The sequence below is a fragment of the Phocoena sinus genome, chromosome X, assembly GCF_008692025.1.
Source record: "Phocoena sinus isolate mPhoSin1 chromosome X, mPhoSin1.pri, whole genome shotgun sequence".
In the NCBI taxonomy this organism is placed as follows: Eukaryota; Metazoa; Chordata; class Mammalia; order Artiodactyla; family Phocoenidae; genus Phocoena; species Phocoena sinus.
In genome coordinates, this window is record NC_045784.1 from 72,000,318 (window position 1) to 72,288,675 (window position 288,358).

Below are 288,358 nucleotides of genomic sequence, written 5' to 3' on the forward strand. Positions count from 1 at the left end.
AAAAAATTAATTACATGGGACTGAGTGAACTGATGAGGATGATTATAAATTTTGTGAATTTCTGTTTGAATAAAAAAAAAATCCCACAAGGACTCCGAGGCAAAAAATGTACAAATCAATTTTCACTTCAAAGTAAAGGAGCTGTTACAGTGGAGGATTACTGGACTGAATGTCAATATTATGACATAGTATGACTGTGTTTCGTGTTTGGTAATTGCAATCATTGTTGCTTTTGTTGTGGTCATCCACTTACGATGCTTGGTGTCAATTTATTTATCTCTTGTAAAAATGAAATACAGTGTGTGTGTGTGTGAAAAAAAATCTTACAATTTTATCCATCAATTATACCTCAATAAAGCTGAAAAAAGAACAGGAGAATCTGGAAAAAAAAGGAATGCAGCTGATTAGGCAAATGTTATTATGGTATGAATACCTTATAGATCCCCTTATCTTTGTCAAAGATCATCACATTTTATACCAAATTATTCCCAATAAATTACTACCAATAAACTTCCAGAAGAGGCCTGGGAGGTGAGTAGGGACAAGAGAACCTTCCCAACATCGATTATTTTATACCATTTAAGCCACATATACAGTTGACTGTATCCACCCACATCTTCCCCCCGGGTGCTCTGTGACTACTGATAGACTTCAAGACAAGATTTGAACATGGTGACCCAGTAACAGAAGGTTTTTTTCCCTTTTGTATAAACTAACTGATCTGAATGGAGATCAAACCTGTGACCTGGGTCTCAGAACTCTGCTAACAAGAGTTATTGATACCAGTTCTGACATTACTGAAGCACTGCATTGAATGGTCTCCTAACAGCTTGTAAGTATTAATAAGCCTCCCTACAGATGTAACTTTTAAATAGGGAGTGACATGGGTACTGAGAAAGATTAGAGTTTCACATGGCCTAGATCACAGAGGAGGTACTTGATTATGATAGTCTTGGTATACATTGTATTATATCATAAAATGGAGATATAAATATTGATTGCTATTTCACAACAAAATCCAGAATTGGTAACATTTTCCAAACTTCCAAAACTGGATGAAACAGAACACTGTAATAAAAAGAAACAGTCTTACTCTTTAGAGAAAAATTGGAATTACATTCCAACTGCTTTCAAAAAATTATTACTCCCAGTTCATATTGGTGTACACAGTATGCGACCTTTCATACCTAAAAATGATTTTGTTTTATTTTTTGAGTTTAGAATAGTTTACTAGTATAGGTAATAAAAACATTACTTAAGTAGAAGTATCAAGGAGAAGTACCTTGTAACTTGAAGCCAAAATATAGCTACTTTATTATTGTGAAATTAGATTAGTAGCATCATTTGTTTTAAATCTAAGTTAAAAAGTACAGTATTTATGTAAAGCAGCTACTTGTTAATTCTCTAGAATAAATGTATTTTCATCAGTAGAAGGTTTGATTTTTTCCTGTGTAAATTAAAAAAAAATCCCCTTTAGGTCCAAATGCAGTTGAGACTAAAATATCTTTGTGACAAATGGTCACATGGGAAAATGCTCTCAATACATTGTTAAGAGAAAAAGCAGGAAACATAACTGCATAATCAGTATAATCTCACTATTGCTGAATATATGCAATATGCACAAGAAATGACTTAAATATACTAAGATGAATTAAATATACTAAGATGATAACAATGATTATTATTGGGGAGTGGGATTGCAAGTGTTTTTTTCTTTATATTAGCTACATTTTCTAAAATGTCTGCAAAGAACATCTATTACTTTTATAATATGATATAAACAAGAAATATAAAAAACTAGTCTCAAAGAGTGTGAAAAACATCATTCAATTTTATGGACATACTCATCCATCGACTTGTATTTTAAATATATTTGTAATGATTCCCATTCATTTTTATAAAATCAAAGGATTTCACCACCTTAAGTCAATGACTTTGCAGATCTGAGAAAGACATGGGTCATTTGAAGTGCATTTTGTCCTTCCAACATTCCTGAAAATGTATCAACTGGGAAGGAAAACTGCTGATGTGCTACTTGAAGCTCATCCCATGCCCTCCCACATTTGATAACATGAAAAGTTTTAATTGACATAAGACTTTAACCAAAAAAATATGGGTGTATTTCACCCAAACTAATAACATGTTCAACGGGTGTCAAAAAGAGAGCCAGAAGTTAGATGCAACCACTGACACTTAAAAAAAATCTGTTGTAAAAATAGCATTCTTTGTTTATACTGTGGAATTTACTTGCTGTTTTTACCATTTGAATCTGTTGTCTATTACTGAATATTCACTCTATTCCACTGGTGTTGGAGTAATTCTTTGTTATGTAAAGCCAATTAAAGATGATACACATGTCAGCTTGGAAATCAACCAAATTTCCACTTGAGCACTCCGTGTTCTCCCTTTTCTGACTCCAAATACCTTATTATTCTCTGCATTTTTTGGTCTTTTTATCAGAACCTTATTTTGGGGAGGAAAAAATTATCTGTAAAAGGGGTACAATAATTAAAACACAAAGACTTAGAAAAATAAACATTACAAGAAAGAGATGCCTTTATTAGTTGGAAATCATTTATTGCCTCTATAAAAGTTTAAATAAAAACACTACAAAATTTCACATTATACAGCCTGATGTGGTTTTAACATGATAGTATGTTTCAGAGGTAGTGCCAGTAAAATAGGACACAAGATTACTAAAAGTAATTAATGAGTTAATGCAAAATAAAATTTCAATGTGGAGAAATATATACTCAGTATACACTTTAATGGAACAATCGTAATATATTTCCATGAAAATATCACTTTATTCTCTTTTATCCTTTAGCAAATCTGTTCTTAATAAAGGTTTGTTTCGGGCAATGGTATGTTGACTGTAGGCTCACAAGTTAGTAGGCTCCCCCATTATAATATCACAGAGCATAGCTTAGTGAAGAGCATGATACAGTGTTGTCTGCCAAGGATAACACCAACTTCAAAGATAAACCCATTTATTCATAACTCCTAATGATAACTCCCTTAAAAGACTAATCTATCAGAATTTGGCATTTTTAGGATCTGAATGAAAATCTAATATTTAAAAAAAATAAGCAATATTCCCTGTATACCACCACTGCAATATGGAGGAAGGACAGGAGTTAGAGTTTTCAGAATTCTTCTTAAATATGATCATAAGCTGTCAGGCCAAGGTGAGGAAACTATTCTTGGAAATGGGCTGAATGCTCCCTCCTCCCTAAAAAGGGCAACAAAGTCAATCTTAGAGTCTAGAATTCTTTTAAATATACCACTTATGCTTTCTCCTACAAACTTACATACTGCTGACTGTGAAAGTGTCTTAAAATAGATGTTACTGTCTTTGGAGAAATTACCTCTTGGACATCTTTTGAGGTCTTGGTAGTATACAGAGCTTAGGATGTAATTGGGTTGCAGCCTTTTCTTCTCCAACAATAACAAACATTTCTATCACAAGATTTCAATGATAGTACAAAATTCCTTCTGTTGATAACTGACGTTACAACAAAACATCCCTAGGTTCCATGAAGAGGCTGATTTCCTGTCAATGTTTTTCTTGCGTGTGCTAATTTTCCTATTCTCCAGGACAACTGCAGTTCTCACTTTCTTGGGACTAATATTAGCTTGGCTGAAATAACAGAGGTACTTCAGGGTTTTTTTTTAATACACATTTTGAAAGGTAAGTGCTCTCTTTTTTTTTTTTTTTTTTTTTTCTGGCGGAGCCATTGGGAGCTCAGAGTCTTAACCACTGGACTGCTAGGGAAGTCCTGGTAACTGCTTTGCTTTTAGATACACATTCCCTGTTTAGAAACAGGCCAAAAGCAGACATCAAAGGATAGTTAAAAGAAAAGGAAAAAAAATCATGTTGGCATCTGTCTTTGTGAGAGATAGTATGGCTTCAGATACTATGTTCTGTTTTATTATTGTGTCAAAGCCCTAAAGAAAGAAACACTAGTTGTTTTTCTCCTCCCAGTCATGATGTTCACAAAAGGAGTCCATAAACTGATATTTTCCTGCTCTAAAAGTCTCAAAATCAATTCCAATCTATACATGTGAAAATATACTTTCTTCAAAGTAGATTTTTAATACTTGACCTTGGCATCATTTTCAAAATCTATGGTGTATAATTTCAATTTGCCAATTTTGATTTCTTTTTCTGGATACATCTATTTCCTTTGGTTCCTGCTACAGAAAAACTGTATTTCGTTTTAGAAATGTTTTACATTCAATGATAGTAAAATAAATAATTTTAGGGCTGAAACACAAATGTCAAGACAAAAGGATTCTTAAGTGTACTGTTATGATTTATGCAGTTTCTATTCTAATGGAACTTTAAACAGGGACAAGGGAATCATCTATGCCATACCTAGTAAAATCCTTAAGTCTATGAAAATTTCTACTTAAATAATTTTATTTCTATCCTTGAAAAAGTGAAAAGAAATAATTTATTTGGAAGTTTATGGCTTGCTGAGGAGTAGAAATCCAATGTCCCTATTGCAGGAGTTCAATGAATAATTTTTGATGTATTGACTAATTGCTGAAGTGTGACAAGCATAATCCATAGAGTTCAAAGATGTAGGAGAGAATCACCTATCTTTACTTAGTAACAAAAACTCAACAATAAGGTGCTTAAATTGAAGCAGGAGAAATTATAGTTTAAAGATAAACTCAACAACTAGTAAAAAGGATGGTAAGAGAGACTTGAAGACCTGGAGTTTGTTCATGTTACCTCAAGAAATGGTTTCTCTATTTGCTGTATATAGTAGAGACTCTTTATCTCATAGGGAATTAGAGTGACTGATAAATTTAAACATAATACCCAAGGTTCTGTTACTCAGCCCTCTTTTCTCTGAATGGAATTTGTCCTGTCAACAAGGAGTACTAAAAATTGTTTATGAAGAACCATACAGCTCTCAGCTAAAAGGGAGCATACCTAACCACTGAAATATTTCTGCTAACAAAGAACCATAACAATAGCATGGCAGCAATATTAAATCAAACAAATAGCTGACAAAGTGAATGATTATCAATGAACCTTACCTATTTGTGTGTGTGGGAGGGGACATTTCAAGGTCAAAGACATTCATGACTGCATTTTTGTATTCATAAGTTGGTACCTGTGATTCCAAGATCAAACTTGATTTTACTTACAAATTACAAAAATATCTGATATAGAAGCTTGATGGCCAAAAGAGCCATCTAGTTACTTCATTAATCTTTTAGGTATAGATAGTAATTTAATCATGTGATACAATTCCACACTGCCAACTCACAAATATGTGATACTGTGTGCTCAGGGAGAAACTAGCATTTTCCCTTCTATGGGTCATGGTAATGCCATCTGGTACCCTGGAAGGGAAGGTCTGCAAAAAATTGTCTACAGTGTGGTGCTATCTGGTAGCTACTAATAGAACAACTGGGTAGCATGCCCATTTTAGGAGTGTACTCATAGAATAGTATCCAGGAAATTCAGAGGACTGTGATTTACAACCAAAGTAGTATAATTATTTTTGGATATTATCCTTGGCTGATGACTCTGTACAAGTCTCGCATGGAAATGAGGTAAATTTTGTGGCAAAGTTAAGTGACTAGATAAAAATAAAAACAACACACACAAAGAAAACTCAGTGGCTTACCTTGACTTCTTGTTTCATAAAGTGTAAGAACTGAAGAAATATTATGGTGATGGTGATAAACTTGTAATATTTGTGCAACATTTCGTCTAACTCAGTTATATAAATTTACTAGTAGAATGTGAATCTTATCAATATTTGTCATTTGCAGCAATGAAGACTCCCATTAAGATTAATCTTTTACAACATTTTGTTCTATACACTTCATAATTTATTTGACTTCATGTCCATGAATTACTTTTCCATAATACTTGCCCTCCCAAAATATTTGGGTTACATAATGGAAGAATACAAATAATTTACAATTGTATAGTAGTAATCACTTCAATTTTCAAACATTAACTTAAGTCAAATTCTCATAGGGGTTTAAAAATAAATCCCAAGATTCATCCAGGTTAAAAAACATTTTTAAGGTTTTGTTTTCAATTTTCAGTCCACTTTCCTGAATAAAGGTGTATGTAGATAACAGGAAAAGGAGAGAGGAAGAAAGAAGACATAATGGCTACAAAAACAAGACTAATCAAGCTTCAGTAACTTGATAAGCTACGTTGAAATATCTTTGTTTTTGTGTCTCTGGTCAAAACTATTACTAAAACTAAGATTCTTCTATAAAACCAAAAAGACCTTTCAGAAATTAGACATTATGCATTTCATAGCTAAACTGCTCAAAATTAATTACATTTTTTCCCAGAGTTCCATCAGTTTGGAAAAAACTCTCAAACAATGCTTTTAAATTTTACATACATCTTTTTGCACCACAGCCATTATATCTTGTTAATCCTTCAGTATACGTTGTTCGACAATATCTTTTTCCAACTGAAGAATTTCAGGACAACAGAATGCAACTATCTTGAAATGCATACCTGTTAGGTAGCCAAAAGGCTGTATCATATATCCTCCCCCTACCCAATCACAAACTGTCTGAGGCATTTTTCTCTGATAAAGAAGACACACTGAATGAGGTATCATCAGGCTCCGGTGAGGCATGATTGAAATCCATCTCTTCTAATTCAGGAGGTAAATCTGACAGCAGTGCCTGAGTCAGAAAAATCAATTGTTTTGAATTAGTACGTGGACATATTTTTTCCAATTTTATAGTTGTGGTCCTTTCACATTGATTTATTTTTACAGATTTAAATAAAGGAGCATTTCTCTTTCAGGACCTTATACAATATCTTACCTAAGAGAAAAATTCTTCATACATTATTAAGGAAGTAACAAAATACTAGATCTTGAGAGCGTGGATTATATAGAGTGGAATCCTGAACAAAAGGGAAATAAGGAGAGAAATGAGCAACTATTCTGAACCAAATGCCTTGAAGCGTTTGAGATAAGTGATTTTCATACTAGTTTTGAGTGTTCACTGATAACTGCTAAAGGGCTTTAACATTATATTCCTTATTAAAATAGTCCTGCTTGGTTATGCTGTGTCCTTCAGACTAAAACACATTTCACAAAAGAGTATTTTGTACTTCAGTGGGAGAAAGAACTTAGCAGTTAGGGGAAAAGTTCAGCTATTCTACTTTAGATTAAACTTTAACAATTTAAAAGTCCAAGTGATTTTTTTTCTTTTATTAGGCCATGCCCATATCTACAGATGGCCAAGCATTCACCAAGACACTGCTGAACCAGTGAATTTGGCTGTGTAATGATGCATCTAGAGGGCTGCTCATTTTTTCTGCTGGAGTAATTTGGATAAGCCAAGAGCCATGAACTAAACTTTGCCATGCTGTAATTGTTTCATCTGGAGTTGCAGAACATGCATTCATACTAGAGAAATAAATAATTAATCAAGTTTTATCTGGTTGGTAGTGCTGATGCCCATTTGACCATCAGAAATTGCAAATTAAATGATTAATTTGATGATCCTAATACCAAAAATAATGTAGCATATCTCGGCAAGTTTTAGACAACGTTACTTGTAGTGTGGGCTTTGGGTGCAGTAGTAAACAAAGATCAAGGGAACAGGAACAAATGTAAGCTTGCCACTACCCAAATACGGAACGAAAAAACAGGGCATGTTAGAGAACACATGAAATCCACTTGAAATAAGACATTACTCTCCTATTCTGTTTATTAAAAGAAGTGACAGCTATAAATCCTACAGTTTTTGTCTTAGAGCAAAGAGGAAAGATTAGAGCTTTCTGTCAGGCTTCAAAAGGAAAGACTAACTCCTTCTGAACAAAAATTTATTATTTATTTTATGCTATTAAATTGTCCATGAACTTCTTGATGAAACTGAGTGTACTATTTACAAAGCAGTCACCTAAAGGTACTACATACTCTCTAAGGTTTCTAGATTGCAGTCATAGGACACAGAGCCCTTTTCTGCTAGATCACTTGTTTACCACTAACCCAGTCTAGGTGAAACAAAGACTTTGCTGATATTGGTTGATCATAGTTTATGAGAAATACATCACTGGATTTATTTCATTTTGCAAGTGTGAAGAAGCCCCATTAAAGAGGGCAAAGTGTTACAATTAACATAGCTTAGAGTACTGGAAAGTCAAAGTAGATGAGCAAAGTTAATGACATTCTAAATTCTAGTGGGGAGACCTTCAAATCAAAGAAGCACTACTTTTTATTTCTTTCTCATTGCACCTAATGTAGTTGACTAAAATGAGTGTAGTATGAAATAGGAAAACTTTAATATCTGAGGCAATATAAGGCACAACTAATGCATGAAGTCCACTTTAAAATTCTCCTTTTCAGTATCTTCTGGATTGCAACATTGGCACACTGAACAAATCTTCAGATTATGTCAGTTACTAGAACTGTCTTTTTCATAGACCAAAGTGAACACAATGAGCCCTCTTCACTTCAGGTTCTTCATCAGTCAGAGCCTGACCTAGTGTCACTCTTCCTAAGAGATTAAGGCATTTCCCAAATATATCATCAGTCTCTATAATACTTATTCTGGGCCCTAGGGTGTGAATGCCAAGTTCCATAATGTTAACCATTCTTATCCTCCTTGCAAAGTGGAGAAATCGAAGTTCAAGAAAGGCAATTGACCTGGCTAGAATCACATAGTGAATTATCAAGGGAAGAAAGACCATAACTAATGACTTAGCACAGTTCTGGGAACATTATTTTTATTTTAAACTGGCTATTGATTAAAAATTTATTTGGATAATCAAATATTTCAGTCAGACATTATCATATATTTTTAAATCCTGGACTGCTTCATTGGAGCAAAGTATTCTGTGGAACACTCATCTCACTCAACTTACCAAAATCAAGATTAATAGAAAAACAGGCTTTTTAAATGAGAAACCAGTGACAATATGGCTCTCTTTTATTCGGCAGAATAAAAATTAATTCCTTCCAGAAATAAACCTCTAAGTATTTCATAGTATAAAGATCAGTAGTTTAAGAGATGACCTGGATAACTTTTGTGGACTACTATGTGTCTTCTATATTTTTAAACCGTATTTTGAGATCCATTATACCCAATCTCAACTATGAAAATCAGTAGTTTCTATCTGGGGGCTGATTATATAGGCCATGATTTTCAGTACTTTTTTTTTTTTTTTTTTGCGGTACGTTGGGGTAGAGGAATCAAACACTATCGTTAAATTGGGAAAAGTGAATGCTGCACTGTGGTCACAAAGAATTTCACAAAGTAATCTCACGTTTTTTTAGTGATGAGCAACATATCATGAAATAAAAGGTATTCAAACACTTGTGAACTCTAGTAGAGGCTGGAATGTAACTGAAATCCAGAAGAGAGGCAAATGCCTCACTTCTTTCATTCACAAAAGGTCCCCAAATATGTGTCTCTCCAGTTAGTGTAGCCCCATCTCTACAAACATTTTGAGAATTTCTTTAAAACTAATTAAATGAAATAATATGAACAAGATGGGGAATACAGTCAATAATTATGTAAAAAATATTTTAAATGTTTTCCCTATTTAGTGGTGGCTTGGAATTAACAAAGTATGATTAATCAGTTATTTTGATTTTCCACTAAAGTAGCACACAAAATCTGAGTATTTTTTCCCAATCAAACTGTGCTTTAAAAAAAAGTCACAAAGTAACAAATTCTTCCTTGATGCCAAGTAGGAATGAGGTATAAAAACAAAAAAATATGTAGAACCCAAGTGTGACATGCTACTTTTCAACATGATACATTACAGCTTACTATTCTCTTCTGTCACTTACCTGCTGTTGTTCCTTATCGTCAGCTTTTATAGCTAGTATCAAGCTTCTTACAAATGTCTGAAGTTTAAAATATTTTTGCTTTTGAATCTCTAGTTCATTTTCAATGAATCTGACTTCTTCATTCTGAAGGAGAAAACATCGAATAATACAATTACTCTATGCAAACCTAGGACCATACATGTTTGATGTACAATAAAATTTTTAAAAAGCAATCAACTTAGAGGGACAATAAAGAAGATAACATTTTAGCATAAAGGAATATAAAGCACAGAAGTAAATTATCCTTTTACTCAAAGGCTGCCTTTTAAGCAAATCACCAACAGAAAATAATCTGCAAGGTCAAAAATCCAATCAAATAAATTCCAGTAAGAGAAAAATCAAGAAACAGTTCCCTTCTTGGAAAGACTCCTCCTACATTAAACCTAATTAGCATTTGGATTAGGATTAATAATAGAGCTCAATTAACCCCAAGTAAAGAGTGATAGCAGATGCAGTAATGCTGAATGTACTATTCACAAAGCCAAATACTGAGGTTATTATTTTGTACCAAGAAAGGACTCAAATTTTTAATAAGACTGTCTTAAGTAGTTTTCTGAGGTCCCCACCTTTATGTAAGAGTTTGTTATTTAGAAAATATCTCCAAATTTACCACTGATTTGAAAGCAAGTCTCCACTATTTTTCCTAGTTGCGTAGGAAAAGAACAATAGACTAGGTTTTGGGAGGATTTTAGTGTCAGGTCTACTGATAATTGTGTAAACTTGGGCAGGCCAATTAACCTGTGACTCTATTTACTCACCAATAAAATGGATATAATACTAGCAGTCTTTGGGAATTCTAGCTTGAGGGTTATAAGGCTCAAATAAGATAATGGCCATGAAATTGCTCTGAATAGATTTACTATTTAAGCTACAATAGTCAAGAAAGTGTGGTATTGTCAAAAGGGTGGACATACAGATCAATGGACAGAACAGAGTCCAGAAATATTTATTATATATTACTTTATACATATATAATACATATATATATATGTACATATACATATTTGGTTGATTTTTGATGAAGATGCTGAGGTAATTCAATGGACAAAGAACAGTCTTTTAAAAAACAGTGGTTGAACAATTGTAAATCTATACCCCCTCCAAAAATGATTATTAACCCTTACCTCACACCATATACAAAATTTAATAAGAAATGGATCATAGGCCTAAATGTAGAACCTAAAACTATAAAACTTCTAGAGGAAAACAAAGGAAAGATATCTTTATGTCCTTGGGTTAGGCAAAGATTTTTCAATAGGACACAAAAAGCATGAAATTTAAAAGAAGGATTTCATAAAAAAAAAAAAACACAGCCTTTGCTTTTCAAAAGACACTTAAGAAAATAAAAATACATGCTACATATAAGGAGAAAAAAATTTGTAAATCACATATCTGATGAAGGACTTACATTCAGAATACATAAAGAGATCTTGCAGCACAAATATAGGACCAGCAACAGAATAAAAAGCAGGCAAAATATTTGAACATACACTTTATCAAAGAAGAAATGTGAATGGCCAATAAATATGTGAAAATGCTTAATATTGTTTATCAAGGAAATGCAAATTAAAATCCCAAAGAGATACTACCACCAACATACTACAATGGCTAATGTTAAAGAGACTGACAATAGCAAGTGCTGATGAGAATGTGGAGCAATTAGAAGTCTCATACTTTGCTGGTGGGAGTGTAAAGCAGTACAGCAACTTTGGAAAATGTTTTGGCAGTTTTTTATAAAATTAAACATACTCTTTTTTACCATCTGACTCAGCAATCCTACTCTTAAGTATTTACCCAAGGGAAGTAAAAACACATGTCCACAAAAAGACAGACATGAATATTCATAGCAGCTTTATTCATAATAACCCCAAACTAGAAGAAACACAAGTGTCCATCAGCAGATGAATAACAAATTGTGTTCATGGTTACACAACTGTGTCCAATTGTCAAAACTAAATGTATGAAAAGGTGAATTTTATTGTATGTAATTATATATCAAAAAAACTGATTAAAAAATTTATTACCGAGCCCTCTTGCCAAAAACTTGAAAATAAGCTGTACGTATTCTCTGCCACCAGAGAATCTGTCTCAAAGAGCATAGCAGGACCTTTAACAGCATTTGCTCAAAAAGCTGCATAAAATACATTAAATTAGTTAATTCTATGGGCATTCTTGTTTCAATTGAGAGGATACAGTTGTATTAATCATATTCTATCTATGAATATGTTTACTGCATCAATTATTTTATCAGCTCAGTTTAGAACTTATTTTACCTAATAAAACTGCTTCCTTTTCAGACCATTTAATACCAAGTGAATGATCTGCAAATGATGATTCAAGCTAAATTCCTTGTTCAAAGGCACTCTACAGTAATCTAAGTTATAAGCAAGCATTATAATAAAATTCCATGTGCTCCTGCTGTAATACACTTAACTAATTCTAAACTTTTTGTATTTTTAGTATTCATTGTCAGAACAGCAGTATTAGTAAAGTGCTGACCAGGAAGTCTTTTTGAATACAGGAGATATCTATCATCATTATCATAGTGTCCTTTGAAAGTGCAGTCCTCTAGAGCTACACTCACAGTCCATCAGAAAACATTTTAAAAACAGTAATTCACATTTGCAAAAGTCAGGAAGCATCTTTTGGTATGCAGATCTCTTCTCATGTAAATATTCCTCCACCTCAGTATTTATGCAATGTTTTTAAAACATAAACAGCTTTAAGATAATTTAATATTTCAGACATTTTCTTCTTGGAGCTGCTTTTTGCAAGCCTATTAAACGCTTCCTAGATTACAGGCAGTAATTTATGTGTACTTTCGAGATTTTCCTAAGCAAATGGTTTGTGAGAAGAACTAGTAAGATAACATCAGTCACTGCATTTCACAAAAAAAGACCTAGCTCATTTTTCTTTTTAAAATCTTCCCTACATTCCCACTAAACTTTGTCAATTCTCCAAGGTAACTGTAGGGAGCACTCAAGGCTTCATGAGAACCGGGGCTTTGATCTCTGAGCAGGCTACTGATGGATGCCAAACATGAGGTGTTATTTTATGATACAGCTACCCATGCCTCAGAAACTCAGCTCATCAACTTGTGTTATAAACATTTGGGGTTAGTTAGAACTCCTAGCAATATGGATTTCTAGCAAATATCTAAGTCAGAAACTCCACTATGCCCACACTGAATAGTGATGTTTGCATATTAGTAATTACCAAACACACATAAAAAACATTCTTTCATTTTGCTACAGTGAATCTCAAGAACAACGAGAGATTGTTCAATTTAGTGTGGGGGGAAATAAGTTATAATAATACAGCTGCGGATCTTAATTGATTTTATATAAATGAGCACTTGCATAATAATATTAAAAGTATTTCCAAGGATAAATTAATTTATTCACTCATTCAGGAACTACTTACAAGACACCTATGTCCTAGGCACTAGACCAGGTAACATAAACATGAATAAGATAAGTATCTACAAGAAGCTTATGATGAATATATTCAAGAAACCAGCAAGGTGATTTTGATCCCAAAACAAAGAACACTAGCATGTGTATGCAAATAGAATAAAACAATGTTCTCTCAACGAAGATTACATTTCCAAACTGGTAAGTCTATTTTATTTATTTATTTTTCTGGCTGCACTACACCGCATGCAGGATCTTAGTTCCCTGGCCAGGGATCGAACCTGTGTCCCCCTGCACTGGGAGTGCAGTCTCAACCACTGGACCACCAGGGAAGTCCCTGGTAAGGCTATTTTAAATCAACTTACTGAAATCAGCATTGAGAACTGCTATATGAGGTTTCACTTACAGGTACTTCAGAATTAAGGTAACAAAATTCACTGATGAAGTGAACCGAAATATCTCAAATAATGATTACAAAGAGACATATTTTCTATATAGGTGTTAATTTTTGAGAGTTAAATATTACTCAGCCATAAAAAGAAACAAAATTGAGCTATTTGTAATGAGGTGGATGGACCTAGAGTCTGTCATACAGAGTGAAGTAAGTCAGAAAGAGAAAAACAAATACCGTATGCTAACACATATATACGGAATGTAAGAAAAAAAAATGTCATGAAGAACCTAGTGGTAAGACAGGAATAAAGATACAGACGTACTAGAGAATGGACTTGAGGATATGGGGAGGGGGAAGGGTAAGCTGTGACAAAGTGAGAGAGTGGCATGGACACATATACACTACCAAATGTAAAATAGATAGCTAGTGGGAAGCAGCTGCATAGCTAAGGGAGATCAGCTCGGTGCTTTCTGACCACCTAGAGGGGTGGGATAGGGAAGGTGGGAGGGAGGGAGACGCAAGAGGGAAGAGATATGGGAACATATGCATATGTATAACTGATTCACTTTGTTATAAAGCAGAAACTAACACACCATCGTAAAGAAATTATACTCCAATAAAGACGTAAAAAAAAAGTTCATGTAGGATGGTGATGTTTTATAAAAAATATCCTTAATAAGGTAGCGAAAGACCCCTTGTTCCCACAGAATTTACCAAAATGGAAATCACCGGGATGAGGGGAAGATGGCGGAAGAGTAAGACGCGGAGATCACCTTCCTCCCCACAGATACACCAGAAATACATGTACACGTGGAACAACTCCTACAGAACACCTACTGAACGCTGGCAGAAGACCTTAGACCTCCCAAAAGGCAAGAAACTCCCCACGTACCTGGGTAGGGCAAAAGAAACAAAGAAAAAACAGAGACAAAATTATAGGGATGGGACCTGCACCAGTGGGAGGGAGCTGTGAAGGAGGAAAGGTTTCCCCACACTAGGAAGCCCCTTCGCGGGCAGAGATTGCAGGTGCCGGAGGTGGGGAGCTTCAGAGCCGCGGAGGAGAGCGCAGCAACAGGCGTGCAGAGGGCAAAGCAGAGAGATCCACGCAGAGGATTGGTGCTGACCGGCACTCACCAGCTCGACAGGCTTGTCTGCTCACCAGCCGGGGCGGGCGGGGCTGTGAGCTGAGGCTCAGGCTTTGATTGGAGGGCAGGGAGAGGACTGGGGTTGGCGGCGTGAACAGAGCCTGAAGGGGTTAGTGCACCATGGCTAGCTGGGAGGGAGGCCGGGAAAAGGTCTGGAGCTGTGGAAGAGGCAAGAGACTTTTTCTTCCCTCTTTGTTTCCTGGTGCGCGAGGAGAGGGGATTAAGAGTGATGTTTAAAGGAGCTCCAGAGACGGGCACGAGCTGCGGCTAAAAGCGCAAACCCCAGAGACGGCTAAGGCTGCTGCTGCTGCCACCAAGAAGCCTGGGTGCGAGCACAGGTCACTATCCACACCTCCCTTCTGGGGAGCCTGTGCAGCCCACCACTGCCAGGTTGCCGGGATCCAGGGACAACTTCCCCGGGAGAACTCACGGTGCGCCTCAGGCTGGTGCATTGTCATGCCGGCCTCTGGCGCCGCAGGCTCGCCCCGCACTCCGTGCCCCTCCCTCCCCCCCGGCCTGAGTGAGCCAGAGCCCCCGAATCAGCGGCTCCTTGAACCCTGTCCTGTCTGAGCAAAAAACAGTCGCCCTCCGGCGACCTACACTTAGAGGCGGGGCCAAATCCAAAGCTGAGGCCCTGGGAGCTATGAGAACAAAGAAGAGAAAGGGAAATCTCTCCCAGCAGCCTCAGAAGCAGCGGATTAAAGCTCCACAATCAACTTGATGTACCCTGCATCTGTGGAATACATGAATAGACAACAAATCATTCCAAATCGAGGAGGTGGACTTTGAGAACAAGGTTTATGATATTTTCCCCTTTTCCTCCTTTTGTGCATGTGTATGTGTACGCTTCTGTGTGAGATTTTGTCTGTATAGCTTTACTTCCACCATTTGTCCTAGGGTTCTATCTGTCCATTTTTCTCTTGTTTTTTTTAAAAAAAATTTTCTTAATATTTAATTTTAATAACTTTATTTTATTTTACTTACCTTCTATCTTTCTTTCTTCCTTTCTTTCTTTCTTTCTTTCTTTCTTTCCTTCTTTCTTTCTTCCTTTCTTTCTTTCTTTCTTTCTTTCTTTCTTTCTTTCTTTCTTTCTTTCTTTCTTTCTTTCTTTCTTTCTTTCTTTCTTTCTTTCTTTCTTTCTTTCTTTCTTTCTTTCTTTCTTTCTTTCTTCCTTCCCTCCTTTAGACAACGAATCATCCCAAATTGAGGAGGTGGACTTTGAGAACAAGATTTATGATTTTTTCCCCTTTTCCTCTTTTAGTGAGTGTGTATGTGTATGCTACTCTGTGAGATTTTCTCTGTATAGCTTTGCTTCAAACATTTGTCCCAGGGCTCTATGTGTCCATTTGTTTTTTTAAATTTTTTTCTTAATTATTAATTTTAATGTTAATAACTTTATTTTATTTTACTTATCTTCTTTCTTTCTTTCTTTCTTTCTTTCTTTTTTTTTCGGTACTTGGGCCTCTCGCTGTTGTGGCCTCTCCCGTTGTGGAGCACAGGCTCCAGATGCGCAGGCTCAGCGGCCATGGCTCACGGGCCCAGTCACTCCGTGGCATGTGGGATCTTCCCGGACCGGGGCACAAACCCGTGTCCCCTGCATCGGCAGGCGGACTCTCAACCACTGCGCCACCAGGGAAGCCCCTCTTTCTTTCTTTCTTTCTTTCTTTCTTTCTTTCTTTCTTTCTTTCCTTCCTTCCTTCCTTCCTTCCTTCCTTCCCTCCTTTAGACAACGAATCATCCCAAATTGAGGAGGTGGACTGTGAGAGCAAGATTTATGATTTTTTCCCCTTTTCCTCATTTTGTGAGGGTGTATGTGTATGTTCTGTATGAGATTTTGTCTGTATAGCTTTGCTTCCACCATTTGTCCTAAGGTTCTCTCCGTCCGTTTTTTGTTTTTTTAAAATTATTATTCTTAACAATTATTTTTTGATTTAATAACTTTATTATATTTTACTTTATTTTATTTTATCGTCTTTCTTTCTTTCTATTTTCCTTCCTTCCCTCCTTCCTTCCTTCCTTCCTTCCTCCAACTGTTCCTCCCTCCCTCCCTCCTTTCTTTCTTTTCTTCTTTATTTCTTTCTTCCTTCCTTCCTTCCTTCCTCCCTTTCTTTCTTACTACTTCTACTAATTCTTTCTCTCTACTTTTCCTCCCTTTTACCCTGAACTGTGTGGATGAAAGGCTTTTGGTGCTGCAGCCAGGAGTCAGTGATGTGCCTCTGAGGTGGGAGAGCCAACTTCAGGACACTGGTAAACAAGTGACCTCCCAGCACCACATAATATCAAATGGCAAAAATCACCCAGAGACCTCCATCTCAATGCCACCACCCAGCTTCACTCAACAAGCAGCAAACTACAGTTCTGGACACCCTATGCCAAACAATTAGCAAAACAGGAACACAACCCCAGCCATTAGCAGAGAGGCTACTTAAAATCATAATAGATCCAAAGACACCCCAAAACACACCATCAGACGTGGACATGCCCACCAGAAAGACAAGATCCAGCCTCATCCACCAGAACACAGGCACTAGTCCCCTCCACCAGAAAGCCTACACAACCCACTGAACCAACCTTAGCCACTGGAGACAGACATCAAAAACACTGGGAACTATGAAACTGCAGCCTGCAAATAGGCGACCCAAAACACAGTAAGATAAGCAAAATGAGAAGACAGAAAAACACACCGCATATGAAGGAGGAAGATAAAAACCCACCAGACCTAACACATGAAGAGGAAATAGGCAGTCTACCTGAAAGAGAATTCAAAATAATGATAGTAAAGATGATCCAAAATCTTGGAAATAGAATAGACAAAATGCAAGATACTTTTAACAAGGACCTAGAAGTACTAAAGATGAAACAAACAATGATGAACAACACAATAAATGAAATGAAAAATACTCTAGATGGGATCAGTAGCAGAATAACTGAGGCAGAAGAACGGATAAGTGACCTGGAAGATAAAATAGTGGAAATAACTACTGCACAGCAGAAGAAAGAAATAAGAATGAAAAGAACTGAGGAAGTATCAGAGACCTCTGAGACAACATTAAACGCTCCAACATTCGAATTATAGGGGTTCCAGAAGAAGAAGAGAAAAAGAAAGGGACTGAGAAAATATTTGAAGAGATTATAGTTGAAAATTTCGCGAATATGGGAAAGGAAATAGTTAATCAAGTCCAGGAAGCACAGAGAGTCCCATACAGGATAAATCCAAGGAGAAATATGCCAAGACACATATTAATCAAACTATCAAAAATTAAATACAAAGAAAGCATATTAAAAGCAGCAAGGGAAAAACAACAAATAACACACAAGGGAATCCCCATAAGGTTAACAGCTGATCTTTCAGCAGAAACTCTGCAAGCCACAAGGGACTGGCAGGACATATTTAAAGTGATGAAGGAGAAAAACCTGTAACCAAGATTACTCTACCCAGCAAGGATCTCATTCAGATTTGACGGAGAAATTAAAACTTCTACAGACAAGCAAAAGCTGAGAGAGTTCAGCAACACCAAACCAGCTTTACAACAAATGCTAAAGGAACTTCTCTAGGCAAGAAACCCAAGAGAAGGAAAAGACCTACAGTAACTAACCCAAAACAATTTAGAAAATGGGAACAGGAACATACATATCAATAATTACCTTAAATGTAAATGGACTAAATGCTCCCACAAAAAGACACAGATTGGCTGAATGAATACAAAAACAAGACCCATATATATGCTGTCTACAAGAGACCCACTTCAGACCTTGAGACACATACAGACTGAAAGTGAGGGGATGGAAAAAGATATTCCATGCAAATGGAAACCAAAAGAAAGCTGGAGTAGCAATTCTCATATCAGACAAAATAGACTTTAAAATAAGGACTATTACAAGAGACAAAGAAGGACACTACATAATGATCAAGTGATCGATCCAAGAAGAAGATATAACAATTGTAAATATTTATGCACCCAACATAGGAGCACCTCAAAACATAGGGCAAATACTAATAGCCATAAAAGGGGAAATCGACAGTAGCATATTCATAGTAGGGGACTATAACACCCCACTTTCACCAAAGGACAGATCATCCAAAATGAAAATAAATAAGGAAGCACAAGCTTTAAATGATACATTAAACAAGATGGGCTTCATTGATATTCATAGGACGTTCTATCCAAAAACAACAGAATACACATTTTTCTCAAGTGCACATGGAACATTCTCCAGGATAGATCATATCTTGGGTCACAAATCAAGCCTTGGTAAATTTAAGAAAATTGAAATTGTTTCAAGTGTGTTTTCCAATCACAACACTATGAGACTAGATATCAATTACAGGAAAAGATCTGTAAAAAATACAAACACATGGAGGCTAAACAATACACTACTTAATAACGAAGTGATCACTGAAGAAGTCAAAGAGGAAATCAAAAAATACCTGGAAACAAATGACAATGGAGACACGATGACCCATAGCCTATGGGATGCAGCAAAAGCAGTTATAAGAGGGAAATTATACCAATACAAACCCACATTAAGAAACAGGAAACATCTCGAATAAACAATGTAACATTGCACATAAAGCAATTAGAGAAAGAAAAAGGAAAAAACCCCCAAATTTAGCAGAAGGAAATAAATCATAAAACTCAGATCAGAAATAAATGAAAAAGAAATGAAGGAAACAATAGCAAAGATCAATAAAACTAAAAGCTGGTTCTTTGAGGAGACAAACAAAATAGCTAAACCATTAGCCACACTCATCAAGAAAAAAAGGGAGAAGACTCAAATCAATAGAATTAGAAATGAAAAATGAGAAGTAACAACTGGCACTGCAAAAATAGAAAAGATCATGAGAGATTACCGCAAGCAAGTCTATGCCAATAAAATGGACAACCTGGAAGAAGTGGACAAATTCTTAGAAATGCACCACCTGCCAAGACTGAATCAAGAAGAAATAGAAAATATAAACAGACCAATCACAAGCACTGAAATTGAAACTGTGATTAAAAATCTTCCAACAAACAAAAGCCCAGGACCAGATGGCGTCACAGGCGAATTCAATCAAACATTTAGAGAACTAACACCTATCCTTCTCCAACTCTTCCAAAATATAGCAGAGGGAGGAACACTCCCAAATTCATTTTACGAGGCCACTATTACCTTGATACCAAAACCAGACAAAGATGTCACAAAAAGGAAAACTACAGGCAAATATCACTGATGAACATAGATGCAAAAATCCTCAACAAAACACTAGCAAACAGAATCCAACAGCACATTAAAAGGTTCATCCACCATAATCAAGTGAGGTTTATTCCAGGAATACAAGGATTCTTCAATATACAGAAATTAATCAATGTGATAAACCATATTAACAAACTGAAGGAGAGAAATCATATGATCATCTCAATAGATGCAGAGAAAGCTTTTGACAAAATTCAACACGCATTTATGTTAAAAACCATGCAGAATGTAGGCATAGAGGGAACTTTCCTCAACATAATAAAGGCCATATATGACAAACCCCCAGCCAACATCATCCTCAATGGTGAAAATCTGAAAGCATTTCCACTAAGATCAGGAAAAAGATAAGGTTGCCCACTCTCACCACTCTTATTCAACATAGTTTTGGAAGTTGTAGCCACAGCAATTAGAGAAGAAAAGGAAAGAAAATAATCCAAGTCAGAAAAGAAGAAGTAAAACTGTCACTGTTTGCAGATGACATGATACTATACATAGAGAATCCTAAAAATGCTACCAGAAAACTACTACAGCTGATCAATGAATTTGGTAAAGTTGCAGGATACGAAATTAATGCACAGAAACCTCTAGCATTCCTATACAGTAATGATGAAAAATCTGAAAGTGAAATCAAGAAAACACTCCCATTTACCACTGCAACGAAAAGAAAAAAATATCTAGGAATAAACCTACCTAAGGAGACAAAACACCTGTATACAGAAAATTATAAGACACTGATGAAAAAAATTAAAAATGATACAAATAGATGGAGAGATATACCATGTTCTTAGATTGGAAGAATCAACATTGTGAAAATGACTCTACTACCCAAAGCAATCAACAGATTCAATGCAATCCCTATCAAACTACCACTGGCATTTTTCACAGAACTAGAAAAAAAGTTCACAATTTGTATGGAAACACAAAAGACCCCGAATAGCCAAAGCAATCTTGAGAATGAAAAACGGAACTGGAGGAATCAGGCTCCCTGACTTCAGACTATACTACAAAGCTACAGTAATCAAGACAGTATGGTACTGGCAGAAAAACAGAAAGATAGATCAATGGAACAGGATAGAAAGCCCAGAGATAAACCCACGCACATATGGTCACCTTATCTTTGATAATGGATGCAGGAATGTACCATAGAGAAAGGACACACTCTTCAATAAGTGGTGCTGGGAAAACTGGACAGGTACATGTAAAAGTATGAGTTTAGAACCATCTCTAACACCATACACAAAAATAAGCTCAAAATAGATTAAAGACCTAAATGTAAGGCCAGAAACTATCAGCCTCTTAGAGGAAGTCATAGGCAGAACACTGTATGACATAAATCACAGCAAGGTCCTTTTGACCCACACCCTAGAGAGATGGAAATAAAAACAAAAATAAAAAAATGGAACCTAATGAAACTTCAGAGCTTTTGCATAGTAAAGGAAACCATAAACAAGACCAAAAGACCACCCGCAGAATGGGAGAAAATATTTGCAAATGGAGCAACTGACAAGGGATTAATTTCCAATATTTACAAGCAGCTCATGCAGCTCAATAACAAAAAAAAGAAACAACCCAATCCAAAAATGGGCAGAAGACCTAAATAGACATTTCTCCAAAGAAAATATACAGACTGCCAACAAACACATGAAAGAATGCTCAACATCATTAATCATTAGAGAAATGCCAATCAAAACTACACTGAGATATCATCTCACACTAGTCAGAATGGCCATCTTCAAAAAATCTAGAGACTATAAATGCTGGAGAGGGTGTGGAGAAAAGGGAACACTCTTGCACTGCTGGTGGGAATGTGAATTGGTACAGCCACTATGGAGAACAGTATGGAGGTTCCTTAAATTACTACAAATAGAACAACCATGTGACCCAGCAATCCCACTACTGGGCATATACCCTGAGAATACCATAATTCAGAAAGAGTCATGTACCAAAATGTTCATTGCAGCTCTATTTACAATAGCCTGGAGATGGAAACAGCCTAAGTGCCCATCATTGGATGAATGGATAAAGAAGATGTGGCCCATATATACAATGGAATGTTACTCAGCCATAAATAGAAATGAAATTGAGCTATTTGTAATGAGGTGGATAGACCTAGAGTCTGTCGTACAGAGTGAAGTAAGTCTGAAAGAGAGAGACAAATACCGTATGCTAACACATATGTATGGAATTTAAGAAAAAAATGTCATTAAGGACCTAGGGGTATGACAGGAATAAAGACACAGACCTACTAGAGAACGGACTTGAGGATATGGTGAGGGGGAAGGGTGAGCTGTGACAAAGCAAGAGAGAGGCATGGACATATATACACTACCAAACGTAAGTTAGATAGCTAGTGGGAAGCATCTTCGTAGCACAGGGAGATCAGCTCGGTGCTTTGTGACCACCTGGAGGGGTGGGATAGGGAGGGTGGGAGGGAGGGAGATGCAAGAGGGAAGAGTTATGGGAACATATGTATATGTATAACTATTTCACTTTGTTATAAAGCAGAAACTCACACACCCTTGTAAAGCAATTGTACACCAATAAAGATGTTAAAAAAAAAGAAAACACTGGATCATTAAATGTCCTTTAGAAGTCAATGAAAATGATAATTCAAATTTCTGGGCTGGATACTCTGGCCTGCCCAGGTCTTCAGCTTGAAACCTTCTCACGTGGGCTCGTGCCCCAGAGTGGAAATGTGCTAGAAAGGATCCTCTGAGTTATGGGCCCAGCCTTATCGGAACTGTTTGCGTGTAGTAAGTGGAGCATACTTAACAGCTGTGCAATCCAGTCCTCTCGTCTGTAGTTTCCATAGCCTGTGCCAAGTGGTGGCTTGCAGAGCCATTTTAATTCTGAACTGGGCATTTAGAAATATTGTATGACCATGTGGGAGTGATTACAAGGATCTCCTGTACTTCAGAACCAACAACTTTATAATTTTATTAGCTGAAAATACAGTTTAAATATAGGATTATATTGTGCTCTTTGACCACTTTGCAAATAAATTTCAAAAACTAATTTCCTTCTGTGTTTGCAATGTTCAATATTTTAAAGTCTGACATGTTATGAACATTTGGAAAACAGAATCTGTTGAATGACATAACTTTCAATTATAGTAAAACTGAAAAGATTTTTGAGAAAATGACAGCTGTTGTCTTTTCTGATTAAATGTTATTTATTGTTAATATCTTAAGATTACTAGTCTCTGCTTTGAAGATGTATGATATTTAAGAAAATAGCTTTTGTGCATGAAATGGATGAATCTGTTGCCAAATTTCAGAAGGCCCCAAATTACCTAGTAAGACAGGATATTGATTAACAAAGGGAAAACAATTACACCTCTATGCAGAAAACATATTGACATATTAGACTGATGATAGCTTATGTCAAAATTTAATAAAAACAAAATTATGTATGGCACACTGTCAAAGTAAGTCTTTCAGTTCAGTAACAAGTGACATTAAGAAAAGGTCATTTCTTTTAATATTCATTCAGTATTTGCTTTGGGAATTGTTTTTAAACTTCTAAAACAGGTATATTCTTATATTCAAAAAATGTCTTCAGAAATTGAAATTCAAGATAAAATTAGCAAGGGACACTGGAGAAAATACCCCCTTTACCATCATTTAAAAATGAACATGGGCTTTAAAAAGCCATTGTCATACATTTCACATTAACCACCACTATGCCTTATCTTGCCATACACCATCAATAATTACTCCTGCTCAGCAAACTGTGCTTAAAACCATAACCACTAAACCAGCCAGCATTAATTAAAATGTCCAGCACTCTGACTGATATCCAAGTGCCTGAGAGAGTCAATGCAGAGTCCCAGTATACCTAATTTATCAAATGGAAGTGAAATAAACTGGTACATAGGTACTGTAAAAGTCTGCCTCCTTTAATATCTTCTCTTAAATATTCAGAATCTGAAAATACTTTTACCTTATAATCCAAGAGAGAATTCACTTGTTCTACTTCAGAATTACTTATCATGTCACTTTCTTCATCATCAATAATTTCTATTTTCTGTAACACAAGTAAAGAAGTTTTCCTAAATATATATCTGATCATCACTATACTCAGTAATGTATAGAGCATATATACATTCAATATTCAGTTTTAGTGATGAGGTTATCTAGTCTAGGTTATCCAGAATAACTCTAACTGACTGGTTACTCAGCTTTACACCCAGTATGTGTCTGAGCCACCTCCCTCAGTAAGAGAAAATTATTGTAATACTATTTAAAACAGAAAAAAAAACACTTTCACAATATCCCTGAAATAATAGGCATTCGAACTCTGCTTAAATAGTGCCCTCCAGGAAGGGAGCTTGCTTCCTATAAGGGTAGTCTGTTCAACGATAACCAAATTTAATTGGTTGGAAGGGCTTTCTTTTTTAAGTTTCCATATATCTCTTTGCAACTTGTAATGTAAAATATCAACATATGACATGTATTGCAAAGTCAAATACAGCTTTAAAAAGAAATTCACTTATTTACGGCATTCCATTAGTTATACAATTAAAAACAGACATTTATAATGTAATGGCAAAAAGATCAGGATGATTTGTTTCCTTCACTAGACAGTGAGAAAGAGAAGAGAGCAAGAACAAGAGACACACTAAACTGCCCTTAGCTTTAGAATTAAGGTACAGCATAATTTGTACAGTATCTCGCACACAGTAGGTACTAATTAAATATTTGTCAAAAGAATGAACAAAACAGCTTAGCACTGATGGAAAAAAAATGACCAATAAGCTCCAACCATGGAGGAAAGGCAAGTTCTCTAATCATAGAACTTTTTTTTTTAAAAAAAGCAAAAGCAAAACGAAAAAAAAAATTGGCTTTAATTTTTCTTTTGCATATGAAAAACACAGTTAAGAAAAAACACTTTTAAACATTTAAATCCTGCCAACCAAAAAGAAAATTTAAAACAGAGAAAAGCTAAGCTAGAGTTAGTCACTAGGCAGTCTTTTAAGAACAATCACATTAATAGCAACATGTTGTAGGCAGAATTTGAAATCAAGTTTCCTACCCAGCAATAGATATGGTGATTAAAAATCACAAATGAACTGGGAATGATCATATTTGATATATTGCCTATGAGAATATGATACTATAACAGCGTTTGTGACCTGCAGGTTTCTGAGTCAGGAGGACAGCTGCAATGAAGTTGCTTTCTACTGCTGCCTGGAGATGAATCTAATGTTTTGTTTTCTATTACAATCACTATAAACTCGGGGCTTAATCGTGTAAGCTCTCACCAGAATGCAGATTTGATATCTTTTTTGATGTTGTTTTTTTAGATTTTTCTATTTGGATTGGTTCTGGGAAAAAAGAGCTAAGTAATCCAGGGAGGAAGGCCCCAAGGACCACTGTATAGATTTGCACATATAAATAGGTCTTATATGTCTTTGTGATTCGTCATCCATTAATAATTGTGGACACTCAAAAGTTATAGGCAGAGGAGATAAACTTTTGAAAGTTTGGAGTTTTGTCTCTGAAAATCAATTGCTCTTGAAAAATTAGGTGCCTAAGTGACTGTGAGTCATCCCATGCCATGACTTCATTCATTATCTTCAAATGTCTGCCACAGGGGAGATCCAATGCTGAGAAATTCAGACTAAAAGTGAACATGTCTTTAGGGGAAAAGAGTTCCAATTTGTAAATAATTGTATATAATTTGTAATAGTATTACTCAAATCTGGAGCAAAGGAGATTATTACTTGGTGAAATTAAGAATATTAGCACAATTAATAATTGCAGAAAACAATTATTACTAGCTATCTAATGAAAACACAACTTTGCTTCAGAATAAAAGTATGTTTTCCTATATGTCCATTGAATTTACTCTTAGAAGGGCCAAATATAAACTTAAATCAGGACTGAAATCAGTAAAATGCAATCCTAAACTACACTCTGTATGTGGAAAATACTGTTATATATTGTCGATATCTAACAAAAAAAGAACAAAACTGTATTTTATGTGCTCAACTTTTATTAAGGAGATGTGACAGAATTATAGTGTCAGATAAATAATGTTTGTAATGGAAGCCAGGGTAAATCTTGAAGTTACAGCCATTTTGTAACAGAAAAATCCATTATAGGGACCATTTGTAAAGTTTGCAATCAAGCACAAGCACAAAACACTGATTCAAAAGCAAAAGCAAAACAAAAGCACAATGACATTTGCCTTTATGTCTGACTTTAGGTTAATACCATCTTGATTTCTGTATTATTTGTTGGAGTCAGAATATAAACAGATGCTGCTAATACAGCTGCTTAGAGAAGATCTCTATATATCAATGTTTACATTTTCACAAAACTCAGTTTAATCCACATGTAGGCTGTGTCTGCTTGCTATTCAGTTTCTTAATACTGCCTTTCTTCCATTGCTGCAATTTTTAAGATGACTAGCAGAGTCCAATTTAACTAAAAAGAAGAAAAGTTTCCAAAAACAGTGTAGATAGGTATGGTCTGAACAAAGAACACAAGAATCAGGAATCCTTGGATACAAGTCCCAGAACTAAGTAAGCCTTCCTCCATGGTCTCAGGCTAAACTTTTTTAACTCTGCCATCTGTCAAATGAGAAAAATCTGCTCTTTGCTAAATGTGTTGAAGCAAAATAACTTGTTATGTATAAAATGTCACATGTGTAGTAAGCATTAGGTTTTTATATTTGCAAAGCTCCTAAATTTAAAAAAAAGGTATAAATGACATCGCTTTAAATTTCATTTATTAGACCCTATAAGATATATCATTGCATTGGTAACAGATCCATTTTGGTTTGTGAAGTGGAGCAAGCCTTTATTCTGAAAATGCTGATATTTTCACCAACTGGAAACAAATCCTTGGAATCCATCATATAATGAGGAAAGAATTTCAAAACATACATACCACATTATCTGCAGATACTGTATGGTGGCTCTCCTCCTTATGAGCCCTTGCCTCATTTAGAACAACTTCACTGGACTCCTCTACAGAAACAAAGAAGGCCATGATTTCATTTTTCATTCCTTAAAACTTTATTGAGAATGCTTTTTTCAAAATCACTTAAATAATTTCTCTATTGTAAAAAGACACAAATGGTAATTCTACTTCTAACAATGTATTCTAAGGAAATAAGTGTGGATGGATTTGAATTTAAGGATGGTCATCACTGTGCTGCTTATAATTTAAAAAATGAAGTAACCTATATGCTTAACAATGAAGGCTTGGGTAAATCGTGTAGGGCTTATCCTTACAATAAATACTAGAAAGCCACTAAAAATGAAGGTGACAAAATCTACTCTATAGCTACACTGTGATCTTAATTTTATAAAAGAAAACAAGTACACATTCTCATGGAGAAAAGAAATACTGACGTTATTTACACCAAAACATTGCCATTATTATTTCTGATTGAAATTACAGGCAACTTGTATTACTCTTCATTTTGTCTAATTTACTCACTTTAATAATTCTTATTTTCTTTCATTTGCTTATTTATATTTAAATATTTTCTACAATAAACATGTATTGCTCATTTTAATAAGAAAAAAGTGATACAAATAATGTTCAAATACATGATATAAAGCTATAAATATAGTACATTTTCAATTTTGTAAAAAGGGATGTGTATATACATGTACACACACACAAACAATCCTGTATATATGCAGAGAAAACACTGGCATAAATATTCTCTCACCCCCATTTCAAGAGAGGATATCACTGAGGGGTAGGAATATTTCTAACTTTTTCATTGTATGTTCCAATATTTTATATAATGAACATGTATTCTTTTTATGATCAAAATTTAGTATTCTGATACTGTAAGGGGAGTGGCCAAGATGGCAGAGTAGGAAGACCCTGAGCTCACCTCCTCCCATGGGCACACCAAAACTGCAACTATTTCAGAGCAACTACCCATGATAGCAGCATGAAGACTAGCAGGAAAGAATCTTTACTGCTAGACATATAATGAAGGAGCCACAAGAAGAGGGGTAGAAGGGGCAAAGACACAGTATAGTGAAAAACCATACACCTGGGGAAGGTGACCCACAAACAGGAGGATAATTATAATTGCAGAGGTTCTCCCCAAGGAGCAAGGGATTGAAGCCCCACATCAGGCTCCTCAGCCCAGGGGTCCTGCACTGGGAAGATGAGCTACCCGGAAAGTTTGGCTTTGAAGGGCAGCAGGGCTTACTTTCAGGAGAGCCAGAGGGCTGTGGGAAAAAGACTCCACTCTTAAAGGGCACACACAAAATCTCACACCCTCCAAGATCCAGGGCAGAAGCAATAATTTGAAAGGAGCCTGGCTCAGATGTACTTGCTGATCTTGGAGAGCCTCCTGGAGAAGCCGGGGGTGATTAAAACTCATCTTGGAGACACAGATGCTGGCAGTAGCCATTTGGGGGAGTTCATTCCACCATAAGGACATTGTTGCTGGTAAACACTACTTTGGAATCCCCCCTCTAGCTTATTAGTGCCAGGACCCACCCTGCCCACCAACCGGTGGGCACCAGTTCTGGGATGCCCCAGACCAAACAGCTAGCCAGGAAGGGACACAGCCTCACCCATGAGCAGGCTGACTGCCTTAGGATCTCCTAAGCTCCCAGCTGCTCCAGGACCTGACTACATCCACCAGAGTGCCCAGGACCTGGCCCAGGTCACCAGTGCACCTGTGCTAACCCCAGGACTCCCAGGGCCCTATAGCCAGAGACTGTGGGACACAACTCTGCCCATCAGTGAGTGGCACTGTCACCACTTTTATTCAACATAGTATTGGAAGTCCTAGACATAGCAATCAGATAAGAAAAATAAATAAAAGACATCTAAATTGGAAAGGAACAAGGAAGACTCTTACTGTTTACAGAAGATATGACACTATACATAGAAAATACTAAATATACCCCTAAAAAGTACTAGAACTCATCAATGAATTTGGTAAATTTTCAGGATAACAAATTAATATGCAGAAATCTGTTGTGTTTCTATACACTAACAGTGAACTACCAGAAAGAGAATTTATGAAAACAATCCCATTCACAATCGCATCAAAAAGAATAAATTACCAAGGAATACATCTAACTAAGGAGGTAAAAGATCTGTACTCTGAAAATTATAAGATACTGAGGAAATAAATTGAAGATGACAAAACAGATGGAAAGAAATTCTGCGTTCATGGGTTGGAAGAATTAATATTGTTAAAAGAACCATACTACACAAAGCAATCTACAGATTCAATGCATTCCCTACCAAAATACCAATGGCATTTTTCAAAGAACTAGAGAAAATAATTCTAAAATTTGTATGGAAGCAAAAAAGACCCCAAATAGCTGAAATGATCTTAAGAAAGAAGAACAAAACAAGAGGTAGCACACTCCCTGATTTCATACTATACCATAAAGCTACAGTAATGAACAGTAAGATTCTAGTACAAAAACAGATACATAGATCAACAGAATCAGAGAGCCCAGAAATGAACCCACACTTATAAGGGCAATTAATCTATGACCAGGGAGGCAAGAATATACAATAGGGAAAGTACAGCTTCTTCAATAAATAGTGTTTAAAAAACTAGTCAGCTACATAGAAAAGAATCAAAATAGACTACTTTCTCACACCATATACAAAAACTCAAAACAGATTAAAGGTTTAACTGTAAGACCTGATATTATAAAACTTCTAGAAGAAAACATAGGTAATAAGTTCTTTGACCTCAGTCTTAGCAGTATTTTTTTGGATATATATCCTCAGTCAAGGAAAACAAAAGCAAAAATAAACAAGTAAAACTACATCAAACTAAAAAGCTTTTGCAGAGTAAAGGAAACTGTCAACAACACAAAAAGGCCGCTTACTGAATGGGAGAAAATATTTTCAAAGGATGTATCTGATAAGGGGTTAAGATCCAAAATATACAAAGATCTCATACAACTCAATATCAAAAATACAAACAACCCAAGTTAAAAATAAGTAGAGAACCTGAATAGACATTTTTTTTTTCGAAGAAGACATAGAGATGACCAACAGGAAAAGATGCTCAACATCACTAATCATCAGGGAAATGCAAATCAAAACCATTTTGAGATATCACTTCACATCTGTCAGAATGCCTATTATCAAAAAGGCAAGACATAACAACTGTTGGCGAGGATGGGGAGAAAAGGGAACCCTCGTGTACTGTTAGTGGGAATGTACATTAGTGCTGGCAGATACTATGGAAAACAGCATGGAGACTTCTCAAAAATTAAAAATAAAACTACCATATGATCTAGCAATTCCACTTCTGGGTATTCACCAAAGAAAATGAGAACACTAATTCAAAAAGATATATGCACCCCTATGTTCATTGTAGCATTGCTTACAATAGCCAAGAAATGGAAGCAATTTAAGTGCCCATTGATAGATGAATGGATAAGGAAAAATCTGGTATACACACACACACACACATACACACAGTGGAATATTACTCAGCTATAAAAAGAATGAAACCTTGCCATTTGCAAAAACATGGATGGGCCTAGAGGGTATTATGCTAAATGAAATAAGTCAAACAGTGAATGACAAATACTGTGTGATTTCACTTATATGTGGAATCTAAAAAGCAAAACAGATGAACAAACTAATCAAAAAGAAATAGAGTCATAGGTACAGGGAGCAAACAGGTGGTTGTCAGATGGGGTGGGGTGTGGGCAGGACAGAAATAGTTGAGGAAGATTAATTGGTAGAAACTTTCAATTACAAGATAAATTAGTTACAGGTATGAAATGTACAGTGTGGGGAATTACAGTCAATAATTATGTAATATCTTTTTAGTGACAGATGACAACTATACTTGTCATGGTGAACGTTTTGAAATGTATAGAAATATTGAATCACTATTTTTTATATCAGGAATTAACAAAGCATCATAGGTCAATTATACTTCAGAAACAAACTCATACAAAAAGAGATCAGATTTGTGGCTACCAGAGGCAGGGGGTGGGTGGATGGGAGATTGGATGAAGGTGGTCAAAAGGTACAAACTTCCAGTTATAAGATAAATAAATACTAGGAATGTAATGCACAACATGACAAAGATAATTAACACTGCTGTGTGTTATAAATGAAAATTGCTAAGAGAGTAAATCCTAAGAGCTCTCATCACAAGGAAAAAAAATTTTCTATTTCTTTAATGTTGTTTCTATATGAGGTGGGGGATTTTTACTAAAACTTTTGTGGTAATCATTTGATGATATATGTAATTCGAATTATTATGTTGTACACCTTAAACTTATACTGTGCTGTAGCTCAATTATATCTCAACAAAACTGGAAAAAGAAGTTCGCATACTGTAAGTATGAATGAGTAGTCAATCACTGGCTGTCATACTAATAAAACAGCAATGAAATTTTTTTAAAAACCCCGATAGTTTAAAAATGAGAAAAGAAAAAATTAAAGAAAAATTAACTCAGAAAAATCAGTGTACTAAAAAGTTCTCTGTGCTGAGCTAGGAGAAGTGGCTAATTCACAGTATAGTGTGTCTACAAGATAATCCTCTGTCTTAAGATTTCCCCTACCTCTAACCCTTAGAAAAATAGGGCTAATGTTTCTCTCTTTTCTTTCTGCACAGCCATGTCATAGATTGTTTGGATAAATACTAGTGGAAGTTCTCAGCCCCTTGGTAGTGAACAATTTATTTCACCATAGAAAGAAGAACAGAAATAGTTATCAGTTCTCCTAAGATTTTTTGAGTCCATTCCTTCCCATGGAAAGACATATAAGGGTGCAGTGTATGAACATGGGAAATGACTAGGAGGAAAACATTGCTCATCCAGGAACTCACATATGAATGCATTGAGAATTAAAGATATTCAGGGAAGTTTTACCAGAGTTTTAATGCAAAGTCCACTAAAAATTCAACTGATATTTTTTTTCTATAAAACAATGGTTCCTAACCCTCCTACACTGTGGGTGGGAATGTAAATTGGTGCAGCCACTATGGAGAACAGTATGGAGGTTCCTTAAAAAACTAAAAATAGAGCTACCATATGACCCTGCAATCACACTCCTGGGCATATATCAGGAGAAAAACATGGTCCAAAAGGATACATGCACCCCAACGTTCATTGCAGCACTGTTTACAATAGCCAAGACATGGAAGCAGCCTTAATGTCCATTGACAAAGGAATGGATAAAGAAGATGTGGTACACATATACAATGGAATATTACTCAGCCATAAAAAGAGAATGAAATAATGCCATTTGCAGCAAAATAGATGCACCTAGAGATTTTCATACTGAGTGAAGTAAGTCAGACAGAGAAAGAGAAATATCATATGATATCATTTATATGTGGAAACTAAAAAGAAACGATAAAAATGAACGCATTTACAAAACAGAAACAGACTCACAGACTTAGAGAATGAAATTATGGTTACCAGTGGGAGAAGAGTGGAGGGAAGGGATAGTTAGGGAGTTTGGCATTGACATGTACACACTGCTATATTTAAAAAGGATAACCGACAAGGACCTACTATTTAGCACAGGGATCTCTGCTCAATGTTATGTGGCAGCCTGGATGGGAGGGGAGACTGGGGGAGAATGGATACATGTATATGTATGGCTGAGTCGCTTTGCTGTGCAACTGAAACTATCACAACATTGTTAATTGGCTATACTCCAATATAAAATAAAAAGTTAAAAAAAGTGGTTCCTAGATAGAGGAAATTTTATTAATTATTAGGACATTTCAAATCACCGCATTTCAAGTCCTGTGTAATCAGCAACTAAATGAAATGAAGGAAGGGAAAATTGTCATCAGATTTAGATGCAGAGCTGGTATTAGTACTGGTGCCCTATAAATAGGAGTTATATTGCTCATCAACAGATCTTTACTGGTATCATTCCTTAGAGGTTTGCCTTACATTTCTGTTCTCACTTGCTCATACCTTGGTAAACAGTTCTGCTTTACCAGCAACAGATTCATCCATCATTTGATGATTCTTTTATAAGATGCATATAAAAACTGTTTTGAGGATTTCTAAAATAAAAAGGTATGAAATTATACAGCTGAATAAGGCATGTTTTCTTTTGCTTATAGGTAGCTTACACATCTGTAAAAGTTTGAAAGCTAAATACTGTCAATATGTCTGGTTATTACTCAACAAAAGCAGCTCTCTTAATTGGAAAATAAATAAGTAGAATACTAATCAGTGAAAGCTCTAGAGGGCACTTTATGTGGTGGCCACATGCTCACACTAAGTAGCTGTATGCAGAATTATCTTTCATGTGCATATCCACATACATAATAGGTACAGCTGAAAAGAGGCTTTGTTATAAAATTTAACGAATTTAACATTATAGATGTTGTTTCTATACTTTAGACAGTTCACTTCTCAGGATAGTATAAATCTTTAAAGTTGCTCAACCATAAATATATTTTGGTAGACACAAAACTTGAAATTAAGGAGCTGAGTCATCTATTACATTTGCTAAAGTTTGCAGTTCTGTGTGGGGGATGAATCCAGGTAACCTTTTCGTTTTCAATGCCAACCACATATCCTTTCACTTCACCTCCACACATGGAAAGGCAAAGGAAATGGGAGAAGCGAAGGTGGAAAGTAGGAGGAAATTAGAGGTAAGTCAGAAGCTCTGTATCAGGGAAGTACCTACTCTCCCAGAAGCAAAAGAATGGACTTGAAACCGCTAAAAGATCAACAGCACTTTTTCGTGACTTTGGCTAACCCTGCCTTTTACTGTGTTTTAAAAAATATTCCTTGTTTTTGCTCGTAGAGTTTTTTCCTAGAATATTTTAAAGTGATTTTAATTGTTTTTTGACATGTAAAATGTGAGCCCTGGTTTAAAGACATTTTTTTTCTTCTTAGACATTTAAAGGACTCTAACCCTATTGAATCAACAGCTGTATTATAAAGGACCCTGAGTTTCAAGTTGTTAGTTTTCTGAAATAGTATGGGAAGCTACTCTGATTATCTTGCCTCCATATCTCTAAGATGTAATTAATGGAAACTCAAAGTAAACATACATTCGACTACAGTTTCATAACTGGAAGAGAATATGGTCAGCATATTTTAAAGGTATTATGTTAATCTAGGCCGGATGATACAATTCACTTAATTGTCACAAAAGAATCACACAGTTAAATCAGATTAGTATTCTCCATCAGTAAAATGAGGATGATAACAGGACAGCGCTAGTAGGAAACCATACGGAAAAAGACTCTTTTCAGTATTTGAAAATTCTTTTATTTTGCAATTTCTGATGAGAATGAAAAGGTTACCATGCAGCTGTGAAAAATAAGCCACCGAGAGGAATCCTAGGCAATCTCACTTCCCATCAAGTGTTTTTTGATTCATGCATTAAATTATCTCTCATTTTTCTCATTAGATCTTGATTACTATGTAAGCTGTCTAGAGAGCAAGCTATTAAATGACAAAGGATGCTAGTGTAGGAGCAGTGGTCCATTAGCAACCTTAAAATTAACTCACTTTTTTCCCATTAACTATTTTATTTTTTAAAATTCCCTTTTAGGTGGGGAAGATGGAGTTGGGGAATGAAACTCCCCTTAAGGGCTTATATAATTTCCTTTTATCAGAATATTTCCTCACAGCTCTCTGACCCACTCATAGAAATACACAAATCCCTACCTCCCCACTATCCCTCAAATAGCTGCCAGACATCATTCTCTAAGATTCTATTTAGAATCACTGAAAATATTTGTACACAAAAGCTGCACATAATTAATGTATACAATTTGGTGAATTTGAACTTGTATATACTTTTGTTACCACCACCACAGTCCAGGTAATAAATGTATCCATCACCTCCAAAAGTTTCCTTGTGTCCCTTTTTTTGTGTTACAAATGCTTAACATGATTTACCCTCTTAAGTTTTTAAGAATACAATCACTTATTACTAACTACAGGCACTGAGTTGTTCAGCAGTTCTCTGGCACTTACTCCTCTTCTGTAACTGTAACTTTATATCCATTGAAAAACAGCTCCCCATATCCCTCTCCCTCCACTCCCTCATACCACTGTTCTATCGTCCACTTATGTACCTTTAGCCACTTTAGATGCCTTATACACAACCTCTATGAGACCATTGAGATAATGATGCCTCTTCCTTCTGAAATCTTTTTCTTTCCTTGGTTTTGGTAATAACATACTATCCTGATTCTCCTATATCTGAATGTTCTTTCAATGGCTCCTTTTTCTCCTCCAGAAATCTGGATATTTCTTAACACACTGTCCTTGTCTATCTTCCTTTCTTGTTTTCCATTTCTCACCTAACTAAGTCATCTATTTCTATGGCTAGAAATATTTTTTTGGCCTCGATATGGGTGACTCCAATATTTCCTCTCATATCTTACCCCTTCTTCTGAGCTCCAGACCCATATTATCCAAGGGTATGCTGGTCACCTCCACATGGATGTCCTGCCCTCATTTAAAACTCAGCCCATGCAAAACTGCATTCATCTTCCCACATTATCCTATCCATTTAGTGCAGTAACAAAAATCTTAAATGAATTTGGGGAGGGGTATTGGGTAAAGGTATGAACTAAGTTCATCTAGAAGAATCAGTGTACTACAAGAGCTAAGAGTGAGAGCCTTCCCAGATCTTCAGGTATCTTATAAAACCACAGTTATAAACAATCAGATCAATCTAACATAATAGGAAATCCAGAATTTAATCCATGTGCGTATGTATACATACATGAATTTGTGTTTATCTTTCTCTCTATTTCTCTATCATCTATCTATCTATATATCTATCTATCTTTGATTAAAAAAAGCTACACAAACTCACTGGAAAAATGCTGACTTATTCAACAAATAGTGTAGGGGCATTTGGTTAATCATTTGGAAAAACAAAATTAGGTATTGTCTTCACGTATCTTAAAGCAAAACAATTTCTAGGTGGGATAAATATCATGTTGTAAAAGTGAAGCCATAAGGATACATGAAGCAAATATGGGGTATGTTTACATAATTGTAGTACAGGAAGGATTTTGTAATCCTGTCACCAAAGTCACAAACCATAAAGGAAAGAATTGGTATATTTAACAATATAAAAATTACAAACAAAATTTCTGACATTTGAAAACCCAATTAGAAAATTTAGAAGGCAAAAATAAACTGGAAAATATAGTGTGAATAATACCCTGATCGATAAAGTAAAAACAAACAAAATGGGTCAATGCAAAATTCTCTCTCTCTATTACAGATGCAACACCCCCACTATATATTATATGATTCATTTATATGAAATGCCCAGAAAAGACAAATTTATATGGTCAGAAATCAGATCTGTGGTTGCCTAGGTTTGGAGGTGGGAGTGGGTACTGGCTGAAAATGGGCTCAAGGAAATTTTTTGAAGTGGTGAAAATATTTTATAATTGGATTTTAGTGATTTGAAGAGATTATTCTAAAATTTGATTTTAGTGATGGTGATGGTTGTACAACTCTATAAACTTTACTAAAAATCATTGAACTCTACTTTTGCAATGGATGAATTTTATTCTATGTAAATTAAACCTCAATAAAAGTGTTCATAAAAAAGGTGTCAGGAGAGGACTCTTTCTATGCTTGAAGTCAAATGAAAAATACTTCTCATGGACAAATGGTATGATTACATGTTATTATTTGAATTCTCATTTAGAGAAGCACTGAAAAGTATTATAAAGATGATCCAACCTAATTCCCTTATTTTGCAGATGAGAAAACTAAAGCCTGATGAATTAAATACTTTGCCTGAAGTCACATAATCAGCTAGTGGAAGATCTAGGACTAGTACCCAGATTGTCCAACTACTAGTCTGGTATTTGTCACGTTATACCATACTCTCTTTGATTACAGTGCATTTAAATTGCTCTGACCCAAACTGACTAGAATTCCAATAAAATTAAAACGATCATATACTATAGTTTATGGATTGTTGTAATAATCAATATTTCGAATCATGGAGATCATTATTGTGGTAGATGAGTGTCACTTTTTGTGATAACAATGTGGGAGACTGCTTAGGTGGAAGCATTAAAAATCAAAAAGGTAAAATACAACTGTTGGTGAGGATATGGAAAAAATGGGGTAGAGCCATTATGAAAAACAGTATGAAAGTTTCTCAAAAAATTAAGAAAGAAACTACCATATGATTCAGCGATTCCTCTTCTGTATATATCCAAAGGAAATGAAATCAGTACCCCAAAGAGGTATCTGTGCTTCCATGTTCATTGCAGCATTCGTCACGGGATGGAAACAACCTAAGTGTCCATTAACAGATGAATGGATAACGAAACCGTAGTATACATATACAATGGAATATTAGTCTTTAAAAAAAATCCTGCCATTTGCGACTGCTTGGATGAACCTAGAGGACATTATGCTAACTGAAGTAAGCCAAACACAGAAAGAAAAGCATTGCATGATCTCACATGTGGAATCAAAAAATGTCAAATGCATAGAAGCAGAGAGTAGAATGGTAGGTACCAAGGTGAGGAGGTGGGAAAAATGGGGAAATATTGACCAAAGGGTACAAAATTGCAATTACATAGGATGAATAAGTCTAGATAACTAATGTAGAGCATGATGACTAAAGTTAACAATACAGTTGACCCTTGAACAACGTGGGGGTTACGGGCACCAACCCCCTTGCACAGTTAAAAATCCAAGTATAAATTTTGACTCCTCCAAAACTTAACTATTAATAGTCTACTGTTGACCAGAAGCCTTACCAATAACATAAACAGTTGATTAGCACATATTTTGTATGTTATATGTATATTACATATATTTTATGCATTCATGACATACCTTTTTCTTAACTTTTTCGATATTTCTAGGCTACATGGTTTGTCTGCAAGTTTTTCCAAATTGTTGCAAATCTCCAAAAGTTTTTCCAATGTATTTATTGAAAGTAGACCAGTGCAGTTCAAAGCCATGTTGTTTAAGGGTCTACTGTACTATATTGAATGCTGGAAATTTGCTTTGGGAGTAGATTTCAGGTGCTCTCACCACACACACACACAAAGGTAACTATGTGAGGAGATGGATATGTTAATTAGCTTGACTGTAGTAATCATTTCACTATGTACATGTATATCTAAATATGTTGCACACTTTAAATATATACAACTATCATTTTAAAATAGAATAAAAATATGTCTATTCTTTTCAAATATTTAACCAAATGTTTTGAGGACTTTAGATTTGAAGTGCAGTAAGCTGAAAATCAAGTAAAAAAACATCAAATTCACAAAAGATATCATTAGGAGATGGAGCATATAAAATACCTTGCGAGCTTCCTTCAGACAAACAGATGGATACTTCATCATTTCGGTCATTATCCTCTCCTACTTCAGGACCAGCTTCCTCTCCTGGTGTGAGTGCAGATAAAGAGCCAGATTCGGGCTGCTCAGAAAAATCAGCAGGGCCTCCTCTTGGAGGTGGAACTTCAATCCCCATTAAACGATATTTTCTTCTTCGATTCCCAATCCAAGTCTTTATAAGAGAAATAGAAGAGAAAGTTTTGTAAAAATAGAAACCTTAGCAGTTCTAGCCATTAAAATAATGAATGGATACAGCATAAAATATGATTAAAAAGAATAAGTAGATACCTAGATTAATGCAGTTTTATTATTACTCAATAAGCTAAAATAAAAGTAGCTGCTTTTATTTTAAAATACCTTATTAGAAGAAATATTTATCTAAATACTCAGATTTTCAAGCAACATGCAGCCTGTCACAGAACACTTTTTTGTTTTTGTTTTTATTTCTGGTGAAAATTATCCACCAAATATTTCAAAAGAAACATGAATTGGTTCTTTTCTGAAAGGGACCAGACATGCAGCTCTAACTATATTTCATATCCCATTTCCAATCTTGCTCTTTGTACGTGAAAATGTGCCTTCTAGTAACTTTGTTTGGCTCCATAATGACTACCTGCGTATTTTAAGTATTCTAAAATTGCATTTTATTAGCTTTAGAATCAATTTTTAAAACTTTTTACAGTAAAATAAATTTCGAGTTACAAGAAGTTGCAAAAATTGGTCTTCATTCAGTTTCCTCCAGTTTACATTTTACATAATTATAGCACCATAACAGAAAAAGGAAATTGATATTGTACAATATATGTGTACAATTCTATGTTCCTTTATCACACCATTCTTCTCCTCCCTCCCACCATCCTCAACTCCTGGCATCCACCAATCTGTTTTCCACCTCTATAATGGTGTCTTTTTGAGAAAGTTATATAAATGGAGTCATACATGTGACTTCAAACATTTCAAAAAATTGGCTTTTCTCATTCAGCTTAATTTCCTGGAAATTTATTAAAGTCACATATATCAATAGTCCATTCATTTTTATTGCTAAGTATTCTTCCATGATACTTATGTACCATTTTGTTTCTGTTTCTTTGCAATGTTTTTTTAACCCTTCACATGGAGGACACTTGGGTTGTTTCTAATTTTTGGCTATTATATACAGCTAAAACTCTATGAACAGTCATGTACAGGTTTTTGTGCTGATGTAAGTTTTCATTTCTCTAAGATAAATGCCCAAGAATGCAACTGCTGGGTCAAATGGTAACTATATGTTTAATTTTAAAAGAAACTGCCAAATTGTTTCCATAAAGTTGTGCCATTTTATATTTCTACCAGCAATGTATGAGAGATCCAGTTTCTTGGCATTCTTGCCAGGACTTCGTATTATAAGTAATTCTTTTTTTTTTAGCTGTTCTCATTGGTGCATGTAGCAATAGATCATCAGGTTCTTAATTTAATTTCCCTAATGGCTAGTGATGTTGAAAATCTTTTCATGTGCTTTTTGCCATCCATATATCAGTGAAATGTCTCTTCATGTCTCTTGTACATTTTGTAATTGTTGTCTTTTCCTTAATATTAAGTTTTGAAAGTACATTATATATTCTAGATATGAATTTTTGTCAGATAAGTGGTTTTGCAAAATTTTCTCCCATTCTGTAGCAGATATGAGTTCTTTGTCAGATATGTGGTTTGCAAATATTTTCTCCTCATCTGTAGCTTGTATTTTCATCATCCTTGTCTTTTACAGCACAAAAGTTTTTTAAAATTTTGATGAAGTCCAAGCTACTGCTTTTTTCTTTTATGGATTATGCTTTTAGTCCTATTCCTAAGAATTCTTCACCAACCCTAGGCAACAAAGATTTTCTCCTATGTTATCTAAAATTTTTATAGTTTTATTTTTTACACTTAAATCTCTGATCCATTATGAATTTACTTTGTATAAGGTGTGAGATTTACATCAAGGTTAATTTATGTTTTCCTATAGATATCCAATTGTTCCAGCACCATTTCTTGAAAAGACTTCCTCCATTGAATTGCTTTTGCACCTTTGTCAAAAATCAACTAAGTTGGCCATGGTTGTGCAGGACTATTTCTGGGCTCTCCATTCTGTTCCAATGATCTATACGTCTTATCACCCTGCCAATACCACAGTCTTGGTTACTGTAGTTATATAATAAGTCTCAAAATTGGTAGATGGATTTCTTCCACTTTATTCTTTTTGTCAAGAACTGTTTTAGCTATACTAGCATATTTCCTTTCCATGTGAATTTTAGAATTATCTTGTCTACATCAACAAAAAATCTTGCTGGAATTTTATAGGAATTATGTTAAACCTGAATATCAATTTGGGGGGAATTTACATTTTTACTATGTCGAGTCTTCCAGTACATGAACACAGAATGTCTCTCCATTTATTTAGAATTTCTTTTATTTCTTTCATCAGTGTTTTGTAGTTTTCAGCATACAAGTCCTGTACATGTTTTGTTAGAGTTACATGTAAGTATTTGATTTTTTGAGGGATTGCAAATAATTTATTAATATCTTAAATTTCAATTTCATTGCATTTATTTTTACTATACAGACATGCAATTGATTTTTATATGATGATCTTGTATCCAGAGACTTTGGTGAATTCACTTATTAGTTGTAAGAGTGTTTTGTAGATGCTTTATGATTTTCTACACAGCTAATCAAGTGTATCTTTTATTTCCTTTTCTCAATTTATTGCGCTGGTTAGAACTTCTACTACTATATTGAATAAAGGTGTTTAGAGTGGACATCTTGTTTTTGGTCTCAGAGGAAAAGCATTCTATTTTTCACCATTAAAGTATGATGTTAGCTGTAGGTTATGGGTACTTGTAGATTCTTTTTTGGGGAGACTTTTTTGAATTCAATTTCCTTAATAGTTATAGGGCAACCTAAATGTCCATTGACAGATGAATGGATAAACATGTGGTATATATATACAATGGAATATTACTCATCCATACAAAAGAATGAAATAATACCATTTCCAGCAACACAGATGGGCCTAGAGATCATTGTATTAAGTGAAGTCAGACAGAGAAAGACAAATATCATATGATATCACTTATATGTGGAATCTAAAATAATGATACAAATGAACTTATTTACAAAACGGAAATAAGACTCACAGACATAGAAAATAAACTTATTACCAAAGGGGATAGTGGGGTGGGGGAAGAGATAAATTAGGAGTTTGGGATTAATATATATACACTATTATATATAAAATAGATAACCAACAAGGATCTACTGTATAGCACAGGGTACTATATTCAATATCTTGTAAAAACCTATAATGGAAAAAAATCTGAAAAAGAATATATATATATATATATATATATATATATATATGTATATACATGTAACTGAATCACTTTGCTGTACACCTGAAACTAACACAACATTGTAAACTAACTATACTTCAATTAAAAAATGGTTAATGATAAATAAATGAATGTATATATTTTTATGTTATTCTTTAGGTCCTGTGGTCCCTAGCAGATGTGAGTTCTTTCCACCCTTCACAGTCTTCTTATATTTGTTTTATATATAATGTCTAGGGATTTTAGTTGTACTTACTGGGAAGGATAGGGAAAATTATGTCTACTCCAACATTTTTTGGAAGCTGCAGTCTAAAACCAATTTTATTCTCAAGTTTCTCATGTAATTTTCAAAAAGCTCATTTTATATGATTAGAGTTTGTAACCTTTATAATTTTGCCATATGACTCTACAAAGTAGAATTGCCATGCCAATCTACAAAGTGGAAGAAGAATTCTTAAAACCTGTGTATTCTCTTTTAGTGTAGAAAGTCATTCAATAGCATTTCATAATTTCAGATCTAAATTTGATTATGGTACCATTTCTTTTTACACCAAGTAGAATTGCTTCTATACAACAAGGTCCACTTCAATACAAAGCCACCTTAGATATTCTCTAATGTAAATAAAAAACATGAATAAAGTTAACTTTTACGTGGTAAGATTTTGCAAAAAAAAGAATGCAGGGCAAAACAGAAGAACTATTCAGTTAGTCCAAGAAGATTAATTCTTATTTATAATTTTTTTTGGGGGGGGCATTTTCTCTTCAAATTCAGGATATGTAGTACCTTTGATGTATTTAGCATTCAATGCTAAATGTGAAACCTGAAACACATGGATTGCTTTGTAGGCTCCCAAGTGAAAATTACCTGGTAGAAAAGGAAAATATTTATGGATATTAATTTTTCTAGCCTTGCTAAATTCTCCCATAGGAGAAACACTATTTTAAAGAGTATAGTTCCATTTCAATTTCCCAGTATATGGTCTCATTGAGAATAAGCTACTAGACTTCAGAAAAAGTAAAGAATTTCAACTTCTTACTAAAGTTCCATTAAATTGTCATGTACTTTCTCTATTTCCTGTCTTTGAATACTGACGCTTATCAAATACTGATGCTTCTTTTCCACAATAATCTTAGCCACAGATGCTTGGGAAAATGATGGTGTGGGCAGAAGAAGAATGATACCAGTTTTCTTAGGATGCTTTTGGCTTACTTTGGGTCATAAAGTCTTGGGAAGAGAGAAGAAGACAGAAAACAGAAGCCAATATCCATTTATTTTCAATTTCTTTTTTCACCCTTCTTGGGAGAAATGAATGATTATATACTGTATAATGATAAAGGTATAATAATATGTGAACATTGGGACTATATGGGAATTTATTACATACTAGGGCTGACATAGTTCCTCTCTGGATATTTCTCAAAACTGGAAGGCACCAGGAAAATAATTCAGTATACAAACATAATCTTAATGGGTTTATTACATTTTCAAAGAATCATAGACGATGGAAGAGATCTTAGAAGCCAACTAGTCTAACCTTCCATTTAAGGTAAAAGTTTCTTCTTCAGCATTATAGGTGGATGGCTATTCAGTCTTTGCATGAAAATATCAGGAACATGTAACATACTACTTTACAAGGTTCCTCAGTCCAGTTTTTGGATAGTTTTTTTTTTTTTTCCAAAAATGTTCTTCCTAAAACTGAATCAGTATCTATTGTCTTATTAATTCTAGGCCTTTGTTCCAGTTTTTCACTCTGGATCCACCTTACTCCAAATAGGCTATTCTACATTCCAGCTATCAATTATGTAAAGAGTATTTATTCCTATTTTTGGCTGTGCCATGTGGCTTGCAGAATCTCAGTTCCCCGACCAGGGACTGAACCCAGGCAATGGCAGTGAAAGCGCCAAATTCTAATCACTAAGCCACCAGGGAATTCAAGTATTTATTTCTTTGTTTCACAATAATACCCGTAGTTTTGTATAATACAGTTTTTCAACCATTTTATATGACCCATGGTCAAGTTTTTTTTTATCACTCTGGGACTCAGATTCCTTAACTGAGGAAACTGGAAATTGAGATAATTGGTTTCCAAATCTTTAGCCTCCTGGATAAACTTTATCCCTCCAGAGTTGCTCATAAATTTATAGAATAAGTATCTTCTATAACCATTTGTAGAATAAGTATCTTCTATAACCATAACTCCGATGTATTGACAGCTCAAATATATTGGCTATTTAAAATGATGACTCTCAGGCCCTATAAGCTTCTAAGTACATTTCTATTAAAATAATTAAAAAAACAATATTCCAAACTGCCATTAGTTTAAATGTATATTATTATATATTTTTATTCTGTGTGCTATAAATAGAGGGCACACCTTTTTGTTAAACATTCATTCGTTTGAAGGAAACCTTCTTACAGTGTTGGTGGGAATGTAAATTGATGCAGCCACTATGAAAAACAGTATAGAGATTTCTCCAAAAACTAAAAATAGAACTACCATATGACCCAGCACTACTGTACATATCCAAAAAAAAAAAACACTAATTCAAAAAATACATGCACTTCAATGTTCTTAGCAGCATTATTTACAATTGCCAAGATAAGGAAGCAACCTAAGTGTCCATCAACAGATGAATGGTTAAAGAAGATGTGGTACAAACACACACACACACACACACACACACACACACACACACACACACACACACACTGCAATACTACTCAGCCATGAAAGAACAAAAAAAATTGCCATTTGTAGCAACATGGATGGACTTGGAGGACATTATGCTAAGTGAAATAAGTCAGACTGAGAAAGACAAATATGTATGATATCACTTATATATGGAATCTAAAAACTACAGCAAATTAGTGAATATAACAAAAAAGAAGCAGACTCACAGATACAAAGAACAAACTAATGATTACCAGTGGTGGGGAGGGGAAGAGCAATATAGAGATGGGGCAGTGGGAGGTACAAACAGTTGGGTGAAAGATAGGCTACAAGGACGTACTGTATAACACTGGGAATATAGCCAGTGTTTTGTAATAACTGTAAATGGAGTATAACATTTAAAATAGTATAAAAATTTCATTCTTTCATTCCACAAATATTACTGAACATCAAGTACATACCAAGCACTGTTCTAGTGCTGGGGATAGAATAGTGAAAAGGCAGGCCTGATATACACCCTTGTAGAGCTTGAATTTACAATCCAGAAGATGTATACACAATAAACAAATAGACAAGAAAAATACAAATCATAAAATTTGACCAATTATTATGGAGGGAAAGAACCAACTAGAATATTTAGCCACAGTGACATAGTGTAGTGAAGTGAAATCCTTTCCAAATTTGCCTATCATCAGAATTGCTGGGGCAAAGGAAATATATAGATTCCAAGGTCCTTCCCTGAAAATCCTGATTAGTAGGCCTAGGATGGAGTGATCTGTATATTTTTTAACATATTTATTTGAGTATAATTGCTTTACAATGGTGTGTTAGTTTCTGCTGTATAACAAAGTGAATCAGCTATACATATACATATATCACCATTTTGCCTCTCTCTTGTGTCTCCCTCCCACCCTCCATATCCCACCCCTCTTGGTGGACAGAAAACACTGACCTGATCTCCCTGTGCCATGTGGCTGCTTCTCACTAGCTATCTATTTTACATTTGGCAGTGTACATATGTCCAAGCCACTCTCTCTCTTCATCCCAGCTTACATTTCCCCCTCCCCGTGTCCTCAAGTGCATTCTTTACATCTGTGTCTTTATTCCTGTCTGAACCTAGGTTCTTCAGACCTTTTTTTTTTAGATTCCATATATATGTGTTAGCATACGGTATTTGTTTTTCTCTTTCTGACTTACTTTACTCTGTATGACAGTCTCTAGGTCCATCAACCTCACTGCAAAGAACTCAATTTCCTTTCTTTATATGGCTGAGTAATATTCCATTGTATATATGTGCCACATCTTTATCCATTCCTCTATCAATGGACACCTAGGTTGCTTCCATGTCCTAGCTATTGTAAATAGTGCAGCAATGAACATTGTAGTACATGACTCTTTGTGAATTATGGTTTCTCAGGGTATATGACCAAAAGTGGGATTGCTGGGTCATATTGTAGTTCTATTTTTATTTTTTTAAGGAACCTCCATATTGTCCTCAATAGTGGCTGTATCAATTTATATTCCCACTAACAATGCAAGAGGGTTTGCTTTTCTCAACACCCTATCCAGCATTTATTGTTTGTACATACTTTAACTATGGCCATTCTGACTGTTGTGAGGTCATATCTCAGTGTAGCTTTGATTTGCATTTCTCTAATGATTAGTGATGTTGAGCATCCTTTCATGTGTTTGTTGGCAATCTGTATATCTTCCTTGGAGAAATATCTATTTAGGTCTTCTGCCCATTTTTGGATTGGGTTGTTTGTTTTTTTAATATTGAGCTGCATGAGCTGCTTGTATATTTTGGAGATTAATCCTTTGTCAGTTGCTTTGCTTGCAAATATTTTCTCCCATTCTGAGGGTTGTCTTTTTGTCTTCTTTATAGTTTCATTTGCTGTGCAAAAGCTTTTAAGTTTCATTAGGTCCCATTTGTTTATTTTTGTTTTTATTTCCATTTCTCTATGAGGTGGATCAAAAAGGATCTTGCTGTGATTTATGTCATACAGTGTTTTGCATATGTTTTCCTCTAAGAGTTTGATAGTGTCTGTTCTTATTTTTAGGTCTTTAATCCATTTTGAGTTTATTTTTGTGTATAGTGTTAGGGAGTGTTCTAATTTCATTTTTTTACATGTAGCTGTCAAGTTTTCCCAGCACCACTTACTGAAGTGTCTGTCTTTTCCCCATTGAATATTCTTGCCTCCTTTATCAAATATAAGGTGACCACATGTGTGCGGGTTTATATCTAGGCTTTCTATCCTGTTCCATTGATCTATATTTTTGTTTTTGTGCCAGTACCATGCTGTCTTGATTACTGCAGCTTTGTAATATAGGCTGAAGTCCAGGAGCCTGATTCCTCCAGCTCCATTTTTCTTTCTCAAGATTACCTTGGCTATTTGGGATTTTTTGTGTTTCCATACAAATTCTGAAATGTTTTGTTCTAGCTCTGTGACAAATGCCATTGGTAGTTTGAAAGGGATTGCACTGAATCTGTAGATTGCTTTGGGTACTAGAGTCATTTTCACAATATTGATTCTTCAAGTCCAAGAACATGGTATATCTCTCCATCTGTTTGAATAATCTTTAATTTCTTTCATCAGTGTCATATTTTCTGCATACAGGTCTTTTGTCTCCTTTCAGTTTATTCCTAGGTATTTTATTATTTTGGTTGTAATGATAAATGGGAGTGTTTCTTTAACTTCTCTTTCAGATTTTTCATCATTAGTGTATAGGAATGCAAGAGATTTCTGTGCATTAATTTTGTATCCTGCTACTTTACCAGATTCATTGACTAGCTGTAGTACTTTTCTGGTAGCACCTTTAGGATACGCTATGTATAGTATCATGTCATCTGACAACATTGACACTTCACTTCTTCTTTTCCAATTTGGATTACTTTTGTTTCTTTTTCTTCTCTGATTGCAGTGGCTAAAACTCCCAAATCTATGTTGAATAATAGTAGTGAGAGTGTCTTCTTCCTGATCTTAGTGAAAAAGGTTTCAGTTTTTCACCATTGAGACTGATGCTGCCTGTGGGTTTGTCATATATGGCCTTTATTATGTTGAGGTAAGTTCTCTCTATGCCTACTTTCTGAAGGGTTTTTATCAGAAATGGGTGTTGAATTTTGTCAAAAGCTTTTTCTGCATCTATTGAGATGATCATATGGTTTTTATACTTCCGTTTATTAATGTGGTGTATCGCATTGATTGATTTGTGTATATTGAAGAGTCCTTGCAACCCTGGGATAAACCCCACTTGATCATGTTGTATGATCCATTAATGTGCTGTTGGATTCTGGTTGCTAGTAATTAGTTGAGGATTTTTGCATCTGTGCTCATCAGTGATATTGGCCTGTAGTTTTCTTTTTTTGTGACATCTTTATCTGGTTTTGGTATCAATGTGATGGTGACCTCATAGAATGAGTTTGGGAGTGTTCCTCCCTCTGCTATGTTTTGGAAGAGTTTGAGAAGGTTAGTGTTAGCTCTTCTCTAAATGTTTGATAGAATTCATCTGTGAAGCCATCTGGTTCTGGGCTTTTGTTTGTTGGAAGATTTTTAATCACATTTTCAATTTCAGTGCTTGTGATTGGCCTGTTTATATTTTCTATTTCTTCTTGGTTCAGTTTTGGAAGGTTGTGCTTTACTAAGAATTTGACCATTTCTTGCAGGTTGTCCATTTTATTGGTATATAGTTGCTTGTAGGAATCTCTCATGATCCTTTGTATTTCTTTTTGTTATTTTTTTGAACTCCTGACTTTTATTTATTTTTATTTTCTTATACATCTTGTTCTCATCAGCCATCAATTTTATACACATCATGGTGTACATGTCAAACACAGTTGCCCAATTAATCACCCCCTCACCCCCCACACACTGCTTTCCCCCATTGGTGTCCATACATTTCTTCTTTACATCTGTGTCTCAATTTCTGCCCTGCAAAGCGGTTCGTCATACCATTTTTCTCGGTTCTAGATATATGCGTTAATATACACATTTTTTTTCTCTTGCTGACTTACTTTACTCTGTATGACAGTCTCTAGGTCCATCCATGTCTCAACAAATGACCCAATTTCATTTCTTTTTATGGCTGAGTAACATTGCATTGTATATATGTACCACATCTTCTTTATCCATTCGTCTGTCGATGGGCATTTAGGTTGCTTCCGTGACCTGGCTATTGTACATAGTGCTGCAAGGAACATTGGGGTGCATGTGTCTTTTTGAATTATGGTTTTCTCTGGGTATATGCCCAGTAGTTGGATTGCTGGGTCATATGGTAATTCTATTTTTAGTTTTTAAGGAACCTCCATACTGTTCTCCATAGTGGCTGTATCAATTTACATTCCCACCAACAGGGCAAGAGGGTTCCCTTGTCTCCACACGCTCTCCAAAATTTGTTGTTCGAAAACTTTCTGATGATGCCCATTCTAACTGGTGTGAGGTGATACCTCATTGTAGTTTTGATTTGCATTTTTCTAGTAATTACTGATGTTGAGGAGCTTTTCATGTCCTTCTTGGCCATCTGTATGTCTTCTTTGGAGAAATGTCTATTTAGGTCTTCTGCCCATTTTTGGTTAGGGATGTTTGTTTTTTAAATATTGAGCTTCATGAGCTGTTTATATACTTTGGATATTAATCCTTTGTCCATTGATTCCTTAGCAAATATTTTCTCCCATACTGAGGGTTGTCTTTTCATCTTGTTTATGGTTTCCTTTGCTGTGCAAAAGCTTTGAAGTTTCATTAGGTCCCATTTGTTTATTTTTGTTTTTATTTCCATTACTGTAGGAGGTGGATCAAAAAAGATCTTGCTGTAATTTATGTCAAAGAGTGTTCTTCCAATGTTTTACTCTAAGAGTTTTTTTTTTCTTTTTTCTTTTGCAGTACGTGGACCTGTCACTGTTGTGGCCTCTCCCGTTGTGGAGCACAGGTTCCAGACACACAGGCTCAGTGGCCATGGCTCACGGGCCTAGCCACTCCACGGCATGTCGGATCTTCCCGGACCAGGGCACGAACTCATGTCCCCTGCATCGGCAGGTGGACTCTCAACAACTGTGCCACCAGGGAAGCCCTCTAAGAGTTTTATAGTGTCTGTTTTTACATTTCGGTCTCTAATCAATTCTGAGTTTATTTTTGTGTATGGTGTTAGGAAGTGTTCTAATTTCATTCTTTTACATATAGCTGTCCAGTTTTCCCAGCACGATTTATTGAAGATACTGTGTTTTCTCCATTGTATATCCTTTCCTCCTTTGTCATAGATTAGTTGACCATAGCTGTGTGGGTTTATCTCTGGGCTTTCTATTTTGTTCCATTGATCTATATTTCTGTTTTTGTGCCAGTACCATATTGTATTGATTACTTTAGCTTTGTAGTATAGTCTGAAGTCAGGGACTCTGATTCATCCAGCTCAGCATTTTTCCCTCAAGACTGCTTTGGCTCTTCAGGGTCTTTTCTGTCTCCACACAAATTTTCAGATTTTTTGTTCTAGCTCTGTAAAAGATGCTTTTGGTTATTTGATAGTGATTGCATTGAATCTGTAGATTGCTTTGGGTAGTATAGTCATTTTCACAATATTAATTCTTCCAATCTAAGAACATGGTATACCTCTCCATCTGTTGGTATCATCTTTAATTTCTTTCATCAGTGTCTTATAGTTTTCTACAGGTCTTTTGTCTCCCTAGATAGGTTTATATCTAGGTATTTTATTCTTTTTGTTGCAGTGGTAAATGGGAGTGTTTCCTTAATTTCTCTTTCAGATTTTTCATCATTAGTGTATAGGAATACCAGATATTTCTGTGCATTAATTTTGTATCCTGCAACATTACCAAATTCATTGATTAGCTCTAGTAGGTTTCTGGTGGCATCTTTAGGATTCTCTATGTATAGTATCATGTCATCTGCAAACAGTGACAGCTTTACTTCTTCTTTTCCAATTTTTATTCCTTTTATTCCTTGTCCTTCTCTGATTGTCATGGCTAGCACTTATAAATCTATGTTGAATAATAGTGGTGAGAGTGGCCATCCTTTTCTTGTTCCTGATCTTAGAGGAAATGCTTTCAATTTTTCACCATTGAGAATGATGTTTGCTGTGGGTTTGTCATATATGGCCTTTTTTATGTTGAAGTAGGTTCCCTCTATTCCCACTTTCTGGAGAGTTTTTATCACAAATGGGTGTTGAATTTTGTCAAAAGTTTTTCTGCATCTATTGAGAAAATCATATGGTTTTTATTCTTCAATTTGTTGATACAGCATATCACATTGATTGACTCACGTATATTGAAGAATCATTGCATCCCTGGGATAAATCCCACTTGATCATGGTTTATGATCCTTTTAATGTGTTGTTGGATTCTGTTTGCTAGTATTTTGTTTAGGATTTTTGCATCTATATTCATCAGTGATATTTGTCTGCAATTTTCTTTTTTTGTAGTATCTTTGTCTGGTTTTGGTATCAGGGTGATGGTGGCCTCATAGAATGAGTTTGGGAGTGCTCCTTCCTCCGCAATTTTTTGGAAGAGTTTGAGAAGGATGGGCGTTAGCTCTTCTCTAAATGTTTGATAGAATTCACCCGTGAAGCCATTTGGTCCTGGACTTTTGTTTGTTGGAAGATTTTTAATCACAGCTTCAATTTCATTACTTGTGATTTCTCTGTTCATATTTTCTATTTCTTCCTGGTTCAGTCTTGGAAGGTTATACCTTTCTAAGAATTTGTACATTTTTTCCAGGTTGTCCAACTAATTGGCATAGAGTTGCCTGTAGTAGTCTCTTAGGATGCTTTGTATTTCTGTGGTGTCTGTTATAACTTCTCCTTTCTCATTTTTAATTTTATTGATTTGAGTCCTCTCCCTCTTTTTATTGATTAGTCTGGCTAATGGTTTATCCATTTGGTATATCTTCTCAAAGAACTATCTTTTAGTTTTATTTATCTCTGCTATTGTTTTCTTTGTTTCTATTTCATTTATTTATGCTCCGATCTTTATGATTTTTTCCCTTCTGCTAACGTTGGGTATTCTTTGTTCTTTTTCTAGTTCATTTAGGTGTAACATTGGATTCTTTATTTGAGACTTTTCTTGTTACTTGAGGTAGGGTTGTAGAGCTATAAATTTCCCTGTTAGAACTGCTTTTGCTGCATCCCATAGGTTTTGGATCGTCTTTTTTTTTCATTGCCTTTTGTCTCTAGGTATTTTTTGATTTCCACTTTGATTTCTTCAGTGATCTCTTGGTTATTTAGTAACATATTGTTTAGCCTTCATGTGTTTGTTTTTTTTTTTTTTTACATTTTTTCCCTGTATTTCATTTCTAATCTCATAACGTTGTGATCAGAAAAGCTGCTTGATATGATTTCAAATTTCTTAAATTTACTGAGGCTTGATTTGTGACCCAAGATTTGATCTATCCTGGAGAATGTTCCATGTGCACTTCAGAAGGAAGTGTAATCTGCTGCTTTTGGATAGAATGTCTTATAAATATCAATTAAATCTATCTGGCCTATTGTGTCTTTTAAAGATTCTCTTTCCTTATTTATTTTCATTTTGGATGATCTGTTCATTGGTGTAAGTGAGGTGTTAAAGTCCCCCACTATTACTGTGTTACTGTCGATTTTCTCTTTTATAGCTGTTAGCAGGTGCCTTATGTATTGAAGTGCTCCTATGTTGGGTGCATATATATTTATAATTGTTACATCTTCTTCTTGGATTGATCCCTTGATCATTATGTAGTGTCCTTCCTTGTCTCTTGCAAAATTCTTTACTTTAATGTCTTTTGTATCTGATATGAGTATTGCTACTCCAGCTTTCTTTTGATTTACATTTGTATGGAATATCATTTTCCATCCCCACACTTTCAGTCTGTATGTGTCCTTAGGTCTGAAGTGGGTCTCTTGTAGACAGCATATAGGTGGGTCTTGTTTTTCTATCCATTCAGCAAGCCTGTGTCTTTTGGTTGGAGCAATTTATCCATTCACGTTTAAGGTAATTATCAATATGTATGCTCCTATGGCCATTTATTTATTTGTTTTGGGTTTACTTTTGTAGGTCTTTTTCTTCTGTTGTGTTCCCCACTTAGAGTAGTTCCTTCAGCATTTGTGGTAGAGCTGGTTTTGTTGTGCTGACTTTTCTTAGCTTTTTCTTGTGTGTAAGGCTTTTGATTTCTCCATCGAATCTGAATGAGATCCTTGCCAGGTAGAGTAATCTTGGTTGCTTCTTCCCCTTCATTACTTTAAGTATATCATGACACTCTCTTCTGGCTTGTAGAGCTTCTGCTGAAAGATCAGCTGTTAACCTTATGGGGATTCCTTTGTGTGTTATTTGTCATTTTTCCCTTGCTGCTTTCAGTAATTTTTCTTTGTTTTTAATTTTTGCCAATTTGATTACTATTTGTCTCAGCATGTTTCCCCTTGGGTTTATCCTGTGTGGGACTCTCTGTGCTTCCTGAAGTTGGATGGCTATTTTCTTTCTCATGTTAGGGAAGGTTCTGACTGTAATCTCTTCAAATATATTTTTTCGAGTTTTTTCTCTCTCTCTTCTCCTTCTGGGACCCCTATAATGTGAAAGTTGTTACATTTAATGTTGTCCCAGAGGTCTCTTTGGCTGTCTTCATTTCTTTTCATTCTTTGTTCTTTTTCTGTTCTGCAGCAGTGAATTCCACCATTCGGTCTTCCAGGTCACTTATCCCTTCTTCTGCCTCAGTTATTCTTCTATTGATTCCTTCTAGTGTAGTTTTCATTTCAGTTATTGTATTGTTCATCTTTGTTTGTTCTTTAATTCTCCTAGGTCTTTAGTAAACATTTCTTTCATCTTCTCGATTTTCGCCTCCATTCATTTTCTGAGGTCCTGGATCATCTTCACTATCATTATTCTGAAATCATTTTCTGGATGGTTGCCTACCTCCACTTCATTTTGTTCTTTTTCTGGGCTTTTATCTTGTTCCTTCATTTGGTACATAGACCTCTGCCTTTTCACCTTGTCTATCTTTCAGTGAATGTGATTTTTATTCCACAGGCTGCAGGATTGCAGTTCTTCTTGTTTCTGCTATCTGCCCTCTGGTGGATGAGGCTATCTAAGAGGCTTGTGCAAGTTTCCTGATGGGAGGGACTGGTGGTGGGTAGAGCTGGCTGTTGCTCTGGTGGGCAGAGCTCAGTAAAACTTTAATCTGCTTGACTGCTGATGGGTGGGGCTTGTTTCCCTCCCTTTTGGTTGTTTGGCCTGAGGCAACCCAACACCAGAGCCTACCCGGGCTCTTTGGTGGGGTCAATGGTGGACTTTGGGAGGGCTAACGCCAAGAAATACTTTCCAGAACCTCTGCTGCCAGTGTCCTTGTCCTCATGGTGAGCCACAGCCAACCACTGCCTCTGCAGGAAACCCTCCAACGCTAGCAGGTATGTCTGGTTCAGTGTCCACTGGGATCACTGCTCCTTCCCCTGGGTCCCAATGTGCACACTACTTCGTGTGTGCCCTCCAAGAGTGGAGTCTCTGTTTTCCCCAATCCTGTCAGAGTCCTGCAATCAAATCTCACTAGCCTTCAAAGTCTGATTTTCTAGGAATTCCTCCTCCTTTTGTTGGAACCCCAGGTTGGGAAGTCTGATGTGGGGCTCAGGACCTTCACTCCAGTGGGTGGACTTCTGTGGTATAAGTGTTCTCCAGTTTGTGAGTCACCCACCCAGCAGTTATGGGATTTGATTTTATTGTGATTGTGCCCCTCTTACCATCTCATTGTGGCTTCTACTTTGTCTTTGGATGTGGGATATATATTTTTGGTGTATTCCATTGTGTTCCTGTTGATGATTATTCAGCAGTTAGTTGTGATTCTGGTGTTCTCTCAAGAGGGAGTGAGAGCATGTCCTTCTACTCTGCCATCTTGCTTCCAAATCTCGATTCTTTGTATTTCTAGAGTCAGTTGTTTCTTCTTTTTCATTTCTAGTTCTACTGATTTGAGTCTTCTCCCTTTTTTTCTTGATGAATCTGGCTAGTGGTTTATCAATCTTGTTTATCTTCTCAAGGAACCAGCTTTTAGTTTTATTGATCTTTGCTCTCATTTCCTTCATTTCTTTATCAATTTTTTTCTTACCTGATCTTTATGATTTCTTTCCTTCTCCTAACTTTCGGATTTTTTTGTTCTTCTTTTTCTAATTGCTTTAGGTATAAGTTTAGGTTGTTTATTTGGAATGTTTCTTGTTTCTGGAGGTAAAATGTATTGGTATAAACTTCCTTCTTAACACTACTTTTGCTGCATCCCATAGGTTTTGGGTTGTTGTGTTTTCATTGTCATTTGTTTCTAGGGATTTTTTGATTTCCTCTTTGATTTTTTCAGTGATCTCTTGGTTGTTTAGTAGTATATTGTTTAGCCTCTATGTGTTTGTGTATTTTACAGATTTTTCCATGTAATTGATATCTAGTCTCAATGTGTTGTGTTCAGAAAACATACTTTGTATGATTTCAATTTTCTTAAATTTACCAAGGATTGATTTGTGACCCAAGATAAGAGCTACCTGGAAAATGTTCCATGAGCACTTGAGAAGAAAGTACATTCTGTTGTTTTTGCATGGAATGTCCTATAAATATCAGTTAAGTCCATCTTGTTTAATGTATCATTTAAAGCTTGTGTTTCCTTATATATTTCCATTTTGGATGATCTGTCCATAGGTTAAAATGGGGTGTTAAAGTCCCGTACTATGATTGTGTTACTGTCGATTTCCCATTTTATGGTTGCTAGTATTTGCCCTAGGTATTGAGGTGCTCCTACGTTGGGTGCATAAATATTTACAATTGTTATATCTTCTTTTTGGATTGATCCCTTCATCATTATGTAGTGTCCTTCTTTGTCTCTTGTAATAGTCTTTATTTTAAAGTCTATTTTGTCTGATATGAGAATTGCTATTCCAGCTTTCTTTTGATTTCCATTTGCATGGAATATCTTTTTCCATCCCCTCACTTTCAGACTGTATGTGTCCCTGGGTCTGAAGTGGGTCTCTTGTAGACAGCATATATATGGGTCTAGCTTTTGTATCCATTCAGCCAGTCTATGCCTTTTGGTTGGAGCATTTAATCCATTTACATTTAAGGTAGTTGTCAATATGCATGTTCCTATTACCATTTTCTTAATTGCTTTGGGTTGTTATTGTAGGTATTTTCCTTCTCTTGTGTTTCCTGCCTAAATAAGTTCCTTTAGCATTTGTTGTAAAGCTGGTTTGGTGCTGCTGAATTCTCTTAACTTTTGCTTTTTCATCAAGATTTTAATTTTGTTGCTGAATCTGAATGAGATCCTTGATGAGTAGAGTAATCTTGGCTGTAGGTTTTTCCCTTTCTTCACTTTAAATATGTCCTGCCACTCCCTTTTGGCTTGCAGAGATTCTGCTGAAAGATCAGCTGTTAACCTTATGGGGATTCCCTTGTATATTATTTGTTGCTTTTCCGTTGCTGCTTTTAATAATTTTTCTTTGTATTTAACTTTTGATAGTTTGATTAATATGTGTCTTGTTGTGCTTCTTCTTGGATTTATCCTGTATGGGACTCTCTTTGCTTCCTGGACTTGACTGACTATTTCCTTTGCCATATTAGGGAAGTTTTCAACTATAATTTCTTGAAATATTTTCTCCATCCCTTTCTTTTTTCTCTTTTTCTTCTGGGACCACTATAATTCGAATGTTGGTGTATTTAATGTTATCCCAGAGGTCTCTAATACTGTCCTCAATTCCTTTGATTCTTTCTTTCTTTATTCTGCTCTGCAATAGGTATTTCCACTATTTCATCTTCCAGGTCATTTATCTGTTCTTCTGCCTCAGTTATTCTGCTACTGATTCCTTCTCAAGAATTTTTAATTCCATTTATTGTGTTCTTCATCATTGTTTGTTTGCTCTTTAGTTCTTCTATGTCCTTGTTAAACGTTTCTTGTATTTTCTCCTTTCCATTTCCAAGATTTTGTATCATCTTTACTATCATTACTCTGAATTCTATTTCAGGTAGACTGCCTATTTCCTCTCCATTTGTTTGATCTGGTGGTTTTTTACCTTGCTCCTTCATCTGCTGTGTGTTTCTCTGTATTCTCCTTTTGCTTAACTTACTGTGTAGGGGTCTCCTTTTTGCAGGCTGCAGCTTCATAGTTTCAGTTGTTTTTGGTGTCTTCCCCCAGTGGCTGAGGTTGGTTCAGTGGTTTGTGTAGGCTTCCTGTGGAAGGGATTGGTGCCTGTGTTCTTGTGGATGATGCTGGATATTTTTTTCTTGTGGCAGGGCCACATCTGGTGGTTTGTTTTGGGGGTGTCTGTGACCTTTTTTATGATTTTACAGCCTCTCTGTTAATGGGTGGGGTTGTATTCCTGTTTTGCTAGTTGTTTTACATAGGGTGTCCAACACTGTACCTTGCTCGTCATTGAGTGGAGCTGGGTCTTAGCATTGAGATGGTGATTTCTGGGAGAGCTTTCATTGGTTCATAGTACATGTATCTGGGAGGTCTCTTTTGGACCAATGTCCTGAACTCGGCTCTCCAACCTCAGTGGCACAGGCCTTACACCTGGATGGAGGACCAAGACCATGTCAGCCACACAGCTCAGGAAAAAAAAGGAGAAAAAAAGAAAGGAAGAATAAAATAAAAATGTTATTAAAATAAAAAATAATTATTAAAAATTAAAATAAGGTAATAAAAAAGGAAAAGCAAAGAAAGATAGAAAGAAGAGAGCAACCAATCCAAAAAACAAACCACCGATGGTAACAAGTGCTGAAAACTATACTAAAAATCAAACAAACAAACAAAAAATGGACAGACAGAATCCTAGGATAAATGGTAAAAGTAAAGCTATGCAGACAAATCACACAAAGAATCATACACATACACCATCAGAAAAAGAGAATAAGGAAAAATAAATCTGTATATAAGAGAAAAATAAGGAGGAAAAGGGCAACCAAATCAATAAGCAAATCTACCAATGATAACAAACTCTAACTACTAAACTAAAATAAACCTAAAATCAGAAACAAATTAGATGCAGAAGGCCGACCCCAAGCCTACAGTTGCTCCCAAAATTCAGCACCTCAATTTTGGGATCATTTGTTATCTAGTCAGGTATTCCACAGATGCAGGCTACATCAAATTGATTGTGGACATTTAATCCACTGTTCCTGAGGCTCCTGGGAGAAATTCCCCTTTCTCTTCTTTGTTTGCACAGCTCCTGGGGTTTGGCTTTGGGTTTTGCCATGCCTCTGCATGTAGGTCGCCTGAGGGTATCTGTTCTTTGCCCAGACAGGATGGGGTTAAAGTAGCAGTTGTTCAGGGGTCTCTGGCTCACTCAGCCCGAGGGGAGTCAGCAGTATGGAATGCAGGTTGAGCCTGTGGTGGCAGAGGCAGGCATGATGTGGCAAGAACTTGAGGTGCACCGTGTGTTCTCCTGGGGAAGTTGTCCCTGGATCATGGGACCCTGGTAGTGGTAGGCTTAACATGCTCCTGGGAGAGGAGGTGTGGATAGTGACCTGTGCTTGCACACAGGGTTCTTGGTGGCTGCAGCAGCAGCCTTAGCATTTCATGGCCGTCTTTGGTGTCTGTGTTGTTAGCCTGCTCGTGCCCATCTCTGGAGCTCGTTTAGGCAGTGCTCTGAATCTCCTCTCCTCGAGCACCCTGAAACAATGGCCTCTTGCCTCTTAGGCAGGTCCAGATTTTTCCCAGACTCCCTCCCAGCTAGCTGTGGCACACTAGCCCCCATCAGGCTGTGTTCACACAGTCAACCCCAATCCTCTGCCTTGGATCTGACCTCCAAAACGAAAGCCTCAGCTCCCAGCCCTCACCTGCCCTGGCGGGTGAGCAGACAAGCCTCTCAGGCTGGTGAGTGCTGGTCGGCGCTGATCCTCTGTGAAAGAATCTCTGTTTTTCCCTCTGCACCACTGTTGCTGTACTCTCCTCCATGGCTTCAAAGCTTTCCCCCTGCCCACTGCCTTTCTCCTCCACTGAAGGGGCTTCCTAGTGTATGGAAAGTTTTCCTCCTTCACAGCTCCCTCTCAGATGTGCAGGTCTCATTCCTATTCTTTTGTCTCTGTTTTTCCTTTTTTCTTTTGCCCTACCTAGGTACGTGGGTAATTTCTTGCCTTTTGGGAAGTCTGAGGTCTTCTTCCAGCCTTCAGTAGGTGTTATGTAGGCGTTGTTCCACATGTAGATGTATTTTTGATGTATTTGTGGGGAGGAAGTTGATCTCCATGTCTTATTCCTCCACTTTCTTGAAGGTCCCCCCAACCTTTGTTTTTGAATCTTGTTAATCAGTATATTTTTCTTTTTTACACTCTGACATATGCCCCATCAAGCGTTTATAACTGTTGTCCTCAGAGAAGCTCATGTAGAAAAATATGTACAGGGTGATACATTAAGTAAGAGAGATAAATGTTGCACCTTAGAAATGATCAATTCCAATTTCAGTACTTGCCAGAGGCTTTAGCTTTAACAAGATTCTGTATTTTTAAGAAATATGCAAAGTAATTCTTATGGCAAGGCATAGACTGGTGAAATGGAAATGACAATAATGGTAGACTGGTAATAAAGAGATCTGGCCTCTAATCACTGACCAGCTATGTGACCTTAGGTGAGGCATACTCCCATCTATCTACACTTTTCTTATATAAAATAAGAGTATGGTATTCAATCTCAAGATGCTCACCAGCTTTAAGTCAGTATCCATGTAATATAATAGAGAGTTTACAATTTGTTTTTCATACACATTGGTGGTGGAGGGTTATATTTAATGAAAAAACAAGCTAAAAACAGTGTAAGTGCAAAGCATTCTTCTATTTAAATTCATTTCAAATTTAGCCATGATCCTAGGAAAATAAACATAATCTAAAATGTAAAAACATACATCTGTTTACCATGAAATTTACTTGTCTTTCAAAATGTGTTTTAAACATTCAAACATGTGTTGTTTATATAAATATTTGACCATACAAGAGTTTGTTTTTATGTATGTCCACTACAATGAAAACACAGATAGAAAGGGCAGGCATTAAACTGAATTGCAGAGAGATAGGGGAGGGAACAAACTTTTACAGGTGACTTATGGTGCTTTACACTTATTATCCACATACATTATCTCAAAACCACCCTCTGTTATATTATGTCCATTTACTGTTAACTGAAGCACAGAGACTAAAAAATTTGACCGTGTTATATTGCAAATTCTGAAGGAGAACTGCGTTTTTCTCATGGCATCTAGAAGAGTTCTGGCACATAATAGGTGTTCGGTTTACCTTTCATGAATGAATAAGTCAGTAATATTAGGCAGGAACCTGGGAAAACATTCCACATTAAAGAAATGTATGTACATAACATTCAATGAAATTAAAGGGAAAATATACCAAATTTGCTTCTTAGACTTTTTCAGAAATATAAGATATAACAAGGAAACATGAATCTAAAATTTCCACATTATTCCACAAGTAATGGCTAACTATACATCCTGAGGCAAAGCTCATTTTGGTGATCAATAACTAGAAGGTCTATTAGACTTTTAAACATCTACATAGTTTCTTCCACAATCTCAGGAATATATTTATGTGGGAAACATATTCTTATTTGCAGTTTATCTAATATTACAAAAGAAGTCCTATTACAGTACATAACCTTTTCAAAGTTTCTTTCTGCTGTGGGCATGCTGCATTTTGGAAAACCACTAAAAATAAAAAGATAGTAAGCATTTCACTATTCTTTCCTCTAGTATAAGTTTTAACAAGCCATAAGCAAGAAGAAAATGGTAATACTTCTTTCTTTTTCTGTATGTTAGTATTTTTATAGGGATAAAGATTTCTGCACAGTACCCATGGCTTTGAAAATTTTTAACTTCAGTTATGCCTAAAACTCCTTTATATCAAATAGAATCTTAGTGAAGAACCCTGTGGTTATCTTATCTTTCATTTTGGAAGAGTATGTTTTTATTAATATTCTGTCTCTCTGTCCTCTCTCTGCAGTATGGGGTCTCAAGGAACCCTTATGACAGTCCATGGATCATGAAAGCTGCTGTCATTGCACATGGAGTTTATTAGTATCAGTGGCAGATTGAATAAAAACAAAAGTGAAAAAAACTCAAAAAAGAAAAGTTGGAAGATAAATTTGAGGATATCTTACTGAAAGTATAGCAAAAGAACAAACAGATTGAATATGGAGATCTCAGGGTAACAGTTGTGCTCCAGGTGCAGAGTAACAGGTTGGAGCAGATCAGAAGTTCCAGGAAAATTTCTTTAAGAAGATAAAATTGTTGTACTACCAAATGTATATGAATGTATTGAAAGGAAGTATGTACAACTGGGGAAGGTTTTGAGGATAAATTAGTAGTAGTACCTAGAAAATTAAGCAAGCAAACATACAAAAACCAAAACCAAAGTAAATAAAGAACTCCAAGGAAACAAAATAATAGTATGCAGAAAAGGACAAAAATAATATTATACCACACAAGTCAAATGTGTAAAGCATTTACATAGTCATAATAATGTTAACACAAAATATCAAACTAACCAAAATTGTGGAATAATTATACTGTGAGGATAAGAAGAGAAGTATACATGTAGGTGAAAGGATCAATAAAGAGATATTGAAAGAGTTAGAAAAAATGCCTTGCATTTCATAGTCAAAAAACAATCAACAATGCCTAACACTGAAAAATCAAGAAGTAGTGATATAAACAGATAGATGAGACAGCTAGGTGTTCCCCAATATCTTTCTCCCTCTTCCAATAATAACTGAAAGTTTAGCTGGGCACATGACTCTCTACAATATAACTACATTTGCAGTTTCCCTTGTAGTTAGGTATGACCATGTGACTAATATTTAGCCAATGGGATTTAAGTGAATATGTCTTGTGGCAGTTTCTGGGAATCCCTTTTAAAAGATAGCTAGTACACACTTTTTCTCCCTTCTTTCTCCCCATCTCTGTCATGCTGCCTGGACTGTAAATGCCATAATTTTGGACCCTGAGGACCAGGGCTACATCATAGTGATGGCAGAATGGAAGATGGAAGGCATTAGAGTCTCTTGAGGACTTCACAAGGCAGAAGGGCCATGCCAGCTCTGGACTTGTACATGGAATTGAAATATCTTGTTTAAGCCACTGTTATTTTGAGTCTTTTTGTTATTCACAGCAAAACCTAATTCTAATTAATATACCACATTATTCAGATGGTGGTAAATACCAAAGGAATCATCTAAAAGAGTAGAAAGTACTCTGGCTATCGGGAAATGGTAGGAGGAGAGGAGTAAAGAATGTTGGTTTTGTAGCAAGTCCTACAGAGCTTAGCTCCTTAAGCTATGTGCATGTATAACTTTGATTTAAAGAAACATTAAAAACAATGACAACAAAAACACATGCTCTGTATTTCCCTAATTGTGGCTTTTGATTAGGCTCCTCATACCATGATGCCACTCCAATTCCTCTTCAGTCATTTATATTCTTTTGTCACCCCTTTTGCTAGACTTTAAGCTCCTTGGAAATAGGACAAGTGTCTAATGCATTTCTAGTTCCCTGTTCGTATATATAACACATAGCATGCTCAGTAAATACAGGATTTTATTTGATTTCTCATCTGAATCCTAAAAAAAAATAAAAAGCATGGCTCTGGACAGAGCAGTATTTATTTTGAGAAATGTGCTCTATGATTTCTCCCTATATTTCTCCCTCTTTCTTCATATATGTATGAGAAAATACTTTATTTCTTCCTCTGGAAGAGTTCTGCGTTTTGTCCTTTTTCTTTAATAGTACTTCACTCTTGATTTTCTGTAATGATCCTCCAGTGTGAGCTGAATCCTACTTATACTTGCTCACAAGAGTCAATTGTTAGCATCTCTTTTGAACTCTGCATTGAAGAAGCCATGGAATCAGCCATGGCAGGAATCTTTATATCATAGAAATCAACAAATGTTATAAATCAGGGCTTTTTTTTCCCCTTAAATAGCTGGTTGTTAAATACCACCATACGTCTGCCACTATCTAAATCTTATACAAGTATCTTTTAAATGGAATGTAAACTACAGTTCCCACGACTGATCAATATAATTTTTCAATCTATCATTCATTATATAATATGTGAGATGTACAGTACTCCCCCATTATCTGAGTGAATGCCTGAAACCAGGGATAGTATCAAACGCTATATATACTACATTTTTTTTCTATACACACACCTACAATAAAGTTTAATTTATAAACTAGGCACAGTAAGAGAATATCCAAGTTGCCAGCATCACTACTCTTGAGATTTGGGGCAATTATTAAGTAAAATAAGGGTTACTTGAACACAAGCACTGAGATACCATGACAGTCAATCTGATAACTTAGATGGCTACTAAGTGACTAATGGGTGGGTAGCATATACAACATAAATACACTGGAGAAAGGGATGATTCACATCCTAGGATGGAGCAGGAGGACACAAGATCTATCATGCTACTCCAAACAGAGCACAAATGAAAACTTATGAATTGTTTATTTCTGGAATTTTCCATTTAATATTTTCAGACTGCAGTTGAGCACAGGTAACTGAAATTGCAAAAAGCAAAACCACAGATAAGGGGGGAGTACTGTATTTCAGATCACCTCATGCAATTTTATGAGACTTATGTGCTGCCAGCTGTGCTAAAAGGGCAGATATTTCATGCAATTTTAAAAACAGTGTTATCGAGATATATTTAACATGCCATACAACTCACTCATTTAATGTGTACAGTGAAAATATTTTTAACATATTCAAAGAGTTGTGCAACAATTACCACTAGCTAATTCCAGAACATTTTCATCATGCCCAAAACAAACCCTATACCCATTAGCAGTCACTCCTCATTCCTCCCTCCCACCAGCCCCTGGCAGCCACTAATCCACCCTCTGTCTCTATAGATGTGCCTATTCTGGACATTTCATATAAATGGAACTATAAAATATGCAGTCTTTTGTGACTGGCTTCTTTCATTTGGCATAATGTTTTCAAGATTCATCTATTTTGTAGCATGTTTCAGTATTTCATTCCTTTATATGGCTCTATAACATTCCACTATATGCATATATCACATTTTGTCTATTCATTCACTTGATGAACATTTTTTCCTACTTTTTTGCTATTATGAATAATGCTGTTGTGTACATCCATGTATAAGTTTTCTTTAAACAACAAATATTTGTCTAGATCAAGGCACCAGTAGACCTGGTGTCTGGTGAGAGTCCACTTCCTGGCTTGTAGACAGCCAACTTCTCCGTGTGTCCTCATAGGGCCAAGAGAGAGAAAGAGAGATGTGGCTCTTTTCATTATGGCATTAATCCCATCTTGAGGTCCTCACTCTCAGGAACTAATATAACCTAATTACCTTACAAAGGCCCCACCTCCAAATATCATCATATTGTGGATTAGAGTTTCAACATCTGAATTTGGAAGTGACACAAACAGTAAGTCCACAGTGGTAATGTTTACCGAATATTCACTAATAAAAGACAAAACTGGCAATGTGATTTCTACTTTTTTCACTGAGATCACACTGCATAAGATCAAGTTATACTTGAAGATTCAATGAAAGGAGGAGCTTATTTGTGAACTACCCAGACAAGTGTGATAATTTTTGTTAAGATTAAAACTTTTCATATCAATAAAAATGATTATTTTATACACTTTTCTAACATGAATCAATGTGCAGATTGTAGGAGTAGTCACCAGTTCTATATACAAGGATTTCAAAAATTACAAGAAAAATTTGAAGGATACTTTGTTGATATTCATAAGCTTAGAGTTTCTTTTCAATTTATAGTATTCCTTTTTGATTTTCATGTTAATGATGGTAAGCTGACACAAGAATTGGTAGTTTTATTTAATTTGAATAGATATAATCTTGAAATTGATAAACTTTTCTTCAAAGTCAAATCAATTTTTCCTAAAAAAGATGAATCAATGTTCACACTCAAGATAGCTTTACCTCATTCTGTATAGGTAGCGTCACAAGATGCATCCAATTTGCTCTCCGTACAAACTCATCATGGTTACATTATCGGTACTTGAACTCTGCAGCTATCTCCAGCAAGGGTGGCAAGGGTGTCTTATTGTGTGTGTTACTTATAATCAGAAATAATACATCATCAAGTTCAAAACTTTTATTCCTGGAGGTCATTAAAATTCGTCTTTTTGTTTTCATGAGGCATCACCCTCAAGTGTGTTCTGGGTAGCACTGATTCTTGGGGGTACTAACAGGAAAAAGCAGAATTGTTTTGGGAACAAGTAGACTGGAGAAACACTTGGTTATGGAAAGTTAATAAATTTTATTACAGCAGAACTTCACAGAGCTTTGGAGTATGTTGATACTTATACTAATCTCCTGGGGCATGGGAAAGGTATAGTATTAAGTGTAGTATTAAGTGTTTTCCTAAGTAATTTGGAACTGGCTCCCTGAAGGGAGCAGTGATCCTTAGAACATATTCAGTTCTCATTTCTTTCACTCCAGTGAAGCAGGTAATTTGTTCTCTTTCTCTCTCTCTCTCTTTTTTTAAACAGCTGTGAACACTGAATTTCAGAGAGTGACACCCAAAGTTATCCCATTAGTTACTGGTTGAGCTGTGAACGCTGTCACCATAATACTAAAGCGTTAATTGAAATTCCGTCTTGTATTATATGTAGAATTCAGAATTTCTGACCATTATGAATAATCAATCTCTTAACATAGATGAATATTTTTATTGTTCCTTTGGTCCCTAGTTTATGTTTGTAGTACCATAGAACCACTTGAAGTAATATGATATAGCAACTTTTTGCCAACTTTCCAAACAAGTTAATGTTAATAATGTAACATGTAGTAGAGAGGCCATTAGTGGAGAATGCCAAGAACCTCCAAACAAAGCAAATATACTGTCTTTTAAAAATTATATGACAGAAGAATATCTCTCATTATTACATGCTGGCCAAATTTTGTAGTGTAAGTTCCCCATTGTTAGAAGCCCTTGTAATAATCTTTCATTAAGACTAAAGATAATGTTAATTTTACAGGACACACTTCTTTTTTTTTAAATTGAAGTATAGTTGATTTACAATGTTGTGTTAATTTCTGCTGTACAGTAAAGTGATTCATATATATATATATATATATATATATATATATATATATATATATACATATTCTTTTCCACTATGGTTTATCACAGGATATTGAATACAGTTCCCTGTGCAATACAGTAAGACCTTGTTGTTTATCTCTTCTGTATATAATAGCTTGCATCTGCTAACCCCAAACTCCCACTCCATCCCTCCCCCACCCTCCGCCATTGGCAACCACAGGTCTGTTCTCTATGTCTGTGAGTCTATTTCTGTTTCGTAGGTAGGTTCATTTGGTGAGGACACACTTCTTAAATAACAAAGCCAAGGGCCTTGTGTCTCTCTTTGGAAACAAAGGGTAATGTTCTACTTTGTCAATATTGATCAATAAAATATTATTATAGAAACACAGAGAGTTCTAGCTAAATCCTTCTAAAGGAGTTTGGTGATTTCCCAGGGACTTTTGAATGGTCATTTTTAGAAGATCACGAGGTTGGATTCAACAATACCCCAGTGCTGGTACACTGATATTGCTGACTAATTATTGGGGGATCTAGTTATCCTTTGTTTTCTTTATATGATAGACATTATACCAGTTAGTGATTTTCTTTTGGAATTCACAAAGCTCAAGTGGTAATGTAAGGTCCAGAACTGACTTGCTTATAACTTCAGTGAATAATTTACCATCCATGAGTCTGATTTTCAGTAATCAGGCAACATCAGATGCCATTATGTACTAAAACTTGTATAAAAATATTGTTGGATAAAAAGAAAGTACCATTTCATGGTTGTTTTCCTCTTGTATGACTTATCTCTTCAAGTAGAGCAAGAACTAAGATTTACATTTTCATTCTAGCCCTATGGTGACTAGAATGGAAAATGACATCCTATATATTCGATTAATACTTGATATATCAGTTAGTTTTAATTATTTATTAGCAACATTTTTATCTGAAAGGTGTGACCTTGTTCTTCTACACTTCATAGGACTATTGCAAAGGAAAAATAAAATGTCACAAATGTGAAGACACTTAAAGCAATGACCCCTTAACTGATGTCCCTGTGCAATGTCAGTCTTTTGAGAAAAGTGTTCTGTAGTCATATATGTTGACATGATGTTGCATAATTCTACACCTCTCTCTTCAAGCACATTTTTTTAATATCTTTATTGGAGTATAATTGCTTTACAATGGTGTATTAGTTTCTGCTTTATAACAAAGTGAATCAGTTATACATATGTTCCCATATCTCTTCCCTCTTGCATCTCCCTCCCTCCCATCCTCCCTATCCCACACCTTTAGGAGGTCACAAAGCTCTGAGCAAACTGTATTATCTGCAATAAAGAAACAAGCTGCTCTGGTCTGAATAACAAAAAAAAATGATGAATTGATGTTATCAATGTAGATGTAAACACTAAAGGAAATACCTTTTTTTTTTTTGCTTGATACAATTATTGGAAACATTTTAAGTATGTTTGCAACAACTTAGTTATGTGACTCTACAGTCGGGAAGTAGCCTTGGGGGGGATCCAAGAGCCATCGGGGATACCAAAATCCACAGATATTCAAGTCCCATAGTTGGCCCTCCATATGAGAGATTCTGCATCTCCATGTATAAGTTTTTGAGTGGACATACTTTTCATTTCTTTTGAGTGTATACCTAAGAATGGAATTACTCTCATATGGTAACTCTATGTTAAAAATTTTGAGGACTGTTTTCCAAAGTGGTTAAAACATTTTATATTTTCACCAGAAGTGTATAATGGTTCCAATTGCTCCACACCCTGGCCAACACTTATTACCTGTCTTTCTTATTATAGCCATCATAGTGGGTGTTAAGAGGTATCTCATTGTGGTTTTGATTTCCATAATGACAAATGATGTCGAACATATTTTTGTGTATTTATTGGCCACTTGTACATCTTCTTTGGAAAAATGACTATTCTAATCTATTGCCCATTTTAAAATTGCACTATTTGCCTTTTTATTATTGATATGTAAGAGTTCTTTACATATTCTGGATAAGATCCTTATCAGATATTTGATTTGAACATATTTCCTCCCATTCTGTGGGTTATCTTTTTCACTTTATTGATGGCATTGTTTAAAGCACCTCATACAATTTTTTAAATTAATTTTTATTGAAGTATAGTTGATTAACAATGTTGTGTTAGTTTCAGGTATACAGCAAAATGAATCAGTTTTACATATATCCATTCTTTTTCAGATTCTTTTCCCATAGAGATTATTACAGAGTATTGAGTAAAGTTCCCTGTGTTACAGAGTAGGTCCTTTTTGTTACCAATTTTATATATAGTAGTGTGTATATGTTAATCCCAATCTCCTAATTTATCATTTCCTGCCACATTTTCCCTTTGGTAACCATAAGTTTGATTTCAAGATCTGTGAGTCTGTTTCTCTTTTGTATATAAGTCCATTTGTATCATTTTTAAAATTAGATTCCGCATATAAGTGATATCATATGCTATTTGTCTTTCTCTGTCTGACTTACTTCATTTAGTATGATAATCTCTAGGTCCATTCACGTTGCTGCAAATGGCATTATTTCATTCTCTTTTTATGGCTGAGTAATATTCCATTGTATATATGTACCACAACTTCTTTATCCATTCCTCTGTTGATGGACTTTTAGGTTGCTTCCATGCCTTGGCTACTGTAAATAGTGCTTCAGTGAACATTGGGGTGTATGTATCTTTTTGAATTTTGGTTTTCTCTGGATATATGCCCAGGAGTGGGATTGCTGGATCATATGGTAGCTCTATATATAGTTTTTAAAGAAATCTCCATACTGTTCTCCATAATGGTTGTACCAATTTACATTCCCACTAACAGTGTAGGAGGGTCCAATTTTCTCTACACTGTCTCCAGTATTTATTGTTTGTAGATTTTTTGATGGTGGCCATTCTGACCAGTGTGAGGCATTTTTCAGAGAACTAGAGCAAAAAATTTTAGAATTTGTATGGAAAAACAGAAGACCCCAGATAGCCAAAGCGATCTTGAGAAAGAAGAATGGAGCTGAAGGAATCAGGCTGACTTCAGACTATACTACAAAGCTACCATAATCAAAACAGTAATCAAAACAGTATGGTACTGACACAAAAACAGATACATAAATCAATGAAACAGGACAGAAAGTCCAGAGATAAATTCACTCACCTATGGTCAACTAATCTATGACTAAGGAGGCAAGAATATACAATGGAGAAAAGACAATCTCTTCAATAAGTAGTGCTGGGACAACTGGACAGCTACATGTAAAAGAATGAAAATAGAACCCTCCCTAACACCATACACAAAAATAAACTCTAAATGGATTAAAGACCTAAATATAAGGCCAGACACTGTAAAACTCTTAGAGGAAAACATAGGCAGAACACTTTTTGACATAAATCACAGCAATATCTTTTTTGACCTATCTCCTAGAGAAATGGAAATAAAAACAAAAATAAACAAATGGGACCTAACAAAGCTTTAAAGGTTTTTCACAGCAAAGGAAACCATAAACAAAATGAAAACACAACCCTCAGAATGGGAGAAAATATTTGCAAATGAAGTGACTGACAAGGGATTAATCTCAAAAATATATGAACAGCTCATGCAGCTCAATATGAAAAAAACAAACAACCCAACCAAAAAATGGGCAGAATCTCTAAATAAACATTTCTCCAAAGAAGACACACAGATGGCCAAAAAACACATGAAAAGATGCTCAACATCACTAATTAGAGAAACGCAAACTATACAACTTTTTAAGGCTTTCATTTATGACACTCTTCAACCATAACATGAAAATTATTGAAAATACCTTACCCGAACTATTTCACAGTCAACACTCAATTCAGTTGCCACTGCTTCAATTTTCTCTCTACAAACAGAGCCAAGGCTGGTCATGCCATTGTCCCAGTACTTCTTAAGGGTGGCTAAGTCTTGGTCACTGAACTGAGTGCGGTCTTGTAGCTGTAAAAAACATTTAAAAAAATTAGAATACTCAAAGGAAAAATATTAAATCACCAGAGTGATATGTGCTAGGTTACTTTCAACAAATAAATTAATTTCACAATTCTTACTCTGTGTTCCCCCTTCCTGAAATGGGCATTATCATGGTATTTATTACTATGACATGAAAGTGTGCTAGAATAAAATGAGTAAAAAATTTACCTGATAACAATTAAGCAATGTTGATAAAAATGGTTGTAGTCACATAAATAATACATATTAATTGTAGAAAATACAGATATATTTAAAAAGAAGAGAATTTAAATCACTAACAATCCTGGAAATCACACTTGTTAATTCTAATATATGTTCTTTCAAACTTTTTTCTATAATACGTATATTCACATTCACACTACATATATTTAAAAACATACCAGAGTCAGGATCATGTCACAGTGTTGTCTTTTGATAAATTAATCTAGATTTACCACAGATAGACTCCTACTAATGTTATGATAAATTAAAAGACTAAATAAGATAAATGTAATAAGATAATGTTGTTTTAAAAGAACAATCATATTTATGGCTTCAGAAAGTTTCAGAATAAGCCCATCCTTTTTACTCTTAGGGTTTTTTTGAACCAATAAACTATGGACTTTATATATTGTTTGCATTCAACGAATCCTGGAGGCATCCCTAGGAAATAAATTAGAAGCATGATAGAATAATGACCTCTATTTGTGAATAAGGAGTCATGAAAAGAAAGGTCAAAGGACTTATTCAACAGGGTGCAGAGAGACCATAGCAGAGCTAGAAGTAGATATATATCTGATTATTTTCTAGTAGCTTTATCCCTATGGTGTCTCCAATTAACTCAAGGGGTGGTAAAAAAAAATCTGAAAATTAACTTTAGTTAAAAATATAGGGACTTCCCTGCTGGTGCAGTGGTTAAGAATCTGCCTGCCAATGCAGGGGACATGGGTTCGAGCCCTGGTCCAGGAGGATCTCACATGCAGTGGAGCAACTAAGCCTGTGAGCCACAAATATTGATCCCGCATGACACAACTACTGCAGCCCCCGTACCTAGAGCCTGTGCTCCGCAACAAAAGAAGCCACCATAATGAGAAGCCCGCACACCTCAACCGCAACAAAGAGTAGCCCCCGCTCACAGCAACTAAAGAAAGCCCGTGCACAGCAACGAAGACCCAATGCAGTCAATAAATAAATAAATTTATTTTAAATATATATATATATGTATGCTGTTGAGGGGATATATGTATACATATAGCTGATCACTTTGTTTTACAGCAGAAACTAACACACCATTGTAAAGCAATTAGATGTTAAAAAAATAAAAAGGAAAACAAAAGAAAAATGCTGACACGTGGAAGAAATTCTGCAAGAATATATAATAACCAACTGTATATAGGGAAAACAGAAGATTTTTACTTCCTAAGTTAAATATTGTTTAAACAATTTAATAGGAACCTTTATGACCAAAATTTTAAATAAAATTTGAAAACTGAATATCTATATCTATCTATCTATCTATCTATCTATCTATCTATCTATATGCTGCAAAACCCTGTATGTGTGTGTTTGTGATGAAAGAATGTGGTGAGAGCGAGAGTGAGAGAGAGAAAAAGCCTGTGAGACTGAATGAATTGAGGACAAAAGTGGCAAATCATTATGGCATGAGATGTGAGGTTCTGTTGCTGCTTTCTACTTAAGAATAAATGATCTGGCCCCACAGAGAGGTTAGACTTCAAAGCCTTCCTAGACATAAACTGCTTTCAATGTTTCCTTCCTAACTGAAATTTAAAATGGAACCCTCTCCTAAATTATATACAGGTAGCAACAGAAAATAATGTACACAACATATAAACCATGACTCAAATAAAAGAGTTATCATAACTAAAACTGATACAATACTAAACAACAGGTGCAAATTTGTCTTAAAGCTACAATCTTTTGAAAAGAAATGTTAGCTACCAGGAGGAAAAACAATATATGAATTCTCAGTTTACCACCAAGAAAGTGAAGTTAGATTGTACAATTAGCATGTGTCTTTTCATAAGACATATAGTACAGTTTTTCTTTGAGTGTGTGTCAATCAATTTCCTTTCCACCTAGATCTGTTCTCCCCCAAGTTAAAAAAAAAAAAAACCTGATGAGTAACAGTTATTACAAGTACTGGTACTAAATTACATGTTTCCAATAAAAGAATCAAAACATGTCATCCAGGTTTCTTTTTTAATCAAGTGAAATAACCCTCAAGTTATATTTATAACATAAAAATCTCATTACATGTCCCTCCTATATTGATTGTACAATAGTTGTGGAGCTAAAATTCTCAAAGCAAAACAAAGAGCAAAATAAATGGTAGTAAGGTTCTAGGTAGATTCAAATAATTCATAACAAGCAGTATAAATATTCCCATATTTTTCCATTGAACCAAATTCTCCACTATAAGTTAGCCTACATTATTGTCAATTGGAAGGAATAATGAACAGAACACTGAACACACTGAGCCAATTAATTTGTAATTCATTTAGAGGACATCCAAAGCTGATTCATCCCTTAAATTGAACTAAATAAAAGCTGATTTGATTTGTTGGAAATGTCCTGCATTAGCAATGCTGAAGGTAACTTATGACAACACCTGATAAGTAGAAGCTTATGGGGGAAAGGGCAGTTATTTTTAAAGCTCCTAAGAGCATATTATAACTAAGAAAATAAATAAGGTAATAAAAATCAATTAACATTAAAACTGAATACTCATTTACTGAAGAAATAAAATGTGGGCACTTAAAGAAGAAGGCGAATTCTTCCCCGAGGAGCCTGAAGTTGAAATCAGTTTTGTCTCTCTATTGAAATCTAGAACCTAGGGGTAAGACAAGAATAAAGACACAGACCTACTAGAGAACGGACTTGAGGATATGGGGAGGGGGAAGGGTGAGCTGTGACAAAGCAAGAGAGAGGCATGGACATATATACACTACCAAACGTAAGGTAGATAGCTAGTGGGAAGCAGCTGCATAGCACAGGGAGATCAGCTCGGTGCTTTGTGACCACATGGAGGGGTGGGATAGGGAGGGTTGGGAGGGAGGGAGATGCAAGAGGGAAGAGATATGGGAACATATGTATATGTACAACTGATTCACTTTGTTATAAAGTAGAAATTAACACACCATTGTAAAGCAATTATACCCCAATAAAGATGTTTAAAATATATATATATATATAAAGCCACTTTCACTTTACAAGACAACCCTCAGCCTTAACTCCTGACTTAAGTGAGGGAGACATATTAGTCAATTATCTTACTGATTTTGTGCAGAGTAACATTCCAGTAACCCTGGAAATCCAGGTGAAAGCTGAGGTTTGGCCCATGTGACAAGACAATTGTTTTGATTTCACCTGGATTATATTGTAACACAATAGAAAAAAACCTTCTGGCCTCTTCACCAGCCTCTAGGACACTTCCAGGAATTTAGTTCTTTTATTTTTCTCTTAAAAATAAGACTAAGTGACAAAACCCTGATATTGGGGAGCAGAGTTTCCTGTTTTAAGTATGTATCTTAGTTAAATGTGGAATTGAATTATATATTTGTACGTAGGAGTAACCCTTTTGAAGTGAGAACTATTAAAAATTTCTAGCTCAATTAGTACTTCCTTCACCTTACTCCCTCAGCTTTCCGTATGCTGTGCACTACTCTGCCTTATCCCAATAATCAGTCCAGATATTAACCCATGGTGTTGAGATTTCAAACTTGTTTTGTGAAAGCTTGTTCATTTTTCCACTAGACAATGTGTTGCTTAATAGCAGGTATCATGCCTTTTTACTTTTATTTTCATTGTAAAAATAAATATGCACTTGATTAAAAAAAAGCCAAACAATTAGAAAGGTATAAAATGAGCTACAGTCTCTCTCTTTCCTTAGTTACAAACTCCCAATCCTGACACCAAAGGCAACCACTGTCAGTAGTTTCCTGGGTAAATTTCCAGGGTAAAAATGCATATACACTTAGAAAAAAATTGATGATACTATAACTTAATTTTTTTCACTTCGTATATCTTGAAGATCTTTCTATATCATCACATACAGAGATACTTCAGTCTTTTTAACTTCTACATTGTGCTCCATCATATGGACACTATACAATTTATGTAATTGTTATCTAATATTTTCTAATTATATTATCTAATTTAGTTATCTAATGGTGAACATTTAGGTGGTTTTCAGGTTATTGCTATTAAAATCAATGCTGAAATGGACATTCTGGTACCTATATCTTGCTTTATATTTGCAATTATATATAATAGGAAATTCCAAGCCATATGTTTTTATCACCTCCACTTCTTCCAGTTGACAAGGAAGGGATTCCTGCTTAAAGTTATAGGGATTGATAAACAACTGATTCTCAACACTAGACAGATGAAATCAACAGTAGTGTATTAGTCACACATACTCACAGCCTATAAGAGGAGAACACTGTATGCCATGTGGGGCCATAGGATAATTCTACTTGGAAACAGAATGAACAAGCAGAGGCTGTGGTGTAACCCCTAGGCATGGTGAAATCTCTGTTTCTCACAGGAGAATGTGATTGACTTGTTTGAATCATTCTGTGGGCTAGCAGGGAACTGTAGCTTGCTGTTCAGGGATAAGCAGCCACTGTGCCTGGTCCCCATGCTAAGGAGAGTTGTTTGAATATGGTACTTTATCTTCAGGAACACGATGGTAAGGGGAACTTGTGATTGGGCCATCGTTCAAGACCCACTCGGCTTTCCCCAGATACCAAGACACATATAATATGGGGACTTAATTTTAGGTCTTATACCACAAAATGGAATTGGTTGGCCAAAGAATATGTGCATTTAATTTTCTTTTTTTGTAAACATAGAGAAATTGCCTGGACAAAGGCTGAAATGTATGATAGTCCTTATTTTCCTATATCTTTATCAATGCTAGGTATTATCCAACTTTATAATTTTTGCTAGTTTAGTGAAACATGGTATCGTGCTCTTTTGATTTATATTTCTTTAAGAAAGACCAAGCGTTTTTATATGCTTATTTGTCTTATTTTTCTGAGAAATGCTTTTCTTTTTTATTTATTATTATTTTTTTAATTTGTATATCCTTAGTGACCAGAAATATGCTAAACATATGTTAGATATCTTTTTTGTAAACAATGATATTTTAAATCATATGAAATACATTTTCTATGATTATCAATGCATTACCCTTTTAAACTGTATGATTTAAAAAAATGTATGCTTTACAGATATATTATTCCATTCAACTTACTTATTGATACAGTACCCACGTCCAGTGAAAATGTCTTCTTATCTATAAGAGATTGAATATGGGATCCTCATAAAGAATACTATTTTTTGACTTCTGGGTGGAAATTTAATTTAACTATTTTTTTCCAAATTGTGATCAAACACACTAATATAAGATGTACCACTTTAACTATTTTTAAGTGTACGATTCAGTAGTCGTAAATACATTCACATTGTTGTGCAACCAATCTCCAAAGTTTTTCATAGCCATTAAACAACAACTCCCATTTCCTCATCTCTCCAGCCACCTGGCAACCAGCATTCTACTTTCTGTTTAAATGAGTTTGAATACTCCAGATAGCTTATCAAAGTGGAACAATACAGTATTGGTCTTTTTGTAGCTGCTTTATTTCACTTAGCATAATTTCCTCAAGGTTCACTCATGTTATAGCATGTGTCAGAATTTCCTCTCTTTTAAAGAATGAATAATATTCCCTTTCATGTATATACCACATTTGTTTATCAATGTTTCTGCTGTTGGATATTTGGATTGCTTCCACATTTTGGCTATTGTGAAGAAAGCTACTAAAAATGTCAGTGTTCAGGTATCTGTTTGAGTCCCTCCTTTTAACTCTTTGGGGTACACACCCAGAAATTGAATGTCTGGATCATATGGTAATCGTATTTTTAATTTTTGGAGGAACCATCATAGCACTTTCCATAGTGACTGTACCACTTTACATTCCCATCAACAATGTACAAGTGTTCTACTTTCTCCATAGGCTCACAAACACTTCTTAGCTTAATTTTTTAATAGTTACCATGCTAATGGGTATGAGGTGATATTTCATTGTGGTTTTTATTTGCATTTTCCTGTGATGTTGGACATTTTTTATACACCTGGTACCCATTTGTATATTTTATTTGGCAAATGTCTATTGAAGTCTTTTGCTCATTTTTTAATTTAAACATCTTTATTGGAGTATAATTGCTTTATAATGGTGTGTTAGTTTCTGTTTTATAACAAAGTGAATCAGTTATACATATACATATATCCCAATATCTCTTCTTTCTTGCGTCACCCTCCCTCCCATCCTCCATATCTCACTCCAGCTAAGTCAAAAAGCACCTTGCTGATCTCCTTGTGCTATGCGGGTGGTTCCCACTAGCTATCTGTTTTACATTTGGTAGTGTATATATGTCCATGTCACTCTCTCACTTTGTCTCAGCTTACACTACCCACTCCCCGTATCCTCAAGTTCATTCTCTAGTAGGTCTGTGTCTTTATTCCCATATTTCCCCTAGGTTCTTCATGACCATTCCTTTTTTTTTTTTTTTTTAGATTCCATATATAGGTGTTAGCATACAGTATTTGTTTTCCTCTTTATGACTTACTTCACTCTGTATGACAGATTCTATGTCCATCACCTCACTACAAGTAACTCAATTTCATTTCTTTTTCTGGCTGAGTAATAGTCCATTCTATATATGTGCCACATCTTCTTTATCCATTAATGTATCAATGGACACTTAGGTCGCTTTCATGTCCTGGCTATTGGAAATAGAGCTGCAATGAATATTGTGGTACATGACTTTTTTAATTATGGCTTTCTCAGGGTAAATCCCTAGTAGTGGGATTGCTGGGTCGTATAGCAGTTCTATTTTTAGTTTTTAAGGAACTGTTTTTTAGTTTTTAAGGATACTGTTCTCCATAGTGACTGTATCAATCTACTTTCCCACCAAGACTGCAAGAGGGTTCCCTTTTCGCCACACCCTCTCCAGCATTTATTGTTTCTAGATATTTTGATGATGGGCACTCTGACTGGTGTGAGAAGATATCTCATTGTAGTTTTGATTTGCATTGCTCTAATGATTCATGATGTTGAGCATTCTTTCATGTGTCTGTTGGCAATCTGTATATCTTCTTTGGAGACATGTCTATTTAGGTCTTCTGCCCATTTTTGGATTGGGTTGTTAGTTTTTTTGATATGGAGCTGCATGAGCTGCTTGTAAATTTTGGAGATTAATCCTTTGTCAGTTGCTTCATTTGCAAATATTTTTTTTCCCATTCTGCGGGTTGTCTTTTGGTCTTGTTTATGGTTTCCTTTGTTGTGCAAAAGCTTTTTAGTTTCATTAGGTCCCATTTGTTTATTTTTATTTCCATTTCTCTAGGAGATGGGTCAAAAAGAATCTTGCTGTGATTTATGTTATAGAGTGTTCTGCCTATGTTTTCCTCTAAGAGTTTGATAGTGTCTGGCATTACAATTAGGTCTTTAATCCATTTTGAGTTTCTTTTTGTGTATGGTGTTAGGGAGTATTCTAATTTCATTCTTTTACATGTAGCTGTCCAGTTTTCCCAGCACCACTTATTGAAGAGGCTGTCTTTTCTCCACTGTATATTCTTGCCTCCTTTATCAAAGATAAGGTGACCGTATGTGCGTGGGTTTATCTCTGGGTTTTCTATCCTGTTCCAATGATCTATATTTCTGTTTTTGTGCCAGTACCATGCTGTCTTGATTACTGTAGCTTTGTAGTATAGTCTGAAGTCAGGGAGCCTGATTCTTCCAGCTTCGTTTTTAATTATCAAGATTTCTTTGGCTCTTCGGGGTCTTTTGTGTTTCCAAACAAATTGTGAAATTATGTTGTGCTAGTTCTGTGAAAAATGCCAGTGGTAGTTTGATAAGGTTTGAATTGAAACTGTAGATTGCTTTGGGTAGTAGAGTCATTTTCACAATGTTGATTCATCCAATCCAAGAACATGGTATATCTCTCCATCTATTTGTATCATCTTCAATTTCTTTCATCAGTGTCTTATAATTTTCTGCATGAAGGTCTTTTGTCTCCTTAGGTAGGTTTACTCCTAGATATTTTATTCTTCTTGTTGTATTGGTAAATGGGAGTGTTTTCTTAATTTCACTTTCAGATTTTTCATCATTAGTGCATAGGAATGCAAGAGATTTCTGTGCATTAATTTTGTATCCTGCTACTTTACCAAATTCACTGATTAGCTCTAGTAATTTTCTGATAGCATCTTTAGGATTCTCTAGTTATAGTATCATATCACCTGCAAACAGTGACAGCTTTACTTCATCTTTTCTTATTTGGATTCCTTTTATTTCTTGTTCTTCTTTGATTGCTGTGACTAAAACTTCCAAAAGTATGTTGAATAATAGTGGTGAGAATGGGCAACCTTATCTTGTTCCTGATCTTAGTGGAAATGGTTCCAGTTTTCAACATTGAGGACAATGGTGGCTGTGGGTTTGTCATATATGGCCTTTATTATGTTGAGCAGGAAGGGGAAGGAACAGTTTTGGAAGAGTTTGAGAAGGATAGGTTTTAGGTCTCTCTAAATATTTGATAGAATTAGCCTGTGAAGCCATCTGGTCCTGTGCTTTTGTTTGTTGGAAGATTTTTAATCACAGGTTCAATTTCAGTGCTTGTGATTGGTCTGTTCATATTTTCTATTTCTTCCTGGTTCAGTCTCAGAAGGTTGTGTATTTCTAAGAATTTGTCCATTTCTTCCAGGTTTTATTGGCATAGAGTTGCTTTTAGAAATCTCTCATGACCCTTTGTATTTCTGCAGTGTCAGCTATAACATCTCCATTTTCATTTCTAATTCTACTAATTTGAGTCTTCTCCCTTTTTTTCTTGATGAGTCTGGCTAATGTTTTATCAACTTTGTTTATCTTCTCAAAGGGCCAGATTTTAGTTTTATTGACCTTTAGTATCATTTCCTTCATTTCTTTTTAATTTATTTCTGATCTGATCCTTATGATTTCTTTCCTTCTGCTAACATTGGGGTTTTTTTGTTCTTCTTTCTCTAATTGCTTTAGGTGTAAGGTTAGGTTGTTTATTTGAGATTTTTTTTGTTTCTTGAGGTAGTATTGTATTGCTATAAACTTCCCTCTCAGAACTGCTTTTGCTGCATCCTATAGGTTGGTGTCATTGTGTTTTCACTGTCAATTGTTTCTAGGTATGTTTTGATTTCCTCTTTGATTTCTTCAGTGATCTCTTGGTTGCTTAGTAGTGTATTGTTTAGCCTCAATGTTTTTGTATTTTGTACATATTTTTTTCTGTAATTGATATCTTGTCTCATAGCACTGTGGTTGGATAATATGCCTGATATGATTTCAGTTTTCTTAAATTCACCGAGGCTGGATTTGTGACACAAGGTATGATCTATCCTAGAGAATGTTCCATGATCACTTGAGAAGAATATGTATTCTGTTGTTTTTGGATGGAATGTCCTATAAATGTCAATTAAGTCCATCTTTTTAAATGTATCATTTAAAGCTTTTGTTTTTTTATTTATTTTCATTTTGGATGATCTGTCCATTGGTGAAAGTGGGGTGTTAAAGTCCCCTACTCTGATTGTATTACTGTTGATTTCCTCTTTTATGGCTGTTAGCATTTGCCTTATGTATTGAGGTGTTCCTATGTTGGGTGCATAAATGTTTACAATTGTTATATCTTCTTCTTGGATTGATCCCTTTATCATTATGTAGTGTCCTTTTTTGTCTCTTGTAATAGTCTTTGTTTTAAAGTCTATTTTGTACCTGGTATGAGAATTGCTACTCCAGCTTTCTTTTGATTTCCATTTGAATGGAATACATTTTTCCATCTACCCACTTTCAGTCTGTATGTGTCCCTAGGTCTGAAGTGGGTTTCTTGTAGACAGCATATATATGGGTCTTGTTTTTGTATCCATTCAGCCAGTCTATGTGTTTTGTTGGAGCATTTAATACATTTGCATTAAAGGTAATTATCAATATGTATGTTCCTATTACCATTTTCTTAACTTTTGTGTTTGTGTTTGCAGGTCTTTCCTTCTCCTGTGTTTCCTGCCTAGAGAAGTGCCTTTGGCGTTTTTTGTAAAGCTGGTTTGATGGTGCTGAATTCTCTTAGCTTTTGCTTGTCTATAAAGTTTTTAAATTCTCCATGAAATCTGAGGGAGATCCTTGCAGGGTAGAGTAATCTTGATTGTAGGTTTTTCCCCTTCATCACTTTGAATATGTCCTGCCACTCCCTTCTGTCTTGCAGAGTTTCTGCTGAAAGATCAGCTGTTAAACTTATGGGGATTCCTTTGTATGTTATTTGTTGTTTTTCCCTTGCTGCTCTTAATATGTTTTATTTGTATTTAATTTTTGATAGTTTGATTAACATGTGTCTTGGCATGTTTCTCCTTGGATTTATATTGTGTGGGACTCTCTGTGCTTCCAGGACTTGATTAACTATTTCCTTTCCCATATTAGGGAAGTTTTCAACTCTAATCTCTTTGAATAGTTTGTCAGTCCCTTTCTTTTTCTCTTCTTCTTCTGGGACCCCAGAATAATAACTATAATTTGAGTGTTGTTGCATTTAATGGTGTCCCAGAGGTCTCTGAGACTGTACTCAATCTTTTCACTCTTTTTTCTTTATTCTGCTTTGCAGTAGTTATTTCCACTCTTTTATCTTCCAGGTCACTTACCTGTTCTTCTGCCTCAGTTATTCTGCTATTCATCTGTTCTAGAGAATTTTTAATTTAATTTATTGTGCTGTTCATCATTGTTTGTTTGCTCTTTAGCTCTTCTAGGTCCTTGTTAAATGTTTCTTGCATTTTGTCCATTCTATTTCCAAGATTTTGGATAATCTTTACTATCATTATTCTGAAATCTTTTTCAGGTAGACTGCCTATTTCTTCTTCATTTGTTAGGTCTGGTGGGTTTTTGCCTTGCTCCTTCATCTGCTCTGTGTTTCTCTATCTTCTCATATTGCTTAACTTACTGTGTTTGGGGTCTCCTTTTCACAGGGTGCAGTTTCGTAGTTCCTGTTGCTTTTGGTGCCTGTCCCCAGTGGCTAATGTTGGTTCAGTGGGCTGTGTAGGCCTCCTGTTGGAGGGAAGTGGTTTCTGTGTTCTGGTGGATGAGGCTGGATCTTGTCTTTCTGGTGGGAAGGTCCACGTCTGGTGGTGTGTTTTGGGGAGTCTGTGGCCTTATTATGACTTTAGGCAGCCTGTCTGCTAATGGGTATGGTTGTGCTCCTGTCTTGCTTGATTTTTGGCATAGGGTTCCCTGCACTGTAGCTTGCTGGTTGTTGAGTGGGGCTTGAATCTCAAGTGTCTTATCATTGAGATGAAGATCTCTGGGAGATTTTTGCCATTTGATATTACATGAAGCTGGAAGGTCTCTTGTGGTCCAGTGTCCCTGACTTGGCTCTCCCAATTCAGAGGCATAGCCCTGATGCCTGGCTGGAGCACCAAGAGCGTATCATTCACACGGCTCAGAATAAAAGGGAGAAAAACAAGAAAGAAAGAAAGAAAGAAAGAAAGAAAGAAAGAAAGAAAGAAAGAAGATAAAATAAAATAAAATAAAATAAAGTTAAATAAAATAAAATAATATTATTAAAATAAAAAGTAAAAATAATTATTAAAAATTGTTTTTAAGTAATAAAAAAAAAGAAGAGAGCAACCAAACCTAAAAACAAATCCACCAATGATAACAAGTGCTAAAAACTATATTAAAAACAAACAAACAAAAAAACACGGACAGACAGAACCCTAGGACAAATCGTAAAAGCAAAGCTATACAGACAAAATCACACACAGTAGCATACACATACACCCTCACAAAAAGAAAAAGTGAAAAAAAAATATATCATTTCTCCCAAAGTCCACCTCCTCAATTTGGGATGATTCATTGTCTATTCAGGTATTCCACAGATGCAGGGTACATCAAGCTCATTGTGAATATTTAATCCACTGCTCATGATGCTGCTGGGAGAAATTTCCCTTTCTCTTCTTTGTTTGCATAGCTCCTGGGGTTCCGCTTTGATTTGGACCCACCTCTGCTTGCAGGTCACCTGAGGGCGTCTCAGAGAAGATGGGGTTAAAGAAGCAGCTGCTTTGGGTGCTCTTGCTCACTTAGGCCATGGGGAGGGAGTGGTACGGAATGCAGGGTGAGTCTGTGGTGGCAGAGGCCAGCATGACTTTGCACCAGCGTGAGACGTGCCGTGTGTTCTCCCGGGGAAATTGTCCCTGGATCACTCCCGGGAGGGGCTGTGTGGATAGTGACCTTTCCTTGCACACAGGCTTTTTGGTTGCTGCAGTAGCAACCTTAGAGTCTCAGGCCCATCTCTGAGGTCCATGCTGATAGGCGCGGCTCGCGCCCATCTCTGGAGTTCCTTTAAGTGGTGTTCTTAATCCCCTCTCCTACCGCACCAGGAAAGAAAGAGGCAAGAAAAAGTCTCTTGCCTCTTTGGCAACTCCAGACATTTTCCTGGACTCCCTCCCAGTTAGCTGTGGTGCACTAGCGCTCTTCAGGCTTTGTTCACACAGCCAACCCCAGCCCTCTCCCTGGGATCTGACCTCCAAAGCCCAAGCCTCAGCTCCCAGCCCGGCCCACCCTGGCAGGTGAGCAGACAAGCCTCTTGGGCTGGTGAGTGCCGGTCGGCACTGATCCTCTGTGCGGGAATCTCTCTGCTTTGCCCTCCGCACCCCTGTTGCTGCAGTCTCCTCTGTGGCTCCCAAGCTTCCCCCCTCTGCCACCCACAGTCTCCACCCGCGAAGGGGCTTCCTAGTGTGTGGAAACCTTTCCCCCTTCAGAGCTCCCTCCCACTGGTGCAGGTCCAGTCTCTATTCTTTTGTCTCTGTTTATTCTTTTTTCTTTTGTCCTACCCAGGTACGTGGGGAGTTTCTTGCCTTTTGGGAGGTCTGAGGTCTTCTGCAAGCATTCAGTAAGTGTTCTGTAGGAGTTTTTCCACATGGAGATATATTTCTGATGTATTTGTGGGGAGGAAAGTGATTTCTGCATCTTAGTCTTCCACCATCTTGAAGCTCCTCCACTTGCCCATTTTTTAATCATGTTATTTGTTTTTCTGTTGTTGAGTTGTAGGAGTTCTTTATATATTCCTAATATTAACACCTTATCAGATAAGAGATGTATCTTTTAAGTTCTCATAATTTTTAGTCCTTGAAGTTCTGAGATATATTCCTGTGATGATTAATTTTATGTGTCAACTTGACTGGGCCATAGGGTGCCCAGACATTTGGTTAAACATTATTATGAGTGTATTTTGATGGTGTTTCAGGATAAGATTAACATTTCAGTCAATAGATTGAATTAAGCAGATGACCCTCCCTACTTTGGGTGGGCCTCATCCAATCAAATGAAGACATGAATAGAATAGAAACATTGAGTAAGAGGGTACTCCTTCTGCCTGATTGCTTGAGCTAGAACATTGGTCTTTTCTAGCTTTTGGATTCATACTGAAACATTAACACTTCTTGGGACTGGAGCCTGCTGGCTTACAGACTGAGCCTTGCACTATCAGCTGTCCTGATTCTCAAGTCTTTGGACTTCAGCTGGAAATACACTCTGGCTTTCCTAGGTCCCTAGCTTGCTGATTGCAGATCTTGGGACATCTTAAGCCTCCATAATTGTGTGAGCCAATCCCTTATAATCTGTCTATCTCTGTCTCTGTCTCTCTCTCTCTCTCTATCTATATCTATCTATCTATATCTATATATACACACATATATATACTTTCTCTCTCCCCTTATATAAATATACATACACATATATACATACATACATCTTATTGGTTCTGTTTCTCTGGAGAACTCTGACTAATCTCTTTATAAACCTAAGGACACTTGTACTTTAATCTTGAGAAGAACATCCTTCAACTTTACACTATAGGTATCTGGGCATAGGGTATCTTGAATCTTTAGTCCTAGGAATACTGTCATCCAAATCCTTGACTCAATGTCCTTCAAAAGCCACCACCTATAAGACCTTACTGTCATTTTTGGTTTCACTCTTTTAAAAAGATCAACAGCCAACTCTAGAATTTAAACTGACAGTGTTCAGCTGACATTTTTCTTGTCTCACATACAGTTTCAATCACAATCTTCTGCTACAGGAACACCATACAAAATGTATCAGGCAGAAACAGAAAACTTCTTTATACTGATGAGCAGATTGAATACAGATAACATTGAATACAGATAACTAGACTTTTAAAGAATTCCCTGGAGAAACTGACTCATCCTCTTTGGAAAGAATCAAATAAGGGTTTTTTCTCTAAACTTAGCAGGCAGTAGTCTCAATACAAAATAAAGGAATTGTTGGTAACTCTCTACATACAAGAGCAAATTTGCTGAAAACAAAACACAACACAACAAAATCTCACATCATTTCAACATGTATACAAAACTTCTCTAGCAACAAAAATTAAAAGCCAGAGGCAGCAGAGATTCTGATTTTGATGTGCATATAGTAGGGGCTTAGATCTGGTAACAAGTAGTGAGCTGTAATTTTACTCCTTAGTGCAAAATAGTGGGAATCATAAAGTCCTAGATTTTAATCTTAACTTTGTCTCTTCTTAGTTGTGGGCAAGTGACTTAATCTCTGAGGTTTAGTGTCCTTATCTGGAAATGGGAATAATACTACCTACCTCATAGGATTGCTAAAAAGATTAAAAGAGAAAACCCATATAAAACAAAACATGCTCATAGAGGGACCAAATAAATGTTAGTATCCCCCTGGCACCTACTCTGCCCCCGACACACCTACCTCTATCTTAAACAAGAAGAAAGTACAAGGTGCTATTGGGGGAGACTAATTTAAAAGAAGAATCACATATACCTGAGGGAATAACCTGCTATTTTAGAAAACAAAACAATAAACAGCTGTAGCTGGGCATGCTTGGAATTTGCCCCAGCTTCTTTGTGAAGGACATCTCATCCTGCCTATTTTTTTCTTATTTTAGAAATTATACCTTTGCATATATTCAAGACAGAGGATGTAACTTTTTTTTTTTTACTATTTATATTTTAGTCACAGTTCCCAGGGAACACAGATGTCACTTGGATGATAGCTAGCATGTGAAGAAAGTCTGATTTCCTGTCTTGCCAGTATCACATCACCATTCAGAACATCTTCTAGAGATCCCCCTGTGATGGCTGCTCAGGTTCACATTTGGTACTGCCAGCTATTATGTGCTGTCTGAGGAACTTTCTTTGTTGACTAAATTAAATATTGGGAGTCCTGAAGCAAAGTTCTGGACCTAAAAGGCAAACTGCTGCAGGATCCTTCTGCAATATGGCACTTGGTCATCTGCTCTTTGCCACTACTTCTGCTGCTTACTTCCTATAGCTCTTATACATTGGTTATATTTCTCCATTATTAATTTAGTAATTAATAAAATTAGGAAAAAGTTAAAAAATAAATCAAAATAGGATGTCCACATCAAAGGATACAAGTGAACTTATGTACAAAAAAAAAATAGAGTTACAGATGTAGAAAACAAACATGGTTACCAGGGTGTAAGCGTGGGCGTGGAGAGGATAAATTGGAAGATTGGGATTGACATATACATATTACTATATATAAAATAGATAACTAATAGGGACCTACTGTATAGCACAGGGAGCTCTACTCAATAATCTGTAATGGCCTATATGGGAAAAGAATCTAAAAAAGAGTGGATATATGTATATATATAACTGATTCACTTTGCTGTACACCTGAAACAAACACAACATTGTAAGTCAACTATACACCAATAAAAATTTTTAAAATGTAATTTGAGAGGAGTCTCTTATTGATACAATAGAATAAACCTGTAGACAACTTGGAATGTTCAGATCTAATAAAACAGCAGCCACTAGGACAGAAAGGAGAATACAGGATCATAGAATTAGACACAAAGGGGGTAAGCATAGTAGCAAATCAGGTAGTTCAGCACTGAGGAAAACTTACATAATTTTTCCTTACATATGTCTCACAATCTTAATCCAGTAGCAGAAAGTGCTGTTAAAATTTTCAATGTTAAGTACATTTTTGGCATCATATATGGATATTAAGTTATGCACAAGCATATTTAATAAGCAATTTTAGGACATCAAATGACAGTAACTTTTTGCATAACCTTAAGTGAGAAGAAAAATCGGTGGTAAAACCTCCACTAGACGGGAAATTTTGTCAGACAGTCAATTAACATTACTGGGTGTCTACTGCGTGATACATAAGCATACAGGTTTACTGTTTATAAGTTTACATTTGCTGTCACTAAAACTCATGTGTGGTTAAGGATTCTATAATATAAGTTTGAACCCCAGCAGACTTTTGCCACTTAAATTCTTCTTTTCTTTAATTTCACTGCATTGTACAGGTTCTTTTTTGTTCTTACATTCTCTTTTAAAAAATATTTTTATCTTACTGAACTAAGGTATAACACAGACCTAAAAATGAGAATTATTCTTGTAAATGTAATTAAACTCCAAAAGGTTTATCAGAAGATATGACTTTTCAGTCAGGATTCTTACCTGAGAATGGGAAAGCTTTTGCAATGAGTATAAAACAAATATAATCATAACAATTAAGATGTTTCATTTGCAGCATGTGAGAGACAAGACCGTTTAATGTAATAAAATATCTATACAGCAGGAAATTATCCTGCCACCCACACTACTATCCTAAAACACTCAGGTGAAAGAAAAAAGTCCATAATAACTTTTACAACTGTATTTAAAATATTTATACCTTTAAATGACAGCATTAATATAATGTCATTAAATTGCCCAAACTTAGACCTACTTTTCTTGCCTTAAAGTATGCTATTTAAAAATAACTTATTCATAAAGGCTGATGTTTTGAAAAAGATTAAAACAAAACAAAAACAAGTCCATAAGCATTTTCTAAAGGATAAGGCCTAATTTAGGGGAAAACTATGTCTTACCAGCCAGGATGTCCCTAACCTACTCAAGTGTGAAAGAATGAAGAACAGAGCTATTCTGAAGACTTGCACAATAGATTAAAAATCCAAATTCATTTGACTGGTGCATTTTTTATTGAAAACATTTATTGTTTTTAAAATTTATTTATCTATTTTTTACATGGAGTTAAAATCAATTGATAGCAAGTGAAAGATGAAATATATTTTTAAACATTTTTTGAAATTGAAGTATAGTTACTTTAAAATGTGTTAGTTTCAGGTGTACAGCAAAGTGATTCAGTTATACATATATATATATTATTTTTCAGATTCTTTTCCATTATAGGTTATTACAAGGTATTAAATATAGTTCCCTGTGCTATACAGTAGGTCATGGTTTTTATCTATTTTTAATTTTTATTATCTTTATTATTTTTAAATTTTTATTTTATATTGGAGTATATTTCATTTACAATATTTTGTTAGCTTCAGGTGTACAGCAAAGTGATTCAGTTATACATATATCTATTATTTTTCAAATTCTTTTCCCATTTAGGTTATTACATAATGTTGAGTAGAGTTCCCTGAGTAGAGTTACAGTAGGTCGTTGCTGATTTTCTATTTTATATATGGTAGTGTGTATATATTAATTCAAAACTCCTAATTTATTTCTCTCCCTGTGCCCTCCCACTTCCCCCTGTGATTCCCTTTAATAACCATATGTTTGGAAAACCTTGCTTTTAAATGGGCTTGATCCATGTTTAGAAACACCAGAATCTAGTAGGTAATGTGGCTAAGCAAAAAGATTTAGTTTCTGAATCTTGACACTTTGAACATGATAACTAAATAGCATGTATATTAAAAATCCAAATTACAAAGTGCATTTTAATCACTTAGAAACTTTACCTTAAAAAAAGAAAAATAATTCTTAAAATAGTTTTGATAACCAAATTAGGTTGTGACCATTTTGAAAATATGAACAATTATATAAATTTCAAAAGTGGTATATATAAGATAAAAAGATAGCTTTCTTCTCAATTCTGGCCTTTCCTAATCTATCTGTAGAATGATGCCATCACCAATACAGGAAGAAAAGCTTTTGGGAATGCAGACTTACACTAGCAAATGTTTAGAATTAACATGAATGTTTACAGATGACTGAAATTAAGTCACCCAAAGGGAGAAGAGACTTTTCTTAGGTGATTTTATAATATCACAGATGAATTTTGAAACCTGATTTCATACATGATAACATAAACCATAAATAGAGAAATCTGCACCCAATCAAGATCTAAAAACAACTTCCAAAAGAATGTACATTAGTTTATTGCTTTTTGTGGTAAAATTGAAAAAAACTTATTTCAAGTCTACTGTAATTTTATATTAATATGCATTATATGCAGTTTTCACTGTTAACTTCAGTAATAAGTACTAAAAATGTTAAAAGTCACCAAGGCCATATGTTTGGCTACATTTACCTGCTACTGTTGTTATTATTTTGTTAATATTACATTGTGTACCTAGAAGCATCAACCACCCCAATCTCTATTCACACATGCATCTAGTTCTAAAGCATATAGTCCTATGGAGTCTTAAAATAAGCTGCTTTTGATAAGTGTAATAAAAAATACTATTTTTTCCAGTAAATTGTTAACCTATGATTGATGTTAACTAAACTTATTGTGGTTAACATTTCATGCTATATACATATCAAATCATTATGATGTACATATGCTTCAACATGTACGTATTATGCTTGGAAGAATGCAATGTTATATTCCAATTATGTCTCAATAAAACTGGGAAAAATAAAATAAAAAATAAATGTCATTAAGGCAATAATTCATATCCAGTTTTACTATGTCCTATGTTAAATAAACTTTTAGAGAAAAAAATTTTTAAATATTAATTCCTGTTTCCAATATTGTAGCTTAGTAGCCTCTGCTGTGTTGTACTTGTAATGGTATAAGTTTTTTATCATATTCCAAAAATTTGCTTAGCTTTTAACTATAAGCTACTAGGGGGTACAGATTGAAAGACTTAGTTTTTCTTTATATAATGCTTAGCATAGATTTAAGAGCATAATTCAGGGGCATGTGGCTCATAGAACTGCAGAGAAAGAGATCTCTAGCAATTCCCCAGTCAAGGCTGGACAATTTCAAAATTATCCAGAATAAATAAGTATCAGTATTCATCTATTGTTATCCAGTGTACAAAAGGAGGATCTATGCAAGTAACCAGGAGATTTTAATTTGTGGCAACTTTTGCAATCTATTGTAATTAAATTGTAAGTAAAAGAATAAAAAGATTGGCTTAATTACTTTTCATACAAACATCTTCTTGAATAGGAAAATAGTTTAGAGAGGTAGTCAGAAGAAATTCATAACTTTATCATGCTTAACAATAAAGTATTCAAATGGAGACTTGTCTCATAACAAGACTTAAATCTATAATGTGGATAAGTGTTACTGATTAAAGCAGATAAATGTAGAACTTGAGAACTACTCTTCAGTGAATTTAACTTGAAAGTCTGAAATATTGTGCAATACAATGCAGGCATTATGCAGATCTCTACAGCCTTCTGAAGAATGGGAAATGGAATCATACAGTGTAAAGCCTTTTCAAATTGGCTGCTTCTCTTAGCAATATATGTTTAATATTCATCAATGTCTTTGCATGACTTCATTGATCATTCCTTATTATCACTGAATAGTATTCCAATTCTATTCAGCGTACCAGTTTGTTTATCCCTTTGCTTATTGAAGGACATCTTTGTTGCTTCCAGTTTTTTGTGAGTATGAATAAAGCTGCTATAAGAATTTGCATTAAGGATTTGGATAGAAATAAAATTTCAAATCAGTTGGGTAAATACCTAGGAGCGTGACTAATGGATCATATGGTAAGACTATGTTTAGCTTTGAAAGAAACTGCCAGACTATCTTCCAAAGTGGTTGTACTATTTTACATTCCCACCATCAATAAATGAGAGTTCCTGTTGCTCCTCATCAGAAATTGCTATCTTAGCATTTTGAATTTAGCCATTCTAATGGATGTATAATCTTTAACTTAAAACATACAATCGAAAGTCACATGGAATTTTCACACAAAAGACACTGGTACTTTGCAAAGTCATATTTGTGTGAATTTTTCCCCAAATAACCTTTAAAATTATAATTTTATATTTGAGCTTAAACGTGTGTTTATGATAAAATTTATGCTTGCTTAGAAAATATTCTAAAAAGTCTGGAACTATTTGCTCCAATATGACTTTGGGAGAAATCAAAGTAACTAATTTTATCAATCACCTTAGAATGAACTATTTGCTACTTGCATACAGAAAATGCTAGACTCTGGTCAAGTTTTCTAGTAAATTTGACTCTGAAACATCAAGTGATTGTAATCTAAATAAGCAAATTAAGAAACACTGATAGATAAAATAAGGGTTAAATAGAATGTCCTTTGTACTTTATGTAACACTAAAAAAAGGGTGGAGGACATGGACGAAGGTTGTCAAAAGGTACAAACTTCCAGATATAAGATAAATAAGTATTGGAAAGTAATGTACAACCTGATGACTATAGTTAACACTGCTATATAGTATATTTGAAAGTTGTTAAGAGAGTAGATCCTAAGAGTTGTCATCACAAGAAAAAAAAATATTTTCTTTTTTTCTGTATCTATATAAGATGATGGATATTGACTAGACCTACTGTGGTAATCATTTCACAATATATATGTCAAATCATGCTGCACACTTCAAACTTATAACAGTGCTGTATGACAAGTATATCTCAATAAAACTAAAAAGCTGAAACTTATTTTGCTGACATTGAGACAGCCAATTCAAAAACAAAACTGAAAAATAAACAAAAATAAAACTAAAAAATCCAGAAGAATATATTGCAGGATTATCATTTGGGAGCTATAGCACCACCAGAAGAAAATCCAGGTCCCTACTCCATATTAACAAACAACAAAAAGGAATCAGTGCCCGAAAGAGATTTCAAGTTCTGAGTAAGACCAAAATCAGATTTAGTATGGACCTTAGTTTTTACTAATTTGGATATATTGCAACAGACTTGACACCAAGTACAGAAATTTGAGTTATCTAATAGCTCAACAGTAAACCACAAAGTATAGGCTTAGTAACCAACTTCTTAAGTAACAATTTTTGGGTATATACAGCCAGATAACGAATGTCTTTCAACAGACATACACAATGTCTGTAAATTAAGCTCTTTAAATTTAAACTCCATTACAATTAAAAAACAAACCAATATATATGTAGGTAAGTAGTTTAAAATGTTTATCATGTAAACATGATATATTAAAGTCTCAAAGAAGTTTTACATGACACCCACTCGACAGAAGATGGATGTGTTTTACCAGTTTCACACAATACTGTCAGAAAAAAAAAGAGTACACATTAATTTAGAATAGGGAAAAGACAGAAAGGAAAAGACGCTGTGATACTTTAAAGTATCTCTGGGGACTTCCCTGGTGGTGCAGTGGTTAAGAATCCGCCTGCCAATGCTGGAGGCTCGGGTTCGAGCCCTGGTCCTGGAAGATCCCACGTGCTATGGAGCAACTAAGCCCATGTGCCACAACTATTGAGCCTATGGTCTAGATCTCGTGAGCCACAACTACTGAACTCTCGTGGGCAGCAATGAAGACTCACACAGCCATAAATAAATACATAAGTAAAAAGAGTTTTATAAAAAACCTAAAGTATCTCTGAATAAATCAGACTGGTAACCTTATTTTTAAAAATTCATAATTCTTATTTTTTGGCTAACCCTTTATTAAGAAAGCCTATCTTAATTAACTGGCAAGTAACTGTTCTGACCATCTAATTCCTGAACAAAAAAAAATGATTAATCTAGTTGTTTCTTAGACCATAAAAATATCTGAATTATAAAGATACTTTTTAAAATACACACTTTGTGTTGTTAAAAATACACATAGCTCCTGTGATTCCTGTTACATACAATTCATACTATTTTCCCAATACCATAGCTGTGTCACAACTATAGTATATTTAAGCAATGGTATGAGTCAACAAATTTAGAAACAATCAGCACAGTTTTTGAAAAATCATCAAATTGATTATTGTCCAGTAACTGACTGATCAATTAAGTCAAAATAGCAGATCTAAGGTCCTCAGATAGAGAATACTGTAATGTAATACATTACCCATTCATTTCAACATGCTTACAGGTAAAGGCTCAGAATTTTGCTAAGTATTATAGGTGATAGAAGAGAGGCTTGCTGGGAAGACTGGATAAACAGATATTGAAGGCTAAGTGGAATTGAAGACTGAAATGTGTGGTACAAACAATAAGTGCTATGGAATTTCAGGCGAAAGAGAGCTAGTAGGTGGTCACTGGGGAGGATTGTGAGTTGAGGCTTGAGGCATGAGTAACAGTTGACTAGAGAGAGATAATAGAGGAAGTGAGAAAGTGAAAGTGTAGGGGAGGATACCAGAGAATACAAAAGATTTTCTCAAGTGACAAAAGGAGACAACAACCTCCACTGAAAACTATATTTAAACAGGCAAGGTGGAACCAGAAAATAGCGAGCTCTAATGCTAGAATAAGTTTTCTTAGATTCCACAGGCAATGAGGAGACACAGTAGCTGCATCAACAGAAGAGGGACATGAAAGAAATTATATAAATGCTAAACAGGGTTATAGAAACCAAACTGGGGTAACATATTTCAAATATCACAAGGGAAAGGAATATAACTATGAATTCCAAATCAAAGCAAAGGCTGGTATATAATTATTAAATAGTGGACAAATAATTCATATATAAGTAATACACTATATTTTTTAAACCGTTACATTTCATAATAGTTAACTCTAAAGAAATTCCACAATAGTGTTGCTGAGACTGCAAAAGCAAAATACCTTTTGAGTAATGGAACAGTTAAGTATAAACATGCACACACACTGCAGTAAATATTCTTTCACTGTAATGAGGACTATTTACTACTGCGGTCTGTCCCTCTCACCCCTAAACTCTTGCAATTATCCCTACTCTGCTTCCTTTTTTCTACATAGTACTTAAAATCTTCTGAAATACAATTTATTTGCTTATTTTATTTGTTTACCGTGTATGTCCCCTGACTACAAAGGGAGCTCCACAAAGGCAAGGATCTTTGTCTGTATGGTTCCTAATATATGTCAAATGTTTACATCAATTCCTGGAACAGAGTAGGAACTTCAAATAAAAATATCTGTTAAATGAATAATTGAATGAATGGATGAATATGGGAATTTTATTAAAATTAATTATAATCTATTGCATTCTCAGTTTAAAGAAGCAAGATATAAAGAGTTGTTTAAAAATAGGTGAAAAGGAGAAAGCAGGAGGTACCATGTAAATATTTATATGTTTAACTACCTTTATCTTCCAAGTTTCTTGAATAATTACTTTGATTTGAGTGGGAAGTTGAAAGATGAGGTGTGTGAAGTAGAAAGAATAAGGATAATTAACTATAACTTGACAGGAGATCTTTTCCTTCATTGAAAGGGCATATCACATATTTTCACAATATAGAAGGGTAATTAAATAGGTAGAGAATGAAGCGTACACTTGTTCCACGGGGTTTTGTGTTGTAAAAAAAAATCCATCTTTGCATACATATTATATGAAAATTTTAATGGAATAATAATCATTGAATTGAAATTTTACTTGTACTGATTTTACATAAATATGAAGGGGAAAATTTAGTTAAAAAAATTTGTTTATAGGCAATATTCTAAAAAGAAAAAGAGCTACAAAACAAGAATTATAAGATTTTATATCAAATTCCATCTATCAATGATCTATACTTTTTAGAAAAACATAATTCCAATCGGAAATTTAGATGACCAAGGTCATTCACCTTTTAAAAATATAAATATTCATGAGTCCAATTTATTTTCCTTAAAGTTCTAAATATTTTACATGAGAAAAATTTCAACCTCTGATAGACCAGACCAGTATCTTCTTTTTTGACATAGTTTTCACATTTTAAATATGTGTCTACATACAAGTTAGTAACTTTAAAAAGGTCCACCTAAACAGATATGGAAAAAAGAAGAAATGCTTCTTAAGAGTAACATTATCTGAATTAAAAATGTCTTTCCACTATATTTTTATTTGTATTCCATGGTTAGTTGTTGCACATTTACTATGACTTCTTCAGAGACTCAGTCTGATGACTGCAGTGGCGGATTGATTTGTGATATTGTCCTATTGCTTTCTTATTTTGGAACTATGGATTGAGGGTCTGACAGGCTTTATATTTTTACAAAAGTATTACAGAATGCTATTAATCTATTTGGAAAATATATTTTTTCTTCTCTTGGTGCCAACTTAGTTTGAAGCATAAACTATAATCCTTTTTAATAAGCTGGACTCTAATCCCAGAACCATAGTTAGTAAACCTAAAAAAATACATTCAACTACAACATAGACCATTATCGAGCACTTTCAAATTTATTTCATTTAAACCCCAAAATAACCGTCAGTGGTACATATTATTATCTAGATTTTTACAGATTTGGGAATTGATGTCTAGAGCGGTTAAATAATTTGCTTAAGGTTACACAAGTAGTAAGTTGTGGGACAGTTTTAAATCTAAAAAGCCTACAGTATTAACCACAGACCACATGCATACATGAATCCATGAATCCCATGTTCAAGTGACCTTTGTAAATTTAATATTTAAATGAACCCTGCCTAGGTGACTAACTTTTAAAAATTTCAGATTCTATCTGGTCAGCAGTGTAGGTCCAGCATATGACATATGGCTTATTGCAACAAATATAACTCATACAAAAATAATTATTAAGCTACAGACTGTGGCCAAGATAAACAAGGTTCATATTCTCTTGGAGTTTAAAATCTGGTGGTGGAAAAAAAAACACAAGCAAACAAATAAATGTGCTACTTTGGGTTAATGTTTTGTGCAAGAAGAAAATTAAATAGAGTAGTAGGATAAAGAGCAACTTGGGCTAGAGAGGAGTTTTTAGATAGAGTGATAAAGGAAAACCTCTCCCAAAAGAGGTGACATTTGAGCTGTGCCCTGAATAGTGAGACACATATACTACATACATAAATACATATCTATATAAAATATCTATATACAGTTATATCTCTAGACATAGGTGTTTTTTTTTTTTTTTTTTTTACGCGGGCCTCTCACTGTTGTGGCCTCTCCCATTGCGGAGCACAGGCTTCGGACGCGCAGGCTCAGCAGCCATGGCTCACGGGACCAGCCGCTCCACGGCATGTGGGATCTTCTCCGACCGGGGCACGAACCCGTGTCCCCTGCATCGGCAGGCGGACTCTCCACCACTGCGCCACCAGGGAAGCCCGACATAGGTGTTTTTAAAAAGTTCACAGAGCTTCACTTTTACATGTTCAAGATATGAGACAATTACACTAAAATTAATAACAAAGTAGGCTAAACAAATGGCCACTAAATAATACTCTCTTACTACTATCATGCATTCATGAGCATTTTACAAGTTTAGTTTAGTGTTTATGGTTTTAACTCAGAAGGTTTTCTTCCTATTTATCAAATTAAACTATTGATTTACAAATTTATTTCATTTGAAACTAAGTAAGAAAAAACACTCAAATTAAAAAAATTTAGAAGCATGTAAAGGGTCATTTCTCAACAGTGTTTCTATCATTATTTTTTACAATTATTTTTATTTTATTGCTGTAAGGACACTTAAGATGAGATCTAAATGTAGCTTTGTAATATATTTTGAAAAGTGGAAGTGTAAGGCCTTCAAGTCTGTCCTTTTTAACATTGATTTGGCTGAGTACTTTGTGGTTCCACATGAATTTTAGAATATTTTTTCCTACTTCTGTAAAAAGTGCCATTGACATTTTGACAGGGATTGCACTGAATCTGTAGATTATTTTGTGTAGTATGGACATTTTAACATTAAGTCTTCCAATCCATGAACATGGGATGTTTTTTCATTTGTTTGTGTCTTTAATTTCTTCATTAATGTTTTTTTAGTTTTCAGTGTACAGGCATATCTCGTTTCACTGCACTTCACTTTATTGCACTTTGTGGATACTGTTTTTTTTGTTGTTGTTGTTGTTGCTTGTTTGTTTTGCAAATAGATGGTTTGTAGAAACCCTGCTTCGAGCAAATCTATTGGTGCCATTTTACCAACAGTATTTGCCCATTTCAAGTCTGTGTCACATTTCGGTAATTCTCGCAATATTTTAAACTCCTTCATTATTATTATATTTCTTATAGTGTGATCAGTAATCCTTATTGTTACTATCGCGAAAAGATTACAACTCACTGAAGGCTCAGCTGATGGTTAGCTATTTTTAGCAATAAAGTGTTTTTAATTAAGGTATGTCCGTTTTTTTGTAGACATAATGCTAGTGCACACTTAATAGACTACAGCATAGCATAAACATAACTTTTATATGCACTGGGAAACCAAAAAAATTGTGTGACTCACTTTATTGCAATATTTGCTTTATTGTGGTAATCTGGAACTGAACCCAAAATATTTCTGAGGCATGCCTGTACATCTTTTACCTCCTTAGTTAAGTTTACTCCTAAGTAATTTATTATTTTTGACGCTATTGCAAATGGGATTATTTCCTCAATTTCTTTTTCAGATAGTTCATTGTTAGTGTATAGAAACACAGCAGATTTTTGTATCCTGCAACCTTACTGAATTCAGTCATTAGTCTTAACGGGGTCTTTTGTAGAGTTATTTATGGCTTTCTGTGTATAAGATCATGTCATCTGCAAAGGGAGATCATTTTACTTTTTCCTTTCCAATTTGGATGCATTTTATTTCATCTTGCCTAATTGCTCTGGCTCGGACTTCCAGTACTATGTTGAATAGAAGTGGTGAGAGTGAACATCCTTGCCTTGTTCTTGATATTAGAGGAAAGCTTTCCATTTTTCCCCATTGAGTGTGGTGTTAGTTTTTGGCTCTTCATATATGAGCTTCATATATGAGCTATATCATTGAGGTCTTATCCTTTTATTCCTAGTTTGCTGAGAGTTTTTATCATGAAATTGTGTTGAATTTTATCAAATGTTTTTTCTGCATCTATTGAGATGATCATGTGAGTATCCTATGTTATTTTAATATATTGCATTACAGTAATTGATTTTCACATGTTGAAACATCCTTGCATCCCTGGGATACATCCAACTTGGTCATGATGTATGATCTTTTTAACATGCTGTTGAATTCAGTTTTCTAGTATATGTTCAAGGATTTTTGCATCTACATTCATCAGGAATATTGGTTTGTAGTTTTCTTATAGTGTTTTTTAAGTTTTTAAATTTTAATTAATAAATTAATTTATTTATTTTTGGCCACATTGGGTCTTCCTTGCTGCATGTGGGCTTGCTCTAGTTGCAGCGAGTGGGGGCTACTCTTTGTTGCGGTGCACAGGCTTCTCATTGTGATGCTTTCTCTTGTTCCACAGCACGGGCTCTAGGCACAAAGGCTTCAGTAGTTGTGGCACACGGGCTTCAGTAGTTGTGGCATGTGGGCTTCAGTAGTTGTGGCATGTGGCCTCACTAGTTGTGGCTTGCAGGCTGTAGAGTGCAGGCTCAGTAGTTGTGGTGCATGGGCTTAGTTGCTCCACAACATGTGGGATCTTCCCAGACCAGGGCTTGAACCTGTGTCCCCTGCATTGGCAGGTGGATTCCTAACCACTGTGCCACCAGGGAAGTCCCTCTTATGGTGTTTCTGGCTTTGGTATCATGATAATGCTAGCCCCTATAAATGAGTTTGGGTGTGTTATCTCCTTTGTTTCTGTAGCTCCCAGAGGTTTAGTATATGCTGTGCCTCATCAGGACTCTGAGACAAGTGAGATAGAAGCCAGTTCTTCAGATAGCACCTGTAAAAGTTAGGATATTGGATGGTTGGTGCATGTCTTTCCCTACTCAGGAAGAAGCCATGAGCTGAGGGTTTCCTCCCAATCATATGGTTCTGTGCCAGGGGTGGGGATTATGATGAGAAGGTATCTCCAATTTTCTTACCAGTTTAACTTGGCTAGTTTCATACTTGCCCTGAGTGCAGGAGCCTCTAACTTGTGTCTTGATTTCTCACAAAAGGAACTGAACTGTGTATTGCTGTTGAATTGGGATGTCACATGGGGAAGGAGAATCTTGCTGACACCATTCCCATTATTACTTTATATTTATTTACTTTTTTTTTTGCGGTATGTGGGCCTCTCACTGTTGTGGCTTCTCCCGTTGCGGAGCACAGGCTCCGAACGCGCAGGCTCAGCGGCCATGGCTCACGGGCCCAGCCGCTCCGTGGCATGTGGGATCTTCCCTGACCGGGGCATGAACCCGTGTCCCCTGCATCAGCAGGTGGACTCTCAACCACTGTACCATCAGGGAAGCTCCCATTATTTTTTTAAAGAGAGTAAAACTAGAGTTTCAAAGGTTTAGTTTAATATTATTTTATGTGACTCTTATTGCTCTTTTTTTCTGAGAGGAGCACATTGTATTTTTGGTGGTTTTAAATTGTATTACATGTTTAAAACATGGTGTTCTCATGCTTTCACTGGATTTCTTAGAAATCCTGAAATTACGTTATTAGCAGAATTGAAAATATATTGCAATGAACCTAAGTGAGTAGATCACTAAGTACCAATCTGTATTTTTTAAGTTCTCCTTTCTGCTGAAAGTTACAATATGAGAATATATTTTAAGAAAATCTCAGTGTATAGATAGAAGTGACAGAAAATTAGAGAGGATTTAATTGAAATTGTAAATAAATCATGTAGCTTCATCGACCTGTAGCCTTTTGGGAGAAAAGTCATTTAAAAAGTTTGGTGGAGGGCTTCCCTGGTGGCGCAGTGGTTGGGAGTCCGCCTGCCGATGCGGGGGACGCGGGTTCGTGCCCCAGTCCGGGAGGATCCCACATGCCGCGGAGCGGCTGGGCCCATGATACATGGCCGCTGAACCTAGGCGTCCGGAGCCTGTGCTCCGCAGCGGGAGAGACCACGTCAGGGAGAGGCCCGCGTACCACAAAAAAACCCCAAAAACCAAAAACAAACAAACAAAAAAGTTTGGTGGAATTAATTTTCACAATATGGCTCAGTTATTGCTAGACAATGGAGTCTGATCAGTGTACCACCAACCACTAGAACCAGGACAGTGTTTCACAACCTTGGCTCATCATAAGAATCATTGGGCCATTTATTAAGAATACTATTTCCAGGTTTACCTCTAGAGCTTCTGATTCAGTATATCTTGGGTAGTATCCAGACATTTATTTTTAACAGGTCACTGTTACCCCCAATGTACAAACTCCAATGATTCTTATTATCAGGCAAGGTTGGGAAACACATACTGACTGGACGGATCTTCATGTTACTAACTTTTCTCCAGGCTTGCCCTTCATTCCAGGGGCTGAAGAGAATAGAGTTGCCATTAGAATCCATTTGCAATGACTTACTTAAAAGGTTATACTTCCATATCCTTCCAAAACTGACTGAAACAGATAATTAATTACATTCATCCTTCCACTTTCCTTTTAGTCAGACCCTGTTGCAGGCAGGTTGAGACTCCAACGAAATCTAAAAAGAAAAAGGCGTTCTTACTCAAAAACAAAACAAAATGAAAAACAAAAAGCTGAGGACTTCTGCTGAAAACAAACAGTATCTTTTCCCCTTTCCTGATGCTACTCTGAGGCAAAATACTAAAGATAGTGGAACTACAAGCCATAAAAGACTTGAGTTCTAACCCAAATTCAATCATTTACTAGATATACAATCTTTTCAAGTAACTTAACCATCTTGAATTTAGCTTTTTCATCTATAAAGTTTCAATAGAAACGCCTACCCTATCTACCTCTCTACATTTTTGCAAGGATTAGAATGAGATAATCTAAGTAAAATGCCTTTGAACTATAAAATACTATACATATGCTAATATTATTTTTACTATTGAAGAGCCACAAACTAATATGAGTAGTATTAACATACATAAATAGTTTGTTATAATAAGAACAATTAGAACCATTTGTAGTTTTCAAAAGTCAAAAAGACACTAACCAGATTTTTAAAATTCTATAGTAATTCCCTAATTTATATAGACTTACTTTGATTCCACAAGTGGCAGCATACACTCATACAGTCTGATTATACAGAAAACAAGCAAATGAAAATTCCTAATTTCTTCTGTATTGGTAATTACACTACATTTTCTCAGTTCCAAATGCACTCTTCTATACAATGTTTTTCATGGGACTCTGCAAAGTATATTTCTGCTTACCAAATGTCTTTGAATGAGATTCTGACAATAGAGAGCAGTAGAAGGAGACTGGAAGGCTGAAGAAGAGAAGATGGTCCTTCCTGTTTCGCTTCCTATTCCTATCAGTATCACCCAAGGGACAACCCTTCATCCTGACATTGGTTGTTGGTAATAGTCGCAGCTGGTTCCTGCTTTTCTACACTACCAGAATCAACCTCATTGTGCCCCCAGAGGTACCAGCATTAGCTGGCAGTGTACAAAACTCAGAAATGAGTCCCATCTCAGCAAACCTCTCCTCTAATTTTGTAGTTTCTGAAAATACAAACTTATCTTTGTTTTCCTAGCCCAAGGGGTGATAGTTACCTTCCTGAATTTAACACTCTTGAAGCTTCACAGTTTACTTTTTGCTTTTTAAAATCCTCTAAAACCTGTCTAAATAATTTATCATATTAAATTTTTCTGGCGAGTTTTCTGTTTTCCTGCTTGGACCCTTACTGATACTAACCATCAATTTAACAATCAGTTTCACAAAGATGACTTTTCAGGATGGTGTGCATGGACAGTAACTGTAATATGAATAGAATGTTAAACACAGTGTGCATAATGATGTCAAGATATATACTAGTGAGATAGAAAAAAAAAAAGCAGCCACCGTCATCCAAAATTAAACGGATGTTCAGAGCTAGACCACAATATTATTACATGCTGGCCTGGCACTCACAGTCAGGCTATTTTGTTCTCTTGCTGAACACATTGTTTAATTTCACAGACTACAATCTAAAACAAGATTATTCAGAGAATATGATAAGATGAAACAAAACAAGACTTCTTCATAATTTTGCCTCAACAGACAAAACCAAGTTTGCAATGCCACACGCAAAATACCCTATCACAGAATTGCTCCCACTTTCTCACAGCATCCAATCTAGAGCAAATCCTCACTTCCTTATACCCTCCCTTAAATTACCCAACCAAAGCCCAAATCCTCCAGTAAGTTATTTCTAACATCTTCTTACTTTGATGTGTCATGGTTCTCCATGGTATGTGTTCTCCTTTGCTGCAACAAGTAATAAACACAACTTATTTAACTACTGGTTTATTCTTAGTGGGTTTGACTGAGGGACATTGACACTGGTAAAATTTTCGTTGGAAGTGGGTGAGAGAATTTTCAGAGGCAATAGTTATATTCCATTGTGCATATAAAGTGTGCTTCCAGAAGAGGCTAGAAAGTGACCAACATGGGCGTTTCTCACAATGGCATTTTATATCTGATTATGTAATTATTTCATGAATACCTCTCTTCTTATTAAATCTAGGTTATTAGCTCCATGAGAGCAGGGAAAACATCTGTTTTTTCTCACCATTGTATCCCTAAGATCAAGCACAATGTCTGGCACACTGTGGACCTGTGTAGTACAATAGAAATATAATATGAGACACATACGTAGGCTTATATTTTCTAGTAGCAACATTAAAAAAATGGAAAACTGATGGTAAAATTAATTTTAATAGTATACTTTAACTCAATGTATTCAAAATTTTATTTAAACATGTAATTAGTATAAAAATTGAGAATTTTACATATTATTTTTACTGTACAAAATCTTTGAAATAATGTGTATTTTACATTTATAGTACGTGTCAGTTTGAATGAAAATTCCTAATTTCTTCTGTATTGGTTTGAATACAGAAGTGTCAGTTTGAATGTTAAATTTTCATCATACAAACTTGATCTATATGTAAATTTCATAAGATTTACAGTTGAAAAAGAAGATTCAAATACCTAAGTTTTCTAATAACTGAATTTTTTTTTAAGATTTATTGAGGTATAATTAACAAAAACTAAATTACACATATTTAAATTGTTCAATTTGATGTTTTGATATGTGTATATGCTCAAGAAACAATCTTGGACGAACATACCCATCATCATTATAAGTTTCCTAATGCCCCCTTTCAATCAATTTGCCGTACCTTTTGCCCTCTTACCTTACCATGCAACCACTGATCTGATTCCTATTTGCATTTTCAATAATTTTATATAGATGGAAGCATACAGTATGTACCCTTTTTACATCTGGTTTCTTTTATTCAGGCTGATTATTTTGAGATTCGTTCATGTTGATGTGTGCCTCAATAGTTCATGTTTTTAATTGTTGAGTACTATTTCTCTATATGAACAAAAACAATTTGTTTATCCATTCACCTGTTGATGAACATTAAGTTTGTTTCTAATTTTAGGCTATTATAAATAAAGCTGCTGTAAACATTCATGTACAAATCTTTGTATGGATATGTGCTATCACTCCTCTTGGGTAAATACTTATCAGAATAGCTGGATCATAGGATAGGTGTATGTTTAGCTTTTTAAGAAACTGCCAAACTGTTTTCCAGAGTGGTTGTACCATTTCACATTCCCACCATCAACGTTTGATTGTTCCTTTATCTCCATATCTTTGCCAATATTTGTTATTGTCAGCTTTATAGTATTATATTTTTGATTCCTTCATATCCTTACCAAAACTTGGTATGATTAAAAAATTTTAGCTATTATAATGGGTGGTCATATTGTGGTTTAAATTTACATTTATCTTATGACTAATGTTGTTGAGCAGCTTTACATGCTCTTATTGGCTATCTCCATATCTGCTTTGGTGTAGTGTCTTTCAAATATTTTGCCCACTTTTTTATTGGGTTGTGTTCCCTTATTATTATTATTTAACATCTTTATTGGAGTATAATTGCTTTACAATGGTGTGTTAGTTTCTGCTTTATAACAAAGTGAATCAGTTATACATATACATATGTTCATATACCTCTTGCATCTCCCTCCCTCCCACCCTCCCTATCTCACCCTTCCAGGTGGTTGAAAAGCACCGAGCTACTCTCCTTGTGCTATGCAGCTGCTTCCCACTAGCTATCTATTTTACGTTTGGCAGTGTATATATGTCCATGCCACTCTCTCACTTTGTCACAGCTTAACTTTCCCTCTCTCCATATCCTCAAGTCCATTCTCTAGTAAGTCTGTGTCTTTATTCCCATCTTACCGCTAGGTTCACTGGCATTTTTCACAAAAGTAGAACAAAAATTTTCACAATTTGTATGGAAACACAAAAGACCCCGAATAACCAAAGCAATCTTGAGAACGAAAAATGGAGCTGAAGGAATCAGGCCCCCTAACTTCAGACTATACTACAAAGCTACAGTAATCAAGACAGTATGGTACTGGCACAAAAACAGAAATATAGATCAATGGAACACGATAGAAAGCCCAGAGATAAACGCACCAACATATGGTCACCTTATCTTTGATAAAGGAAGCAGGAATGTGCAGTGGAGAAAGGACAGCCTCTTCAATAAGTGATGTTGGGAAAACTGGACAGGTACATGTAAAAGTATGAGATTAGAACACTCCCTAACACAATACACAAAAATAAGCTCAACATGGATTAAAGACCTAAATGTAAGGCCAGAAACTATAAAACCCTTAGAGGAAAACATAGGCAGAACACTCTATGACATAAATAACAGCAAGATCCTTTTTGACCCACCTCCTAGAGAAATGGAAATAAAAACAAAAATAAACAAATGGGACCTCATGAAACTTCAAAGCTTCGGCACAGCAAAGGAGACCATAAACAAGACCAAAAGACAACCCTCAGAGTGGGAGAAAATATTTGAAAATGAAGCAACTGACAAAAGATTAATCTCCAAGATTTACAAGCAGCTCATGCAGCTCAATATCAAAAAAAACAAACAACCCAATCCAAAAATAGGCAGAAGACCTAAATAGACATTTCTCCAAAGAAGATATACAGATTGCCAACAAACACATGAAAGAATGGTCAACATCATTAATCATTAGAGAAATGCAAATCAAAACTTCAATGAGATATCATCTCACACCAGTCAGAATGGCCATCTTCAAAAAATCTAGAAACTATAAATGCTGGAGAGGGTGTGGAGAAAAGGGATTACTCTTGCACTGCTGGTAGGAATGTGAATTGGTACAGCCACTATGGATATCAGTATGGAGGTTCCTAAAAAACTACAAATGGAACTACCATATGACCCAGCAATCCCACAACTGTGCATATACCCTGAGAAAACCATAATTCAAAAGGAGTCATGTACCAAAATGTTTATTGCAGCTCTATTTACAATAGCCCGGAGATGGGAGCAACCTAAGTGTCCATCATTGGATGAATGGATAAAGAAGATGTGGCCCATATATACAATGGAGTATTACTCAGCCATAAAAAGAAACGAAATTGAGTTATTTGTAGTGAGGTGGATGGACCTAGAGTCTGTCATACAGAGTGAAGTAAGTCAGAAAGAGAAAGACAAATACCGTATGCTAACACATATATGTAATCTAAGAAAAAAAAATGTCATGTTCCCTTATTATTGAATTTTGAGAATTCTTTCTGTATCCTGGACACAGATCCTTTATCAGCTGTACCATTTGTAATTATTTTCTCCCTATCTGTGGTTTGTCTTTCATTCTCTTAATGCTATCTGTTTATAAAAACAACTTTACTACAGTATTATGTTTACATAATATAAACAGTTTTTCAACTATAAATCATGAAATTTACATATAGATCAAGTTTGTATGATGAAAAGTTAACATTCAAACTGACATGGACTATAAATGGAAAAATACACATGATTTCAAAGATTTTGTACAATAAAAATATGTAAAAATCTCAAATTTTATACTAATTACATGCTTAAATAAAATTTTGAATATGTTGAGTTAAAGTATAGAGTTCAATGATTTTTAGTAACTTCACTTAGTGGTGAAAACATCATCATATATCAGTTTTAGAACATTGCAATCTCTGTAATATATCTCTCATGTCCATTTCCAGATATTCCATATTCCTACTCCCCAACCTCAGGCAACTACTGATCTATTTCCTGTCTCTATGAATTTGTATTTGTCTTTGGACATTTCATATAAATAGAATCATATAATATGTGATCTCTTGTGTCTAGCTTCTGTCACAGTGCATAATCTTTTTGAGGTTCATCTATGATGCATCATGTTTCACTAGTTAATTCCTTTTTATTACTGAATTTTATTACATTGTATGGATATACTGTACTTTGTCTATCCATTTACAAGTTGATGGACTTTTATGTTGTTTCCAATTTTGGGCTATTATTAAGGCTGTTACATCAACTGTTGAACATATGCATTCAATCCCACATGTAGAAGTGTTTTTGTTTCTCTTTGGCAGATACTGATGTGTGGAATTGCTGGGTTGTATGGTAGTTTATGCTTGACGTTTTCAGAAACTACCAAACTGTTTTCCAAAGTGGCTGTACCATTTTACATTCCCACCATCAATGTATGATTGTTCCTTTATCTTCATATCTTTGCCAATATTTGTTATTGTAGAGAGTGTGAAATACCTTATTTTGGTTTTAATAGGCATTTCCTGAATGACGTATGATTTTGAGCATCTGCTCATGTATTTATTAAAAATTTATGTATCTGCTTTGTTGAAATATCTGTTCATATCTTTTGTCCATTTTATGATCAGATTGTTTGTCTCTGTAAGAGTTTTTTGTATATTCTGGATACAAGTTTTTTAATGGATAAGTGATTTGTGTTTCCTTCTAGGCTGTTGCTTGTCTTTTCATTTTCTTCATGGTGTCTTTTGAAGTGCTAAAGTTTTGAATTTTGTTGAGATCCAATTTATCCATTTTTAAATTCTATGCACTATACTTTGTTGAACAGACTATCTTTCTCCTCTGCAATGAATTGTCATAACATCTTTGTATAAAATCAATTGACTATAAATATAACAACTTATTTCTGCACTCTCAATTCAGTTCTATTGTTCCAAAGCTATCTACCATACAATAACTTGAGCTATCTTTCTAAAAGTCTGCTCATGTCTTTTTTTTTTTTACTTTTGAAATCCTTTAATAGTTTCCCTTCTAAGGAAAAGTTACATCAAAATCTCCTGCATGTTAAAATACAGATTAATGGGTACTATACAGACCAACTGAATGAGCTTCTTTGAGCAAACTCAAAAAAAAAGTTTTCAAAAACATTTTAATGAAATTCTGTTATATTAATATTTTAAGAATCATAACAGTTGTAGCAGAAAGCCAGAAAATAGTATTGTTAAAATATTAGTTACTCATCACTTCTAAATACTGAAATACACACAAATAATAAATAGTAATGTAAATTATTTAACTTTGAGATGTTTATATCAATCATGATTCAATTCTATGATCAAATTAACTGGGCTTATTACATGTAGAAAAATTATGGTATTTTATGAAATACCTTTAAAAATTTTTTAAACTACAAAAATCTGCTCAAAGATTATACAATGTGCTGGTTACTGCATTTTATTTAAGGTTATCTTTTTAGTGTATATAAATATTATAATATCAAAATATGTCCTTTGAGATTAATTAATTTATTGAAGTGCAGTTTTGCCAACTTTACAAATATCATAACAACTTTCTCAATGGCATTCTTACTAACGAGACAGGGGAAACCCATTTGCTGCTTTAAATGAAAGATTACTTACTGCTCTTTTTCTAGAACACCCTGTAATCCAAGGCACAGTAAGGTTTCCTGAAATCTGTGGAAACAACAAATGGAATCTCAGTAAGGTATGCATTGACACTATTGGAATGCTGATCAACACCAAAGAATTCATACAAGATGTCAAGATAGGTCTGCATTCAGAGCATATCTCCCATGTGGACAATGCTGTTACCTTATTGAAAGCAAGAGATTTAAAAGGCTTTCTTTTGTGGGAAAATTCAAGAAGTAGTGCAGTTGCTCTGAAAATAATTCAAGAAAAATTTGAAGACATTTTTCAGGCCTGGAAGTACCCGGTTTGGAAGGTTTGGAAATCTATGGACAATAAAATTATTATAATAAAAATGCAGTGTTCTGTGGAATAAATGTTACAATAATTAAATAATTAACTATAGTCATCATACTGTATATTAGCTCTCTAGGTTTATTCATCTTACATAACTGCAAGTCCCTTTTTACATAGAAACTACTAAGGTGAATAGCTAGTAACACCTTATTACATCAGCATTGCTGCTCAAGGAGATAGATGCTACTCTCATAGGATTCTGGGGAGTGTTTAAAGAGACCAAGGTGCTTCTGTGAGCTATGGCTCAGGTTAGTCTGGACTTAACCATACCTTTTCCTGGGACACACAAGAATTGGGGAGTACTCCAGACTCTCACTTTGTCCTCTCCTTCCCTTCCAAACATATGCTTCCTGAGAGACCAAGTCAAATCAGCCTTGCTAAGTGGTAGTGGTGGTGGGAATGTGGTATTCAATCAAACGTTTATTGGTTTTGATAAATTATATTCAGTGATAGCCAATTAATTTGTATTATGCTTACTGATAAGAAGTGATGATCAAACAGTCAAAGTAAATAGTAGAGTAATACCCTCAATTATTCAAATTTCAGGTAAAAGAATACTGTCCCTGGCCACCAGACCTTCCATTTTACTTTGAGTTCAAAATGCATCAATATGGTAGGGACAGGCTAAAAATGATATAAACTCCAAATAATAGTTGTAAGGAAAATTTTTACTAAAGTTAAAAGCCCATTATGGTAAAATGACAATTAACTAGAATCCTTGAGGGTCATGAGAAGGTTTGAATAATTGATTTTTTTAAATGGTGAACAAGAGTGAAGAGAAAATTTCTACAGAAAAATTCTTTAAAAAGTATGCTTCTTGTCCTCCCACTAATACTAATACTTGGTATATGATACAATGTTTGCAAAGTAAATTGACTGCAAGTCTCAATGAAGGAGGTAAATCTGCTAAAATAATCACATAATATACTCTTGAAAGAATAGAGATATCCAACTATTTTGGAATATTTGTGCACATACTTCCATCTATTAGTGAGGATATTTTAAAACTGATTATGTAAAGTTGCTAGAGAAAACATGTTAAACCAAATGCATTGCAACCATCCCATAAACTAGTAACTAATAAAAAGTTAACATGAAACCATAACAATGATACACATAATAAACATGGTAATTGAATTTCTTTAAACATGGACCTTATACATTTTAAGAATATAAAATGTGGTTTCTTGATTAAGTCAGTTGTATGTAACCAAGAAAATGGAAGACTCCTATAAACACCTTAACATACAAATATTATAAATTCCATGTGATTTGGGAAGAGATGAAGTTTCACTTTTTTGTTTTATAACTCTGTGACACCAGTTACATGATACTCAAATGCTATATTCAACTACCCTCTATTATTTACTTTAAATCTATTCTTCAGTTCCTTATGTTTCTGCTAAAACTTAAGAATGGCCAAGCATAGTAGCTAAATTTGTAGGCTTTTTTGAATCATAGTACTGTATAAATGTTTCCCTCAAATTGGAACGTTTTCTTTGGTGCAAGAGTGATGAGAAGGTTTCTCCCTCACCAGAAGCTATAAAATATAGTATTTAAAATGAGTTGGAAAATATACTTATCATTTAAGTGATATTTAAGTTCCAAACACACTTTTCAACACCTTGGTTTGGAAAATTGCAAAATGAATCTACAAGACAAGACTAATTTAACAAATATATTAGAATTTACATATCCAAATGAGTACTTTGTGTTTCAAAATAAAAAGCTTTGGAAGTTATAAAGTCATTACAGTGATGTTGCTATTGTTGAAAGCACTTTGGGAACTTTTCTTTTGGAGTTGTTAGTTCATAACTCGCCTAGATATTCTGTCTCATTCATATTCTCTTTGTTTTAACTGAAAATATATCAGCTCAGATTGAACAGCCATATTATTCACTAAACGTGTCTCAGAATGAATTCTATTTTCCAAAATCAAAATTTCCCTGAAATGATGAAGATTTGTCACCGCTGAAAGCACTTATAAGAATCCCACAGGTCCTTAAAGCAATTGTAAAAGAACTTCAAAAACTTTTTGACAAATTGAACATTATTGAAATAAGTATAGATAACTTTCCAAGGTAACTAATTTGAATTCTCTTCAAATATTTATCAGACATCTCTGTACTAGGTGCTGTTTTAGGTGCTACAGGAAATAAAAAGATGGGTAAAACATAATTTCCTGGAGGGCAAGAACTATGATCTAGAGGGAAAGATAAGACTGGTATATGAATGACTGTAATACAAAGATAAATATGATAAGTGCCACAAGGGAGGTACAATAAATGAAGTGCAATAGGAGTTAAAGACACGGCAAAATTACATCAACTTGAGAATTTATATCTCAGCTGAACCTTAAAACATGAGTAGAATCTTGATAGAAATAAAAGAGCATTCCAGGGGTAAAGAATGGCATGAATACTGTGGAACAAAAGGATAGGGTGTGTTTGGGAATGGTGAATTCAGCTAGAACTAGAAAGGGAGTTGGGTCTTTGTGGAGGCCATGAATGCCAAGGTACATTTATATCTAATTCTATAGAAAATGGGGAGTCATTGAAAGTTTTTAAGCAGATGAGTTATATGGTCAGAATTGTACTTTTATACATTAGGATGATTAATGTGACTAAATGTGTACAATGAATTGAATAAGTATGGAAACTTTCACAATAATTTAGGCAAGAGGTAATCTAGGCTTGGAACTAGGTTAGAGGAGGTAGGAATTGAGAAGAGAAATATAAAACATATTTCTAAAGAAAGGTCTTGTGCATGAGATAGAAGATAACTAGACAGTCTGGAGATTACTGGAATAGTCTTTTTATGGCCATCATAAAACTGCCTCCACAAATGGCTGTCCTGCTCAAACTAATGGAGAGTTGCAGAGTCACAACTTTGAATGTAAATGCAAGGAAGTGCCTAATGTTGGAAATCTGCTTCTCTTGGCTAAAAGTGGATACACTAACGTATGTAACACACTAATTTTGATGTAAACTGGAGTCACATCATATGGATAGTTAAGATTTGTGAATCCAGCTATAACACTTACCTTTCTCATAGAAAATTATACTTAAAATAGATACCATATATCAGGATATTAATTATACTTTTTATACACACATTATTATACATGGTTATACATTCACAGGAAAGCATGCATATAGTTACTTTTGTGGATGATTTAAGGAATTTTTAAAAGCATTTTTACTATATTTCATTTTATATGATTTAGACCCTACATATGACTCTGTTGCAATATTTCTCCTAGACTATGAGATTCTTAAGGACAAAGTATCATGTTTAAAACAATTTAGTCTAATTATTTTTATATAGTAACACAGAGAATATACACAAAAAAACATTTGTTTGATTTCAAAAATCTTTGTTAGAAAGACAATTCTACACATATCATAGGTATTATATTTTTAAAACTTCAGAGCAGTTCATGGGTCTAACAAAGCTCTTATCTGAAATATACTATATTTTATATAAGCCAGGAAAATTAAGTATATTATTAATAAGCATATGCTTAAAGAGAAATTGATTAACTGAAACCCTCAGACAATAACCATGTCTCTCAGCAAAGTTCATCAGTAAGTGATTCATAAATTAATGTTTTAGCTTTCCATCAGTTGTTTTGGTATCACTTGAGCATTAAAACCTATCAAACCTATCAAGCATTCTGCTTTAATCAGCAGGGCTTCCTAGCTGTCTTTCAATTATGAATTATAGAGCATAGAGGACACTGCTGGGCGTGTGGTAGGCAATCAATAAATATATGTTGATTGAATTAACTTGTGCCTTTATTATTAACTAGCTTCACTTGCCATAATTCAAAAAAGGCCAAGAGTGGAAATATACAAGAGACCATTATATAGGGTAGGCAGTTGGGAGGAAGGGGGTTCATTGTTTCTGGTTGAGAACAATGTGTTCTGGAGCAAAGAAGAAAAGAAGTACCGGCTTATTTAAAAATATTTCCCCCTCGTCTCTCTACCAAGTCTAGAAAAGCTTTCAGAAACTAAATAAGCTTACAATTGAAATTTTAATATTACTACTTTTGGCTAAGGAACTAACACCGCTTTTTAAGTGTATGGATTGTTCTTATATTAAGTCATATGAAATTAGTGTTTAGAAAAGTTTACTAGCCTGACAAATTCTTGCAATTGACAACCAAGATGCTATTTGTTTTTTTCTATATAATTTTACTAGTTAAAAATTCACAAACCATAAGAGATTAAGATCAGAGAAACTGGAATTCTGAGACATTTCAATGGAATTATAAAAAGTACACATATATGGCATAACAAGCCTGATTTCACCACACTGATTCTAGAGATACTGGCTGTTAAAAATAATGGAAGGATATAAGTAAAATAATATAAATTATTATGTGGAATAATTAAGTTCTGATGCCAAGGACCTGGGGAGTTTACAATTATAAATCTGGATCCCCTGAAATTATACTCTCAAAAATATTTTAAAATATTATCTCAATGCTACTCATGTAAAAAAAATTGAGAAAATATAAAAAATTCTTTACTAACTTTAGAAAATAAAGTGTCAAATGTTAGCTTTAAGTTCTACATATATTTTTACAACTGAAATTAAATGTTTTATTACATGTACACTCAGAGATCAGTTCCTTAAAATACAGCAAAAGATTTATAGCTCTTACCAAGCTACAATCCTTGCTGGGCTAGACTAGCATTCTTAACATGAATCATGGTTTCATGTCTTTGCTTTTGCACATGGATCCATGTTGAACCAAAACATAGGCATTTAAAAGAAATCAAACATCCTGGTTGTTTGTTGCACTAACACTATATGTACTGATACACTTACTCTGTAATTTAAAAAACAAACAGCAGAGACAGCAGCAAGATGAATGTTTAAGCAGACCTAGAGTCTCATCCCTCTTCCCTGGAAACATCAAATTAAAAACTACAGATTGACAAGAATAACATCATGGTAGAAATTAGTCAAATATCTTACAGCAACCAAGCAACTAAACAACCAAGAAAAAACCATACTAAAAATGTAGGAAATTTCACAGCATTTTAAGAAGTATCACACTCTCTTCCTTCCTTGTGTAGCATGACATGGATCAGGGAAACTGTTGGCCTTGTCACCAGTCCCCTTATGTGAACCAAAGAGAACAGAGTAGACAGAATTTACAACATTCTAACCTGGCTTTGGGCTCCTTGAGAGATTCATCTCTTTAGCTCCTAACTTGGAACTTGCATAGCCAAAAGTGACACGACTCAGATCTCAGGCTAGGAGAAGTAGCAGGAAGCATCAGGCAAGACTCAAGAAAATGGCAAGAAGACTATAGACCCATATACACCTGGAGAAAGAGATTACTGATTGATGAATATACTAGATCATCTAAGGGTCTAGGATAAGCAAGAATGAGAATCTTCAGGAAATAAAGATATTTAAAAGTAGCTGCGTACAGAGGGGAATCAGTACAAAGCATGCACACAGGACCAGGGGAGACACATGCCCAGGAAAGGCCTACAAAGACCTTAAGCCTTTACACCAGTCTAATTAGTGAAAGTCTTCAACTGTGCAGACCCAGACTACAAAGACTGGGGGAAGTGGTGGTTTATTCAAATGCCCAATTTAAAAAAAAAATCACAGAATATACAGAGAAATAGGAAAACATCAGCCATTCAAAAGAACAAAATAAGTGTCCAGAAAATGTTCCTGAAGAAACATGAACATTGGATTTACTACACAAATACTTTAAAACAATTATATTAAATCTGCTTAAAGAAATAAAGAAAAACATAAAGAAATAAGGGTGACAATATATGTATAAAATGAGAATATCAGCAGAAATAGAGATTATAAAAGGAACCAAACAGAAATTTTAGAGCTGAAAATACTATAACTGAATGGAAAAATTAACTGAAGGAGTTCAACAGAAGACAAAAGAGGTGGAAGAAAGGATCAGTGAACTTGAAAAGAGGTCATTTCATATTATGAAGTTTGAGGAGCAAAAAGGAAAAATAATTCTTATCAATAAAAATGTAAACAGGGCCTAAGAGACTAATGGGACATCAAAAGCAGGCCAATATATGCATTATAGAAGTCCCAGAAGGAAGAGAGAAAGGCAAAGAGACAGAAACATGATTTGAATAAATACCTGAAAACTTCCCAAATTTGAGAAAAATAATTGATATACAAATTCAAGCAGTTTAAAAAACTCCAAGTAGGATAAACACAAAGAATTCCACACAGAGACACATTATAATCAAACTGTCAAAAGACAAGGACAGTGAAAGAATACTGGAAGCAGCAAAAGTGACTCATCACATACAGGGGATTCTCAATAAGATTATATGGGGATTTCATAGCAGAAAGCTTGCAGGTAAGAAGGAAGTTGGATAATATATTTAAAGTGGTAAAAGAAAAAATTATCAGCTGAGAACTATATATCTAGGAAACTGTCCTTCAAAAATGAAGGAGAGGGCTTCCCTGGTGGCACAGTGGTTGAGAGTCCGCCTGCCGATGCAGGGGATACGGGTTCGTGCCCCGGTCTGGGAAGATCCCACATGCCGCGGAGCCACTGGGCCCGTGAGCCATGGTCGCTGAGCCTGTGCTCCGCAGCGGGAGAAGCCACAGCAGTGAGAGGCCCACGTACCGCAAAAAGAAAAAAAAAAGAAGGAGAAATTAAGACATTTCTAGATAAATATAAGTTGAGTGAGTTTATTACCACTAAATATGCTCTGCAAGAAATGCTAAAGGGAGTCCTCCAAGTTGAAATGAAAGGACACTAGGCATTAAATTGAAGCCATATGAAATTATAAATTTCTCCAGTAAAGGTAAATACATGGGCAAATATAAAAATAAGTATTAATATAATGTTTGGTTTGTAACTCCACTTTTCATTTTTCTACAGGAATTTAAAGATGAAGCCATAAAATAATTATAAATCTGTTAATGGGTACACAATATATAAAAATGTAAGTTGTGATATCAGTAAAATGGTAGGACAGAACTGTAAAGGATTAAAGTTTTTGTATGCAATTGAAGTTGTTACTATCAATTTAAAATAGATTGTTATAACTTTAAGACATTATATGTAATTCCCATGGTAAACACAAAGAAAATATGTATAGAATATATACAAAAGGAAATGAGAAAGGAACCAAAAAGAGTTACTATAAAAAAGACAGTTAAACAGGAAGGAAAGTAGTAATGGAGGAAATGAGGGACAAAAATATTTAAGGCATTCAGAAAATAAGTAACATAATGGCAATAGTAAGTCCTTCACTATCAGTAATTACTTTAAATGTAATTGGATTGACTTTCCCAATTAAAAGACAGATTAGAAGAATGGATTAAAAAAGAGTATCCAACCATAGGCTGTCTACAACAGACTCACTATAGATCTAAGGAACCTTACCTTACACCATATACAGAATTAGCTCAAATAGGACAAAGGCTTAAACATAAAAGCTAAGACTATAAACTTTTTAGAAGAAAATATAACAGCTTCCTGATATTGGATTTGGCAAATGATTTCTTAGATATGACACCAAAAGCATAAGAACAAAATAAAAACTAGATAAATTGAACTAGATCAAAATTAAACACTTTTGTGAATCAAAAGGATACTATCAGTAGAACGAAAAGGTAACCAATGAAATGGCAGAAAATATTTGTAAATCATATATCCAATAAGGAGTTAATATATAGAATATATAAAGAACCCTTACAATCTACAACAATACAGAAGCAATCTGATTTTTTTTTAAATTTAATTTATTTATTTATGGCTGTGTTGGGTCTTCGTTTCTGTGCGAGGGCTTTCTCCAGTTGTGGCAAGCGGGGGCCACTCCTCATCGTGGTGCACAGACCTCTCACTATCGCGGCCTCTCTTGTTGCGGAGCACAGGCTCCAGACGCGCAGGCTCAGCAATTGTGGCTCACGGGCCCAGCTGCTCCGCGGCATGTGGGATCCTCCCAGACGAGGGCTCGAACCCGTGTCCCCTGCATTGGCAGGCAGACTCTCAACCACCGCGCCACCAGGGAAGCCCCCAATCTGATTTTAAAAAGGCAAAGGAGGATCAAATTAAAGGAAAGAATGGAGTAGGGAGGAAATGAAAGTATAAGAAGAGAAAAAAATACAAAAGAGATGGAAGAAAAACAATAGAAAAATCAAAGAAAACAAATTTTTTTAAAAGAGCAATACATTTAAAAAGTTCAGGCAGATTGACTGTAGTATGTTGACTGGTGATTGTCAAAAAGATATGTCCATGTCTTAACCACTGGAATCTATGAATGTGACTTTATTTGGAATGAGGGCCTTTGAAGATGTAATTAAGTTAAGGATCTTGAGGTGTGATCATCCCAGATTATTCAGGTGGACTCTAAATCCAAGGACTAGTATCCTTACAAGAGAAAGAAGAGAAGAGATGAGAACAGGTCATGTGAAGATGGAGGCATAGGTTGGAATTATGCAGTTACAAGTGAAAGAATACCTGGAGCCACAAGAAATTGAAAGAGGCAAGGAAGTATTCCCCCCTTGAGCCATCAGAGGGAGTATGACCCTAATGACACCTTGATTGCAGATTTCTTGACTCCAGAACGGTGAGAGAATAAGTTTCTACTGATGTAAGCCACTCAATTTGTGGTTAGTTGCTATAGAAACTCTAGGAAATTAATACACTAACCAAAGGAAAAGGAAAGAGAAATGAGAACACAAATTACTAAAATTAGGAATGAAAGAAGGCACTCTCTACCAAACTTACAAACATTTAAAACATGAAAAGGGAATACTATGAAAACCCTTATGCCAACAAACTAGATAACTTATCCAAAATAGATAACTAGAAAGACCTAAAATCCCCAAAGTGATCCAAGAATAAATAGAAAATCTGAATGGGCTTAAACAAATAAAAAATTTGTAATACCAAAATCTCCAACAAAAAAGTCTCAGCGGGCTTCCCCGGTGGTGCAGTGGTTGAGGGTCTGCCTGCCGATGCAGGGGACACGGGTTTGTGCCCTGGTCCGGGAGGATCCCACATGCCACAGAGCGGCTGGGCCTGTGAGCCATGGCCACTGAGCCTGAGCATCCGGAGCCTGTGCTCCACAATGGGAGAGGCCGCAGCAGTGAGAGGCCCGCGTACCGTGAAAAAAAAAAAAAAAAGTCCCGGCTAAGATGGCTTCATTGGTGAATTCTACCAAGCATTTAAAAATTAATAACAATTCTTTACAAACTAATCCAAAAATCAGGAGAGAATACTTCACAACTCATTCTATGAGACCAGTATTGCCCTGATATCAAACCAAAGTATTATAATAAAGAAAGCTATAAGCCAATATCTCATGAATATACCCCCAGAAATCTTCAACAAAATAGTAGCAAACAAAATCCAGAAACATATAAAAAGGATTTACACTATGTTTAAGTGAAATTTATCCCAGAAATGCAAAGTTGACTGAACATCTAAAAATCAATTAACATAATATATCATATTCCTAGAATAATGGACAAAAATCACATGATAACCTCAATGGGCATAGAAAAAACATTTAAAAAAGATTATTCACAATGACCCACTGGGGCTTATCCCAAGAGTTTATGGTTGGTTCAACATATAAAAACTAATCAGGAGTGAAGCCACTAAGATGGGGCATAGGTCTTTCCTGACTTTGCTCCCTCTCACAAGAACAAATAACAACTATTACTGGACAAGACATCACAGAGAAAATCTTAGAAAAGTGCAGTGAGAATGGAGCAGCCCCTTGCACCACAGAGAACAAGACAGACCACATTAGAATGGTAAGAGGAATGGCTACATGCTGACCACATTGCCCCTCCCCCAAGCTGACACAGCACCACACCAAGAGGTTTCCTCTTAGTCTACAGTTCTTCCAGTGGAAAGACAGCACTCAGGGTAGACATCCAGCATCCCCTGCATTGTGGGTCACTTCTTGGTATTCCCCACTCTGGTCTATCCTACAGGGATTATGGGGGAATTTGTGGGGCTTGACCACTATGAATCTGATTGTGATGGAGGAAAGGGGAGAGGCTAGCAACAACCAGAACTTGAATCTTTGTAGACCAAGATCCTACCTGGAACACCCAAGTAGTGGCCCCAAACAGTGGCTTTGCTCATCTGCAAAGCCAAGTCAATGGCACAGTCTGACCAGGGAACTTGACAGGGTGCAGGTCTGCCTGATTTTGCTCCTAAAAGGAAGAGCATTCCCATCCTGGAGCCTGGTCTTCCCCGACTCAGGCAGGGTAGCTGAGTCATAGCCCAATCCACTGTTGAGCATAGCTCCCAGCCCCATCTGATCAGAAAGGCTGGTCAGAAGACCTGAAAACTACATAGTCCAACAACACTCAAGCAGAGTATGGCAGGCAGAACTGATCACCCACAGAGAAAACTTAGGGGCACCGTTCAGCCAGAAGACTCGACGAGGGGGTCAGCTGATTCAAGATGACAAATAAAGAGCCTTGCCTAGCTTGGAGTCAGTTTACTTGTTCTGCCCAGGCAGGGGAGTTAATTCTAGCTCCACCCTTTGCTAAGTATAGCTCCAGGCCCCTCAAGACAAGAGACCCTGGCCCAGAATACCTGAGAGCCTTCTTGGGGCTGGCCCTCCTGTTCTTCCCAGGCAGGAGAGCTAGTTAACAAGCCTGCTCACTGCTGAGTGTACCTCTCTGTCCTGCCCAACAAGAAAGCCTGGTCAAGACACCTGGAGAGCCCAACAATGCTCGAGTGGAGAGTCCAGCAGGCAGAGTTGATCATCGACAGAGCAAAGCCAATGGCCCCATTCAGCCAGGGAACTTGACAGAGTGGGTTACCTTGAGTCAAGACCAAAAACAAAGAGCTTTACCAGCTTTGGAGCTGTTTCTCCAGCTACCCACAGGTAGGGAAATGAACTCATAGTCCTGTTCACAGCTCTCAGTCTGCCCAATCAAGGAACTTAATGAGAGTACACAGAAAGCTACACAGCTAATTCAACAGCCCTGTGCACAGTGGTACTCAAAGAGAGCACAACCCATGGCTTCTCCATCTGCAAAGCAAAACCACAGGCCTCATCTGACCAGGGAATTCAGTGCACACTCTGGCATGATTCTGTTCCCCAAAGAATGAGCTGTATAGGCCCTTGGTGCTCTCCTGCTGTCCTGCCAGGGCAGAGAATCAAATTCATAGCCTCACCAACTACTGAGTGTAGTACCTAGATCTGAATATCTAGTAAGCCTGTCCAGAGAATACAGACAACTGCAGAGCTGTTATATCCTACAGCCTCACTTGGGTAGGAAACCAAGCCAGCAGTACTATACAACCATTCTCGGCCAGGTGCATCCCACCCAAACAAAAAGCTTGGTCAGTGGCCTTACCTAAAAATAGACCCTGATAGCAAGCCCTACCACTTGTCTGAGGACATAACCAGCAGACACATCCAGAAACCCAACCTGAGTTGACTGGTGAAGAACTGTCTCTGCCAGACAGAACCTGTAAAGTCTGAAAGACACAACTTACTCAAATGTGCAGATACCAAAGAATCAACAGTCATAAAATACCAGGTAAACACAATACCTTCAAAAGGAACTAATAAAACTCCAATAACTGTGCTAAAGAAATGGAAATCTTTGACTTTTCATACAAAGAATTCAGAATAATGTTCTTAGAGAAGTTTAGTGAACTACAGAAACATATGTACAAATGAAATTAGAAAAACAGAACATAAACAAAATGAATTACAAAGAAACAGAAACAATAAGAAAACAACAACAATTAACCTTAGAGACGCAAATTACAGTGACTGAAGAATTCAATAGAGAGCTTCAAAGGAAGACTTGATCACACAAAAGAAAGATTCAGTGACCTAGAAGACCAGGAAGACATTTTAAATTATCCAGTCAGAGAAGCAAAAACAAAAAAAGAATTTAAAAGAATGAAGAAAGCCCAAATAATTTATATGACACAATGAAAAAGAATATATTATGGGAATTCCAGAAGGAGAATATTTTGAAAGTAGCAAAAGAGAAGAGAGAAATTATATACAAGGAAACCCCCATAAGACTAAAGGCATATTTCTCAACAGAAACTTCAGCCTAGAAAAGAATGGGATGATATATTAAAAATATTGAAAGAAATAAGCTGTCAGCCAAGAATTCTATATCTGACAATGCTATCCTTCAGAAATGAAGAAAAAATATTTTCTTGAATAAATGAAAGCTGAAGGATTTCACTAGACTTGCCTTAGAACAAAATGCTAGGGGGAGTTCTTTGAGTGGAAGTTAAAAGACACTAATTAACATCATAAAAATGTACAAAGGTAGCATAAAACTCACTGCAAGTGGTAAAGATATAGTCAAAGTTAGATTCTGTAATATGGTAATGGTAGTGCATAATTCACATACAACTGTAGTTTAAAAGTTAAAAAATAGAGACAGTAAAAATTAACCATAACTATAATAATTTGTTACTGGTTGTGTAATATAAAACTATGTAAAGTATAATGTCTATAGCCTAAAATGTCAGTTGGAGGAGAATTAAAAGTGTAAAGTGGAGCCATTATGGAAAACAGTATGGAGGTTCCTAAAAAACTAAAAATAGAACTAACACTCCTGTGTATATATACAAAGAATATGAAAACACTAATTTGAAAAGATACATGCACTCCAATGTTCATAGCAGCATTATTTACATTAGCCAAGTTATGGAAACAACCTAAGTGTCCATGAACAGATGAATGGAAAAAGAAGATGTGGATGGAATGGAATATTAAAATGGAATATTACTCAGCCATAAAGAAGAATAAAATTCTGTCATTTGTAACAGCATGGATGGACCTAGAGAGTATTATGTTTAATGAAATGTCAGAAAGAGAAATAAAAATAATCTATGTCATCACTTATATGTGGAATATAAAAAATAAAACAAACAAATATATATAACAAAACAGAAACAGATTCATAGATAAAAAAGCAAACTAGTGGTTACCAATGGGGAGAGGAAAGGAGGTACAGGAAAAATAAGGGTATTAGATTAAGAGATACAAACTACTATGTATAAAACAGATAAGGAACAAGGATATACTGTACAGCACAGAGAAATATAGCCATTATTTTGTAATAACTTTAAATGGAGTACAATCTATAGAAATATTGAATCATGAGGTTGTACACCTGAAACTAATATAATACTGTAAATGATCTATACTCCAATAAAAAGTATAAAGTTTAGGAATGCTATTGAAGTTAAGTTGTTATCAATTAAAAATAGGGTGTTATAATTTTAAGATGTTTTATGTAAGTCTTATAGTAACCAGAATGGAAAGATCATGTAGTAATTACAAAAAAAGAACATAATAAATCAAGGCATACTGATGCTAAAGGACATTAAAAAAAACATCAGGATAAGAAATAAGGAACAATGGATCTACAAAACAGCCAGAAAATAATTAGCAACTGGCAATACTAAGTCCTTAATTATCAATAATGAATTTAAATGTAAATGGATTAAATTTCTAATCAAAAGAAACAGAATGGCTGAAAGGATGAAAGAACAAGATCCACTGATAACTTACAAGACCCTCAGTTTAGCCTTAGACACACAATAGACTTACAGTGAAGGGATGGGGAAAGACATTTCAAGCAAATGGTAAACAAAAGAAAGCAGGGGTAGCTATACTTATAATAGGAAAAGTAGACTTTAAAATGAAATTGGTAAAAGGGAAAATGATAGTCATTATATGATGATAAAGGGTTCCATCTATCAAGAAACTATAATGATTATAAATATGTATGCGCCCAACTTCGGAGCACCTAAATATATAAAGCAAACGCTAACAGAAGTAAAAGAAGAGATAAACAGCAATGCAAGAATAGTTGGAGACTTTAATACCCTACTTTCAAAAAGGAATAGGTCATTCAGGAAGAATATCAATAAAGAAGCAGAGGATTTAACCAATACTGTAGACAAAATGGTTTTAACAGATATATACGAATATTTCATTTGATAACAGAAATAAGCCAAAGCATTTATGGTCAACTAATATTTGGCAAGAGAGGCAAGGGTATGCAATGGAGAAAGACAGTCTAATAAATGGTGCTGGGAAAATTGGATTTCACATGCAAAAGAATGAAACTAGACCCCTATCTAACACACTGACAAGAATTAACTGAAAATGGTCTTAAATGTAAAACCAGAAGCCATAAGACCCCTACAAGAAGATAGGAAAAATTCTCCTGACATGGATCTTGGCAAGATTTTTTTTATATATGACACCTAAAGCACAAGCAACAAAATAAAAAATAAACAAGTGGGACTACATCAAACTAAAAAGCTGCTGCACAGCAAAAGAATTATCCACAAAGTGAAAAGGCAAACTATGGAGTGGGAAAAAAATATCCGTAAACCATATAGCTGAGAAGAGGTTAATATCCCAAGTGTATAAAGAACACATACAACTTAATAGCCAAAACCCAAGTAACCCAATTAAGATGTGGGCAAAGGACCCGAGTAGACATTTCTCCAAAGAAGATATATAAAAGGCCACCAGGTACATAAAAAAAATGCTCAACTTCACTAGTCATTAGGGAAATGCAAATTAAAACCACAACAAGATATCACCTCAAGTCTATAAGAATGGCCATCATGAAAAAGCAAGAGCTAACCAAATGCTGGTGTGGATGTGGAAAAAAAGGAACATTAGTGCACTGCTGGAGAGATTGTAAATGGATACAACCTCTATAGAAAACAGTATGGAGTTTCCTCAAAAAATTAATAATAGAACTACCATATGATCCAGCAATTCCACTTATGGGAAAATGTCCAAAGGAAATGAAAACACTAAAATGAAAAGACACATTTACCCCATGTTCATAGCAGTAGTATTTACAGTAGTGAAGATATGAAAATTACTGGCTCATCTAAGACCTAAGATGGCGGCGTTTGCATAGAGTGTAATGGCTGCAGGCATACCAGATGTGGAAATGTGGCCAAAGGATGACTCTACTAAGGAATGCCCAAGAACTTACTGATATCTGTGTTGTGATTTTTAAAAACTTTAAACAGTACAGCCGAAGCCCCCACTTCACCATATGTCACAATCTCTGTGCATTGAAGGCAGAGACCGCGGCAGACTCCTTAAGGTCACTATGCCCTGGAGTTGCTGGCTGGAGCCCCAGCCTCAGCCACAGCACCCCCACCACCAGTCCCCTGCTCCACCGCCTCAGCCAGAGCCACCTCGCACAATGCATGGCCACCAAAGGTGGAGCGAGAGTTACTTGATGCTAGGAGGGAGACCACAAAGGGGCCGCAGCCACAGGAGGCTGAGTCCTGGCTGCTGCAGGCCTTACCCAAGGCCTTCAACTGGGCCACTCATGCCATGTACCAGCTGAAAGTCACGTGCCCCCTGGACCCCATCCTGCCTTGTGTTGCTGACCCAGTCGCCCAGTTGACAGAATGAGGTGAAGACTGAAAATTGCTCAGCAAGACCAGGCATAGCAAGGACCTTTTCTCCTGTCATTTCACTTGCCAGTGACCACAATCTTGATAATTCTGTGTGGCTGACAGGGTCTTGGTGCTCCATCCTGGTGTCAGGCTGGAGCCTCTGTGGTGGGAGAGCTGAGTTCAGTACACTGAACAATGAGAGACCTCCCAGCCCCATGTAATATCATACAGCAAGAACTCTCCCTGAGACCTCTGTCTCAAAGCTAAGACCCAGCTCCACACAACAGCCAACAATCTCCAGTGCTGAACACACCATGCCAAACAACTAGCAAGACAGGAACACAAACCTACCCATTAGCCGAGATGTTGCCTAAAATCATACTAAGTTCATAGACATACCAAAACACACCACCAGAACTGGTCCTGCCAACAGAGAGACAAGATTCAGTCCAATGCACCAGAACACAGGCACCAGTCCCCTCCACCAGGAAGCCTACACAACCCACTGAACCAAAATCACCCACTGGGGGCAGACACCAAAAACAACAGTAAATATGAACACGTAGCCTGAAAAAAGGAGACCGCAAACAGAGTAATATAAGCAAAATGAAAAGACAGAAAAACACACAGCAGATGAAGGAGCAAGATAAAAACCCACCATACCTAACAAATGAAGAGGAAGAAGGCAGTCTACTGGAAAAAGAATTCAGAATAATGATAGTAAAGATGATCCAAAATCGTGGAAACAGAATGGAGAAAGCGCAAGAAACATTTAACAAGGACCTAGAAGAACTAAAGATGAAATAAGCAATGATGAAAAACAAAATAAATTAAATTAAAACTGCTCTGGAATGACCCAGCAATCCTACTACTGGGCATATACACTGAGAAAACCAAAATTCATAAAGAGTCATGTACCAAAATGTTCACTGCAGCTCTATTTACAATAGTCCGGAGATGGAAACAACCTAAGTGCCCATCATTGGATGAATGGATAAAGAAGATGTGGCACATATATACAACAGAATATTACTCAGCCATAAAAAGAAATGAAATTGAGCTATTTGTAATGAGATGGATGGACCTAGAGTCTGTCATACAGAGTGAAGTAAGTCAGAAAGAGAAAAACAAATACCATATGCTAACACATATATATGGAATTTAAGAAAAAAAATGTCATGAAGAACCTAGGGGTAAGACAGGAATAAAGACACAGACCTACTGGAGAATGGACTTGAGGATATGGGGAGGGGGAAGGGTAAGCTGTGACAAAGTGAGAGAGTGGCATGGACATATATACACTCCCAAAGGTAAAATAGATAGTGGGAAGCAGCCACAGAGCACAGGGATATGGGCTCGGTGCTTTGTGACTGCCTGGAGGGGTGGGATAGGGAGGGTGGGAGTGAGGGAGACACAAGAGGGAAGAGATATGGGAACATATGTATATGTATAACTGATTCACTTTGTTATAAAGCAGAAACTAACACACCATTGTAAAGCAATTATATCCCAATAAAGAGGTTAAAAAAAAAAACTGCTCTGGAAGGGATCAATAGCAGAAAAACTGAGGCAGAAGAACAGATAAGTGACATGGAAGATAAAATAGTGGAAACAACTACTGCAGAGCAGAATAAAGATAAAACAATGAAAAGAACTGAGGACAGTCTCAGAGACTTCTAGGACAATATTAAATGCACCAACATTCGAATTATAGGGGATCCAGTAGAAGAAAACAAAAAAAAGGGACTGAAAAAATATTTGAAGAGATTATAGTTGAAAAATTCCCAATTATGGGAAAGGAAATAGTTAATCACATCCAGGAAGCACAGAGAGTCCCATACAGGATAAATCCAAGAAGAAACATGCCAAAACACATATTAATCAAACTGTCAAAAATTAACTACAAAGAAACCATATTAAAAGCAGCAAGGGAAAAACAACAAATAACACACAAGGGAATCCCCATAAGGTTAACAGCTGATCTTTCAGCAGAAACTCTGCAAGTGAGAAGGGAGTGGCAGGACATATTTAAAGTGATGAAGGAGAAAAACCTACTACCAAGATTACTTTACCCAGCAAGGATCTCATTAAGATCTGATGGAGAAATTAAAACCTTTACAGACAAGCAAAAGCTGAGAGAGTTCAGCACAACCAAACCAGCTTTACAACAAATGCTAAAGGATCTTCGCTAGGCAAGAAACACAATAGAAGGAAAAGACCTACAACAACAAACCCAAAACATTTAATAAAATGGGAATAGGAACATATATATAGATAATTACCTTAAATGTAAATGGATTAAATTCTCCCACCAAAAGACACAGACTGCCTGAATGGATACAAAAACAAGACCCATATATACGCTGTCTACAAGAGACCCACTGCAGACCTGGATACACATACAGACTGACAGTGAGGGGATGGAAAAATATATTCCATACAAATGGAAACCAAAAAAAAAGCTGGTGTAGCAATTCTCATATCAGAAAAAATAGACTTTAAAATAAAGACTATTAGAAGAGACAAAGAAACACGCTACATAATGATCAATGGATTGATCAAAAAAGAAGATATAACAATTGTAAATATTTATGCACACACCATAGGAGCACCTCAATACATAAGGCAAATACTAACAGCCGTAAAAGTGGAAATCGACAGTAACACATTCATAGTAGGGGACTTTAACACCCCACTTTCACCAATGGAGAGACCATCCAAAATGAAAATAAATAAGGAAACATAAGCTTTAAATAATACATTAAACAAGATGGACTTAATTGATATTTGTAGGACATTCCATCCAAAAACAACAGAATACACATTTTTCTCAAGTGCTGATGGAACATTCTCCAGGATTGCTCATATCCTGGGTCACAAATCAAGCCTTAGTAAATTTAAGAAAATTGAAATTGTATCAAGTACCTTTTCCGACCACAACGCTATGAGACTACATATCAATGACAGGAAAAGATCTGTAAGAAATACAAACACATGGAGACTAAACAATACACTACATAATAACGAAGTGATCACTGAAGAAATCACGGAGGAAATAAAAAAATGCCTAGAAACAAATGACAGCAGAAATACGACCCAAAATCTATGGGATGCAGCAAAAGCAGTTCTAAAAGGGAAGGTTATTGCAATACAATCTTACCTTAATAAACATGAAACATATCGCATAAACAACCTACCCTTGCCCATAAAGCAATTAGAGAAAGAAGAACAAAAAAACACAAAATTAGCAGAAAGACAGAAATCATAAAGATCAGATCAGAAATAAATGAAAAAGAAATGAAGGAAATGATAGCAAAGATCAATAAAACTAAAACTTGGTTCTTTGAGAAGATAAACAAAATTGATTAACCATTAGCCAGACTCATCAACAAAATAAGGGTGAAGACTCAAACCAATAGAATCAGAAATGAAAAAGGAGAAGTAACAAATGACACTGCAGAAATAAGAAAGATCATGAGAGAACACTACAAACAACTCTATTGCAATAGAATGGACAACCTGGAAGAAACGGACAAATTCTTAGAAATGCACAACCTGCCAAGACTGAATCAGGAAGAAATAGAAAATATGAACAGACCAATCTCAAGCACTGAAATTGAAACTGTGATTAAAAATCTTCCAAAAAACAAAAGCCCAGGACCAGATGGCTTCACAGGCGAATTTTATCAAACATTTAGTGAAGAGCAAACACCTATACTTCTCAAACTCTTCCAAAATATAGCAGAGGGAGGAACACTCCCAAACTCATTCTACAAGGCCACCATCACCCTGATAACAAAACCACACAAGGATGTCACAAAGAAAGAAAACTACAGGCCAATATCACTGATGAACATAGATGCAAAAATCCTCAACAAAATACTAGCAAACAGAATCCAAAAGCACATGAAAAGGATCATACACCATGATCACGTGGGGTTTATTCCAGGAATGCAAGGATTCTTCAGTATATGCAAATCAATCAACGGGATACAACTTATTAAAAAGTTGAAGCATCAAAACCATATGATCATCTCAATAGATGCAGAGAAAGCTTTCTACAAAATTCAACACCCATTTATGATAAAACCCTCCAGAAAGTAGGCATAGAGGGAACTTTCCTCAACATAATAAAGGCCATATATGACAGGCCCACAGCCAACATCATCCGCAATGGTGAAAAACTGAAAGCATTTCCACTAATATCAGGAACAAGACAAGGTTGCCTACTCTCATAACACTTATTCAACATAGTTTTGGGAGTTTCAGCCACAGCAATCAGAGAAGAAAAGGAAATAAAAGGAATACAAATCGGAAAAGAAGTAAAGATGTAACTGTTTGCAGATGACATTATACTATTCATAGAGAATGCTAAAGATGCTACCAGATAATTAGTAGAGCTAATCAATGAATTTGGTAAACTAGCAGGATAAAAATTAATGCACAGAAATCTCTGGCATTCCTATACACTAATGATGAAAAATCTGAAAGTGAAATCAAGAAAACACTCCCATTTACCACTGAAATAAAAAGAGTAAAATATCTAGGAATAAACCTACCTAAGGAGACAAGAGACCTGTATGCAGAAAATTATAAGACACTGATGAAAGAAACTAAAGATGATACAAATAGATGGAGAGAAATACCATGTCCTTGGATTGGAAGAATCAAGATTGTGAAAATGACTCTACTACCAAAAGCAATCTACAGATTCAATGCAATCCCTATCAAACATATCATAACACTGGCATTTTTCACAGAACTAGAACAAAAAATTTCACAATTTGTATGGAAACACAAAAGACCCCGAATAGCCAAAGCAATCTTGAGAATGTAAAACAGAGCTGGAAAAATCAGGCTTCCTAACTTCAGGCTATACTGCGCAGCTACAGTATTCAACACAGTATGGTACTGGCACAAAAACAGAAATATAGATCAATGGAACAGGAAAGAAAGCCCAGAGATAAACGCATGCACATATGGTCACCTTATCTTTGGTAAAGGAGGCAGGAATGTCCAGTGGAGAAAGGACTGCCTCTTCAATAAGTGGTGCTGGGAAAACTGGACAGGTACCTGTAGAAGTATGAGATTAGATCACTCCCTAACACCATACACAAAAATATGCTCAAAATGGGTTAAAGACCTAAATGTAAGGCCAGAAACTATAAAACTCTTAGAGGAAAACATAGGCAGTACACTCTATGACGTAAATCACAGAAAGCTCCTTTTTGACCCACCTCCTAGAGGAATGGAAATAAAAACAAAAATAAACAAATGGGACCTAATGAAACTTCAAAGCTTTTGCACAGCAAAGGAAACCATAAACAAGACCAAAAGACAACCCGCAGAATGGGAAAAAAATATTTGCAAATGAAGCAACTGACAAAGGATTAATCTCCAAAATTTACAAGCAGCTCATGCATCTCAATAACAAAAAAACAAACAACCCAATCCAAAAATGGGCAGAAGACCTAAATAGACATTTCTCCAAAGAAGTTATATAGACTGCCAACAAACACATGAAAGAATGCTCAACATCATTAATCATTAGAGAAATGCAAATCAAAACTACAACGAGACATCATCTCACAACAGTCACAATGGCCATCAACAAGATATCTATAAACAATAAATGCTGGAGAGGGTGTGGAGAAAAGGGAAGACTCTTGAACTGCTCGTGGGAATGTGTATTGGTACAGCCACTACGGAGAACAGTATTAATGTTCCTTAAAAGACTACAAATATAAATACCATGTGACCCAGCTATCTCACGAGTGGGCATATACCCTGAAAAAGCATAATTCAAAAAGAGTCATGTACCAAAATTTCCATTGCACCTCTGTTTACAATAGCCAGTAGATGGAAACAACCTAAGTGCCCATCATCGGATGAATGGATAAAGAAGATGTGGCACATATATACAATGGAATATTACTCAGCCATAAAAAGAAATGAAGTTGAGTTTTTTGTAGTGAGATGAATGGACCTAGAGTCTGTCATACAAAGTGAAGTAAGTCCGAAAGAGAAAGACAAATACCATGTGCTACCACATATATATGGAATCTAAAAAAAAAATGTCATGAAGAACCTAGGTGTAAGATGGGAATAAAATACAGACCTACTAGAGAATGGACTTGAGGATATGGGGAGGGGGAAGGGTAAGCTGTGACAAAGTGAGAGAATAGCATTGAGTTATACACACTACCAAATGTAAGGTAGATAGCTAGTGGGAAGTAGCTGCATAGCACAGGGAGATCAGCTCAGTGCTTTGTGACTACCTGGAGGGGTGGGATAGGGAGGGTGGGAGGGAGGAAGTCGCAAGAGGGAGGAGATATGGGAACATATGTATATGTATAACTGATTCACTTTGTTATAAACCAGAAACTAACACACCATTGTAAAGTAATTATACTGCAATAAAGATGTAAAAAAAATAATATCTTCCAACAAACAAAAGTCCAGGACCAGATGGCTTCACAGTGAACTTCTATGAAACATTTAGAGAAGAATTAACACCTATTCTTTGCAAAGTCTTCCAAAATACAGCAGAGGGAGGAACACTCCCAAACTCATTCTATGGGGCCACCATCACCTTGATACCAAAGCCAATCAAAGATGTCACAAAAAAAGAAAACTACAGGGCAATATCACTGAGGAATATAGATGCAAACCTCCTCAACAAAATACTAGCAAACAGAATCCAGTAGCACATTCAAAGGATCATACACCATGATCAAGTGGGGTTTATCCCAGGAATGCAAGGATTCATCAATATAAGCAAATCAATCAATGTGATAAACCATATAAAAAAACAGAAGGATAGAGCTTCCCTGGTGGGGTAGTGTTTGAGAGTCCACCTGCCGATGCAGGGGACACAGGTTCGTGCCCCACTCTGGGAGGATCCCACATTCCATGGAGTGGCTGGACCCGTAAACCATGGCCACTGAGCCTCCGCATCTGGAACCTGTGCTCCACAACGGGAGACACCACAACAGTGAGAGGCCCGCATACCGAAAAAAAAGAAAAAAATGGCAGGATAAAATCTTTTGATAATCTCAATAGATGGAGCAAAAGGTTTTGACAAAATTCAACACCCATTTATGTTAAAAACTCTTTAGAAAGTAGTCATAGAGGGAACCTACCTTAACATAATAAAGACTATATATGACAATCCTTCAGCCAGCATCATTCTCAATGGTGAAAAACTGAAACCATTTCCTCTAAGGTCTGGAACAAGACAAGGTTTCCCACTGTCACCACTATTATTCAACATAGTTTTGGAAGTTTTAGCCAAAGCAATCAGAGAAGAAAAAGAAATAAAATGCATCCAAATTGGAAAAAAAACAAAAATTAAAGCTGTCACTCTTTGCAGATTACATGACACTATATCTAGAGAATCCTAAAGATTCTACCAGAAAACTACTAGAGCTGATCAATGAATTTGGTAAAGTAGCTGGATACAAAATTAATGTACCGAAATCTCTTGCATTCCTACACACTAATGAAAAATCTGAAAGAGAAATTAAGGAATCACTCCCATTTACCATTGCAATTAAAAGAATAAAATACCTAGGAATAAATCTACCTAAGGAGACAAAAGACCTGTATGCAGAACACTATAAGACATTGATGAAAGAAATTAAATACAATACAAACAGATGGAGAGATATACTATGTTCTTGAACTGGAAGAATCAACATTGTGAAAATGATTATGCTACCCAAAGCAATCTACAGATTCAATGCAATCTTTATCAAACTACCAATGGAATTTTTCACAGAACTAGAACAAAAAATTTCACAATTTGTATGAAAACTCAAAAGATCCTGAATAGCCAAAGCAATCTTGAAAGAAAAAAACTGGAGGTGGAGGAATCAGGCTCCATGACTTCTTACTATATTGCAAAGCTAATTATTCAAGGCAGTATGGCACTGATACAAAAACAGAAATATAGGTAAGTGGAACAGGATAGAAAGCCCAGAAGTAAATCCAGGCATATATGGTCATCTTATTTTTGATAAAGGAGGCAAGAATATACTATGGAGAAAGGACAGCCTCTTCAATATGTGGTGCTGGGAAAACTGGACAACTGCATGTAAAAGAATGAAATTAGAACACTTCCTAACACCATCCACAAAAATAAACTCTAAATGGATTAAAGACCTAAATGTAAGGCCAAACCTTATTAATCTCTTAGAGGAAAGCATAGGCAAAACACTCTATGAGATAAATCACAGCAATATCCTTTTTTGACTCACCTCCTAGAAAAAAGGAAATAAAACCAAAAATTAACAAATGGGACCTCATGAAATTTAAAGACTTTTGCACAGCAAAGGAAACCATAAACAAGACAAAAAGAGAATACTCAGAATGAGAGAAAATATTTGCAAATGAAGCAAGTGACAAAGGATTAATCTCTAAAATATACAAGCAACACATGCAGCTCAATATCCAAAAAACAAACGACCCAATCCAAAAATGAGCAGAAGACCTAAATAGACATTTCTCCAAAGAAGATATACAGATTGCCAGCAAGCACATGAAAGAATGCTCAACATCACTAATCATTAGAGAAATGCAAATCAAAACTACAATGAGGTAATACCTCACACCAGTCAGAATGGCCATCATAAAAAAATCTACAAACAATAAATGCTGGAGAGGGTGTGGAGGAAAGGGAACCCTCTTGCACTGTTTGTGGGAATGCAAATTGATATGTTCACTATGGAGAACAGTATGGAGGTTCCTTAGAAAACTAAAAATAGAACTACCATATGACCCAGCAATTCTACTACTGGGCATACACCCTGAGAAAACCATAATTCAAAAACAGACATGTACCACAATGTTCATTGCAGCACTATTTACATTAGCCAGGACATGGAATCAATGTAAATGTACATTGACAAATGAATGGATAAAGAAGTTTTGGTACATATATACAATGGAATATTACTCAGCCATAAAGTGAAATGAAATTGAGTTACTTGCAGTGAGGTAGATGCACCTGGAGTCTGTCATACAGAGTGAAGTGTGTCAGAAAGAAACAACAAATACCGTATGGTAATACATATATATGAAATGTAAATAAAAAGTGATTCTGATGAAGCTAGGGGCAGGAGAAGAATAAAGACACAGACTTAGAAAATGGACCTGAAGATATGGCATGGGGCAGGGGAAGGGTAAGTCGGGATGAAGTAAGAAAGTAGCATGGACAGATATACACTACCAAGTATAAAATAGATAGCTAGTGGGAAGCAGCTGCATAGCACAGTGAGATCAGCTCAGTGCTTTGTGACCACCTAGAGGGTTGGAATAGGGAGGGTTGGAGGGAGACACAAGAGGGAGGGGATATGGGGATATATGTGTATACATAGATGAATCACTTTGTTAATTTGTTAGCAGAAACTAACACAACATTGTAAAGCAATTATACTCCAAAAAGATGTTAAAAATACATAAATTACAGATTTGTTTTAAAAAAAATGGAAATAACCTGTCAGTTGATGCATGAATGGGTAAAGCAGGTGTGGTATATATATATACCATAGAATATTATTCAGACATAAAAAAAAACAAGGAAACCATATAATTTGTAACACCATGTAGGTACTTGAAGGCATTATGCTAAGTGAAATAAGTCAGAGAATGAAATGCTGTATAATCTCACTTATATGTGGAAACTACAAAATAAAAAAAATCACCAAATTCATAGAAAAAGATTAGACTGTGTTTACCAAAGTTGGAATGTGGGAGGAGGGAGAAATGGAGGAAGGTGGTCAAAAGTTACAAACTTCCAGTTATAAGATACATAAATACTAGGGATATAATGTACAACATCATGATGATAGTTAACATTGATGTATTATAAAGATGTAAGTTGTTAAATAGTCATAAGAGTTGTCACTATAAGAAATATTTTTATTCTATTTATATGAGAATATGGATGTTAGCTGAACCTATTATGATAATTATTTCACAATATATGTAAATCAAACCATCATGTTCTAAGCCTTAAACTTATACAGTGATGTGTGTCCCTTAAAAAATTAAATAATTTAACTTGCTTCATTTTAAATTAACAAATGTTTTTATCATGAATGGGTGTTCAGTTTTGTTAAATGTTTTTTTCTGTGTCTATTGAGATGTTCACATGATTCTTTTTTTGCATTTTATTAATGTATGGTAACAATATGTTGATTAACACCAACATATTGATGTTAAATACGTTGAATATGTTGAACATAGGATATGTTGAATATAATTGTTGAATATGTTGAACAAGGATATGTTGAAATATCCTTGCATCCCAGGGATAATTCCCACTTGATCATGGTGAATCATAATTTTAATATACTGCTGAATTCAGTTTTCTATTATTTTATTGATAATTTTTGCATTTATATTCATCTGGGATATTGGCCTGCAGTTTTCTTTTCCAGCAGTATCCTTTTTACTGGTTTTAGTATCAGGACAATACTGCTTTCTTAAAATGAGTTTGTGGGTGTTCTCTACTATGATTTTTTTTGGAAGAGTTTGAGACAGATAGGAGTTAATGCTTTTTTTAATGTTAGGTAAAATTCACTGGAGAAGCCAAATGGTCCTGGGCCTTTATTCATTGAGAGATTTTTGATTACTGATTCAATCATTTTATTAGCAATTTATCTTTTCAGATATCTTTCTCTTCCTGATTCAGTCTTGGCAAGTTGTATGCTTGTAAGAATTTTTCCATTTCTACGTTGTGCAATTTTTTGTGTATACTTGTTCATAGTAGCCTCATGATCCTTTGTATTTCTGTGGTGTCAATAGTAATGTTTCCTTTTTCAGTTATAATTTTGTTGATTTGGTTTCTCTCTTTTATCCTTGTGTAGTATAGCTAAAGGTTTCTCAAATTTGTTTGACTTTTCAAAGAACTATCTCTTGATTTTTTTAATATTTCTTATTTTTTCCTGTTCTCTATTTCATTTATTTCTGATCTTATATTGATTATTTCTTTCCATCTACTACCTTTTGGCTCAGTTTGTTTTTCATTTTCTAGTTCCTTGAGGCATAGAATTAGGTTGTTTACTTGCAATCTTAATTGCTTCTTAATATGTAGACATTTATTGCTATGAATTTCCCTCTTAGAACTGCTTTTGCTGAATCCCACAAGTGCTAGTATGTTGTGTTTCCATTTTAGTTTGTCTGAGAAACTTATTTCCCTTTTAATTACTTCTCTGATTCTTTGGTTATTCAGGAGAGTTGTTTAATTTCATTTTGTTCTTAAATTTTCCAGTTTTCCTCTTGTTATTGATTTCTAGTTTCATGCCACTGTGGTCAGAGAATACTTGGTATGATGTAAATCTTCTTGAATGTGCTAAGACTTGTTTTGTGGCCTAACATATGGTCTATCCTAGAAAATGTTCTATGTGTGCTTGAGAAGAATGTGTACTCTGCTGTTGTTAGAATGTTCTGTGTATGTCTGTTAGGTTTATTTGGTATACTATTGTTCATGTGCACTGTTTTCTTATTGTTTCTCTCTCTGGATGCTATATCCATTGCTGAGAGTGAGGTATAAAGTCCCTAACTATTATTTTATTACTGTTTATTTCTTCTTCAGCTCTGTTAGTTTTTCCTTTATATATTTAGATGCTCTAATGTTGGGTTCATACATATTTACAACTGTTCTATCTTCTTGATGGATTGACCCTTTTATCATTATATGACACTCTTTGTCTCCTTTTACCATTTTCACTTTAAAGTCTATTTTGTTTGATATAAGTATTGCTACCTGTGCTTGCTTTTGGTTACTATTTGCTTAAAATGTCTTTTCTCCATCTGTTCTCTGTTAATCTATGTGTGTCTTTAAGCCTAAAGTGAGCCTCTTGTAGGCAGCATATTATTGGATCTTGTTCTTTCATTCATTCAGACTTTCCATGTCTTTTAATTGAAGAATTTATTCTGTTTATATTAAAAATAATTATTAATAGGTAAGCACTTACTATTGCCATTTTCAAAGTTGTTTTCTGAATACTTTGTAGATCCGTTGTACCTTGTATTTTATGCTGCTGTCTTTTTTGTGTTTTTGTCTCATTTGATATCAGCATGCTTTGAATTCTTTATCATGTTCTTTTGTGTAATTACTACAGGATTTACCCTCATGCTGAACATGAGGCTTACTTAAAATATCTTAAGTATATAATACCTTATTTTAAACTGATAAACTTAACTTTAATAGAATTTCTTAATTTTACACTTTTAATTCTCTTTCCCTTTACATTTCATATGGTTGTTGTTGTTAAAATTTACAAGTTTTTTTAATATTGTGTAACTAATAACATATTATTGCAGTTATGTTTACTTTGGCTATGTTTTTAACTTTTAAACTAGTTGTAAGTAAATTATGCACTGCTATTACCATATTGCAGGCTATAGCTATGACTATTTATTTAATATTGCCAGTGAGATTTATGCTACCTTTTAATGTATGTTCTTAATTAGTGTCTGTTTACTTCCACTTAAAGAACTCTAGCATTTCTTGTAAGGCAGGTGTGGTGGTAATGAACTCCACTGGCTTTCATTTGTTCTGGAAAGTCTTTATCCCTCCTTTGTTTCAGATGGACATCTTTGCTGGTATAGAATACTTGGTTGACTTATTTTATTTCAATATTTTGAATATGTCATCCCAGTCTCTCCAGGCCTGAACAATTTTTGTTGAAAAATCTACCAATAGTTGTATGAGTATTCTTTTTTATGTAACTACTCTCTTTTTTTTGTACTCTAAAATTCTATCTTTGCCTTTGACTTCTGTGAATTGAATCATAATGTTTCTTACTGTGGTCCTATTCAGGTTCAACCTGTTTGAGATTCTTTGGGCCTCATGCCTCTAGCTGTCCTTTCCTCTCCTTAGGGTTGGGAAATTTTGAACCATTATTGCTATGAATATATTTTCTGTCCCTGTATCTTTCCCTTATCCTTCTGGAATTCTCATGATATGAATATTTTGCTTTTCATCATATCCCATAATTCCCATCGCTTTCTTCACTCTTTTTCATTCTTTTTTCTTTTTGCTTCTCTGGGTAATTTCCATTGTCCTGTCCTCCAGGTCACTGAATGTTTCTTCTTTATCTTCAAATCTATTTTTTTAACCTCTACTGAATTTTTCACTTCAGTTATTTTATTTTTCAACTCTAGGATTTCTGTTTGTTTGGGTTTTTTTGATGCTTGTTATTTCCTCATTGAACTTGTTTTGTTTATACATTATTTCCCTTATTTCATTAAGTTGTTTCTCTGTGGTTTTGCATAGTAAATTAAACTTCCTTAAGATGATCACTGAATTATTTCTGACAGTTCATAGGTCTTTATTTCTTTAGGGTCAGTTATTGGAGCTATATTATTTTCCTTTGGTGATGTCACATTTACCTAATTTTTTAGTGATCCTTGATTCCTTAAGATGGTATCTGTGCATTTGAGTAAGTGGTTTCCTCTCTCAGACTTTAAAGTTTCTCTTTGGCAGAGATAGTTCTTCACCCATCAACTCAGGTTGGATTTCTGGGCATGTCTGCTGGTAATGTCCTTGAGCAAGTGGGACTTTCATCAGGGTCTATTTTTGGGCAAGGTCACTGTCCGAGAGCTCTGAGGACAGAGATACAGGTGTGTGCCACTGGTTCAGAATAGTTGGATAGAACCACTGGCTTGGTTTCCTACCTATGTGAGGCTATAGAAAGTGCTCTGCAGTTGCTTGGACCCTTTGTTCACGTTAACTAAGTGTTTAGGTCTGGGATTTATATTCCAGTGTAAGCATTGCTATGAATTTGATTCCCTGCCTTGTCAGGGCAGCAGTAAAGACCCCACAATTTGCATATTACCTTGTTTGAGGACCAAAATCAGGCAAGTCTATGTTCTGATTTCTGTGGCCATACAGGGCTACAGATTTTCTTCTGCAGCTAGAGGAAGCCATGGCTGTGCTCTCTACCTAAGTTCTACTGTAAGCAGGCTGTTGGATGGGCTATATACCTTCTCATGTGCACTGGGTTAGGTTCCCTCTTCAGTTGGACTGAAGGTTATATTCAGAAATGGGTGGGGCTGTGAATTATTTTCCCTGCCTAGGTTAAGCAAAAGAATCATCTCCAAGGTCAGAAAGCCTCTTTGTTTGTTGTCTTAACCAAAGCCAACCCATACCTCAAGTTCCCTTACTGAACAGGACCACTGATGTTGTTCTGCCAACTACTGGCTCTATCTGCCCACCTCTTACCTCAAGTGTTACTGAGCCTCACAGCTTCCAAGAGTTGTCACCAGCCCTTCTGGGCAGACGGGGCCAGAAGGCACTCTCCACAGCAGGTGTGTCAGCAAAACTCCTCTTTGAGAATCCAAATCAGGCAGATCTTTACCCTGCCATGTTCCATGGTCAGAATGCAGCTCCAACTTGGTTCCGGAGATGAGCAGAGCTGCTGGGTGGGATTACTATTTGGTCCTTCATATGCGCAAAGCTGCTGGTTGGGATTACTATATAGCAAATATACTATCATATTTGCAAGTATGAATGCAGTCTTCCAAGATCTGTATGTTGGTTTCTGCAAGCTTCTCCCCCCATCACATTCAGATTCCCAGTGGTCAAGCCACACAGATTCCCATGAGAACGTCCATGTTGCAGAGTAGTTGCTCCTTCAAAGTGCTGAACAATGCTGGGGGTGGGCTGGTTGTCACCCTATTTTCTCTCTTTCCACTAGAGGAACCAAAGGCTCAGCCGAGACCTGTCCACATGGTGCTGTGCTGGCCTGGGTGAGAGACAATGCAATCTATATGTAGCTCCTTCTCTTACCCTTCTAATGCAGTCTGTCTTGATCTCTGTGGTGCAGCAGGATGATTCATCCTTATCTCCATGTGCAAGGATTCTCTCAGTAGTGTCTTATTCTTGAGTTGCTAGGTGTTGTTAGTTTTCATTTCTTGTTAGTTGTTTTTGTTGTGAGGGGAAGTGAAGTCAGGAACAACCTATTTTGCCATATGGGTGACATCAGAATCCTCATGGTAAAAACTTTTAGCAAATTAGATATAGAATGAACACACTTAAACATAAAGAGACCATATATGAAAAGCCCACAGCTAACATTATACTCAATGGTGAAAGGTTGAAAGCCTTACTTTTCAGATCAGGAATAAGACAATGGTGTTGACGCTCATCACTCTTATTCAAGCTAGTACTGGAAGTCCTAGCCAGAGTAATAGGGCAAGAAAAAAAGATAAAAGACATCACAAGTGGAAAGGAAGAAATAAAATTGGCTCTATTTTCACATGACAAAATTTTATGTATAGAAAACCCTAGAGTTCACAAAAAAACTGTTGGAGTTAATTCATGAATTCAGTAAAGTAGACTGAGACAACATTAACATATAAAAATCAGTAACATTTATATACACTAACAATTGAATTATCTGAAAAAGAAAACAATCCCATTTATAATAGCATTGAAACAATAAAATAAGGCTTCCTTGGTGGTGCAGCGGTTGAGAATCTGCCTGCCAATGCAGGGGACACAGGTTCGAGCCCTGGTCTGGGAAGATTCCACATGCCGTGGAGCAACTGGGCCCTTGAGCCACAATTACTGAGCCTGTGCATATGGAGCCTGTGCTCCACAACAAGAGAGGCTGTGATAGTGAGGGGCCCACACACTGCAATAAAGAGTGGCCCCTGCTTGCCACAACTAGAGAAAGCCCTTGCACAGAAATGAAGAACCAGCAGAGCCATTAATTAATTAATTAATTAAGTTAAAGAAAAAGTAAAATACTTAGGAATGTATTAAACCAAGGAGGTGAAAGATGTCTACTCTGAAAACTACAGGACATTAATGAAAGAAATAGAAGGCACAAATAAGCAAAACAGTATCCTGTGTTCATGGATTGGAAAAATTAATATTGTTAAAGTGTCAGTACTACTCAAAGCCATCTATAGATTCAATGCAGTCCCTATCAAGATTCCAATAACATTTTTTATAGAAGTAGAAAATAATCCCAAAATTCATGTGGAACCACAAAAGACTCCAAATAGCCAAAACAATTCAGAGAAAGAGCAAGGCAGGAGGTATCACACTCCCTGATTTCAATCTATATTAAAAAGCTACAGTAATCACTATGGAAAACAAGATGGAGGATCCACAAAAAATTAAAAATAGAACTACCATATGATCTAGCAATTCCACTTCTGGGTATTTTGCTGAGTAAAACAAAAACATTATTTCAAAAATATATATGCACCCTGATGTTCATTGCAGCATTATCCACAATAGCCAAGGTATGGAAGCTACCTAAGTACCCATCAATAGATGATTGAATAAAGAGAAATCTGACACACACACACACACACACACACACACACACACAATGTAATATTACTCAGCCATAATAAAGAATGAAATCTTGCCATCTGTGACATGGATTGACCTAGAGGACATTATGCTAAGTGAAATAAGTCAGACAGAGAAAGACAAATATCACATGATTTCACTTATATGTGGAATCTAAAAAACAAAACAAATGAACAAACATAACAAAACAGAAACAGAGCCATAGAGATAGAGAACAAACAGGTGGTTGCTGGGGGGTGGGGAATGAGTGAAATAGGTGAGAGTTAAGAGGTACAAACTTCCAGATGCAAAATAAATGACTCAGGGGGAAGAAATGTTCAGCTTGGGGAATATAGTCAATAATAATGTAATATCTTTGTATGGTGACATGGTAACTAGACTTATTACGGTGATCATTTTGTAATGTATGGAAATATCAACTCACTATGTTTTATATCTGGAACTCACATAGTGTTGTAGGTCAATTATGCTTCAACCAACAAATAAACAAGCTCATAGAAAGAGATCAGATTTGTGGTTACCAGAGTCAGGGAAGGGGAGAAGGAGAATTGGATGAAGGTGGTCCAAAAGGTGCCAACTTCCAGTTATAAGATAAATAAGAACTAGGGATATAATGTACAACATGATTAATATAATTAATACTGCTGTATGCTATATATGAAAGTTGTTAAGAGAATAAATCCTGAGTTCTCATCACAAGGAAAAACACTTTGTTCTTTTTTTAAATCTGTGGCTATATGATATGATGGTAATCATTTCATGATGTATGTAAGTCAAAACATTAAGCTGTACACATTAAAACTTATATGGTGCTGTATGTCAATTGTATCTCAATAAAACTGGAAGGAAAGAAGCAATAGTAATCAAAACAGCATGGTACTGGCATAAAAACAGATGCATAGACCAATGGAGCAGAATCAAAAGCTCAGAAATGAACCAATCCATATATGTTCAACTAATATTTAGCTATGAAGACAAGATCACTCAGTGGAGAAAAGACAATCTCTTCAATAAATGGTGCTGGGAAAACTGGATATTCACATGCAAAAGAATGAAACTAGATCACTATCTTACGTTACTCCCCAAAATTAAGTGAGAATGGATTAAGGACTTAAATATAAGACTAGAAACCATAAGACCCCTAGAAGAAAACAGAAAAACAATCTCCTTGACATGGATCTTCACAATGATGTTTTTGTATATGACACCTAAAGCACAAGCAACAAAATCAAAAATAGACAAGTGGAACTACATCAAACTAAAAAGCTTCTGCACAGCAAAAGAAATGATTGATAAAATGTAAGGGCAATCTATGGAATTAGAAAAAATATTTGCAAACCATGTATCTGGTTAAGGGTTAATATCCAAAATATATTAAAAAATTCATACAACTCAATAGCAGAAAACAAATAATCCAATTTAATAATCCAATTAAAATATCAATAGATATTTTCCAAAGAAGATAAATGATAGCCAGCAAGTATATGGAATGTGCTCAGCATCACTAATCATAAGGTAAATGCAAATTAATCTCACAATGAGGTATCACCTCATGCTTTTTATAATGCCTATCATCAAAAAGACAAGAGATTAAAAATGCTGTCAAAGATGTGGATAAAAGTGAAAACTTGCACACTGTTGGTGGGATTGTAAATTGGTACTGGCACTACACAAAACAGTATTAAGGATCCTCAATAATTTAAAAATAAAACTACCATATAATCAAGCAACTTCACTTCTGGGAATATATCTAATGGAAATGAAAACACTAACTTGAAAAGATATTTGCACCCTCAAATTCATAGCAACATTATTTACAATAGCCAAGACATGGAAACAACCTAAGTGCCCATCAACAGATTAATGGATAAAGAAGTTGTGAAATATATATAGAATTGAATATTATTCAGCCATAAAAAAGAATGAAATCCTGCCATTGGCAGTAACATGAATGGACCTCAAGGGCATTATGCTACATGAAATAAGTCAGACAGAGAAAGACAATTAGTTGTATGATCTCATATGTGAGATCTAAAACAAATGAACAGACAAAAAAATCAGCCTCATAGAAAAGGAGATCTGATTTGCAGTTCCCAGAGGCAGGAAGTGGGGGAATGGGAATTGGACGAAGATGATCAAAAGGTACAAAGTTCCACTTACAAGATAAATAAGTACTAGGGATATAATGTACAGTGTCATGACTATAGTTAACACTGCTGCTATATGGTATATTTGAAAGTTGTTGAGAAAGTAGTTCCCAAGAGTTCTCATCACAAGGAAAGAAAGATTTTTTTTTCTTTTTCTTTTTAAAATCTATACATTAGATAATGGATGTTAACTAGACTTATTGCTTAGTAATAATTTCACAATATATGTAAATGAAATCATTATGCTGAACACTTTAAATTTATACAGTACTGTATGTCAATTATATCTTAGTAAAACTGAAAAAATATGCAAAATAAATACCAAAAAAAGAAAATGAAAATTTAAAGAAATGTAATGCTCCATATTAATATAAAAAAAATGGAAAAGTGCACATGAATATACCTCTTTAGATACAGAAATAGCATTTGACAAAAATCCAGCACATTTTCATGATGAAAGCACTCTAAACCAGGAATAAAAGGGGTCTTTTATTCTTTATCATCCTGATAAAGACCATATACACAAATACCACAGGTAACACCATATTTAATTGTGAGATGCTGAATTTTTTTCCATTTAAGATTAAGAAGAAGAGAAAGATGTCTTACCACTTCTACTTAGCATTGGATTGGAGGTTCTAGCAATTAGTCAAGAAAAAGAAAATGTAGTAAGTTTTTACACAAGTAAAACCATTTGTGCTTATAGATGGCATGATTTTACATAAATACAACCCTAAGAAATCCACTAGTGTCTAATATAACTAATAGATTAGTTCAGTACTTTTTCAGGATACAAGATGAATGCACAAAAATCAATGAACAACAATTAAATTAAGAAAGAAATTCCATTTAAAATAATGTTAAAAGTTATATACTTATATATAAATTTAACAAAATAAGTGCAAGACAACTGAAAGGTACAACACATTGTTAAAAGAAATTAAAGAAGACCTAGTAAGTGGAAAGGCATACCATGTTCATGGATCAGAAGACACAGTATTATTAATATGGCAATACTCCCCAAATTGATCTACAGATTGAATATGATCTGTATCAAAATTCCATCTGTTGTTTTTGCAGAAGTTGATAAGCTGATCTTAAAATTCATATGCAAACTTAAGGGACCTAGAATAGTTAAAATAATTTAGATAAAATAGTAGACATTTGGAGGACTCACACTTCACAATTTCAAAACTTACTACAAAGGTACAGTAATACAAACAGTGTTGTATCAGCATAAGAAGAAACATATATATCAATTCAATAGAACTGAGAGTCCAGAAATAAACTCTTCCATATGATTAATTGATTTAGAGAAGGATGACAAGACCATTCAATGGGGTAAGTATAATCTTTTAAACAAATGATGATGGGACAGCTGGATATTTATATGCAAAATAATCAAGGTGAACTCCTACCTCATATCATACACAAAAACAAGATCAAAACAGCTGAAACGCCTACGTATAAAAGATACAAGTATAAAATTCTTAGAAGAAAACATATAAGTCAGTCTTTGTTATTTTGGCTTAGATAATAGGTTCTTAGATACAACACCAAAAGCACAAGTAATGACAGAAAAAAATAGATAAATTGGACTTCACCAAAATTAAAATTTGTGTTTAAACAATACACTCAAGAAAGTGAAAAGGAAGTATATGGAGTGAGAGAAAATATTTGCAAGTCATATATCTGATAAGGACTAGTATAGAGAATATGAAGATCTAAACACAACTCAAAGAACAATTTACAAAATGCCCAAATTCTCTGAATAGACATTTCTCCAAATAAGATATTTGAATGGCCAATAAGCACATGAAAAGAGAGTTAACATTGTTAGCTGTTAGGGAAATGCAAATCAAGATCTCCCTGAGATATTTCACACCCATGATACTGGCTATAATCAAATGACATGACAAGTGTTGGTCAGCATGTGGAGAAATTAGAATTCTTTTACATTGATGGTTGGATTGTAAAGTGATACAACAACTTTAGAAAATCTTTTGGCATTTCCTCAAAACTTTAAGCATAGAATTACAATATGAACTAGAAATGCACTCATAGATATATACCCAAGAGATATGAAAACATTTCCACACAGAAATTTGTATATGAATGTCCATAGCAGCACTATTCATAATAGACAATATGTAAACAACTCAAATGTCCATCAACTAATGAATGGATAAACAATTTATGCTATATAGACACAATGGAATATCATAGAGCAATGTAAAAGAATGAAGTGCTGATACATACTATAGCATGGACCTTGAAAACATTATGCTAACTGAAAGAAGCCAGTCATAAAAAACATTATATTGTATTATTCCACTTATAATAATATTCAGAATAGGTAAATCCATAGAGAAAGATTAACGGTTGTCTAGTACTGGGATGGGGGATTTGTTGTGCTAATCAGTATGTAGTTTATTTTTGAAGTAACAAAATGTTCTAAAATTCGATTGTGGTACTGCTTGAACAGAGCTGTGAATATATTAAAAACTATTTAATTGTACACTTCTGATGAGTGACTGCTGTACTATGTGAATTATATCTTAATAAAGTCATTTAAAAATGATCCATGATAACTACACCTATTCAACACAGATTACTATTGCTTTTTTAAAGTTTACTATTTGCCTGAGAGTTATTTTAGCAAAGTCAATCTTACTGGCCCTCACTTTCCTCAGGTCAAAATACCATTTTTATTGGTTTAGAATGTCATGATGTTTAAAGTTTTTACAACTATTAAATTTCCATGTTTATTTAAAAAGTGAACTTAAGCACACAAATACTGAATAAATTTGGAGGGTAATACCAAAGTACTCCCACTGGTGGGGGATACATTGTACTTTTTTAGTAGCTTTTAAAGAAACCTCAAAGTGCTCTATGTCTATTAACTTCTAAGTTCTTAAGAAGTTCACAAGAGTTGGGAATACATTTAATTTTTAAGTAATAATAATTACAACAAAATCCTGAATGTATAGCACTTGTTTTCCAAAATACCCCAATATCTTCACATAGATTATCATCAATTATTAATCTGTAATCAACACAGCACTCAAGATGGGCTGACATAGACATAATATGAAAAGTGAAAGGCACTTTGGAGACCAATACAGTTGCAATCTAGCTCCAAAGGAGTGAGGTCAACCCATAGAGATTTTGAAATAGAACTGGGCTATAGTATCCTGGTATAGTTACCTCCTGACAGTTTCCTTATCATCACTTCAACTCTTAATATGGTATTCCAAAGTGACTCCAAAACAGAGCTGATTTCAACTCTTTAGCATCCTCGTGCATTTCCTCAGTTTGTACTCAGTCACCTATATAGCTTGCAACTAGGCTATACTCTAGGAATAGGACCTCGGCTTGAAGATACCTGGTACAACAGAGAGAAGAGGCAGATATCTCTGTTATATTATAGTCCCAGGGTCAGAAACTAAAGAGAATTGCTTGCTTGCTTATAGTTTCATAGCTAGAAAGTTGACAAGATGGTCATAGGTTTTATTTTTCTAAGTCCAGATCTACTAATAATATAGCTTGGTAATAGAGTGCCATCAAAATCTTGGAGGATAACTACCATGGACTGAGAGTTTGGGTCGCAGCTGAATTCATATGTTGAAACCTAATCCCCAAAGTAATGGCAATTGGAGGTGGAGCTTTTGGGAGGTGATTAGGTTGTGAGAATGGAACCCTCATGAATGGGATTAGTGTCCTTACGAAAGAGACCCCAGAGGGCTCCCTTACTACTTCTGACACATGAAGACTCAGTGAGAAGATAGCGATCTATGAATTAGGAAGCAGGCACTCACCAGGTACTAAATCGGCCAGCACCTTGATCTTGGGCTTCCCAGACTCTAGAACTGTGAGAAATAAATGTTTGTTGGTTTTCAAGTCACCCAGTCTAGGATATTTTTGTAATAGAAACCCAAATGGACTAAAACATTAGTCTTCATGGACTACACTTCCCCAGGCTACCTTGGTTCCCTAAAATCTCTACTAATTAAAATAAACGTGGGGCATGAAACTAATATAATATTGTGTCTACTATACTTCAATTTAAAATATATATAAATAAAAACAAACAAAAAAGAAAGGTGGGGCAAAGTGATGCCCCAAGAGTTCTATGCAAAAACTCTCTACCATACTGTCTCAGATCAAGTTGGAGGAGTTCTGTTATAATATAAGTAGAAATATATGGGCTTTTAATACATAGATTATAGTGAGGTTGAAAGCTGATCACAATCTTCTTTCAGCCAGCACTACAGCTATTTCTTCCTCAATCACACTGTGATAACTGTGGGCTGTGCAATATTTTACTTGAAATGGAATATAAAGAAGACCTGGACTAGCAGGGTTTCATTAACTTTCCAACTATGATGTCATAAGTACAAGAAAATTTATGTGCCAGGGAATGTATACGGAAGCTTGCACAGATTGTATTATTTCATCTATAGCATTCCTGTGAAGTATATATTATTAAGTGCATTATACAAATTAGGAAATTCTTACCCAGAGATGTTATGACACTTGCCTGAGGTCACATGAGTAGAAAGTAGCAGAGCCTAGATTTGAATCCAAGTCTGTCTGGCTCTAAGCCCATGCTCTAAATTATGTCAGATTGTCTTTCTTTAAAGAGATTACTTTTCCAAAAATATTGCTAAGATTTATTCCATTTAAAATGTTCTTTTATATAAAATACATTTTATTTCTTTAAAAGTTCTGCCAGGAAAAAAGATAAAGACTGTAAAAAGGTCTTTTTTTTAGGCTAAATTATCCTTTAGGGAGAAATCAGTTTACGAAAAATTAAAACTTAAACTTTGCACTCTCAAGCCTCCAAATATTCTAATAAAGTTGAAATTGTTAGGCTGCATGGTAAAGCAGAAAAAAAAAAAAACACATGATATATTTCTGAGTTGGAATCCTCGTTCTGTCATGTATTGGTTGTATGATTCTAGACAAGATATTAAAACATGGATAAAATGCTTATATGACCAGATTGCCATGAAGATTAAATGAGATCAGGTATATAAATTTACTGATGGTGCCTAGTACATGCAAGGTCCTCAACAAATCATAAATGTTATTATTATTACAATTATTAGGAACAACACTGCTGAAGGAATAAAAAGTACAAAAGAGGTGAATGAAAAGGGGCATTGGGAAGGATCTTAAAGGTATAGTTCAATGTTACTTTAAGCATGCTTTAGGAAAGAGCAAACACAGAAAAATGAAAAGATCCTTAATAAGAAATGTCTACTAATGATGATGATGGAGTACTATTCTGTTAGAGATAGGTGCCAGAGGGATACTTCCTATACTCTATTAATGCTTTTCATCTTGTAGCAGGGAGCTATAAGATAAAAGGAGTCAAGAGAAGTTGGTTTCTTATATTGGTTGATAATAGCCTGGAAGCATTTTAAATACAGATAAAAAATACTGTGGTTGAACAAATTAAAGGGTCTAGCTAGCAGCAAGAAAAAATGGCAAACATCCCTGCTTCGCTATTCAAATTCTCTAAAGCAGATTTTTTCAGAAAGAAGATCTATGGCCTTAAGAGATATTCTGAGGTAGGTTTATACCTCACTGTTGAGATTATCTGAAGCATATCTAAACAACTAAATATGTGACACAGTAAAGAAATAATGCTTATTTTTTTCACAGGTCAAAAATTGCTTTAATTCTTACTTTGAATGTGTCTCTTCTCTCTAAACATTTTTAAAAAGACAATTTGATTAACGTTGCACTTAATGTTTTAATAAAGCATTTACTTTTAGAAAAAAAACAGCTGGCTGAGTTACTGCAGGCTCTGATTTCTCAACCATTGTGGCCTAGAGAAATGATTGACTTGCCTGACTATATACCCAGGGAAAGCACCACTCATCTAGTGACATCTTCCTAAACTGCAAGTAAAAGTCATAACAGGAATAATCTATGTTCAAGAGGATGAGTCTAGCCAATTCAGTCCTATTTTAGTGATAGGAAATGCCATGCTTCCCATAAGGCTATTATTTCCTGAACAAAACTATTTGAAATGTCAGAAGATAGTTACCATGTTATAAAAATTATTATATTCCATGAAAAAAAAAGGATGCACCATTTTTAAACGTGACAAATAAAGCACAAGATTCTTTAAATAGTTGACCCCAAACCACTATTTAGAAGCAAACAAATCAAAGTACTTCAAAATATGAGTTAAGTGACCCAGATCTCAAGTCTAATTGATTACCAACACAATTTTTTAGACCAAACAAACTTTTATAAAACCTTTATAAAATAAACATACACATTACCTGGTAATTGTTTTGGTTTTGTGATAACCTCAATTGGTTTGATGATGCAAAATGTGAAGAAAAATTACTCCGTGATGGATTTGTATTACTGTACATTGTAGTAGATGCTGTATGTAATGAGGTCCGTGGTGTCAAATGGTATTCTCTGTTTTGATACAGTACATTGTCTGACAAGTCTCTAATATTCACCATTGGTGAATTTGGCATATTTCTTCCTGGTCCAGGCAAAACTGTACTTTGGTTCTCAGCTCGAAGGGAACTGCCACTTTCATAAAATCTTGAGTAGCTTGGTATCTGTGCTCCCATCAATGCCAACTCTTCCTCTCTGGCATACTCATCATCAGCATCTCCAGTCTCCATTGCAATGGACAAACAAGTTCCTTCTGTTGAACTAGGAGGCTTCTGTGGGGCATTTCCTCCCAGAATTCTCTGGGGGTAATCACTAACTGCCAATGAAAATACTTCACGGATTTCCAAGTTTTGTGTTCTGCAGTAAGGGTCTCTAATAGGTGGCTTTTGCCCGCATAAGTTATATGATGCTAGACCCGTGTGTTCAGGCTTATATGATCTTTGAATTCCGACTGGTTCAATTTTGCAAGGTTGGTGGCACACAGATGGCTTTTGTGGTACCGTCAACTCAGAGGCTTGCATTGAAGAGCTTCCATAGTGTTTCTTTGTGTGATTGTATACAGAGTTTCCAGCATTTAGCACACTTGTCTGTCTGGACAAAATAATTGTTTTTTCACCTAAGAGCAGAGAGGCATTTTTACAGTGTGCTACTTGTCTTTGAACAGGAATGTGCAACTGAAACTCAGTATCATTTTTACTGGCTGTTTTCTGACTAGGGATTTTATGTGCTTCTGTAATTTGTGTATTTGTATGTTTGGTTGTCCCTTGCCTACTTGATGAACTGGCTGGACTGTATATACCAGTTACAATGACATCATTATTGGGTGATATCCAAGAAGACTGTTGTCTTGAGGGTGGAGCTATATTAACCACATTTCTGACTGTAACGTCTGGAGCTGCCAAAGGAGTACCAGAAACAGTTCCTGTTGTTGCTGCTCCTGATTCAGAATTCTTACTACTCATTTTTCTTCTCTTATTGCCAACCCACGTCTGGAAGAATAAAAAAATGATATTATGGAAAAGTTCTTAACCAAAAAACAAGAAAAAAACAATTCCCATGTGATAAATTATATTCTCATTTGTCATAAAATCAAGGCCTATACAAATTTAAAAGAAAAATTATACAATAAAAGAAAAAGTAACTAAAGTATAAAGTCAGAGGTAATGAGGGACCAGCACGTAATAAATATCTAGGAACTTTGATAGGAGAATTGTATTATTCTTCTTTTCCTCAAAACCCTTCCAATTAATGTGTAGCAAGAACCCTAAAATGTTTATATCCCTTGACCTAGTAAATTCATTTCTGGGAATTTACCCTAAAAGTAATCCTAGATGTATACAAAGTTTATATGCAAAGATGTTCATCATATTTATGTATAATAGTGAAAAATTGGAAACATACTAGAGGTAGGATGTTTAATGACATTGGAAAATGCTCATAGTATTGTTAAAGAAATATACACTAGGCATCTTCAGATTTAACAACTTCTATGAATATATCATAACTTGGTTAATTTAATATTGCTAGATATTTAGATTACTTTTAGAAATATTCACTATTTTAAACCATATAGCAATACACTTCACTGTGCATGCATCTTTGTACTATTGGTCCATTAGAATGCCATCTTTAGAAGGAAAATTGCTGGGCTTTTTGATATTTTCAAACTACCCTCCAATGTATACGAGTTCTGGTTTCCCCACACCCTCAACAACACTTTGCATTATCTTTTTGTAGTCTCTACTAGCGCAGGAGTTAAGAAAAGGTATATAATTGCTGTTTTGATTTGAGTTTCTCTAGTTACTATATCACTTTGATAGAGTTGCTTACTGATTACCTCTACTAATTTTTATATTAGGGTATTTGTCATTTTTATTTGATTTATAAGAGCAATTTCCTACTAGAGGTAGCAGCACTTTGTCACAAGTTGCAAATATTTTTCCCAGTTTGTCATTAATTTGTGGTAGTTATTTTCTTCTTTATGTTTTTCTCGATTTACCAAATCTTATACAGTGAATATGTATTACTTTTATAAACCCAAAATTAATAAAAATAATACCAGTGGTTGGCATTTAGAATTTGATTACAAATTATGTACTTTTATATAAGTAATTTATTATAACAATCTTAGTATTATTACACTGAATCATGATTCTTCTTAAAATATGCAATAAGAAATATTATGTTCCATAAAATTATTAGTAAACTTTATAATTATTTCAAAATGCATACCATATTATAAACTACCAAAACACATTAATCTATTAAGAATTTCAAAAAATAAATAAGTGAAAACATTAAATGAACTAGTCTTGCACAAACACGGTGCAGAGTGTATTTGGTTAATTTTGTGTGATGTGCTTTTGAAAACCACATAAATTATCCAATTTTCAATGTATATTTATATTATATACAACATTAAATGTTGTAATACTATAAATAAAAGCTAACATGTATTGAATCCCCATTATGTGTTTTCATATATATTAGCTCCTTTGCCAGGTATTATTTTCTAATTGTATAAATGAAGAAACTGAGATTCAGAAATACTAACTAGCTTGTGGAAAGATATCCTGTCAGCTACTGGCAGAGCAAGGAATCAAAATCAATTTAACTTGACCTCAAAGAACATTCTCCTTCCACTATGGTGAGAAACTCCTGAAATGGAGTTGGCCACTTCTGTTGGACATTTTACTTTTATAATTAGTACTTATCTAATAAAATGTCCCAGAAACTGAGATGCTCCATTTTGCTTCACATGAGGCTGTGGGAATTTAAAACTCACTCTTATTTAGCTTTACTAAACAGCAGAAGTGAGAATTATAAGCAGAGGGACAAATGAATATAAATGTCACAAGAGAAGGAGGCAGGGGAGAAAAACTAAAAGGTTCTAAAGTATACACTCAAGAGAAATATTTAAAAAGAAATATGTGGCTGCTTCCCACTAGCTGGATATATATATGCGTGTAGCTGATTCACTTTGTTATACAGCAGAAACTAACACAACAATGTAAAGCAATTATACTCCAATAAAGATGTTTAAAAAAAAAGAAATATTTGGGGATATATATAATTTCAATTTATGGTTCAAAAAAGTGAATATTACAGATATTCAAAATAAGTCACTGTGTTATGGCTTTTCAAATAAAAATATGCATAGGAAGCATGATGCATTTGTTTGTAATTTCAATATTTTAAAACTTTCAATGGGAAAGCATAGTGAATTGGTAAAATTTAAACTCAAGATCTACTACATCTGGAGGGCAACGCTGGGCAAGATTTCTAAGAAAACAAACAACTTACCATGTTCTCATCACAATACCTACCTTAACATAGGAATTTTAAGTGATCTTAGTGCACTGCAAATTTATGGCTTACTTTTATAGTTTTATAGTTCATATATATAGTTACTTATATAGTTTACTAGATATCTATATCATGTACCCATAAAAAAGTAAAATGCAATAGTAAAATGAATATCACATGAATATGAAACTCAGCTATCTAACAGCTTCACTTGTGCAGAATGCAACCAATATAGATGTCACAAGACCCATGTACTTTATTGAACAGACAACACCTGAACTTAAAACACACCTTATCTTATTTTACACATAATTTTAACAAACCTGGTATCTTTTTCTTTTTTCTTTTTTAACAAAACAGGATGGGGCTTTGGTAATAGTGATTGCTGTTGAAAACACCTTGATAGCACCAAAACTAAAAATGTTCATTAAATACTACTCACTAAAGAGGAGAAGAAAGGAAAAATAAAAGAGAATTGTTGTGAGAAATCATTAAATGGTCTGGGGTTCTTTAGTAAAGGAGAAAGTCACTCCATATAACTTACCATGTTGTAAGCATTATTATTTTATAGCACAGTACAATAATTGATTTCCATAGTAAAACCCTGAGTCAAAAAGTAAAGGTTCAGTTATTTTCAATAGTCTCTATTGAAGTAAAGTAGGAAAGTATATAGTTAAGAAATATATTTTAGTAAAATGTTGAAAATAAAGAAAATGCATTACCTAAAGGTTACCAGTAACTGAATTAAATTTTACTAAAAGTCATTCAGTTACAGGATCCAAAATTTACCATTGCCTATAGAATGTAAATTTCTCATTCCAAATGTTTCATTAGTGAGAGAGAAAAAATGGGTCAATCAAATTGATATGATGAGCATTTGGGGTTTGGAACTAATAAAGTGATACTACATAGAAAAAAAGAAAGGCAATAAATTTGGGTAACCAATCCTTGGTGTCCATTAAATTCTTTTTCAGTCCTTTTTTAGAAAGTCAATGTCTCCAAACTTTTCCTTTTTCTATACCTCCTTCTTTGTTTTCCTGTTCCTTTACCCCACTATATATATATATATATATATATATATATATATCATGGATGTTTTAACCTTTTAAGTTCTTTTTACATTGGGATCAAGTTCTTAGTACAGTGAGATTTTAGTTCTTTTGAGGAAAAAACACAATAAATACTATATTAAAATAATAAAGGAAGATCTCTTTGAAGTAGACCTAGCAAAATACTAGGCTCAAATACTATATTAAAAATAATAAAGGAAGGTCCCTTTCAAGTAGAACATATAGACCTAGCAGAATATCAGGTGCAGGGGAGGTTGTGGAATAATGGGTCTATAAACAACTCCCTTCTCCTCTGGCTGGAAAAGCTGCCAAAATTGTGTTAAAATTTAGATTAGAAAGACTGAATTTCTGCAGAATAAACACTCTCCTAGAACAGAGAGAATGAATCTGTTTCACACCATTCCTTATAACTTACATAACATTTTACTTGTAAGCTTACGTTCTAGAAAGTTTACTTCTTTCATTTCCATTACTTGTTACAGATTTCACACCATTTGGAGCAAGATATAAACCTTTGTATTTCAACACTCTCAATATTCAAGTACAATCAAGTAAATTATTGGGGGAAGATTGCAATAGCAAATTGTAAATATGAAAGGTCACAGTCCACAAAGCAGCTGCCTAAGAAGACTTTTCATCTTAAAGTAATGGTAAAATAAGAGAGAAGAAAAGAAAGAAGTTATTGCAGAAAAAAATGAGTTTGTACTTATAAAATGGAAAACTCATCAACTTGAAATATTACACATTTTAAAATAATTTTTCTAAGTCAATTACATTTTTTCTCGAGGTTTTACTAAAGGTATTGCAAATAGGGAATTTAGAGCTATCAACAGGAGATATTTCTAGTTCTTACAAAAATCTGAGTATGATGGTTGATCACAGCAAACAAGAAACAGATATCCTGGATATTTCCCTCCTAGAACTGGTGGCATAATTCCCTATTTGAAGGTGAATATATCCTTCAGTCTTTAAATAATAGATTTTCTAAAGAATTCTTCTTATCAAGAGATTTTTATCTTTGGGGTCTTTAAAAGTTCCTCCAACAGAAAAATAAACTTAAATAGAAGTCCTTCTCTTACCAAATTAGCCTAATGAATGACAAGGATGGGAAAACTGCTAATCTTTGAATCCCTAAGGTTTCGCTCCAGGGAGATTTTTAGCCCGTTCAGACAATCATGAAAGGACCTATGCACTCACTATGAAATCTGTGACTAGTTCTGTTAGGTTTATCTTTTGCCTCCTCTCTATCACCTTCTCACTGCCTTTCCCAAATGTGTAGCAGCTCTGATTTTTACAGCTGAATAACAATGGTTGTGATAAAGGAAATTTTCCTCCCTAGGGATTTCTTGTCCCTTACTTGCTAATCCATTAAAATGCATACATTTTACTTAAAAGGAGGAAAAGATATTCATAAAAAAGATAGGTTTTCCTAAAAAGACAAAAATACTAAAGTCATAAATACCTGCTGGAAAAATTTAAACACAACAAGAAAATATGCTAACTCCCTTGGTAAATGTTTGTTTTACTAATATCAGTTTGGAGGATTATATCTAGATAAATTCTAGGTGTAAACCAAGCATGAGATCAGCAACTAATCCTAAAGGTACCTATTAGTTCAAAGGACTGGGATTTTTAAAAGATATATTTAAAATGCAAAAGTTTTAGTGCTTTCAAGGTATTTATAGAAAACAAAAACATACTAAATGATTAGGTATTTATTAAAAAATAGTAATTTTATACCAGGGAAATGAAGCTGTTTATAGTTAGTGACTTCACACCCTGATAGTTTTTTTCATATTAAGCAATTATGACTTGTAGTACAAAGCTATAAATTCAAGAGTTTAAGACCTCAATACTTACCCTGACTACACTGAAGTCCAGCTTAGTCTCCTGTGCACACTGTAATATGAGTTGAAAGCAATTTTTACTTTGATTTGTCATTCCATTTTCATAATAACGCTGTAAAATCCTTTGTTGTTCTACAGTAAATACAGAACGTAGATTCATCTAAAAATAAAAGAAGATACTCTGAAAATTTGAATAAAAATTGGGTTTGTGTAGAATTTGCACGTTTTTGTTTTTTGATACAATTTCAATGCTTTCAAGCTGCAAGATTTCTTTACGTGAAATAATCCCAGTAATGGGCAATAATTTGTGTGCTAAAGGGAGAGAGGTTCTCAATGAATATTATGCATAATGTGAACCTTATTGAATTTGTTCAGAAAAAGTATCAACTTTAAAGACGAAAAAAAAAAAAGTGGAAAGCCCTTATCTGGTTAGTGTCAGTGCATGGAGAGAAAAAGCTTCTTTCACCAAAATAAATATTTATGGCTAGTAAAGCCAGAGATTGTGGCATGGTAGTAGCCATAGGTGATCAGTTATCAACAGGGACACTCACTGTTCTTTGTCAAGCAAGGCATCTGGCATATGTCTTACAGCCAAAAGCTGTGCTCCGAAACAAAAGGGTGCGTTTATTCTTTTATTTTTCTGGGATAAAGGGGTTCATTTTATATATTAAGTCAAAATCTCTCTTTAAAGCTTAAAAATAAACAGGAAGTTTTAGTGACTGCAAATGTATTTGCTTTAGGCAATACTAACCAAAATAATTATTTTTAATAGCTGTAGTATATAAACCAAAATTAAAAATCATGTATAGTTTACTAAAAATATACCAAGTACTTTTAATCGACAACATCATAATTAGAGAAGAGAAATTTTAAAAGCACATTGCTCTGGGGCTTCCTTGGTGGCGCAGTGGTTGAGAGTCTGCCTGCCGATGCAGGGGACACTGGTTCATGCCCCGGTCTGGGAAAATCCCACGTGCCACGGAGCGGCTGGGTCCGTGAGCCGTGGCCGCTGAGCCTGCGTGTCCGCAACAGGAGAGGCCCTTGTACCGCAAAAAAAAAAAAAAAAAAAAAAAAAAGCACATTGCTCTTCTTGCCAATAGGCAAGATGTTTAATATTAAGGGAGAACAACTCTGTGAATCTCACAAATAAGAAGCAGGTCAAACTCTTCATAAAGGAGATGAATTCTAGTAATGCATTTTATAAAGAAGAACACATAATTAGATAAAGGCAATTTCAGGTTCCTCTTAAAAGCTGTCACACTAAAATTGTTATTCCTAAAAGCTGACAGAAAGAAAACCCTTTGCAAGGAATGAATCTCTTCAAAATTAGTAAAACAGTGACAACTAAAACAATATAAGCCAAACCAAACAGAAATCATTCTAGTATACTGGGTATGGAAAAAACTAAGTACATTGACATTGAAATAAAAAATAATTTCCATTTTTTGAATATTTTGAACAATAAAGCAGTTTCATAAAGAAATTAAAGACAGTCACATAGCCATCCTGTGAAATCTGTACACGACTTGTTTTCTTGACCATGCAAACGTTTTCCTATATAATGTTAAGAGATCAGATGAGAGAAAATTGCATGTGAGAGAGGGCAGGAACATTCAGAAACAAATAACTCCACTTTATGAAGGGGATCTCATTCAAGTACAACAATGTGGAAATGTAAACCTCTTATCTGCAACCAGACCAAATTTTCAAGGATGTTTGGGCCAGAGGACGATATTCATCAAAGCAATATTACTATGTTTGCCAGTTTTCAGAGCAATTTGGGGTTCCTTTTCCTAAGTGATTCAGCTACAGTCAGGAGAGGAGCCAGAAGATGATGGTCAAATACCTGAAATACCTCATTTGTTGTGGATTAAGTAGCAAGGTATCGGTATTCCAGTACTTTGGAATGAGATCTGAGGAGTGTGGTAAATTTCAATTCACTAATGCATAATATGGGTAATGGCTCTGATTCTTCTCTGTAGGGGTGTAACTACCATAAAAAAGCCTAGAGTACAAGATATGGCTGATCCCCAAGTGTATCACTATAGCTGCCTTATGTAGGAATGGTTTCCTATTGGTTGGCTACAACTGTTGCTCCAGTATGATATGAATCTTAAAAAGCATGGCAGATTAGTTATCTTGGTCTATGGAGTGGCAAGTTATTGAATGACTGCACAGCCAACGTTCTTAATCGCTTGCACAAAAATCAGGAAAAAAATGTAAAAACTTTCATTTTAAAAGTTGGGTTGTTATTTATGTGGAAGATAAAATGACAATCCATTGGATTCATAGAAAGTGAGGTCTACTGTATTGGGGTAGGGAAGGTAATTAACTGAACTAGGGGATTAAATATTGAAATAACAAGTCATTTAGCTTTACCTCATGATTTCCTAGTCTAATTCTCTTTGCATTGTACTACCCACTGAGCATATGCCAGCCCACAAGGAATAAGACAACCTGTGTCCTACTCTCAACTCCACTGGAGACTATTTGGTAAATCACTTAATTTCTATGAGCATCCATTTCCTAGTTTGTAAAATTCTGGATTATATGACTTGTTTTACTTACCAGTCTGGATTGTTAAAAGTAATTTAAGATATGTGAACTCATTTTTCTTACATTTTTTTTCAGCCGCACCCCGCGGCTTGTGGGATCTTAGTTCCCCAACGAGGGATGGAACCTGTGCCCCCTGCAGTGGAAGCATGGGGTCCTAACCACTGGACTGCCAGGGAATTCTCATTTTTCTAAAGTTTTAAAGCATGTTATAGTTGTAACATATTTATATTTTTAAGGATAACTAGGCCCTTCAGTTTATCTATCATATTCAGATATGGAATTTCTTAGGTTGCTCTCAGCTTTAGGATTTGGTGTTTTAATGAAGACCCTGAGCCATTGGCAAAAGATTAAACTATGCTCAGTATGTTCTATTCAAACAAGCAGAGCAATGAGTGAAATATTTTAGATGTATTGCTTTGGAAATACTTGAAAAATACAGCTTTGAGGAATGAAATAGCTAAAATATAGCTAAGGCTCTATTTTTACATTGGAATATTTCAGATAAATTCCTATGTAACACTGTCCTTATATATCTGATATCATACTTAAAACCAGCTCTAATAATGCCCTAATAATGTTTTATGTGGCTAAATCATTTGAAAAGTACAAAAAAATTTTACTCATTAAGGACTCGTTCTTGGAAAACCTGGTTTTGAAAATGGAATGAGTCCATAAAATCATCACCAATTCAAATAGAATACATTCTTGCCAACACTAAATATTTGAATTTTGGGTAAGCCATCAACTTTTTTGTTTGTATGTTTACAAAGAGTTGAGCTTAGGTTAATATAATACCTTGAATATCTTTATCTTGGCCAACATGTCTCTATTAACATTGTCCTTTTAATCCATTATTATTATTCGCTTTTAAATTTACATACAGTAAAAATCACTATTATTCATGCATGGTTTTATGAGTTAAAACAAACATATATAGTCATGAAACCATCATCACAATTAAGGTACAGAACAGTTCTATCATTCTGAAAAAAACCTTAATGCTGCTTATTTATAATCAATCTCTCTAGCCACCCAGCCCCTGACAATCCCTATTCTGTTCCTATTATTTTGTTTTTATAGAATGCCATATAAACGGAATAATACAGTTTGTATTTTTTCTGAGACTAGCTTATTTCATTTAGCATAATGTATTTGAGATTCATCTGTGTTATCTGTATCAGTAATTTGCTCCCTTTTCTTGCAGAGTAGCATTCCATTGTAGGAATATACCACAGTTTATCCATTCATCCATTGAAGGACATGTGGGCTGTTTTAAGTTCTTAGCTATTATGAATAAAACTGTTAAAAACATTTGTGTGCAGGTTTCTGTCTGAAAATATGTTTCCATTTCTCTAGTAAATACCTAGGAGTTGGACTGCTGGGTCATATGGTAAATGTATACTTAACTTTATAATTCAAATATAAACGCTTTCCAAAAGTACAAATTTGCTTTTGCACCAACATTCTATGAAAGTTTCAGTTCTTTCACTTCCCTACCAGAATTATAATCATATATTTCTAAAAAATTAGTCATTTTAATAGTTGTGTAATTGTATATTACTATTGTGGTTTTAATTTGTATTTCCCTAGTGATAATAATATTGAGCGTCTTTTGCTATTCTTATTTGTCATTCATACATCTCTGTAAAAGTGTCCAAATATTTTGTAAATTTTTAAATTGGATTGTTTGTTTCTTATTTTTTAACTTTTAGGGTTCATTACATATTCTGGATACAAGTACTTTATGAGAAATATGATTTTCAAATATTTTATCCTTGCTTGTGCCTTGTTTTTATTTTATTAACAGTGTATTTCACAGAGCAGTTTTTAATTTTGATGAAGCACTATTTATCACTGCTGTTTAGCTTTTTTTTTTTTTTTTTTTTTTTTGCGGTACGCGGGCCTCTCACCGCTGTGGCCTCTCCCGCCGCAGAGCACAGGCTCCGGATGCGCAGGCTCAGCAGCCATGGCCCACGGGCCCAGCCGCTCCGCGGCATGCGGGATCCTCCCGGACTGGGGCACGAACCCGCGTGCCCTGCATCGGCAAGCGGACTGTCAACCACTGCGCCACCAGGGAAGCCCTGCTGTTTAGCTTTATGGATTGTGCTTTTAGTGCCATACCTTAGAAATCTTTGTCTAGCACAAAGTAACAGAAACTTTTTCCTATGTTTTCTTTTAGTAGCTTCATATTTTTGCATTTCACATTTAAGTTTAGGATCCATTTGGAGTTGATTTTTGTGTAAGGTGTGAAGTACAGGTCGAAGTTTTGTGGGGGTTTTTGCATATGGATATCCAATTGTTCCAGTACCATTAATTGAAAAAAACTTTTTATTGAATTGCTCTTTCATCTTTGTTAAGAATCACTTGACCATATATGTGTGGCTCTTTTTCTGAACACTCTTTTCTGTTCCATTGATCTATGTGTCAATTCTTTCATTAAAACCACACTGTCTTAAGTACTGTAGTTTTATCATAACTGTTGAATCAGGAAGTGTGAGCCTTCTAATACTGTAATTTAAAAAATCAATTTAGCTATTCTACATCCTTTACATTCTCATATGAATTTTAGAATCAGATTGTTGGTACTAACAAAAAATTCTGCTGGGATTGGATTGAATCTATAGATCAGTTTAGGGACAATTGCTGTGTCTTCCAAATCATGAATATGATATACTTCTCTCTAATTATTTAGATCTTGTTTGATTTCTCTCCTCAGAGTTTCATAGTTTTCAGTATACAGATTCAGTACATAGTCTGTTAAACTTATACCTGTGTATTTCTTATGTGTGTATGGTTTGTTTGAAGGGGAAGGGGGGTATTGTAAATGGTATTTTTAAAATCATGGTTACTATAGTTTAAAATAATGTAGTGTATATTTGAAATTTGCTAGGAGAGTAGATCTTAAGTGTCCTCACTACACCAAAAAGAAATAGAACTATGTGAGGTGATGGATATCATATATGCAATACCTTGATTGTACTAATCATTTCATTATACATATATATATATATATTAAATCAAACCATCATATTGTATACCTTAAATATATACAATTATACAAATTGTATAAGTATATACAATTAAATATATACAATTTTCATTTGTGAATTATACCTCAATAGAGCTGGAAATTTTAAAAATTTCCAATCGTTCGCTGCTAGGTTATCAACATACAATTTAATTTGGTATATTCACCTTGCTAAATTAATTTACTGGTTCAAGCAGCTTTTTTGTTGATTGCCTGGTATTTTCTAAACAAATATGTCATCCACAGAGAAAGGCTTGTTTATTCTTTTCCAATACATTTCCCTTTTCTTTCTTCTTTTTTTTTAACATCGTTACTGGAGTGTAATTGCTTTACAATGATGTGTTAGTTTCTGCTGTATAACAAAGTGAATCAGCTATATATATACATACATCCACATATCTCCTCCCTCTTGCATCTCCCTCCCACCCTCCCTATACCACACCCCTCTAGGTGGTGACAAAGCACCGAACTGATCTCCCGGTGCTATGTGGCTGCTTCCCACTAGCAATCTATTTTACATTTGGCAGTGTATATATGTTCATGCCACTCTCTCACTTCGTCCCGGCTTACCCTTCCCCATTCCCATGTCCTCAAGTCCATTCTCTACGTCTACGTCTTTATTCCTGTCCTGCGCCTAGGTTCTTCAGAACCACTTTCTTTTTTTTTTTAGATTCCATATATATGGGTTAGCATACGGTATTTGTATTTCTCTTTCTGACTTACTTTACTCTGTATGACAGACTCTAGGTCCATCCACCTCACTACAAATAACTCAATTTTGTTTCCTTTTATGGCTGAGTAACATTCCATTGTATATATGTGCCACATCTTCTTTATCCATTCATCTGTTGGTGGATACTTAGGTTGCATCCATGTGCTGGCTATTGTAAACAGAACTGCAGTGAACATTGTGGTACATGACTCTTTTTGAATTATGGTTTTCTCAGGGTATATGCCCAGTAATGGGATTGCTGGGTCATATGGTAGTTCTATTTTTGGTTTTTAAGGAACCTCCATACTGTTCTCCATAGTGGCTGTATCAATTTACATTCACACCAACAGTGCAAGAGGGTTCCCTTTTCTCCACACCCTCTCCAGAATTTATTGTTTGTAGATTTTTTGATGATGGCCATTCTGACTGGTGTGAGGTGATACCTCATTGTAGTTTTCAGTTACATTTCTCTAGTGATTGGTGATGTTGAGCATCTTTTCCTGTGTTTGTTGGCAATCTGTACATCTTCTTTGGAGAAATGTCTATTTAGGTCTTCTGCCCATTTTTGGATTGGGTTGTTTGCTTTATGATATTGAGCTGCATGAGCTGCTTGTAAAGTTTGGAGATTAATCCTTTGTCAGCGGCTTCATTTGCAAATATTTTCTCCCATTCTGAGGGTTATCTTTTTGTCTTGTTTATGTTTTCCTTTGCTGTGCAAAAGGTTTTAAGTTTCATTAGGTCCCATTTGTTTATTTTTGTTTTTATTTCCATTTCTTTAGGAGGCGGGTCAAAAAGGATCTATGTCTGGCCTTACATTTACATCTTTAATCTATTTTGAGTTTATTTCTGTGTATGGTGTTAGGGAGTGTTCTACTTTCATTCTTTGACATGTAGTTGTCCAGTTTTCCCAGCACCACTTATTGAAGAGGCTGTCTTTTCTCCATTGTATATTCTTGCATCCTTTATCAAAAATAAGGTGACCAGGGCTTCCCTGGTGGTGCAGTGGTTGAGAGTCCGTCTGTCGATGCAGGGGACATGGGTTCATGCCCCGGTCCGGGAGGATCCCGCATGCTGTGGAGTGGCTGGGCCCGTGAGCCATGGCCACTGAGCCTGCACGTCTGGAGCCTGTGCTCCACAATGGGAGAGGCCACAACAGTGAGAGGCCTGCATACCACAAAAAAACATTTTTTTAAATATTAATAATAAGGTGACCGTATTTGCATGGATTTATCTCTGGGCTTTCTATCAGGTTCCATTGACCTATATTTCTGTAGGTACTGGTCTTTTATTTCTTTATTGCACTGGCTAAGACCTATAGTATAATGTTTTATTCAGAGCTGTGAGACTGGACATTTGTTCCTTTTTCTCAATTTTAGAAGAAAAGTGTTCAGTCTTTCACCATTGAGTGTTACATCAGCTGTAGGTTTTTCACATGCTTTACAAGATTAAGGAAATTTCCTTTTATTTCTATTAAACTGAGAGTTTTATTATTACTGTTACTATCATCATTATAATGAATGGATATTGAATTTTGTCAAATGCTTTTTCCTGCTTGTATTGAGGTAATTGTACATATTTTGTTCTTTAACCTTTTGATATGGTAAATTATGCTGGTTGATTTTCAAGTGTTGGATGAGTATTCTGTTCCTGAATAAACCCCAGTTGGTGGTGATGTATTATTCATTTTATATATTTATTTGATTTGGAAATATATTGTTGAAAATTTTTGAGTCTGCATTCATGAGGGATGTTTGTGATTTTCTTTTCTTGTATTGCATTTGGTTTGGTACAGGCAATGAGTTAGGAAGTGTTCCTTCTACTTATATGCTCTGGAAGAGTTTACATAGAATTATTATAGTTTCATTAAATCTTTGTTAGAAATCACCAATGAAGCCGTCTGAGAATGGAATTTTCTTTGTTGGAAAGTTTTAAGCTATGCATTACATTTCTATATTATTCAGACAATGTATTTCTTCTTGAGTGAGTTTGGGCAGTTTGTGTCTTTCAAAGTATTGGCCCATTTTATCTAAGTTGCTGAATTTAAAGGTGTAAAGTTTCTTATATACTATTCTTTTATCATCCATTGAGTACTTATAGGTTCTATTGTGTTGTATTTTTCCTTCTTGATATTGGCAATCTGTTTCTTTTGTCTTGGTCAGTTAACAAGAGGCTTATCACTTTTATTGATCTTCTGAAATAATTAGCTTTTGGTTTCATTGATTTTTGTCTATTGTTTTTCTATCTTCATTTACATTTACTCCTGCTCTTATCATTACTATTCCCTTCATTCTGCTTATTTGGACTTAATTTGCTCTTCTTTTTTCTAGTTTCTTAAGGTGGGAACTTAGATTATTGATCTTTGAGCTTTCTTCTTTTCTAAATATAAGCAATTAATGCTATAAATTTACTTCTAAGTACTGCTTTGGCTGCATTCTACAAATTTTGATAGGTTGGATTTTTTAACAGCCTTATTGAGGTATATCTGATGTACATACAGCTGCACAATAGTTAATGTCTACAATTTGATGAGTTTGGCCTTATACAAAAACTAGTGAAACCATCACCATAATCAAAGTAATCAGCATATCCAACGCCTCCCAGAGTTTCCTTGTGTCCCATTGTTTATTTGTTCTGTAATAAGTACACAACATGAGATTAACCCTGTTAACAAATTTTGAACTGCACAATACTGTATTGTTAACTATAGGTATTATGTTCTACAACAGGTCTCTAGAATTTTTTCATTTGGCATAACTGAAACTATCTACCCACTGAATAACAACTTCCCATTTCCCTCACCCTCCATCCTGGCAACCACCATTGCATTCTCTGCTTCTGACTATTTTGGATAGCACAAATAAGTGGAATCATGTGGTATTTGTCTCATGACTAGCTTATTTCACTTAGAATAGTGTCCTCCAGTTTCATCCATGTTGTTGTAAATGGCAGAATTTCCTTCTCTTTAAAGACTGAATAACATCCCATTGTATGTATATATTACATGTCGATGGACACTTGGCTATTTCCATATCGTGGCTATTGTGAATAGTGCAGCAATAAACATGGGCATGCAGATATTTCTTCAAGATCCTGATTCCAATACTTTTGGATAGTTGTCCCTTGCTATCTTTGGGGGATTAGCTCCAGGAACCCCCACAGATACCAAAATCCAAGGATGCACAAGTCCATTACAGTTGGCCTTCTGTTTCCACCTATCCATGGGTTCCACATCCATGGAAACAAAGGGATGACTATATACCCAGATGTGGGATTGCCGGATCATATGGTAGTTCTATTTTTAACCATTTTGAGGAAACTCCATGTTGTTTACAATAGCTGCTGAACATTAATTTACATTCCCACCAACAATGTACAGGGGTTCCAATTTCTCCACAGCTTTTCCAACACTTTTTATCTTTTGTTTTTTTTTATAATAGGCCTCCCAACAGGTGTGAACACCATACACCAAAAAGTCAACTCAAAATGAAGACTTAAACATAAGACCCAAAACTGTAAAACTCCTAGAAGAAATCATACAAAAAAAGCTTCTGGACTTTGGTCTTGGCAACAATTTCTTGGATACGTCACCAAAAGCACAGGCAACAAAAGCAAAAATGGACAAGTGAGACTACATCATATTAAAAATATTCTGCAAAGCAAAGGACAGTCAACAATCAACTAGAGTAAAAAAAAAAAAGCAACCTACAGAATGAAAGAAAATATTTGAAACCATATATCTGATTAGGGTTACTTTCCAAAATATATAAGAAACACCTAAAACTCAATAACAAAATAACTAATTATCCAATTAAAAATAGGCAAAGGGCTTGAACAGACATTTCTCTGAAAAGACAAACAAATGGTCAACAGGTATTTGAAAGATGCTTAGCATCATTAATTATCAGGGAAATGCAAATAAAAACTATCATGACACAGGGTGTGTTTTAATTGTCATTCAGTTCAAAATACTAATTTTCCTCTTTATTTAAAATATTTAAGTATTTTCCAGATATCTTTGTTATCAATTTCTAGTTTAGTGTGGTTATGAATAGAGAATATACTTTATATTATTTCAACTGTTTTAAATTTTTTAAAGTTTATGGCACAGGCAGAATATGGTTTCTTTTAAAGAATGTTCCATGAACATTTGAAAGGAATGTATCTTTGGCTATTGTTAGGCAGATAGTTCTAATAATGTCAATTAGGTCATGTTGCTTAATAGTGTTGTTCAGATCTTCTGTATCTTTACTGATTTCCTGACTTATTCTATCAATTACTGTAAGAGGAAAGTATAATTGTGCACTTGTCTATTTCTACTTTTAATTGTATCAGTTTTGCTTTATGTATTTTGAAGATCTGTTGTTAGATGCATATTCAACTAATATTGTTACATATTTGGGGTGAATTGATCCTTTATTCATTATGTAATACCCCTTCTTTATTCCTCATACTATTCCCTTTTCTGTATTTTAATTTGTCTGACATTAATGAATATACTTCAGCTTTGTTTTGAATAACCTGTCATAGTATATAATTTTCTTTCATTTTATTTTAATTTATGTCTTTACATATAAAGTAGATTTCCTATAAGTAGGATACAGTTGGGCTTTAAAAACCCAATATGACAGTATGTGTATGACAGTATGACAGTTAGTGTGTTTAGATCACTTACATTTAACGTAATTACTAATATGGGTGGATTTGGGTGCACCATTTTATTAGTTGTTTTCTGTTTGTCCTTCTGATTTTTTGTTTTGCTGTTCCCCTTTCTCCAACTTGTTTTTTATTATTTTAATATGTCTTTGTAATGTTTTAATTCATTGGCTTTTGGGCTACATTTCTTTCCATATTTTTGAAGTGGTTTTTCCACTGACTTTGTTTTCCATGTTTTGTCATGAGAAATCCACGGTCATTTCCAAATCTTTGTTTCCCTATGTATTTTGCTTTTCTCCAGCTTTTTTCAACACTATATCTTTGATTTTTAGCAATTTGATTATAATGTGTCTGGGCATGATTTCCTTTGAGTTTAACTTGTTTCAAGGGATCTTGAACCTGTAAATTTTTATCTTTCTTAAGTGTTTTGTAGAATTCACTAGTGTAGTAATTTGGGCTTGGAGATTTCTTAAAAGAAATATTTTTAATCACAAATTCAAGTTCTTTAATAAAGTGCTCAGTTATTGTATTTCTTCTCAAACAAGCTTTGATGATTTCTGTCTTTCAAAGAATATATATATATTTACTTTAAGTTGTTTATTTATAGGCGTAAAGTTAATAGTCCATTAGTATATTTTTAAATGTCTGAACAGTCTGTAGTGATATCCTTTCTCTCATTCCTGATATTGGTAATTTGTGTCTTCTCTCTTTTTTGTGTACAGCCTTTTCTCAAATATCCATGTTTTGGTTTCACTGCATTTCTCTATTTTTTTTAAATTGAAGTATAGTTGATTTACTATATTGTGTTAGTTTCAGGTGTACAGCATAGTGATTCAGGAATTTTTGCAGCTTATATTCCATTATAAGTTATTACAAGATACTGGGTCTAATTCCCTGTGCTATACAGTATATCCTTGTTGCTTGTCTGTTTTAGTTTGTATCTGTTACTGTTTTCTGTTTCATTTATTTCTGCTCTCATTATTTATTTTTTTCTGCTTGCTTTGGGCTTAATTTGCTCTTCTAGTTATCGTTTGTTAAAGTGAAGCTCAAGTAACAGATTTTCAAGCTTTCTACTTTTCTACTACAAGTGTTTAATGCTCTAAATGAACTCTAAGTGCTGATTTAACTGTATTCCACATATATTGATATGTTGCAATTTCATTTCCACTGATTATACAGTGCTTTCTAATTTCTCTTGTGGGCTCTCCTTTGACCCATTGGTTACCTACAACTGTGTTGTTTACTTTCCAACTATTTTGGGATTTCCCAGATATCTTTGATTTATTGATTTTTAGTTTAATTCCTTTATGATCAGAGAACATCCCTCATATGACTTCAACTTTTTACTTTTGATGGTTTGTTTTATGGCCCAAAATATGGTCCATGTTGATCAATTTTCTATGTGCTTCTGGGAATAATGTGTACTCTGCTCTCTTTGGGTGGATTCAATTAGGTTGAGTTGGTTGAAAATGTTGTTCAAGTCTTAAACAGTTATTAATTTTCTCTCTACTTATTTTAGCAATTACTGAGAGAAACTGTTAACATTTCTAATTGTATACTAGTCTGTTTCTCATGTCTCTTTTAACAGTTTTTGATTCATATATTTTGAAGTTCTGATATTAGGTACATAAATATTTAGGATTTTTATGTTCTCTTAATTAATTGATCCCCTTATCAATATGAATGATGTTCTTTACTGCTGATATTTTTTTCTCTGAAATCTTCTTTATCTGATAAGAATATAGTCAACTTTATTTAGATTCATTGTATATATTTTTTCATTTACTTATGTTTAACATATCTATTTCTTTATACTTAAGTGGGTTAGTTGTAGACATTTATAGATGAGTTAAAGTCTAATGTGACAGTACCTGCCTTTTAACTGGTATGTTTAGACCATTTTGAAATTAATATAATTATTGATATGGTTGGGCTTAGATACAATCTATTTGTTTTCTATTTGCCTCATATGTTTTTTGTTCCTTTTTTTTCCTTTTTTCTATTTTAATTTTAATTAAACATTATTTATAATTCAATTTTATCTTCTTGGTTAGCTCATCCCTCTTTGTCATGTTATTTTAATGGTTGTTTTAGTGACCATGGTATACACCTTTAATTTATTATCAAGTTAATTTATCATAATATTATATATACTACTTCACATATAATAGAAGAATCTTACAATAGTATACCTGTATTTCTGTTCTACTCTTTTGTGCTATTGTTGTCATACATTTTGCTTTTATATATGTTATAAAACCTCCAATAAATGGTTATTTAAACAATTAAACAGTTATCATTGAAAGTGATTTTCAAAAATTAAAAATCATACATATTTACCTACATATGTTTTACTTCCATTGTGTAGGTCCAAAGTTCTTTTTTTAGGTGCAAATGCAAGGAGCTTTACTGTAGTAATGCCCTTCATTTTCTTTAATTCTCTACAGGCTACATACAAAACAAGAACATAATAATGAAGAAAAATTAATTTCAATTTGGTATCATTTTCCTTCTGCCTGAAAGATTTCCTTGAACATTTTTGGTAGTGTGTTTCTGCTGTCAGTGCATTTTTTTTCTTTGGAATGAGTAAGAAAACCTTTGTTTTGCTTTGATATTTTGCTATAGAATTCTAGGTTAACAGATTTTTTTTAATCTTTCAGTGCTTTAAACATATCATTCCATGGTCTTCTGACTTGCATTGTTTTCAACAAGAGGCCTCCTGTCATTCTAATGTTTGTTCCTCAAAAGTGATTGTACATAAAGGTGATATTTTTTGCCCTGGATACTTTTAAGCTTTTTTTCTCTGGATTTCAGCAGTTAGATTAGGAGATGCCTTGGAGCCATTTCCTTTAGCTTTCTTCTTCTCAGAAGTTGTTAAGCTTCTTGACTATGTGGATTCATAGTTTTCATCAAATTTGGAAAAATTTCAACTGTTAATTAAAAATAATTTTCTTCACCTTCTGGGACTCAAAACACATGTATATTACATTGAGTGATATTGTCCCACAGCTCATTGTTGGTCCATTCATTTTTTTCCCCATAGTTTTACTTTTGTCTCTAGAATTTCAATTTGGATCTTTTAATAAATCTTCCATTTCTTTCCTCATCAGGCTTGTGCTTTCCTCTACCTTCTTGAACACAGAGAATACAGTTTTAATAGCTGCTTTTACATTCTCTACTAATTCTAAACTCTATTTTTGTTCATTCTGGTTTTTAAAATTATTTCTTCACCACACTATGAGCTGTATTTTCTTGTTTCTTTGCATACTTTCTGTAGTTTTTCATTTAATGGCAGATATTGCTAATGATGCTCTTGGATACTGGATGTTTTTATATTCTTTAAATATTTTGGAACTTTGTTCTGGGATATATTTAAATTACTTGGAAATTGATTCATCTGAGGTTTGCTTTGTTAGGCAAATCCAAAATTTCCTTTAGTCTAGGGCTAATTTGTCTCATTACTAAAGTAATACCTTTCTGAGGACCTCCCTAGATATTCCATGAAATATAGTTTTCCAGCCTGGTGGTTGAAAACCTAAACTATTCCTCGTCTTATGTGAGCTCTGAGGATTGCTTGCCTGATCATTTCTAGTGGTTCTTTCCCCATCTGCAATAGTTTTCTCACACACTGGAGTTGATTGGTATTCAGCCAAAGATTCAAGGGGCCCCTCTACAAGTCTCCAGAGCTCTATCTACGTGCAGTTTTCTCCTGTGAGTGTTCTCCCCTCCAGTACTCTATACCTCAAATTCTAGTCACCCTGTCCTCTGTGAACTCTGAATTCTGTCTCCTCAACTCAGAGAGACTTCCAGGCTGTTTGGTTCCCTTTCCCTTGGTTGTGGTCTGGACACTTTCTCCAGGCAGTGACTTGGGACATTCACAGGGCTTATCTTATTTGTTTTCCTTCTCTCAAAACATCGTGATCCTGTGCTACTTTTTGTCAAATGTCCAAAATCCACTGTTTCATACATATTTTTGCTGTTTTTTTTGTTTGCTTTTAGATATTTAAGATGAGAGGGTAAACCCTGTTCTTGTTACTTCATCATAGCTGTAAGCAGAAGTTCAGGTGGCCTTTTGGAGTGGTGGAGTGGGAACACTATGTTAGGAGTGAGGACATCTCTGTTTCTATTAAGCTTCACTACTTGCTAGTTTTGTGACCTTAGCAAAGATAATTGACCTTTTGGGCCTCAGTTTCATCTGGAAAATAAAGTTATAAAATCTGTCCTACTCTTCTTCACATGATGAATTATCTTAATTAAAATACTTGGTAAACTATAATGTGCTATGCAAAAGTTATTTTTGTTAATTGTAAACATTTATGTAAACAACTTGTCATTCCTACTAGTAATAATTAATTTAACATATACCAAACCACTCCCACATCATGTGTATATAAACCTCAAATAAAGGAAACATACATTAATATATTCTCATGGCAAAAGAAAGACAGATCCTGACCCTCTTCTATGTAATGAGAGTTTGATCTTTTAAAGTTTTGGAGAATGAAAAACTTAAGCACAACACCAATGGGCATGGTGTCCATGTATGTAGGTGCCTCTGCATAACTTTTTAATGTAATATTTAGCAAACGCTTGATTAAATATACAATAATTAACTGACACTTTGAATTTAATGAAATTTGAATACATGTAAAATAATTGCTATGGTGGACTTCCCTGGTGGCTCAGTGGTTAAGAATCTGCCTGCCAATGCAGGGGACACAGGCTCGAGTCCTGGTCTGGGAAGACCCTACATGCCACGGAGCAAGTAACCCTGTGTGCCACAAATACTGAGCCTGTACTCTAGAGCCTTCAAACCACAACTACTGAGCCCACGTGACACAAATACTGAAGCCCGTGCACCTAAAGCCTGTGCTCCACAAGAAGAGAAGCCACCGCAATGAGAAGCCTGCGCAGTGCAACAAAGAGTAGCCCCTGATTGCTGCAACTAGAGAAAGCTCGCACACAGCAACAAAGACCCAACACAGCCAATAAATAAATAACTTTATTTAAAAAAAGAATTTATGGTAAATCTGTTTTCAGAAGCTGTCACTTTAATGTATCATTTACATTTAATGATCCTCATCTTTACAAACGGCAGCTCTATTTAGTTATTTTATAATGAACTTGCCAGAATTTGCAGATATTGCAAAAAATAAATTTCAACATCTTCTAAGCATAAAGTCAAGTAACAGGCATTGCATCTATTCAAATACTATAAAAGGATATTCATTATTTGTTCATTGGGCTATAACTACTGAAATGCATTGCACACATCTCTTATCTTCCATTTTAGAGGTATAATTGGCCTCTATCACTTAGGTGGAAACATGAAACAGGAAATTTTAACTACAACCCAGAAAACTTTCTCAGGGCACAAAGAAATTGTACACTGACCTCACTTTAAAAAACACTTAAGAATTCTATATAATTAACGTTCATATTTTCCAGCTACATGAAAGCTAAATATATATTCATAATGACAGGGGCACAAATTCCAAGATAATATTATGTATAAAGTTTTCATATAAATAGATGAAAAGATATATCTACAGTGACATATATCTCTATAGCCACATGTCTAATGTCTAAATTCAAAGATGATGAATGTTTGTTCAAAAACAATCACTGGCAAGCAGATATACTAATCTCAGATTTTTTCATCAATTATAATAATTTGTTAGCTTTTAATGACACTTGCTTTTATCACAAAGTGGTAATGTTAAAATAATAAAATACCTTTAAACTACAAATACCTTATCAAACACTCAGATGTCAAAACTCATAACAAAATAAGAAAGATCAACTTCAAACAGATAATCAGTTGGACAACAGAAGCATAAACAGGGCCTCAATCGGATAATTGATTTCCTGTTGTCTTTAGCTCTGCTTTCATACAATCCCACATGCATACACTCAAACAGAATAAATGACAATTAATGACCAGTGATATATAGCATCTACTGATGAGTTAAATACTACCTTGATCCATATATATTTGTGACTGAATTCTATTTCTGTTTTACATTTCTAGCCCCAAGCAAATCATGCAAGCAAATCATTTCTTTCACTAGTTCATGATAGTGATTCCACTGCCATAAGCACTGACCCCTAACATCCTGCAATTAACATTCTAATACCTTTAAATATAGGTTGCATTTTAATTTACTATTGAGGGTAGCTCTATAAAATTTCTCATAGCTGCACATTGCAAAAGTGATTGTTAATAAATTACTCATTATATCAAAATAATGTCTCTTTAATTTCACCATACTGTGAATTTATCCTTATTAGTTCTCTCTTAATTTTTTCTATCATCCACACAACTCTCTCCTACTCTATCCTACCTCTTCTCTCACTCCCAGCAAGAATTTCCATTGGTAACTAAAATTTGTTTTTAAAATGTTAAAGCCATATTTATTCACTTAAACTGGATACTCTTTTGGTGTTTTATGAGTTAGATTTACATAGTATATGTTAAGATTTAAGGGTAGTTTTACCTAGAAGCAAAGAGATGGACTGTTTGACTCTCATACTTTCCATTCCTGATTTTATTGCAAAAACTTTGGGGGAAAAAGTATACATCCTGTTCTTTGGGGGTTGGAGGAAGATTTCTCAAAGCACCCCATCTGGTGGTAAGTAGGTAACAGTATATAACTACACAAATGTATAGTGCTGAACCAACACACACACATATCTAATTCATCAAATAGTGGAAGCATAAATTTATCCCTACAATAATTTTAATAGACTAAGTACTGCTTAATGGTTTAAAAGCCTCATGGATTGCAACTAAAATCTGATAGTCATAGGTAAAGTCTTATCTTTCTTCTTCCTTTAAAAGAAGAAAACAAAATCAAAAACAAAATCTTTCCTATATTGTCCAAATCCACCTTTGGGTCTCTGTCTGAGGAACTCTGCCTTAAGGTACTCAACTCATTCCATCAAATGTATTTTAATTGTGATTTATGACTATAAAAGAGAAGTTTTATCATTATACCTGGTGGAAAGGCTCTGTGTGTAAGTGAACACATGCAGATTGTGAGGTTTTCTTTTCAAGATTACCAGTGAAATAAAACCCTCAAATTTAAAAATTTTCATAAAACTTGCAGACCTCTGAGAACACGTCCTTGGACCCCTAGGGGTCTGCAGACCTCAATTTTTAGAGACACCACCCTATGTTAAGCCTATGACATTAAGATAGAAAACATACGTTATTACCAAATCATAGACGTATATATGTTTGAAGAATGGGATAAATAATGACCCCTAATGTTTTTGCCAGCACTGCATTTCTCCTGCCTAGTCATGTGTTTCACTTGGATATGAGCACAAAATAAGATATTGTTACATAACAAATGTGCTTCTGTGTATTTCGTCACAATGCTATTCACTGGTGTTAATCAGACCAGATCTGAAGACATGGACTATACTATCCAAGGTTTAATCATGACCATATTCAGCAATTGTTATTTTCCCACTAATATTTAATTCAGGTAACCAGATAACCATTTGCAAAAATATTCTCAAGGCTATTTGGAAACTATAGCTTCACTTGTGAATTGTCAGAACACATATTGCTTCAATATAATTTGCAATAGTGAGAAGTCGGAGCAACACATTTTGCAAAATAACCCTTTCTTCTCCAAGTCACTGCTCTCAAAAGCAGCCAATATATAAGTGAATTACCAAAGATATTTTAATTTAGTCACTTAAAATTTTATTTATTAAGTATATATTTGCATATAGAGAGCTATTAATTTACTGTGTTCTGAACCTAAGTCTTAAACCAATTTCAAAGGAGTCAAGAGAGTCAAAAGAACAAAGGTGTTTCTCAATAATATTTTTATTACTTCTTTTTAAAGTTGAAGGTTAGAAAGTGGGTGATGAATGGCAGGGATGGTAGTTATTAAAATACCGTTTCCTGAAGAGAACATTAACACAATTTTGCCTGTACTTAATACTTTTTATTAATATATGGATTTAATAACTTCTTAAAATTTAATTAATAAATAAAATCATAGAATTTTAAAGCTAGGGATATCCTTAGGTATTATGAAGATCATGCCTTCATTTCACAGTTGAATAAACTGAGGGCCAGAGATGTGATGTATTTCAGAACTTGTTTTATGAAAAATGTCTAATGTGTATTATAAACTCTTTGATGCCTAATTCACTTTATCCAACACCTAGAATATTAAAGAACACAAACTTAATAAATAAGTGCTTTTGAGGATGATATCAATTTAAATATCAACTAAAGGACTACCCTGACTATATTAGTTTGCTACAGCTGCTATAACAAAGTACCAAAAACATGGTGGCTTAAACAGAAATTTATTGTCTTGCAGTTCTAAAGACTAGAAGTCTGAGATCAAGGTGTTGGTAGGGTTGGTTCCTTCTGAGGACAATGAGGGAAGGATGGGTTGTAGGCCTCTCTTGTAAGTGGCCATCTTCATGTTTAGATGGCATCCTCCCTGTCCACTAACCAATTACTTATCCCAATAACAAGATTAGAGGCTGGCTTCCTTTATCAGCCAAAAAGTCCATCAATTCCTGTGCTGACCCTTACCCCGCTGCACCCCGAGGTATCTATATCCTCATTCCTGGAACCTGTGAATATGTTAGACTCCATGGGAAAAGTGAATGAAGGTTGAAGGAGGAATTAAGGCTGGTAATCAGTTGACCTTAAAATAAAGAGATTATCCTAGATTATTTTAGTGGGCCCAGTGTAATCACAATTATCTTTAAATGTGGAAGATGGAGGCAGAAGAGTAAGTGTCACAGTGATGCAAAGTGAAAGATGTGATCAGACATTGCTGACTTTGAAGATGAAAGAGGGCCACATGCCAAGGAATGTGGATAGGCTCTAGAAGCTAGAAAAGGAAACAGATTCTTCCCTAGAGCTTCCAGAAAGGAAAGCCCTGAAGACACTTTATTTTCACCCTGTGAGACCTCTTTCAGACCTCTAACCACCAGAACTGTAAGGTAATACATGTGTTGTTTAAAGCCATGTGTTTGTGGTAATTTATTACAGGAGCAAATAGAAAACTAATACAGTTCCTCTTGAAGGTATTAGTAACAGTGACCCCAATAAACCTATACTCTTCTGTAACACTGTTGACATGTCAAGTAATTAGGATAAATATCATTTTAATGGTAAGGTCATTACTATCAACAAAATAAGTGGGTTCAGTCACTATTAACAATTTTACCCATCACATAGGTGTAGCTATCTTCTCAAAGAGACAACGTTGACTCCAGAATGGAGCAAAACTGGTGTATATTAGCCAGATAATACTTTGATTACATATTACTTTACACATGTGAAAATGGACAAAAGGAAATTCAGAGTTTTCTATAACTACCAGCTCTTAAAAAGTTTAAGTTGTACAAGAATTCATATTTCACTTTGTATCAGTGTTTCTCAGACTCTTATGTGCATATGAATCACACAGGGATCTTATTAAAATGCAGATTCTGATTCAGTAGGTCTTGGGTGGAGCCAGAGATTCTGCAGTTTCTAAGAAGTCCCCAGGTGATGCCCATACTGCTACTCCATGGAACACACCTTGAATTGCAATGATTTAATAGACACAGATGCACCAAACCCTACCAGATAAGTAAACTGGCTCCAAATCACAACTAATACTGAGTTCAAAAGTAGTCTCTCTCTACATTAAGTACTACTAATTGTGAAAAGGGAAAAACAAAAACAAAAATGACCTTTAGCATCTCTTAAGCATTCACTGGTGATAAAAGTGAGCCTCTAGGTTCTAATTAAAATGCTTGACTGATTATTTTAATAACTTACATACATATTCAAAAATAACTTCATGTTGTCTTAGAATAGCGGGGATGAGTAAAGTCTGAGCATTCTATACCTAATTAATACTTCCCATTAATGTAGAATATATTTCTTCTTCCACATTTTACAATTCCTCAGATCTCTTCCAATTGTTTCTCTGTTGAGGAGATTTCAACACAATAAATGATTGGTCTATGAAAGGGCAAAGCTATTTGGAGAATGGGTCTGGGATAATTACTTTCCTAAATGGCATAGCTATTTCATCCATGAAGCACACTGTAGGTAGACCAAGCTAACCAAGTAAGAAAGTATAATATATAAAGAAATATATTAAAGCAATATATTAGTGTTGGAGAAAAGTTATGATCTATCCTTTCACAAAACCCAATGAAGAAACACTTTCACCATTGCTTGGTACTTGACAATAGAAAAAATAGTGTATGGGTCTACAAGCCTTCTGCCACCGAAGGCACTGGAGTCAAAACAAGGATCCCTTTCTCTTAAAAGTCATTCTATCTGTTCAAAATTTTCATTTCCACTGAGAGAGAAAGGAAAATGTCATAGGCATTACAGACTCATAAAGAGAGTAAGTCAGGGAGAAATTTTACACACACACAAACACAATTTTTGAAAACGAATGAAGGGCCTCATTCTAGCTCTCCAGCCTATAACCTAGTAGTTAAGAATGAAGCCTCTAGAATGACACTTGCTTTGAAGTACTGGCTCTGCCACTTACTACTTGTATGACCCTGGACAAGCACCATGCTTGTCTACCTGAGAAAAATGCCTACCCAGGGCATGTAAGTCACATGTTTCCATGGCTGTTTTAAGAACCATAAAATAAATTTCCCCCAACCCCAAGGGAAGAGAGGTTAAGAAAATGTTTTCTCAATTTTTGCCACTCTAACAAATAACACATTTAAAGATTCTAAGGATCAACCCAATTGGACATAAGTCTCATGTAAAACAACAGGAGATCAAGAAGGTAAGACAGCTCTGCTGTTGTGGATTTCTTTACAGATGTCAGATGTATAGTATTTGATTGACAATATAATGCCAATTGTTCAGTTGCCATGTACTTAGATCTCTGGTTAATCCAGGCAATTTTGCTACTAGTTGGCACAAGGATGATTCCATTTGCACAGACAAGTTTCAGTTTATTGTCTTGAAATTTTATGCAGGTTAGAAAGGTCTCAATCAGTGACAGTTTCTGAATACACTGGCCTCTCCAGTCCCCTTTGTATGCAGAATATATGTCTCTAGAATTTTCACTGTTTACTTCCAAATCACTATGCCTAGATAGAGTGTACTCAGTGCAAGTATAAGACACCACCAATTTCATGTTTAGCTAACTGACTCCACTGTAAAATCAAAATCAACAATTCAAATATTTTTACCTTGTTGGGGATTACACTACATAAAAATATAATTCCCTCTGGGAATACAATTTTAAAAGCAGAATTAATTAAATATATATATTTAAAATATTCATAGTTTACTTACAATAGGCTATGACAATAGTTTTCAAATTTACAGAATATAATACCCTTTTGGACTGCTTTTCATCCATGTTCCTAAACCTCAAACATTGATGGGATATTGGGATGGTGCCTCAAAATGAAGCAGCAGTCCAAGTGAAATCTGTAGAAAGCCTCTGTATTAAACCACATTCACTTTCTTTCAAATAAAACTGAGCTCCATGGAACAATGCAGTTTGAAGCCCAAGGGGTAGGGAAGTGACAACTGATATATTATAAAATAGCAATTATGGCAGCCATCACAATGATTAGCTCTGATTCAAGATGAAAACTATCAGTGACAGTCAATATAAAGCAGCAAACGCAAGACATCCTGTAATAAAAAGAGTGAATAATTAGTGGATTTAAGAGAAGATGCATAATGAAATGTTATCAAAGAGAAATATAGACAATGGAAAATGTCTTAGTATTTTTCAAACTGAGAAAATTACACACAGAACCACTTCTGGGATAATGTTCCCTTGGTCTTATTTTTCAGGACAGAACATATTTGCAGGCTACCCAATATATAGAGATGTCTTTTTCTGTACTGCATTTTCTTTGAACCATATTGAGGTTTATTCAGTCACTGGAGGGTCCCTTGCTTGACTAATGATGAATAAGTTTTCACATATATACAGTTCTTTCGATAACTGTATTACTTTGTTTCCCAAGAAATTGGAAAACAAAGACCATATATAGCTGTAGATATTTCAAATAGTCATCCAGATGCTTTGGATAAAGAAGTATATAGTAGATGGTATGGTCCCAACTCTTAAGAACAGGTTTAAAATCCAGTTGAGGAGTCTAGTCTAACACACACATACATACATACACACACACACAATAAAATTTAAAAATAAGAAGACAGTATAAGGCAGGCTATAAGAAAGTGACAAATATAAGAACTGATGTAGGAGTTCTAGAAAAGGTGAGCTTAATAATGGTTGGATTAGACTTGGAAGGTACTTACAGAGAGGTGCAACTTACGTTGAGCTTCCAAAGTGAGTAAGACGTGAATAGGCAAAGAGAGCGCATCTTAGGTGAAGGGAGTGGTAGTGATACAAGGAGCAAAGCTCTGGAGGTAGATTGTTCTGGCGACATTAGGGAGAGTTGTGCACTGAGAAATAAACTAAGGTAAGGTTCCTGTTGTATAATAAAGTCAGATTACAAAGCTCTTTGCAATCCAAGTGTAACTGGGCTTGGAACAATAGAAAATAAGAAGCCAATAGTATTTTGGTGGAGAAAAATGACTTGATGAAGGAAGTGATCAAGCCATTAGTCTGACAGGATGAATTAGAAGGCTGGCTAGGAGGCTCCTGGAATGACTGGATGGGTGGTAATGAAAGTCTAGACTGTAAAATAAGGGGAAAATGGTAGGAGATACTTTCAAAGGAAAACTCACCAGAACTTGATAATCCCTTAACTATGAGAAATGGAGAAAAATCCAGATTCCTCTGTAAAATAGGAGTTCATGATCAGACAGTGGAGCAGAAGTATTAACACTACTATACAATTTCTCCACCAAGGACAGGCAGGCAGGATGCTCCTCATGGTTGCCGAGTGATATAGCCCCTCCCAATGAAGGGGAGTCACAGGATCTCTCAAAATAGGATTTGACCTTGGTGGTTCTAACAGAGACACAGAGGAAGAAGGAAGGACTTAGCGCCAAACCTGAAACCAAGACCAAAGCTTTAAAAGAAACCTTTCCAAGAAGGAAAAAAAAAAAAAAGACAAGAAAGGAAAATTTCTTACTCTGAGTCTCTCCAAAGAGTTTGTTTCAAAAATCACTGAGCGGCACGCCAAATCAGAGTTCCTTGAAGATTAAAAGTTGGATTCACTTGAATAATTAGTGTTTCTATTCTCCAAATGGTTTTTCATCTCAGTAATTTCTATTCCAAACTCCTGACTTCTTTCCATTATTCTAAACCTGATAACTGTAGATTAAGAATTTGCCTTCTTACATTTTTCAGGCCCACTCTGGGGCTGCATATGCTCATTAGGCCAGATTCAAAGTAACGGGCAGATTCTTTCCATCAACTAGCGCTTGAAACATCACAAGGCCAACTTACCAACCCTTCGCATATTCTGCCCAGACAGACCTCAGCCCAACCCCCTCTAGCGAAACGGAAAAGGCGCATGCGCAAACGCAAACTCCACGCCTATACTCCTTGCCACGAACTCCACCCTACCACCCCCACCTCCCCGCAGAGGTTGTTATTGCGCAGGCGCAGCACCTCCAGCGCGTTTGAACAGGGCTGTGAGAAATCTGCAGTCCAGTGAAATCTAGATGTGTTAGAATTCACTCCCCCTCCTTTCTTCGGAGGCAGAGGCGCCACTTCCTCCTACTCAGGGGCCAGAAGCGCGTCCCAAACGTCGCACTCTCTCGGAGCAAGGTCCTTCGTTCTCTGCCAGTGTCTACTGTATCCCTATCCTCATCTCGTTTTTAATCTCACGCTGCCGCCAGGCTTCACTCGGAGGATAGAGGCAGTTGGCTCCCCCAAAGCCGCACCAGTTTGTTGGCAGCCTCTTTAGGCCTCTGAACCTCCGTGCCCCTCACTGGGCAGAGCATTAGCTCGGTGCCTTACTCGCCCTCCTTCGCCCTTCACACCTACCCATGCTGGGTGCTTACCTCTGGCGTGGTGCAGTGACGGGAGGGATCAGAGGATCCCAGATCAAGCCAGGGCTGGGGCAGGCGTATTCAGCGAGATTTTTCCTGGGTCTCCACTGCCTCCTCAGACAATGAAATCAGCGTGTCCGATCATCAATTCTCATCATGATCGTGACGTCACAAAAGACAGCGGCCAATGGGAGCCGAGATCAGCTCCGGACAGTCCCTGGCCTCAGCCCAGAACCCAAGAGTGGGGAGGGGGGAGGAGAAATAGCTGCCTGCAGTGGGGCTGCCTCTTCCCAGCACATATCAGCTGCATCCAAAGCCAGGCCTCTCTGTACCTCTCGCTTCCTGAGTAGAAGTGAACGCCCAGCATCCCTCTGACTATAGTAGTTATATGCCAGCCATTTGAGCAGGTGCTGCCTGGTCTTCCGACTTGAGATTCACTTGCAGCAGAATTGTTGCACGCTGCCAAAATCAGATGATAACATACAGAAATATAGTTTTTTTGTTGTCAGTGTTCAATTGACAAATGTATATTCAGTGTTACTGAAATCAAGAAGGTGTCCACTGAGCCTTTAGAATATGTCGATAAGAGTGAGTGTACTGTTTTTTGTCTCCAGTTGACTCTGGCGACTGAAGAAATTTAAATTATTGCTTCTGTTCACCTAACCTTAATATCTGTTCTGCTGGAAGTTACTTGAGTAATCACCATTACATCATTACAGGAAAAAAACCCTCAAGCCATATGTTACATCAGTTAACACACTTGATACACTCCCAAAATATGCTGGATGCCATGAGAGATGTAGAATTCATTGGTCCTCTGCTATTATAGAACTTATAATATCATTCAGAAGATGTGACTAGTACACATTAAACTTTCACAACAATATAATAAAGTACATGATCATGTGCTCAGTCATGTACTCATGAACTACAGACAAGTGTTACATCGTTAATGACTGAAAACATCAGTGAGGTGAGGAAAGTTGGGAAACATTGTATGTTATAATTGAAATTTGAGCTATTTCTTGAATGGTGGATAAGAGCAGATAGAAAACACTGTCTTAAAGGGGAAGAAATGGGCAAAAGTATATATATATATATATATATATATATATATATATATATAAACTGTGCGGAGGTCCATGATGAAATCAGCCTAACAAATAGAGGGTGTATGTTGAGGACTAGTGGGAGATAGGACAGACTGATACTAAAAGCCTTTGAAAGTAGGCAGAGAACTTTGATTTTTTTAAAAGCCACCAAAGGCCTTAGGGCAGGGTACATCAGAACTCTCTAGTCGATTATTTATAGAGCAGCTTGAGTGTTTTTTTTAAACAAAAGTCAGATCATGCCCAGCTCCAGATTATTCAATGGCTTCCACTCACATATACTACAAAATACAAATTAGCCCCAAGGTCTTAAATGATCTGGCTTTTCCCATCTCTCTCACCTCACTTCCTGCCACTCTGCCACTAACTAACTTTCCAATCACAGCAGCCTTTTCTCCATTTCTCAAACAAGTTAAATTCATGACCACATCAGGGCCCTTGCACTATTGTTCCCTCTGAACTTTGTAGGACGCAGTTCTTCATTTGATTCACATCTCTCCTCAAATGTAACCTCTTTAAAATATATTAATTTTATGTAACTTCTTTAAAAAGTAACTTCTTTAATTTTTTTTTAATGTTGCCAGAATGGCTCCTTTATTTTGACAGTCTTAACATACTGAGGAAATAAGCTTGTTGATGCCCCAGAGGACAAATAGGAAAATACAACTCATTGGAAATATCTTAAATAACAAGTAACAGATATGTTTTTCCCACATGAGAAAATAATATTTTAGCTGATTCTTTTTGTCTTAACTAACTGTTTATAGTGTCAAATGGTTACAAGAGAAAACCTCTTGGATATATTTTCATACAAACCCCATGCTTATGAAATCAATCCTATGGATTTAATTCACTGACCAGCTAATTTTTATTCTTTTCCTGAATTCTTCTGAAGGAAAGAATGCCATTCCAAAGAACAGCAGAGCTGATCTTTTTGCAGACCATTTATATCTTTAAAAAATTTTTTAAAAACATCTTTATTGGAGTATAATTGCTTTACAATGGTGTGTTAGTTTCTGCTTTATAACAAAGTGAATTAGCTATGCATATACATATACCCCCATCTCTTCCCTCTTGCGTCTCCCGCCCTCCCTCCCTATCCCACCCCTCCAGGTGGTCACAAAGCACCAAGCTGATCTCCCTGTGCTATGCCGCTGCTACCCACTAGCTGTCTATTTTACATTTGGTAGTATATATAAGTCCATGCCACTCCCTCACTTGGTCTCAGCTTAGACTTCACCCTCCCCCTGTCCTCAAGTCCATTCTCTATATATGCGTCTTTATTCCTGTCCTGCCACTAGGTTCTTCAGAACCACTTTTTTTTTTTTAGATTCTATATATATATGTGTGTTAGCATATGGTATTTGTTTTTCTCTTTCTGACTTACTTCCCTCTGTATGACAGACTCTAGGTCCATCCACCTCACTACAAATAACTCAATTTCATTTCCTTTTATGGCTGAGTAATATTCCATTGTATATATGTGCCACATCTTCTTTACCCATTCATCTGTCGATGGACACATAGATTGCTTCCATGTCCTGGCAATTGTAAATAGAACTGCAATGAACATTGTGGTACATGACTCTTTTTGAATTATGGTTTTCTCAGGCTGTATGACCAGTAGTGGGATTGCTGGGTCGTATGGTAGTTCTATTTTTAGTTTTTTAAGGAAACTCTATACTGTTCTCCATAGTGGCTGTATCAACTTACATTCCCACCAACAGTGAAAGAGGGTTCCCTTTTCTCCACACCCTCTCCAGCATTTATGGTTTGTAGATTAAAAAGTAACTTCTTTAAAATTTAAAGAGGTTGCACAGTAACCATATTTCAAATTGTGATCCTCTCAACACTCCCTATACCTACCTATACCCCTTCACTTTTAATATTTCCTTATAACACTTATTACTAACATACTCTATATTTTTAGTTATTGAAAATGTAAGGTCCATGAAAGTGGGCTTTTCTGACTGTTTTATTATTATATACCTGACATCTAGAAGAGTCCTGGACACAAAGTAGAGAAATCAGTAAGCACTTTTTGAATGAATGACTGAAAGAAAATTTTTCAAGTGGTTGGTCAGTCATCAATTGGCAGTTTGAATCAGATTGGGGATAGGCTGTAGTGAGAGAGGTCTGTTAGATAACTGTAGTAGTAATCCAGGTTCTAGATGACTTGAGGTGAGATCAGGATGTTAAGGGCATAAATAAAGAGAAATAATTGAAGTTGAGACATTTCAAAGAAGGAATGATAAGGGTGAAAGTGGAGAATTCAGAGATGACCAACCTATGATGGATTAACATATTCATTAAGTACCTACTGCATAACTTGAACTGAGGTGATCTGAGAGAAAAAGAAGGGCAGCTTCCATACCCTTGAAAAATTTATAGCCCAAATGACGAGAAGACATATATGAAACCAGAGTACAAAAAGGTAATTAAATTCAACTATTGATCATTCTTCTTTTCCCTTCACACTCCATATTCAAGCCACCAGTATGCTGTATCTTCAAAAATACGCTCCAAAGATGAGCACTCCTCACTTCCACCATTACTACTACACCAGTCACTACTAGATCAAACCAACACAAAAGCATCGTACATGATTTCCTATCATTTTATATTGTCCTTCTTTAATATTGATACTTATTTTTATCATCAGTTAAAATAGTCTTCACAAAGTTGAATCAGATCATATCATTCCCCAGATTAAAGCCCTCCAAATGCTTCCCATTAGATTAATGATAAAGTTCTAAATCCTTGTTATGGTTATTTTCCACCACTTTTTTCTGCCCTAGTTCACTATGTTACACTGGCCTTTGCCTCCACTCCACTCCCCTCTTTCTGGAAAGCCTGTTCCCTCTTTATAGATGTTACACTTGTGCCTTCTTTGAAAAGTCTTTCCTCAGATCTCCACATAGCACACTTCTCCACTCAGATTGTCTTCTAAAATTTACCTCCTCAGATGTGTCGTCAGGGACCAATCTATTTAAAATGGCATCCCCTCTATGACATAACTCACAGAAAGATCCTTTTTGACCCACCTCCTAGAGAAATGGAAATAAAAACAAAAGTCAACAAATGGGACCTAATGAAACTTAAAAGCTTTTGCACAGCAAAGGAAACCATAAACGAGATGAAAAGACAGCCCTCAGAATGGGAGAAAATATTTTCAAATGAAGCAACTGACAAATGATTAATCTCCAAATTTCAAGCAGCTCATGCAGCTCAACACCAAAAAAACAAACAACCCAATCCAAAAATGGGCAGAAGCCCTAAATAGACATTTCTCCAAAGAAGATATACAGATTGCCAACAAACACATGAAAGGATACACAACATCACTAATCATTAGAGAAATGCAAATCAAAACTACAATGAGGTATCACCTCACACCAGTCAGAATAGCCATCATCAAAAACTCTACAAAAAATAAATTCTGGAGAGGGTGTGGAGAAAAGGGATTACTCTTGCACTGTTGGTAGGAATGTGAATTGGTACAGCCACTATGGAGAACAGTATGGAGGTTCCTTAAAAAACTAAAAATAGAACTACCATACAACCCAGCAATCCCACTACTGGGCATATACCCTGAGAAAACCATAGTTCAAAAAGAATCATGTACCACAATGTTCATTGCAGCTCTGTTTACAATAGCCAGGACATGGAAGCAACCTAAGTGTCATCAACCGATGAATGGATAAAGAATATGTGGTACATATATACAATGGAATATTACTCAGCCATAAAAAGAAATGAAATTGAGTTACTTGTAATGAGGTGGATGGACCTAGAGTCTGTCATACAGAGTGAAGTAAGTCAGAAAGAGAAAAACAAATACTGTATGCTAACACATATATATGCAATCTAAAAAAAAAAGGTTCTGAAGAACCTAGGGGCAGGACAGGAATAAAGATGCAGATGTAGAGAATGGACTTGAGGACATGGGGAGAGTGAAGTGAAAGCTGGGATGAAGTAAGAGAGTGGCATGGACATATATACACTACCAAAAGTAAAATAGATAGCTAGTGGGAAGCAGCCACATAGCAGAGGGAGATCAGCTCGGTGTTTTGTGTCCACCTAGAGGGGTGGGAGGGAGACACAAGAGGGACGGGATATGGGGATATATGTATATGTATAGCTGATTTACTTTGTTATAAAACAAAAACTAGCACAACATTGTAAAGCAATTATACTCCAATAAAGATGTTAAAAATAGATAAATAAATAAAATAGCATCCTCAAATCACTCTCTATCTCCTCTATCCTCCTGCTGTGCTTTATTTTTCTTATACCACTGTAGGAAATCACATAATTTGCTTACTTGCTCATTTTGCTTTTCCCCAAAGGGGTAGTGATTTTATCTTTTTTATTTACTGTTATAGCTCCAGTATCCAGAACCATACCTGGCATGTAGTAGGCACTCAATCAGCCTTTTTTATTCAATGAATGGATATAAGAAAGCATAGATTGTATGGTACAATCTATGCTAGAGTAACAAATATTCAGAAGTCAGAGATGTTTCTAGTATCATGACTTAGGAATATATACCTACCCTGTTCACAATATATTAATTAAATCCATGTTTACTGAATTTTTAGATGAAAACAATCTGGGAGGAATAATTAAAGCATATATATTAACCAAGATTTCAAAGATCTCAAAAGACTCAACATACAAATGGAACAAGAATAAGTTTGGCAGGGCCCAACAGTAAGTCTTACATTTATGTTTACAAAAATCAGTTGCAGAAGTACAGGATGGGCAATAAATACCTAAGGTGGGAAATAATTTATTTCAAAATGTTATAAATTCAATATGAGCTAGTATACCATAGATGTTAAGCAAGATAATTGAGACAAACTGCATTAAGGAAAAAACATCTAAAGCAAGGAAGTTCTACTATCATCTACCTTGATCGGACACATTTGCTCTTTTCAGTTGATTGCCCTTCATTTTAAAAGAAACATTCACAAACAGCTGCATATAGAGAAGAGCAATTAGGAATGATGGGGCACCTAAAAAATATATGATATGAGGCAAGGTTCCAGGAACTGAGGTTGCTTAATTTAAAGAGGGGAAGATCTGGAGAGAATATAACTATCTTCAAATATTTGAAAGACTACTGGGGAAAAACACATGTGATTTATTGTGTGGTTCTCCAGAAGGCAAAACCAAAGCCAAAACAGACAACTAACAGGGAGACAAGTTTCAGCTTACATTCAAGCATTCAAAAATGATAGGGACTACTTTGTAAAGTCAAAAGGCCTCAATCATTGGGAATGTACACACATAATGAATATCAATCAGGAATGAAGGCTTACTTATATTGAGTGACTACTAAAGTTCATTCCAACATAGACTTTACTGACTTCTGCATCATGTCATATAGGAATTAAGAAAATGCCTTAAAGGTAGAAGTGGATTTGGTCTCTTAGGATTTGGTTTAGTGGAGTTGAATGGGAGGAAATTTCCAGGTTGGAATTCCACTAATAAAAGGCAAAAAATTTACTATTCTTCAGTAGGTAGAATCTAAATAAAACATTTCGCAGTGTATTTTGCGTCATTATAGGGCTGCATACACCAAAGGAAGTGCTTTCAACTTTCATTTTTCCTGTTTAAACTTTTCCCACTAGTAAGCAATTCATTTACCAATTCATTTTAACCAAAGCAACTATTTATTGATACAGATGAAACCTTCCTGTATAAGTCCAAAACACAGCTCTAAACAATATGGCTTGGTAGGTTAAAAAAAACTAATTTCTAAGCTATTTCAAATTATGTTAATTTCTCTGATCAAGCTGATGTCATTAACCAGAAGCTCAATGCTTTTTTTTCTAGATTGCTCATGTTCTTTATGTCTCTTTCACTTTTTGCTGCACAACTTTTAGGCATTTTGGAGTTTACGGACATCTCCAATAGAAGTTGTGCACCAAAAATTGATGAGAAAATTAAAATAAAATGTCCTCCTTTTAAACTCTCTTGATTCAAAGTGTGAAGGAAATAGTTTAAAAATCAAAACACAATTTTAAATGTATAGGTTCTCACAGTGCACTGTTCTCACATTGTAGCAGTCGCTGTCAGTTGCCCACCCATCCACCTCCCCTCCTGCCCCCCTCCCTCCCGTTTCTTGCTAACAGGACAGTCAGGTTTGAGCCTGCAGGAATAACTCATAATTGATCTCCAGTGTGTCTCAACAGATGCTTATTAAAAGGCTTTTAGGATCTCTGGCCCCCACTCATTAAATGACAATAGCCATTGTTGATAACTAAAAATTCCCTTCCCTCTCCCCTACACTCCCCTACATTTTCAAACTCCTGTTACTCCTTTTTGCCAAATATTCACTTTCCCAAATTCTCTTGCAGCCAGTGATGACCACATGACCTGGCTAATAAGAAGAAAGGGGAGTAAAGTTCCACTAATAAAAAATAAAATTCTGCCTTGTCCTGTTCTCTTTCTGCATTGAATATAATGGTGTCAGATGTCATGTTTGCGATGCAACAGCTATATTTAGACCCAGAGTGTATTCGTTCTCTAGGGCTGCTGTAACAACTTACTACAAACACAGTGACTTAAAACAACAGAAATTAATTTTCTCACCGTTTGGAGGCCAGAAGTCTTAAATCAAGTCCACAGGGTTGGTTCCCTCTAGAGGCTCTAAGGTAGAATCCATTCCATGCCTCTCTCTTAGCTTCTGCTAGTTGTTGGCAATGTTTGGAGTTCTTTGGTTTATAGACACTTCACTCTAATATCTGCTTCTATTTCACAGCACCTTTATCTGTGTTTCTCCTTCCCTTCTCTTCTAGGGACACTTGTCATTGGATTTAGGGCTTACCCTAATCCAGGATGACCTTATCTAGAGATCCTTAACTTAATTGTATCTGCAAAGAATCTTTATCCAAATAAAGTCACCTTCGTAGGTTCTGAGTGGACATACCTTTTGGGAGAGCACCATTTCACCTACCACAATGAGGTAAGACATCTAGGATAGAAACTCAACATTTGAGAATGCCAGAGAAGAAAGCTAGAAAGATTGGGGTTTGTGATGTTATCATACACTCTGATGGTTTTTGAGCCACTCATACAAGCCTGGAATTTCTCACCTCAATTAATCAAGAAGTTTTGGAATAAGAGCTAACAATTCTTCTTCAGACACATATGCTCGAGATTTCCCTGCAGTTCATTGTTGCTTTTACTTAACAATCAATTTACTGGAACCTGGCAAATTCAGCAATAAAACTGGGAAATTCAATTTACTGTAAATGATGATTTTTTGTTGACTAGAGAAGATATAAGAAACAGGAAAAAATGAGGGCACTGTATCATTGTGTTGCCTTATTTTGACTGGAAATGCTTAATTTCAATTATTCATGGTAGAATTTTATAGGAAGGTGGCTAATACGCTGTAGGAAGCTGCATTAAGGGAACACAGAGGGAGCCAAATGGCAGCCTGTGAGCTCACAGTTCTCCGCACAAAACCCTTCCCAGGGGTGAGATATGGAAAACAGGAAGGAAGAGTAGAATCCTTCTTGCAGTCAGGTAGCTGGCATTTTCTGTGTTAATCCTTTTAAAATTAGCCAAGTAGCATATATATTTTCTTTGTCCTTTTAATTTTTAATTTCTTTATATATGTCTTAAAATATGTAGAATTTTCTCCAGATGCATAAATGCAATTGTATGTGGTTCCTCTTTGTTTTTTCTTTTTCTTTTATTATTAACACCCCCTTCCCTTTCTTGTCTTTCCTTTACCACCAGGTTTCTACCCCCGACCTACTTGCTCCCGGAGCCCATGGTTACAACCTGGTGTGTGTCCATATCTTTCTCCATCTACACACATACTGGGTGAAGCCATAGCCAGGCCTGCCCACAGAAAGCTCCTAAGTGGATATAAATGGTAAAGGCCTGGATCCTGCAAATGCAGGAAGTCACACAACCTGAGATTCAGGCACGAAAAAGGGAGCTCCCTTAGTGTGGACCAGCAAGTTTCAGCTCCCAGGCCCTGGACAGTGACCCTGGCAGACAGGGCTTGTGGAGGAGCAGGATTGCTGACTGATGCGTGTGTGGTATAAGCAGATGCTGGTAGGCCTTTATGGCGGTAGAAAGCAAAAGCCCAGGAAGGCAACCTCCTCACCTGGCTGGAGCCCTCTGCAGGAAGAAAAGTAGGTGACCACAAAAAACCACCCTCTTTCAGATGTTCCCTTTGTCTGGGCTGTTCTCATATACTTTATAGGTTCAATGGAGCTTGTGAGTAGGACTAATAGCATTCGAGGGTTTCATTCTGCCATCTTTGAACCCAGTTTAGGTCTTCTCAGTTTCAGGCATAAGGCCTAAATCAAGAGAAACTTTTAAATTAGTTTATATATCGAAAATTGGGTTAGAATATAATATGCATTCTTCTGTATCTTCCCTTTTCTAGCTTAAGCAATTCTCTCCGATGCAACTGGCATGGCACCCATGCATCCTTCTGCTATTGCATAATATTCCATGGTGTGTGTATTCCATTCCTGTTCATGAGTGTCTTCACCATTTCCAGTTTTTCTTTTTTCTTTCTCTTCTTTTTTCTTTTTTTAATGGCTATGAAAATTTCTACAATAAGCATCTGTCCTGAAGCACAAATGCTTTTATTGCCATGGAATGGATTCCCACGAATGAAATTACTGCAACATGGATGAACCTTGAGAACATCATGCTAAGTGAAAGAAGTCAGTCACGAAGGACCACGTGTTATACCATTCCATTTACATGAAATGTACAAAATAGGCAAATCCAAGGAGACAGAAAATAAATTGGTGGTGGTTGGCTAGGGCCTGGTGGGGAGAGTGGTTGTAGGGAATTGGAGTGATTGCTAGTGAATGCGGGGTGGGTGGGGGTTCCTTTTGGAGTAATGAAAATTTTCTAAAATTGGTTGTGGTGACACGTGCACAACTCTGGATATACTAAAAACCATTGGAGTGTACACCTTAAAGGTGTGAATTGTATGGCATGTGAATTATATCTCAATAGAGTTATAGAAAAAGAATGAGAAAAATAAATAAATAAATTCATAGGTTCTCAATGGATTTCAATTACCCATGACATTCTTGTTCTTAGTATTTTGGTTAGTTAAAGAAATGTTGCTTGAAGGAACTTCCTACACCTTACTGTGGGGGCAGGTCAAAGTACAATTAAGAGGAAAGTATTCTCTCGCACAATGTTTAGGGGTAAACCCCTGAGAAACATTAGTCTGTCCTCTTCTGCTATAATAATTCTGTAAATGACCTCTTCAGAATACTAAATTTCTACTTTGTACTTTACTTATTAAGGTAGCTCATATAGAAAAAGTATTAATGAAACTTGTTCACCTAGCAAATTTCCAAAATGAAACTGATTTCTGAGCTCCACTGTGGTTTTTGAGATATGATATATTATTAATATTCCTGTTTGTTTCTACTTAAATTGAGCATATTTTCCCTGGATCATCACCTGGGAACTTTTAGGAATACACTTTTTGGGGCCCCATATACAGATTCAGAAACTCTGAAAGTGGGGCCCAGCAACCAGTGTTTAGCAAGCCATACAGGAAATTTTTATGTATGAAAAAGGTTGGGATCCAGTATATTAAGATCTAAGTATGAGGGGGAATGATGGAGGCAATTTTATTCCGCAAACACTTATTTAGCTCCTGTTATGTGTCAGCCACAGAGAATTTACTAAAACATGATTTCTTTTCTCAAAATATTCATATTCTAGTACAGCAGTCACAGACTTAAAGAGAAAATGCAAAATAGTGAGATAGAATGGGATGGAAGCGGGGGTTGAGCGTGGATCTAGGAAAACTACAACTACAAATATGAGTGATCAGCATTTGCAGCGTGGAGTTCTGTTTCTGAGGTGTCAACAGCTATATTCCTGATATTTCTCCGAATGTTTTTCCTTTTAGTCATGCTACTGATGCCAGAATAAAGTGAGGGGCCAGAGCCTTAGTTATTCTAATTTAGCAGTTCTGCAAAGCAAACTGCTAGGAAAAAAAAAAAAAAAGCCCAAACCAAAAAACAATAAAACAAAACCAAAAAAAAAATTCAACATTTTCCATACATCCATAAAATGTCCACTTATAAACATCTCTCTTTATACAGCACAATGAAATGGATTCCTTTTTTTCTCTATTTCCATATTGAAATTTACTTGTAGCATCTTGACAGATATCTAAGGCACCTACATAATTACATTGACTGACTTTTACAAGCAGCTTGAAACTTCTTTATATGGGGAAGGAAATATACTGCTTTATCAAGGTTAAACTGCCTTTCTTTAAATTCCAAAATGGTTCTCAACCATCTAGAGGATTAGGGATACTTTTGCTAATATGACATAGCCATGGATACTTTCCCCAGAAATATACTCACATAAAAATTTGCATGACATTTATTGTGGGAGGAGACCATGGATTTCATATAGATTATCTGTGAACTTGCTGGCCTGGGTATATTCTAGGAAATAACTTTCCTGTTATGTGCTTTGAGATGATCCACAAAGTGATTTATTTGGTAATGAGTGCTAGTAGTAGACCAGATAAATTGCCAGGAAAGGGATTAGTTATTTAATTAGCACTATGAAGTGTGGGCTATCCCAGAATGCCTCAAATCATTTGACAAGCTTTTGAAAAACCACTGTGCACTAAAAATATAAAGGATTGAGGTGGCTACTTTTCAAGTAGATTGAACAAGGAAAAACCTATCTCATTTTTCACATAATCTTACCATCACTTTTTCTGGATAAGGAAGAAAAAATGAATTACCTAAGGTCAATGGATCAGTAATTTACTAAATGATGTACTTTTGATCAAATACAGTTGATGATCTTTTGGGGTTTTTTGGTTTGTTTTTGCGGTACACAGGCCTCTCACTGTTGTGGTCTCTCCCGTTGTGGAGCACAGGCTCTGGACATGCAGGCTCAGCGGCCATGGCTCACGGGCTCAGCCGCTCCACAGCATGTGGGATATTCCCTGACCGGGGCACAAACCTGCGACCCCTTCATCAGCAGGCAGACTCTCAACCACTGCACCACCAGGGAAGCCTGATCTTTTGAAAGTGATTATTAACAATCATGTCATTTCCAGGACTAGGTAGAGGATGAAAGTTGAAGAGCTAAGGATTGGTAAGATGAATTAAAGGATCTAAGTGCTGTGTCAAAGCCAAGGTGGAACCAATGGTCTGAAACCATTTGAATAAAACAAAGTAAGTGTACATAAAATGTCCAATAGTGAGAACAAGACAGTGAGGCCCAAATTATAGTCAGTTAGAGAAAACGTATCAGACATGTAGCAAAAGACAGCAGGCAAAATACTGGATCCAGAGGTGCCAGACTGAATTACAGAAATCAAGAATTCAGTTAAAGAAAATAAGCATCAGAAAGCACGAAAACTATTGGGAAAACAGCATTAAGATCTAAGTTGGCAGGCAAAAAGTTGGGAAGATTCAAATACAAAGGTCAAGTTAAAAAACAAACAAACAAACAAAAAACCCAGAGACCAAAAAAGATAAATTCAGGCCAGGTCAGTTTGCTTTAATAAAGAATCAAGAAAGCTCAATAACAAAGAAAACAAACAACCTAATTCAAAAATGGGCAGAAGACCTAAATAGATATTTCTCCAAAGAAGATATACAGACTGCCAACAAACACATGAAAGAATGCTCAACATCATTAATCATTAGAGAAATGCAAATCAAAACTACAATGAGATATCATCACATACCAGTCAGAATGGCCATCATCAAAAAATCTAGAAACAATAAATACTGGAGAGGGTGTGGAGAAAAGGGAACACTCTTGCACTGCTGGTGGGAATGTGAATTGGTATAGCCACTATGCAGAACAGTATGGAGGTTCCTTAAAAAACTACAAATAGAAATACCATATGACCCAGCAATCCCACTACTGGGCATATACCCTGAGAAAACCATAATTCAAAAAGAGTCATGTACCAAAATGTTCATTGCAGATCAATTTACAATAGCCAGGAAATGGAAGCAACCTAAGTGTCCATCAACAGATGAATGGATAAAGATGTGGCACATATATACAATGGAATATTACTCAGCCATAAAAAGAAACTAAATTGAGCTATTTGTAATGAGGTGGATGGACCTAGAGTCTATCATACAGAGTGAGGTAAGTCAGAAAGAGAAAGACAAATACCGTATGCTAACACATATATATGGAATTTAAGAAAAAAAATGTCATGAAGAACCTAGGGGTAAGACAGGAATGAAGACACAGACCTACTATAGAATGGACTTGAGGATATGGGGAGGGGGAACGGTAAGCTATGACAAAGCGAGAAAGTGTCATGGACATATATACGCTACCAAACGTAAAATAGATAGCTAGTGGGAAGCAGCCGCATAGCACCGGGAGATCAGCTCAGTGCTTTGTAACCAAATAGAGGGGTGGGATAAGGAGGGTGGGAGGGAGGGAGATGCAAGAGGGAAGAGATATGGGAACATATGTGTATGTATTACTGATTCACTTTGTTATAAAGCAGAAACTAACACACCATTGTAAAGAAATTATACTCCAATAAAGATGTAAAAAAAAAAGAAAGTGAGTGGTCAGGAGCCTAAGTAAGTCAAGAAATGGCAGCCGGACCTAGGGGAAGATGGTGGAAGAGTAAGATGCAGAGATCACCTTCTTCCCCACAGATACATCAGAAATACATTTACACGTGGAACAACTCCTACAGAACACCTACTGAACACTGGCAGAAGACCTCTCAAAAGGCAAAAAAGTCCCCATGTACCTGGGTAGGGCCAAAGAGAAAAAGAAAAAAGAGACAAAAGAATAGGGATGGGACCTGCACCAGTGGGAGGGAGCTGTGAAGGAGGAAAGGTTTCCACGCACTAGAAGTCCCTTCGCGGGCAGAGACTGCGGGTGGCAGAGGGGGGAAGCCTAGGAGCCGCGGAGGAGAGCAAAGCAACTGGAGTGCAGAGCACAAAGCCGAGAGATTCCCACACAGAGGATCAGGGGCGACCAGCACTCACCAACCCAAGAGGCTTGTCTGCTCACCCACAGGGACGGGTATGGGCTGGGAGCTGAGCCTCCAGTTTAGAGGGTCAGAACCAAGGAAGAGGACAGGGGTTGGCGGCGTGAACACAGCCTGAAGAGGTTAGTGCACCATGACTACTGGGGAGGGAGTCCGGGAAAAAGTCTGGACCTGCCGAAGGGGAAAGAGACTTTTTCTCTCCTCTTTGTTTCCTGGTGTGCAAGGAGAGGGGATTAAGAGAGCTGCTTATAGGAGTGCCAGAGACCCGGGCGAGCCACGGCTAACAGCACGGAACACAGAGACGGGCATGAGATGCTAAGACTGCGGCTGCCACCACCAAGAAGCCTGTGTGTGAGCACAGGTCACTCTCCACACCTCCCTTGCGAGGAGGCTGTGCAGCCCGCCACTGCCAGGGTCCTGGGATCCAGGGACAAACTCCCCGGGAGAACGTACAATGTGCCTCACGGCGGTGCAAAGTCGTGTGGGCCTCTGCCACCGCAGGCTCGCCCCACAACACGTGCCCATTCCTTCCCCCGGCCTGAGTAAGCCAGAGCCCCGGAATCAGCAGCTCCTTTAAACCCGTCCTCTCTGAGCAAAGAACAGACGCCCTCAGGCAACCTATATGCAGACGCATGGGCCAAATCAAAAGCTGAGCCTGGGGAGTTGTGCAAACAAAGAAGAGAAAGGGAAATCTCTACCAGCAGCCTCAGGAGCAGCGAATAAAATCTCCACTATCAACTAGATGTACCCTGCATCTGTGGAATACCTGAAGAGACAACGAATCATCCCAAATTGAGGAGATGGACCTTGAGAGCAAGATTTTTTTTCCCCTTTTCCTCTTTTTGTGAGTGTGTATGTATATGCTTCTCTGTGAGATTTTGTCTGTATAGCTTTGCTTTCACCATTTGCCCTAGCTTTCTACTCGTCCTTTTTTTTTTAACTTTTCAAAAAAATGATTTTCTTAATAATTATTTTTATATTCCTAACACTATTTTATTTTACCTTTATTTTATTTAACTTATCCTCTTTCTTTCTTTTCTTTCTAGTTTTTCTCCCTTTTATTCTGAGCTGTGTGGATGAAAGGCTCTTAGTGCTGCAGCCAGGAGTCAGTGCTGTGCCTCTGAGGTGGGAGAGCCAACTTCAGGACACCGGTCCACAAGAGACCTCTCAGCTCCACGTAATATCAAATGCCGAAAATCTCCCAGAGATCTCCATCTCAACACCAACACCCAGCTTCACTCAACGACCAGCAAGCTACAGTGCTGGACACCCTATGCCAAACAACTAGCAAGACAGGAACAAAACCCCACCCATTAGCAGAGAGGCTGTCTAAAATCATAATAAGGCCACAGACACCCCAAAACACACCACCAGACGTGGACCTGCCCACCAGAAACACAAGATCCAGCCTCATCCACCAGAACACAGGAACTAGTCCCCTCCACCAGGATGCCTACACATCTCACTGAACCAACTTTAGCCACTGGGGACAGACATGAAAAACAACTGGAACTATGAACCAGCAGTCTGCAAAAAGGAGACCCCAAACACAGTAAGAGAAGCAAAATGAGAAGAGACAAAAACACACAGCAGATGAAGGAGCAAGATAAAAACCCACCACACCTAACAAATGAAGAGGAAATAGGCAGTCTACCTGAAAAGGAATTCAGGATAATAATAGTAAGCATGACCCCAAATCTTGGAACTAGAATAGAGAAAATGCAAGAAACATTTAACAAGGACCTAGAAGAACTAAAGATGAAAGAAGCAATGATGAACAACACAATAAATGAAATTAAAAATACACTAGAAGGGATCAATAGCTGAATGACTGAGGCAGCAGATTGGATAATAGACCTGGAAGATAAAATAGTGGAAATAACTTTTGCAGAGCAGAATAAAGAAAAAATAACTGAGGACAGTCTCAGAGACCTCTGGGGCAACATTAAACACACCAACATTCGAATTATAGGGGTTCCAGAAGAAGAGGAGCAAAAGAAAGGGACTGAGAAAATATTTGAAGAGGTTATAGTTGAAATTTTCCCTAATATGGGAAACGAAATAGTTAATCAAGTCCATGAAGCACAGAGAGCCCCATACAGGACAAATCCAAGGAGAAACATGCCAAGACACATATTAATCAAACTGTCAAAAATGAAATACAAAGAAAAAATATTAAAAGCAGCAAGGGAAAAACAACAAATAACACACATGGGAATCCCCATAAGATTAACAGCTGATCTTTCAGCAGAAACTCTGCAAGCCACAAGGGACAGGCAGGACATATTTAAAGTGAAGAAGGAGAAAAACCTACAACCAAGATTACTCTACCCAGCAAGGATCTCATTCGGATTTGATGGAGAAATTAAAAAATTTACAAACAAGCCAAAGCTGAGAGAGTTCAGCACCACCAAACCAGCTTTACAAAAAATGCTAAAGGATCTTCTCTAGACAAGAAACACAATAGAAGGAAAAGACCTACAATAACAAACCAAAAACAATTAAGAAATGGGAATAGGAACATGCATATCGATAATTACTTTAAATGTAAATACATAAAATGCTCCCACCAAAAGACACAGACTGGCTGAATGGATACAAAAACAAAACCCATATATATGCTGTCTACAAGAAACCCATTTCACACCTAGAGACACATGCAGACTGAAAGCGAGAGGATGGAAAAAGATATTCCGAGCAGCTCCTTTAACCCCGTCCTGGCTGAGCGAAAAAACAGACGCCCTCCAGCGACCTACACGCAGAGGCAGGGCCAAATCCAAAGCTGAGCTCCTGTGAGCTGTGAGAACAAAGAAGAGAAAGGGAAATCTCTCCCAGCAGCCACAGAAGCAGCGGATTAAAGCTCCACAATCAACTTGATATACCCTGCATCTGTGGAATACCTGAATAGACAAGGAATGATCCCAAATTGAAGAGGTGGAATTTAGGAGCGAGATCTATGATTTTTTCCCTTTTCCTCTTTTTGTGAATGTGTACGTGTATGCTTCTGTGTGAGATCCTGCCTGTATACTCTTGCTTCCACCATTTGTCCTAGGGCTCTATCCGTCCATGACTTTTTTTTAAAAATTCTTTTTCTTAATAATTAAGTTTAATTGTAATAACTTTATTATACTTTACCTTCGTTCTTTCTTTCTTTCCTTCCTTCCTTCCCTCCTTTAGACAACGAATCACCCCAAATTGAAGAGGTGGTCTCAGGGAGCAGGATTTATGATTTTTCCCCCTTTACCTCTTTTTGTGAAGGTGTATGTGTATGCTTCTGTGTAAGATTTTCTCTGTATAGCTTTGCTTCCAACATTTGTCCTAAGGTTCTATCCGTCCCCTTTTTTTTTTTTTCTAAATATTTTTTAATTCAATAACTATATTATACTTTATTTTATTTTTACTGTATCATCTTTCTTTCTGTCTTTTTTCCTTCTTTCCATCCTTCCTTCCTTCCTCCCTCCCTCCCTCCCTCCCTCCTTTCCTTCTTTGCTTCTTTCTTCCTTCCTTCCTTTCCTCCTTTCCTTCTTTCTTTACTCATACTTCTACTAATTCTCCCTACTTTTTCTCCCTTTTATTCTGAGCTGTGTGGATGAAAGGCTCTTGGTGCTCCAGCCAGGAGTCAAGGCTCTGCCTCTGAGGTAGGAGAGCCAACTTCAGGACACTGGTCAACAAGAGACCTCCCAGCTCCACATAATATTAAACGGTGGAAATCTCCCAGAGACCTCCATCTTAACACCAGCACCCAGCTTCACTCAACGACCAGCAAGCCACAGTGCTGGACAACCTATGCCAAACAACTAGCAAAACAGGAACACAACCCCACCCATTAGCAGAGAGGCTGCCTAAAATCATAATAAGGCCACAGACACCCCAAAACACACAACCAGACGTGAACCTGCCCACTAGAGAGACAAGATCCAGCCTCATCCAGCACAACACAGGCACTAGTCCCCTCCACCAGGAAGCCTACACAACCCACTGAAACAACCTTAGCCACTGGAGACAGACATCAAAAACAACGGGAACTACGAACCTGCAGCCTGCAAAAAGGAGACCCCAAACACAGTAAGATAAGCAAAATGAGAAGACAGAAAAACACACAGCAGATGAAGGAGCAAGATAAAAACCCACCAGACCTAACAAATGAAGAGGAAATAGGCAATCTACCTGAAAAAGAATTCAGAATAATGATAGTAAGGATGATCCGAAATCTTGGAAGTAGAATGGACAAAATGCAAGAAACAGTTAACAAGGACCTACAAGAACTAAAGATGAAACAAGCAACGATGAACAATGCAATAAATGAAATTAAAATCACTCTAGATAGGATCAATAGCAGAATAACTGAGGCAGAAGAACGGATAAGTGACCTGGAAGATAAAGTAGTGGAAATAACTACTGCAGAGCAGAATAAAGAAAAAAGAATGAAAAGAACTGAGGACAGTCTCAGAGACCTCTGGGACAACATGAAACGCACCAACATTCGAATTATAGGGGTTCCAGAAGAAGAAGAAAGAAAGAAAGGGACTGAGAAAATATTTGAAGAGATTATAGTTGAAAACTTCCCTAATACGGGAAAGGAAATAGTTAATCAAGTCCAGGAAGCACAGAGGGTCCCATACAGGATAAATACAAGGAGAAACACGCCAAGACACATATTAATCAAACTGTCAAAAATTAAATACAAAGAAAGCATATTAAAAGCAGCAAGGGAAAAACAACAAATAACACACAAGGGAATCCCCATAAGGTTAACAGCTGATCTCTCAGCAGAAACACTACAAGCCAGAAGGGAGTGGCAGGACATACTGAAAGTGATGAAGGAGAATAGCCTGCAACCAAGACTACTCTACCCAGCAAGGATCTCATTCACATTTGATGGAGAAATTAAAACCTTTACAGACAAGCAAAAGCTGAGAGAGTTCAGCACCACCAAACCAGCTTTACAACAAATGCTAAAGGAACTTCTCTAGACACGAAACACAAGAGAAGGAAATGACCTATAGTAGCGAACCCAAAACAATATATAAAATGGAAATAGGAACATACATATCGATAATTACCTTAAATGTAAATGGACTAAATGCTCCCACCAAAAGACACAGATTGGCTGAATGGATACAAAAACAAGACCCTTATATATGCTGTCTACAAGAGACCCACTTCAGAACTAGAGACACATACAGACTGAAAGTAAGGGGATGGAAAAAGATATTCCATGCAAATGGAAACCAAAAGAAAGCTGGAGTAGCAATTCTCATATCAGACAAAATAGACTTTAAAATAAGGACTATTAAAAGGGACAAAGAAGGACACTACATAATGATCAAGGGATCGATCCAAGAAGAAGATATAACAATTGTAAATATTTATGCACCCAACATAGGAGCACCTCAATACATAAGGCAAATACTAACAACCATAAAAGGGGAGATCAACAGTAACACATTCATAGTAGGGGACTTTAACACCCCACTTTCACCCATGGACAGATCATCCAAAATGAAAATAAATAAGGAAACACAAGCTTTAAATGATACATTAAACAAGATGGACTTAATTGATATTTATAGGACACTCCATCCAAAAACAACAGAATACACATTTTTCTCAAGTGCTCATGGAACATTCTCCAGGATAGATCATATCTTGGGTCACAAATCAAGCCTTGGTAAATTTAAGAAAACTGAAATTGTATCAAGTATCTTTTCCGACCACAACGCCATGAGACTAGATATCAATTACAGGAAAAGATCTTTAAAAAATACAAACACATGGAGGCTAAACAATACACTACTTAATAATGAAGTGATCACTGAAGAAATCAAAGAGGAAATAAAAAAATACCTAGAAACAAATGACAATGGAGACACAACGACCCAAAACCTATGGGATGCAGCAAAAGCAGTTCTAAGGGGGAAGTTTATAGCAATACAAGCCCACCTTAAGAAGCAGGAAACATCTCGAATAAACAACCTAACCTTGCACCTCAAGCAATTAGAGAAAGAAGAACAAAAAAACCCCAAAGCTAGCAGAAGGAAAGAAATCATAAAAATCAGATCAGAAATAAATGAAAAAGAAATGAAGGAAACGATAGCAAAGATCAATAAAACAAAAAGCTGGTTCTTTGAGAAGATAAACAAAATAGATAAACCACTAGCCAGACTCATCAAGAAAAAAAGGGAGAAGACTCAAATCAATAGAATTAGAAATGAAAAAGGAGAAGTAACAACTGACACTGCAGAAATAAAAAAAATCATGAGAGATTACTACAAGCAACTCTATGCCAATAAAATGGACAATCTGGAAGAAATGGACAAATTCTTAGAAATGCACAACCTGCCAAGACTGAATCAGGAAGAAATAGAAAATATGAACAGACCAATCACAAGCACTGAAATTGAAACTGTGATTAAAAACATTCCAACAAACAAAAGCCCAGGACCAGATGGCTTCACAGGTGAATTCTATCAAACGTTTAGAGAAGAGCTAACACCTATCCTTCTCAAACTCTTCCAAAATATAGCAGAGGGAGGAACACTCCCAAATTCCTTCTACGAAGCCACCATCACCTTGATACCAAAACCAGACAAGGATGTCACAAAGAAAGAAAACTACAGGCCAATATCACTGATGAACATAGATGCAAAAATCCTCAACAAAATACTAGCAAACAGAATCCAACAGCACATTAAAAGGATCATACACCATGATCAAGTGGGGTTTATTCCAGGAATGCAAGGATTCTTCAATATACGCAAATCTATCAATGTGATAAACCATATTAACAAATTGAAGGAGAAAACCCATATGATCATCTCAATAGATGCAGAGAAAGCTTTCGACAAAATTCAACACCCATTTATGATAAAAACCCTCCAGAAAGTAGGCATAGAGGGAACTTTCCTAAACATAATAAAAGCCATATATGACAAGCCCACAGCAAACATCATCCTCAATGGTGAAAAACTGAAAGCATTTCCACTAAGATCAGGAACAAGACAAGGTTGCCCACTCTCACCACTCTTATTCAACATAATTTTGGAAGTTTTAGCCACAGCAATCAGAGAAGAAAAGGAAATAAAAGGAATCCAAATCGGAAAAGAAGAAGTAAAGCTGTCACTGTTTGCAGATGACATGATACTATACATAGAGAATCCTAAAGATGCTACCAGAAAACTACTAGAGCTAATCAATGAATTTGGTAAAGTAGCAGGATACAAAATTAATGCACAGAAATCTCTGGCATTCCTATATACTAATGATGAAAAATCTGAAAGTGAAATCAAGAAAACACTCCCATTTACCATTGCAACAAAAAGAATAAAATATCTAGGAATAAACCTACCTAAGGAGACGAAAGACCTGTATGCAGAAAATTATAAGACACTGATGAAAGAAATTAAAGATGATACAAATAGATGGAGAGATATACCATGTTCTTGGATGGGAAGAATCAACATTGTGAAAATGACTCTACTACCCAAAGCAATCTACAGATTCAATGCAACCCCTATCAAACTACCACTGGCATTTTTCACAGAACTAGAACAAAAAATTTCGCAATTTGTATGGAAACACAAAAGACCCCGAATAGCCAAAGCAATCTTGAGAACGAAAAAAGGAGCTGGAGGAATCAGGCTCCCTGACTTCAGACTATATTACAAAGCAACAGTAATCAAGACAGTATGGTACTGGCACAAAAACAGAAAGATAGATCAGTGGAACAGGATAGAAAGCCCAGAGATAAACCCACGCACATATGGACACCTTATCTTTGATAAAGGAGGCAGGAATGTACAGTGGAGAAAGGACAGCCTCTTCAATAAATGGTGCTGGGAAAACTGGACAGGTACATGTAAAAGTATGAGATTAGATCACTCCCTAACACCATACACAAAAATAAGCTCAAAATGGATTAAAGACCTAAATGTAAGGCCAGAAACTATCAAACTCTTAGAAGAAAACATAGGAAGAACACTCTATGACATAAATCACAGCAAGATCCTTTCTGACCCACCTCCTAGAGTAATGGAAATAAAAAGAAAAATAAACAAATAGGACCTAATGAAACTTCAAAGCTTTTGCACAGCAAAGGAAACCATAACCAAGACCAAAAGACAACCCTCAGAATGGGAGAAAACATTTGCAAATGAAGCAACTGACAAAGGATTAATCTCCAAAATTTACAAGCAGCTCGTGCAGCTCAATAACAAAAAAACAAACAACCCCATCCAAAAATGGGCAGAAGACCTAAATAGACATTTCTCCAAAGAAGATATACAGAATGCCAACAAACACATGAAAGAATGCTCAACATCATTAATCATTAGAGAAATGCAAATCAAAACTACAATGAGATATCATCTCACACCAGTCAGAATGGCCATCATCAAAAAATCTAGAAACAATAAATGCTGGAGAGGGTGTGGAGAAAAGGGGACACTCTTGCACTGCTGGTGGGAATGTGAATTGGTTCAGCCACTGTGGAGAACAGTATGGAGGTTCCTTAAAAAACTACAAATAGAATTACCATATGACCCAGCAATCCCACTACTTGGCATATACCCTGAGAAAACCAAAATTCAAAAAGAGTCATGTACCAAAATGTTCATTGCAGCTCTATTTACAATAGCCAGGACATGGAAACAACCTAAGCGCCCATCATCAGATGAATGGATAAAGAAGATGTGGCACATATACACAATGGAATATTACTCAGCCTTAAAAAGAAATGAAATTGAGCTATTTGTAATGAGATGGATAGACCTAGAGTCTGTCATACAGAGTGAAGTAAGTCAGAAAGAAAAGACAAATACCGTATGCTAACACATATATATGGAATTTAAGGGAAAAAAATGTCATGAAGAACCTAGGGGTAAGATAGGAATAAAGACGCAGACCTACTGGAGAACGGACTTGAGGGTATGGGGAGGGGGAGGGGTGAGATTTGACAGGGCGAGAGAGAGTCATGGACATATACACACTAACAAACGTAGTAAGGTAGATAGCTGGGGGGAAGCAGCCGCAAGGCACAGGGATATTAGCTCGGTGCTTTGTGACAGCCTGGAAGGGTGGGATGGGGAGAGTGGGAGGGAGGGAGACGCAAGAGGGAAGACATATGGGAACATATGTATATGTATAGCTGATTCACTTTGTTATAAAGCAGAAACTAACACACCATTGTAAAGCAATTATACCCCAATAAAGATGTTTAAAAAAAAAAAAAAAAAGAGCAGTGGGCAATCAAAAGGTATGATCAGTTGGAAATTCTTGAGATTCAGATAAACTAGTTAATATGAAAGTTCTGGCCAAAGACTAAAGATAATTTTATTTACTATGCTGAAATATCCTTTCACAGTGGCCAATTTTTTTCTTAGTAATTGATAAGCATTTTAACTCTGGGTACAGGATGACAGCAATATTACCTCTGATTTATTTTATTACCACAGGATTGTTTCAAAAATTATTCTTTTTCATGGTGTCTAGAGAGAACCATTTCTTGTGGTATGGAGGGAAATGAGAAATGTGTTTTTCTCTTTAAAAATGGCTATAATGTTTACCTCACTTATTAACAAAGTCCATCATGATACAATCCATCAGTGGCCTAATCCTGTGGAGAAGAGTTAAAACTTTGAAAAGGAAAATAATGTCTCAGATAAACCATTTTAATGACTCTACCTTTGGGAACTTCTGAATCTACACTTTACACAACCTATTTACTCAAAAATAGTTAATTTGAAATGGACATAACTGTAGTGTGGCAGTTAGAAGTGTATATGTTGTAGACCTTTTTCCATCCACTTAAGTATGCAAAATACCAAAACTGCAGTCCCCTAGAAACAAATTGTTGTATGAACCTTATTAACACCAAATGAAAAAATAGATACTGCTAAATTTCAAGACAGTGTACCCCACAAATTTATTTTCAACATCCATGCAACCTGCTTTATAAGAATGATATACCTAATTTCATACACATTAGTAATGGAAACTACAAACACATCTATCACATTATGCTCTCCTGGTAATTCATATGTTCACTAACTAAGCCAAAGGTTAGGGATAATTGTGCCAAACCCCTCTAGTGTCATCAATATTTCAAAGGCATATTTCAAAGTTTTCCCTCCGACTTCACTTGTGTTCCTTGAATTTCAATACTAAGGTTATTTTGGCATCATTGAAAGTCCCCACGAATTTTCAGAGATGTTATTTGCATTGATTTTTATACTTAGGGAGCCTAAACTAGCCACTTCACATTTTTCCATAGTCAAAGGATCTATGTAGACCAATGGCTATTACAGTTCTCCTGAACATTACTGACACATTAATTTGCTGTTGGTATGGGTCCTTAATAAAATATTTAGAACAGCATCAGTCCTGGAATAAATATTTACTGTGCATTTATTCAAAAGATGACTAACACTGCACTGGGAGCTGTACTTTCAAAGAAATACATATATTCTTACCTTCAAGGATATTATAGTCTATTTATGTAGAGACAGACACTAGTGAAAAGTTAAAATACAAAATAAGCATATAAAAATATCATTAAGCAATAAATGAACAGTATACATAATGAGGGCTGCAGCAGCTCATTGGAGGAAGTGATCACCATTGCTTGAAGTCAGAGAAGGCTTTTGGAGGAGGTAGAACATGCACTGGGTAGGGGACCAATAGGACATATTTTTCCATCACCATTAAACAATTGTGAATATGAATTCAGAATTACTATGCTATTTTCTCAGCTGCCTTAAAAATAAATCTTACAATATTTTCAAACTATATGTAAACCTATGAATCTTCTAGAATTATGCATTCAATATTACATTGTTTTCTACTTCTTGATATATCACTTCACAGTTGTTTTTAAGTTTCATTATATGTGGTTTGTTAGCCAGGCTCACCATCACCCTGAACCAAGACTGTGAAGGTTTCAGTAGCAAACACTGGCAATAGTATACTCTATTCTTTCTTCTCCTTCCCCTCAACAGCCAGGTAAGATTTATAAAATAATTAATAATATCATAAAAAATCACATTTTAATTGTAGCAGGTAAATTACACAAAATATGACTTAGAGCTCAATTTTCTTATCCATATATGAATCTAAGTTAATAATACTCATGTCATGCCTCAGTATAATGTAATCTCCTTGAAAACTGGGACCACATTTAATTCATGTTTGCATAATCCCTTTTCCACTCTATACATTTTGCATATGGCCACTCAATAAATGTTTATTGAACTGAATCACTTTGCTGTACACTTAAAAATTTTTAAAAAAGACCTGACTCCAATGTTGAAGGTGTGCATGTGGGAAAGAGTAATGGAAAAATTCAAGAAAAATTAACAAGTAAGAAATTTAAATTCAATATCCTATTTGGAAATAATTTTATCTGCTGAAAGTATTTGGACAATACCTATTCAATTTACTTATCACACTTTCTATTACATCCCATTTGTCTTCTTCTTTTCCAGCCAGAAGGTGTGGTATTTTAAATAGTTTATTAAAAATACATGTCTACATTTGAGTTTTGATTTGCATTTCTCTAATAATTAGCAATGTTGAGGATCTTTTCATGTGTTTCTTGGCCATCTTTATGCTTCTTTGGAAAAATGTTTATTTAGATCTTCTGCCCATTTTTTTGAACGGGTTGTTTGCTCTTTTGATATTCAGCTGCATGAGCTGTTTGTATATTTTGGAGATTAATTCCTGGTCCATTGTTTCATTTGCAAATATTTTCTCCCATTCTGAGGGTTGTTTTCTCGCTTTGTTTATGGTTTCCTCTGCTGTGCAAAAACTTTTAAGTTTAATTAGGTCCCATTTGTTTATTTTGGTTTTATGTACATTACTCTAAGAGATGGATCAAAAAAGATATTGCTGTAATTTAGGTCAAAGAGTGTCCTGCCTATGTATTCCTCTAAGAGTTTTATAGTACCCAGCCTTACATTTAGGTCTTTAATGCATTTTGAGTTTATTTTTCTATATGGTATTAAGGAGTGTTCTAAGTTCATTCTTTTACAGGTAGCTGTCCAGTTTTCCCAACACCACTTACTGAAGAGACTGTCTTTTCTCCATTGTATATTCTTGCATCCTTTGCCATAGATTAGGTGACCAGAGGTGCATGGGATTATCTGTGGACTTCTATCTTGTTCCATTGATCTATATTTCTGTTTTCGTGTCAGGACCATACTGGTTTGATTACTGTAGTTTTGTAGTATAGTCTGAAGTCAGGAATTCTGATTCCTCCAGCTCCATTTTCCTTTCTCAACATTGCTTTGGCTATTCAGGGTCTTTTGTGTTTCCATACAAATTGTAATTTTTTCTGTTCTAATTCTGTGAAAAGTACCATTGGTAATTTGATAGGGATTGCATTAATCTGTAGATTGCTTTGGGTACTATAGTCATTTTCACAATGTTGATGCTTCCAATTCAAGAACATGGAATATCTCTCCATCTGTTTGTGTCTTCTTGGATTTCTTTCATCAGTGTCACAGTTTTCAGAGTACAGGTCTTTTGCCTCCTTAGGTAGGTTTATTCCTAGGTATTTACTCTTTTTGATGTGATGATAAATGGGGTTGTTTCCTTAATCTCTCTGATATTTTGTTGCTAGTGTATAGGAATGCAAGAGATTTTTGTGTATTAATTTTGTATCCTACAACTTTACCAAATTCATTGATGAACTCTAGTGGTTTCTGATAATGTCTTTAGGATTGATGAGGTATCACCTCACACTGGTCAGAATGGCCATCATCAAACAATCTACATACAATGAGTGCTGGAGAGGGTGTGGAGAAAAGGGAGCTCTCCTACACTGTTGATGGGAATGGAAATTGGTACAGCCATTATGGAAAACAGTATGGAGGTTGCTTAAGAAACTAAAAATAGCTTCAAGATGGTGGAGGAGTGAGACGTGGAGATCACCTTCCTCGCCACAAATACATCAAAAACGCATCTACATGTGAAACAACTCCTACAGAACATCTACTGAACACTGACAGAAGACCACAGACTTCCCGTAAGGCAAGAAACTCCCCACTTACCTCGGTAGGGAAAAAGAAAAAAAAAAAGAAAAAACAGAGACCAAAGAATACTGATGGGACCTGCACCTCTGTGAGAGAGCTGTGAAGGAGGCAAAGTTTCCACACACTAAGAAGTCCCTTCCCTGGTGGAGATTGGGTGTGGGTGGAGTGGGGGAAGCTTCAGAGCAATGAAGGAGAGTGCAGCAACAGGAGTGAAGAGGGCAAAGCAGAAAGATTCCCACACAGAGGATCGGTGCCAACCAGCACTCACCAGCCTGAGAGGCTTGTCTGCTCACCCACCACGGCAGGTATAGGCTGGGAGCTGAGGCTCGAACTTCAGAGATTCAGATCCCAGGGAGATGACTGGGGTTGGCTGCGTGAACATAGCCAGAAAGGGGCTAGTGCAACACAGCTAACCAGGAGGGAGTCTGGGGAAAAGTCTGGAACTGCCTAAGAGTCAAGAGACCATTATTTTGGTGTTCTCTAAGAGAGGAGATTCAGAGCACTGCCTAAAGGAGCTTCAGTGATGGGCACAAGCCAAGGCTATCAGTGCAGAGAGCAGAGACGGGCACGAAACGCTAAAGCTCCAGAAGCAGCCACCAAGAATCCTCTGTGCAACCACAGGTCACTATCCATACCTCCCCTCCCAGGAGCCTGAGCAGCCTGCCACTGCCAGGGTCTCGCGATCCAGGGACAACTTCTCCAGGAGAACATATGGCAGGCCTCAGGCTGTTGCAACGTCATGCTGGCCTCTGCCACCACAGGCTCGCCCTGCATTCCATACCCCTCCCTCCCCCCGGCCTGAATGAGCCAGAGCCTCCGAATCAGCCTCTCCTTTAACCCCTCCTGTCTCAGTGAAGAACAGACACCAGAGGGCAACCTACATGCAGAGGTGAGCAAAATACAAAGCTGAACATCAGGAGCTGTGTGAACAAAGAAGAGAAAGCGAAATTTATCTGTGCAGCCTCAGGAGCAGCGAATTAAATTCCCACAAGCAACTTGATGTACCCTGCATCTGTGGAATAACTGAATAGACAACGAATCATCCCAAAATTGAGGCAGTGGACTTTGGGAACAACTGTAGACTTGGGGTTTGCTGTATGTGACGGACTAGTTTCTGACTTTTATGTTTATCTTAGGTTAGTTTTTAGTGCTTGCTATCACTAGTGGATTTGGTTATTGGTTTGGTTGCACTCTTCTTTTGTTTTTTCTTTTTTTTATTACTTTAAAAAATTAAAATTTTTTTTAAATTTTATTTTATTTATTTCTTTACACTTTTCCTTTTTCTTCTGAGCTGTGTGGCTGACAGGATCTTGGTGCTCTGGCTGGGTATCAGGCCTAAACCTCTGAGGTGGAAAAGCCAAGTTCATTGGACCTGGTGGATGTTGGACGTCTGGCCCCATGTAATATCAGCAAGAGCTCTCCCAGAGATTTCTATCTCAATGCTAAGACCCAGCTCCACTCAACAAACAGCAAGCTCCAATGATGGACACTGCATGCCAAACAACTAGCAAGACTGTAACACAACTGCATCTATTAGCAGAGAGGCTGCTTAAAATCATAATAAGTTCACAGAGAACCCAAAACACACCACCAGATGTGGTCCTGCACAAAAGAAAGACAAGATCCAGACTCATGCACAAGAACACAGGCACCAGTCTCCTCCACCAGGGAGCCTATACAACACACTGAATAAACCTTACCCACCAGGGACAGATACCAAAAACAACGGGAACTACAAACCTGCAGCATGCGAAAAGGAGACCCCAAACACAGTAAGTTAAGGAAAATGAGAAGACAGAGAACTAAGAGGCAGATGACGGAGCAAGGTAAAAACTCATCAGACCAAAAAAATGAAGATGAAATAGGCAGTCTACCTGAAAAAGAATTCAGAGAAATGATAGGCAAGATTATCCAAAATCATGGAAATAGAATGGAGAAAATAAAAGAAGTGTTTAACACGGACCTAGAAGAACTAAAGAGCAAATAAATAATGATGAACAACACATTACATGAAATTAAAAATTTTCTAGAAGAAATCAGTAGCAGAATAACTGAGGCAGAAGAACGGATAAGTGACCTGGAAGATAAAAGAGTGGAAGTAACTACCTCAGAACAGAATAAAGAAAAAAGAATAAAAGGAATTGAGGACAGTTTCAGAGAACTCTTGGACAACATTAAATGCACCAATATTCAAATTATAAGGGTCACAGAAGAAGAAGAGGAAAAGAAAGAGACTGAGAAAATATTTGAAGAGATTATAGTTGAAAACTTCCCTAATATAGGAAAGGAAATAGTCAGTCAAGTCCAGGAAGTGCAGAGAGTCCCATACAGATACATCCAAGGAGAAACACGCCAAGACACATGTAAATCAAAGTATCAAAAATTCAATTCAAAGAAAAAATATTAAAAGCAGCAAGGGAAAAGCAACAAATAACATGCAAGGGAATCCCCATAAGGTTAACAGCTGATCTTTCAGCAGAAACTCTGAAAGCCAGAAGGGAGTCACAGGACATATAGAAAGTGATGAAAGGGAAAAACCTACAACCAAGATTATTCTAACAACCAAGGATCTCACTCAGATTTGATGGAGGAATTAAAACCTTTACAGACAAGCAAAAGCTAAGAGAATTCAGCACTTCCAAACCAGCTTGACGACAAATCCTTAAGGAATTTCCCTAGACAGGAAACACAACAGAAGGAAAAGACTTACAATAACAAACCCCCCAAAATTAAGAAAATGGGAATAGGAACATACATATCAATCATTACATTAAATGTAAATGTATTAAATGCTCCCACCAAAAGACACAGACTGGCTGAATGGATAAAAAAAGAAGACCCATATACATGATGTCTACAAGAGACCCACTTCAGACCTAGGGACACATACAGACTGAAAGTGAGGGGATGGAAAAAGATATTTCATGCAAAAGGAAATCAAAAGAAAGCTGCAGTAGCAATTCTCAAATCAGACAAAATAGACGTTAAAATAAAGAATGTTACAAGAGACAAAGAGGGACACTACATAATGATCAAGGGATCAATCCAAGAAGAAGACATAACAATTATAAATACTTATGCACCCAACATAGGAGCACCTCAGTACATAAGGCAAAGGCTAACAACAATAAAAGGAGAAATCGACAGTAACACGATCAGAGTAGGGGACTTTAACACCCCAATTTCACCAATGGACACATCATCCAAAATGAAAATAAATAAGGAAATACAAACTTTACAAGACACATTGGGCCAGATAGACTTAATTGATATTTATAGGACATTCCATGCAAGAACAAAAGAATACAGTGTGTTCTCAAGTACTCCTGGAACATTCTCCAAGATAGATCATATCTTGGGTCACAAATCAAGCCTTGGTAAATTTAAGAAAATTGAAATTGTATCAGGTATATTTTCTAACCAAAACACTATGAGACTAGATATCAATTACAGGAAAATATAACTATGAAAAATACAAACACATGGAGGCTAAATCATATGCTACTAAATAAACAAGAGATCATTGAAGAAATCAGAGGAAGTCAAAAAATACCTAAAAACAAATGACAATGAAAACAAGATGGACCAAAACCTATGGGATACAGAAAAAGAAGTTCTAGGAAGGAAATTTATAGCAATACAATCCTACCTCAAGGAACAAGGAAAATCTCAAATAAACAACCTAACCTTAAACCTAAAGCAATTAGAGAAAGAAGAACAAAAGAAGACCCCAAAGTTAGCAGAAGGAAATAAATCAGAAAGATCAGAAATAAATGAAAAAGAAATGAAGGAAACAACAGCAAAGATCAATAAAACTAAAAGCTGGTTCTTTGAGCAGATAAACAAAATTAATAAACCATTGGCCAGACTTATCAAGAAAAAAAGGGAGAAGTCTCAAATCAACAGAATTAAAAATGAAAAAGGAGAAGAAACAACTGACACTGAAGAACTACAAAGGATCATGATAGGTTACTACAAGGGAGTATATGTCAATAAAATGGACAACCTGGAAGAAATGGACAAATTCTTAGAAAAGCACAACCTTCTGAGACTTAACCAGGAAGAAATAGAAAATATAACAGACCAATCACAAGCACTGAAATTGAAACTGTGATTAAAAATCTTCCAACAAAAGCTCAGGACTAGACGGCTTCACAGGCGAATTCTAAAAATTATTTAGAGAAGAGCTAACACTTATCCTTCCCAAACTCTTGCAATCCCTATCAAACTACTACTGGCATTTTTCACAGAACTAGAAACAAAAATTTTACAATTTGTATGGAAACACAAAAGACCCCGAATAACTAAAGCAATCTTGAGAAAGGAAGACTGAGCTTGTGGAATCAGGCTCTATGTCTTCATATTACAAACATACAGTAATCCAGAGAGTATGGTACTGGCATGAAAACAGAAACACATATCAGTGGAACAGGATAGAAAGCCTAGAGATAAACCCACACACATATGGTCACCTTATCATCTTTGTTAAATGAGGCAAGAATATACAGTGGAGAAAAGACAGCCTCTTCAATAAGAGATGCTGCAAAAACTGGACAGCTCCATGTAAAAGCATGTAATTAGAGCCCTCCCTAACACCATACACAAAAATATACTCAAAATGGATTAAAGACCTAAATGTAAGGGAAGACACTATAAAACAGAGGAAATCATAGGCAGAACACTCTATGACATAAATCACAGCAATATCCTTTTTGACCCACCTCCTAGAGAAATGGAAACAAAAATAAACAAATGGGACCTAGTGAAACTTAAAAACTTTTGAACAGCAAAGGAAACCATAAACAAGACCAAAAGACAACCCTCAGAATGGGAGAAAATATTTGCAATTGAAGCAACTGACAAAGGATTAATCCCCAAAGTATGTAAACAGCTCATGCAGCTCAGTATCAAAAAAAAGCCCAATCCAGAAATGGGCTGAAGACCTAAATACACATTTCTCCAAAGAAGATATACAGATTGCCAACAAACACATGAGGTGATGCTCAACATCATTAATCATTAGAGAAATACAAATCAAAACTACAATGAGACATCACCTCACACTGGTCAGAATGAGCATCATAAAAATCTATAAACTGTAGGTGCTGGAGAGGGTGTGGACAGTGGGGGCAGCCCTCTTGCACTGTTGGTGGAAATGTAGATTGATATACCCACTATGGAAAGTAATATGTAGGTTCCTTAAGAAACTAAATGTAGAACTACCATATGACCCAGCAATCTCACTACTTGGCATATACCCTGAGAAAACCATAATTCAAGAAGAGTCATGTACCACGGTGTTCATTGCAGCACTATTTACAATAGCCAGGACATGGAAGCAACCTAAGTGTCCATCGACAGATGAATGGATAAAGAAGATGTGACACATATATACAATGGAATATTAGTCAGCCATAAAAAGAAACGAAATTGAGTTATTTATAATCAGGTGGATGGACCTAGCATCTGTCATACAGATTGAAGTAAGTCAGAAAAAAAAAAACAAATACCATATGTTAACACATATATATGGAATCTTAATAAAAATTATTTCTGATGAAACTACTGGCAAGACAGGAATAAAGGCACAGGAGTAGAAAATGGACTTGAGGACATGGGGAGAGGGAAAGTTAAGGTAGGACGAAGTGAGAGAGTGGCATTGTCATATATACACTACCAAACGTAAAACAGATAGCTAGTGGGAAACAGCCACATAGCATAGGGAGATCAGCTCGGTACTTTGTGACCACCTAGAGGGGTGGGGCAGGGAGGGTGGAATGGGGACGCAGGAGGGATGGGATATGGGGATATCTGTATACGTATAGCTGATTCACTTTGTTATACAGCAGAAACTAACACAACATTGCACAGCAGTTATACTCCAATAAATATGTTAAAAAAAAAGAAACTAAAAATAGAGGTACGATATGATCCAGCAATCGCACTCCTGGGCTTATATCCAGAGAAAGCCATAAATTGAAAGGATGCATGCACCCCAATGTTCATTGCAGCACTATTTACAATAGCCAGGACATGGAAGTAACCAAAATGTTCATCGACAGTGGAATGGATAAAGAAGATGTGGTACATATATACAACGGAAAAATACTCAGCCATAAAAAGAATGAAATATTGCCATTTGCTGTGCAATGGACGGACCTAGATATTGTCGTGCAGAGTGAAGTAAGTCAGACAGAGAAAGCCAAATATCGTATAATATTGCTTATATGTGGAATCTAGAAAAATGATACAGATGAACTTATTTGTAAAGCAGAAATAGAGCTATAGATATAGAAAACAAACTTATGGTTACCAAGTTGGGGAGGAGGGGATGGGATGAATTGGGAGGTTGTGATTGACATATATACCCTACTATGTATAGAATAGATAACTAATGAGAACCTACTGTATAGCACAGGGAACTCTACTCAGCCCTATATGGTGACCTAGATGGGAAGGGAATCTATGTTTGCTGTACAGGAGAAACTAACACAACATTGTAAAGCAGCTATAATCCAGTAAAAATTAATAAAAATATATGTCTATACACGTACATACAATAACGGGACTTTCTTCAGAGAAGAGACTTGGTCTTCTAATGTTTGCTTATTAGTAATTAAAAGGCTAATTTAAATCAGTTCTAGTTCTCACCATCTTTACTACATCACTTTAGTAAGATGATGCACAAAGAAACTTTTAGATACTTTTAGAACTTATCAATACCTATTTGCACGAAGTTTTCTAATACTTTAGATTTCATTTATTCATTTTATGTGTCAATATTATCAGAGTAAATAATGCCTTTGTTTCTTGTAGACAATTGAATGAAAATTTTCTTTTACCAAGTCTGTTCAGTCTGGGAATAACAAACTTTTGAAAGAACAAAAGTGAGGGCAGACCTCAAAATTAATTTTGGGGGCACTCTAATTACCTTTACCTTACAGCATAAAGCTTTAAAAGTGATATTATTGGGCTTCCCTGGTGGCGCAGTGCTTGAGAGTCTGCCTGCCAATGCAGGGGACACGGGTTCATGCCCTGGTCCCGGAAGATCCCACATGCCGCAGAGCGGCTGGGCCCATGAGCCATGGCCGCTGAGCCTGCGCATCCAGAGCCTGTGCTCCACAACGGGAGAGGCCACAACAGTGAGAGGCCCATGTACCGCAAAAAAAAAAAAAAAAAAAAAAAAAAAAAAAATGGTATTATGATTTTTTTTAATCCTCAAGTTAATAAGGAAGCAATTTGGACCCTTAAAATATATTTCAGGATATAATTAGAGCCACATCTCCTATGCCACCTAGCTGGATCACATAAATGTTAAATTTTTACAAATAGGTTTCATGTTTCACAACTCTAATGATGCAGATCTGCTCTAATTCATTTTGGAAACTAGCTTATCAATTTTAATATTGATATTATAAATCTGTACTTATTTCATTATCTTATCCTCAATTCTATGTATAACTAATGAGCCAGAATTATGTAGAAGGGAGAATGTTCCTTCAAGTTGACTTGGGACAAGCCCACTAATTACAAGACATGTTTTTCCAAGTAGTGAAAACGAAATTTGCTCATCTCTGTATTTAAAGTGTTTACAGTTTATAAAAGAGAAAACACATGTATTTGTTTTGTTTTTGTTTTTTTTTTAACTTTTTATTTTATATTGGAGTATAGTTGATTAACAATGTTGTGATAGTTTCGGATGTATTGCAAGGTGATTCATTCATATATATACATGTATCTATTCTTTTTCAAACTTTTTCCCATTTAGATTGTTACTTAATGTTGAGCAGAGTTCCCTGTGCTATACAGTAGGTCCTTGTTTGTTATCTATTTTAAATACAGCTGTGTGTACATGTCAATTCCAAACTCCCTAACTATCCCTTCCCCCCACCATTACCCTCCCCACCCCTGTAACCATAAGTTTGTCCTCTAAGTCTGTGAGTCTATTTCTGTTTTGTAAATAAGTTCATTTGTATCATTTTTTTTAGATTCTGCATATAAGTGATAACATACTATATTTCTCTTTCTCTGTCCAACTTATTTCACTCTGCATGACAATCTCTAGGTCTATCCATGTTGCTGCGACTGGCATTATTTCATTCTTTTTAATAGGCGAGTAATATTCCATTGTATATAAGTACCTCATCTTCTTTATCCATTCCTCTGTTGATGGACATTTAAGTAGCTTCCATGTCTTGGCTATTGTAAACAGTGCTGCAATGAACATTGTGGTTCATGTATCCTTTTGGACAATGTTCTTCTCTGGATATATGCCTAGGAGTGAGATTGCAGGGTCATATGGTAGCTCCATTCTCAGCTTTTTAAGGAACCTCTGTACTGTTCTCCACAGTGGATGTACCAATTTACATTCCCACCAACAGAGTAGGAGGGTTCCCTTCTCTCCACACCCTCTCCAGCATATATTTTTTGTGGATTTTTTGATGATAGCCATTTTGTCAGGTGTGAGGTGATATCTTATTGTAGTTTTGATTTGCATTTATCTAATAATTAGCGATGTTGAATATCTTTTCATGTGCTTCCTGGCCATCTTATGTCTTCTTTGGAGAAGTATCTATTTAGGTCTTCTGCCCATTTTTTGATTGGGTTGTTTGTTTTGATGACATTAAGCTGCATGAGTAGTTTGTAAATTTTGGAGATCAATTCCACATCATTTGCAAATATTTTCTCCCAATCTGTGGGTTGTCTTTTCATTTTGTTTATGGTTTCCTTTGCTGTGCAAAAGCTTTTGAGTTTAATGAAAATACATGTATTTGGAATGTGATTCTTGACCAATAGCATTCTTCCAAAAATTTGATTGTTTAAAAGTATATAAGATTGTAAAGGTTTTATAAGTATCTTTATTGTCATTTAATTATTTCAATACTTTGAAGCTTTAGATTTATTTTTGGAGCCAACTAATGTAAAATGGATCTGATGTTAATTTTTAAAGTATTATTTAATGTCATATGATGGTTTCCAGTAACTCTGTTATGTCAGATTTAAATACAGTACTCTGGTCTGGAAATGTATATTTGAAGCATTCTTCCAAATTACTGGAAACTCTACCAATTGTCCCATCTTTGCTCTAGAGTCCTATTCAGGGCAAGGTAAAACATTGAGTATAATCTGCACATTCTATCACATCTGGAGTAACTTTTTTTGATGATAGAGAACAGTCCTTAGCTTCTTGGGATACAGACCTAGAAAACCTAGAAAAACCTTAGTTTCTTGGGATACAGACCTAGATTTAAGCTTATTCAATCAATCAAGAACTTTATTGCCCAGTCTATATCTTCTTGAAAGGCCATTTCACCTCTTCTCTACCTTATACTTTTCTACTCACCATTCAGGACTCAATTCAAATCTCACAACATTCATTCATCCAGTCATTCAATAAATATTTCTTAGGTTTCTACTATGTGTCAAGTATTGTGTTATGTGCATATTGTGCAAAATTAGGAATAGTTTCTGTAGTCATAGAGTTTAAAGTTTATCAGAGGGAGCTGAAGAGACAATCACATAACTACCCATAAAATACAAAATAACTGTGACTAGTGCTATTTAAGAAAGTAACATGGTACTCTGAGAGCTTAGAAATGAGTTATTTGACTTGAGAATTATGCCTCATTTCTTTTTAGGCAGTGTGAGTCACTACCTTCTCTGTGCTCTACTCACTTTCCTGTGCTCCCACAGTATTTGGTATATGTATTTCTATTATAGCACTTAATCACATTACACTGCAAGCATTTCTTCATATTGCTATATCTCTTACAGGACTGTAAGCTCAGGATTTGAAGATAGACATGGGTAAAAATTCTGTTTCTGCCATTTGGAAGCTATGACCTTGGGAAAATTACTTAACTTCTCTAAACTGCAGTTTACACAACTGTAAAATGAGGATGATGATACATTCTTTGAAGTGTAAGAATAAGTCATATTATGCAAACCAGCTAGCACAGAACTGGGAATAAATTATCTTCCTTAATGGTCAGAGGCCTTTCACATTTATTTTTATTCCTTAAACAATATCTAATCCATCATAGATGTCCAATACATGCTGCTGAATGAATTTTCAATACAGAACAGAACATCTCCACTTCTAGATAGAAAGTATTTCTGGAGACCATACACTAAAGTACATTGTAAAATTGAGAATGCACGTGAAATGTATCTTGATGTTTCAGAGCTGTTAATTTTATTTTAACACTAGAGGATATTGTTGAATACATTGGTAAACATTTTTATAAGAGGCTGACCTTTCTTGAGCAGCCCCAAATGAGAGGAGTGGAAAGGTTCAAAAGGGAGAAAATTGCTGGCTACTTTTATTAACAAACAATTTTCCAATTTTGTGCCAGGCAAGAGAAATGTAAGACATGATTTCTTCAGTTAAGAAACTTACAATCTAGTTGAGAAGACTGACTCATGAAACTATAATAACAATTAAGAACATAATTGTGTGGTGCTGGTTCTCAGTTCAGTAGGAGTCTGGGAAAGAGAGAAATCACTGTGAGCTGCAGAATGTCAGGAAAAGCTACTAAGTTAAAGCTTCAAATGAAAAGGTGATATTTTCAGACCTAAGAATACAAGTGAAGAAAAAAAGAGATTATTTTTAAGATCTTGATTGTACCATTGTTCTTTTCTTTAGAATTCCATACTTGAAAAAAGAAATAGACTTAATACCTCAGACATTTAAAACAAAATATTCCCTCTCATAGTTGACACAATATGTTTCTTCACATGAGGCCTGTTATAAAACATTTCTAATCTATAATGTGAAAAGAGAAAATAATATTATGTGTAGCATATAATAATCCCCATGTAAATACTTCACTATTATATTATATTCTTAAACATGATATTAGTTAAAATTTTAAAACCTTACTTGCAGCTACATACCTCTTTGATTATAGGAAAAACCTAATTTCAATAACAGAACTATTTGTGTTAAAATGGATGCACATTAAAAATATTAACTTGTACTACCAAATTTCAGGTTTTATTTTAAAGACAAATGTTGACCTTTATTGTAAATCAAACTTTTATTTATTTTTAATTTCTAACATCTTTTCTCTTTTTTTTGTTTCTTACGAATTTTCTGCTTTTCACCAGTGTATTTTGATGGAAGTAATGAGCACAGCATGGTATAAGGAAAAATAAGTTTCAGAAAATTGACACTCCCTTTGTATGGCTGAGTATGCATTTGTGCTGACAAGATTGAGGTAAACTTAGAGTATGATAGTTTCAATCTTTGGCAGAAACTACTATAATATTACCTATAAACATACCCTGCAAGACTATGAATATGCATCATCTTTCCCATGTTATGTATCATCAGTCTTGTTATGAGGCACTCCATAATATAAAAAGAACAAACCAAACCCCCCAAAACATACATTATTCTAGAACAGATAAGCAAAATGTTGACACATTTTAGAAAACAGCCATGGAATAAAGAAATAAGTGATTCAATTAAGAAAATATTTGTTAATTATTCTTGAGGAATAGAGTATGAATTCTTCCTGAATTTAAATTGTGGATGGATAGAGTTACTTTATAGGACAATAACAGGATGCAACTATATATAAGAGCTCCATCCTTTGTTTTATATTAACGTTTAATGGAAGGGAATGGATGACTGGGCAATCCAAAACACCAAGCAATTTAACCGTCATTCAAATATTTTTTTTATTATGTTAGGGTTTTTTAATTACTGAAGTATAGTAAATTTATAATATTATATTAGTTTCAGATACACAGTGTAATGAGTCAGTATTATTACAGATTTTACTCTATTAAAGGTTATTACACGATAATGGCTATAATTCCTTGTGCTATATAATACATCCTTGTTGCTTATCTATTTTATACATAATAGTTTGTATCTCTTAATCCTATACCCCTAACTTCCCCCTACCCCTTTCCTCTCCCCTCTAGTAACCACTAGTTTGTTTTCCATATCTATGAGTCTGTTTCTCATATACATTCATTTGTATTATATTTAGACTCTGCATATGTCATATCATATAGTATTTATCTTTCTCTACCTGACTTATTTTTCTACATAATATTCTCTAGTTACATCCACATTGCTGTAAAATACATAAACAGCTCATACAACTCAATATCAAAAAAAATGAACAATCAAAAAATGGCCAGAACACCTGAATAGACATTTTTCCAAAGAAGACATACAAATGGCTAACAGGCACATGAAAAGATGTTCAACATCGTTAACTATTAGGGAAATGCAAATCAAAACCAAAATGAGATATCACCTCACACCTGTCAGAATGGCTATCATCAAAAAGTCTATAAGTTACAAATGTTGGAGAGGATGTGGAGAAAAGGGAACCTGTACACTGCTGGTAGAAATGTAAAATGGTGTAGCCACTATGGAAAGCAGTATGGAATTTCCTCAAAAAACTAAAAAAAAATTACCATATGATACAGCAATTCCACTCCTGGGTATGTATCTAGAAAAAACAGAAACACTAATTCAAAAAGATAAATACACCCCAATGTTCATAGCAACATTATTTACATTAGCCAACATATGGAAGCAACCTAAGTGTCCATCAACAGATGAGTGGATAAAGATGTGATATATATATAGTGGATATATAATATTCCATTATATATATATATATATATATATATATATATATATATAGTGGAATATTACTCAGCCTTAAAAAAGAATGAAATTCTGTCTTCATTCCAATTTGCATTAACACTATTTCATATGCACATTTCTTTTCTGAGTAGATGGGTTCCTTCAGCATTGGAAGTGAATATGTGCTTTTGTGAGAAATCATATTTGATATGCTTTAAGGTTAATCATTAATAAATAATTTATTTTATAAACTAAAAATTATTTTCTTTTATAATTCAAGGAGACACAGTTATATAAAACCTTTCTATATGAAGAGCAATGTTGTATGTGAGGAGATGAAGACGATATAGTCCCTGCTCACCAGTTAACAAGATAGTGAAAAAGAAATGCATACAAACTATCATAATACCAAGTAGATGGTGACAAGTGCTATAGTTACGAATGCAAAAACATTCTTCATAATACTTTCTTATATAGGATCCACAATAAACTATTCAAATGTAGTTCTATAAAGACGTTTATGAAGAATTTAACTATGTTGGTCTGGATAAGTAGATTTCTGGGCCTCTAACTTAGTATAAGGATATAGCTTATAAATCCTAAATGACAATCTTTAATATGTCCCTTACACTATCTCAAATATCAAAAGCCTCAAGTAGGATTTGGAAGAAACTAGACTGTTATTAATTTCACTATGTTAATGACTGAAAGGAACTTCTTAAACTACCAATCACATTATCAGAGGTACATAGTGTTGTGAGAGCATAAATAGGAAAGAAACAAAATATAAGACAGAGCTTCTCTGGTGAAAGGTTTGGGAACACTTCACAGTGGATGTGCTGTTATTTAAATTTGCTGCATAGTGTGATAAAACTTGAGTGTAAGATATGTGGGAGTTCAGAGAAAAGATTATAGAGAGGGGAAGCTAGAAGGTAGGTTAGGAACAGATTATGGAGGACTTTCATACTGCTCTTCTATAAGAAGTTTGGGGGTTATGCTGTAGGTAATAAAGAAAGTTAAGTATCAGCACAATAAAAATGGAGCCAGATTATTTAGATTTTAGCCTTTTTCCTGAAGGCAATGTGAACACTATACTGAAGTGGAAATATATTAATGGTGTGGAAAACATTTGTGACCATTGTAACAGTTCAGGTGAGAAATTATGAGGTCTGAGACTATAATAATGTTAGCACACATTTAAGGAAAGAGACAGATATGAAAAAGATTGCAAAGGCAAATCAAAAGTACTTAACTATTTAGATGTGAGGAGGTGAACACAGAGTATATGGTGACCCTATGGAAGATCTAAATAGACATTTTTCCAAAGAAGACATACAGATGGCCAAAAAGCACATGAAAATAAGCTCAACATCACTAATTATTAGAGAAATGCAAATCAAAACTACAATGAGGCATCACCTCACACCAGTCAGAATGGCCATCATCAAAAAATCTACAAACAAGGAATGCTGGAGAAGGTGTGGAGTAAAGGGAACCCTCCTACACTCTTGGTGGGAATGTAACTTGGTACAGTCACTATGGAGAACAGTATGGAAGTTCCTTAACTAAAAATAGAACTACCATTGACCCATCAATCCCACTCCTGGGCATATACCCTGAGAAAACCATAATTCCAAAAGATACATGAACCCCATTGTTCATTACAGCACTATTCACAGTAGCCAGGACATGGAAGCAACCTAAATGTCTATCAACAGAGGAGTGGATAAAAAAGATGTGGTACATATATATAATGGAATATTACTCAGCCATATAAAGGAATGAAATTGTGTCATTTACAGCAACATGGATGGACCTAGAGATTGTCATACTGAGTGAAGTAAGTCAGACAGAGAAAGACAAATATATGATATCACTTATATGTGGAATCTAATGAAAGGGTACAAATGAACTTTTCTACAAAACAGAAATAGAGTTACAGATGTAGAAAACAAACTTATGGTTACCAGGGTGTAAGGTGGGGAGGGACAAATTTGGAGATTGGGATTGACATAATCACACTACTATATGTAAAATAGATAACTAATAAGGACCTGCTGTATAGCACAGGGAACTGTACTCAATACTCTGTAATGGTCTATATGGGAGAAGAATCTAAAAAAGAGTGGATATATGTATACATATAACTGATTCACTTTGCTGTACACCTGAAACTAACACAGCATTGTAAATCAACTATACTCCAATAAAGATGTTAAAAAATATGTAAATGAATAAATATAATGTGACAGAAAAAAACAAAAAAGAAAAAAGAGTATATGGTAACCCTAGATTCTTGTGAAGATGGCAATGCCATTAATAGAGTTGAGGATACCAAAAGATAAATAAATATAAATTCTATTTAAAAAAATATTGAAGCGCAGTTGATTTACATTGTTGTGTTAATTACTACCGTAAAGCAAAGTGATTCAGTAATACATTTTATATATATATATATATATATATGTACGTTCTTTTTTTAAGTATTATTTTCCATTATGGTTTATCATAGGATGTTGAATATGGTTCTCTGAGCTATACAGTAGGACCTTGTTGTTTATCCATTCTATATATGAAAGCTTACATCTACTAACCCCAATTCCGTTTTGGTTTTTATGTTTGTTTGTTTTTTGTTTTATTTGTGGTACGCAGGCCTCTCACTGTTGTGGCCTCTCCCATTGCAAGGCACAGGCTCTGGACGCGCAGGCTCAGTGGCCATGGCTCACGGGCCCAGCCACTCCACGGCATGTGGGATCTTCCCAGACCAGGGCACGAACCCGTGTCCCCTGCATCGACAGGCAGACTCTCAACCACTGTGCCACCAGGGAAGCCCCTAATTCCATTTTTTGACGAGTTAATTTTAACATAGCAATAGATAATCAGAAGGCATTTGGAAATTTGAATCTGTAGATCAAAATAAGAAGTTACAGGGTAAGAGAAGGAACACATGATTATTACCAACAACAATGGTAGTAAGCGTTTATTTGGAAAAACGTCATACTACTCTCAGTGGACATTTTCTTTAGGATATTTTTAGTAGACTGGAGGAGGGTAGAGATAACTTTTTTAGTAACATGATTGCTTCTATGATACCAAAGTAAAGTATGCTATTTCTAAGATGTATGCAGGGCTTCATACTTTTCATCCAAATATCAATCATTTACAAATAAAAATATTTGTAATGCTATAGAAAATCTAGTTCTAGTCTTAATTTGTGGTGTTTGTTCTTTGAGGAAGAAGAAAGAGTAAGAATATATATTTGTAAAATAATTTAATATCCTTTTGGCACACAGATCACAAGAAACAATAGTCACCATCTCTAACAGGTATCCATCAGTAATATTTACAGCAGGGGATGACTAAAATTTTCTTACCTGAGAAAAATAAATCTGAAGCCTTTACAGTAAGTCAATGTTTCTTAATACTGAATTAGATACTAGATTAAAAGGGTAAAAGCATATCCTGTGTAATAAAAAGTGGATATGTAACTCTTTCATGGAAGATATTTTTAGGACAGTTCATTGAACTGCATTTTTTATTATATAAGTTTCAGGTGTACACATTATAATTTATCTGTACACACTACAAAGTGATCAGCACTGCAAGTCTAACTGCCATCTGTCACCATATTCTTGACCCCATTCACCCGTTTGGCCACCCACCAACTCCCTTCCCCTCTGGTAACCACTAATCTGTTCACTGTATCTATGCATTTGTTTTTGTTTTATTTTGTTTGTTCCTTTCTTTCTTCCTGTTTTAGATTTCACATATAAGTGAAATCACACAGTAATTTGTCTTTATCCATGTGACTTATTTCACTTAGCATAATATCTTCAATGTCCATCCATGTTGTTGCAAATGGCTGGAGTTCATTATTTTTTATGGATGAGTAATATTTCATTTTATATATACATGCCACATTTTCTTTATGTATTCATCCATCGATGGATACTTATGTTGTTTCCATATCTTGGCTATAAATTAATGCTGTAATGAGCATAGGGGTGCATATATCTTTTGAAATTATTGCTTCTATGTTCTTCAAATAAATACCCAGAAGTGGAAAACCTGGGTCATATGCAAGAGTTCCCTTTTCTTCATATCCTCTCCAACATTTTTTATTTCTTGTCTTTTTGATAATAGTCATTCTAACAGGTGTGAGGTGATATCTCGTTTCGGTTTTGATTTGCATTTCCCTAATAATTAGTGATGTTAAACATCTTTTCATGTACCTGTTGGCCATCTGTATGTCTCTTTGGAAACGTGTCTATTCAGATCTTCTGCCCATTTTTTAATTAGGTTGTTTGGTTTTCTTTTTTGTTGAGTGTTTTGACTTTTTTATGTATTTTGAATATTAACTCTTTATCAGATATATGATTTGCAAATATCTACTCTCACTCAGGAGGTTGCCTTTTCATTTTGATGATGGTTTCCTTTGCTGTGAAGAAGCTATTTAGTTTGATGTAGTTCCATTTGTTTATTTTTGCTTATGCTTCCCTTGTCTTTGGAGTCAGATTCATAAAAGCATTGCTAAGACTAATGCCAATGAACTTACTGCCTTTGTTTTCTTCTAGGAATTTTATGGTTTCATGTCTTACATTCAAGTCTTTGATCCATTTTGAGTTAATTTTTGTATATGGCATAAGATAGTGGTCTGGGTTCATTCCTTTGCATGTGGTTGTCCAGTTTTCCCAGCACAATTTATTGAAGAGACTGTCCTTTCTCCATTGTATGTTCTTCACTCCTTTGTGATAAATTGATTGTCCACATATGTGTGGGCTTATTTCTGGACTCTTCTCTTCCATTGATCTCCATGTCTATTTTTGTGCCAGTACCATACTGTTTTGATTGCTATGGCTTCATAGTATAGGTTGAAGTCAGGGAGTGTGATACCTCCAGCTTTGTTCTTCTTTCTCAAGGTTGTTTTGGCTATTTGGCTGAAATGCCTTTTAATTGATCTCACCTGAATCACATAATTGAATGCTTAACTCCAAATTGTTTTTACATGTAAATTTCTCTTTTACTTAAAAGTAGATTTTCCTCTTACTTCTGAGTCTATCCTCTGAACTGAATTTTCAGAAGTGTCCAGGGATTAAATGTAAACCTCTAGAGTGTTTAAGTTAAATAAAATTGCCTGCAGGATTTTGCTGGTTGTTGTAGGTGTAATGAAACACTTCTTTGGCTTTTTAGGGGTCAGGGAGAAAATTAGTAAAGAAAGGTGTTAGTAACTTAGAAAAGCCTCACTGTCTTTTATATAGGAAGTTAAGTCTGGATCTGTTGCCTCCATGTGCAAGTGTGAACATAAGAAAAATGTCATGCTGCTCTGAAGACAGGGGAGTATTGGAAACTGAATTTTCTTCTGCAGTCCTTTGCTCTGCAATACCACTGCAATAAATTCTGTGATGATAGCAACCTTATTGGGAGCCAGCCCAGAAAAATCATCATAGTGAAGTTGGGGCTATATGATTCTCTGACCCTAGCTCTAGGCATCTTAGACAAAAAAGCATCATTACCCAGAATGAAAATTTCTTATTTGAAGACCCAATTTCTTATGAACTCTGTGATTACATCAAACTACAAAACGGCCAAGAGAAATTTCACATGTCATTGGGCTACATAACGTATGAATTAATACATTTTTCTAACATTATCTCCTCAAAAACAGAGGCTCTTTAAATGTGTACATATGAGATATTGGAAAGCTTGCCAGTAGATGGCATATCATTTCATTACATATACAGTAAAATATCACTTCTCTACAAAGGTGAAATCAGCAAAAAAATCTGAAGTCAAAAATATACCTTTAAAATTGAGAGCTCTATGTTAAGATTGATTGTGTGAGGTATGTTTTGAGGATTTGTTTACCGAATCCACTAAAAATTTAAAAATGCAGTTTTGGTAATTTAAGTTATCAAATTAAAGTATGGAAACTATACCTACAACTATAAACCTATAAATGGCCTGAAACTTGGTCTCCTACAAATACTTGTTTGAACTGTCTTCCCTTTCTGGTACTGATGAGGCAAAAATAAATGAATCTGAGTCAAACCACTTGGTTTCCAGCCTGGACTATGTCACTTATTAGCTATCTGACCTTAAGCAAGTCAGTTAACATCTCTGAAAATCACTTTTACCCTATGTATAATAGGAATGTAATACTCACTTCACAGAGCTATTGGAAGACAAAAAGAAAACTATAAAACCAAAAGAAAATTCTGAATCTAAACAGTAGATTTTAAAGAGTGTTTTGTTAACAATGTATGGAGAAAAGATGGCAAATTTTTCAAGAAATGGTGTTGACAATTATTTGAAAAAATGGTTTTAATTCTTATATCATACACCAAAAATAAACTTTAAATAAATTTAAGAGCTAAATATAAACTTTGAAACTATAAAATATCAAAAATAAATGAATAGCACGTTATCTGAGCTATAACAATAAAGATATTTCTATGTCTTTAGAAAAAAAATGGGACGTGATTAATGGCTTTGGTAACACCATGAACAAAAACAAATAATAGACGGGAAAAAAGAATTTGCAACATGTATTATAGGCAAAGAGTTAATGTCCATAAGGCAGAGTTCTTATAAGCCAATTAAGTAGAGATTAACATTTGATTTTGTTTCCATTTCCTTAGCTTTATTTTTTCTATTAATATATGCATATATTTGTTTTTCTTCCAGTTTTATTGAGATATAGTTGACATACAGCACTGTGTAAGCTTAAAGTGTACAGCATAATGATTTGACTTACATCATGAAATGACTACCACAATAAGTTTACTGAACACCCACCATTTCATATAGATACAAAATTAAAGAAATAGAAAAAAATATTTTTCCTTGTGATGAGAACTCTTAGAATTTACTATCTTAAAATCGTTCATGTATAACATACAGCAATGTTAATTATATTTATTATGTTTTACATTACATCACTAGTACTTATTTATCTTATAACTGGAAGTTTTTAATTTTTGACTATCTTCACCCAATTTTCCCTCCCCACCCCCCAACTCTGAACCACAAATATGATCTCTTTTTCTATGAGTTTATTTGTTTGCTTGTTTCTTTTTGAAGTATAATTGACCTACAACACTGTGTTAGTTCCTGGTACACGACATAGTGATTCAATATTTCTATACATTTCAAAATGAGCACCATAATAAGTCTAGTTACAATCTGTCACTATACAAGATATTATATAATTATTGACTATCTTCCCCACACTGTACATTTCATACCAGTGACTCATTTGTTTTACAACTGAAAGTTTATACCTCTTAATCTCCCTCAACTATTTCTCTCCTACTCCCACCCAACTAACACTTGATTTTGAAAAATGAGCTAAGATCATAAATAAGCAATTCACAGATTAATTTTTTTTAAATTACAGTAATCTAAGAAATGAAAGATAAAATGAAATTTCATTTTTTCCTTATAGGTTTGGCAATTTATAATAATAATATTCAGAGTCAGAAAAGGTAAAATGAAAGGTCTGCTGCTGGTGATATTGTAAACTGGTAAAACTTTTTGAAGCAAAATTTGGCAGTATGTATGCAGAGTTTTTAAAATGTGCATAATCCTTGATCCAGCAGTTGAAATAATTTATGCATAAAGGTATTCATTTCAGAATTATAATATCACTAAACTGAAGATAACCAACATGTCCAGAAATGGGGATTGATTAAATCATGGTAGGCTATATAATTTAATGAAATGCTGTCATTAAAATTCATGTTAATGAAAATTTCACTTCATGTTGAGCAATAAATTATAAAATAGGATTTCAATATTATTTGAATTTGGTTTATAAAAATATGAATTCACACACACATACTTGAAAGATATACACCAAAACTTTACCATTTTTTTGCTTTGTGTTATTTTTTATTTTGTAAGTTTTCTAAAATGAAGATGTGTTAACCCAAAAAAGTATATATTTTTAAAGCCCTGTAATTTTGAATCAAAATATACATAATTAAATGAAAATATTATATAGGAACCCCTAGAATAATCCATATGAAACATTTAGCACATAGTAAGTACTGTTTAAATATTCTTTATTACTTTTGTTGCTATTATTATCATTGATACTCAGCAGAAATATTTAAAGTTCCTTTTCTGTACTTGCAGCATGTCAGTTCAATGATTTAAACAGTTTGTGCTGAAAGGATAGTTAAAGATATTCTAGCTCAACTCCCTTATTTTATCAGTGAGATGTGAAACATTGATATGACTTGTTTAAAGGAGTATGGTTTATGGAAACCTGGGATCCAAATCCAACATTCTTCATATGATCCACATACGTGTTGCTATATTGGGATGGCATTGGTTTTAGGCCTCACTGAGGGAACTGTTAAAACAGGACATGGCCCTAATTACTTAGCAAGTTCTGGGATCCTGAAAACCCTCCATGCTCCAAGGGCATACAAGTTGTCAATTTTTTAAATGTCCAGAAACTTGGTCTCAAATCACATGATGAAACACTGTGGTCTGAGCTTTATTGGAACATCAATATGAAGCTGAAGGTTTTGAAACTTTGAGCACCAGGGCTTTTTCATAATAACTCTAAACAATGAAAAATGAATTAATTAAGTAGTTAGCATCAGAGAAATATTGATTTATTTATTCAACAAATTTTTATTAAGTGGCTACTGTATGCTAAGCAATGTATGAAGCACTGGGAAATGAATGGTGAACACAATTCTTCTGGTGTCTGTGCTCATGTAGATTTCAGTCCAGGATACAAAAACAGCCTTCAGTTTAATCTAGAACACAATTTAGGAAACAACCAAACTTCTGTTTCTGCTAAACCTTTCAAACAATGTACTTAGTTGTAATGTCACCACCCAACTCTACTGAGTTTGATATCTCTATAAAGTTGATTTTGGCTGGAGTTTAGCCCTGAATTATGGACAGATATTTTTCTATTCCTGCTTCCTTGTCATGGTGGTAGGGGATGTAGCCCCTACCTTCTAGTGGTAGGGCATTTAACCCTAGACATTACTTTCTGCCCCATAACAGAGCTTTATAATAGTGATCTGTATTTGTAAATTTGGCACTCCTGACTCTTTATTAGGCATTCAAGCTATTGAGCTTGAATGAACAAACTTTGAAAAAGTTTTCAAATTCATTCTCTGCCTACAAATCAGTATATTGAAGGTAACTAACTAGGTACCTTTTACTGTATCATATAATAATTCTATTTTTAATTTTTTGAAGAACCTCCATAGTGTTTTCCACAGTAGCTGCACACCAACTTACATCCACACCAACAGTGTATAAGGTTCCAATTTCCCCTAATCTTGCCATCACTGGTTATCTTTAGGCTTTTTTTGAATATAATAGCCATTCTAACAGATGTGAGGTGATAGCTCATTGTGGTTTCGACTTGCATTTCCCTGATGATTAATTATATTGAACATATTTTTATTTATCTGTTGGCCATTTGCATATCTTCTTTAGAGAAATGTCTATTCAAATCTTTACTCATTTTTTAATTGGGTAATTTGAAGTTTTCTCCTTTCTTTTTTTTTTTCTTTTTTGCTATTGAGTTGTAGGGGCTCCTTATATATTTTAGATGTTAACCCCTTATCAGATATATGCTACACATGTTTTCTCCAATTCCAGAGGTTGCCTTTTCATTCTGCTGATTATTTCCTTGACCATGCAGAAGTTTTTAAGTTTGGTTTAGTCCCACTTGCTGTTGTTGCTTGTACTTTTAGTGTTGTATCCAAGAAATCATTGCCTAGAACCATATCATGAAGCTTTTCCCTTATGTTTTTTTCTAGCAGTTTCACAATTTCATGTCTTAGTTTAACTCTTTAATCCATTTTTAGATAATTTTTGTTTGGTTTTCCCAAAATATGATACAGCAGTTCCACTTCTGGACATACATCCAAAAGTATTGAAATCAGGATCTCAAGATATATTTGCATTCTCATACTCATTGCAGCATTATTCACAATAACCAAGCTATGGACGCAACCTAAATGTCCATTGAAGGATGAATTGATAAAGAAAATGTGGTATATACATACAATGGAATATTATTAAAAGGAGGTAAATCCTGCCATATGTGACCTGGATGAACATGGAGCACATTATACTAAATAAAATAAGCCAGTCCACAGGACAAATACTGCATGAATCCATTATATGAGAATGATTATAAAATAGTTCAAATCAGAAACAGACAGTAGAATGGTAGTTGCCAGGGACTGAGGGGAGAGGAAAATGGGAGTTCCAGTTCTATGGTTATAAGATTCAGTTATACAAGGTGAACAAATTCTAGAAATCTGTTGTACAACATTGTGCCTATAGTAAGTGTTACTGTATTGTGCACTTCCAAATATAGATATGTTAAGTGCTCTTATCGGAATAAAATTTTAATTAGTAGCCTAGAATGTTTTTTATTTGGCAAGTTGTTAATTATAAACAAAGGACAGAACGTGCCCTGAGGCCTCATCTCTTATTGTTAAGGTTGGCATCCGAGTGGTTTACAGATGAGTTTGAAATGTCAAAGGCCAGGAGAACTTAGCCAGAAATTATGGTTCAAGACCCTGAAGAGTTTAAATTAAGTAACTGCTGTGCTAGCAGATTCAAAAATAGTTTTTTGGACTAAAATATTTGAATTTGGATATAGCAAGTGATTAAGCCTTTAGGATCTGCAGAATCTGTGAACAGTAACTGCCTATACATCCCAAGGATTTAGAGCTCTAAAGGGAGTGGTGTATTTCTTGATTTCTTTAAATGGGGTTCATGACAGATACCTCCCATTAGGTTTAACATATTGTTAATGGTCTAGATGCTAGTATGAAACTGTCAAGGAAGTAGAAAATCAATTATCATGAAAACTTATTAGAGACATTTACAAGATCCAGAAACTGGTTCAACTTTACTTGTAATGACTGAATTTGCTATGAGAGCTGTGAGAGTTGGAAGGATTTTGATACATATAGATATAGAGATATAGATATAGATTATTTTTCCTGTCAGATAATTATATTTGAGTATCTGAAGACTAGTCATATTAGAGAAGGTATTTCCAGAACCCAAATCTTCATATACCACTTTTTCAACAATTCATTTTTTATTTCTTTAAATAGTAAAATACTTCAGACTCATAAAATGTATAGATAATAATAACAACCTTGTTCAGACTCTTAAATCTATCATTTATACAATTGAAATTTCTTACCCCTATGTCATTATTCTCATCCCCTCATTGTCACATATTGCCAAATATTAAATTTCTATTATTTTGCACTCCTACAGTTGTATGAGTTCTTGTTGCCTCACATTCTTCCCATCATTTATTATCAGACATCTAATTTTTGCCAATATTATTGGCGTGACCTTGTGTTTCACTGTCAGTTTAGCGTGCATTTCCTTAATCTTTAGAGAGATTGCAATATGTTTATTGGACATTCATGTTTACCCTTCTATGAAAAGTCTATTAATGTCTTCTGATTGTTTGTATTGGGTTTTATTCCACATTGAGTTGTAGGACTTTTATGTATAACAAGTATCTGTAAGTAATAGATAATTACATATATGTTCTCTCAGCCTACATTTTTTCCAGTCATTTATGATATATTTCTATGCAGTTAAGATTTTTTGAGGAAAAAATAGAGGTAATATATTAAAGTTCTTAGTATAGTACATGACAGGGCATATGCTCAGTGATTACTAATTACAATTATCATGATTTATTTTTCATGGCAGCAAATATACTGAACATAAAATTAATCATTCTAGTCATTTTTAGATTTTACATGTACACTTCAGTGGCACTAAGTACATTCACAAAGTTGTGCAACCATCACAACTATCCAGGACTTTTTCCTCATCCCCAAAATAAACTCTGTACTCATTAAACAATAACTCCCTATTTTGCTCACCCCTAAGTCCCTTAAGGACTCACCCCTAAGTCCTTTTATTATAATTTCTGTCTCTATGAATTTGCCTACTCTAGGAACCACATATAAAAACATCATATAATATTTGTCATAGCATAATATCCTCACGGTTCATCCATGTTTTAGCATGTGTCAGAATTTCCTTCCTTTTTAAGGCTGAGTAATATTCCCTGGTGTATGTGTATACACACAAATATATGTATACACATGTATATGAATATATATATATATAGTATATATATATTACATTTTTTATTCATTCATCCTTTGATGGACATTGGGTTGGCTTTTGGCTGGACTTCTGGTTATCATGAATAATGCTGCTGTGAACATTGGTGTGCAGTGATCTGCCTGAGTCCTGCTTTCAATATTTTTTTGGTATATATCTTGAAGTGAAATTACTGGAACATATGTTAATTCTATTTTTAACTTTTTGAGAAACCACCATACTGATTTCCACAGCTGGTACAACATTTTACATTCCCTCCAGCAATGCACAAAAGTTCCAATTTCTTCATATCCTCACACTTATTTCTGTAATGGGTTTGAAGCGGTATCTCATCGTGGCTTTTCAATTGTATTTCCTTAATGACTAATGATGCTTAGCATCTTTTCATTTGCTTATTGGCCATTTGTGTATCTTCTCTGGAGAAATGTTTATTCAAGTCCAATGTTTTCTTTAGCTCTTATGTTTAGATCTTTGATCCACTTTGAGTTAATTTTTGTACATGTTGTAAGAGTCAAAATTCATTCTTTGGCATGTGGATATCCAGTTTTCCCAGAACCATTTGTTGAAAAGACTGTCCTTTCCCCATTGAATGGTCTTGGCACACTTGTCAAAAATTACATAACCATATATGCAAGGGATTCTATCTGGGGTCTCTATTCTATTCCATTGGTTTACATGTCTGTTTTTATATAAGTACCACACTGTTCTGACTACTGTAGATTTGCAGTTATTTTTGAAATCAGGAAGTGTGAGGCCACCAACTTCGTTATTCTGTTTCAAGATTGTTTGGTTATTCTGGGTCTATTGAGATTCCATCAGCCTGTTAGGATAGGTTTTTCTATTTCTGCAAAAAAATGTCATTAGTGTTTTGATAGGGAGTGCATTGAACCTGTAGATCACTTTGGGTAGTATAGTCTTCTTAACTAAGTCTTCCAGTCCATGAAAATGGGATTTTGTCCATTTATTTATATCTTCTTTATTTCAGTAATATCTTAAAATCTTTAGTATTCAAGTCTTTTGCCTTCTTGGTTAAATTTTTTGCTAAGTATTTATTCTTTTTGAAGCTATTATAAATTGAATTATTTTCTTATTTTCCTTTATGAACTGTTCATTGTTAGTGTATAGAAATACAATAGATTTTTGTGTTGATTTTGTATCCTGCAACTGTACTGAATTCACTTATCAGCTTTAAAATTCTTTGTGAAATCTTTAGGGTTTTCTACATATAAGATCACATTGTCTATAAACAAAAATAATTTTACTTCTTTCAAATGTGGATGACTTTTATGCATTTTTCTTGCCTTAATTCTCTAGATAAAATTTCTAATACTGTATTGAAGAGAAGTGGCATAAGCAGGCAACTTTGTCTTGTTCCTGATCTTGTGGGAAAGCTTTCAGTCTTTTACCACTGCCTATGATATTAGCTGTGGATTTTTCATATATGGTCTGTATTTTCTTGAAGAATTTTATTACTATTCCTAGTCTATTATTTTTATCAATCAATGGTGCTGCATTTAGTCAAATAATTTTTCTGCATCAATTAAGATGACCACTTGTTTTTCATTCCTTCATTTTATTAATGTGGTATATTCCATTGATTGATTGTTATATGTTTAACCATCCTTGCATTCCAAGAATAAATCTCACTTGGTCATGGTGTATAATCATTTTAATATGCTGCCAAATTTGGTTTGCAAGTATTTTGTTGATACATTTTGCATCAGTATTCATAAGGGATATTGGTCTGTAGTTTTCTTTTCTTGTAGTGTCTTTGTCTGGCTTAGCTAGCAGACTTTACAGAATGATTTAGGAAGTGTTCCCTTCTCTACAATATTTTGGAAGAATTTGAGAAGGACTGGTGGTAATTCTTAAATATTTGGCAGATTTCACCAAATATGCCATCTGGTCCTGAGATTTCCTTTATTGGGAAGTGTTTGATTACTGATTCAACCTCCTTAGTAGTTATAAGTTTATTCGGATTTTTTTTCTTCATGAATCACTTTTGGTAGATTGTTTCTAGGAATTTGTCCATGTCATCTAAATTATCCAATTTGTTGGTGTAGAAATGTTCGTAATAATCTCTTATAAAAAAATAATAATAATCTCTTATAATCCTTTTTTACTTCTGTAAACTCAGCAGTAATGTCCTCACTTTCATTTTTGATTTCATAATTTGAGTCATCTCTCCCTCTCTCTCTCTCCCTCTCTCTCTGTCTCTCCCCCTTTCTCTTTTGGCTAGCCAATGTAGCTAAATATTTGTCAGTTTTGTTGATCTTCTCAAAGTTCATCTTTTCTAGTTCCTGACGGTGTAGAGTTAGGTTATTCATTGGCGATCTTTCTTCTCTTTCACTATATGCATTTAGACGTATAAGTTTTCCTTTAAGCCCTGTTTTCACTGCATCCTATAAATTTTGATTTTTATTTAAGAAGTTCCTCCCTACCTTGACATCATGAAGAGCTTGTACTGTCTTTGAAAAGCTTTATGATTTTGCCATTCATAGTTGGATTTATTGGTTTGATATGAGGCAGAGTTTGACTTACTTTTTTCAACATGGATACATTGTATCTCAGACCATTTATTGAAAAGTTGTTAATTCCCCATTAATCTTTAATGCCAGCTCTGTCATATATGTAATGTCTATATATTCATGAAACTTTTTCTGGTCAGTTTTCTGTTCCACTGGCTTATGTGTCCTTTCCAGAATCAGGACCATACTATCTTAATTATTGTAAATTTTAGCATAATTCTTGATAACTGGTAGAACAATTTCTCCCACATTCTTCTTCAAGAGTGTATTGGCTGTTCTTGGCCATTTCTACGTACATGTACATATCAGAATCAGCTTTTCAAGTTCTTTTTAAAAATTGCATTTTTTTACACTGTAATTACATTGCATCTGTAGATCAGTTTGGGGAGAACTGACATCTTTACAATACTGAGTCTTCCAATCTTTAAACGTGCTATATCTCTTAAGGTGTTAGGTATTCTTTAATGTCTCTAAATAAAGTATAAAAAGTTTTTATGTGGAAGGATCTTGCATATATTAACTTATATTTATTCCTACATATGTAGATACAGAAATAGATATTTTAATCTTATTTTAACTGCTTGGTGTTGGTACATTAAAGAACTACTGATTTTTATATGCAGGAACATGTTGAGGTCATTTATTATTAAAAGAATTGACAGGGCTTCCCTGGTGGCACAGTGGTTGAGAGTCTGCCCGCCAATGCAGGGGACATGGGTGCGTGTCCTGGTTCAGGAAGATCCCACATGCCATGGAGCAGCTGGGCCCGTGAGCCATGGCTGCTGAGCCTGCACGTCCGGAGCCTGTGCTCCGCAACGGGAGAGGCCACAACAGTGAGAGGCCAATGCACGGCAAAAAAAAAAAAAGAATTGACAAATTCTTTTGACTTTCTGCATAGACAATTACATTATTTGTGAAAAATGACACTTTATTTTCTTCCTTCCCACTCCTTATACCTTTATTTCACAGTCTTGCTTTACTGTGCTGACTAGGACTTCTAGCAAACTGTTGAGTAGAAATGGTGATAGCAATTGTCCTTTTTTTTTTTTTTTTTTTTTGCAATTATCCTTATTTTGTGTCCTGATATCAAAAGGCAAGTTCTTAATGTTTCATCATGAAATATGAAATCTTATATAGCTTTTGATTTTTGATTTGTGGGCTACATACCTAGAATGAGATTAAATTTGTTTCTATTTTTCCTCTACTATGAGTTTTGTTTGTATTTTAGTCATAAAAAGATGTTGAATTTTATCAAACATTTTTAATCTACAGATAAAATTTCATAAGTTTTCTCTTTCAATCTATTAAAGTGATGAATTATATTATTTGATTTCCTAATGTTAAATATATGTTGCTTTTCAAGAAAAAGTTCAATTGTCATAGCATATTATCCTTTTTACACATTGTTGTACTCTATTAATATTTTGTATAGAATCTTTATATCTGTGTTCATTAGTAATATTACATTTAATTATTATTATTATTATTTTTGTGGTATGTGGTCCTCTCACTCTTGTGGCCTCTCCCAGTGCAGAGCACAGGCTCCGGACGTGCAGGCTCAGTGGCCATGGTTCAAGGGCCCAGCCACTCCACGGCATGTGGGATCTTCCCAGACGGGGGCACAAACCCGTGTCCCCTGCATCGGCAGGTGGACTCTCAACCACTGTGCCACCAGGGAAGCCCTGCCTTTAATTATTTTTACTTGTACATTCCTTGATGGATTTTGGTGTCATGGATATTCTGTTTTCATAAAATGAGTTGGGGAGATTTCATTCTTTTACTTGTTCTCTTGAAGAGTTTGCATACCAAAAATTGTTTTTTAAGAATATTTTTTTATTGGAGTAGGTTGCTTTACAATGTTGTGTTAGTATCTACTGTACAGCAAAATGAGTCAGCAATACATATACATATAGCTCTTCCCTTTTGGACTTCCTTCCCATTCAGGTCATTACAGTGCATTAAATAGAGTTCCCTGTGCTATACTATGTTCTCATTAGTTACCTATTTTATACATAGTATCAATAGTGTATATGTGTCAATTCCCATCTCCCGATTCCTCCCAATCCCCTTTCCCCCTTGGTATCCATATATTTGTTCTCTATGTCTGTTTCTCTATTTCTGCTTTGCAAATATTATCATCTATACCATTTTTCTAGATTTCACATATGTGTTAATATATGATATTTGTTTGTGTCTTTCTGACTTACTTCACTCTTTATGATAGTCTCTAGGTCCATCCACGTCTCCACAAATGACAAAATTTTGTTCTTTTTTATGGCTGAGTAATATTCCATTGTATATATATGAAACACATCTTCTTTATCCATTCATCTGTTGATGGACATTTAGGTTGCTTCCATATCCTGGCTATTGTAAATAGTGCTGCTATGAACGTTGGGGTGCGTGTGTCTTTTTGAATTATGGTTTTCTCTGGGTATATGCCTAGTAATGGGATTGCTGGGTCATATGGTAGTTCTATTTGTAGTTTTTCAAGTAACCTCCATACTGTTTTCCATAGTGGCTGTATCAATTTACACTCCCACCAAAAGTTCATGAGGGTTCCTTTTCTCCACACCCTCTCCAGTTTATTGTTTGTAGTTTTTTTGATTATGGCCATATTGACCAGTGTGAGGTGCTACCACATTGTAGTTTTGATTTTCATTTCTCTAGTGATTAGTGGTGTTGAGCATCCTTACATGTGTTTGTTGGCCATCTGTATGTCTTCTTTAGAGAAGTGTCTATAAAGGTCTTCTGACAATTTTTTGATTGTGGTTTTTTTTTTTATATTGAACTGCATGAGCTGCTTGTATATTTTGAACATTAATCCTTTGTCAGTTGCTTCATTTGCGAATATTTTCTCCCATTGTGAGGGTTGTCTTTTCATCTCTTCTATGTTTTCCTTTGCCCTTCAAAAGCTTTTAAGTTTAATTAGGTCCCATTTGTTTATTTTTCGTTTTATTTTTATTACTCTAGGATGTGGGTCAAAAAAGATCTTCCTGTGATTTATATCAAATAGTGTTCTACCTATGTTTTCCTCTAACAGTCTGATAGTGTCTGGCCTCACATTCAGGTCTTTAAGCCATTTTGAGTTTATTTTTGTGTATGGTGTTAGGGAGTGTTCTAATTTCATTCTTTTACATGTAGCTGTTCAGTTTTCCCAGCACCATTTATTGAGGATACTGTCTTTTCTCCATTGTATATCCTTGCCTCCTTTGTCATAAATTAGTTGACCATAGGTGCATGGGTTTATCTCTGGGCTTTCTATCTGCTCCATTGATCTATATTTCTATTTGTGTGGTGTAAATCACTATCTAAGCTTAAATCTGGAATTTTCTTTGTAGAAAAAAAGTTTGACAACTTATTTAGTTTTATTAAAGGTTATAACATTATTCAGGGTTTTTATTTCTGAGTAAATTTTGAAAAACTGTATGTTTAGGAGAATTTGTCCATTTTTTCTACATTTTCAAATTTATTGGCATAAAATTATTCACTATAGTCTCTTTGAAATATCTACAACATAATTCTAACTCCTTTTTTATTCCTAATCTTGGGTATATGTTCCCCTCCACATTTTCTTTCTCCCTTCTCCTTCCCCACCCCCCCCACCACAACTCTCTGTCTGTCTTAATAAGTATTGCCAGGGAACTGTTCCTATAAATTTTTAAGTGTTTGAAATTTGTGGCTATAACATGATTTGTTTCCCCAGTTATTGCAGGAAACCATTGTATCAAAGTATTTGTCACTTAGTGGCATGAATCATTGTCTTCGCAAGCTCCAGTATCAGTTTTCTTACCATCCAATACCCATCCCCTTAGCTGAAGCCACATATTTTATTATTATATAGATTTCTGCATTTGCCAGAATTAGCTTCAAGGCCCAGTTCTGTAATTTTTTTTAAAAAAATAATATGTTGTGTGTGTAAGAGTGTATATTCTGCGGTTGTTGGAAACATTTTGCCAAGTTTATTCATAATCTTATTCAAATCTTCTATGTTTACTGATTTGTTCTTACTTCTTTTATAATGAGACGTCTTTGTTTCCTTTTGTGTTTCTCTCAAGTTTTACTTTATACATTTTAGGGCTATGCTATTATATGCATATGTTTGCTTTCTCACATTATCATGGTGAATTGAAACTATCACCATGAAGTAATCTGCTTCTTTCGTGATTTTATTTTATTTATTTTTAATTTTTTTGCAGTACGCGGGCCTCTCACTGTTGCGGCCTCTCCCATTGTGGAGCACAGGCTCCAGACGTGCAGGCTTAGCAGTCATGGCTCACAGGCCTAGCTGTTCCATGGCATGTGGGATCTTCCTGGACCGGGGCACGAACCCGTGTCCCCTGCATTGGCAGGAGGACTCTCAACCACTATGCCACCAGGGAAGCCCTCTTTCATGATTTTTTAAAGCTTATTTTGTCTGCCATAGATATATGCATTTTTTAACAAATAGATAAAACACAATAATTAAAAATAAATAGCTACATCACTTTTTAAAAATTAAAATTTTACAGTATATTTTTTCTATTTTTTTACTTCCAAACTTTTCTTAGCATTATGGATAACTCATAACCAATATCCCTTTAAATATTGCTTCTACCCCATCATTTCTCTTTCCTCCTTCTGGGACTCTAACTAACCACATGTTAGACGTTCTCATTCTATTTTTCATATCTCTTACTTCTTTCCCATATTTTCAATCATTTTATCTCTCTATGCTTCCATCATGGCTCATTTCTCTTGATTTATATCCCAGTTCATAAATTATCTCTTCAGTTATGTCTAATTTCCTATTAAAAGCCATGCATTTTACTTATTTAAAAATTTTTGCTATTGTATTTTTTACTTTTATAAGTTCCATCAAATCTGCTTTATCAAATCTGCTGAGCCACTTTTTATAATTTCTTATTCCTTCCCAAATTGTTAATATATTCTCTTTTTAATTATTTAATACTAGTAACCATATTTGTTTTAAAGGTATTTCTGATAATTTTATTATTTGAAGTCTTTTTGAATCTGCTATTTTTTCCACTAGTTTTCCTTTTGGTATGTAGGTTCTTTATATATTTGAGTATCATTGCATGTTGCTTATTGTACCTTGAACAATTAACTGTGGAAATAACTTGAGACCTAGAATAAAAGTGACTTTTTTCAGGGACAATTTGCATCTGCTTCTGGATGCCTAGGGACACTACAAGTCTGTTACCTTGTTAAACTAAATTCACAGCTTGAGGTTTTCTGGATGATACAAGTGATGGGTATTTGTGTCAGAAAAATAGTATACTTATGTTTCACTTTTACCCTGAGTACCCTGAGGGTCTATATTTTGAGGACCCAGCTTCCAAAGTTCAAATTTATCAGGTTGGCCAAATGCTCTCAGGGGCAAAATAGCTTCTGTGCTCTTACCTCTCTGCATTTTTACTTTTCCTTCAAATTTTGCCTGGAAGTTCCAAACTATCTTATCATTTCTTTGTTGTTTCTAAAGATATTTTTTAAACAAATATTTTATCCAGTATCTTAATTTGTTTTCTCAGGAGGGTTTGGTGAGAATAACCTCACCTCTCATTACTGAAATGTAAGTCCTTCCCTTACTTTTTTGCAAGCTCGCCTATGCATTTAAAAGGATGTTGCTGTTTTTCCAGCATTTCTAAGTGTACTATAGTAAGAGACTTTTCATGTTTCTGACCATAATGCTGGAAATAGGAGTCTCCCAGATTTATATTAAGGAATATACACAGTAAAGTTACAATAAACTGAGCCAAACTATGTTTGAACCTCGAGGCCACTCTTGCTCTCTCAGCCCAATGCTCAGATTAAAGAGAAGTCTGAGTACCTACTCTGTGACTCCCTTTACCTAAGTCCTCTTCTGGAAGCAGAATTTTCTAAGCTGCTCACATCAGCTTTTCCCTTGGATTTACCCTGGTCCAGTGTTTTTCAGTCCTATCTAATCATATTAACCTTTCCACATTAATTTGGAAAGGAAGAGATATTGTACTAGTCTAGTATTATTTATATTCTCTTTATTTGATTTAATAAAAGCTCCTCCTCATGACACTGTATGCCTAATTTTATGTCTTTGAGAACTCCATTTTTTCTCAATCATTATCATTATTTCTCTTACTGGGGAGTATAATACAGAGGGTGAGTGGGTGATAGTAATGGTGGTAGTGGAGAGATTTAGGCTTTTAATTGCTCTAAGGATAGTGTGTAACCAACATTAGTCTTTCCCTGTAGCTTGGAAATTTTACATCAACAGGCTTAACTACAGTTCAGATGGTATCCAAATTCATGGTCCTTGGGGTATTTGTAGTATTTCAGCAATGGCATGTCTGAAAGGAGCTTGTAGTCCCCCAACTCACCCATGTTGTTCTTCTCTATGTAGCACTTTCCTGGACTTGGGATTTACCCTTTTTTTGTTTTTGATAGGGAGGTAGGGTAGGCAAGGCATAATGAGCATATTATTACTTCAGATAAATTGTTCTTATTTCTATAAATTCCTTGACCACATATTTGAAGTGCCTATAATATTCTTTTTCTGTTGTCAAGGTATGGTATTGCTTTTTATAAAGTTGTGGTTTGTAAGGTAGTGTTACTATCTAACATATGATGTAATTTAGATTTTAAAAGTCTTCATTTATAGAACATGGGCTTTAAAACTGAATAATTTCCACTTTAACACTTCAGCCACTCACTAAATTTGTATATTAGTTACTTAAAAAGATGTACATGTAGTCCTATTTGTACACGATCTAATAGTTTCTTCACATTTATAAGGAATTTCACAAGTGTTGTGCTAGTGTGTTCACTCCATCCTTATAAAACATGTAACATACTCTATTCCCATTCTAGCTATTCCAATGTCAGGTAGCCTTTCTTAAGGTATTTATACATTATTTATTAAAATTTTGATTCTTTCTTAAAATTTCATATTTGTCACAGAGATTGAAAGTGTATCATTTTAGAGAGACAATTAAGAGTGTAGTCACATAAGAACTCAAATACTCATGCTGCAAATTGATAAGTAGGAAAAATCTGTCTTTGCTTCCACTTTTTCTCTGTAGCATCTACCCCTCTTCATCTCCTATCCCTTTCATGGTCAGAATTTGTCCATTTTTTCTACATTTTCAAATTTATTGGCATAAAATTATTCACTATAATGAATAGTCTACCTGTTCTCTACCTCTACGCTTAATCCAATAAAGGGACTCACCTGCTATCGTTAAAGTTCACTTTAGCATTAAAGTTTTTCAGAGCATAGGGTAGAAATGTAAGAAATTTTTTCTTTTTTTTTTCTCCTTACTCTAGGGCAAGATGAACAAAGCTGAAGCAGGGTATCAGTCCCGGCCCCAGACCCAGGTAACAAATATACATCAGTGAACACTGAGTAAGGATCTCCATCTCTCTGAGGAGCAAGATATCTGGGGCCCTCTTACCAAAATTTTCAGTGACCTCAAGTAATTCTGGAGACTTCAGACGCTGAGATTCTAAATCCTTTAATGGTCTGATTCAATGTCCTTAGCCTTGGTCCATGTAGACCTCTATCCAAGATTGAAGATGGTTAGAGATCCTCACTGTCCTAACCCTTCTTCAGAATGGGAATTGGTACTGTATTATTCAAGCCATCTACAACACCTGACACCTGAACACATTTGTACCACCATCATCAGCCATCACAGGAAAGCTACCTCTTCCTGAGCTCCCAACTTACTTATTTATACTTGAGCATGTAGTAATGAATCTTATGTATTAATGTTTTCCTTGCTTAGTGACAGAAATTCACAAATGATTGCAGCTAGCCCTTTATTCATTTGTTCATTCATTCAAAAAATATTTATTGAATGCTTACTATTTGTCAGGCACTGTTCCAGCTTTTTGGAATGTAGGTGTAAACAAGTCAGACGAGATGCTTTCCCTCATGGAGCTTATAGTATAGTGGGGGAAAAAAGACAATTAACATGTAAATATATAATATAATATCATATAGTGATAAGTTGTATGAGGTAAATTAAGTCTGTGTAAGGTGTTAAGAGAAGGCCTAGGGAGTGTGACTTTTTTTTTTTTTTTGATGAGCCGACAGGGCATAATGAACATATTATAACTTTCTGTAGTTATAAATTTCTATTACCTTCAATACCTTTTGGCACCCAAGACCTAAAGTATCTCATTCTTTTCAGGAAATAAGGAGTATGCACCTGTTGGTTCTGCTGTGTATGACCCCTTAGATAGAAGGCATGAGGCAGATAAGAATATGAGAACCTCTTCTGTTGGCCATTGAGGTGGAACTGAGGAACAATAGGGCCATAGAGGGCTTGATTATATTAGGTTCATGATTTCTTTAAAAATAATAATTATATAAATGTTAAATATACACAAATGTAAAGAGAGAAGAATGGTGAAGGCCCCATACATCCATAACTCAGATTCAACAGTTGTCATTACTTTGCCAAATTTGCTTTATCTAAACCATTCTTTTGCTGAAATAGTACAAAGCAAAACCCAGACATCACATCTTTTCACCTCTACATATTTCTGTATGTATCTCTTTAAGAATGGACATTTTCTTACATAATCACTGTTAACCTCATCCCTAATAAAATGGAAATGATTTCTTGGTATCATCTATTACCCAGTACATAGTCAGATTTCCCCAAAAGTATCTCTTTTTAAAGAATGTGAATATCGCATGAGCACAGAAGGCAATATAAAAAAGTGCTTATATAAATGATGGACTTTGAAGTTAGGTGCCGCTAAGTTTGTATCCTGATTTCCTTATTTACAAATGTTGTGAGATTAACCTCTCTGAGACTTGGTTCCTCCTCTGAAAATGGGGATAATAATATCTCAACATTGTAGTGGAGCTTAAATGAGAGAATATATGTAAAGAATTTATTTAATATCTGGTATGAGGTCATCATTCAATGAAAGGGCAAGTATTACCATCACTAGGTATGATGTGAGAAAAGGGAAACAGAAATACAACCTAAGACAGGAAAAAGTGGGCTTTGCTTTTCTGTAAGTGCTGGTTATTAAAAAAAAAAATCTAAAACCTCTGTTTGACTATACAAAACTCATGATAATTAAGATCATTTAAATGAAATGTTTGCAAATTTTGCTTTAGTGCATTCAGTAACATAGTGATTACTCATATTAATATACTTAACTGTAAAGCAGAGTTAACTCCCTCCTCTTCTGAAGATTAAATGTGATGACATATGGGAATATATCCAGGATGGTGTTCAATATTGTGGGAGCTTAATAAATGTAGATTAGATTTGAGTTAAAAAGACCTGACTTTGTAAGTTTTATTTGATTACCACATTAAATTATTCATGTATGCTGAGTTTTTGTAGTTTATTGCTCATGACATACACAGATTAAAAATATTGCTAGAATGTTGCTTAGGAACAGGTTTCTTTAGAAACAGGAGAATTGCCTAGATGAATGCTTGTGGTCCTTGGCAGCCCTATAATTCTAAGTTATATTAAACAATTTTTCCACAGTATTAGAATACTAATGAGGATTTTGTCCAGGTAAAGATTATCTTTAAGATTTGAGAGTTATTGACCATTATCTGCAGGGGAGCTTGTTCAGAATATCCAGGGTAGCCTCACTAATGAAGGCACTGAGTTACACATAGGTTTAAGCCACAGGTCTCTAAAAGAGAGTTCCCCTGGCCTGATGCTATCTTAACACCCACTTCAGATAAGCGTTACTTTTAGTTTCATAATATTTTACACATTATGCCAACATCCAACTCTGTTTCTGCAGCTCCTTCCTCCATTTCTGATCACTTAGTTCCAGGTCTTGCTTTAAAATTTCAGTCACAACCCTCACCCATTTGATGTAGACCTTACCAGGACCAGCTTAAATTTAAAACTCTCTTGACCAACATCCTTGTCAATTTACCTCTCTCAAATCAACATCCTTAGAATAATGTGAAACCTGCTCTCCCAGGTTTCACATTATTTAAGAATATTTATGATACTTTTTTATCAAGTTAGAGGTAAAACTTAAGATGAGGTGAATTATTCTCATTATCAAATAAGTTACTCGGTTACATTATTCCAAAAGAGTTAATTAGATTCAATTCACTTAGTAACTAAGTTATTTTATTTAAAATTAGAAAACTGAATTTGTAAGCACAAATACAATGAAATGTTTTCACCCCTTCCAAATATGGACTCATTTTTTGGCTGTACCTCATATTTTAATTGTAACAAAAGTAAGTTAACTAATCCCTTCCAGTTAGCTTCAAACTACTTCTCCATATTCTGTCCTCATATTTTCCTTTTCCTATACCCTCGGTGTGCTCGTAAATACTTAAACTGGCTCTCTGGTGAAGGGGAAGCCCTGATTTGTACTGTTTGCTGATTTGCATTATGTTACTATCCCCACCATAGCTGACTTGAAGCTACCAAAGTGACAGAATTGAAAAGAGATGCACACAATCAGCTCTGCTGAGGAAGTGCTAGTATGCTCCAGCATACCACTGTCATTATTCACCTATTCTTCTTCCTACCCACTTAGAAGAATATTTAATGTGTCTAGTTTTTAAATTATCAAACTTCTTTGGATACAATGCTTTTGAGGACAAGAAGAGGGATACAGGTAGGTAGGGATATAAAAGACTCTACATTAATACTTAAAAATTAAAGAAATTAAAATGGCAGATCCATTGAAGCTACCATTTATTCCATGTAGCAGATTCTCCAGGTTTTAAAGACACAAACAACTGCTTTTGAAATTGCTACATAAGATCTTAACACTAAAAGTTTGGCTGTGAAGAACAAAATAGAGGCAGACTACCATAAGCACCAACTATGCATAACAACTATGCTAGATTGACAATTGAATATGGTAAATGTTAAGAAAATGGCTATTGTCATACTAAATTGCTGAATCCTAATTAGAAATCTTACTGCTCACACTGTCAATTTAGATTTTTAGAACCTATAGAAGGCTGTCATGTATCATACCAGCTGCGAAAAAAATGGGTTTTATTACAGCATAACTCAAACAAGCTAATTACATTTCCTGTCCTATGCATTGTGTCACCAAATAAATTTGTGGTGATGAAAAATTAAACTCGGGACTTCTCTGGTGGTGCAGTGGTTAAGAATTCACCTGCCAATGCAGGGGACATAGGTTCGAGCCCTGGTCCAGGAAGATCCCATATGCCGCAGAGCAACTAAGCCCATGTGCCACAAATACTGAGCCTGAGCTCTAGAGCCCGCAAGCCACAGCTACTGAAACCCACGCACCTAGAGCCCATGCTCTGCAACGAGAGAAGCCACTGCAATGAGAAGCCCGCGCACCGCAACGAAGAGTAGCCCCCACTTGTCGCAACTGGAGAAAAGCCCACGCACAGCATCGAAGACCTGGCACAGCCAAAAAAAAAATTAATCTCAATTACAGTACTCAGCAAAGAGATGTGAATCTAAACAAAACAACACAGATGGGAAGCAGACTGGGGATTTCTATTGAAGGAAAAATGTTAATAATAAAATTCCTCAGGACTTCCCTGGTGGTCCAGTGGTTAAGACTCCACACTTCCAATGCAAGTGAGGGGGTAAACCCACACACTTAAGGTCAATTAATCTACCAGAAAGGAGACAGGGGTATACAATAGAGAAAAGACAGTGTCTTCAATAAGTGGTGCTGGGAAAACTGGACAGCTACATGTAAAAGAATGATACTAGGACACTTCCTCACACCATGTACAAAAATAAACTCAGAGTGGATTAAAGATCTAAATATAAAACGGGAAACCATAAAAATCTTAGAAGAAAACATAGGCAGAACACCCTTTGACATAAATTGTAGCAATATTTTTTGGACCTGTCTCCTAAGGCAAAATAAATAAAAGCAAAAATAAACAAATGGGACCTAATTGATAAATTGGTGCAGCTACTATGGAAAACTGTATGGAGTTTCCTGAAAACCTAAAAATAGAAATACCATCTGATTCAGCAATTCCACTCCTTGGTATGTATTCAAAGAGAAGGAAAACACTAATTTGAAGATACATGCACCCCAGTGTTCATAGCAGTATTATTTGCAATTGCCAAAATATGGAAACAAGCTAAGTGTCCATCAACAGATGAATTGTAGAAGATATGACATATATATACAGTGAAATACTACTCAGCCATAACAAATAATGAAATTCTGCCATTTGCAACAGCGTGGATGGACCTAGAGAGTATTATGCTTAGTGAAATAAGTCAGAGAATGACAAATACTCTATGCTATCAGTTATATGTAGAATCTAAGAAATAAAACAAACAAATGTATATAACAAAACAGAAACAGATACACAGATATAGAGAACAAACTAGTGGTTACCACTGAGGAGAAGGAATGGGGAAAGGCAAGATAGGGATATGGGATTAAGAGACACAAACTATTATGTATACGACAGGTAAGCAACAAAGATATATTGTATGACACAGGGAAATATAGCTTTATTTTATAAAAACTTTAAATGGAGTATAAGCTATAAAAATATTAAATCACTATGCTGTAAACTTGCAAATAATATAATATTGTAAATCAACCTTACTTCAATAAAAACAAAAGAAAAAAACTTCTTAAGGCAAGCTTATAAAATGATGATATATCACTTTCATACAGTCTATATAATGGAAGCCAGCTGTATAGAATAGTGTAAATTTTTCAAAGGGAATCATGAAAAATTTCTTTAGTAAATAAATTTTCTATGTGTCATTTGGAAAATTAACTCTAATGGAAACAAAGATAATAATTTAAGTTTGAAAGAAAGATGTTATAAATTCTTATATGACATCCCAAACACTTCATATTTTCCTTTGGGTTTTTTCTTTTTTTTTACATCTCTATTGGAATATAATTGCTTTACAATGGTGTGTTAGTTTCTACTTTATAATAAAGTGAATCAGTTATACATATACATATGTTCCCATATCTCTTCCCGCTTGCGTCTCCCTCCCTCCAACCCTCCTTATCTCACCGCTCTATGTGGTCACAAAGCACAGAGCTGATCTCCCTGTGCTAGGTGGCTGCTTCCCACTAGCTATCTATTTTACGTTTGGCAGTGTATATATATCCCTGCCACTCTCTCACTTTGTCACAGCTTACTCTGCCCCCTCCCCATATCCTCAAGTCTATTCTCTAGTGAGTCTGTGTCTCTATTCCCATCATCCCTCTAGGTTTTTCATGACATTTTTTTCTTACATTCCATATATATGTGTTAGCATACGGTATTTATCTTTCTCTTTCAGACTTACTTCACTCTGTATGAGAAATGCTAGGTCCATCCACTTCACTAAAAATAACTCAATTTCATTTCTCTTTATGGCTGAGTAATATTCCACTGTATATATGTGCCACATCTTCTTTACCCATTCATCTGATGATGGACACTTAAGTTGCTTCCATGTCCTGGCTATTGTAAATAGAGCTGCAATGAACATTTTGGTACATGACTCTGTTGGAATTATGGTTCTCTCAGGGTATATGCCCAGTATTGGGGTTTCTGGGTCATATGGTAGTTCTATTTGTAGTTTTTTAAGGAACCTCCATACTGTTCTCCATAGTGGCTATACCAATTCACATTCCCACCAGCAGTGCAAGAGTGTTCCCTTTTCTCCACACCCTCTCCAGCATTTATTGCTTCTAGATTTTTTGATGATGGCCATTCTGACTGGTGTGAGATAATATCTCATTGTAGTTTTGATTTGCAACTCTCTAATGATTAATGATGTTGACCATTCTTTCATGTGTTTGTTGGCAATCTATATATCTTCTTTGGAGAAATGTCTGTTTAGGTCTTCTGCCCATTTTAGGATTGCATTGTTTGTTTTTTTGTTATTGAGCTGCATGAGCTGCTTGTAAATTTTGGAGATTAATCCTTTGTCAGTTGCTTCATTTGCAAATATTTTCTTCCATTCTGAGGGTTGTCTTTTGGTCTTGTTTATGGTTTCCTTGGCTGTGCAAAACATTTTAAGTTTCATTAGGTCCCAGTTGTTTATTTTTGTTTTTATTTCCTTTTCTCTAGGAGGTGGGTCAAAAGGATCTTGCTGTGATTTATGTCATAGAGTGTACTACCTATGTTTTCCTCTAAGAGTTTTATAGTTTCTGACCTTACATTTAGGTCTTTAATCCATTTTGAGGTTATTATTGTGTACGGGGTTAAGGAGTGTTCTAATCTCATACTTTTGCATGTACCTGTCCAGTTTTCCCAGCACCATTTATTGAAGAGGCTGTCCTTTCTCCAGTGGACATTCCTGCCTCCTTCATCAAAGAAAAGGTGAACATATGTGCGTGCGTTTATCTCTGGGCTTTCTATCCTGTTCCACTGACCTAAATTTCTGTTTTTGTGCCAGTACCATACTGTCTTGATTACTGTAGCTTTGTAGTATAGTCTGAAATCAGAGAGCCTGATTCCTCCAGCTTCATTTTTTGTCCTCAAGATTGCTTTGGCTATTCGGAGTCTTTTGTGTTTCCATATAAATTGTGAAATTTTTTGTTCTAGTTCTGTGAAAAATGCCAGTGATAATTTGATAGGGATTGCACTGAATCTGTAGATTGCTTTGGGTAGCAGAGTCATTTTCACAATTTTGATTCTTCCAATGCAAGAACATGGTATATCTCTCCATCTATTTGTCTCGTTTTTAATTTCGTTCATCACTGTATTATAATTTTCTGCATACACGTCTTTTGTCTCCTTAGGTAGGTTTATTCCTAGATATTTTTTTCTTTTTGTTGCTATGGTAAATGGGAGTGTTTTCTTGATTTCACTTTCAGAATTTTCATCATTAGTGTATAGGAATGCCAGAGATTTCTGTGCATAAATTTTGTATCCTGCTGCTTTACAAAATTCATTGATTAGGTCTAGTCGCTTTATAGTAGCATCTTTAGGATTCTCTATATATAATATCATATCATCTGCAAACAGTGACAGCTTTACTTCTTCTTTTCTGATTTGGATTCCTTTTATTTCTTTTTCTTCTCTGATTCCTGTGGGTAAAACTTCCAAAAGTATGTTGCATAAGAGTGGTGAGAGAGGGCAACCTTGTCTTGATCCTGATCTTAGTGTAAATGGTTTCAGTTTTTCACCATTGAGGACGATGTTGGCTGTGGGTTTGTCATATATGACCTTTATTATGTTGAGGAAATTTCCCTCTGTGCCTACCTTCTGTAGGGTTTTTATCATAAATCGGTGTTAGATTTTGTCAAAACCTTTCTCTGTATCTATTGAGATGATCATAGGCTTTTTCTCCTTCAGTTTGTTAATTTGCTATATCAAGTTGATTGATTTGCATATATTGAAGAATCCTTGCATTCCTGGAATAAACTCCACTTTATCATGGTGTATGATCCTTTCAATGTGTTGTTGGATTCTGTTTGCTAGTATCTTTTTGAAGATTTTTGCATCTATGTTCATCAGTGATATTGGCCTGTAGTTTTCTTTCTTTGTGACATCTTCTTCTGTTCTTGGTACCCGGGTGTTGTTGGCCTCATAGAATGAGTTTGGGAGTTTTCCTCCCTCTGCTATATTTTGGAAGAGTTTGAGAAGTATAAGTGTTAGATCTTCTCTAAATGTTTGATTGAATTCTCCTGTGAAGCCATCTGGTGCTGGGCTTTTGTTTGTTGGAAGATTTTTAATCACAGTTTCAATTTCAGTGCTTGTGATTTGTCTTTTCATATTTTCTATTTCTTCCTGATTCAGTCTTGGCAGTTTGTGCATTTCTAAGAATTTGTCCATTTCTTCCAGGTTGTCCATTTTATTGACATACATTGCTTGTAGTAATCTCTCATGATCTTTTGTATTTCTGCAGTGTCAGTTGTTACTTCTCCTTTTTCATTTCTAATTCTATTGATTTGAGTCTTCTCCCTTTTTTTCTTGATGAGTCTGCCTAATGGTTTATCAATTTTGTTTATCTTCTCAAAGAACCAGCTATTATTTTTATTGAACTTTGTTATCATTTCCTTCATTTCTTTTTCTTTTATTTCTGATCTGATCCTTATGATTTCTTTCCTTCTGCTAACTTTGGGTATTTTTTGTTCTTTTTTCTCTAATTTCTTTAGGTACAAGGTTAGCTTGTTCATTCGAGATGTTTCCTGTTTCTTAAGGTAGGATTGTATTGCTATATACTTCCCACTTACAACTGCTTTCACTACATCCCATAGGATTTTGGGTTGTCGTGTCTCCATTGACATTTGTTTCTAGGTATTTTTTTTATTTCCTCTTTGATTTCTTCAGTGATCACTTCATTATTAAGTGGTGTATTGTTTAGCCTCCATGTGTTTGTAGTTTTTACAGGTCTTTTCCTGTAATTGATATCTAGTCTCATAGTGTTGTGGTTGGAAAAGATATTTGATACAATTTCAATTTTCTTAAATTTACCAAGGCTTTATTTGTGACCAAGATATGAGCTATCCTGGAGAATGTTCCATGAGCACTTGAGAAAAATGTGTCTTTTTTTTGTTTGTTTTTGGATGGAATGTCCTATAAAAATCAATTAAGTCCATGTTGTTTAATGTATCATTTAGTGCTTGTGTTTCCTTGTATATTTTCATTTTGGATGATCTGTCCATTGGTGAAAGGGGGTGTTAAAGTCCACTACTATGAATGTGTTACTGTTGATTTCCCCTTTTATGGCTGTTTGTATTTGCCTTACGTATTGAGGTCCTCCTATGTTGGGTGCATAAATATTTACAGTTTTATATCTTCTTCTTTTATTGATCCCTTGATCATTATGTAGTGTCCTTCTTTGTCTCTTCTAATATTCTCTATTTTAAAATCTATTTTGCCTGATAAGAGAATTGCTACTCCAGCTTTCTTTTCGTTACCATTTGCATGGAATATCTTTTTCCATCCCCTCACTTTCAGTCTGTATGTGTCCCTAGGTCTGATGAGGGTCTCTTGTAGACAGCATATATATGAGTCTTGTTTTTGTATCCTTTCAGCCAGTCTGTGTCTTTTGGTGGGAGCATTTAATACATTTACATTTAAGGTAATGATCGATATGTATGTTCCTATTCCCATTTTCTTAATTGTTTGGGGTTTGTTATTGTAGGTCTTTTCCTTCTCTTCTGTTTCTTGCCTAGAGAATTTCCTTTAGCATTTTTTGTAAAGCTGGTTTGGTGGTGCTGAACTCTCTCAGATTTGCTTGTCTGTAAAGATTTTACTTTCTCCATCAAATCCAAATGAGGTCCCTGCTGGGTAGAATAATCTTGGTTGTAGGTTTTTCTCTTTCATCACTTTAAATATGTCCTGCCAGTCCCTTGTGGCTTGCAGAGTTTCTGCTGAAAGATCTGCTGTTAACCTTATGTGGATTCCCTTGTGTGTTATTTGTTGTTTTTCCCTTGCTGCTTTTTATATGTTTCCTTTGTGTTTAATTTTTGACTGCTTGATTAATATGTTTCTTGGCGTGTTTCTCCTTGGATTTATCCTGTATGGGACTTTCTGTGCTTCCTGGACTTGATTAACTATTTCGCTTCCCATATTAAGGAAGTTTTCAACTTTAATCTCTTCAAATATTTTCTCAGTCCCTTTCTTTTTCTCTTCTTCTTCTGGGACCCCTATAATTTGAATGTTGGTGTGTTCAGTGTTGTCCCAGAGATCTCTGAGACTGTCCTTAGTTGTTTTTTCTTTATTCTTCTCTGCAGTAGTTATTTCCACTATTTTATCTTCCAGGTCTCATATCCGTTCTTCTGCCTCAGGTATTCTGAAACTGATCTCTTCTAGAGTATTAATTTCATTTATTGTGTTGTTCATCATTGCTTGTTTCCCTTTTATTTGTTCTAGGTCCTTGTTAAATATTTCTTGCATTTTCTCTATTCTATTTACAAGATTTTGGGTCATCTTTACTATCAGTATTCTGTAATCTTTTCTGGTAGGCTGCCTATTTCCTCTTCATTTGTTAGGTCCGGTGGGTTTTTATCTTGCTCCTTCAACTGCTGTGTGTTTGTCTGTCTTCTCATTTTGCTTATCTTACTGTTTTGGGGGTCTCCTTTTTGCAGGCTGCAGATTTGTACTTCCCGTTGTTTTTGGTGTCTATCCCCAGTGGCTAAAGTTGGTTCAGTTGGTGGTGTAGGCTTCCTGGTGGATGGGGCTAGTGCCTGTGTTCTTGTGGATGAGGCTTAATCTTGATTTTCTGGTGGGTGGTTCCACGTCTGGTGGTGTGTTTTGATGTGTCTGAGGCCTTATTATGATTTTTGGCAGCCTCTCTGCTAATGGGTGTGGTTGTGTTCCTGTCTTGCTAATTGTTTAGCATTAGTTGTCCAGCACTGTAGCTTGCTGGTCGTTGAGGAAGTTGGGTGTTGTTATTGAGATGGAGATCTCTAGGAGATTTTCACTGTTTGATATTGCATGGAGCTGGGTGGTCTCTTGTGGACCAGTGTCCTGAAGTTGGCTCTCCCACCTCAAATGCACAGCACTGACTCTTGGCTGCAGCACCAAGAGCCTTTCATTCACACGGCTCAGAATAAAAGGGAGGAAAAGTATAGAGAAATAAAGAAAGAGGATAAAATAAAATAAAGTTATTAAAATAAAAATTAAGAAGAAAAAATTTTTAAAAAGAAAACAAACAGACAAAAAAATGGATGAACAGAACCCTAGGACAAATGGTGAAAGCAAAGCTATACAGATAAAATCTTACAGAGAAGCATACACATACACACTCACAGAGGAGTAAAAGTTGAAAAAATAATAAATCTTGCTCTCAAAGTCCACCTCCTCAATTTGGGATTATTCATTGTCTATTCAGGTATTCCATAGATGCTGGGTACATCAAGTTGATTGTGGAGATTTAATCCATTGCTCCTTAGGGTGCTGGGAGAAATTTCCCTTTCTCTTCTTTGGTCGCACAGCTCCTGGGGCCCAGCTTTGGATTTCGCCCCGCCTCAGTGTGCAGGTCACTGGAGAGCCTCTGTTCTTCGCTCAAACAGGATGGGATTAAAGAGCAGCTGATTCAGGGGCTCTGACTCACTCAGGCCTCGGGGAGAGAGGGGCACAGAGTGTAGGGCAAGCATGTGCTGGCAGAGGTCGGCAGGACGTTGCACCAACCTGAGGTGTGCCGTGCATTCGCCCGGGGAAGTTGTCCCTGGATCCCGTGACCCTGGCCGTGGTAGGGTGCACAGTTTCCCCGGAACAGAGGTGTGGATAGTGACCTTTGCTCGCACACAGGCTTCTTGGTGGCGACAGCAGCAGCCTTAGCGTCTGGTGTCTGGTGCCCGTCTCTGTGGTCCACGCTATTAGCCACGTCTCACGCCCATCTCTGGAGCTCCTTTAAGCAGCACTCTTAAGCCCCTCTCTACACGCACCAGGAAACAAAGTCTATTCCCTCTTTGGCCGGTCCAGACTTTTGCCTAGCCTCTCTCTTGGCTACCCGTGGTGCGCTAGCTCGCTTCAGGCTGTGTTCACGCCAACAGTCCTCCCCCGGCATCCTAGCGAATTCCGAGCCTCAGCTCCCACACCCCCTTCCCGGCCCCAGCGGGTGAGCAGACAAGCCTCTCGGGCTGGTGAGTGCAGTTGGCCGATCCTCTGTGAGTGTGGGAATCTCCACTTTGCTCTCTGTACCTCTGTTGCTACACTCTCCTCTGCCGCTTTGAATGTTCCCCCCTTCACCACCCACAGTCTCCACCTGCGAAGGGCCTTCCTACTGTGTGGAACATTTCCTCCTTCACAGCTCCCTCCCACTGGTGCAGGTCCCTTCCCTATTCTTTTGTCTCAGTTTATTCATTTTTATTTTGCCCTACCTAAGTATGTGGGGAGTTTCTTGCTTTTGGGGAAGTCAGAGGTCTTCTGCCACCGTTGAGTGGGTGTTCTGTAGGAGTTCTTCCAAGTGTTGATGTATTTCTGATGTATCATTGGGGAGGAAGGTGCTCTCCGGGTCTTACTCTTCTGCCATCTTCCCCCTCTCTCCTTTCCTTTGGAGTTTATTGTCAGAATCCAACTTTCAGAAGCTACGACTTTTAGGCTTCTATAGCTGCCATTTCTTGTTTTTTTTTTTTTTATCTTTAACTGGTTTCTACAAAGTTTTTTTACATCTTTCTTGTAGTATAATTGCTTTACAATGGTGTGTTAGTTTCTGCTTTATAACAAAGTGAATCAGTTATACATATACATATGTTCCCATATCTCTTCCCTCTTGCATCTCCCTCCCCCCAACACTCCCTATCCCAACCCTCTAGGTGGTAAAAAAGCACCAAACAGATCTCCCTGTGCTATGCGGCTGCTTCCCACTAGCTATCTGTTTTATGTTTGATAGTGTATATATATATATCAATGTCACTCTCTCACTTTGTCACAGCTTAACCTTCCCCCTCCCCATATCCTCCAGTCCATTCTCTAGTAGGTCTGTGTATTTATTCCTGTCTTACCCCTAGGTTCTTCATGACATCTTTTTCTTAAATTCCATATATATGTGTTAGCATATGGTAGTTTTCTTTGTCTTTCTGACTTACTTCACCCTGTATGACAGGCTCTAGGTCCATCCACCTCATTAGAAATAACTCAATTTCGTTTCTCTTTATAGCTTAGTAATATTCCATTGTATACATGAGCCACATCTTCTTTATCCATTCATCTGATGATAGACAATAGGCTGTTTCCATCTCCTGACTATTTTAAATAGACCTGCAATAAACATTTTAGTACATGACTCATTTTGAATTATGGTTTTCTCAGGGTATATGCCCAATAGAGGGATTGCTGGGTCATATGGTAGTTCTATCTGTAGTTTTTTAAGGAACCTCCATACTGTTCTCCATAGTGGCTCTACCAATACACATTCCCACCAGCCATGCAAGAGTGTCCCATTTTCTCCACAGCCTCTCTAGCATTTATTGTTTATAGATTTTTTTATGATGGCCATTCTGACTGGTGTGAGATGATATTTCATTGTAGTTTTGATTTGCATTTCTCTAATGATTAATTATGTTCAGCATTCTTTCATGTGTTTGTTGGCAGTCTGTATATCTTCTTTGGAGAAATGTCTATTTAGTGCTTTGGTCCATTTTTGGATTGGGTTGTTTGATTTTTTGTTATTGAGCTGCCTGTGTTGCTTGTGAATTTTGGAGATTAATCCGTTGTCAGTTGCTTCATTTGCAAATATTTTCTCCCATTCTGAGGGTTGTCTTTTGGTCTTGTTTATGGTTTCCTTTGCTGTGTAAAAGCTTTTAAGTTTCATTAGGTCCCAGTTGTTTATTTTTGTTTTTATTTCCTTTTCTCTAGGAGGTGGGCCAAAAAGGATCTTGCTGTGATTTACGTCATAGAGTGTACTGCCTATGTTTTCCTCTAAGAATTTGATAGTTCCTGGCCTTACACTTAGATCTTTAATCCATTTTGAGCTTATTTTTGTGTATGGTGTTAGGGAGTGATCTAATCTCATACTTTTACATGTACCTGTCCAGTTTTCCCAGCACCACTTATTGAAGAGTGTGTCCTTTCTCGACTGTACATTCCTGCCTCCTTTATCAAAGATAAGGTGACCATATGTGCGTGGGTTTATCTCTGGGCTTTCTATCCTGTTCCACTGACCTAAATTTCTGTTTTTGTGCCAGTACCATACTGCCTTGATTACTGTAGCTTTGTAGTATAGTCTGAAGTCAGGGAGCGTGATTCCTCCAGCTCCCTTTTTCGTTCTCAAGATTGCTTTGGCTACTCGGGGTCTTTGGTGTTACCATACAAATTGTGAAATATTTTGTTATTGCTCTGTGAAAAATGCCAGTGGTAGTTTGATAGGGATTGCAATGAATCTGTAGAGTGCTTTGGGTAGTAGAGTCATTTTCACAATGTTGATTCTTCCAATCCAAGAACATGGTTTATCTCTCCATCTATTTGTATCATCTTTAATTTCTTTCATCAGTGTCTTATAATTTTCTGCAAACAGGTCTTTTACCTCCATATGGAGCTTTATTCCTAGGTATATTTTTCTTTTTGTTGCAATGGTAAATGGGAGTGTTTTCTTGATTTCACTTTTAGATTTTTCATCATTAGTGCATAGGAATTCCAGAGATTTCTGTGCATTAATTTTGTATCCTGCTACTTTACCAAATTCATTGATTAGCTCTAGTAGTTTTCTGATAGCATCTTTAGGATTCTCTATGTATAGTATCATGTCATCTGCAAACAATGACAGCTTTACTTCTTCTTTTCCGATTTGGATTCCTTTTATTTCCTTTTCTTCTCTGATTGCTGTGCCTAAAACTTCCAAAACTATGTTGAAAGAGAGTGGTGAGAGTGGACAACCTTGTCTTGATCCTGATCTTAGTGGAAATGGTTTCAATTTTTCACCATTGAGGACGATGTTGGCTGTGGGTTTGTCATATATGGCCTTTATTATGTTGAGGAAAGTTCCCTCTATTTCTACTTTCTACAGGGTTTTTATCTTAAATGTGTGTTGAATTTTGTCAAAAGCTTTCACTGCATCTATTGAGATGACCATATATTTTTTCTCCTTCAATTTTTTTAATATGGTGTATCACATTAATTGATTTGCGTATATTGAAGAATCCTTGCATTCCTGGAATAAACACCACTTTATCATGGTTTATGATCCTTTTAATGTGCTGTTGGATTCTGTTTGCTAGTATTTTGTTGAGGATTTTTGCATCTATGTTCATCAGTGATATTGGCCTGTAGTTTTCTTTCTTTCTGACATCCTTGTCTCGTTTCCATATCAGGGTGATATTGGCCTCATAGAATGAGTTTGGGAGTGTTCTTCCCTCTGCTATATTTTGGAAGAGTTTGGGAAGGATAGGTGTTAGCTCTTCACTTAATGTTTGATAGATTTCGCCTGTGAAGCCACCTGGTCCTGGGTTTTTGTTTGTTGGAAGATTTTTTTTTAAGATGTTGGGGATAGGAGTTTATAAATTAATTAATTTTTTTTGCTGTGTTGGGCCTTCATTTCTGTTCGAGGGCTTTCTCTAGTTGTGGCAAGTGGGGGCCAATCTTCATCACAGTGCACAGGTCTCTAACAATCGCGGCCTCTCTTGTTATAGAGTATGGGCTCCAGACGCTCAGGCTCAGTAATTGTGGCTCATGGGCCTATTTGCTCTGCGGCATGTGGGTTCCTCCCAGACCAGGGCTCGAACCTGTGTCCCCTACATTAGCAGGCATATTGTTGAAAGATTTTTAATCACAGTTTCAATTTCAGTACTTGTGATTGGTCTGTTCATATTTTCGATTTCTTCCTGATTCAGTCCTGGCAGGTTGTGCATTTCTAAGAATATGTCCATTTCTTCCAGGTTGTCCATTTTATTGGTTTAGAGTTGCATGTAGTAATCTCTCATGATCTTTTGTATTTCTGCAGTGTCAATTGTTACTTTTCCTTTTTCATTTCTAATTCTACTGATTTGAGTCTTCTCCCATTTTTTCTTGATGAGTCTGTCTAATGGTTTATCAATTTTTTTTTATCTTCACAAAGAACCAGCTTTTAGTTTTATTGATCTTTGTTATAGTTTCCTTCATTTCTTTTTCATTTATTTCTGATCTGATGTTTATGATTTATTTTCTCCTGCTAACTCCGGGGTTTTTTTGTTCTTTCTCTAATTGATTTAGGTGCAAGGTTAGGTTGTTTATTCAAGATGTTTCCTGTTTCTTAAGGTAGGATTGTATTGGTATATACTTCCCTCTTAAAATTGCTTTTGCTGCATCCCATAGGATTTGGGTTGTCGTGCCTCCATTGTCATTTGTTTCTAGGTATTTTTTGTTTTCCTCTTTGAATTCTTCAGTGATCACTTCGTTATTAAGTAGTGTATTGTTTAGCCTCCAATTGTTCGTATATTTTACAGATCTTTTCCTGCGATTGATATCTAGTATCACAGCGTTGTGGTCAGAAAGGAAACTTGATACAATTTCAATTTTCCTAAATTTACCAAGGCTTGATTTGTGACCAAAGATATGATTTATGCTGGAGAATGTTCCATGAGCACTTGAGAAAAAAATGTATTCTGTTGTTTTTGGATGGAATCTCCTATAAGTATCAGTTAAGTCCACCGTGTTTAATGTATCATTTAAAGCTTGTGTTTCTTTATTTATTTTCATTTTGGATGATCTGTCCACTGGTGAAAGTGGGATGTTAAAGTCCCCTACTATTAATGTGTTACTGTCGATTTCCCATTTTATGGCTATTAATATCTGCCTTATGCATTGTGGTGATCCTGTGTTGGGTGCAGAAATATTTACAATTGTTTTATCTTCTTCTTGGTTCAATCACTTGATCATTATGTAGTGTCCTTCTTTGTGTCTTCTAATACTCTTTATTTTGAATTCTATTTTGTCTGATATGAGAATTGCTACTCCAGCTTTATTTTGGTTTCCTTTTGCATGGAATATCTTTTTTTTTTTTTTTTTTTTTTTTTAACCCCTTCTGTTTTGCGTGTTTTTCTTCTTTTTCCCAAACAGAGGATTCTTTTTTTTTTTTTTTTTAAACATCTTTATTGGGGTATAATTGCTTTACAATGGTGTGTTAGTTTCTGCTTTATAACAAAGTGAATCAGCTATACATATACATATGTTCCCATATGTCTTCCCTCTTGCGTCTCCCTCCCTCCCACTCTCCCCATCCCACCCTTCCAGGCTGTCACAAAGCACCGAGCTAATATCCCTGTGCCTTGCGGCTGCTTCCCCCCAGCTATCTACCTTACTACGTTTGTTAGTGTGTATATGTCCATGACTCTCTCTCGCCCTGTCAAATCTCACCCCTCCCCCTCCCCATACCCTCAAGTCCGTTCTCCAGTAGGTCTGCGTCTTTATTCCTATCTTACCCCTAGGTTCTTCATGACATTTTTTTCCCTTAAATTCCATATATATGTGTTAGCATACGGTATTTGTCTTTTTCTTTCTGACTTACTTCACTCTGTATGACAGACTCTAGGTCTATCCATCTCATTACAAATAGCTCAATTTCATTTCTTTTTAAGGCTGAGTAATATTCCATTGTGTATATGTGCCACATCTTCTTTATCCATTCATCTGATGATGGGCGCTTAGGTTGTTTCCATGTCCTGGCTATTGTAAATAGAGCTGCAATGAACAATTTGGTACATGACTCTTTTTGAATTTTGGTTTTCTCAGGGTATATGCCAAGTAGTGGGATTGCTGGGTCATATGGTAATTCTATTTGTAGTTTTTTAAGGAACCTCCATACTGTTCTCCACAGTGGCTGAACCAATTCACATTCCCACCAGCAGTGCAAGAGTGTCCCCTTTTCTCCACACCCTCTCCAGCATTTATTGTTTCTAGATTTTTTGATGATGGCCATTCTGACTGGTGTGAGATGATATCTCATTGTAGTTTTGATTTGCATTTCTCTAATGATTAATGATGTTGAGCATTCTTTCATGTGTTTGTTGGCATTCTGTATATCTTCTTTGGAGAAATGTCTATTTAGGTCTTCTGCCCATTTTTGGATGGGGTTGTTTGTTTTTTTGTTATTGAGCTGCACGAGCTGCTTGTAAATTTTGGAGATTAATCCTTTGTCAGTTGCTTCATTTGCAAATGTTTTCTCCCATTCTGAGGGTTGTCTTTTGGTCTTGGTTATGGTTTCCTTTGCTGTGCAAAAGCTTTGAAGTTTCATTAGGTCCTATTTGTTTATTTTTCTTTTTATTTCCATTACTCTAGGAGGTGGGTCAGAAAGGATCTTGCTGTGATTTATGTCATAGAGTGTTCTTCCTATGTTTTCTTCTAAGAGTTTGATAGTTTCTGGCCTTACATTTAGGTCTTTAATCCATTTTGAGCTTATTTTTGTGTATGGTGTTAGGGAGTGATCTAATCTCATACTTTTACATGTACCTGTCCAGTTTTCCCAGCACCATTTATTGAAGAGGCTGTCCTTTCTCCACTGTACATTCCTGCCTCCTTTATCAAAGATAAGGTGTCCATATGTGCGTGGGTTTATCTCTGGGCTTTCTATCCTGTTCCACTGATCTATCTTTCTGTTTTTGTGCCAGTACCATACTGTCTTGATTACTGTTGCTTTGTAATATAGTCTGAAGTCAGGGAGCCTTATTCCTCCAGCTCCTTTTTTCGTTCTCAAGATTGCTTTGGCTATTCGGGGTCTTTTGTGTTTCCATACAAATTGCGAAATTTTTTGTTCTAGTTCTGTGAAAAATGCCAGTGGTAGTTTGATAGGGGTTGCATTGAATCTGTAGATTGCTTTGGGTAGTAGAGTCATTTTCACAATGTTGATTCTTCCCATCCAAGAACATGGTATATCTCTCCATCTATTTGTATCATCTTTAATTTCTTTCATCAGTGTCTTATAATTTTCTGCATACAGGTCTTTCGTCTCCTTAGGTAGGTTTATTCCTAGATATTTTATTCTTTTTGTTGCAATGGTAAATGGGAGTGTTTTCTTGATTTCACTTTCAGATTTTTCATCATTAGTATATAGGAATGCCAGAGATTTCTGTGCATTAATTTTGTATCCTGCTACTTTACCAAATTCATTGATTAGCTCTAGTAGTTTTCTGGTAGCATCTTTAGGATTCTCTATGTATAGTATCATGTCATCTGCAAACAGTGACAGCTTTACTTCTTCTTTTCCGATTTGGATTCCTTTTATTTCCTTTTCTTCTCTGATTGCTGTGGCTAAAACTTCCAAAATTATGTTGAATAAGAGTGGTGAGAGTGGGCAACCTTGTCTTGTTCCTGATCTTAGTGGAAATGCTTTCAGTTTTTCACCATTGAGGATGATGTTTGCTGTGGGCTTGTCATATATGGCTTTTATTATGTTTAGGAAAGTTCCCTCTATGCCTACTTTCTGGAGGGTTTTTATCATAAATGGGTGTTGAATTTTGTCGAAAGCTTTCTCTGCATCTATTGAGATGATCATATGGGTTTTCTCCTTCAATTTGTTAATATGGTTTATCACATTGATAGATTTGCGTATATTGAAGAATCCTTGCATTCCTGGAATAAACCCCACTTGATCATGGTGTATGATCCTTTTAATGTGCTGTTGGATTCTGTTTGCTAGTATTTTGTTGAGGATTTTTGCATCTATGTTCATCAGTGATATTGGCCTGTAGTTTTCTTTCTTTGTGACATCCTTGTCTGGTTTTGGTATCAAGGTGATGGTGGCTTCGTAGAAGGAATTTGGGAGTGTTCCTCCCTCTGCTATATTTTGGAAGAGTTTGAGAAGGATAGGTGTTAGCTCTTCTCTAAACGTTTGATAGAATTCACCTGTGAAGCCATCTGGTCCTGGGCTTTTGTTTGTTGGAATGTTTTTAATCACAGTTTCAATTTCAGTGCTTGTGATTGGTCTGTTCATATTTTCTATTTCTTCCTGATTCAGTCTTGGCAGGTTGTGCATTTCTAAGAATTTGTCCATTTCTTCCAGATTGTCCATTTTATTGGCATAGAGTTGCTTGTAGTAATCTCTCATGATTTTTTTTATTTCTGCAGTGTCAGTTGTTACTTCTCCTTTTTCATTTCTAATTCTATTGATTTGAGTCTTCTCCCTTTTTTTCTTGATGAGTCTGGCTAGTGGTTTATCTATTTTGTTTATCTTCTCAAAGAACCAGCTTTTTGTTTTATTGATCTTTGCTATCGTTTCCTTCATTTCTTTTTCATTTATTTCTGATCTGATTTTTATGATTTCTTTCCTTCTGCTAGCTTTGGGGTTTTTTTGTTCTTCTTTCTCTAATTGCTTGAGGTGCAAGGTTAGGTTGTTTATTCGAGATGTTTCCTGCTTCTTAAGGTGGGCTTGTATTGCTATAAACTTCCCCCTTAGAACTGCTTTTGCTGCATCCCATAGGTTTTGGGTCGTTGTGTCTCCATTGTCATTTGTTTCTAGGTATTTTTTTATTTCCTCTTTGATTTCTTCAGTGATCACTTCATTATTAAGTAGTGTATTGTTTAGCCTCCATGTGTTTGTATTTTTTAAAGATCTTTTCCTGTAATTGATATCTAGTCTCATGGCGTTGTGGTCGGAAAAGATACTTGATACAATTTCAGTTTTCTTAAATTTACCAAGGCTTGATTTGTGACCCAAGATATGATCTATCCTGGAGAATGTTCCATGAGCACTTGAGAAAAATGTGTATTCTGTTGTTTTTGGATGGAGTGTCCTATAAATATCAATTAAGTCCATCTTGTTTAATGTATCATTTAAAGCTTGTGTTTCCTTATTTATTTTCATTTTGGATGATCTGTCCATGGGTGAAAGTGGGGTGTTAAAGTCCCCTACTATGAATGTGTTACTGTTGATCTCCCCTTTTATGGTTGTTAGTATTTGCCTTATGTATTGAGGTGCTCCTATGTTGGGTGCATAAATATTTACAATTGTTATATCTTCTTCTTGGATCGATCCCTTGATCATTATGTAGTGTCCTTCTTTGTCCCTTTTAATAGTCCTTATTTTAAAGTCTATTTTGTCTGATATGAGAATTGCTACTCCAGCTTTCTTTTGGTTTCCATTTGCATGGAATATCTTTTTCCATCCCCTTACTTTCAGTCTGTATGTGTCTCTAGTTCTGAAGTGGGTCTCTTGTAGACAGCATATATAAGGGTCTTGTTTTTGTATCCATTCAGCCAATCTGTGTCTTTTGGTGGGAGCATTTAGTCCATTTACATTTAAGGTAATTATCGATATGTATGTTCCTATTTCCATTTTATATATTGTTTTGGGTTCGCTACTATAGGTCATTTCCTTCTCTTGTGTTTCGTGTCTAGAGAAGTTCCTTTAGCATTTGTTGTAAAGCTGGTTTGGTGGTGCTGAACTCTCTCAGCTTTTGCTTGTCTGTAAAGGTTTTAATTTCTCCATCAAATGTGAATGAGATCCTTGCTGGGTAGAGTAGTCTTGGTTGCAGGCTATTCTCCTTCATCACTTTCAGTATGTCCTGCCACTCCCTTCTGGCTTGTAGGGTTTCTGCTGAGAGATCAGCTGTTAACCTTATGGGGATTCCCTTGTGTGTTATTTGTTGTTTTTCCCTTGCTGCTTTTAATATGCTTTCTTTGTATTTAATTTTTGACAGTTTGATTAATATGTGTCTTGGCGTGTTTCTCCTTGTATTTATCCTGTATGGGACCCTCTGTGCTTCCTGGACTTGATTAACTATTTCCTTTCCCATATTAGGGAAGTTTTCAACTATAATCTCTTCAAATATTTTCTCAGTCCCTTTCTTTCTTTCTTCTTCTTCTGGAACCCCTATAATTCGAATGTTGGTGCGTTTCATGTTGTCCCAGAGGTCTCTGAGACTGTCCTCAGTTCTTTTCATTCTTTTTTCTTTATTCTGCTCTGCAGTAGTTATTTCCACTACTTTATCTTCCAGGTCACTTATCCGTTCTTCTGCCTCAGTTATTCTGCTATTGATCCTATCTAGAGTGATTTTAATTTCATTTATTGCATTGTTCATCGTTGCTTGTTTCATCTTTAGTTCTTGTAGGTCCTTGTTAACTGTTTCTTGCATTTTGTCCATTCTACTTCCAAGATTTCGGATCATCCTTACTATCATTATTCTGAATTCTTTTTCAGGTAGATTGCCTATTTCCTCTTCATTTGTTAGGTCTGGTGGGTTTTTATCTTGCTCCTTCATCTGCTGTGTGTTTTTCTGTCTTCTCATTTTGCTTATCTTACTGTGTTTGGGGTCTCCTTTTTGCAGGCTGCAGGTTCGTAGTTCCCGTTGTTTTTGATGTCTGTCTCCAGTGGCTAAGGTTGTTTCAGTGGGTTGTGTAGGCTTCCTGGTGGAGGGGACTAGTGCCTGTGTTGTGCTGGATGAGGCTGGATCTTGTCTCTCTAGTGGGCAGGTTCACGTCTGGTGGTGTGTTTTGGGGTGTCTGTGGCCTTATTATGATTTTAGGCAGCCTCTCTGCTAATGGGTGGGGTTGTGTTCCTGTTTTGCTAGTTGTTTGGCATAGGTTGTCCAGCACTGTGGCTTGCTGGTCGTTGAGTGAAGCTGGGTGCTGGTGTTAAGATGGAGGTCTCTGGGAGATTTCCACCGTTTAATATTATGTGGAGCTGGGAGGTCTCTTGTTGACCAGTGTCCTGAAGTTGGCTCTCCTACCTCAGAGGCAGAGCCCTGACTCCTGGCTGGAGCACCAAGAGCCTTTCATCCACACAGCTCAGAATAAAAGGGAGAAAAAGTAGGGAGAATTAGTAGAAGTATGAGTAAAGAAAGAAGGAAAGGAGGAAAGGAAGGAAGGAAGAAAGAAGCAAAGAAGGAAAGAAAGGAGGGAGGGAGGGAGGAAGGAAGGAAGGAGGGAAAGAAGGAAAAAAGACAGAAAGAAAGATGATACAGTAAAAATAAAATAAAGTATAATATAGTTATTGAATTAAAAAATATTTAGAAAAAAAAAAAAAGGGACGGATAGAACCTTAGGACAAATGTTGGAAGCAAAGCTATACAGAGAAAATCTTACACAGAAGCATACACATACACCTTCACAAAAAGAGGTAAAGGGGGAAAAATCATAAATCCTGCTCCCTGAGACCACCTCCTCAATTTGGGGTGATTCGTTGTCTAAAAGAGGGAAGGAAGGAAGGAAAGAAAGAAAGAACGTACGTAAAGTATAATAAAGTTATTACAATTAAACTTAATTATTAAGAAAAAGAATTTTTAAAAAAAAAGTCATGGACGGATAGAGCCCTAGGACAAATGGTGGAAGAAAGAGTATACAGACAAGATCTCACACAGAAGCATACACGTACACATTCACAAAAAGAGGAAAAGGGAAAAAAATCATAGATCTCGCTCCTAAATTCCACCTCTTCAATTTGGGATCATTCCTTGTCTATTCAGGTATTCCACAGATGCAGGGTATATCAAGTTGATTGTGGAGCTTTAATCCGCTGCTTCTGTGGCTGCTGGGAGAGATTTCCCTTTCTCTTCTTTGTTCTCACAGCTCACAGGAGCTCAGCTTTGGATTTGGCCCTGCCTCTGCGTGTAGGTCGCTGGAGGGCGTCTGTTTTTTCGCTCAGACAGGACGGGGTTAAAGGAGCCGCTGATTCGGGGCCTCCGGCTCACTCAGGCCGGGTGTTGGGGGATGGGGGTAGGAGGGGCATTACGTGTGGGGCGGGCCTGCGGCTGCAGAGGCAGCGTGACGTTGCGGCAGAGGCCGGCGTGATGTTGCACCAGCCTGAGAGCCGCCGTGCGTACTCCCGGGGAAGTTGTCCCTGGATCCCGGGAACCTGGCAGTGGCGGGCTGCACAGGCTCCGCGGAAGAAGGGTGTGGAGAGTGACCTGTGCTCGCACACAGGCCCCTTGGTGGCGGCAGCAGCAGCCTTAGCGTTTCCCGCCCGTCTCTGGGGTCAGCGGTTTTAGCCGCGGCTCGCACCCGTCTCTGGGGTTCGCGCTTCCCGCCGCGGCTCGCTCCCGTCTCGGGGGCTCGCGCCCTCAGCCGCGGCTCGCGCCCGTCTCTGGGGTTCGCGCTTTTAGCCGTGGCTCGCGCCCGTCTCTGGAGTTCCTTTAAGCAGCGCTCTTAAACCCCTCTCCTCGCGCACCAGGAAACAAAGAGGGAAGAAATAGTCTCTTGCCTCTTCGGCCGGTGCAGGCTTTTCCCCGAACTCCCTCCCGGCTAGTCGTGGTGCACTAACCCCTTCAGGCTATGTTCAAGCCGCCAACCCCAGTCCTCTCCCTGAGCTCCGTCCAAAACCAAAACCCGAGCCTCAGCTCGCAGCCCCGCCCGCCCCGGCGGGTGAGCAGACAAGCCACTCGGGCTGGTGAGTGCCGGTCAGCACCGATCGTCTGTGCAGGAATCTCCCCGCTTTGCCCTCCGCACCCGTCGCTGTGCACTACTCCGCGGTCCCGAAACTCCCCGCTCTGCCTCCCGCAGTCTCCGCCCGCGGAGGGGCTTCCTAGTGTGTGGAAACTTTTCCTCCTTCACAGCTCCCTCCCACTGGTGCAGGTGCTGTCCTTATTCTTTTGTCTCTGTTTTTTCTTTTGCCCTACCCAGTTACGTGGGGAGTTTCTTGCCTTTTGGGAGGTCTGAGGTCTTCTGCCAGCCTTCAGTAGGAGTTCTGTAGGAGTTGTTCCACGTGTGGATGTATTTCTGGTGTATCCGTGGGGAGGAAGGCGATCTCCGCCTCTTACTCTTCCGCCATCTTCAGGGTCCCCCGCCCACTGCTCTTTTACCAATATAAGAGAAGGCAAGAAGTCATAAATTATATTAGTGCTTTGGAAGAGGTTAAAGACTGAGGTGTCAATTATAAAATCACTTGGAAATTAGAGTAAAGTAATTGAAGCCAAGCAAGAAAATAATTCGTGAGTCTAAACCTGTCAAAATTTGAATTATTTGAGTTTTATATCAGTCTCACAGAAGTCAAAAGGTTTTTCAACATCTTAAAAAGCCCCAAACTTGTCCATTTAATTTTTACTTTGTAATGACATATATGTAGTGGTGGAACTAACCATAATTAGAAAGAATAAAATAGACATTAAAATATTTGTGTGAAGAATAAGAAATTAGAAAAAGAAGTGTGGCTATATTTGAAAGCCATAGAGATATAGTAGCTGTTTTAGCACATATTTAAATAGTTAGGCACAGAATTGATGTCCCCATTTTTTGTTTTACAAAAAAAGCATGATAACCTCAAAATTACTTAAAAGCCCTTAACATAAATTCCTGCCCTAACATCACAGTATCATGATCCATTTTCTTGTACATTTTCAAAGATGTTTGAATCTCATGGGAGTTTAACAAGAATGGTGATTTTCTGTGATCTGAGTGAAGTTCCTCATCATAGCTTTTAGGACAGCAGTTTCCCCCTCTAATTCATCCCTAGAGCCTTAGGAAAGCCAATTAGTAAACTGCCATTTCTACATCTATTCCAACTGAGGTTAGCCAGCTAAGACATACCTGCATATAGAAACCTGGGAAAAAATCTAGATTTCTGGAACAATGCTCACTGATTTCTAGGCATTCCACTATCCTAACTTCAGCAGAAAAAGGTACCAACTTTTAGCCTAATTATTTTAGAATGGCATTCCTCATGTGATTACAAATATCACACAACCACTCATATGCTGGGATTGATGTCTGGACAGAAACCTAGCATAGCTGCTTGTTGGATTTTAAAGATTTTTTACATTTAACACAGTGGTCCTGAAAATCCCTCTAACTAAGCTTCTGAATAGATAATAATAACTGTAGTATCTTCATTATTACCTTATTAGTAAAATGATAGCATCTCAGCCCTCTAATCTGGTACCTGCAGAACATTTTTTCTCATTGGAACAGGAAGAAATAGGGGCAGCTAGAGCTGAGATAGAAAATTTCCCTGGTTCATAATTTTATTCTTTCATTGATCAGTCAATAATTATTGTATTGAGCTTCTATTATGTGAAAGGCATTGCTCTGGGTGCTAAAGATATAGTGATATACATGACAGACAACATTCCTGCTCTTATGGAGATTACATTCAAGTAGAGGCAGGAAAAAAGTGAGCAAGAGAACACATGAATAAAATAATTTTGATATATGATTAAGTACTATAATAGGAATTGTAAAATAGAGAAAAAGATGATAGATACTGAATGGGGGATTGGAGGGGACTACTTTAGAAAGTGTGGTCAGGGAAGACCTCTCTGAGGAGGTTTCATTTCAGCTAAGAAAAGAATGACCAGAAGGTGACAGTCATATGAGAATCTGGGGGCAGATAATTTCATGGAGTAGAAATAGCAAGGTTGATAGGTTAAAAGGATAGAAAAAAAGCCAGTTTGAGTAGAATATAATGAGCAAAAGGAAGAGTGATAAGTAAGTATGTTCACAGAGGTAGGGAGGGATCAGATTACTTTTAGGCTATGGTAAAGGATATGGATTTTGTTTTATTTTACTTTTAAAACAGTTTACTTGAGATATAATTCACATACCATACACCTCACCCATTTAAAGTGTAAACTTCAATGGCTTTTAGAATATTCAGAGTCATGAATCAATGACCATAATCAATTTTAGAACACATTCATTATCTCAAAAAGAAACCTCCCACCCCTTAGCCATCATCTCATAATCTTCCCATCTCCTCAAGTTCTAGGCAACCACCAATCTACTTTATGTCTCTATAGATTTGCCTATTCTGGACATTTTATATAAATGGAATCATATAATCTGTGGTATTTTGTAACTGGATTCTTTCACTTAACATATGTTTTTGAGAATCATCCACATTGTAGCTGGTATCAGTATTTTATTTATTTTTATTGGAGAATAATATTCCCTTATATGAATATATGATATTTTATTTATCCACTCATCCGTTTATGGGCATTTGGGTTATTTTCACTTCTGAGATATTCTGAATAATGTTACCATGAATATTCATATACAGGTCTTTGTGAAGACATGTTTTACTTCTCTTAGATAATATGGCAACTCCATGTATAACTGTCTGAGAAACTACCAGACCATCCAACAAAGCAGCTGCACCACTCCACAATGAGGGCTCCAATTCCTCTACTTTTTGTCGATACTTTTTATTAACTTTCTTTTTTATTACAGCCATCCTAGTGTGTATGAAGTGGTATCTCATGGTGGGTTTTATTTGCATTGATATGGATTTTATTCTAAGTGTGATGGAAAGTCATTGGAGGGTTTTAAGTTGGGCAATGGCTTGATCTAATTTACACTTTAAGATCACTATGGCTGCTGTGTAGAGAACTGGAGAAAGGGAAGGGAAAAATAGAATCAGGGAAATCAGATAGGAGATAATTCCTGTACTCCTGATGAGAGTTGATACTGGATTTGACTAGCTGCTGGTAGTGGAGATACAGAGAGAAGGACACAGTTAGGATATATTTTGAAAATATAACTCATAGGACTTGCTAATGGACTCAGTATGGGGAGAGGATAGATACTGGTGATGAAGAAAAAAAGGAATCAGGAATGCTTTCTAGATTTTTGTTTGAAGAACTGGGTGAGTGGTGGTAACATTTATTGAGATGGAGAAGACTGAGGAAGGGACAGGATAGAGGGGTGGAAATCAAGAGTTCCATTTTGCCCATAATAACTTTGGAAATATAAATCAGACAGTTGAATATATTAGTTTGAAGACCAGAGGAGAGATAGAGACTGGATATATTAACTTGGTAATCATCAGGGTACAAATGATATTTAAAGCCATGGGACTGTATGTGATCACCTAGAAAGGTCTAATTTTATTCTAATACTTTAGTTGTTACTGCCTTACTTTTCCCAAGATTTCCAACCTCCTGTTTCTGGCTCACCCATGTCAGAATTCCACTGCCTGACACTCTGACACCAAAGTAAACTTTCCCAAAGTTCTCCACTGAGTTTGGACTACTACCGTGAATCCTGACTCAGACACAACTACTTAGTGAAGCACTAAGTTGTGGGCTAACTCAGATGCTTTCTACAAATGGTTTCCTTGCTCCCAACCACCTCTTTCGAATTTAGAATAAGCTGTATAAGCTCTACAATAGGATTTCCAATTCACATAGCAAAAAAGGTAATATGAAGTTAAAAAGCATGTGCTGACTCCAGGGTGTTTCAAGAAATTGAAGGTCACCTCTTCCATCTCTTCAGGTAATGTTATAGAGAGTCCGCGACTTTACTCCCTTAGCCATTAGGGAAATGATAGTCTTTATGTCAACCTTATTTGAAATGCAGCTTTTCTTATACTCTAGGGGCCTGGCCTCCTGACAAATCTGCCCAGTGGTCTGGTACCAAACTGATTTGCCTAATGTCATTCATTGTTGTGCTTTCCTTACTGCTACATTAACATCAATTTTTATCGTAATTATTGTGGTGAAAGGTCATAGTAAACATAACAAAACAAAACAGAAATTTAAAATTTAATCTACCTTTCCACTGGAAGTGATGAGTTTGGCAGTATACAATAATTATTACTAGGTTAGACTATGCTTTAAGCTTGTTTATAAGAATAACTTACTAGGATTAAGAAGTGCTCAGAAATGCATGGCCAAACAGGAAAGATTTAAAAGTACCAGGACTTAAAATTCTCTGTAAGGAAAAGAAAGATAGCATAACTAATGATTTATCACTTTGCTTGATAATATTTCCTCATTTTCCAAAAATAACAAATAATGTCATCTTACATATTATACTGTATATATATATATATATATATATATATATATATATATATATAATTTCCAAATAAAATGCTTTCCAATATTTCATCTTTAATATGATTGACAGAATGAAGGTACATTTTATAGATAAAGAAATTGAGATTAGCTCTGTTTACATGGGCAAATTACTTTGCTAATTTTCATGTTATCTGGCTCCAAGTCCAACACACTTTCCTCTACATCATGCTCACCTTTTCCACTCATGCTTTCTCTCTTTAAAAGCACCAGTGTTGATAATTGAATTGCTGGATAATTTGCTTGCTTAGACTTAGAAAAACTTATGATAGAAAAAAAATAATATAAACAATGAAGGGCTAAGGAAATCAGAATAGTTCCTAGAATGATATGTACTTCCAACATCAACATGCATAGAGACTCACTCTACTTATAACATTGAGCTACAGAACTAAAAGTTTGAAAGTGCAATTAAAGAACACAATTACTGGTATTAGCCCTGTTTTATTTTCTGTAATGAGTTGGGTTGGCTTCAGGGAGGGTAGAGAAATGGCATTTATGATTGTAATCTGCCTCTTTTATAGATATCTAAATGTAAAAGATGATGTCTAATAGATTAAATGAAACATATGTGTCCCAAACTGAAATGCAGATTACCCAATTACTTCTTAACTTCCTTCACCCATAGGCTTCCTTATTTCAGTTAAAGGCAACTCCAACCTTCCAGTTGTTAGGCCAGAAAACTTAGAGGCATCCTTCACTCCACTCTTTCTCTCACACCCTACGTCCAATCAGTCGGCAAATACTATTGGCTTTCCTTAAAATTTTTCCAGAATTTAGAGCCTTCTCATCACTTCTACTGCTCTGTTGTGTAGGGTCTGGCTTCTTGTTGCTTCTCTGACCTCATCTACTACTCCTGTGAAAAAGTAAATTCAAAATCCCTTAGGACATGAGAATGCCTAGTATGCTGAGGAAGAACAAAGAGGTCATAACAGCCAGAATAATACTGCCTCAGAGGTTTTAAACTTACTATTTCTTCCACCATGAAGTTTCTTTCTTCAGAGTTTTACAAGTATTTGCTCAAACTCACATTTTTGGTGAGGCATTTCCTGAATACCTTATTCAAAACTACAAACTTCTAGCTCCAGCATTCTTTGTCCTGTCTTCCTTTCCTGTGTGATTTTTATCCAAAGCACGAATATATTATATGACCTACTTGTTTATGTTGTTTATTATTGTCTGTCTCACCCTGTTAAACATGTACACACCATGGGGGTACACTTTTTTTTTACTCCACTGCCATATCCCCAATAGGCTTTCAAGAAATATTTACTGAATGAAAACATAAATAAATGAAACACAAGGCTACAGCAACAGGTGGTCACACTTTCCACCAAGTCTCTTGATTGCTGGACTTGCCTCAGAGCAATGGCATTATTTTAATTATACTTGATAATTATTGGGAACTTTGAAAAAAATCATCTCAAAGCTTCATCTTTTATGAATACCTTCTGATTTGGTTCATATAATATGAATTAAATATTCAGATGGACAATAAACTTCCAACGTGCACTGTGAATGTAGACTGCCACCCATATTATCATCCATCAATTTTCCATATTACTGAGGTTATATCATATCCACAAAAGTACAAAATTGCCATATAACAATGCTTTTTCTCTTTTCCTTCCCAATGACACATCTTATCAGGCAACTTACAGGTGGTCATTTCAAGCCCATTAGATGAGCTACATAATATCAAGGAAAAAAAGAATCCCAAGTGCAAAAAAAATTTCATTGATAAAGGTTGTCAGGCTGATACGTAACATTGTACTCTCATGTTTGAGTAGAAGATAGGTATGTAAGAACTACTGGGTCCTATTCTAACCCTAATTCTGTCTTATTAAATAGAATAATAAATCATCAGGGTAGTTGACTCATTTAGTAAAATTAAGCTATGAGCATTATATGTGCATGTATGAATAAAAATTTTGAAGCAACCATAGTCAAAATTATTGAAATCTAGACTAATGGGTGTTCCACAGAAAGGTCTTTTCTTCTCAAGTAGACAAGTATACCACAGTGAACTGACAGTATTCTTCAGAAGTAACTTTTATTAAAGTTTAGTGTTAGAGCTGGAAGGGATCACGGAACTAGTCCCCTGGGTAAGAAAGTCTCCTCCAAGGTCATATACATTTTTAATAGCAGATCAGGGTATATATTTCAGATCTCTGGACTCTATACTGTGCTCTTTCTACTACACAATGCTGCCTCTCCTCTAAGAAACAAACTAAGAAAATTACTCTTCATGATGAGCTTGCAGGACTTTATTCTTGCAAACACTAGAAAATTTAATTTCTTAGTTATAGACAACAAATGCTCAATTCTTATTAACAATGATTGTTCAACAGATGACATTTTTGCCTCATAGAGTGTATAATGCACTCTACTTATCAAAATACATGCAAAAGTATAGTGGGTTGTAATCTAAGTTGTCAGTTATGCATTGAGACATGATGTAGGTGCCATTAAAAAGGAAACATGATGCATGAATATGAGTGTAATGCTTTGTGTGCTCTTGAACTAGTAGTGCACAAAGTAGAAAGAAGGGAGGTAAGAATCAGGGACAAATGAGTATGAAATGCAGAATGATGCTGTAGTTGCAAAAGAATCCTGATTACAAAGTTAAGGCAAGAAATCTATATTTAAAAGTCACTGGAGACAGTCTCACCTGGAAGCATTGTAGTGTTATGTGGTAAACACAATTTTTTAGATGATTAGTGACTTTGTTCTTTAGGAGTCCATGGCCTGAGCTAGGCATAATGCCCCAATCTATTCTAGCATTCTGCATAATCTACATACCAGACATCACCACTGAGAGGATCCACTGTCAACTCAAACAATATATCTGGAATTCAATTTTTTACCCCCTTGTACCTTACCTTTAAAGTAGTACCTATTCTAAAGTTATCTATTTTTATCAATGACATTTTCTAGTCACTCAAATGTGAAAACTGGGAGATGCTTTTGACACAACCTTATTCCTTTCCTGCCACAATCTTTCCTGCGGCATATAAAATGACCAAGTCCTATTTTAAATCAATTAATGACTGGATTATGGCAATGGTTTTCTAACTGGTCTCTTTATTACCTCTTTATCCAACAAACTTCTATCAGATTTATCTCCCTGCTTTCATTATGTCACGGTGCCTTACATATAGGTGGCTCTATAGAAATAATTATTGAATAATAAGTACTTATTATACTTGATTAAAAACCTACATTTTTTGCCCTCCCCATTGCCAGCATAATTTTAAAGCACTCTGACGTGTGACCACTTTCTATTTCTCCCCCAAAAGACTATTTCTGTTATACTTATGTTGGTTTTCTCATTAAACACACATCAACTCCCACAGTTCTTTTCTCCTCTTTTGTAGTATCTTCGCTTGCAATTATGTCTATCCAAGTTCCACAACTTCTTCAACACTCAACTCAGGTCTTAATCCTCCTTGGAGCCTTTCCCAATTACCAAAGTTCATAAGGGGCTCCTATCAACATGTCATGTATGTAAACTGTTTTGTGGTTGTAAGCTTTGTCTGCCAACCACAACTGCTGTCTTGAGGATAGGAACCTTGGACAGGTTTCTTGTCTTCTATGAGTCTCAGTTTACTCATCAATAAAATGAAGTTAATTTTACTTAAATCACAAGAGTTGTTGTTAGGAAAATTCATAGCAGAGTGTCTAGTACATAATAGATTCTCACAAATGCTAGTCCAATTTTTTGTGTGTTGCTTATAGAGTCTAGCATAGGGCCTTGCACATATTAGGTACTCAGAAAGTTCTGAGTGAACTAAACACAAAACCACACACAAAATATTTCCTTAATATTGTTAGTTGTAGTGTTGGTGGTGGTATATGGGTGTATTTGTGAACATGTTTGATAGAAGGGAAGAGGGAAAAGAAGAAAGAAGAAACTGAGGATATTCTTCTGAAATATTACAGTGCAAGGTGGTGTTGGGAGAGGAGTAAGGAAACAGGAAGAGGGAAGTTTTCATGTACAGCAATGAGGATTAATTAAGTTGAATTTCCATTTATTCAGGTATTAAAAAAACATTGAGTATTCGTTATTAAAACATGACACAAGAATACCTGTTCAACCCTGTCAGACACATAAAATTTGTTTATAACGGCAGTCCATGAAGTAGCATATAATATCTCTTAAATGGGCAAAGGACGAGGGCCAAGAGAAAGAGGTTATATCAAGTAAAACTAAGTGAGAAAGACTAGGTTGAAATTCTTTAAGCATTAATGGAAATTTCAGTCTCAGACACACATACACATATATTAACAGGAATTGTCAAAGTATTCCTAGGTGTTAATTGTAGACATTTCTTGGCAATTGCCTATGTACTTAGGCTTGGAGGATGATTACTTCTGAATATCTTGACAGGCTCTGATTATGTCTCTTTGGGTCATTTCATATGGCTATTAGCATAGCACAGTATGAACATTCAATAATGATGGTAACCATCACCATAATCATCATTTATATTTACAGAGTTCTTTATAATTTACAAAGCACTTTCACATATGTTCAGATTCAGCTGAGCCCATAACTCAATTAAGAGCACCTATTACATCATAGGTGCTTTATGTACATTTTGTGTTCCTTACAACATTTTATAAATTATCAGAATTGACTTATTCAGATTTTGCAAATGGCGAAACTTGAGGCTCACAGAAATTATGACCTTCCGAGATCACACAGATAGTTACTGACAGAGCCGGAACTAAAATGTTTGATTTATAACCCCAGACCAGTCCCTGTTCTCCACTTTACAATACTAACTTCAGTTAAATTCTTAATAAATCCCTTTTTATGAATTTCTGACACTTGAGATTTAATCTGTCAAAAAGAAATTCAGTTCATCCCCCAGACACCACTTTGGCTTTTACCACCATTGACACCATCATTCATCTATTCGTCTAGAATGAAAGCCTTAAAATTATTTTTTATTCCTGTATTTCACTGCTCCTCTCTGCCATATCTAATCTGATGAGTCTTTTTCCACATATATATCAAAGTCACCATTTGCCCAAATGGAATTCAAGTTTTTCATTTATGAAATGAGAGTGGGGTTCAAACTTAGCTTTTTTGAATTCTCTACTAGCTTGCACACTCAAGGATCCAAGGAAATACATGGAAATGTTAATACTTCCTATTTATGGTGGTATAATAACATACTTCCATTATTCTACAATTCAACAAATTCATATAGTAAGGATAATGTGGGCTACGATACAAACAAGCCTCTCACAAATTAGTTCAGAAGCATGGGAGGGAAGTTAAGAGGTGTGAAGCAGAGGGTAGACTTTGCTTTTATATATCTTTGTACTCTATTTTTTTCATTCATAACCACAAGCATGAGTTGCTGTTGTAATTTGAAAAAAAATAAACTAAATTAAAAATGCATCCATTCATTCAAGAACTATTTATCAAGCGCTTAGTACATGCAAATCCCTGTAGGATACAGTGGTGAACAAGACAGATATGACTCTTGCTCTCAAGGACCTTAACATACTGATAGTTTCCTTGAAGAAGTATAATAAGAACATCTAAACTATTCAAGAAGTATTTCTTAAAGTGTGGTATGGAGATTGCTTGTATCAGAACCACATAGGCACTTGAAAAATTCAGATTCTCAGGCTCCATCATAAACTTATTGAGCAAAAATATGTGGGCGTGGGGCCTGGGACTCTCGAGTTTTAACAAGCACAGCAGGTGATTCTTCTATGCACTTTTTTGAGAATTTCTGTTCTAGGGTGTGGGCTAGTTTTACATTTGGCTCTCTTTGTGTATTTGCATTTTCTACAGTGTCTTCAGTGCATATGCAATACGAAAGGAAAATACCTATTAAAGCTATTTAAGAAAATTCAACCTAATCCATGAGTTTTGAAACTTGTGATGCCAGAGGACTAACCAAGAAAATATTCCAAAAATGGAGTATGAACTCTGTTAAGGAAACATGGAGACAGGAGTAAACAAAATATGATCAGGGGATTAATGAAGCAAATCTAGCCAGAGCACAGTTATGTTAGGGAGGAATGTGATGAGGTTAAGGGAAACAGGGTAACATATCAATGAAAGATCTTGTTTATCAAGCTGACGTGTTTTGATTTGATTCTAGTCAATCAATGGATTTCCTTGACCAGGGGTGGAAGGAATTATGCAAATCAAGCTAAACGAAGCATGTTATGCAGGATGGGGAGAAAAGAAAAAGACTGGAATAAAAGAGAATAGCTAAACACATATGTATGGTATCTAAAAAAAAAAAAAGGTTCTGAAGAACCTAGGGGCAGGACAGGAATAAAGACGCAGACATACAGAATGGACTTGAGGACATGGAGAGTGGGGAGGGTAAGCTGGGACAAAGTGAGAGAGTGGCATGGACATATATACAATACCAAATGTAAAATATTTAGCTAGTGGTTAGCAGCCACATAGCACAGGGAGATCAGCTCGGTGCTTTGTGACCACCTAGAGGGGTGGGATAGGGAGGGTGGGAGGGAGGGAGATGCAAGAGGGAGGAGATATGGGTATATATGTATATGTATAACTGATTCACTTTGTTATAAAACAGAAACTAACACACCATTGTAAAGCAATTATACTCCAATAAAGAGATGTTAAAAAAAAAGAGAGAGAGAATAACTAGAAGGCTGGTGGAGTAATACAGATATAATTTGATGAGGTTCTGAACTACAGTGATGGCTGTGAAACTTGTATTGAACGAGGGTTAGGAATAGTGAATGAAATTTTTTTAAAAATTGAATCTGTAAAGAAAACTATTCTCCTTATTCTCTCTTAATAGACGAGGTGTTTGTTCTTTGATTAGAGGACAGGTTTTCTGTATTAGGGCATTTAGCTCTTTCAGACATATGATGACATGATTTGCCATATTTAAGGATTGGTTCTTTTTGAACATTTGGCTTGTATATTGTAAATTGTTTAAAAACAAGCAAAATTTGTTCTCTTTAAATACCAAACAAAGAAAAAAAGAGCCTTTATTCAGTTGACCTGTTTTTGAGTTATGAGACCCTGAGAACAGAGCTCTGAGGGAGCATTATCCAATAGGTTCAGGGTGCAGTAATCTGATGAGAGAAAATCTTCACTGTATTTAGATAATTGTTTAATGTTAGAGCTGAAGGGGACCATGGTGATTACCTAGTCCCATTATCTTACTTTATCAATAAGGAATTTGAAGTCCACAGAAGTTAAGCAACTAGATCTGCATTAGCCAATAAGCCAGGGTCAGAGTCTGAAGTCGAATAAGAACTCAGACTCCCAGTCTTAGTCCTTTTGAAACGCAGCAGGAACCTATGTGGCTCTCCAAAGTACAAAAGCCTTTCTGTGTCCCCTTTTATTGTTTGTTGGAAAAAGCTTTGTGTCCTAAATCTTCCCTGGGTTCTGAAGGGCAGATTCAAACAGTTACTAATTATGGGAGTGAAGGAATGCAGAAAGAAACAATAGTGAAGCATGGGGTTTTGTCCTGGTTCTTCCTCCGAGGATGTGCATAATAATTTGATACGTATCTCTGAATTCTACAGGAACTAAGGCCTCCATCGAGGTGGAGGATGGTAACTTCAGGAGGAGCACAAGCACATGAACCCCAGACTGGTTGGAACCAGAAGGCTGATGATTGAGATTCCTGGAACATCATCCTGTTACCTCACTACCAACCAATCAGAGGAGGGTCACACACCCTGCAGATCTCCTCCCAAATTTTGCCTATAAAAACTCTTCTCCAAAAATCATCAGGGAGTTCAGGTCATTTTAGCATGAGCCACCCATTCTCCTTGCTTGGCTCTGCAATAAATTTTTCTCTGCTCTAAACCCCAACATTCAGGTTTCTTTGGCCTCACTGTGTGTTGGACACATGAACTGGAATTCCACAACACTTTTCTGCTACACTATGTAGACTCCTGACATAATTGCACAATTTTGTCTTTGCCAACCATTATTATTACCACTGTCTCTACCCTTGAAAAAAAACCTCATCTGATGGATGGACATAGAGTCTGTCATACAGAGTGAAGTAAGTCAGAAAGAGAAAAAGAAATACTGTATGTTAACTCATATATATGGAATCTAAAAAGAACGGTACTGATGAACCTAGTGGCAGGACAGGAATAAACACGCAGATGTAGAGAATGGACTTGAGGTCACAGTGTGAAGGGGAAGCTAGGACGATGCGAGAGAGGAGCATTGACATATATACACTACCAAATGTGAAATGGATGGCTAGTGGGAAGCTGCTGCATAGCACAGGGGAATCAGCTCAATGCTTTGTGACGACCTAGAGGAGTGGGATAGGGAGGCTCAAGAGGGAGGGGATATGGGCATATATGTATACATATAGCTGATGCACTTTGTTGTACAGCAGAAACTAACACAACATTGTAAAGCAATTATACTCCAATAAAGATGTTAAAAAAAAAAAGCAAAAAAAAAACCCCTCATCTGTTAACCTGGCATATCCCTTCTCATAAGCATAGTCAAGTACTGATATATTTGCTAAAGTTAATCAAAATGTACTAGCATTCCTGTGGTAAAGTTAGACATAAAATTTAAAGTCCTCTGGCTCCGTAGCCCCAGTTTTAACCTAATACACTCCCCCCTGCAATTAAATAGCACTCTCAAAGTCACATTTGAACTTTAGGACCTTAGCTTTAAAAGAAATGGGAAAAATATGTTTTTCCCATTTTTTTACATGTAACATCATACTAGAACCACATGGTTGTAAAAATTTCCCTATATTTAGGTGGGCAGGGATAAATGCTTGAGGGCAAAGACCATAGGCAAAATTTGAAATGTTGTGAACCTAACTAAGTTACCCAGAGAACAAAAATGGTAGCAGTTGTTGAAATGCACCTCATGTGTTGCCAGAAACAGTGTCTTTCCTGTGCCAAAGAAGGAGCCATGCAGAGGGAGTGGGTGGAGGGATATACTCACTTCCTCCCATGGGGCATATGTATCAAATTATAATCTCTGGCAGAGGTAGGATTTCTCCAGCGAGGCTTAACAAAAATAGTCAAAGGCACTTTATGGATTTATCCCATGCCAAATCTAAGTCCAAGTTATTAACTAGAGTGTTCACCTTTTAACACTAGGCATCTCACTCCAAGACCCAGGCCAGTGGCCAAGTTCCTTTTCCTATATACACCTTCACAATGACTGATCAACGCATGTCCAAGTAAGGATGGGTCTGTCTGCATATGCAGAGGCTGGAGTTGTTTAGGGGAAAAAGTAGTTCCACCTCTGTCTCTGTCTCTGTCTCTGTCTCTGTCTCTGTCTCTCTCTCTCTCTCACACACACACACACACAAACACACACACACGGTAAAACCTCCAAACAAGACCCATATCCTGAGTTTGACAAACTGAAATAATTATACATACCTTTTACTTTGCCTTGACCTGATGCAATTTTCTTTACTAGTGTCAGAAATTGTTTTAGAGATAGGGATAAACCTAGAAGAGGAAAATAAAGTATCTTGGGTCCTAGAAAACTCCACCTGAAATCATACATATGAAACCAGTTTGTAAATGTATAATCCCCAAAACATAGCTCCTTCTGAATTCCATATTTGCCCTCCCTCTTTTCCGCTTTCACTTTGTAATAATTTTCCTTCCTATACTGACCTGAAATCATGAAGTCCTAGCTGTCCCAGTCTCTTCTAGTTGACAGCAGCTCTTCTAAGCTGTACAGATGATTGCTTAAACAGCAGCTTTAGCCCAACCCATTAAATTATTTTGGAAATGGATTCTGCTTTGTTGACCCACCCTTATAGCAATTGTTATTCTCAGAACAGAGAATTCTGTATTAGATATCTTGTGAAAATAAACTAAACTATTTTGTATCAAATATTTTGAATGTACTAAGCAATGTACTGACATTGTGTGCTTGTATGTGTAGAAGGAAGGAACATGGGGGTGGGGAGGTTGTTCAAGGACAAAAAACAAGTTTTTTCCAACCTCAAAATACTTTCAATATGTTGAGAGGAAAACACATTAAAGATCCCTTTAGAATTTAAAACAACTTTTATAAAGAACGGGAAAGCAAATAGTAGGAAAATGTCACCCTTATTTATACTTTAGACCCAGTAGATGATAATATAAATTACAATTACTTAGCTACTTTATTTCAGGTAAAAGACCCACAGCATAATAATTTTCTGTGAACTTTGAGCAATGTCTTCAAATATTCTCTGCAAATTCTGACCCCTCTTTTCTGATACTAAGGGCTCATCTCAATATTTCAATATATCAGATAAATGTAAAGTAAGGAAAAATCCATATGGCAGTGATTTAAAGAAACTTATTCTAAAGCTTCTTGGCATTTTTCATAAGGGTCCACAAAGGAGACAAAAAACCTTAACCTAAAAAAAATGTTTTCAAAGGAAATGTTCGGTGCAGGAAAGAGAAAAACCTCATCTCTGTATTTAATTCCCATTAACTCACTTGAGAGTAAATCAAATTTTAGTCTAGAAATTTGGTTATAAATGTGTTATTTACATAAGGCAAATATTTATGAGGGAACATGTGCTTGGCAAGATTGAAAGTTTTACTATTCTCCTTGACTTCTTAAAATGCTTAATCACCCCATTTCTTCTATTATTCTCTCTCTTTCTCTCTCTCTCTCTCTCTGACATGAAATATTCCTCCATGAAATGTCATTAATAGCCATATAATTTCCAGATACTCTTTTTGCACTAGGATTCAGCTGCACAAAGTGGTAAACAAGTCCATGCAACAAACTGAATAGGGCCATGACGGCGAGTTGGAAACATTAAAATCCCAACTTTGCCACAAACCAGTTTTGTGGCCTCAGACAAATCATATCATTTCTCTGTGCCTCAGTCATTTATAAGTTAAATATGGATATTGAACTATATAATTTCTTTCATCACTTAAAATTCTCAAAATCTATAGTTTTAATTTAAAAGTCAACAGACACCAGAACTTTCCTGTTACTAAATCTCAGTGTAATGTCTCATGCATTCTTAAACTTTATCTTATTTGATGCTCATAAAAACACAGAGTTAGGCAGATTTTATCAACCCCACTTTAAATATGAAAAAATTTAACCTCAGAATATTCAAGGACTTAAACCAAGACCACTCACTCAGTAAGTGGAAGTGATTCAAAGCCAAATCTGTTGGGCCTTGATACTTCCCAAGCCACCATCCAATAGTTGCTTACTCATAGGTTAAGTAATTCTTCCAAGAGGCAAAGAAATCAGATTTACCTTATTTTTAAATTAAGTATAGTTATCAGGCTGAACATTATATCCTTATGACATTAATTTTGTAACTGTAAATTTGTATCTTTTGACCCCTTTCATCCATTTCCATTTCACTCATCCCCCACTCTGGCCTCTGGCAACCACAAAACTGTTCTCTGTATCTATGAGCTTTCTTTGTTTTTATTTATTCTTTTCAGATTCCACATATAAGTGAGGTTATAAAGTGCTTGCCTTTTTCTCTCTCTGACTTATTTCACTTAGCATAATGCCTTCATTCATGTTGTCTCAAATGGCAAGATCTCATTCTTTTTTATGGCTGAATAGTATTCTGCATATTTATATATATATCATATATTTATTATTCATTCATCCATCAATGGACATTCAGGCTGTTTCCATATCTTGATTATAGTAAATAATGCTGCAATGACCATAGGTGTGCATATATCTTCTTGATTTAGTGTTTTCATTTTCTTCAGATAAACACCCAGAAGTAGAATTCCTGGATCATATGGTAGTTCTATTCTTAATTTTTCGAGGAAACTCCTTACTGCTTTCCATAGTGACTGCACCAATGTACATTCCCACCAACAGTGAACAAGGATTCCCTTTCTCCACATCCTCCCCAACACCTGTTATTTCTTTTTCTTTTTTTTTTTAAACATCTTTATTGGGGTATAATTGCTTTAAAATGGTGTGTTAGTTTCTGCTTTATAACAAAGAGAATCATTTATACATATACATATGTTCCCATATGTCTTCCCTCTTGCGTCTCCATCCCTCCCACTCTCCCCATCCCACCCCTCCAGGCTGTCACAAAGCACCGAGCTAATATCCTGTGCCTTGCGGCTGCTTCCCCCTAGCTATCTACCTTACTACGTTTGTTAGTGTGTATATGTCCATGACTCTCTCACCCTGTCAAAGCTCGCCCTTCGCCCTCCCCATATCCTCAAGTCTATTCTCCAGTAGGTCTGCGTCTTTATTCCTGTCTTACCCCTAGGTTCTTCTTGACATTTTTTTCCCTTAAATTCCATATATATGTGTTAGCATACGGTATTTGTCTTTTTCTTTCTGACTTACTTCACTCTGTATGACAGACTCTAGGTCTATCCATCTCATTACAAATAGCTCAATTTCATTTCTTTTTAAGGCTGAGTAATATTCCATTGTATATATGTGCCACAGCTTCTTTATCCATTCATCCGATGATGGGCGCTTAGGTTGTTTCCATCTCCGGGCTATTGTAAATAGAGCTGCAATGAACAATTTGGTACATGACTCTTTTTGAATTTTGGTTTTCTCAGGGTATATGCCCAGTAGTGGGATTCCTGGGTCATATGGTAATTCTATTTGTAGTTATTTAAGGAACCTCCATACTGTTCTCCATAGTGGCTGAACCAATTCACATTCCCACCAGCAGTGCAAGAGTGTCCCCTTTTCTCCACACCCTCTCCAGCATTTATTGTTTCTAGATTTTTTGATGATGGCCATTCTGACTGGTGTGAGATGATATCTCATTGTAGTTTTGATTTGCATTTCTCTAATGATTAATGATGTTGACCATTCTTTCATGTGTTTGTTGGCATTCTGCATATCTTCTCTGGAGAAATGTCTATTTAGGTCTTCTGCCCATTTTTGGATTGGGTTGTTTGTTTTTTTGTTATTGAGCTGCATGAGCTGCTTGTAAATTTTGGAGATTAATCCTTTGTCAGTTGCTTCATTTGCAAATATTTTCTCCCATTCTGAGGGTTGTCTTTTGGTCTTGGTTATGGTTTCCTTTGCTGTGCAAAAGCTTTGAAGTTTCATTAGGTCCCATTTGTTTATTTTTGTTATTATTTCCATTACTCTAGGAGGTGGGTCAGAAAGGATCTTGCTGTGATTTATGTCATAGAGTGTTCTGCCTATGTTTTCCTCTAAGAGTTTGATAGTTTCTGGCCTTACATTTAGGTCTTTAATCCATTTTGAGCTTATTTTTGTGTATGGTGTTAGGGAGTGATCTAAACTCATACTTTTACATGTACCTGTCCAGTTTTCCCAGCACCATTTATTGAAGAGGCTGTCCTTTCTCCACTGTACATTCTTGCCACCTTTATCAAAGATAAGGTGCCCATATGTGTGTAGGTTAATCTCTGGGCTTTCTATCCTGTTCCATTGATCTATCTTTCTGTTTCTGTGCCAGTACCATACTGTCTTGATTACTGTAGATTTGTAGTATAGTCTGAAGTCAGGGAGCCTGATTCCTCCAGCTCCTTTTTTCGTTCTCAAGATTGCTTTGGCTATTCGGGGTCTTTTGTGCTTCCATACAAATTGCGAAATTTTTTGTTCTAGTTCTGTGAAAAATGCCAGTGGTAGTTTGATAGGGATTGCATTGAATCTGTAGATTGCTTTGGGTAGTAGAGTCATTTTCACAATATTGATTCTTCCCATCCAAGAACATGGTATATCTCTCCATCTATTTGTATCATCTTTAATTTATTTCATCAGTGTCTTATAATTTTCTGCATACAGGTCTTTCGTCTCCTTAGGTAGGTTTATTCCTAGATATTTTATTCTTTTTGTTGCAATGGTAAATGGGAGTGTTTTCTTGATTTCACTTTCAGATTTTTCATCATTAGTATATAGGAATGCCAGAGATTTCTGTGCATTAATTTTGTATCCTGCTATTTTACCAAATTCATTGATTAGCTCTAGTAGTTTTCTGGTAGCATCTTTAGGATTCTCTATGTATAGTATCATGTCATCTGCAAACAGTGACAGCTTTACTTCTTCTTTTCCGATTTGGATTCCTTTTATTTCCTTTTCTTCTCTGATTGCTGTGGCTAAAACTTCCAAAACTATGTTGAATAAGAGTGGTGAGAGTGGGCAACCTTGTCTTGTTCCTGATCTTAGTGGAAATGCTTTCAGTTTTTCACCATTGAGGATGATGTTTGCTGTGGGCTTGTCATATATGGCCTTTATTATGTTGAGGCAAGTTCCCTCTATGCCTACTTTCCGCAGGGTTTTTATCATAAATGGATGTTGAATTTTGTCGAAAGATTTCTCCTCATCTATTGAGATGATCATATGGTTTTTCTCCTTCAATTAGTTAATATGGTTTATCACATTGATAGATTTGCGTATATTGAAGAATCCTTGCATTCCTGGAATAAATCCCACTTGATCATGGTGTATGATCCTTTTAATGTGGTGTTGGCTTCTGTTTGCTAGTATTTTGTTGAGGATTTTTGCATCTATGTTCATCAGTGATATTGGCCTGTAGTTTTCTTTCTTTGTGACATCCTTGTCTGGTTTTGGTATCAAGGTGATGGTGGCCTCGTAGAAGGAATTTGGGAGTGTTCCTCCCTCTGCTATATTTTGGAAGAGTTCGAGAAGGATAGGTGTTAGCTCTTCTCTAAACGTTTGATAGAATTCACCTGTGAAGCCATCTGGTCCTGGGCTTTTGTTTGTTGGAAGGTTTTTAATCACAGTTTCAATTTCAGTGCTTGTGATTGGTCTGTTCATATTTTCTATTTCTTCCTGATTCAGTCTTGGCAGGTTGTGCATTTCTAAGAATTTGTCCATTTCTTCCAGATTGCCCATTTTATTGGCATAGAGTTGCTTGTAGTAATCTCTCATGATTTTTTTTTATTTCTGCAATGTCAGATGTTACTTCTCCTTTCTCATTTCTAATTCTATTGATTTGAGTCTTCTCCCTTATTTTCTTGATGAGTCTGGCTAGTGGTTTATCTATTTTTTTTATCTTCTCAAAGAACCAGCTTTTAGTTTTATTGATCTTCGCTATCGTTTCCTTCATTTCTTTTTCATTTTGTTCTGATCTGATTTTTATGATTTCTTTCCTTCTACTAGCTTTGGGGTGTTTTTGTTCTTCTTTCTCTAATTGCTTGAGGTGCAAGGTTACGTTGTTTATTCGAGATGTTTCCTGCTTCTTAAGGTGGGCTTGTATTGCTATAAACTTCCCCCTTAGAACTGCTTTTGCTGCATCCCATAGGTTTTGGGTCGTTGTGTCTCCATTGTCATTTGTTTCTAGGTATTTTTTTATTTCCTCTTTGATTTCTTCAGTGATCACTTCATTATTAAGCAGGGTATTGTTTAGCCTCCATGTGTTTGTATATTTTATAGATCTTTTCCTGCAATTGATATCTAGTCTCATGGCGTTGTGGTCAGAAAAGATACTTGATACAATTTCAATTTTCTTAAATTTACCAAGACTTGATTTGTGACCCAAGGTATGATCTATCCTGGAGAATGTTCCATAAGCACTTGAGAAAAATGTGTATTCTGTTGTTTTTGGATGGAGTGTCCTATAAATATCAGTTAAGTCCATCTTGTTTAATGTATCATTTAAAGCTTGTGTTTCCTTATTTATTTTCATTTTGGATGATCTGTCCATGGGTGAAAATGGGGTGTTAAAGTCCCCTACTATGAATGTGTTACTGTCGATCTCTCCTTTTATGGCTGTTAGTATTTGCCTTATGAACTGAGGTGCTCCTATGTTGGGTGCATAAATATTTACAATTGTTATATCTTCTTCTTGGATCGATCACTTGATCATTATGTAGTGTCCTTCTTTGTCCCTTTTAATAGTCCTTATTTTAAAGTCTATTTTGTCTGATATGAGAATTGCTACTCCAGCTTTCTTTTGGTTTCCATTTGCATGGAATATCTTTTTCCATCCCCTTATTTTCAGTCTATATGTGTCTCTAGGTCTGAAGTGGGTCTCTTGTAGACAGCATATATAAGGGTCTTGTTTTTGTATCCATTCAGCCAATCTGTGTCTTTTGGTGGGAGCGTTTAGTCCATTTACATTTAAGGTAATTATCGATATGTATGTACCTATTCCCATTTTCTATATTGTTTTGGGTTCGTTATTATAGGTCTTTTCCTTCTCTTGTGTTTCTTGTCTAGAGAAGTTCCTTTAGCATTTGTTGTAAAGCTGGTTTGGTGGTGCTGAACTCTCTCAGCTTTTGCTTGTCTGTAAAGGTTTTAATTTCTCCATCAAATCTGAATGAGATCCTTGCTGGGTAGAATAGTCTTGGTTGCAGGTTTTTCTCCTTCATCACTTTCAGTATGTCCTACCACTCCCTTCTGGCTTGCTGGGTTTCTGCTGAGAGATCAGCTGTTAACTTTATGGGGATTCCCTTGTGTGTTATTGGTTGTTTTTCCCTTGCTGCTTTTAATATGCTTTCTTTGTATTTAATTTTTGACAGTTTGATTAATATGTGTCTTGGCGTATTCTCCTTGTATTTATCCTGTATGGGACTCTCTGTGCTTCCTGGACTTGATTAACTATTTCCTTTCCCATATTAGGGAAGTTTTCAACTATAATCTCTTCAAATATTTTCTCAGTCCCTTTCTTTTTCTCTTCTTCTTCTGGAACCCCTATAATTCGAATGTTGGTGCGTTTAATCTTGTCCCAGAGGTCTCTGAGACTGTCCTCAGTTCTTTTCATTCTTTTTTCTTTATTCTGCTCTGCAGTAGTTATTTCCACTACTTTATCTTCCAGGTCACTTATCCGTTCTTCTGCCTCAGTTATTCTGCTATTGATCCTATCTAGAGTGGTTTTAATTTCATTTATTGCATTGTTCATCGTTGCTTGTTTCATCTTTATTTCTTCTAGGTCCTTGTTAACTGTTTCTTGCATGTTGTCCATTCTTCTTCCAAGATTTCGGATCATCCTTACTATCATTATTCTGAATTGTTTTTCAGATAGACTGCCTATTTCCTCTTCATTTGCTAGGTCTGGTGCATTTTTGTCTTGCTCCTTCATCTGCTGTGTGTTTTTCTGTCTTCTCATTTTGCTTATCTTACTGTGTTTGGGGTCTCCTTTTAGCAGGCTGCACGTTCGTAGTTCCCGTTGTTTTTGATGTCTGTCTCCAGTGGCTAAGGTTGTTTCAGTGGGTTGTGTAGGCTTCCTGGTGGAGGGGACTAGTGCCTGTGTTGTGCTGGATGAGGCTGGATCTTGTCTCTCTAGTGGGCAGGTTCACGTCTGGTTGTGTGTTTTGGGGTGTCTGTGGCCTTATGATTTTAGGCAGCCTCTCTGCTAATGGGTGGGGTTGTGTTCCTGTTTTGCTAGTTGTTTGGCATAGGTTGTCCAGCACTGTGGCTTGCTGGTCGTTGAGTGAAGCTGGGTGCTTTTGTTAAGATGGAGGTCTCTGGGAGATTTCCACCGTTTAATATTATGTGGAGCTGGGAGGTCTCTTGTTGACCAGTGTCCTGAAGTTGGCTCTCCTACCTCAGAGGCAGAGCCCTGACTCCTGGCTGGAGCACCAAGAGCCTTTCATCCACACAGCTCAGAATAAAAGGGAGAAAAAGTAGAGAGAATTAGTAGAAGTATGAGGAAAGAAGAAGGAAAGGAGGAAAGGAAGGAAGGAAGAAAGAAGCAAAGAAGGAAAGAAAGAAGGGAGGGAGGGAGGGAGGGAGGAAGGAAGGAAGGAATGAGGGAAAGAAGGAAAAAAGACAGAAAGAAAGAAGATACAGTAAAAATAAAATAAAGTATAATATAGTTATTGAATTAAAAAATATTTAGGAAAAAAAAAGGGGGGGACGGATAGAACCTTAGGACAAATGTTGGAAGCAAAGCTATACAGAGAAAATCTTACACAGAAGCATACACATACACCTTCACAAAAAGAGGTAAAGGGGGAAAAATCTTAAATCTTGCTCTCAGAGACCACCTCCTCAATTTGGGTTGATTCGTTGTCTAAAGGAGGAAAGGAAGGAAGGAAAGAAAGAAAGAAAGAATGAAGGTAAAGTATAATAAAGTTATTACAATTAAAATTAATTATTAAGAAAAAAATTTTAAAAAAAACCATGGACTGATAGAGCCCTAGGACAAATGGTGGAAGCAAGAGTATACAGACAAGATCTCACACAGAAGCATACACGTACACATTCACAAAAAGAGGAAAAGGGAGAAAAATCATAGATCTCGCTCCTAAATTCCACCTCTTCAATTTGGGATCATTCCTTGTCTATTCAGGTATTCCACAGATGCAGGGTATATCAAGTTGATTGTGGAGCTTTAATCCGCTGCTTCTGAGGCTGCTGGGAGAGATTTCCCTTTCTCTTCTTTGCTCTCACAGCTCACAGGAGCTCAGCTTTAGATTTGGCTCTGCCTCTGCGTGTAGGTCGCTGGAGGGCGTCTGTTTTTTGCTCAGACAGGATGGGGTTAAAGGCGCCGCTCATTCGGGGGCTCCAGCTCACTCAGGCCAGGAGTGGGGGGGGGGAAGGAGGGGCACTGCATGCGGGGCGGGCCTGCGGCGTCAGAGGCGGTGTGATGTTGCAGCAGAGGCCGGCGTTGACGTTGCACCAGCCTGAGGCCCACCGTGCGTTCTCCCGGGGAAGTTGTCCCTGGATCCCGGGAACCTGGCAGTGGCGGGCTGCACAGGCTCCGCGGAAGAGGGGCGTGGAGAGTGACCTATGCTCGCACACAGGCCCCTTGGTGGCGGCAGCAGCAGCCTTAGCGTTTCCCGCCCGTCTCTGGGGTTTGCGCTTTTAGCCGCGGCTCGCGCCCATCACTGGAGTTCCTTTAAGCAGCGCTCTTAAACCCCTCTCCTCACGCACCAGGAAACAAAGAGGGAAGAAAACGTCTCTTGCCTCTTTGGCAGGTGCAGGCTTTTCCCCCGAACTCCCTCCCGGCTAGTCGCGGTGCACTAACCCCTTCAGGCTATGTTCAAGCCGCCAACCCCAGTCCTCTCCCTGTGCTCCGTCCAAAACCGAAACCGGAGCCTCAGCTCGCAGCCCCGCCCACCCTGGCGGGCGAGCAGACAAGCCTCTCGGTCTGGTGAGTGCCGGTCGGCACCGATCCTCTGTGCGGGAATCTCCCCGCTTTGACCTCCGCACCCGTCGCTGTGCACTACTCCGCGGTCCCGAAGCTCCCCCCTCCGCCTCCCGCAGTCTCCGCCTGCGGAGGGGCTTCCTAGTGTGTGGAAACTTTTCCTCCTTCACAGCTCCCTCCCACTGGTGCAGGTGCCGTCCTTATTCTTTTGTCTCTGTTTTTTCTTTTTTTCTTTTTCCCTACCCAGGTATGTGGGGAGTTTCTAGCCTTTTGGGAGGTCTGAGGTCTTCTGCCAGCCTTCAGTAGGTGTTCTGTATGAGTTGTTCCACGTGTAGATGTATTTCTGGTGTATCTGTGGGGAGGAAGGCGATCTTCGCGTCTTACTCTTCCGCCATCTTCCTGACCTCTTCTTTTTCTTTTGATAACATCCATTGTAACAGGTGTGAAGTGATGTTTCATTGTGGACTTGGCTTACATTTCTCTAATAATTAGTGATGTTGAGCACATTTCAGATACCTGTTGGCCATCTGTATATCTTCTTTGGAAAAATGTCTGGTCAGATCTTCTGCCTATTTTTAAATCTTATATATATATATATATATATATATATATATATATATATATATATATATATTATGGTTCTATAAGTTTTATGGTTTCAGGTCTTACACTCAACTCTTTAATCCATTTCAAGTTAATTTTTATGTATGTTGTAAGATAGTAGTACAGTTTAATTCTTCTGCATGTGGATGTCCATTTTTCCCAACACCATTTACTGAAGAGACTGTCCTTTCTCCAATGTATATTCTTGGCTTCTTTGTCATAAATTAAGTGTTTATATATGTGTGGGTTTATTTGTGGGCTCTTGATTCTGTTCCATTGATCTATACACC

General features: G+C 35.8%; 1 protein-coding gene across 1 annotated transcript; it reads right to left on the reverse strand.

Annotated features, from left to right (window-relative positions):
* Positions 1 to 5,840: 5,840 nt before the first annotated feature.
* HDX (highly divergent homeobox) lies at positions 5,841 to 178,055 on the reverse strand. The gene is made up of 10 exons (XM_032620009.1): positions 177,950 to 178,055; positions 153,060 to 153,206; positions 146,694 to 147,812; positions 106,131 to 106,184; positions 69,201 to 69,347; positions 38,306 to 38,513; positions 26,929 to 27,008; positions 23,975 to 24,058; positions 9,807 to 9,929; positions 5,841 to 6,681 (listed from the first exon to the last, which is right to left on the reverse strand). The coding sequence occupies exons 2-10, from the start codon at positions 153,204 to 153,206 to the stop codon at positions 6,556 to 6,558; spliced, it is 2,088 nt and encodes a 695-aa protein (XP_032475900.1). The 5' UTR covers positions 177,950 to 178,055; the 3' UTR covers positions 5,841 to 6,555.
* Between the last annotated feature and the right edge of the window lie 110,303 nt (positions 178,056 to 288,358).

Coding starts and splice junctions, on each gene's coding strand:
- HDX (XM_032620009.1), bottom strand. CDS start 153,206: ATGAATCTACGTTCTGTATTTACTGTAGAACAACAAAGGATTTTACAG. Junction 24,059..26,928: donor CAGTATCTGCAGATAATGTG/GTATGTATGTTT, acceptor CTTGTGTTACAG/AAAATAGAAATTATTGATGA. Junction 9,930..23,974: donor ATTCTCTCTTGGATTATAAG/GTAAAAGTATTT, acceptor TTTCTCCTTCAG/AATGAAGAAGTCAGATTCAT.